At 37.2% G+C, this 244,618-nt stretch overlaps 6 protein-coding genes and 2 pseudogenes across 6 annotated transcripts in view; 7 read left to right on the top strand and 1 right to left on the bottom strand.

The window, feature by feature from the left end:
- Window positions 1-1,830: 1,830 nt before the first annotated feature.
- LOC124983772 (periphilin-1-like) lies at window positions 1,831-2,910 on the top strand (annotated as a pseudogene).
- A 3,291-nt stretch (window positions 2,911-6,201) lies between these two features.
- Window positions 6,202-11,381, top strand: LOC124982564 (lysozyme C). The gene is made up of 4 exons (XM_047549420.1): window positions 6,202-6,376; window positions 7,645-7,809; window positions 9,709-9,787; window positions 10,524-11,381. Exons 1-4 carry the CDS (start codon window positions 6,241-6,243, stop codon window positions 10,588-10,590), a joined length of 447 nt encoding a protein of 148 aa, XP_047405376.1. The 5' UTR covers window positions 6,202-6,240; the 3' UTR covers window positions 10,591-11,381.
- Window positions 11,382-14,812: 3,431 nt separating this feature from the next.
- LOC124983412 (periphilin-1-like) lies at window positions 14,813-15,950 on the top strand (annotated as a pseudogene).
- A 3,817-nt stretch (window positions 15,951-19,767) lies between these two features.
- On the top strand, window positions 19,768-24,806 carry LOC124982815 (lysozyme C-like). Its single transcript, XM_047549730.1, has 4 exons — window positions 19,768-19,946; window positions 21,221-21,385; window positions 23,131-23,206; window positions 23,851-24,806. The coding sequence occupies exons 1-4, from the start codon at window positions 19,811-19,813 to the stop codon at window positions 23,915-23,917; spliced, it is 444 nt and encodes a 147-aa protein (XP_047405686.1). The 5' UTR covers window positions 19,768-19,810; the 3' UTR covers window positions 23,918-24,806.
- A 3,794-nt stretch (window positions 24,807-28,600) lies between these two features.
- Window positions 28,601-49,269, top strand: Yeats4 (YEATS domain containing 4). The gene is given in 10 exon segments (XM_053743373.1): window positions 28,601-28,883; window positions 31,650-31,769; window positions 34,570-34,636; window positions 34,738-34,803; window positions 34,806-34,831; window positions 40,648-40,702; window positions 40,705-40,739; window positions 40,831-40,918; window positions 48,614-48,637; window positions 48,640-49,269. Coding segments are annotated over 10 exon segments (675 nt in total). The 5' UTR covers window positions 28,601-28,832; the 3' UTR covers window positions 48,783-49,269.
- A 71,654-nt stretch (window positions 49,270-120,923) lies between these two features.
- Window positions 120,924-223,314, top strand: Frs2 (fibroblast growth factor receptor substrate 2). The gene is given in 9 exon segments (XM_047549594.1): window positions 120,924-121,078; window positions 180,169-180,264; window positions 181,594-181,636; window positions 216,154-216,245; window positions 218,770-218,956; window positions 219,710-219,868; window positions 220,221-220,384; window positions 222,106-222,147; window positions 222,149-223,314. Coding segments are annotated over 8 exon segments (1,650 nt in total). The 5' UTR covers window positions 120,924-121,078; window positions 180,169-180,207; the 3' UTR covers window positions 223,055-223,314.
- LOC124982938 (BRCA2 and CDKN1A-interacting protein-like) lies at window positions 176,552-177,763 on the bottom strand. The gene has a single exon (XM_047549795.1). It carries the CDS (start codon window positions 177,761-177,763, stop codon window positions 176,822-176,824), a length of 942 nt encoding a protein of 313 aa, XP_047405751.1. The 3' UTR covers window positions 176,552-176,821.
- Window positions 223,315-236,892: 13,578 nt separating the features above from the next.
- Cct2 (chaperonin containing TCP1 subunit 2) overlaps window positions 236,893-244,618 on the top strand; it is a 20,240-nt gene continuing 12,514 nt past the window's right edge. The window contains 12 exon segments of the mRNA XM_053743377.1: window positions 236,893-237,048; window positions 237,902-237,976; window positions 238,060-238,125; window positions 238,807-238,918; window positions 239,432-239,508; window positions 239,614-239,726; window positions 240,563-240,657; window positions 240,660-240,765; window positions 242,291-242,345; window positions 242,347-242,391; window positions 242,624-242,687; window positions 242,690-242,750. Of these exon segments, the coding sequence (XP_053599352.1) occupies window positions 237,046-237,048; window positions 237,902-237,976; window positions 238,060-238,125; window positions 238,807-238,918; window positions 239,432-239,508; window positions 239,614-239,726; window positions 240,563-240,657; window positions 240,660-240,765; window positions 242,291-242,345; window positions 242,347-242,391; window positions 242,624-242,687; window positions 242,690-242,750 (872 nt within the window). The 5' untranslated portion in view covers window positions 236,893-237,045.

The following is a 244,618-nucleotide window of genomic DNA, read 5'->3' on the forward strand; positions in this document are numbered from 1 at the left end:
ACTACTCCGCACAGACTTCCGCCAGCCTTCCTGTTCACAGCCTGCCATTAGCTCCTGCCTCAGGGAGGCCTAGTCTTTCCCACATCTAGGGAAAAATCAGCTGGCTTTCCATTGATGTCCCTTCCGCAAGCATTCGGGTGTCACTTTCCCCATTATCCTAAATCACCATTTATCCCCTCTGGGTTATAAATTTGTACTACATTTCTCCTCTGTCATTGCTTCTGTTTTTCATGGCCCTTGTTGGCTTGTGCCTTTAAAATCTTCTTTTGTTGATATTTTCATGGGATGTGCAAGCCATCTGAGGTAGTTCCACCGCATTGCACATTCTGACAATTTTACAAATCGTGGCAATCTTTGCTTTAAAGATGATCTGCTTTGGGGGACTAATCAAAAGTCTGAGAAATCCTTCCTCATATTCTACTTCCCAGGCCTGAAGACCTCAACTTTCACCATAATTAATTACATTTTCTCAACTGTGGGAAAAAAATAAGACAAAAATTGTGAATTTTGAACAATTAATAAATTATTATTCATTGGAATAGGACAAAATTATCTGTGATCTATAAACATCTTTTCTGAAAAGACAAGATGTTCATATTTCATCAAATGAAACATGCAGAATAGAAAGAACTTCTGGGGAAGATATCTCTGTCCCCTTCATGCCTTCTTGCTCTTTTATTTTTAAATAATGTGATCATTATTTCAAATGAAATATTAAAAGTATTAATTGAATGGTACCATTTCCCCTAACTCCTGTTCCAACTAAAGGACTGTGGATGTAGCTCAGTGGTAGAGTGCTTGCCTGCCACACCTGAGGCCCTGTATTTGATTCCTGACATGAAAGAAAGAAAGAAAGAAAGAATAAAAGAAATAAAGAAAAAAGAGAGAGAGAGGGGAATAGAGTTACAAACATTTCTTCCCTTTGAGGGAGTTACAATATGTCATGCAGATTATATTGCTATCAGTTTGGCTCTTGGTAGCGAGCAAATATTTGCTTATTCTATCCCTAAAACATGTAAGTCCATAATTGTTCAAACACTTGAAAAGAATTAACCTCATCACATGATAATAATGTATGTTCTCTTTTGTTTTTCCCAGTACTGGGAACTGAACCCAGGGCCTCACACATTGCTAGGTAAGTGCTCTACCACTGGGACACATCCCTACCCATAGTTGGATATTCTTAAGCACTGAGTTGGAGGGATTCAAAGGGAACCACAGACTGTCTCTTTTAACCATTTTCATTCTCTTTGGATCCCCAAAATCTGTCTCACTCTTATTATTAAAGACTCAAAGGTAGGCCTATTCTGAACAAGATGATTATTTTCTATTTTTGAACAGGATTCTCAAACACTCATTCATACCCAAAGCCAATAACCATTAAAGGTCAAGAAGAAAGAAACTTTCCCTCATGTGAAATAAGGGTAACCACAAAATGATACCCTTTGATGTGTCTCAGAATCCTTCTTCCTAGGCAGATCCAGAGCACAGTTCTTTCTGAGTTCAGGTAGTGTTGGTTTGTTTTCTGAGAGTGTGCAAAGCCTCCTGAGATGATTATTTTTGAAGGTAGCACTTGGTTGGATGAAGGTGTTGATGTAGGGTTCAGTTTTAAACTCCTATTGCTTTGTAAGTGACTTCTTATGTTCTAACGTGGAAAAGGGAGGTAAAGCATTGTGGAGGAGGGGTTGGGAAAGTTGTTCACTGAACTTCATTGATGATGGTGAATCACTGATTTTTAACAATATAAAGCTTGGGACAGTGGTGGCCAGCAGATGACTACATGCACCCATCTCCCGGTGACCCAGAGGGGTGGCTTGAAGAAGAGATGAAATGTGCTCTGAGGGACCCTATGATTATGAAAAAGAGAACCAGTATCTCCTCCAAGTCACCACAATGACAGCTAGCATTCAGTAGTTAGTGCTGTGCCCAAGAAACCACCACTGCTAGACAAACCTGGTGAAGGAAGCTCCAGGAGATACTCTGGTCATGTTGACTACTGAGAAGATGACGAGGGCCACAGGTTTTCTCACCACCAAAGAAGCGGTCCACCTCACAGAGGAGATGCATCTGGCTATTCATGGACAAGAGATGATGGTTCTGCACACCAACAGCTTGAGGACAGGGACATGAGGGATGAATTTAGAGGAACAATTTCCACACATCCCATTTGCTACAGACCCGTCTCCTCATCAATGGGATGCTCCTGTTTGCAGACAATCACCAGCAGGTTGAAAGGACTCTCCACGCAGGAGATCTGGCTCTGGGCTCAATCGAAGCAGCTACTCTCCAGCACAAAGAAAACACACTCTTTCCATCAGTCTCTTAGAAGTGAACAAAGACTTGACCTGCCTTTGCAAACATCAGGGGACATTTTGCCTCAAGTGTCAGGCAAACCCAGGAGGCTACCTGAAAAGGAACTTGCTGCGCTGCAAGCAAATGCACTGCTGAATATCTTGAGAGCTCACATGAAAAAAGCTTGCCTGAAATTTCCGAGTTTGAGGCAGGATCCACAGCACTATTATTCATTGAGCAGCCAGGAGAACCAGAGTCACATGCCACAGTTGGCACAGAATTATCTGAAGACAGTCAGCTAACCAGTCGCTCTAAAGCAATAGCATCAAAACCCAAGGAGATGGAACACGTTAACCAGCAGGACTGGAAACATTTGGGATGGTGCGAAAATGCTGCTTGAAAATGATCCTTCATTAGAAGAGTCTATAGAGTTTGCACTGAGGTAGAATTTGCCTGTAGCACATGAGCGCTGTGCTGAATAACTCAAGTGTTTCCCTGCAGGATATAATACTTCTCCTCAAGACTTTGGGGAACATTTCTAGAAGGTTTCCCAGTCAGGCAAAAATTGAAATAAAATAAAAATGTTTCTAGACGTTTTTTCTCCAAGTCTTCAAATTCTTAATACATAGAGTTTTTTGTGATGAAGAGAAGTATTTTATGCTAGCTGATCACATTTCCAGTGTCAAATAAACATCTAAAACCGTCTGTTTAAAATATTTTATTTGGAAGTTTCTTGCTTGGGATTTTGTTTGTTTGTTTTTGTATTTTGGGTTTTTATTTGGTTTTTATGTTAGAGCCTCCTAATCTATAACCATCCCGCATCCTCACCCTCCACCCAAATGATGGTCAATTAATAGTTTAACTTGGACAACCAGTCCTGGGGTATAGCTCTCTGTACTTATTCCTGTTCCATAGTCTTCCATTTGGTCACAGGAGTATAATCGATAGGTTACAGATCATTTCACTCAAACATTACTAGTTTTTTTGCATTTCATAGTGAAGATATCATGTGGAAATGTTGGAATTCTGAGTTGTGATTTTGTGGACTTGTGCTTGTTTTTCTCAGGCTTTGTAACTTTTGATATGCCAAATTGCCCTATCCTGAGCATTGTAGTATCTTAGAGAAGATTTTGCTTTGAGACTACATCTCAGTGACAACATAGAGACACCATAGAATAAAATCTCTCTTTCCAAGTAAATGAACTCAAACTCTTGACTATCCTCACTGCTAGTCTTCAACAGTATCATAGATAAGACTAAGAGAAGAGACAACTTTAGATGGATGATAAGGGATGTTTTATAGTTGAGATTTTTCAAAAACCCTTCATATCAGTACAGGAAGCATTTAAAATATACAGGAGTACTGGAGATTTATTTACTCTTAGGTCCATGTTCTCTCTCTCAACAAAGGTGAGGGATAACATGCTCATGATTAAGCCATTTACAGAAGTATTATTTTGTTAATCTCTGTAATCTGAAGAGCTTTTCGTTCTGCTGACTTTTAGAGGTTCTGAGACCTTAGAGAGAAGTCTTTTTAAAAATTTTTTAAATTCATCCTTTTTAATTATACATGACAGTACAGTACATTTTGACATATCATACATACATGGAGTATAACTTCCCACTCTTGTGGTTGTACCTGGTGTGGAATTACACTGGTCGTGAATTCATATGTGAACATAGGAAAGTTATGTCCAATTCATTCTGCTTTCCTTGCCATTCCCATCTCCCCTTCTTCCCCCATCCAATCCAGTGAACACCCCCTATTGTGAGTCAGCATCTGCACATCAGAGATATCAGAGAGAACATTAGCCTCTGGTTTGCGGGGATTGGCTTATTTCACTTAGCACGATAGTCTCCAGTTCCATTCAAGAGAAGTCTCCAAAGAAAGAGAGTAGAGCAGGCAGTAAGCCCCCCACAGCCAGCCCTTACCAAGCCAGGCTGTGTCAACAGTTCCTCATTAGTGGGCCATCCAAGTCCCAGGTTAGTTAAAAACCTAACAGGGACATTAGGACGTTCCACTCATTTTCTGGTCACTTCTGGCAGCACAGTGCCGCCGTTGAGCTCAAATATACAATCTTGTGACCTCAGTGAGGAAACCTTAAAAATCATGTTCTTGTTACTAGACAATTTCATTATCCTGCTGTCCTCTTTCCATCTCCCCTCTGTTCTCACTTCAATTCTGGCATTCTCTTTAGTTTTCAGAGTTACCCCAGAGTACCCAAGGTTATGTTAAAAGTAGAAGTGGCAGTGTAAGTAATTTTAATGACCTCTATCATGGGTGCCTCAGGATATGTTTTATGCCATTTCTCAAATTTAAAAACTAATCGAGCCAGGTGTGGTGGCATATACCTGTAACCCCAGCAACTGGAGAGGTTGAGGTAGGAGATCACAAGTTCAAACCAGCCTCAGCAACTTAGCTAGGCTCTGCCTCAACATAAAACAAATAAAAAGGGCTGTGATGTGACTCAGTGGTTTAGTGCCCCTGGGTTCAATCCCCGGTACCAAAATTTTAAAAATAAAAACTAATTGAGGGTAACATTTACTTTTTTAAGTTTCACAAGAAAGACTACCTTGAATTTGTATGTCTACCATTGAGATATTGTATTTAACTAACTTATAAAACGTTTGCAAAATGAAATCCCGCATATTATCTCTGATATTCTTCCTTAAAGTGAATAGTGATTTATTTGTTACTAATCTTAAAAATATTAAGAACGTACTGATGTCAAGTGGGATTTTAACTCAGTGATAGAGCACTATCACTGTGTGTCTCTTCTCTTCTCACACACTAGCATGTGTGAGGCACTGGGTTCCATTCTCAGCACCACATCAAAATATACAAATAAAACAAAGCATGCTGTCCATTATCAACAACAAAAAAATTAAAATTAAAAAGAAAAAACAAAGAAAGGAAAAAGAAAACTCCCACTAACACATACACATTTAAATATATATTCACAAGTCATTTCTTCTTCTCCTCTACCTCAAATTACACTCAACACTTTAAGCTCTTTCTAGCTTGCCATCAGGATTGTTCTCCTGGACTTGTCAGTGTTGAGTTCGGGTATTTCTTTTCCTTAATGACTTTTTAAAGTCGAATTATAGGATGAACTCAGATGTGTACTACAGTATGTATTGTGAAATGTGCTGGATTAAGGAGATTTGTTTCTAAATTATCCACTATTTTTCAGCATAGCTAACAGATGTGATAAAATTTTCATTTTCTTACCTTGAAGTTTTGATGCTCTACTGGGAGAAAGCAGATATTGTAGCGCTATTTGTAAATTTTAAATGTGCAATATAAAACAACCAAGTTTAAATTTAAAGAGTGTGTGTCTGTGTGTGTCTGGTGTGTGTGTGTCTGTATATAAACGTACAACAGAAACACAAAATTGCACAGTGGGTGAGCAACATGGCGTCCTGCTGTGTATCCATTAGGATGACAGGTACATGTGTCATGTCCATTTGTGGAAAGTATATATAAAATGATTTTATAAAAGATATAAAAGATCAATATAAATAGTGAAAGCACACAAAACAGTTGAGTAAAATGAAAATCAAAACCACAGCTGACTTTAAACAATACAAAACAGTTGTTTCCCTTTCTGTATTCTTACTCAAATTCATAATGAAATAAACTTTCCTGCTTTGCAAACAGGGTTACTTTCCAATCCTTCCTGAGACAAGACATTAAACAATATCATGACTTTATTTGTAGATTAATTCTCAGAACATCACAATAACTCCCTTCACACATAAAACAAACAAAAAAGTAAAACAAAAAAAAAAAATTTCAACAGAGATAAATCATTAACTGCTTCCCGCTTTGTACACAGCACCAAGGGAATAGCAACCGCACCACTACAGGAAGGAGGAAGTCCCAAGACTTTAAATACCGAGTTCGGCTTCCCTAGGTCAGCCTAGTGGTCTGGCTTCCCAGTCAACATGAAGGCTTTCCTGATTCTGGGGCTTCTCCTCCTTTCTGTCCTAGCCCAGGGCAAGGTCTATGAAAGGTGTGAGTTGGCCAGAACTCTAAAAAGACTTGGAATGGATGGCTACAGTGGAATCACCCTGGCAAACTGTAAGTTTGGTCCTCTTCATTGTTTTTACAATGGTTCAAAACATCATTTTGGTCCTTGAGAATCAGAGATACCAGGTGAAGGGTGTGGGCATGGAGGGGAAGATTCTATAACATTCTGAGTCAAACAGGACCTGATGTCCTCCCAGTGATTCCAGATCCTGGGCAGGAGGGTCTCAAGTTTGAGGCCAGTCTGGGGACCTTGGTGAGACCCTGTCTCTAAAACCCAGGCTGAGGATGTACCACAGTGGTAGAGGCCCCTGGGTTCAAGCCCACAAAAGCAAGCAAACAAACAAACAAAAATCCCTTGCTAAGACAGGGTGTATTTCACAGCAGAATCCTTTAAAATGATGCTGAACTCTCCAAAATGGCAGTAGAAACCCATTCCTCACCCCTCTCACTATTGATAGAAGGATCTCTGAAATTCAACATGAAATGCTTTATTATTAATTCTAAGTTGATTAATTTTCATTTTCTTCCACACCATTCAAAATGTGCCATGAGGAATAGTTACTTTAGAGCATACTCCATGTTCTCCAATCTTTGTTCTTGTCAGTTTGAACTCAAAGGTTTCCCCTTCAATAGCTGTTTATAAATGAATGAGCCAGTAAATACATGAATGGAAGGATGAACAGAATCACAGAATAGCCTTTCCTGTTCCATAATTCTTGGTTTCAAGATCCAGACTTGACATCCAAATTCAATTTTAGGTACTACAAGAAAATCTTTCTCTGAAAAATTCTTAATTTTTTTCATAAAGCATTTTCCCATCAGCCTATGTATCTGCTATGAATTTGTACAACCCACTCAACAGCTCAGTTTACTCTTTTAGGCTCAACATTGTCTGAGAGATGATAATAGAGGAAGACAAAAGAATGGAAAAGCAGCTACTTAATACTTTTAAAAGTACCTTATCTTGCTTCACAGTATTACAAATTGATTTGTGCTACAAAAGGATTCTCCTGGGGACCCTCTATGACAATGGTGTTGAGCTAGGCAGGCCTGGAGGCTCATACCTATAGTCCCACCTATTTGGGAGGCTGAGGTGGGAGGATCACTTGAGCCCAAGAGACCACCCTGGGAACCCAGTGAGAACCTGTCTTAAAACAACAAGACAACCCTAAAGTGTTAAGATATTTTATCAATTAAACACATCTTTGTACTTACAAAGTAAGTCACTAGTAAAGTAGAATTAGCTGCATAGAATGATTTTGATATACAGTATAAATCCTTTATTGTTGCTGTTTATTACAAAAAATTTTTCTTTTCAGGGATGTGTCTGGCCAAATGGGAGAGTGGTTACAACACCCGAGCTACAAACTACAACCGTGGAGACCAAAGTACTGACTATGGGATATTTCAGATCAATAGCCGCTATTGGTGTAATGATGGAAAAACTCCAAGAGCAGTTAATGCCTGTGGTATATCCTGCAATGGTAAGACAAGATAACATTTGAGTGATGGCACAAGAACCATCTGGTTATATTTACAAGAACAGATATTTGAGCAAATGAAATAGCCTTGAAAGGTTTTTCAGGGAGCTAGAAAGCGTCCATCTCAACTTCTAGAAAGTGATTGTTATCCTCAAATTTCCCTCACTAAAAATCAGGACTGGGGATTTAACTCAGTGGTAGAGTGTCTGCTCATTTATCCTTAATGGCCTTATTGATGCTTTTTCCAGAACATCATCATTCCATGTATCCACTTAGAATGGATTAGGGATCATTTGTATGGTCTTTTTTTGATTATTTTATTCTTTGTTATGCAATGCTCTAAATATGTAGAAAGTTATATTTTTGTATAATGAATACCCAGATGACTGTGCACTTTCAAGAGTTAGTAACATCTTTCCAAACATTCTTGTTCTATGTATGTGTAGTTTTTTGCTGAGAGATCTTAAAGTGAATTAGAAGAATTGATATTTCATTTCTAAATTCTCTAGCTTGAATCTCCATAGTACACAATTTCTAAATAATAATTATCACACCAAAAACATTACCTTATATATTTATGTACTTGGGATTAAACATTATTTTTTAATAAGAAAAAGAACCTACAAGGTGTATTACATGCATAAGATATTAACTGAACTCGTATTAAAAGAGCATTAGTATGTGCAATTTTTAGAGTACAAAATAGTGCATACATATTTCAAATTTGACATTTTGTAATTTTAAATGTTAAAATTTGCAAGAGAAGGGACTGGGGTTGAGGCTTAGTGGTAGAGCCCTTGCATAACAGGTGTGAGGCACTGGGTTCAATTCTCAGCACCGCATGTAAATAAAGATTCAAAATAAAGGTATATCAACATCAAAAAAATATTTTAAAATAATTCCCAAGAGGGGCTGGGGAGATAGCTCAGTTGGTAGAGTGCCTGCCTCACAAGCACAAGACCCTGGGTTCAATCCCCAGCACCACCAAAAAAAAAAAAAAAATTCCCAAGAGAAAATCAATTATAGAATATTATTTTTAACCTAGCTGATTTCCTTAAAAATTATTTTGTATTATATAATAATCCATGGTCATTGAATAATATTTAGAAAATATAAGCACGATGAAATAGCATCCATTATCTTTCCACCCAGAGATTTATATCCATAGCTACCTTTTGCTACATACTCTTTCAGAATGTACCTTAACATGTATATAAATGTAAAGCTATTTCATGCAAATACATAGCCAGATACAAATATATAAGCAATATGTTTTTACAAAAATTAAATTTTATTACATGTATTGCTCTACAATTTGTATCTTATCCCATAAAATTATTTCCTAATCAATATATATAAATCTATATTGTTATTATTTGAAAGGTTGAACAGAATTCCACTATTAGGTTGTTTTCACTTTTATAAATTGCTACAAACAGCTTTATGAATACATGTATGGGGTTTTAATACATTTTTCTCTCTCTCTAAAATTCTCACTCTCTTTTGTTTAAATTATTTTTCATTTTTGTGTATTTTACCACTGAGCCCTATCCCCAGACCTCTTATTATTTCTTTGGGACAAATCTCAATGGCAGAATTGAAGAGTAAAAAAATTACCGGGCATGTCTTTTTTCACACTGTGCAAAGAGGACCCTCTGTCATACTAATTAATAAATCCAGGGCTTCCAACAACTTAAGTAAAAGAAGAAATAGTGCATTATTTCTTGTCAAAAAGGAAAAGAATTAAGAGGAAGTTTCCCCCAACAATCACAGATATATGAATTCTTGGAAAAGAACCTCTTAGTAGACTTTCCTCTGCCTAACATAATAAAACTGCCTAAGTGTAAATTTCCAATGAGATTGCTAGAACATCACTTTCATTCCTAACCTCCTCTCTTTCAGCTTTGTTGCAAGATGACATCTCTCAAGCTGTAGCTTGTGCAAAGAGGGTTGTCAGAGACCCACAAGGCATTAGAGCATGGTATGTTTTAAGGGTTGAAAGGGGAAATTGTTTTACCCTACTGTTGATATATGCAGTGAGAGAAAAATTTCAGAGACCAAAGTGTCATTCTGAAATGGAAAGTTTCAGGTTGGAGCTTATGTGACTCAATGTATTAACTCCATCTGGAAAACAATCTTGAACTGATTCACAATTTTGCCTTCTTATTTTTCTGTTGATTTTAGAAATTTCTAGAGTTTTAAATATTCTCCACACTCTCCTAGTTCCTTGTCAAATCATTTTTTTTTCTTTTCAGTATGGGGAGGGTTGTATAAGGAACAAAACCAGGGGCACTTGACCATTGATCCACATCCCCAGTTCCTTTTTGTTTTTGTTTGGAGCCAGGGCCTCACTAAATTGCTCAGACTGGCTCTGAACTTGTAGTCCTCCTTCCTCACCCTCCTGAGCCCTTATAGTTCCAGGCATGCACCCCATGCAGAGCTCCTTGTCATATTTGAAACTCGTTTTGCAATAGGTAAATGTGCCAGGCATAGAGCTCTACATTTATGTTCAGCATTCTGTGACCTATCAAGACCTCTGAAGAGGAGCAAATCACTGTATATACTTACCTCCATTAATCAGTAGCACTACCCAGGTCTCGTTATAGCCTCTGTGTTATTTATTGATAAGACATTTTGCTCCCACAAAGATTTTTAAGCATGTACACTACAATGCAGATATATTTTCACCTTTGCTTGTGTTTCCCTTTTCTCTGCAGGGTGGCGTGGAGAAATCGTTGCCAAGGTCGCGACCTCACTCAATACACTCGGGGCTGTGGAGTGTAACTGCAAAATTTTCCTTCTTCAGCTCATTTTCTCTCTTTGCCATATTAAGGTAGTTAATTGAAAGGTCACACTCACATTCTTTCCTCTTCAAACAAATAGCATTTTTGCAGAAGCAGGTACAAAGGATAGCCTTTCTCCTGAGAGCCATAAGGTTCACTAATGTGTGTATTATTGAGTGGTGACTCCCCTTTTCAGCTTGCTAATAAAGCTGGTGATAATTTATCTACAACCTTCATTATCAACTAATCTCCAGTACATTCAGGTTTGCATTAAAGAAATAATCCAGACTTCATCTTAAATGACACAACTATTTCCCAATATTGCACAAAAATAAAACAAAAGGCTATCTTAAAAACAATTGATCTCAGGCAAACTCCAAGCCCTGTAGCATCCAATGCCTTCAGTCTCTATAGTCATCTCCAAAAAGAGGAAAATTAACCACTCTCTTTGACAATATGAGATTTTTAAAGGAGTGGAGAGCCCATGCCTAAAAGGAAAGAGTGAATGAAGAATTTTGTTTGCACAAAACATGTGACCTTTGGTTTAAGTACTCTCATAAAAATGTTCCATTTATGCAGCCTTACAGACAGACTCACAATTTATATATCAATCTGTCTTAAACCTTTCAAGAACACTCACCTGCATTTCACTGATCTTGAAAGTATTAAGGAGGGATTAAATGGACTGTTGCTCTTCCCCAATTATATTGCTTGCATTACTAATTAACCACAAGAGTGAAATTATGCATGCTGTAAACATACAAATGTCATCATTAAAGGGTTTGCATTGCATAGTTTGTCTGTACTTTCTTAGGAAAAAAAATCACATATATCCAAAGAGAAAAAGAAAAAGACTTGGCTCTCTCAATGTTCTCTACACACTCACCTGCACTAATAGCTGGAACTTCCTAGAGAAAAATACACAACAATGCTAATAAATCTTGCTTTGGATTGATAACCATGCATCTCAAATGGGCCTCAAGGCAGCATGGCCATCTCTGAACTCCTTCTGTGTTGTTCTCCCCCCTCCAAAACAACTATGATTATTTTACTTCTCCTGTTCTCTGTTGAGAGCCCCGACACACGCATCTGACACACTCTCTGGCCCCCAACCTCCCACCATCCTCTGCTCTCGGCAGATGATATTTTTATATATACCATATTGTTAAAAAAGTCATTTCAAGGAAGCAATACTGTGTTCTCCCCTTGTCACAGAACAGCAGTCACACCTTCCCCTTGCTGACCCTCCTTTCCCTCCCCACTCTTTCTGGGATGAAGGGCCTTTGCCCCTGGCAAAGGCAGCATCTCCACATGCAGCCTCCATCCCATCCCTCTCACTACTCCAAGCTAGGCTGAGTGTCTCCCTCTCTGCTCTGTCACCTCCATCACTGTACAAAGGGCCCCAGCATCCTCCCAACTTAGAGAACATCTCACTGACTCTACACAACCTTCCAACTACCACCTCATCCTCTGCTCCCTCTATGGTAAGACTAGTAGGGGAAAAGCACATCCTCACTCCATGCTCTTCAGCTCTTTCCAATCTGGCTTGTCTCACTCAGCTACATCTGCCGCCCTGGGACTTCTCCCATGACTCCTGGGTGCGATTCCAGGGATCATCTCTCTGCTCTCTGCTCTTCCTACTTGATCCCTCATCGGCATTTAGCAGAGTGAACCACCTCAGATCACTAGAAACTTTTTCTCTCTCACCTTCTCCTCCCTGACATCTTCATTCACAGACTGTTTCTTCTCAGTCCATCTTGCCCACTCTTGCTCTGCTATTCCATTTCCAAATGTGTGAATGTCCCAGGACTCAAGTCTATAGCCATTTCAAATACAACAAATTTTACTTATTCATTAGCATAGTTCCCCCTTGTCCACGATTTCATTCTCCATTGTATCACTTATCCATGGACACCTGTGATCTAAAAATAGTAAGTGGAAAGTTCCAGATAGAAACCATTGGTAAGTTTTAAGTTATATGCCATATGGAGTTGTGTGATGAAATCCCCACAGTCCTGCTCTGCCCTGCCTGGGACACACATCATTTCCTTGTCCAGCACACTCACACTGTCCATGCCTCCTGATCATTAGTCATTTAGTAGCCAACTCAACTGTCAGATTGACTGTGAGAGTACCAAGTGCTTATGTTCAAGTACCCCTCCTTTTATTTCATTGTTCTGTTTAATTTTTAATTATTGTTAATCTACTGTGCCTAATTCATATATTTATAGTTCATAAGATAAACTTTATCATCATATGCAGATAAAATTAAAAACATAGTCCATATAGGGATCTGTACTACCTGTGGTTTCAGATAGCCACCTGGGTCCTAGATATATCCTTCATGAGTAAGGGGCCACTACTGTATTGGTCTCTCCTCAACAAAATATAACTTCCAAGAGACAATTTTTCCTCCTGTTAAAAATAGTGAATTGGGCTGGTGGGCAGGATTGCTCAATGGTAGAGCAGTTTGCTACCATGCAGGAGATCCTGGGCTTGATTCCCAGCACCACTGGGAAAAAAAAAAAAAAAAAGAGGGAGAGAAAAACAGAGAGACAGGGGATCTACTTGTCTCCCTGATCTTCCCATTCTTCTTCCCCTGAGGTAGAGAAGGAACAGCACTGCGTCCTGGCCTGAGGGAGAAGAGCTGAGAGTTGAACTACTCCGCACAGACTTCCGCCAGCCTTCCTGTTCACAGCCTGCCATTAGCTCCTGCCTCAGGGAGGCCTAGTCTTTCCCACATCTAGGGAAAAATCAGCTGGCTTTCCATTGATGTCCCTTCCGCAAGCATTCGGGTGTCACTTTCCCCATTATCCTAAATCACCATTTATCCCCTCTGGGTTATAAAATTGTACTACATTTCTCCTCTGTCATTGCTTCTGTTTTTCATGGCCCTTGTTGGCTTGTGCCTTTAAAATCTTCTTTTGTTGATATTTTCATGGGTTGTGCAAGCCATCTGAGGTAGTTCCACCACATTGCACATTCTGACAATTTTACAAATCGTGGCAATCTTTGCTTTAAAGATGATCTGCTTTGGGGAACTAATCAAAAGTCTGAGAAATCCTTCCTCATATTCTACTTCCCAGGCCTGAAGACCTCAACTTTCACCATAACTAATTACTTTTTCTCAACTGTGGGGAAAAAATAAGACAAAAAATTGTGAATTTTGAACAATTAATAAATTATTATTCATTGGAATAGGACAAAATTATCTGTGATCTATAAACATCTTTTCTGAAAAGACAAGATGTTCCTATTTCATCAAATGAAACATGCAGAATAGAAAGAACTTCGGGGGAAGATATCTCTGTCCCCTTCATGCCTTCTTGCTCTTTTATTTTTAAATAATGTGGTCATTATTTCAAATGAAATATTAAAGTATTAATTGAATGGTACCATTTCCCCTAACTCCTGTTCCAACTAAAGGACTGTGGATGTAGCTCAGTGGTAGAGTGCTTGCCTGCCACACCTGAGGCCCTGTTTGATCCCTGACATAAAAGAAAGAAAGAAAGAAAAAGAACAGGGTATAGAGATATAAACACTTCTTCCCTTTGGGGGAGTCACAATATATCATGCAGGATATCATTACTCTCAGTTTGACCCTTAGTGGCAAGCAAATAGTTGCTTATTCTATCCCTAAAACATGTAAGTTCTATCCCTAAAACATGTAATTGTTCAAACACTTGAAAAGAATTAATCTGTCAGCCGATAATAATGCATGTTCTCTTTTGTTTTTCCCAGTACTGGGAACTGAACCCAGGGCCTCACACATTGCTAGGCAAGTGCTCTACCACTGGGACACATCCCTACCCATAGTTGGATATTCTTAAGCACTGAGTTGGAGGGATTCAAAGGAGACCACAGAGTGTCTCTTTTAACCATTTCATTCTCTTTAGATCCCCAAAATCTGTCTCACTCTTATTATTAAAGACTCAAAAGTAGACCTAGTCTGAACAAGATGATTATTTTCTATTTTTGAACAGGATTCTCAAACACTCATTCACACCCAAAGCCAATAACCATTAAAGGTCAAGAAGAAAGAAACTTTCCCTCATGTGAAATAAGGGTAACCACAAAGTGACACCCTTTGATGTGTCTCAGAATCCTTCTTCCTAGGCAGATCCAGAGCACAGTTCTTTCTGAGTTCAGGTAGTGTTGGTTTGTTGTCTGAGAGTGTGCCAACCTCCTGAGATGATTATTTTTGAAGGTAGCACTTGGTTGGATAAAGGTGTTGATGTAGGGTTCAGTTTTAAAGTCCTATTGTTTTGTAAGTGACCTCTTATGTTCTAACGTGGAAACGGGAGGCAAAGCATTGTGGAGGAGGAGTTGGGAAAGTTGTTCACTGAACTTTATTGATGATGGTGAATCACTGATTTTTAACAATATAAAGCTTGGGACAGTGGTGGCCAGCAGATGACTACATGCACCCATCTCCCGGTGACCCAGAGGGGTGACTTGAAGAAGAGATGAAATGTGCTCTGAGGGACCCTATGATTATGAAAGAGAGAACCAGTACCTCCTCCAAGTCACCACAATGACAGCTAGCATTCAGTAGTTAGTGCTGTGCCCAAGAAACCACCACTGCTAGACAAACCTGGTGAAGGAAGCTCCAGGAGATACTCTGGTCATGTTGACTACTGAGAAGATGACGAGGGCCACAGGTTTTCTCACCACCAAAGAAGTGGTTCACCTCACAGAGGAGATGCATCTGGCTATTCATGGACAAGAGATGATGGTTCTGCACACCAACAGCTTGAGGACAGGGACATGAGGGATGAATTTAGAGGAACAATTTCCACACATCCCATTTGCTACAGACCCGTCTCCTCATCAATGGGATGCTCCTGTTTGCAGACAATCACCAGCAGGTTGAAAGGACTCTCCACGCAGGAGATCTGGCTCTGGGCTCAATCGAAGCAGCTACTCTCCAGCACAAAGAAAACACACTCTTTCCATCAGTCTCTTAGAAGTGAACAAAGACTTGACCTGCCTTTGAAAACTCAGGGGACATTTTACCTCAAGTGTCATGCAAACCCAGGAGGCTACCTGAAAAGGAACTTGCTGCGCTGCAAGCAAATGCACTGCTGAATATCTTGAGAGCTCAGATGAAAGTAGGTTGCCTGAAATTTCCGAGTTTGAGGCGGGATCCACAGCACTATTATTCATTGAGCAGCCAGGAGAACCAGAGTCACATGCCACAGTTGGCACAGAATTATCTGAAGACAGTCAGCTAACCAGTCGCTCAAAAGCAATAGCGTCAAAACCCAAGGAGATGGAACACGTTGACCAGCAGGACTGGAAACATTTGGGATGGTGCGAAAATGTTGCTTGAAAATGATCCTTCATTAGAAGAGTCTATAGAGTTTGCACTGAGGCAGATTTGCCTGCAGCACATGAACATGGTGTTGAAGAAATAAAAAAAAATAAAAATGTTTCTAGATCTTTTTTTCTCCAATTCTTCAAATCCTTAAAAATGGACTTATTTTGTAATGAAGAGAAGTACTCTATGCTAGCTGATCACATTTCCAGTGTCAAATAAACATCTAAAACCATCTGTTAAATATTTTAATTATAAGTTTGTTAATTGGGATTTTTTTTTGTATTTTGGGTTTTTGTTTTGTTTTGTTTTGTTTTTTTGGTAATGCCTCCTAATCTATACCCATCTCATCCTCACCCTCCACCCAAATGATGGTCAATTAATATTTTAAACTTGGACAAACCAGTCCTGGGGTATAACTGTCTGTACTTATTTCTGTTCCATAGTCTTCCATTTGGTCACAGGAGTATGATTGACAGGTTAGAGATCATTTCACTCAAACATTACTAGTCTTTTTGCATTTCATAGTGAAGATACCATGTGGAAATGTTGGGATTCTGAGTTGTGATTTTATGTTGTGCTTGTTTTTCTCAGGCTTTGTAACTTTTGATATGCCAAAGTGCCCAATCCTGAGCACTTTAATATCTTAGAAAAGACTTGTTTGAGATTACTTCTCAATGAGAAAATAGAGACAACGTAGAACAAAATCCTTCTTTCCAAATAAATGAACTCAAACTCTTGACTATCCTCACTGCTAGTCTTCAACAGTATCACAGACAAGACTATGAGAAGTGGCAATTTTAGATGGATGATAAGGGATGTTTTATGATTCAGATTATTCAGATCAGGAGAGGAAGCATTTAAAATAAACAAGAGTACTGGATCTTTATTTATTCTTAGGTCCATACTCCCTATTTCCACTAAGGTGATTGATAACATGCTCATGATTAAGCCATTTACAGAAGTATTATTTTGTTAATCTCTGTAATCTGAAGAGCTTTTCGTTCTGCTGACTTTTAGAGGTTCTGAGACCTTAGAGAGAAGTCTGTTTTAAAGATTTTTTAATTCATCCTTTTTAGTTATACGTGACAGTACAGTACATTTTGACATATCATACATACATGGAGTATAACTTCCCACTCTTGTGGTTGTACCTGGTGTGGAATTACACTGGTCGTGAATTCATATGTGAACATAGGAAAGTTATGTCCAATTCATTCTGCTTTCCTTGCCATTCCCATCTCCCCTTCTTCCCCCATCCAATCCAGTGAACACCCCCTATTGTGAGTCAGCATCTGCACATCAGAGATATCAGAGAGAACATTAGCCTCTGGTTTGCGGGGATTGGCTTATTTCACTTAGCACGATAGTCTCCAGTTCCATTCAAGAGAAGTCTCCAAAGAAAGAGAGTAGAGCAGGCAGTAAGCCCCCCACAGCCAGCCCTTACCAAGCCAGGCTGTGTCAACAGTTCCTCATTGGTGGGCCATCCAAGTCCCAGGTTAGTTAAAAACCTAACAGGGACCATTAGGACATTCCACTCATTTTCTGGTCACTTCTGGCAGCACAGTGCCGCCGTTGAGCTCAAATATACAATCTTGTGACCTCAGTGAGGAAACCTTAAAAATCATGTTCTTGTTACTAGACAATTTCATTATCCTGCTGTCCTCTTTCCATCTCCCCTCTGTTTTCACTTCAATTCTGGCATTCTCTTTAGTTTTCAGAGTTACCCCAGAGTATCCAAGGTTATGTTAAAAGTAGAAGTGGCAGTGTAAGTAATTTTAATGACCTCTATCATGGGTGCCTCAAGATATGTTTTATGCCATTTCTCAAATTTAAAAACTAATCGAGCCAGGTGTAGTGACATATACCTGTAACCCCAGCAACTGGAGAGGCTGAGGTAGGAGATCACAAGTTCAAACCTGTCTCAGCAACTTAGCTAGGCTCTGCCTCAACATAAAACAAATAAAAAGGGCTGTGATGTGACTCAGTGGTTTAGTGCCCCTGGGTTCAATCCCCGGTACCAAAATTTAAAAAATAAAAAACTAATTGAGGATAACATTTATTTTATTAAATTTCACAAGAAAGACTACCTTGAATTTGTATTTTTGCCATTGAGATACTGTATTTAACTAACTTATAAAACGTTTGCAAAGTGAAATCTCACATATTATCTCTGATATTCTTCCTTAAAGTGAATAGTGATTTATTTGTTACTAATCTTAAAAATATTGGGCTGGGGATATAGCTCAGTTGGTAGAGTGCATGCCTCACATTCACAAGGCCCTGGGTTCAATCCCCAGCACTACAAAAAAAAAAAAAAAAAAAAAAAATATATATATATATATGTATATATATATATATATATGTATATTATATATTAAGAAAGTACTGATGTTAAGTGGGGTTCTAGCTTAGTGGCAGAGCACTTGCCTAGCATGTGTGAGGCACTGGGTTCCATTCTCAGCACCATATCAAAATATACAAATTAAATAAAGCATGCTGTCCATTATCAACAACAAAGAAATAAAAATTAAAAAGAAAAAACAAAGAAAGGAAAAAGAAAACTCCCACTAACACATACACATTTAAATATACATTCAACAAGTCATTTCTTCTCTCCTCTACCTCAAATTACACTCAACACTTTAAGCTCTTTCTAGCTTGCCATCACCATAATTCTCCTGGGCTTGTCAGTGTTGAGTTGGGATATTTTCTTTTCCTTAGTGGCTTTTTAAAGTCGAATTATAGGATGAACTCAGATGTGTACCACAGTATGTATTGTGAAATGTGCTGGATTAAGGAGATTTGTTTCTAAATTATCCATTAGTTTTCAGTATAGTTAATGGATGTGGTAAAATTTTTATTTTCTTACCTTGAAGCTTTGATGGTCAACATTGGGAAGGCAGATATTGTAGAGCCTTTTGTAAAATTTAAATGTGCAATATAAAACAACGAAGTTCAAATTAAAAGTGTGTGTGTGTCTGTGTGTGTGTGTGTCTGTGTGTCTGTATATAAACGTACAATAGAAACACAAAATTGCACAGTGGGAAACTGACTGAGCAGCATGGTGTCCCGCTGTGTGTCCATTAGGATGACAGGTACATGTGTCATGTCCATTTGTGGAAAGTATATATAAATTGATCTTAAGTGAAAAAGATCAATATAAATAGTGAAAGCACACAAAACAGTTGAGTAAAATGAAAATCAAAAACCACAGCTGACTTTAAGCAATACAAAACAGCCGTTTCCCTTTCTCTATGCTTGCTCAAATTTATTATGAAATAGAATTTCCTGCTTTGGAAACACTGCTATTTTCCCATTTCTTCCTGAGATAAGATATTAAACAATATCATGATTTTATTTGCCTGTAGATTAATTCTCAGAACATCACAATATCTCTTTTCTAACATAAAATGAAAAATTAAAAAAAAATTTTTTTTCGGGAGGGGTTGGGGGGAGGAAAAAATAGCAGAATGAATCAAACACGATTATCCTATGTAAAAGTATGATTACAAAAATAGTATGCCTTTACTTCATGTACAAACAGAGAAACAGTATGTATCCCATTTGTGTACAATAAAAATAAATTGAAAAAAAAAAAAAAGAAGGGAAGATTCGGACACAGAGACACAGTGACACAGAGAGAATGCCATGCAAGATTATTCATTTTTGGTGTCACCTTGACTAGACCATGGGGGGATTAAACATTTGGACAAACCTTAAAAAAAAAAAAAAAAAAAAAAAAAAACTTTTCAACAGATATAAATCACTAACTACTTCCCGCTTCACTCGCGGCTCCAAGTGCATAGCCCCCACACCATTAGAGGAAGAAGGAAGTCCCAAGACTTTAAATACTGAGTTCGGCTTCCCTAGGTCAGCCTAGTGGTCTGGCTTCCCTGTCAACATGAAGGCTTTCCTGATTCTGGGGCTTCTCCTCCTTTCTGTCCTAGCCCAGGGCAAGGTATATGAAAGGTGTGAGTTGGCCAGAACTCTAAAAAGCCTGGGAATGGATGGCTACAGTGGAATCAGACTGGCAAACTGTAAGTTTGGTCCTCTTCATTGTTTTTGCAAGGGTTCAAAACATCATTTTGGTCCTTGAGAATCAGAGATACCAGGTGAAGGGTGTGGGCATGGGAGGGACGATTCTATAACATTCTGAGTCAAACAGGACCTGATGTCCTCCCAGTGATTCCAGATCCTGGGCAGGAGGGTCTCAAGTTTGAGGCCAGTCTGGGGACCTTGGTGAGACCCTGTCTCTAAAACCCAGGCTGAGGATGTACCACAGTGGTAGAGTGCCCCTGGGTTCAAGCCCACAAAAGCAAGCAAACAAACAAACAAACAAAAATCCCTTGCTAAGACAGGGTGTATTTCACAGCAGAATCCTTTAAAATGATGCTGAACTCTCCAAAATGGCAGTAGGAACCCATTCCCCACTCCTGTCACTATTGATTTAAGGTTCTCTGAAATTCAACATGAAATGCTTTATTATTAATTCTAAGTTGATTAATTCTCATTTCTTCCACACCATTCAAAATGTGCCATGAGGAAAAGTTACTTTAGAGCATACTCCATGTTCTCCAATCTTTGTTCTTGTCAGATTGACCTCAAATATTTCCCCTTCAATAGCCATTTGTAAATGAATGAGCCAGTAAATCCATGAATGGATGGATGAACAGAATCACAAAATAACCTTTCCTGTTCCATAATTCTTGGTTTCAAGATTCAAACTGGACATTCAAATTCACCTTTAGGAACTACAAGAAAATCTCTCTCAGAAAATTCTTTAACTTTTTTCTAATCAAACATTTTCCCATCAGCCTATGTATCTGCTATGAACTTGTACAATCCACTCAACAGCTCAGTTTTCTCTTTTAGGATCAACATTGTCTGAGAAATGAGAACAGAGGAAGGCAAAAGCAATGGAAAAACAGCTACTTAATACTTTTAAAAGTACCTTATCTTGCTTCACAGTACACAAATTGATTTGTACTACAAAAGGATTCTCCTGCAGACCCTCTAATAACAAAGGTGTTGAACTAGGCAGACCTGGTGACTCATACCTATAGTTCCACCTATTTGGGAGGTTGAGGTGGGAGGATCACTTGAGCCCAAGAGACCACCCTGGGAACCCAGTGAGAACCTGTCTCAAAACAGGAAAACAACCCTAAAGTGTTAAGATATTTTATCAAGTTGATCTTTGAACTTACAAAAGTAAGTCACTAGTAAAGCAGAATTAACTGCATAGAATAATTTTGATATACAGTATAAATCATTTAGTGTTGCTGTTTATTACAAAAAAACTATTTCTTTTCAGGGATGTGTTTAGCCCAATGGGAGAGTGGTTACAACACCCGAGCTATGAACTACAACCCTGGAGACCAAAGTACTGACTATGGGATATTTCAGATCAATAGCCGCTATTGGTGTTATGATGGAAAAACCCCAGGAGCAGTTAATGGCTGTGGTATACCCTGCTTCGGTAAGACAAAATAACATTTGAGTGATGGCACAAGAACCATCTGGTTATATTTACAAGAACAGATACTCAAGCAAATGAAATAGCTTTGAAAGGTTTTTCAGGGAGCTAGAAAGCGTCCATCTCAACTTCTAGAAAGTGATTTTTATCCTCAAATTTCCCTCACTAAAAATCAGGGTTGGGGATTTAGCTCCATGGTAGAGTGCTCATTTATCCTTAATGGCCTTATTGATGCTTTTTCCAGAACATCACCATTCCATGTATCCACTTAGCATGGATTAGGGATCATCTGTATGGTCCTTTTTTTGATTGTTTTATGCTTTATTATGCTATGTTCTAACTAGGTAGAAAGTTATATTTTTGTATAATGAATACCCAGATGACTGTGCACTTTCAAGAGTTAGTAACATCTTTTCCAACATTCTTTGTCTATGTCTGTGTAGTTTTTGCTGAGATCTTAAATTGAATTAGAAGCATTCATATTTCTAAATTCTCTAGCTTGAATCTCCAAAATATACAATTCCTAAATAATCATCACATCTAAAGCATTACTTTATGTATTTATATACTTGGGATGAAACTTTATGTTTTAATAAGAAGAACACACAAGGTGTATTACATGCATAAGGAATGGGAGTACTAGACTCCTGAACTCGTATTAAAATAGCATTAGCATGTGCAAGTTTTAGCGTATAAAATAGTGCATACATATTGCAAATTTGATATTTTGTAATTGTAAATGTTAAAATTTCCAAGAGAGGATCAATTTTTAGAATATTATTTTTAACCTAGTTGATATACTTACAAATTACTTTGTATTATATAATAATTTATGGTCATTGAATAATATTTAGAAAATATAAGCAAGTTGAAATATCATCCATTGTCTTACTACCCAGAGATTTATATCCATATGTAACTTTTGGTACATACTGTTTCAGAATGTATATCAACATGTATATAAATGTAAAGTTATATCATGCACATGCATAGCCATATAAAAATATGTAAGCAACTTATTTTTTACAAAGTTATATTTTATTACACATACTGCTCTACAATTTGCATATTTTTTAATATCTTTATTTATTTATTTTTTAATGTGGTGTTGAGGATCAAAACCAGTGCCTTGCACATGCAAGGCAAGCACTCTATCTCTGAGCTACAGCCTCAGCCATACAATTTGCATCTTATCCCATAAAATTATTTCCATATCAACACATACAAATCTATATTGTTATTATTTGAAAGGGTAAATATAATTCCACTATTAGGTTGTTTTCCATTTTATAAATTGCTACAAATGGTTTTATGCCTACTTGTGCTGGGTTTCAATACATTTCCGTCCCCCTCTTTTTTAATTATTTTTCATTTTTGTGCATTTTACCACTGAGCCCTATCCCCAATCCTCTTATTATTTCTTTAGGATAAATCATCAATGGCAGAATTGCAGAGTAAAAAATTACCCGGCATGTTTTTTTTCACAGTGTGCAGAGAACCCTCTGTCATACTAACTAATAATTCCAGAATGTCGAACAACTTCAGCCAATGAGAAACAATGCATTATTTCATGTCAAAAAGGAAAAGAATTAAGAGGAAGTTTCCCCCAACAATCACAGATATATGAATTCTTGGAAAAGAACCTCTTAGTAGACTTTCCTCTGCCTAACATAATACAACTGCCTAAGTGTAAATTTCCAATGAGATTGCTAGAACATCACTTTCATTCCTAACCTCTTCTCTTTCAGCTTTGTTGCAAGATGACATCTCTCGAGCTGTAGCTTGTGCAAAGAAGATTGCCAGTAAACAAGGCATTAGAGCATGGTATGTTTTAAGGGTTGAAAGGGGAAATTGTTTTACCCTACTGTTGGTATATGCAGTGAGAGAAAATTTTCAGGGACCAAAGTGTCATTCTGAAATAGAAAGTTGCCTTTTGTTGCTTATGGGACACAAAGTATTATCCCCATCAGAAGGGACAACCTACCTGAACTGATTCACAATCTTGTCCTTTTACTTCTCTGTTGATTTTAAGAGTTTTAAATATTCTCTTCACTAGTTCCTTCTCATATCTTGGAACCATTTGTAGAATAGTAAATGTGCCATGCACATAACTCAACAGTTATGTTCAGCATTCTGTGCCCTACAGAGGCCCCTGAGGGGGAACAAAGCACCTTGTATACTCATCTCCATTTAATTGATAGCTGCACCTGGGATAAACTGTAGCCCATATGTTATTTATTTTTTATTTTTTTAATTTTTTTATTTATTTTTTTTTTTTTTGCGGTGCTAGGGATCGAACCCAGGGCCTTGTGCTTGCAAGGCAAGCACTCTACCAACTGAGCTATCTCCACAGCCCCCTTATGTTATTTATTGATAAGATATTTTGTTCCCACAAAGAGCTTTGAGAACACACACTACAGTGCAGATGTGTTTTAACTTTTGCTTCTTTGTTTCCCTTTTCTCTGCAGGGAGACATGGAAACATCGTTGTCTAAACCGTGACCTGAGTCCATATATTCGGGGCTGTGAAGTGTAAACTGCAAAATTTTCCTTCTTCAGCTCATTTTGTCTCTTTGCCACATTAAGGAACCGGTAGTTAATTGAAAGGTCACACTCACATTCTTCTCCCTTCAAACAAATAGCATTTTTGCAGAGGCAGAATCAAAATATAGCCTTTCTCATGAAAGCCATAATGTTCACCAATGTATATATTATTTGATAGTGACCCCCCCCCCTCATTTTTAGCTTACTAGTAAAGGTAATGCTGGTGAAAATTTTCTGCAACCTTGATTATCAAATACATCACCAATATGGCTTTTCATTAATGAAATAATTTAGACTTAACCTTAAATGATATCAGTATTTCCCAATATTACATAAAAAATGTAACCAAAGGCTTTCTTAAAACCAGTTGATTTTAGGCAAAATCCAAGCTATCTAGTCATCCAACACCTTCCATCCATATAGTCATATCCAAAAATAGGAAAAATAAACACTCTTGAGCAGCATAAATTTTTTTAAAGGAGTAGAGTGCTAGGCTGGGGAGATAGCTCAGTTGGTAGAGTGCTTGCCTTGCAAGCACAAAGCCCTGGGTTCAATCTCCAGCACCACACACACACACAAAAAAAAAAAGGAGTAGAGAGCCAAAGGGCTAAAGATAGATACTGAGTGAATTAAGAGTTTTGTTTGCACATTGTGTGACCTTTTAAGTACTATCTTAGAAATGTTGCACTTATACAGCTTTTCAGCGACTCACAATTTATATATCAATTTGTTTTAAAGAGCACTTAGGTGCATCCTGCTGATTGTGGAAACATTATGAAGGATTATATGGGCTGTTGCTGTTCCCCAATTTTATTGCTTGCATTACTAATTATGCATACTGTAAAAATACCAATGTTATCATTAAACAGCTGCACTGCTTACTTGTGGGTCTTTGTTTAGACATATCTGGTGTCTCAAGAAAAAAAATTACACATATCTGAAAAAAAAAAAAAAAACTTAATGGCTTCTGTATTCTCACCTGCACTTAAATAGCTGGATATTCCTGGAGAAAAATCCACATCTATGCTAATAAATCTCACTTTTAATTCATAACCATGAATCTCAAATGGGCCTCAAGGCAGCATGGCCATCCGAGTCACTTCTTTGGATTTTTTTCTGTGTTGCTATCTGCCCTCTCCATAAACCACTAGGATTATTTCACTTCTCCTGTTCTCTGTTGAGAGTCCCAACACACACACACATCTGATGCCCTCTGCTCCCTTTCCTTTACCATCTTCTGCTCTCAGCAGATAATCCAATCTTATATACCATATGGGGAGAGGTGGGAAGCCATTTCAGAGAAGTAATACAATATTCTCCCCCTGTCACAAAACAGCAGTCACACTTTCCCCTTGCTGACCCTGCCTCCCCTCCCCACTGTTTCTGGGATGAAGGGCCTTGCCCCTGGCAAAGGCAGCATCTCCACATGCAGCCTCCATCCCATCCCTCTCACTACTCCAAGCTAGGCTGAGTTTCTCCCTCTCTCCTCTGTCACCTCCATCACTGTACAAAGGGCCCCAGCATCCTCCCAACTTAGAGAACATTTCACTGACTCTACACAACCTTCCAACTACCATCTCATCCTCTGCTCCCTCTATGGCAAGACTAGTAGGGGAAAAGCGCATCCTCACTCCATGCTCTTCAGCTCTTTCCAATCTGGCTTCTGTCTCACTCAGCTACATCTGCCGCCCTGGGACTTCTCCCATGACTCCTGGGTGCGATTCCAGGGATCACCTCTCTGCTCTCTGCTCTTCCTACTTGATCCCTCATCGGCATTTAGCAGAGTGAACCACCTCAGATCATTAGAAACTTTTTCTCTCTCACCTTCTCCTCCCTGACATCTTCATTCACAGACTGTTTCTTCTCAGTCCATCTTGCCCACTCTTGCTCTGCTATTCCATTTCCAAATGTGTGAATGTCCCAGGACTCAAGTCTATAGCCATTTCAAATACAACAAATTTTACTTATTCATTAGCATAGTTCCCCCTTGTCCACGATTTCATTCTCCATTGTATCACTTATCCATGGACACCTGTGATCTAAAAATAGTAAGTGGAAAGTTCCAGATAGAAACCATTGGTAAGTTTTAAGTTATATGCCATATGGAGTTGTGTGATGAAATGCCCCATAGTCCTGCTCTGTCCTGCCTGGAACATGAATCATTCCTTTGTCCATTGTACTCATTTTGCATTGCCTCCTGGTCATTAATCATTTATTATCTATCTTGGTTATCAAATTGACTGTGGAAGTATCCAAGTGCTTATTTTCAAGTACCCCTTTTAGGTTTGAGGTTTGAGTTTGAGTCCTATTTCTTTCCAAACAAACTCTTGTAATCTAACATGGAAATGGGAGTCAAGGCATTGTGAGAGCAAAGTTCACATGAATCTTATTTATGACAGCAAAGCACTGATTTATACCAATATACAACTTAATGTAGTAACTATGAGATATGGAAAATGAAAAATCTCCTGGGAAAAGGGAGTGGAACTGACAGCCTTTGTCTTGAGACAAAGTGGCATTCTCCAGATACAAACTGCAGACAGGAAGGAAGTGTTTATCACCCCTAAAGTGACAGCCTAAAGTAACAGTCCCTAGAAGGCATTAATTCCCTTCAAAAATAGATCCTCTAGACGCTGTCCGCAGACCTTGGACCCAGAAGGTTAAATTCCTGAGCCCTCAAACTGACACTTTCACTGATGTGAATGATCTCATAAAGCACATGAGCTTTGGCTGGGCCCAGTGGTACACACCTGTAATCCTAACAGCTCAGGAGGCCGAGACAGGAGGATTGTGAGTTCAAAGCCAGTCTCAGCAAAAGTGAGGCACTAAGCAACTCAGTGAGACCCTGTCTCTAAATAAAATATAAAATAGGGCTGGGGATGTGGTTCAGTGGTCAAGTGCCCCTGAGTTCAATCCCCAGTACCCCACCAACACCCCAGAAAAGAGCTTTGGCCCAGGGTCATGGCTGAGTGGTAGAGCACTTACCTAGCACATGTGAGGCACTGGATTCCATCCTCAGCACCACATAATAAAATAAAATAAAGTTAAAAAAAAAGAATATGAGCTTCATCATATCAGGATACCTTAAGATATGTGGAGAACAACAACAACAACAACAAAAATTGGTCAAAGTAGAAAGTGACAGCTAAGAAAGAGGACTTATCCAAGAAGTGCCAGGTAGCCCAATACCCCAGGCTGACTGAAGAAACAGTCACAGATTAGCAGAAGTTGAGTGAAGAGGAAAAACAATGGTTGTGGGAGATTTTATCCTAGTGTTTTTGACAAATATCTCTTAACTATTCCAATTATTTGTCATATAATTAAGCTCATAAGTCAATTTTCTACTCTTATTAAAATATCAATGTTTGGGGCTGTAGAGCACTTGCCTAGCTTGTGTGAGGAACTGGGTTCAATCCTCAGCACCACATTAAAAAATAAATAAATAAAAGAAAGATATAAAAAAAGTTTACTGAGCAAATTATTAAAAAATAGATCAATGTTTGATCATTTTCAGAAGAAACTCAATTCCTGGGTTGCTATGTGATATTTCATATCACAACTGGACTCTTTATGTGACACTAATTATAACTAAGCCTTCAGCATATTTCTTGCACTTCTATTTAGTGGAATCATTTTTAAACCATTTTCTTAAAAGTTGCTAAATGAAATTATTAAAAATTGTAATCAGTAGTTTCCACTGTTAATTTTATACCAGTATTTTTAGTTATTTCTATGCTCGAAAATATTAGCCTTATATTGCTTCTACTTGAATATCCGTTTTAGAATATTGATTTCCCAGGACTGAAGTTTAAGTTCTATTTCTTTCTTTCTCTTATCCCTGTCACACGTGGTACCCTTCTCCAAAGTCCATCCTTCCAAATGTAATTTTTTATTTATATTTTTTTATTAGGTCAATACTCAGTATTTAGGTAGCCCTAAATGCAATTTTTTTTTTTCTAGCCCTACTAACTGGATAATTCTTAAATCTGCTTGGTTTTCTGTATATCTGTCATGAATTCAACTCCCTAACTCCAGGTCTAACATTTAAATTTCCTCTTGAAGCTGCAATTTTTTCTATTTCATTCTTCTGAAGCAGAATCTCATCTGGACTGGCTGCCATATAATTTCCTCCTTCGTGTATGTTTCCTCATTTTGGTGGATCACATCTCCAGGACCATTCTGAGAAGGGTGCATAGATTTTTTGAGATTTAGCATGTCTGAAACTTTTATTCTATACACACACTGGTGATGATTGACTAGGTATTGAAGACTAAATTGGTAATAATTTTTCTTGAGAGTGATGAGCTTTATTTGCTCTCTTAGTTCCAATGCTGCCTTTGTGCGATCTGATGCTATCCTGGTTTCTTTATAACCTTGAAGTGTGTGGTATCTTCCCTTTAGCCCCACGTCCTGAAAGTTCACAATGATATTCCTTGGCGTGGATCTGTTTTCATTTTCGTGCTGGGTGCCTGATACAATCTTTCAGTGTATAAACGCCTGCCCTTAAGTTTTGGAAAACTTTCTGAAATCTTTAACTATGTCCTTCCTTCCGCTTTCCCCGTTCTCTCCGGAACTCCCTGACGGGTCCTCTCCTGTTGTTATGGCAGCGGCCAGACGCGTGCGCAGTGTGAGCCTATCGCTGAGCCTATCGCGCCTGCGCACGGCGTCGCCGTCGCCCCTCCTTCCACTCACCTCTCCCACCGCGCCGGGCTGAATGGCCTACCCATACGACGCCCGCCTGGAGGAGCCTGCGGTTATTCAGAGCCGCGAGTCTCAGTGACTCGCCCTCCTTCTGTCAGGAACCCTCCGCGGGCTCGCGCGGGAGGAGCGGGACCTTTGAGGGGAGCGGCGACCCCGCCGGCCCCGGTCTCTTTCCCTGGCGGCAGCGGCTTCTTCCGTGGGACAATATGTTCAAGAGAATGGCCGAATTTGGGCCTGACTCCGGCGGGAGAGTGAAGGTCAGTACCCAGACAGCGCCTCTCCCGTGGGGGACACTCCTGCCCCCGGCAAGAAGGACCGCTTGGTTCCCTTTCGCGCCTTCCCTGCTCGGTCTTGAACCGTGTACTCAAGGCGGAAAGCAAGTCAGAACCACTGAGCTAAAAAAGTTGGTGTTCATTGGACCCAACTTCTCCGCGTCACCGCCACCCTCCCATCCCCGCCAAAATTAAACCCTTTCGGCTTTGACTTGGGAAAAGCTGAACCTGGCGGGCTGAGGAAACAGGTCACTCCAAGGACTGGGAAATCCTGGTATGCTGCACAGTAGTTGTCTGCCCAGGTCGTGGGTAAAGTGAGGGTGCCACCCGCCTGATCGTGGGGATAATAACGGTAGTAAATAGTCGACGAGCACTTAACTGCAGAATTTGCAGATCCTGGGCAGGAAGAATCTCCGTAGTATTTACAAATAGGAGATCTGAGGTACCTGGACATAGATTTACCTGAGTTCTGGCGTTCACAAAGCCCCATAACTTTGGCCAACTTGTCAAGACATACGGAGACCATAATACTGTGCCTGGCACATAGGGAGCTTTTGGTAAATGTCATCTTTTATTTTTAATGAAAATTATCATAGAGTCTAACATAATGTTGGACATTATGACACTTATTCCCCTCACTTTTTTTAAAAATAGATTTTTAGTGGTTAATGGACCTTTATTTATTTATATACTGTGCTGAGAATCGAACCCAGTGCCTCCAACATGCCAGGCAAGTGCTCTACCACTGAGCCACAACCCCACCCCCCTCACTTTTATGCATCCACTGTCATGTTAATTTTTAAGGCAAGGCCAACTGGTTCCTGATAAAACACCTATTTTTACCCCTCTGATTCTTAATTTATCACAAGAAGGAATTTTTCCTTTCAAAGGAAAAGCATCCACTTTTACACCAATCTACTTAGAGTCATTATCTGTCATATTATTTTTATATTTCATTTATAGTAATGTATACAGCTATCACTTTTGTAATATCACTTGTAAAAACAAATTCTTTGAAAATTCCAAAAGCACTCAAATTTCATAAAAGGAAGAAATGCTAAGTAAAAATTCACAGTAACAGAGACCATAAATTATACATTTTGCCAAAGCTTTAGGATAAGGTTTTGAACTGATAGGAAACTACTACAAAACAAAGGGTTAAAACATTCGATTTGGGGGAAGAAATTACAGAAATTTACTTATATCATGTAAGGTTCTAAAAGTTTCAGTCCAGGGCAAGTTTTTTGACTAAAAAATCATATGAAGCTGCAAAGCTAGGGTTTATTTCTTCCTGCTGATTTGCTCTATACTCTTTTAGGCATGTTTTTCAAATTAGATATATTTCATCCAGGTAGTAAATCTATTGACATGCAGGTCCTTTGCATTTTTAATGAACTCTGCAAGTCCCTAGTGAGTAGCTGTAGCAGCTGTAGGGTCTGTTGTACACTGACCAGGTCAACACCTTTGTACTTACTTATTCAGGCCTTGAACCTGTAGCCCCATCTAGGGTTGCTATAAAACTCACTGGTAGCACTTGTTATGATTATTCGTTTGCATACAAGCTACTTGGCTTCTTCTGAACTCTTTTTTTTTTTTTTTTTTTTTTTTTTTTTTTTGTTCTAGACAATGAACCCAGAGGCACTCTGCAATATTACCACATCCCCAGTCCTTTTTTAATTTTTGAGAAAGGGTCTCACTGAGTTGACCAGACTGGCCTCAAACTTGGGTTTCTTCTGCCTCAGCCTCCCTAGTAGCTATGATTACAGGCAAGGGCCACCAGACCCTATTTGCACTAAGTTTATATTTATAGGTATTAGATTTAGTTAACTATTCAGCCGAACTTGAATTTTCCATTGTGTTCACTTTTTCTTATTTCTTAATAATTATTGTTGATTACATTGGCATAGCACCTTTCATATATGGTATGTCTTGCTTTTTGTCTTTCAGATACATTCCTTATGTTGAATATTTGGTCTCAGAGTCATATATTACACTAAATATTTTCTCTTCACTTGAGATTTTTAATCTCTTTTCCATCATAATCTGAACACTCATTGCCATTATGCTAATCAAATGTGACAAGAAATATATTTGCATTACAGAACTGAGTACAAATGTAGCAAACATGCCATTGGCTTGTATTTACCAAGCTTCGGTTATCCAAGTACCACTTTACCATTTTTGCCATATCTGATTCCAGTTATGATATTTATTGTAACATTTATATTAAAAGCAATTCAGTTTTTAAAAGTGTCTTCCTAAGCATTTGACTTCGTAGGTTTAAAGTTCTAGTTACAGTTTTCTAAAGTGGATTAAAGTAAACCCATAATAAAATGAAATATATTTATCTTCTTATACCTAAAATCTTCACACATACTGCCTTTGATTTTTGTTCTGTGCTTTGGTAAACACTCCCATAAGCTAATTAATAGGACATTACCATCAAATGATGCCATTTAATTGGCAATTTTTATTCAGATGCTTAACTTTCAGGTTTGTAAAACAAGGGCCTTTTGCCTTTCTCTTAATAACACTCTCAAGTGCTTTATATGGCGATTTAAATAAAAACATTTTCAAAGAGAGAACATTTGTGTTATTGTGAAATGAGAATGTCAAGTTGATTTGAGAAAAGTCCATGTTGTAACTAAACTGTATTGTGAGATTGTCATTCCTAAGACATGTCTTCAAAGCTCTCATTCTATTTAAGTAATGGTACAATATTTACTGATTTTTAAATCACTTTTCTTTTAGGGGGTTACTATCGTTAAACCAATAGTTTATGGTAATGTTGCTCGATATTTTGGGAAGAAAAGAGAAGAAGATGGGCACACCCATCAATGGACAGTATATGTAAAACCATATAGAAATGAGGTAGGTACTTGTTTTCCCTGTAACTTTTTTTGAAACTACAATTTGTTTTGTTTGAAGATAAATTATAAAATTATTTTATAGTAACTTTCTTTCAGAAAATTGGTCTATTGTAGAAATATTACCTCTTCCCCAAATTGAAAGAATGAAGTGAAAACTATCAACTTCATATAATTAATAGATTATTATCCAAAAATGTTTTCTAATTAAAATAAGGTAACAAGAATTATCCTGCTATAAATAGTACAAGTAGACCTTCCAGACATCACATCCTAAGTTAACATAGTATTTAATCAGCTATTTCAGGAATAGTAGCTAATACTTAAAGTGACAATGTTGTAGTAAGACATCAGAGAATGTAGAAGACAGATAGGCTATATAATCTAGTCACTGGTAATTTTATTTTGCTGCCAAATCTCCAATTCCTGGAGAACAGCCAGATATTTATTGAAAGAACAAATAATTCAGCTTGTTTATATGAATATAGTAACATTCATACTAGCCAAAAAATGGAATCAACCCAAACATCTGTCAGCTGATAAGTGGATACATAAGATATTGTGTATCCATTTAATGGAATTTTTGAATTAGCTTTTTATTGGTACATTGTAATTATACATAATAGTGGGATTCATTGTGACATATTCATATGCAAGTAATATAATTTGGTCAGTTTCATTCCTTGGTAACTTTTCTTTCCCTCCTTTCCTCCCTGTGGCCCCCTTCCTCTATTCTACTGGTCCTTCTGTTTTCATGAGATTCCACTGCCCCCCTCACCCCCTTTTTTTCTCTCCAACTTTTACATAGGAGAGAAAACATACAACCCTTGGCTTTCTTAGTCTGGCTTATTTCACTTGACATAACTATCAAGTTCTCTCCATTTTCCTGCAAAGGACATAATTTTATTCTTTTTTATGGCTGAATAAAACCCCGTTGTGTGTGTATATATATATATATATATATATATATATATATATATATATATATAAAATATTTTTTTACCTATGCAATAGAATATTATTAGACAATAAAAGAAATGAAATACTAATAAATGCTTTACCATGGATGAAAATTGGAAGCATTATGCTAAGTGAAAGAAGACATACACAATGTCATTTATTTTATGGTATCACTTATATGAAATATACAGACTAGGCAAATTTATAGATGCAGAAAGTAGGTTAGTGGTTGCCAGGTTGGGAGTAAAAGGGAGGTTGGGAGTGAGTGCTAGTACGGGGTTTCTTTTTGTGTATTAAAAAAAAAAAAAGTGTTCTAAAACTGGTTGTGATGATTTTTGTATAAATTTCAATATACTAAAAACCACTGAACTTTATACTTTACAAAGGTAAATTATATGGTGTGTGAATCATATTTCAGTAAAACCATGATTTTAAAAAAGCAGCCCTTCAAGGACTACCTATTCTACCTCTGCAGTCTTTATCTCTGTACCTCATTTCCTCATATCTTCCATTCTACAATACCCTTATCAAAGGAATACTCTTAAATGTATGTCTTCACTTATTCCTTCCACTCTTTCTATTCCTGTTGATTCTTAAAGTTTTAATTCAAGTGTTATTTTCTTTGGAACTACTTGCTTGACCTCCAAAGACTAAATTAGGTGCCCCCTGCCCTGCCAATGAACTTGTAGCTAATGCCCTCATAACACATTATATTGAGTGTACATTTTATCATCTGTCCCCTATTCCACAGTGAATGTCTCATGCCTGAAAGAAAGGCCCTATTTTATTAACCATTGTATAATTAGCATCTGGTACAGCAATCTTGGTAGTCACTCAGGATTCGTGGAAGAAATGAAATCAAGTATTCCCAAAACTGTCTCCAAAGATGCGTATGAAAATCTGCTTCAGAAAAAAAGCCCTACAATATAAGAAGTGACAAAAACAAAGTATTAAGATCATTACAGTATAATCCCAATTTAATTTTTAAGAAATATATGTAGATATATATCTATATATATATAAAATTACTGAAAACAAAGGTTTGCATTTTTCAATTTTCTATATTTTTCCCTAGTACTGGGGATTGAACCCAGGCCCTCACACATAGTAGGCAAGCACTCTATCCGGACCTTTTTTTTTTTTGGTGGTGTGGAGGTACTGGAGATTGAACTCAGGGACACTCGACCACTGAGCCACATCCCCAGCCCTGTTTTGTATTTTATTTAGAGACAGGGTCTCACAGAGTTGCTTAGCGCCTCACTTTTGCTGAGGCTGTCTTTGAACTCGCTATTCTCCTGCCTCAGCCTCCCGAGCCCCTGGGATTACAAGCAGACCTTTTTTATTCTATTTTGAGACAGTTTCACTAAGTTGCCCAGGTGAGCCTCAAACTTGCAATTGTCCTGCCTCAGCCTCCTGAGTTACTGGGATTACAGTCATGTCATCACACGTGACTTTGAATTATATTTTTAAAAAACCACTTTACCTACAGAAGCCTTATTATGTGCTTGTACTAATAAGCGTGCTTCTGTGCTTCAGAAGATAATGAAAAGAAGGAGTTTTATGTCCAACAGTTTTAAGTTGCTTATATTAGTTATCTTAGTTTCATGTAACATTATTAAATGCATGAATAGGAACATGTATTTCCTTAATGTTATGAGTTATAAAAGAATTTGGGGGAAAAAAAAGCAAACCCAGGTGTAAATGATGTTTCTTTCCTTTTTTTTTTTTTTAGGATTTCATAAAATTTCAGATAGTTTTATAAAGTTAGGTCCATATGCTGCATGTATTTCCATTCTAGTTTTCATACATAGATGATAGAATTAATTAATTTCTCTATATTTTAGGATATGTCAGCATATGTGAAGAAAATCCAGTTTAAATTACATGAAAGCTATGGCAATCCTTTAAGAGGTATAGTATAGTCTTGATTCATAATATGCAAAGTTAAAAAGAGCCAGGCAACTAAATCAGTAATTTATTATAATTGTTTTATTTTCCTTCCCTTTCTTCAGTTGTTACTAAGCCTCCATATGAAATTACTGAAACAGGATGGGGTGAATTCGAAATAATCATCAAAATATTTTCATTGACCCTAATGAAAGACCTGTGAGTAATGTTAATCTTTGCAAATAGAGAATAGATTTTTTGGTAAATGGAAAATATTATAATACTTAATGAATAGCTGATGTTTGTTCATATGTACTTTATATAAACATGTGGTTTGATATATCAACATGAGTTATGGTTTTCCATTTTTCAAGTGGAATGCCTTTTAAAATCCTTTTTTTTTCCCTTCAAATATAGAAAGAAGAGATATAATATGAACATATATTAGAAGGGAAAAAAAAGGAAACCTGAAGATTGCTGTGGGGGAAAAAAAAAAAACTTTAAAATTCACTAGTATTTGCTAGTATCTTTTGGTTATTAGTAGTAAACAATTTGAATTCATATGCTGTTTGAAATGAGTATTCAATTTTTTATAGTTAAACCCTTAAAAAGTCTTGTTTTGTTTTTTTAAGCTGCCATCAATACCAACAGCTTTATTTTATATCTTATTCTTGAATCCTTATTAATAACTGCTGAGTTTTCATCTTGTGATTTTTTTAATCACACTTTTGCATGGTAATGTAAAATTCCCTCCAAGCTGTTCTTTGATCCCTCAGCAACTTTGTGAGGTTAGCAATATTCTTCATTTTATTTGTGGATATTAAGGCTCAGCGGTTCAGTCATGTGCTCAGAAAAAATTGTGGCTCACCTGGTTTTTGAGCCTTTTTTTTTTCAGACCTAACACTTTCTAGTTTTTGTTGTTTTTTGTTTTCTTTAACTAAAACAGCTAAACTTTATTTATTTATTTATTTTTTTAACCTCTGTATAAGTCACAATTTAGTGACACGTGACTGGGGTTTAACACTCATCATCATTAATTTTCATCTTGTTAGGTTCAGCTCAGTCCTTTTAGTGTCAAACATTTACACGTTTTTTTACACTTTAATTATTAGATTACAACTTTTAAACTGTGCTTTTTTTTTTTTTAAGTTGTCGATGGACCTTTATTTAGTTTATTTATTTGTGGTACTGAGAGTCAAACCCAGGGCCTCACACATGCTAGGCAAGTGAGCCACAACCACAGCCCCTTACATGTGCTTTTTTTTTTTTTTTTGCGGTTCTGGGGATTGACCCCAGGGACTTGTGTTTGTAAGGCAAGCACTCTATCAACTGAGCTATATCCCCAGCCCTCTACATGTGCTTTTAAAGGAGTAGAATATAGTCTGGTCCAGTGGTTCAGAGAACCAAATCTTTACTGGCTGCATCAGAAATACCGGGGTACTTCTTAAAAATTCATATTTCCAGGCTTCATGCCTTGGAGAGTCTGATTCAGTAGGTTCTGGAGCAGACCAAGTGATTTTGATATACAGTAAGACTTAGGACACATTGACATATGCATTACTCTTCCTAAATAGGTATTCATTTAGGTAGTCTCTCAAATGAGACTCTAGTTTGGGTTTGCCTATTTGCAAATATGGAGGATTGACTTCTGTCATTGAATGAGACATCTTACTGTTTTGGAGTGGTTCTAGTTTTAAGAAAGTTGAGCTTTAAGTTTTGATTTCTTGAACTTTTTACTGATAACTGTTCATACATTAGTTTTCTTTTGTCCTGAACAAACATCCATAACTCATTTAAATATTTTTCATGTGGTAGGGTTTCCATATCTATCAGTCTTTTTCCTTTGTAGAATATTTTCAGGTGTTGTTTGGCAAGAAATTATGAAGATTACCATTATTTTGCAAGATAATTGTTTAAAAGATTGTAAAGTATCCAAAAATGAGACAGTATGTCTGGAACATCTTTTTTTTACATTTTTTTTTCTTTTTTTTTTAATTGATTCTTTTTAGTTATTTAAAATATTAGGATACATTTTGACATAATCATAAAAGCATGGAATAAAATTTGCTTAATTCAATCCCTAGCACTTAGTGTCTTGTGTATGTATTTGATATTGGGATTCATTGTGCTATATTCATGTGTGTACATATGAAAGTTTGTTCAGATTATTCCATTGTTCTTCCCTTTTCCTATACCTCCTTTCTCCCTCAGTCCCCTTTACTTACTCTACTGATTTTTGTTCTATTTTGATGAGAGTTCCAGGCCCTGTCTTTTTCCACCTCTCTTTCTTTCTCCCCCACCCCCCTTATTTTGGATTAGCCTCTGCATATTAGAGAAAACATTCAACCTTTGACTTTTTCAGACTGGCACTTCGCATGATAGTCTTCAGTTCCATCCATTTACCAGAAGATGCCATTATTTCATTCTTATTTATAGCTGAGCAATACTCTATTGTGTATATATACCACGTTTTCTTTTATATATTTTTTTTTCATTAGTTGTTGATGAACCTTTATTTATGTATATGCAGTACTGAGAATAGAACCCAGTGTTTCACACATGCTAGGCAAATGCTGAGCCACAACCTAACCCAATACCACATTTTCTTTATCCATTCATTCATTGAAGGGAATCTAGGTTGTTTCCATAGTTTGAATTGTGCTGCTATAAATATTGATGTGGCAGCATCACTGTAGTATGCTAATTTTAAATCTTTTGGATATATACTGAGTGGAATAACTGAGTCATATGGTGGTTCCCTTCCTAGTTTTTTGAGAAATTTCCATACTGCTTCCCAGAGCAGTTGCACTAATTTGCAGTCCCACCAACAATGTATGAATGTACCTTTTTCCCCACATCCCCACCAACATTTATTACTTATTTGTAATCTTTTTTGGGGGAGAGGAGTGTTGGGGGTAAACCAGGAGTGCTTTACTACTGAGCCACATCCCCACTCAAAATTAAAAGTACCTGTCTTCAAATTTGTTATTGCCTGTATCTGCATGAATGCCTTTGAAAGTCTGAATAGTAAATATAGAAAAGGACAGTTTAATGATATAATTTTTAAAACTTTTTTAATTATAAAAGATGTGCACATTGTTTCAAAAGATTTTTAAAATAAGAAATCCAAGGGGCTGGGGAGATAGCTCAGTCGGAAGGCCCTGGGTTCGATCCCCAGCACCCAAAAAAAAAAAGAAAGAAAGAAATCCAAATCCAAATTAGTTCTGAATTAGTTTCCTATTACCACAACCTGGGTGGCTTAAACCAATAGAAATTTATTCTCAAAAAAAAAAAAAGAAAAGAAAGAAAGAAAAGAAATTTATTCTCACAGTTCTGGAGGCTAGAAGTCTGAAATCAAGGTATTGGCCTTGTTCTTTCTAAAGCCTCTAGGAAAGAATTTTTCCTTGCCTCTTTCAACTTTTGGTAATCCCAGGTGTTCCTTGGCTTTCGGCAACATAACTCCAAACTTTACCTCCATTTTCACGTGGTCTTATCTCCCTACCTGTCTCTGTCTCATCTCGTCTTATAATGACACCAGTTATACTGTATTATAGCCCATCCTAATGATTTCTCGCCCTTCCTTCCTTCCTTCCTTCCTTCCTTCCCTCCCTCCTTCTCTCCCTCCTTCCCTCCCTGCTTCTCTCCCTCCTTCCCTCCCTCCTTCTCTCCCTCCTTCCCTCCATTTTTGAGATTAGTCTTGCTGTGTTGCTCAGACTGGCCTTAAATTCACAAGCCTCCTTCCTCAGCCTTTCAAATTGCTGGATTTGTAAATGCATGCTACCGTGCCCAGCCATCTTAATTACATCTACAGAGACTCAAATAAGGTTAATTCCATAAGTACTGGGAATTAGGACTTCAATTTATTTTTTAGGGTGATACAGTTCAACCCATAACTACTTCTCTTTATATCTCCCACCCCTTCCCCAGGAAAACCACATTCCCCCACCCACCCCTCACCTCGGGATTGAATGTAGGGCCTCATGCATACTAGGCAAGTAGGCAGGTGTTCTACCACTAAGCCACATCCCCATCCCTTATTTTATTTTGATACACAGTCTTGCCTAAGTTGCCCAGTGATCTGCCTGCCTCCGCCTCCCAGATAGCTGGGATTAGAGGAGAGTACCACCACACCCAGTAAGAAAACCACTACTTAACAGTATTTTCAGTTCCTCTAGATATTAACCCTGTGTATCCCATATATTTAAACGTCTAATTTTGGATTTCTCAGTCTTGGGGTAATACTTGTCAACTCCTAATAATACCAGATGATCCTTTCTTTGCTCTCTCTTCAGGTTTTTTCATTTGCTGGAAGAATTTCTTCAGAAAGAATGCTTGAGAAATAAGCTTATAGAACCATTGCCCATCTGAAAATGTCTTTTTCTCCTTCACACTTGATTATTGTGGCATAAAATTTTAGATAGTTTTCTTTCTTAAGTTTCCAGTAAGTTTTCAGTTTTTCCTTCATTTTGGTTTTTTATCCTGTGTAGTAGTAACAGGTCTATGCTTATCCCAGAAATTTGTCAAGTTATCTACTTCAAGTATGACATATAATTCGTGCTCTCTCATTTTCAGATTACCTCTCTATGCTATTACTTTAGTGGAATTCTGTGCATTTCCCTTACACAAACACACACATTCCCAGGGCTGGGTATAGAATCCAGGACCTTGCACATGCTAGGCATGTACTCTGTCACTGAGTTGTGTACCCCCTGCCCCATCCATATTCTTCAAAATTCCCTTTCTCTCTCTCTCTCCCTCTCTCCCCTCCCCTTTATCCCCCAAATACTGGGGATTGAACCCAGGAACATTCTACCACTGAGCTACATCTCCAGTCCTTTTTATGTTTTATTTTGAAACAGGGTCTTGCTAAGTTACTGTAGCTGTTCTCAAACTTGCAGTGCTCCTGCCTCAGTCTCCTGGGTTGCTGAGATTACAGGCATGCACCACCCCACCTAGCCCCATGCATATTCTTAATATATCAACTTGAACCTGAAAAACATTTTTTAAAAAGGATACCTCCACTGACTAACTCTTGTCCAGAGAAATCTGATATTTCAGTAATTTGAGCTAGATATTCTCTAAAGGGATTTGAAGATGGTTGTTCAAATTTATTTGCAAGTATTTATTTTCAAACTTCTTCCAGGATACCCTTCCTGATTATTTTAAAGAACTGCATTCCCTTATAATAATTTTAGGTAACCTTTGGAAATTTCTTCAGTTTCTGAAATTGGTTCCTATAATTCCAGCATGAGCCCTGATATTTTGCCAGCTACATTCTATTTTGCTAAAATAATCACACATTGCACTGCAAAGCTTTTAAATGTTTGAAGGCACTCTGCTCTTGCCATAGTGAATTATCAATGACCAACATTTTGTTTACTTATTATGTCATTTATGTAATAATCTTATAGATCTCCAAAGAAAGTATCTTGCTCACATTGAACATTTTAGTATTGGTTGTTCCTTTCAAAAGTATCACATCTTTTTTTTCCTACAACAAATTCGTAAACTCTAATCATCACAGACAACTGTTAGTATTAATCCAGTTTCACTTGTGTAAGTGCAATAGTTCATTTCTCAGTGGTCTTTGAGTTTAATTTCCGTAGCTTTATTTTGTTATTTTTATATATAGTTACTCTCCAGAGATGCTTGAATGGATCCTGTTTGCCTCTTCAAAACATTCCTATTAGGACTAAGGATGAAGAGAGTGAGATTCGTTGTTAGAGCACTTGCCTAATATGTTTGCATGAGGCCTTGAGTTTGATCCCCAGCACTGCCCCCCACCAAAAAAAAACAGTAAAAGAAAAAAAATTTTTATAAAGCATTCATGTTAAGTAGATGTGGATGGATGATGGTACCTAATAGGAAAATAAAGATACAAAGAATTGGGTGATTTGACACAATAATTTACATTAAAACAATATCCTGAATTTGATGTTTGCTAATTCCAGTTCTAATTCAGTTAAAGAAATGAGTGTCTCATGATGGTGATGAAACCATTGCACTTATGTGACATTTTTTTTTTTATTTTACAGGTAACCCTATATCATTTATTAAAGCTGTTCCAATCAGACACTAATGCAATGCTAGGAAAAAGACAGTGGTTTCAGAGTTCTACGATGAAATGGTAAGATTTTATAATGTGTGTTTTAAATACATTTTTAGTTGGAGAATTTGGTAGTTACTGGACTTTTTTGTCCCCCATTCTATACCTTAAGATATTTCAAGACCCAACAGCAATGATGCAACAATTATTAACAACATCTCGTCAGCTAACATTAGGAGCCTATAAACATGAAACAGAATGTAAGTACCATGTTTTCATAAATAATCCTGAGAGATAATGTGCCTGTAATGAGGAAAGGATTGTCTGATTAGGGCTATTAAACTTTTTTTTTTTAAATGATATTAGTAAATATCTTAGAAGTTAGAAAACAAGGTATGTGTTATTGTAGAACATGTAAAGGATGTTTTAAATTTTTCCCATTGTAGGCCTACTTTTAAAAAGGTAAAAACTTACCACATTTTTTGAAATATTTTTTATTTTATTCCATAATTCCATTTTAATATAACTTTTCATTAATTTTACTTACCACTTAGTCATTTTCTGTTCACTAGTCTTTGTTAATAAATTCTTTGTGGGGCTGGGGAGATAGCTCAGTTGGTAGAATGCTTGCCTTGCAAGCGTGAGGCCCTGGGTTCGATCCCCAGTACTGCAAAAAATAAATAAATAAAAATAAATAAATTCTTTGTGAAGAACCTTGTAGAACATAATTATATTTTTGTGTACTGTGAACTAGTTTATCTCATATTTTTATCTATGTCGTTTTACATGTATATTCAGGTTAATACTGAATGTTACATTAATAATTATATTATTATTTCTACTCTAAGCAGATACAACCTCAGAATCCTTTACACATCACTGCATTTATCAACTGCCAGTCATTAACAGTTGGCGTTCAAGATGAAACCTATTTGCCATCCCTGCATTAATATGTCACTCTTCAGTCATTTTTCTGACTGAATTTATAACATATGCAATATATAATATATATTTAGCACCAGTTATATACTACTGTTCTAATGCTGAGGATAGAGCAGTGTCTAAATCTGCCCTCCTGGGTTTATATTCTGTTGAGAAGATGGGTATTAAATAGAACAATAGAACAATAAAATACAAGGTAGCAATTGGACCCTATGGAGAAAACCAAAGCAGAACAGGGAACTTCTTTGGTGAGAGGAAATGGTTGGAGTTTCAAATATGATAATGCTTCCTGGGATTATACCATTTGAGGATCTAGAGGAGTAAGATAGGGATCTGAGGCAAGAGAGTTACATGTAGAGGGAGCAACAAGGGCAGGAGTCCAGTTTAAGAGTATGCCTGGCATGTCTGAGCAAAAGGAGGCCAGCATGACTGAAGATGTGAACAAGGGTAAGAGGAATGGAAACATGAAGCCAGACAAGTTAATAGGGGACCAGATCATACAGGGACTTGTGGATAATGGTGAGGACTTTAGATTATTAAACTGAATGAGATGTGAAGTCATTTTTGGATATTGGAAGAGTTATAATTTTATCAGACTAATACTTTATAAAATGATCCACTAGCTGTTCTGTTGAGAATAGAGTATAAAACAGAAATGGTGGAGGGCTGCAGTTGTAGCTCAGTGTTAGAGCACTTGTCTAGCACATGTGAGGCACTGGGTTCAATCCTCAGCCCCACATAGAAAAATAAATAAATAAAGGTATAGTGACCATCTAAAACTAAAAGAGATACAAAAAAAAAAAAGAAAGAAAGAAATGATAGAAACCAAACCAAATTGTTAGGCTGTTTCAGTAATCTAGGTATGATAGAACGGTGGCTTGGACCAAAGTGATGGCAACAGTGAAACAGTGAAAAGGATTCAGATTGTGGATCTTTCGTTGTTGTCGGTTAGGCAGGGGATGGGGGTCGGGTGGGCAGGGCAGGGCCTCATAAGTTGCCTGGACTGACCTTTGACTTGGAATCCTCATGCCTCAGCTTCTTAAAAAATAACTGGGATTACAGGCCTGTACCACTGTGCCCAACTCTGGGCATATTTTAAAGATAGGTAAAGTAGGATTTGCTAGTGGTTTGAATAATAAACTGTGGGAGGAAAATTAGCAAAGGTTTTACTTAAGGGAACCCCCCAAAAAATATTACAGCTTTTATGAGATGGGAAGCCTAGGGGGAGCAGATTTTTGGAAAAAGATAAGAATGTGATTTTAGACATGTTGAATACAGGATGCCTGTAAGACATGTAATTAGAGATGTTGAAGAGGTGTTTGCACTCTAAAATATCTGGTATCAAGGAGAGTACCACTGAAGATAAAAATTTGGAAGATACTAGTGTATGGATGAATTATTGTGTGGCCAAATGGCATCATCAAAGTAGTGAGTGAAGATAGAAGAGAGATCCAAGTAGTAATCCATGAACACTCTAACATTTAGAGGTTGAGGACATGACTAGCAAAGAAAAGTAAGAATGAACAGCATATAGTGGGATAAAAACCAAGTGCAGGACTAGGGATATCAGTCAGTCCTGCAATCAGTTGGTAGAATGCTTGCCTTGCATGCACAAGGCCCTGGTTTAATCCCTAGCACCACAAAAAAAAAAAAAAATTGAAAACCAGGTGCATGAAATGTCCTGAAGGCCAGTGGATAAAATGTTAAGAACTAGAAAGTCTGGGCTGGGGTTCTAACTCAGTGGTAGAGCGCTTGCCTAGCATGTGTGAGGCACTGGGTTCTATTCTCAGCATGGCATATAAATAAACTAAAGGTCCGTTGACAACTAAAAAAAATTTATAAAAAAAAAAAAAAAAAGAACTATGAAGTCATCAGCTGTGCTCAGTTCTGCTAATAGGTCATTAAGACAAGGACAGGAAACTGGATATGGCAAGATAGAGGTTCTGATAACCATAACAGGAGTAGTTAAAGAGGATATGAGAAAATGAGATGAGAGAAATTAGAGACAGGCCCTGTAGATGGTTCTGTCTTAAAACTTGACTAAAGGAGAGCAGAAGCAGGATATGGGGTCAAGAGGATATTGTTTTCAGGGAGAAGTAACTAGTTTATTCTTAGGCTGAAAGGAATAATTTGATAGTAGAAAGATGGTAATGTGGGGAACACAGTGATTAGTGTTTAACCATAGCAGAGTTTTTTTCATGAAACCCATGTCTAGGAGTTAAAAGATCTGGATAATGCCGGGCATGGTGGTGCACACCTGTAATCCTAGTGGCTCCAGAGGCTGAGGCAGAGGCTTGCAAGTTCAAAGCCAACCTCAGCAACTTACTTACCAAGGTCCTAAGTAATTTGGTGAGACCCTATCTCAAAAAATAAAATAGGATTGGGAATGTGGCTGCGTGGTTAAGCACCTCTGGGTTCAATCCCTGGTACAAAAAAAAAAAAAAAGATCTATATACTAATTATAATTTTGCCAATTGGAAGCCATTGAAAATTTGTAAGCTCAAATTTCTACATCTGTAAAAATATTTACCTGGCCCACTTTGTTGTGAACATAAGGTAAATGTGTACATAATCACTTTGAAAATGTTTTAGCACTACTCATATGCTGTTTAAATTTGTTCTTGTCCGCTTTCTGTCCTTGAGGTTTCTCTAATACCATGAAATGTACTCATTCATAGAAAAAAGAATTCTGTTTTAAAACTTAATTGCCCAATTTTTTTCAGCAAAACTAATATTATTAATTCATTTGTATATAAGTAGATATAAATTATATGTTTTGTTAAAAGGCTATTCTTTAAATATAATTTGATGTGTTAAGCTTATGTATAAAGCTTAATAACCTTGGCAAGTCTTGATCAGTAAATTGCATGTTTTGTATTCAGTTCAGTTTTTCATCATCAAATTGGTAGAAAATTAAAAACTAATTCTATAAATAGTGTTGGTGCAGTGGTAAGCTTCTGAAAGGAAACTTAATTTTAGATCATTGCTTCATAGTATTTACCAAAACAAATTTCAGTTTAGATCATTAATGTTTTTAAAATCAGTCAACCTGGGCAACTCCTAGTGGGGTCCCCGTTTTTGCCCAGCAGGAGCTCTTGTCCTTTTTCTTCTCACTTGAATAAATCCTACTTAAACTCTTAATGTACACACACACACACACACACACACACACACACATCAACCTGTTTTTTTTTTTTTTTTTTTTTATTTAGATTACTGTTTACCATGGCTAAGGAGGACTTTCTAAGTTGATATATTAGAAGAAATCACATTAAAAGAAGGACAAAGAAAAACTTGCAGAAAATGTGGCAAAGGGTCAATATCTTTATTTGGGGAAGAAAAAAACAAACTATTACTGGTATGCACAAGGCCCTAGGTTTAATCCCCAGAAGTGCAAAAAACAAAAACAAAACCCTAAAGTTGATAAACAGAAGAAAATATTAACTTTATAAACCAGATAAATGCGCAAAGGACATGGGACAGGGTAGGGTGGGTGAAGAATATCCAATAAGGATAGGAAAATAGGAAATAGGAAATATTTGCCTCAGCTTGCTAGTAATTTTAAAAATGCAAACCAAATGGTAATGAGTAACTATATTTGTCCTATCAAATTCGCAAAAGGAAATTTTCATAGTTGTATCTGTAGTGAACCTTATTCCTGATTCTCAGGGATCAATTCTGTGAGTCTAAATTGCTTGTCCTTTTAGGAAAGCTATTGGCGGTGTATTAACCAAAGGCCTAAAAAGATATGTACACTTTTACCAATTGAGGGTATGGTATTCAATATTAATTTTTGGTCATATAAAATATCGGATTTACTGAGTGTTAATTATTTCTACTCTTGGAAATCTATACATGTCTGCACTCATTATTTCTATAACTTTATAAGGTACTCCTATTGGAAAGAGAATTGAAGCACAGGAAGGTTAAGACAACTTGCCCAGGATCACTTAGCTGCTTGGTGGTAGAGCCAGAACTTTGCCTTAGAAGTTAGGCTCTAAAATACAAGTCAAAACCACTCTGAGATTCCATCTCACCCCAGTCAGAATGAAAGTTATCAAGAATATAAATGTTGGTGAGGGTGTAGAGAAAAAGGTTCACTTATACAGTGCTGGTGGAACTGCAATTGGTACAGCCCTCTCAGAAAAGCAGTATAGAGTTTCCGTAGAAAACTTGGAATGGAACCGCCATTTGACCCAGTTATCCCATTCCTCAGTTTATACCCAAAGGACTTAAAATCAGCACTCTACAGTGACACAGCCACTTCAATGTTTATAGCAGCTCAATTCACAATAGCCAAACTATGGAACCAGCCTAGGTACCCTACAATAGATGAATGGATAAAGAAAATGTGGCAGGTATACCAATGGAATATTGGCCATAAGGAAGAATGAATTATGGCATTTGCCAGTAAATGGGCTCATGCTAAGTGAAATAAGCTAGTCCCCAAAATACAAGGCAGAATATTCTCTTTGATATGTGGATGCTATTCATGACAAAGGCAAGGGAAGATTAGAAGTTCATTGGATTAGATAAGGGGATTGAAGGGAAGGAAAAGGGGATAGGAACAGGAATGATGGTTAGAATGAAATGGACATAAGGTTATTTCTTATCCTTATATATGAATACACAACCAATGTAACTCATGTACCACCACAATAATGGGATCCTAACTGGAACAAGTTATACTTATTCTATGTATGTATAATATGTCAAAGTACATTCTATGAACTATTGTGACAGGTAGTTTTAAATCTAGAAAGACTTGATTTTAACTCAGTTATGTCACAATCATAACAGGACTTCTTATTGTTTCTCAGATGTATGTGTTGTTTCCAGGGTCCTGCTATGTCCACTTCATCTCCTAACTTCCTTTCTCATTCTTTCAAACTCATTTCAGATTTTACTAATGCCAAGAAGCTTTCCTTGGTCATACACCCCCTTTCCCTTGATGTGAATCTGGTGTACTATATATCTCCCTGTGATTACCTCATGACACTGTACTGCATTTTTTCCTTGCCTCTGTCCTACCTCTACATCAGCATCTAATAAAGTACTTATGTTAATATGACTTTTTAAAATTAATACTGGAGGAGAGGAATGCAGGGAATAAAAATTTCTGCATAATAAAAAAGCACTGTGAACAAAGTCTTTAGAGGGACAAGCCATGGAAAAATATGGTGCTTATGTCATAGATGATTACATCCTACAATAACCTAGTAGGAAAAATGAGCAAAGGAAATAGTTCATAGAATGGAAGGTAAGAAATGTCTCTTAAACATAATAAAAGATTATCAGCCTCCGAAGTAATAAGGAGAAAGGTAAATTAAAAGTACTCTAAAATAATGTTTTTAAACTTTTAAGACTAAATAGTTGTGCCAGTAGGGAAATCAATATACAATACCAGTGAGATTATAAGTGAATAGGTCCGTTATGAGACTACTTAGCATTCTTCTAAAATTACAAGTTATATTATATATATCCTTTAGTCCTAATGTTTCCACTTAAAGGAACTTACCTACAAATATACTGTAATGATTATGCACAGCAACCCTTTGCATTGTTTGTAATAGCCTCCCAACAACTTGAAGGCGTGTCAGGAGGATTTATAATTTGAGCCCAGCCTGGACAATTCAGCAAAACCCTGTCAAAAAAGAGAGTGAGTGTGAGAAAGAAAGCAAAAAAGTGGAAATACTTCTACATCAGTAGAAAACTGACTAGATGGGTCAGTATGTCCATTCAGTGAAGGCTTCTACAGTCATTAAAAAGATGAGACAGCTCTGTGATATGAAATGAACTTCCAAATATATATAAATGAAACAGCAAAGTCAAGAACAATGTGTGTATTATGATACAAAGAAAAAATAGTGTGATATATGCATTTATATCTAACAGACAATTTCTGGAAAGATACCAGAAAAACACCAGTGGCTATCTCTGGGAAGAATCATTATTGGTGGGGGACAGGGATAGGAGTGGAAGAAAAATACTTTTTCACATCTCTGTCCTTTCAGTGTTTAATTTATATTCATGTATGTAATGCCTGGATTTTTTCACCAAAGCAATCCGGTTTCAATTAGTGACCACCCAAAATTTGTGAAAATATGACTGTACTTTAATAGTTAATAGCAACATTACCTAAAATGTCCACAAGATCGGAGCTGTTGGATGCAAGCTGGCATTTTCTTTGTGACGATGCTACACTATCCAACTGGCTTATTTAAATAGATGTATCTATTTTGCAGCAATGCCATTTTCTTTAGTAATTATTATGTATCTGGATAGAATTTTCAAATATTATTTAATGGTCCTTTGTCGTCATCATAATAGTTGATAAGGCTTTTATGAACTAGGCTATCTTCTGGGTACTTCATGTACATTAATTCACTTAAAACTTTCTCAAGGGCTAGGGATATAGCTTAGTAATAGAGCACTTTCCTACCATACAAAAGGTGTATAAAATCTCGAAAAATAATGCTATGAGGTATTTGTCATTCTAATTTCTGCTTTATAAGTGAGGAAATTAGCACAGAGTGGTGAAATTGCTTCAGGTGTCACAGTTATTAACTGGTGGAACTGGAATTCAGATCTAAACAGTTATTGATACTTTGTGGAAAACAAAAAACAGGAATTTTTTTATGTAATTTTCACCTGTACATCAATTTAAGAATACTTTTAGTTGGTTCTTATTTGTTGCTGTCTCTTAGGCTTGTATGCTCTCTTACTTCCAAATTAATGTGTATTAGGGAAAAAAAAAGAAAGAAATGTTTTAAAACTTTAAATAAGAGTTAGTGGCTAGAATTTCATTCTGAGCTACAGAAAACAAGTTAGATTCTCTCTTGGGAATTCAAACTTCCTTACCTTCCAATGCCCACTCATGTTTAATGTGTTATATCTAAAGTCGTCAACATTTCATCATGAAAGTATTTACCTAAGGAAAGACCAAATATATGAAACATCTTAGACATGTAAGAAAAATTAAATAATTCAGTACAATTATTTGTTTTCCTTAGTTGCAGAACTTGAAGTGAAAACCAGAGAAAATTAGAAGCTGCCAAGAAAAAAACAAGCTTTGAAATTGCAGAGCTTAAGGAGAGATTAAAAGCAAGTCGTGAAACTATAAATTGTTTAAAAAATGAAATCAGGAAACTTGAAGAAGATGATCAGACAAAAGACATATGAACAGTTCTGAGGAGAACTTGGGGGTAAGCTAAATTGAAAGTAAGGTGGAGAAATGAACTTCAGTGGAGAGATGAACTTACTGCAAATGCTGTGATGTTTCTTAGAGGAACTGTATATATGTTGACCATGGATTTCTCAGCAACAATGTCAAGGCATTTGTTCTATTCAAGCAATCTTTAATAGCAAATAGATGTGTATGATAGGAATGGATGCTGGGCATTTTACAGACCCATTTTAGGGAAAATGTACGATAAGCACAATTTTTAAAAATTTTATTGGAGTATATGTATAGCTTATTTTCCTTTTGACAAGCATCAAAATTTCATTATAAAGTATAACTTATACAAATTTTGTACTTCTCTAGTAGTTGTAATTAGTGGTAAGTATGTATATTTCATTTCTTCAAGTTCTTACCTGCTCCCATTCTACCTCTTTTGTATATAATGTGCCCAGTAAGTTATTCAATAAATGTATGTTATAGGTCCTACTTCTGCCTTTTGTTTTGTTTCTTCCTCTTTGAAGACGTTCTCAAACTTCCTCAATACAATTAATGTTTCCATAGTATTGTAGCCTGATATTATTATTTAAGAAATGCTTTATTTGTTTTTAGTTGAGTCATTTATAAGAATTGTGAAGGTCATCCAAAAGTTTCTGTGGTTTGAAATTTATGCAAGGGTCCTCTGGGTCTTGAAAGTGGTGGCACTTTGAAATGTGGCAGGCATCATTCAGTTTTCCTCCATATTTTAGGGGAATGCCTGCCAGGCCTCTGAGGATAAAATTCCCCACAGTATAGGGTAGGGTCTGGAAATAGATTAGAAAAAAATAATGAAGGAAAATTATTATTCTAATTGAGAAACCTTGACGTGGGGGGATCATCCCTCTGTTCATTAAAATCAGGATCCATGTAGGCAGATTTGCCTGTATGTGTGGATATATGGGTTCAAATTGTGTTGTCATGGCTCAGTCTTGCCATCTGTCATCTCTTATTACTGTGTTGACTGTATTCTTGAAAGGATCTCCCTATGAGGTTACAAGGAACTCCTATAGCTCAAAAATTAAAAGATCGCCCAACTTGAAAATGGGCAAAGTATTTGAATCAACTGTTTCCTCAAAAAGGACATAGAAATGGCCAAAAGCACATGAGAAAATGCTCAACATCCATAGGATATAAATCACAATAAAATATTGCTTTATATCCACTAGGATGGCCATAATTTTAAACAAAACAAAAAAATTGCAGAGGAATTAGAACCCTCATGTTGCTAGTGGAAATGTAAAATGATGCGGTCACTTTGGAAAGTAGTTTGGCATTTCACCAAAAAGTAAGCATAACCAGGTATGGCTATGTCTGTGGTCCCAGCTACTGAGGAAGCTAAGGCAGTACAATCACTTGAGCTCAAGAGTTCATGACCAGCCTGGGCAACACAGTGAGATGCCATCTGAAAAGAGTAGGCATACTTACCAATGACCCAACAATTCCACTCCTAGGTAAGGTATCCAAGGGAAATGAAAACATGCTCATGCAAAAACTTGTACACAGGTGTTCATGACATGCATAGTTACAGATGTTCATTGATTAAAGGGATAAAATGTGGTATAGTTGTATAACTATGCATTGGAATAATGAAAAGGAAGTACCAGCCAGACTCAGTAGTATACACCTGTAATCCCAATGGCTTGGAAGGATGATGCAGGAGATTCGCAAGTTCAAAGCTAGCCTCAGCAACTTAGTGAGGCCCTGACTCAAAATAAAATAAATAAAAAGGGCTGGGGATATGGATCAGTGCTTATGTGCCCCTGGGCTCAATCCCCAGTACCAAAAGACGAAAAAGTACTGACTGCTGCAACATAAATGGAAACATTGCTAAGTGATAGAAGCCAGACGCAAAAATCCACGTTGTCTGATTTCATTTATATGAAATGTCCAGAAAAGGTTAAATCTATAAAAACAAAGTTGATTTGTAATTGCCAGGGAATTGGGGGAAAAGGGAATAGAGGGTTTCCTTTTGGGCTGATGAATTTTTCTGGAATTATTGAAGAGGTAGTTGCCCAGAATTGTGAATATACTAAAACTACTGAATCAGACACTTCAAAATGGTTTAACTGGTGATTATTAGGTAAATAAAATTGTTAAATGAGCTGGGTATGGTGGTATACACCTGTAATCCCAGCAACTCGGAAGACTGAGGCAGGAGGATCACAAGTTCAAAGCCAGCCTCATCAATAGCGAGGCGCTAAGCAACTCAGACCCTACCTCTAAATAAAATACAAAAAAAGGGTTGGGGATATGACTCATTGGTTAAGTGCCCCTGAGTTCATCCCTGCTGCCCCCCTAATAAAATGTTAAATGACTTGTTTTGAATTATTAAAATATTCTACAAGTTTTTGTTTTCTGCAGTACTGGGAATTGAATCGGAGTATTCTCTACCTCTGAGCTATATTCCCCCCCATCCGTTTTTATTTTTAATTTTGAGACAGAGTCTCTTCAGAGTGACCAAACTGGCCTCAAACTTGTGATCCTCCTACCTCAGCCTCCCAAGTGGCTGGGATTACAGGCGTGCACCCATACCCAGCTACAAGATCTTCATTTCTGTTTTCCCATTCTACAAGTCTAAGTATATTTACCAAGGAATAAGTCCCTCATCAAGAAGAATTAATGGATATTCAACCCAACTAGGTAACACACTTCTTTGAAAAAAACCAAAGTACCCATGTGTATCAAGGCACAATTCACAAAAGCCAAGTTATGGAATCCAGCCTAGGTGCCCATCAATGGATGAATAGAAAATGTGAGATGTGTGTGTGTGTGTAAAACATTTCTAAGCTAAGTAGTGCTGTTATCCAAATTTTACAGGTAGATTAAGAAACCATAGCTTGACCTTGAGTCAATCAGCAGTCACTCATGGATAATCTATAGCTGCAGGCCTCTGCCTCAATATACTCAATTCTCATGTTCAAAGCATTAGAATTGTTAATAGCTCTTGCCTAAATACTTCTCAAACTTCCTTCCTTTAACTTCTTGGAGTAATTCAAAGCTATTACAAACATCAGGTGACTCATATGTAACACTGTAGATAAGAATCTTGCTAGGACTAATATCTAAAATAAATGAAGAATTCAAAAACACCACACACACACACAACACAAACACACAAAATACATTGGCAATTGGCAAATGAACTGAACATACTTTTGTACAAATGGCCAATAATTATATGAAAAAATGTCCCAAATCTTCAGCAATCAGGGAAATGCAAATCAAACTACACTGAGTTTCCATCTCACCCCAGTCAGATGGCTATTATTGAAGGATATAAGAAACAGCTCATTGGGGCCAGAGATGTGGCTCAGTACTAGAGAACTTGCTGGCGTGTGTGAGCCCTTGGATTCCATCTCTAGCACCACCACCACAGCAAAAAATTGCATTATTGGGGCTGGGGTTGTGGCTCAGTGGTAGAGCACTTGCCCAGCATGTGTGAAGCACTGGGTTCTATTCTCAGCACCACATATAAATAAATAAAATAAAGGTCCATTGACAATTAAAAAATATTTTTAAAAATGCATTATTGGTGGAAATGTCAATTATTTCAGCTACTATGAAAATCAGTATGGAGCTTCCTCAAAAAACTAAAAGACTAATAGCCAGCTATATCACTACTTGATATATACCCAAAGGAATTAATGTCAGATACCATGAAGCAGATGTAAGTATGGTATATATACACAATGGAGTATTATGTAGCCATAAAGAAGAATGAAATGTCATTTGCAGAAAAGGATGGAACTGGAGTGCATCAAGTTAAGCAAAATAAGTTAGACACAGATAGAAATTGTGTTTTTCCTTGTGTTGAATCTGGTGGGGGGGGGACGTGAAAGGAGAAGGGAGACTATCAGAAGAAGGGGATGGAGGGAAGAAGAGGAAGGGAGAGTAACAAGGTAAGTATGTTATATGCATGTACAAATATGCCACAATTATTTTGAAATACCAAAATGCACTAATAATTGTGTCAAAAATCTTACTAGCTATTAGTAACATGTAAGAAAATTCTGGTGTTGCCAAGAATGGTGGCATATCCCTGTAATCCCAGCATCTCAGGAAGCTGAGACAGGAGGATTACAAATTCAAGGCCAATCTCAGCAATTTAGCGAGAACCTGTCTCAAAATAAAAATGACTTGGGGATGTAGCTTAGTGGTAAAGTACCCCTGCCTTCAATCCCCAGTACCAGTACCAGAAAAGTCTGATGTTCTGTTGGATAAAATTCTAAAGAATTGCTATTTGAAACCTCTTGTAGATAACATTTCCAGACCTATTCCTTAATATTACTCCCAATATCCCCAATTTTCTGAATAACAGCTTCAAACTCTTGAAATCAAAACCAAAGAAAATGAGATTATACAGGTACCAGCTAGAAAAAAAAAAGCATGAATCAACATTTTCTTGAAGTTGGAAAGAATTTTTAAAGGTAATATGAAACCCAAAAATCTCAGATTCAAATGAGTTTAGGAATATCTTGGGATTTGCTTTAAAATAACCTGAGGAATAAGGGATACAGAGGAAACAAAATCACCCATAGATGGATAATTATTGAAACTAGGTAATAGATATGTGGGAATTTTTCTTCCCCCAGTACTGGGGATTGAATCCAGGTTCACTATACCACTGAGTTATATCACCAGCCCTTCTACATTTTATTTGAGACACGTTCTCACTAAGTTGTCCACACTAAGTTGTCCAGGCTGGCCTCAAACTTGTGATCCTTCTACCTCAGCCACCCGAGTAGCTAAAATTACAGGCATGCACCAAGTTAGGTGCACAAAAATTTATTAGTATTTTCTCTTATTTTTGTGTATTCTTGTGAATTTCCATAATTTTTTTTTCTGTAATTTTCTGTTTCAAATTTATTTTCCCCTCAGAATTTGTAGAAATGAATAGTGAGATTTTTTTTTTTTTTTTTTTTTTTTTTTTTTAGTGTCTAAACCAGCTATTTATTCTAACCATGCCTGCCTTCCACCCAGGATCAGCATTGTGGAGGCAGTGGATGCCGAATTAGCCCCACCTGCAGCCCATTCACCACCCTCCTCTTGTTTTTTTTTGTTTGTTTGTTTGTTTTTGGTTTTTTTTTCAATTTTTTTTTAATTGTAAACAAATGGGATACATGTTGTTTCTCTGTCTGTACATGACATAAAGGCATACCATTTGTGTAATCATAAATTTACATAGGGTAATGTTGTTTGATTCATTCTGCCATTTTTTCCCTTCCCCCCCTCCCCTCCCACCCTTCCCCTCCATCTATACAGTCCTTCCTTCCTCCATTCCTGTCCCCCTCCCTAAACCCAACTCCAACCCCAACACTAACCCTTCCCACCCCCCATTATGTGTCATCATCCACTTATTAGCGATATCATTCTTCCTTTGGTTTTTTGAGATTGGCTTATCTCACTTAGCATGATATTCTCCAGTTTCATCCATTTGCCTGCAAATGCCATAATTTTATCATTCTTTATGGCTGAGTAATATTCCATTGTGTATATATACCACATTTTCTTTATCCATTCATCAATTGAAGGACATCTAGGTTGGTTCCACAATCTGGCTATTGTGAACTGAGCAGCTGTGAACATTGATGTGGCTGTATCTCTGTAATATGCTGATTTAAGTCCTTTGGGTATAGGCCAAGGAGTGGGATAGCTGGGTCAAATGGTGTTTCCATTCCAAGTTTTCTAAGGAATCTCCACACTGCTTTCCAGAGTGGCTGCACTAATTTGCAGCCCCACCAGCAATGTAAGAGTGTACCTTTCTCCCCACATCCTCGCCAACACCTGTTGTTGCTTGTATTCTTGATTATTGCCATTCTAATTGGGGTGAGATGGAATCTTAGGGTGGTTTTGATTTGCATTTCTCTTATTACTAGAGATGTTGAACATTTTTCCATATGTTTGTTGATTGCTTGTATATCTTCTTCTGTGAAGTGTCTATTCATTTCCTTAGCCCATTTGTCAGTTGGATTATTTACATTCTTAGTGTAGAGTTTTTTGAGTTCTTTATAGATTCTGGAGATTAGCGCTCTATCTGAAGTATGATTGGCAAAGATTTTCTCCCACTCTGTAGGCTCTTTCTTCGCATTGCTGATAGTTTCCTTTGCTGAGAGAAAGCTTTTTAGTTTGAATCTATCCCAGTTATTAATTCTTGCTTTTATTTCTTGTGCTATGGGAGTCCTGTTGAGGAAGTCTGGTCCTAAGCCGACATGTTGAAGCTCTGGACCTACTTTTTCTTCTATAAGATGCAAGGTCTCTGGTCTTATTCCGAGATCCTTAATCCATTTTGAGTTTAGTTTCGTGCATGGTGAGAGATATGGGTTTAGTTTCATTCTGTTGCATATGGATTTCCAATTCTCCCAGCCCATTCCATTTGTTGAAGAGGCTATCTTTTCCTCCATTGCATATTTTGGTCCCTTTGTCTAGTATGAGAAAATTGTCCATAATATTTATGTCAGAGGAAACCGTTACAATTTCTTTTTCTTCTCCGTGCAGTTAAGTCAATAATTAAACAAAGCATGTCATTTTGATCTTACCATATTAGTACTCTTTGCACTTTGAGATGATGACAGTAGCTTCTATTGCATGGTTAGCATGTTTACTTGGTATTCTGATAATTTTAATAATTTTAGCAAATCTTCAACAATGATCATTGGATAATAACATTTGGAAGGTAGATGAGAGGGGGTACAAAAAGAAAGGAGGGAGTTAGAAAAGGAGAAAGAAAATCCCCTGGAAAGTCTTTTCAACAATACAGAATCCCAAGTTTCACCCCAAGAAATTAGCTAAGGTTCTGGCATGGGGGCTTGAGAATTTGCATTTATGCAAGGCGTCCAGGTGATTTGAGAAACTCATAGTGTCACAACGTGAATAAATTGGATCACAGAAAACTAAATGCTTTTTATTTTATTTTAAATGCTATTTATTTTATTTTTTCCCCTTCGGAAGGGGAAAAAAAAAGTACTCTAAAGGAATATTGGGACACACATAACAGTGTCTACTTCCACAAGATGATAACATTCTTCCAAATCATTAAGGAAGACTAATGAACGACTCGCAAAAGACTTCAAACAGTTCACTAACAAGGACATAAAAATGGCCAGTAATTATGCTTGGCCTCACTAAACCTTAAGAATATGCAAATTTAAATAGCAAATATCCATGCAGGGTGGAGAAAATAAATACTGATGAAGAAGAGACCAGAAACATGCCTTCTGGTTGATGTAATGATTGTCTTTATTTTTAATTAAAATTCAAATTTACTTGGATACTCCATATTTGTTTTAGCTAACTCTACATGTAGGAAGGATTTTTTAAAACAAAGCAAACACAGAACACTGCCCCCCCCCCAAAAAAAATCTAAGGATAATAAGTACTAGCAAGAGACCTGCGTAACAGCTACTCTCACAATGGTGGTGTTCTAGAGGACAGTATGGCAATACCTACTCAGGTACTCTGACTTGGAATTTCACTTGCATATCTACTAAAACATTCTAACCCAACAATTTCACGTGTAAAGTTTACATTTAACTTTTCACTAAAAACAATTAGACTTTTGAGAATAGATTATTCAGAAGTATTTATGCAAACATGCAAGATATGTACAAGGATGTTCACTGTAGCATCATTTATGATAAATAACACAAAAAAAAATTGAGATTAGGCAAATGTCTACCAATAGGAGCTTGGTAACTATGATATATAGTGATGTAATGATTCTTGTGCTCTATCAAAAGGAAAAAAGCAATCTATATGCCCTGACATGAAAAATAAAATCTAATCATGCTGGTTAGTAAGGGATGAGGAAAGCAGGTTTGAAAAAAAGTGTTTATATTCCCATTTTTGTAAATAATATTACAATAAGTTAGGATATCCAGAGAAAAATAATTTGGTGGAATTCTCACCAGTCTTAGCACGAAGAATAGTTATAGGGAATGTCACTACATTATTTGTCTAAATGTTTGGAGTTTTTACAGGAAGAATATATATCATTTAAGTGAAAGAGGTAAAAAAAAAAAAAGAAAAGTTGTTTAAAAATTAAATGAAAAGGGAAAAGAGATGTCTTGATTATCAAAATATTGCCTCAGTATTATCTGAGAAGCATGACCCTTAAATGATGTAAGGGACAGAGGAGTCAAGACTTGATCAGTATCTTTACTGGAGGGTCTCAATAGTAAGATCCTTGCCCTTCAGTACATCAGCCAGTGAACTGGGATAACATCAGGATCCTGATGGAAAGATCAGTGGTTAAATCTAACTTCTGCTTCAGACTGCACTCTCTGCTTTTTTAAAAATATATTTTTAGTTGTAGATGGACACAATACCTTTTTATTTTAGTTTTATTTATTTTTATGTGTTGCTTAGGATTGAACCCAGTGCTACACAAATGCTAGGCAAGCCCTCTACCACTGAGCCACAACCCCAGCCCGGTACACTCTGCTTCTTAATTAGATTTAGTTTCTTTTAATTAAAATAAGTTTTAATTACTTGGCATGCTAGATGTCAGTAGCCTTATGTAATGTGCCCCATACAAATCCCAACTCTGAGAAGCCCACCTGGACTGCACCCTGTTCTGTTTACTTTTCCCACTTTCACTGTCTGCCTACCTTACATTAACTCTGCTCACTGTCTGCATCAGGCCTCATTGCTCTTCAGTATTCCCTTAACCTGTTCTTGGTGTATTCCTCATCATTGCTGTTTGAAAATACTAGGTTAACTGAATCACCACTCCCCCTAATTCACTAGCTGAATAGTTCTAGAACTGTAAGGGAGCTTTGGGAACATCTCATTTCATTCTCTTATTTGATAAGGGAGTAAAGTCTTGAAGAAATTGAATTACTTCCAAAATCACACAATCTGTTGGGGCCAGAGGTGGAATTTGAATTCAGCTTTCATCCCTGACTGAGCAGTTGCAGATACTTAACTATTATGGTGTGGCTCCACCAGGGCTTAGAGAAGAGCGTGTGAACTGGAAATCACTTGAAAATTCACTTTGCAAGAAACCAACTTTCCAAAAAAGGAGGAATCTATAAATTTGGGGTTACTGTTACTGATATAACCAAATTATCTCTGCAAAATCTCGGTTTATTCTCCATCCAGTTAATCCTATCAAATCATGTTCTCAAACTTAATAAGAGTTGTCACCCCTACTTGGTTCGATTATGGGCATGAATGGCAACCACAAATCTACTTACTCTTACTCAGGCACATCCGTAGATGCCCCCAGTTCTTTTATAATTAAGATCACTGACACCATTCAAGTAAGTCTGTAAACTTCCATCTACACGATGTTTCTCTTTATTTTCACCAGACTGCTTTCTTTCATTTCCCTAGATGTTCTCCTCTTCTGTAACTTTAATTCCAATTTATAGTATGCAGATTTATAATTAGGGGAAAATAAACTTTGCTGAGCTTCAGGTTTCCTACAGTGAATATGGGTATACTACCTGCCTCATGAAATTCTGTTTAAGAGTAAATGAGGGTTGGGTTTGTGGCTCAGTGGTAGAGTGCTTGTCTGGCATATGTGAGGCACTGGGTTCAATCCTCAGCACCACATAAAAATAAATAAAGGTATTGTGTCCATAAGGAAAAATAAAGAGTAAATGAAATAGCATATGTAAATGCACTTTGGTAGGAATACAGATATTATGCAATGCTAGCTATTTGCAAAACCGTTGAAGAAGTAGTAGCAAACTAAATCCAACCACATATAAAAGGGATTAAGTGATCCTATTATCAAGTGGAATTTATCCTCAAAAACTCAAGGTTAGTTTCAACATATAAAGTCAATCTATTTAATACGCTGTTATGAGCTGAATTATCCCCCCCAGATTGATATGTTGAAGTTGAAACCCCAGCACATCAAAATGTGCTTATATTTGAAGTGTCATTTAAGAGGTAACTGAAATTTTTTTAATTTTATTTTTAGTACTAGGGATTGAAACTGGGGCACTCTACTACTGAGCTATATCCCCCCCCCCCTTTTTTTTTAACTCTTGAGACAGTGTCTTGCTAAGTTGCTTAAGGCCTTGCTAAGTTGTTGAGGCTGGTCTCAAACTTGAGATCCTCCTCCAGTGAGCCAAGGGGATTATAGTATGCACCACTGCTCCCTGCAAGAGGTAATTGAATTAACACAAGGGCCACAAGGGTGGGTTCTAATTCAGTATGATTTAGGTCCATATAAAAGAAGATTAGGATGCATACATGCACAGAAGGAAGACCTTCTGAAGACACAGGGAGAAAATGGCCAGCCACAAACCACAGAGAGGCCTCAGAAGAAACCAACCAAGTCCACACCTTGATCTGAGTGCTAGCCTCCAGAAAATAAATTTCTGTTGTTTAACTACCCAGTAGGGGATACTTTGTTATAGCATCCCTAGCAAACTAATGCAAACACTATAAAATAGAATAAAGGACAAAAGAACACATGATTGTCTCAATAAATGCAGAAAAACCATTTGACAAAATCTAACATGCTTTTAGGATAAAACATTGAACAAATTAGGATTATAAGGAAAATTTCCTCAACCTGAGACATCTTACATAATGATAAAAGACTGAATCCTTTTCCGATAAAATCAGGAACAAGATAAGGATATTTGCTCTTGCCACATCTATTTAACATTATTCTGGAGAAATAGAAAAAAGGAATAAAAGCCAGATTAGAAATGAAAGGAAGAAGTAAAATGATCTCTATTTGCAGATGACATGATCTTATACAAGGAAAATCCTAAGTAATCTACATGCAAACACATACACACACACACAATTAGAGGTAATGAATGGGTACAGCAACGTTATAGGATGTGTGATTAATATACAAAATCAGCTATATTTCTATGCACCTGCAGTGAACAATTGGAAAATGAAACAATTCAATTTACAATAGCATCAAAAGAATAAAATTCTTGGGAATTTAACAACTAAAATGCAAGCAACTAAATGAAATATAGATAAGTCAGACTTGTTCATTTAAAAACTGTGCTTCAAAGGACACCATCAAGAAAGTGAAAAGACAATCCACAGAATGAGAAAAAAATACTGTAACTCATATGACTAACAAGGATCAAATATCCAGAATATATAAAGAGCTTATACAACTCAATAATAGATGACCCAACTAAAAATTGGGCAAAAGAATTGAATAGATATTTCACCAAATAAAATATATGATTGGTCAATAAAAATATGAAAAACTGTTCAAGAAGTGGAACCAACCCAAATGTCCCTCAACTACCAAATAAATAAATTAAATGTCGTATATTGATACTGTGGATTATTATTCAACAATAAAAAATGAACGAAATGTTGAAATATGCTATAACATGGAAGATTCCAGATACAAGGGCCACACATTGTATGATTCTAGTGTATGAAATATCCAAAAGAGGCAAATCCATAGAGGTAGAAAGTGATTAGTTGTTGCCAGGAGATAGGAGTAGGAGGTGGGGGCAGGTGTCACTAAGTACAGGATATCTTTTAGGGCTGATGAAAATTTTCTTGATTTATATATGTGGTGGTGATTAATACTTCAACTTTGTGAATCTTCTAAAAAACTGCTGACTTGTACACTTCATGGAATGTGAATTATGTTCCAATTTAAAAAATAATAATGCTGTTAACATTTACTGAGTACTTTATATCCTCCATTCTTAGCTAAAGAAAACCCAATATACAAATTATCACTGTTTAATAAATAAGAAAACTGAGCTAGAAGGAGACTTAATGCTTTGCTCAAGGTTGCAAATTAGGAAGTTACCAAACTGAGACTCAAATCTAATTCCAAAGCCCTAACCCTCAACTGCCAAGCTGCATTGATCAAAAAATTTTAATAGGCCCCATTACATATCTGATAATACTAAAATAAAAATATTTATTGTGTCCCTATAAACAATACTTCAATATATGCCATATGTATTTATATCACACAAATCAATTTTAAAAGTCAATTCAATAAAGAAAAAAAACAGGCAAAGAATATAAACAAGTAATTTACAAAGAAAAAAATACAAGTGAAGATCTATGAACTCACTAATAATCAGGAAAATGCAAATTTTTTGAACTTTTACTTATTTTTTTATTAACTTTTTTTGACAGTGATAAATTTTTAAAAAAATTCTTTTCATACATGTATATAGGGTAATAATATCTGTCTCGATTTGCAGTCCTTCCCACCCCACCCTTCCCCTCACTTCCCTCTGTACAATCCAAAGTTCCTTCATTCTTCCCTATCCACTATGGATCAGCATCCACTTATCAGAGAAAACATTTGGCCTTTGGGTTTTTTGGGATTGGTTTATTTCACTTAGCATGATATTCTCTAGTTCCACCTATTTATCAGTAAATGCCATAATTTCATTCTTCTTTAGGGTTGAGTAATATTCCATTGTGTATATGTACCACATTTTCTTTATTCATTCATCTGTTGAAGGGCATCCATAGTTTCAATATTGTGAATTGAGCTGCTATAAACATTGATGTGGCTGCAACACTATAGTATGTTGATTTTTAAGTCCTTTGGGTATAAACCAAGGAGTGCCATAGCTGGGTCAAATGGTGGTTCCATTCCAAGTTTTCTAAGGAATCTCCATACTGCTTTCCAAAGTGGTTATACCAATCTGCAGTCCCACCAACAATGAATGAGTGTACCTTTTCCCCACATCCTCACCAATACTTATTATTGCTTGTATTCTTGATAATTGCCATTCTGACTGGAGTGAGATGAAATCTTACAGTAGTTTTGATTTGTATTCCTCTAATTGCTAGAGATGTTGAACATTTTCTCATATATTTGTTGATCAATCGTATTTCTTCTTCTGTGAAGTGTCTGTTCAGTTCCTTAACCCATTTATTGATTGGGTTATTTGTTTTATGGTGTTAAATTTTTGAGTTCTTTATATATCCTGGAGATTAGTGCTCTATCTAGGTGCATGTGGTAAAGATTTGAAAAATGCAAACTAACAAAAACTATTTCTCCTTCATAATAAAGATAACATTTAAAAATTTCTAATATGCAGTCAGTGTGCAGAGAAATTGGTATTAATACAAGGTTGCTGTGCATTAAGATCAATAACCATTTGATATCATCCATCAGAACTTAGAACTTATCTACAAGTAATTTCACTGTTAGGAAGTACTCCCATATGTACATAAGGATGTTTATTGTTTGTTTATAATAGTAAAAAATAGGAAATAAATGAAATGTCTGCCAATTTGTTCATAATTTCATGTAAATTCTTAGAAAAATTATTAAGAGGAGTTGTTTTGAGGAAAGCATTGAAATTGGAGCAGGTGTGGGGAGTATTGTGAAGGATGAGTAAAACTTCTCCTTTCTGCATGAGAATTTGACTTTTGGTTGGCTTCTTAACTCTTGTTTCTCAGGCAACTCCACAAGGACAGTGCGTCAACGGTGCACGTGGTCGAAATGCCCGGATGAGTAGACTACATCTGGAGTGAGAGAACTTGCAACCTCTAGCATGAAGTCACATTCTTGGACTTCCTTGCTGTGACTCTTACAATTGGCATGTCTCTCACAGAAACCCTGGAAATATACCATGAAGGTGTTAGAGATTTCAGTGCCTGTAGGGAAATGAGGCAAGTAATCCAAGGCAGTTTCCATGCTAGCCTGATGGGTGTCTTGCATGGTTGAGCCTAAGCCACGCTGCTCCCTGGACTGCTGCAAGGAATCCCAGTGGCTCCCCCCACGCGCCATGCCTTCCTCTGCATATCCTGTGGAGTAATCAAGTGTGGTCTTCCGTAGGATGGGGTCAAAGTTTAGTTGAATTTACGAAGACTTCCTGTTGGGCATAACTGGAAGGGCCGTCAGGGTAAATTAAAAATAAACTTCCGAGTTAAAGATGTTTATACACAACTTCCATTTCAACCAACAGGATCTTCACTTCATTTCTTAGCTGTACCCCAAACTTGCTTGAATCTCACATTCTTTGTTTTTCCCTCTGTTAGAATCTTTCCTAGGCTGAAGTTCCCTGCCCAAGTGTACTTGGCTTCCTCTGAGATTCCAGAGCCGTGTGCTTACTTCTTTCTCGTGGTGTGGTCCTCTCATCTGTGAAGGGAGAGCTGGAACCAATGACCCGCCGCCCCCCACCCCAAGTACCAACTGGGAACCTAGGATTTTTATTTTTATTACTTTTTGCAGTGAAGGGGAACTGAACCCAGGGCCTTGGACTTGCAAGGCAAGCACTCTACTGACTGAGTTCTATCCCCAGCCCGGATCCTTAACTCTATTTATTTCCTCATCTTTTATAGCTTCTTAGTGAAAAGAGGAGGGGATTTGTTCTTGCTTATCTTGATAATTTGTATGTAAAGCACTTGGTATGCCTCCCATCTAGTAAGTGCTCAATAAATTGTTGCTGACTTTTTTCCCCCAAGGGCAGGGGGCAGTGGGGGAGCAGGCGACAGGAAACTTGGGATTGATTCTAGGAACACTTAACCTCTGAGCCACATCCCCAGCCCTTTTTATTTTTTATTTTGAGACAGGGTCTCACTGAGTTGCTTAGGACCGCACTAAGTTGCTGAGATTGGCCTCAAACTTGTGATCCTCCTGTCTCAGCCTCACAAGTCTGTTGCTGGCATTTTATTTTTCTCCAACACTTAATTCTGTTCTGCATGAGGCCTAAATCTAGTTACAGATCTTGGCTCTCCCTCCTGTGTGATAGCCTATCCCAATGCTGGGCACAGAGTCTTGTCCTTTTCTGTCTTGATATATCACAAATAAGTACATAGTTCCGGGTCTGAAGTGAAAACCACTAGATTTGGCCTAAAATGGGGCCTTATGTGGATCTCATTATGTATGCTAGGATTGTTCCCAAATCTAAGACTTCAGGAGACTACACAAATTTATAGTATGTCCTTGTTGGTGTTTAGCGACTTTAACTAAGCTATTTTTATATGTGACTGATCATTCTTACACTGTTTTGCTAGATTCGGAATGCACAAGAGTCACCGACCCCTAGAGGGAGCTCTGTGATCTGCTCTGTGAATTCAGTTTGAGATCAGTTGCTTGTAAAAGTTCTGAATTGACTAGATTAGTTCAAGTTATCCTTAAAAAGGAATTGTAGGGCTGGGGAGATAGCTCAGCTGGTAGAGTGCTTGCCTTGCAAATACAAGGCCCTGGGTTCGATCCCCAACACCACACAAAAAAAAAGGAATTGTAGGGAACTGGGGGTATAGCTTAGTTGGTAGAGCACTTACTTTGCAAGTACAAGGCTCTGAGTTCAGTCCCCAATACTGGGAGTGGGAGGGGAAGGAATTTTGGAAGAACCATGAAGTACAAGCACACTAACCCATTTTCTATTTAATCTCACCCAAGGCTTATCGCCTCCCTGATTCATGTGTGTTGCAAAAGTATTCTCTCATGAGAAATTGGTTTCCTAACCTAAATACATTGCAGTTTAGCCTTCACCTTCATTCTGATGCCCATTTCATCAGACATCTTCTTGGGACCACATCCAACCTGGAACTCCCTTTCTCTTTTTCCTCCCTATCACCATGATTTTAATGATTTTTTTTTTTTTTTTTTTTTTTTTTTTTTTTTGGGTACTGGGGATTGAACTTGGGGCTCTTTACCACTGAATCACATCCCTAGACTTTTAAAAATATTTTATTTAGAGACGAGTTCTCGCTGAGTTGCTTAGGCCTTGCTAAGTTGCTAAGGCTGGCTTTGAATTTGAGAGCCTCCTACCTCAGCCTCCCAAGCTGCTGGGATTACAGGCATGTGCCACTGTGCATTTCAGCATTTCCTCTTCCTCTGTTCATCCTCTAATTTTCCATTCTCTGAAGGGTCTATCCTGAGCCAGCTTTTAAAAAATTCTTCCTTGCCCATGCTTTTTTGTTGTTGTTCTTTTTAGTTATACGTGACGGTAGTTGCCCATAGTTTTAAATAGTGTTTTTAAGCTAATTGTCCCCAAACCTAGATTTCTAACCCAGATTTCCATGACAAGCTCTGAACTCCATTCATTTACTTCCTAGCTCATTCATTTGTGTATTCTGTAGGCACTTTGATTGAATATGTCCAAAATTTAAGTTATCATCTCCTGTTTTAATCTTCTCCCCATTATGAATTCCCTATCCTGGCAAATGGCATCAGTACCAACCCAGTCGCCCATGCTGTTAGTAGCAGATAGGATCTCCCAACTTAGGCTCCTCTGGTGAAAAGTATAACCCTCACTCACTGAAATGAGTCCTGTGGCCATGTTTTATTATGTGACCCTTCTTCCTGGCTTTATTATGTTTGTGTGAATGCTGAACCCATAGTCCCAGTCAGATTGGGACTATGTTCAGGCATATTTTGGAACTAGAGGTGGTGCAGTTATGTGCATGCAGGAGAGTAAGGCTGGTTACAGAGAGAGAATGAGGTTGATATACAAAGAAAGCAGAGAAAGTGGAAGTAGGGCTTTACATGGAAATAGGGTTTGGGATAAAATAATCTGGGCCCTGCCTGTGCCAAGGCCTGTAGGGCAGCCCCTGTCCCTGGATCACCACTCTCTGGATACAAAAAGTTGACCTCTAAACTTTGGTAATTGATTCCCATTTTAAGTTCCAGCTATTGAATTACCTGTCATGAGTGTTGCCTTCCTGGCTGGACCCAGACTAATGTAGGTATTTTTGCAAATAAGCACAAGAAACCTGCATAATTTATTTTAAGCCTTGCCTGTGTTCAATGGATATTCTATCATTTATTTATTTATTTATTTGACTATTGAGGAACACTTAATTTTTTTTTTCTGTTATAATCAGTGCTGTAATGACTATCTTTGCAAATGTATGTATTTCCATAGTACAAATTTCTAGAAGTTGTTAGCGGACAATGTGTTTGGGGGGGGTGTTGTTGTTCTTTGTTTATTTATTTATTTTGTGGTATTGGGGATTGAACCCAGGTGGCTTAATCTCCAGACTTTTAAAAATTTTATTTCATTTAAGGCGGAACCTCGCTAAATTGCCAAAGCTCAGGGCGGGCCTCAAACTTGAAATCCTTCTGCCTCGGGCTCCTGAGTCACTGAGGTTACAGGCATGCATCACCATGCCCAGCAGGGTATGCGTTTTTAAACTTAATATTTGCAATTTTGTTCCCCAAATTTGTACCAATTACTATTTTCAACAACTGTGCATTAGAATGTCTGCTTCTCTACCCACTGGCCAACTTTTTGCCATTCTCATGGGTAAAAAGTATTTCATTGTTGCTTTGTGTTTCTTTAAACTCTGACTGAGATCTAGTATCTTTCTATATACTTATTGCCTATTTGCATTTCTTTTTCTGTGAACTGCCATGTAACTGGTTTTATGTTTTGCTTTTTTTCATTGAATATATTATATGGCATGAACTTTACCTAGAACAATAATTAAAAGTATCATCAATAAGAACTATCATTTCATTCCATGACTGTACTATAATTATACTTTTGTTATTGGTCATTTAGTTTGTTTCCAGTTTTTCCTAACACTTATAAATTATTTTTGTCTTTTCTTTTAAAAGTGAGAATGATTGAAAATAGGAATAGATCAGAATGAGATGTACTCAACTAAGATTATGAACAGCTAGAATTTCCCCCTGAAGGTCAGGGGCTTTGTCATCAGACAGACCTATCAGCAAGGTGAGAAACTTCTCCAAGTCTGTTTCCTCTGCTAAGGACTGAATTAGAAAGATTTATGCAAAGTACTTTGGACAGTTCTAACACATCATACGTCCTAAATACATGTTAGCTAATATAACGTGAAATGTAATACGGGCCTGTAGCTTATGGAAGAGTTAAGTATACCTTTGATCTAGAATGACTTAGTTCTCTTATCAGGATTAGCATATATTTAAACCTGAAATCATTCGTCATATCCCTATTTGCTAGATATTTGCTAGATAGTTCTGGATCATTGTTATAACCACTGGGTGGTGTACTGGATCACAAGGGGAATCCAAAGTATATTTTAAGCTGAGAAAACTGCTGGGAAATTCTGTTAGGCATTACAAGATCATCAGAGTCATCGGAGACTCTTCAGACTTCCTACTGACTTTCCCTTCTAAGGAGGTTGAGACTAATGAGAGTGTTGATCTAGTGCTAGTAACATATTTGATTTCTTTAGATTTAATACTAGATTAATTTCTCAATTTTTTAGGCAAGTGTATTCAGGGTCAACAGAAGGAGAGAGTTTAATAGTAGAGGTACACATTCTTTGCTTGCTCTAAGTTGGGTACGGGAGTGCATTAACACGTACAATTTTATTTTGTTTTTTATTTTTTGGTACTGGGGATTGAACCTAGGGGTACTGTACTACTGAGCTACATCCCACCCCTTCTTATTTTTTATTTTTATCTCACTAAGTTACCTAGGTGGACCTTGAACTTGTGATCCTCCTGCCTCAGCTGCCAAAGTAACTGGGATTACAAGTTTGCACCATTATAAAGGGTTTGGGACGTAGCTCATCAGTAGAGTGCTTGCCTAGCATGCACAAGACCCAGGGTTCAATCCTAGCACTGCAAAAATAAATAAAAAACAAAGGCAAAGACAGTCAAACATGGAGAGAATCAGCAACCAAAGTTATACAGCCAAAGTCAGAACCCAAGTGCACAGAGTCAGGCTGCGGAGCGCCTCCCTTAAGATGCAAGTATGCTGAGGGTTATAACAGGATGACATGGGAGGAAGCAGGGAGGACTACCTGGAGGAGGGGACACTGAAGCTGAGGCTTAACAGGAGTTAGCCACGGGAGAGTGGATATAGGGAGAGGAGAAAGCAGGGATGGGAGAGGACGTACTCTAGGTAAAGGGAAGATTGCATGCAAAGAGGGACCTAGAAGTGAGAGAGCAGGACATTGGAAAGAATGAAAAAAACACAGTGCTGGAGCTGGGTGTGTGTGTGCTTCTCCAGCTACTTGGGAAGCTGAGCTGGAGGATGGCTTGAGCCTAGGCGTTTGAGGCCAATCTGAGCAACACAGTAAGACCCACCCCGGTCCCTGTCTCAAAACAAACAACCCTTAATGTTGTTGGGTTTCCAATGTGTGAGAGGTGGTGATGTGGGATGAACCAAAAAAACAGAGAGAGGGTAGAACTTCAGCTTAATAAATTTACTAGTAGATCAAAAACCTACTAATTGTAGATGTGTCTTTTCAATTTTTCTTCCTTGGGATCTCCCATTGTGAAATACAACAACTGAAAGAAAGTGGATCTTCAAGTCAGAGAAGCAATGGCAGCCCAATAGGCAGCTTGTGGGGCTAAAAGTCCTCTACTCTCCATCTCCCCCTCAGTCTAACCCAAGTAAATGTTCTGAGTAAAGCGATGATCTAGTTACACAAACTCAGCTCAAGACTGGACCTCGGGCCACATTTCCATGAAGCAGGGATCCCTGACCCTTCCAATACAGAAGTTTTAAAGACACCATTACAGAGAAGTTTAACTGACGGGCTGGGGATGTGACTCAGTGGTAGAGCACTTCCCTAGCATGCATGAGGCCCGGGGTTCAATTCCCAACACTGCAAAAAATAAAATAAATTAAAACATTTGAAAAGAATTGAGGGCTGGGATTGTGGTTGAGTGGTAGAGCGTTTGCCTAGCACATGTGAGGCCCTGGGTTCAATCCTCAGCACCAATAAAAATAAATAAAATAAAGGTATTGTGTTCACCTACAACTAAAAAATATATTTAAAAAAAGAATTGAATTCTGCTGTCCCATTTAATAAGCTTTGAAATAATGTGAGTTATTTCACATCTATAAACTTCATTTATTTAATTCTTTAAATGAACAAATTGCTCAAGTCCGAAGAACATTATCACTCTCAGTGGAACCAGTGCATACAAATCGCATATCTGATACTATTTATTCATTTACAGGACTCAGATATCTAAACAATGATTGCACATCCTGAGGTAGAGTATATTTTTCATCGTCCCAAAAGGTGGACTAATTGTTTAGTTTTAAGTGATACAGGAATAAAAAAGATTCAACTGTTGGATTTTTACAAATTCTGTTCATTTTTGTCCAGAGTTTTCTATTTAACTTACTTCGAAATAAGATGGGGATTTCTTAGCTTATGATGTCTTGAAGTAGGACAGTGCACCAACTTCTTAAACAGAGACGCCTCAGGATTTCCAGAGTGAGAGCGGGTGTGGTCTGATGAACAGTGTCGGCCTCTCTTGACGTTGACCAGGGCAGTGTGGCTGCTCCTCCGTGGCATTGGAAATGAATTTGAACTGCTTTGTGCTCATATGGCTTTATTTTTCAGCAGAAATATTGCCCCCAGTTTTGTAGAATACCCACAACTTAGCAAGGAAGAATGTCTGTAGCCAAGTGTTGTAGTCATTGGGAGGGCAGAACTCAGAAATCCCACCCAAATTCTTTTTTTTAAGTATTTAAGGGGGCTGGGGAGATAGCTCAGTTGGTAGAGTGCTTGCCTTATAAACACAAGGCCCTGGGTTTGATCCCCAGCACCCCCCCAAAAAAAATTAACGTTTATTTATTTTTATTTGTTCTTATGTGGTGCTGAGGATCGAACCCAGTGCCTCACCAGTGCTAGGCAAACACTCTACCACTGAGTTACAACCCCAGCCCCCAAATTCTTTTTTTTGGGGGGGGGACTGGGGTACTGTACTACTGAGCCACATTCCCAGTCCTTTTTTTTGTTTTTTGGGGTTTTTTTTGTTTGGTACCAGGGATTGAACCCAGGGGTGCTTAACCATGGAGCCACATCCCCAGCCCTTTTTTATATTTTTTATTTAGAGGCAGGATCTCACTAAGTTGCTGAGGCTGGCTTTGAAATTTGATATCTTCTTACCTCAGCCTCCTGAGTGGCTGGGATTACAGGCGTGCACCCCCACACCAGGTTCAACCAAATTCTTGTAGGATTCATACAGTATTTGCAGAGAACATAAACTAAGCAATTCCAAAACCCTAGACACACGCACAGTACAAGCACACAGGCACATACAGGAGCAGCACTTTGACATAGAAGCCAGGAACCAGAAAGGCAGTAAGAGAGGAACCAGAAACTTGTTTCCCCACATGGGTTTTAGCCCTCTGCTCAGTATTTCTAACCCAAGTGGGAACAAAACAAATTTATTCATTGGCTCAGTAGAAACATTTAAGTGTCAAAAAAGTGCAGTTCATGACATAACAAAGTTTCGATTAACAACAAATTGCATACACTACTGTGTCCCTAGGATTACAATGGAACTGAAAAATTCCTATCACCTAGTGACATTATAGTCATGTAATGTTCTAGCACAACACATTACCCATGTGTTTGTGATGATGCTCATGTAAACAACATGAATATGCTAGATTCCAAAAGCAACACACTTCATTGTGCCAGTAGCAACCTCGTAGCCTCGTGTTTACTGTGTCTCTTGACTGCGTCAAGAGGTCACGTCAAGTAATCAACCTACACCATCTAGGTTGGTGTAAGTATACCCCGATGTTTGCACAAGGAAATCACCTAACCATGCATTTCTCAGAACATATCCCTATCATTAAGCAATGCACAATTATATTTGGAGCTAGCAATGGACCTAGTGACAATTTCAAAGCAAGTAAGAATCCAGTGACAAAAATGGGAAAGAAGTAGTCGTGTTGCTTAGTAGGAGGTGGCTACAGCTGCGAAAGCCAAGACTATGGGCAGTGGCGGGGGTATCAGGTAGGTGAAGGTGTGTGCAGGGGGAGATTTCCACGTGTGACCGGAGAGCCGAGGGAGGAATTTCAGAGCGGGCCGAGTAGGACTGGCCAAGGCTCACAAGCAGACCTGTCCTTGAAGATGCCATGAGCGTCGCTGCCTGAAGGTGGCATCTCTCACTCTGAAGAATTCCTGTGAAGATTAAGAAGCCTTGAAATACATTTTTGGAAGGTCAGTTCACATCTGTTTTCTATTTGTCATCTTCTGTCAGCACTTCTGTGAGAACAGAGCCATTACACCAGCCTTGGAAGCCAGAGGCAGCAGGATCCTCCCAGCCAGGCACTTCCCAGGCCTTGGTTCCACCTCAATGGGAGAAATGTGGCAAATGCCAACACATCCCAGATTCGACTCTCGGCTTCTGTGGCAGCCACTAACTCACCTGCAAACTGCTTCAAAGAGCAGAGAGGTACAAAGAATCCAATCGTGTTAAACAGTTATCCTCCCTCCCCCATTAAACAACACAACATCAACAACAAACAGCCCAGAGGCTGTTCATCCTCTGATGTGTTAAATTTGTTATCTAGCAAGCAAGAAAAAGAAAGTCTCCTGATTTTTAATATTATTTGCCAGTCCTCTAGCTAAGGAAGTGGAGTCTACCCAAGAGACAAACTACAAAGTAATTGCCCCCAGAGAACCTCCCAGAACTTAGTAACACTGACTGGGGCCTAGTGATGGTTATCAGAATGGTGAAGGTTTCCAAACAGTGCTTATCTGAGTGTGGAGGCACTTACCACAAGCAAGGAGAGATTGCCATTGATTTGGTTCAAAGGGCAGCTGAAGAAGCACACTTGTCACAGTCCCTACCCGTCTCACTACAGCTCTCCCACCACCATCACCAGGCCTCTCCAGCATTTAGCTTTGAAATTTCAAGACCCCTATTACCGTTCTATTTCCACGTAGGTCAGTGTGTAATGACCAACTTCCAATGCTTAATTTTGGTGATGAGAATGCATTTGGTGAGAGGTGGACAGTCCATACCCAACTGGGTCAGGACTAAATCATGAAAATCTCAGGTGTGAATCCTTTTGAAGCATCTGAGCAGATGAGAAAGAACAACCAACTCCTCTGTAAAAGTCACCTAGGAGGCAGGTGAAAACTCTATGATTACAAACCCTTTTCCTTTCAAGTCATATTACCTGTGTTTTTCCATTAGTACTTCTATGGCATTGGAGAGCTAGTTTGAAAGTGAAGAAATACTTAATTTTATTGAGCCCTATCCATGTGCTGTGTTTCTTGGACTGTTTATTGGGGTTTCTGTAAAAACAACAGTAACTGTTATTGTGAAAAACAGTCCCCTGGAAATCAGCAGGATTTAGTTTGATGTTGACATTTTTGTTGCAATGCCTCCCCAGAAATGCTTGACTTAATATTTTTACAATAGAAAAAAAAAAGCAATAAAAACGTTTGAAGCCAGATGTCCCTTTAAAAAGCTGCTGGGGAAATCTTGTCTCACAGAGAAAGAGATTTTCAGTTAGGACAATCAAATGAAATAAGTTGCATTTAAAGTTCCTGGCCTTCTTGTTTATCTTAGGTAAATAGAGCTGTGTATTTGAGAGATGAAATCAAAGGTCATTCTTCTGAGGGACACAGAATCTGGGGATTACCTTATATCAGGGAAGCACTGCTAGCAGTACCTGCAACCTTGGCAGGTGTTTATGTTGCTCAGGTTCAGGGGATAAGAGTTCCAAAATCAGTCAGGTTCGGACTGTAGATACTGTAGGTAGAAGTTCTGTTTACTAGTTTTCTGATCTGCACCAAATCTTTTTTTTCTGGGTACCAGGGATTGAACTCAGGGGCACTCAATCACTGAACCACATCCCCAGTCCTATTTTATATTTTATTTAGAGACCGGGTCTCACTGAGTTGCTTAGAGCCTTGCTAAGTTGCAGAAGCTGGCTTTGAACTCAAGATCCTCCTGACTGAGCGTCCAGAGCTGCTGGGATTGCAGGTGTGCGTCACCGTGCCTGCCTGATCTGCACCAAATCTTGATTGCCAACTTAAAAAAAAAAAATACCTTTATTTGTAGGAGGTGCTGAGGATTGAACCCAGTACCTCACATTTGCTAGGCAAGCGCTCTACCACTAAGCCAGAACCCCAGTCCTTGGTTGCCAACTTTTAAAAATGTCTATAATAAATGCTCATCTAAAACTTCACCTGTGGACAAAAGGGTGTATATACTGGAGGGAGTCGACAATCAACAATGAGAATGACTCAGGTTTTCCTGCCCAACATATTTCCCTTGCTAGAATTCTTCCCTGTGTGACAGTCAACTCTCACTTACCTGTTTCACTTTGAACTAAAACCTACATCATCTAAATACATGTGAGCTAACCCTATAACTCACCAGTAGTTACCATTGTGTCTGATGAGTTGTAAATCGAGTTGGCTTAAGCTTCACTTCAGTCATTTCTTGCCTGCCTTGCTGTTCATTCTTCAGGGCCCAATTCAAGTGTCACAGCCACCGCTTCCCCACTCTCCGTCACCATCCTCCTGTATTTTGGGTCCACCTCCACTCTGTCCACCAGACTGTATTGTCACATGTGTATGTGTTGCTCTTACCAGTTTGAATGAGACCCCCATCAGAGGGGCTGTGCCTCTTCCCTCCTGGTCTTGGAGAGCCCGGCTCAGTGCTCGCCTTTTTAGAAAGCTTATGTAAATATTTGTTGAAGGAAAGAATACTATGTGTTGGACCCTCAGATGGGATAAAGGATAGAGGATGATTCAGTTCCCCCCTCAAGGAGCATCCAATGTAGCAGGCCAGAGATTTGGCCATGAACATCATGCAAGAATATAGGTGACAAATGGCATTATCAGCACAACATTTGAGATGCTGGGAAGACCTTCCAAAAATTGGAACTGCATCAGAAAAAAAAAAAAAAAAAAAAGAAAGCTATTTGGTGAACTTGAAGTTGTTCAGGTGTCGATAGGAAGGTGTCGGGAAGGTTGGACCTGGATGCTTGAAGGTCCTCAGTGTTAGGTTTTCTTCAGGTGACGGAGCTACTCAAAGTGTCATATACCAAGAACGGTATGGGGAAATGAGCTGTCTCTGCTCTGACATTTACATACAACCAGACTGGGGCTGGGGTTGTGGCTCAGGGGTGGAATGCTTGCCTACTATGTGTGAGGTACTGGGTTCAATTCTCAGCACCACATAAAAAATAAATTAATTTAATTAAATTAAAAATAAATAAATATAACTCGACTGCTAAGAAGGAAAGTGAACAGGAATCTTGACCAACGACCACGATTCATTCCCTCAGCTACTGAATGAAGAACAGTAGAAAGATATCTCAGCAGTGTTTTAGAAAGGTGATTTTACCAGGGTGTGAGGAATGAGATTAGGATGCAGGACAGGAGGCAGGGAGACCAACTGGGAGAGTAGGGGTCATGCCGGACTAAAGAAATGCTGTGGAAAGTCAAAGGAAAGGGGTGGGTAAAGTGACTTGCAGCCTGGATTGCTGTGAGAACTCCAAAAACAGTTAACTAGTTGCCGGGCCCTGGTTTGGTCAGGGAGAAGGGTGGGAGGCTAGATGACAAACTGTGTTTCAGATATATTTTATTGAATCTGTGGTGCTAGAAACACACCCAGAGGGATATTTCCAGCAGACAGTTGGAGATGTGTGAAGAGAACAGGAGGGAGAGAGATTTGGGACAGAGAGATTTTGGCAGCTCTTCGCATAAAAGGATGGATGACAAAAACCACCCAACTCCATTCGTCCCCTACAGGTGAATGAGATTCCTAGACAGAAAATTCCAGGACCAAAACCTAGGAAAAGACTTTATTTAGGAGGCAGGAGGAAGACAGCCAGCAAAACTGGCATTAGGATAACACTGAACTATGCACTTAAAAACAGACAGGATAGGGAGAGTGTAACTCAGTGCTAGAACGCATGCCCAGCACTCACTAGGCCCTGGGTCCAATCCTTAGCGGTACTTAAAACAGAAAAAAAGGTCAAGAAGGTAAATTTTATCTTACATAAACTTCAACACAATAATTTAAGTTGGGGGAAGATGCCCTTTAGCTACCACTCCCTCCCCAACTCCCTCCCTCACCCTCACCTCAACACCCCTGGCCCTAAATGGGCGCCAGTCTGTTTTTTGCCTCTGCAAGTTCCCCTATTCTGGATGCTTGGTATGGATGGATTCATGATGTGATTTGGGGACTTTGGGTTTTTCAGTTGGTGTAGTGTTCTGGGGGTTTGTCTATGTTGTGGCATGTGTCAATACTTTTTGTTTTTAGTACTTACTTTTTGAAGAATTTAACCTTGCCAGGTATGGTGGTGCATACCTGTAAGCCCAGCAGCTCTGGAGGCTGAGGCAGGAGGATCTCAAGTTCAAAGCCAGTCTCAGCAAGGCACTAAACAACTCAGTGAGACCCTGTCTGTAAATAAAATACAAAATAGGGCTGGGGATGCGACTCAGTGGTCAAGTGCTCCTGAGTTCAATCCTTGGTAAGAAAAAAAAAAAAAATTAAACCTTTTTTTTTTGGTGCTGGGGATTGAACACAGGGCCTTGAGCATGCGAGGTAAGCACTCTACCTACTGAGTTATAACCTCAGCCCCTTTATTTTATTTATTTATTTTTATGTGGTACTGAGGATTGAACCCAGGACCTCACCAGTGCTAGCCAAGCACTTTACAACTGAGCTACAATCCCAGCCCTTAAGTTGTTTTTTTTAATTAGGCAAATAACATCCTGTTATATGAAAATACCACATTTTGTTTATCCATTTGTCAGTTGATAGACATTTGGATCATTTCCACCTTTGGTATTATGATTCGTGCTGCAATAAATATTCTTATACAAAAAAGATATTATGAATCATCGTACAAGAAAGTTATCAAGGATCATGAAGTCAAAATTTGTAGGGAGAAAATGCTATAGTTGTGTTGGTTCCTTAATAAAAACATTTAATTTTTTAATTTTATGTTTCTATATTTTAGTTACCCAAATGTTATATTAAACTATGTTTACTTTCTATGCAAATTAATATTCACATTTGTACCAAAACAAAACAAAGCAAAATCTGACTTTGGGAATCTAATAGAACCAGGACCATGAGGTGCTAAGGAAGCCAAACAGTGTCATTTCTAGAAAGGCAATTGAAAGATGCATAAAATTCAAGGACAATGAGAACTCAACAAACCCTTGTGCATCCTATAACCAGGATATCAACAGTGACTTTCAAGAGGACACTTCGCATTGGAAGGATAAGACCACAAATCTAGGAGATTGAAACTCAAATGCTTACAAGGATCTGATAGGTCACAGGAGTGAGAAAAAGGCCAGCAGATACTCTGACAGTCTGGTGATCGCATGCCATACCCAAACTTAGCAGCTGTGCCCACACCAATACTGCCCACAGAGAGGGTGGTTCAGGGCAGCCAAATGTCTGGTCTCTATGGAAAAGACTAAAATCTTTATTTCTAAGTGAAAATTTCAATTTTAAAAACACTCTTAAGGTGCCAGGCGCCGTGGCGCAGGCCTGTAATCCCAGCAGCTCCGGAGGCTGAGGCAGGAGAATCAAGTGTTCAAAGTCAGCCCCAGCAACTCAGCAAGGCCCTAAGCAACTCAGTGAGACCCTGTCTCTAAATAAAATACAAAATAAGGCTGGGGATGTGACTGAGTACCCCTGAGTTCAATCCCCACGACCAAGAAAAAAAAAAAAAAAAGAGGAAAGAAAGACAGAAAAAGAGTTGAGTTGGGTATGGGAAGCACACATCTATAATCCTAGAGACTCAGGAGGCTGAGGCAGGAGGATCACAAGTTTGAGGCCAGTCTCAGCAATTTAGCTAGGCCCTAGGTGACTTAGAAAGACTCTGTCTTAAAATAAAATACAAAACAGGCTGGGGATGTGGCTCTGTGTTTAAGTGCCCCTGGGTTCAATCCCCAGAACCAAAAAAAAAAAAAAAAAAAAGCAGAAGTTGAGCTCACTCAGGCCTTCAATTCCAAGATGACAAAAAAATAAGGACCCAGAAGTTGTGTGGAAAAGGCTGAGGTCACCTGCAGCCTGTGTGTTTCATCAGCTGCTCCCCATGTATGCCCAAGGACATGGCCATTAAGTTACCACCAGAAACACGTGACACAGCTGCCAGGGCACTTCTGAAGTGAGGATTTCCCACATTCGTGTGCTTCCCAAGGGGTATGTGAAGGAGCAGTGCCATTCACAGCGGGCGAGCCAGGAACCATTCCAGTGAGTCCAGGAGGACCCACACCTGCACAGATTTAGGCAGGTGGGTGCTGTCCCACAACCTCCACCGTACACTTAGCATGCATCAGGCCATAGGTTTGGTCCCCAGCACCTCCCCCAAAAGTAGAAGTTGAGATCACCTGCTCAAAATGAGGGAGACAGAGTAGACCATAGCTCTGGGAGGGTGGAGAGGGTTTGGAACTGTCCCCAGGATTGGGATGCAATAAATGACAAATCAAATAAAGGCCCGGTTGAAGTTCAAAGCACACATCCATAGGGATTTTCCATTTAATCAGCACTTTTTAAGTGACTTCTGCATTCTGGGCACTAGGCTAAGCCCTAGGGATTTCCAGTCAAGTGAAAAAGATAGATGAAGAAATAAGTAATCGCCACAGGGCTATAGATGTCATAAAAGGGTTATTATTAATAGGTCACTGTTGAGAAAAACAGAAGCAAAACATTCTGGAAGCTTTCTGAGGAGGAGACATTTAAGCTTATGTTTTTTGTTACCAGGGATTGAACTCAGGGGCACTCAACCACTGAGCCACAGCCCCAGTTCTTTTTTGTATTTTATTTCAAGACAGGGTCTCACTGAGTTGCTTAGGGCCTCCCTAAGTTGCTCGGGTTGGCTTTGATCCTCCTGCCTCAGCCTCCTGAGCTGCTGGGATTACAGGCATGTGCCACCACGCCCAGCCTAAGCTTATGTTTGAAAAATGAGTTGTAGTTGCTTTGAAGATAATGGGGAAGGCCAGGGGAGACAATGTGTGCAAAGCACCACAGGCAACAAGAAGCTTGATGCATTCTGGGAATTTCAGTAATTCCTTATATCTGAAACAGAGTGCTCTTGGCAGAGCAGGAGAAGAGGAAATTGAAGAGTTGACATGAAGAAGCATGAACTGTCATGAATCTTGGACTTGCCCTCAAGACAAGGAAGAGTCATAGAAGAATTTCAAGCATGACAGTGACAACATCTGTTTGGAAGAAAGGTTACTTGCTAGAAGAAAGAATGTCAAGAAGGAGCCAATTTTAATGTTCAATTATGTACTCAGAAATAGCAGATGTATCTTGATTGATCTAAGTGACTCACAGAAATCTTTTAATATTTTTTTAGTTGTTGATGGACCTTGATTTTATTTATTTATTTGTATGTGTTGCTGAGGATAGAACCCCATGCCTCACACATGCTAGGTGAGTGCTGAGCTACAAACCAGCCCCGAATCACAGCAATCTTAATCTCTTTATCCACTAGTTGTTTTAGGGTTTGAGTGTACAACCCAGTTCAGGTCAGTTGGATGTCTACAAGTAAGTAACTCTTTGACAAGACAGGAATGCTGAGAAGAAAGTTTCTATTACCCCCTTCTTTCCCTCTTTTTCTGGATATTGCTATGTGAAGATGTAATGTTTGAAGATGCAATGATCATTTTGGAATTATGAGGCAATAAACCCGAAGATGAAAGATATCAAATTAAAGATGGCAGAACAGAAAGAACAGAAGAAAGACCCTGGGTTGTTGTTGATACTTTGTTGTTGTTGTTGTTGTTGTTGTTGTAGGTGGACACAGTACTTTTATTTTATTTATTTATTTTTATGTGGTGCTGAGGATCGAACTCAGTGCCTCACTCGAGCTAGGCAAGCACTCTACCACTGAGCCACGACTGCAGCCACTTGGTGACACTTTTGATTTCCAAAACCTCTCTGGGATGTCCTGCCTTGCAGGTATCAAGTCAGTAATCAATGACTTTATGGTTTAAATCATGATTAGTCGTATTTTTTTTTTTTTTTTGATGGTTCTGGGGATTGAACCCAGGGCCTTGTGCATGCTAGGAGAGCACTCTACCAACTGAGCTATATCCCCAGCCCTCATTAGTTGTATTTTTAATTAATTGCCACAATGTATCATTTGTGGCCATCTCAGCAGAAAATTCAGGAACAAATAATCCAAACCTGCTAGCAGGGCCACTCAACTAGTCCTATTTCCACGCTCAGGGGACAGGATGCATATTCTCGGTTTGTGTTCTACATCTCCACCAGTCTTCATTCCCATTGCCACCTGTCTTACATGAATTAGACAAAGCTGCCTTCCTCTTTCAGGTTCTTTGTAGCTTTCATTGCTATCTCCTAGAGAGAATTCACATCTCTCACTTAAAGTCTCAGGCTGTTGGTATTTATATTAAATTATAGTTAATTATGAAGCCAGGAACCTTGTTTTCTTTATCTGACTGCCTGTGGCAGAAAGGCTGGCAAATAATAGTTCTCAAAAATGTGCTTTAAGTGGAGAGGCCTGAATAACAATAAAGAAAACATTGAACGTTTTTTGCTGTTGTTTCAAGTGCCAGAGATGGAATCTGGGGGCCTCATGCATGCTAGACAAGGCTCTACCACTGAGCTACACATACAGCCCCCAAATATCGGACTTTTGAATGACCTTCCCCAGATTTGCCTTGTCGGCTTGCTAAGTGGAGAGCTGCGGTGCTGGTCCCCTGGCATGTGGACCCGCTCAGGCAGGACCTCTGTGGCTCCCACACAGTGAGAGCTGCCGCAGAACCAGTTCTCAAGCCAGCCCGACCTGACTGGCGGAATCTGAGGCTCTTCCCACCTTCTAGACTCACTGGCAACGCTGCGCCTCAGGCTGTGGCTTTCCCAGTGGCTGCCTGGGGTCTTGGATTACTGCAGCAGCCCAGGAGTGCCAGGGAGTTATCACCCTGTGGGGTCTGCTTTGACCAAAGAGAGGCAGGAAGGGTACTGAAGTCAGCACGTGAATGCAGCCCTCTTGCTCCCTGATCCCTGTGACCTGACCATGCAACCCACCGTATGTTCCCATGAAGCTGTAGCCAACTTCCTGCTGCACTGCTTGGGATTTGCTTTTACTCCATCCCTGACTAACTTCTTTTTACTCATGCTGCCCTGGAATTGTAACCCCTCCCTTCTAATAAAACATCTGAACAGACCCTTGCCTCAACCTTTGTTTTATAGACTAGGACGAAGCCTTACAGAGATTATTCACAGTTGTTGTTTTTTTTGTTTTTTGTGGTTTTTTTTTTTTTATCCTAAACGTGTGGGTACTACTTCAATTTAAATTCTCTTTCAAAAGTAGGCATCCAGAGATGCCAAAATGGCACAGGATTTTTAAATTTTTGTTTAAGTAAATCATTATCCACAAGGGGCATTTCTTAAAATTCAGTCTGAGCCAGGTATTGTGGTGCTTGCCTATGGTCCCAGATACTCAGGAGGATGAAGAGGGAGGATGTCTTGAACCCAGGAGTTGGAGACCAGCCGGGGCAACATGGAGATCCTGTCTAAAAAAAAAAAAAAAAAAAAAAATCAGTCTGTTGGTTTGAAAGCATTTAAGGAGATGAGGCTCAAGGGCAGTCAATTTACTCCTAGTATAAGCAAACATTTTAATTGTCTTTGATTTTAAACATTGAGTTGTCAGTTTGAGCTTGATAATGATTCTTTTAAAGTGGCATTATTTCTCAATGCATCAAGCCTGTGTTGACAAGTTTCTTGAAAGAGTTGGAAGAATTGAAAAAAACACATAATTATCCTTTGCTTGATGTTTGGTTATCTTAATGCCATCTAATATCAATAAAAGTTACAGCAAATTATGAGTGTCTAAGTTATTTTCTTTTGACAGATGTGGAGTGCTGTATTACTTTTAAACATTATTCTGTTTATCACAGGAATCTTTTGATGCAGTTGAATTTGTTTTCTATTGAATACATGTAGGAGTTATATATAATTAATTAAAAAATCCTCAGGAGAAAAAAAATGAGACTTGAAACAGCAGTATAATCATCTTGAATCTGTGGATGCCTCTGCCTGTAGGGTTCTGGAATCATTAACCAAGATAATTGAAAAACAAAATTTACAATAAAAATATTAACCTACGTACTCCTACCTGATATAAAAAATCAAGTCTTGAGCTAGGGATGTGGCTTAGTGGTAGTCCACTTGCCTAGCATATGTGAGGCACTGGGTTCAATCCTCAGCACCACATTAAAAAAATAAACAAACAACATAAAGGTATTAAAAAAAAAAAAAAAGAAACCAAGTCTAAAAATTTTAGCATATTACCAAACTACTCAGAACAGAAACATAAAAGCAAGATGAAACAGAAAAAAAAAAAAATTGACTCTGCTTTGGGGAAGATAATAGGAGAATTGTACAGGTTGAGAGGGACCCACTAAGAAAAAACTGGGGTACAATCAATCTGACAAAGATGACAGCATTGATCATTTGAATTTTACATTACTCAACCATACTTTCTTTTCTTATTTTATTTTATTCTGAGACTAATTTGCTTAGGGCCTCGCTAAATTGCCCAGGCTGGCCTCAAACTTGCAATCCCCCTGCCTCAGCCTCCTGAGGTAGTGGGGTTACAGGCATGTATCACCACTCCCAGCTTCAACCATACTTTATGAATAGAAAAACCTTCAGAACACACTCAACTAAGATTGGGAAATAAAAACATTCATACTGCATTATGTACATATTAAACATAACCAACTCTCACACATCCTGCTAATGGATGAGAGTATAGTGGGCCCAAAATCAGTCAGCAAAGATTCATTAAATGCTAATGATAGGGATTAAAAAGGAGACTTTTGCCCTAGGTTCCTACAACTGTTCAAACTGGAAATTGCTAGGATCAACTCAGACCTGCATCATCTATGACCTGCATTATAATTGAGTGTGCCCTCTTGCAAGGTCCTCTAGAGAAGAAAAGATAACATGTAGAAGGAAGTTAGGTAGGTACAATGGTTCAGGGGAGGAAAATTTTAAGAAGGCAGCAGCCAGTGACCCAAATGTTACCCTAAGAACAAAAGGAATAAAGAAAAGCCTTTGGATTTGCCCAGAGACGGTTATTGATGTTCTTCAAAATAGCAGTTCAGATACTCCAACTTCTGGCCATGATGGAATAGCTAGATCTGGCATTAAAAACCCTGAATGAATGGGAAAATGGACAAAACACATGAAAATATGAAACAACTGCTTTCATTCTATGGGCCACGTAATGTAGTACTGTAATCCCTGAGAGAAGGGGGTTCTAGGATGGCTTTGGCTTTCTGCCTGGAAACACATCTCTCGCCATGGAGCAGGAAAGGAAATTAAGAGATTGACATCTCAATTTCTTGCAGTCATCTAGCCTCTAGAACTGAGAGAGAATAAATTTGTTGTAAGTCACCCAGTTTGTGATGCTTTGTTATAGCAGCCTTAGGAAACCAATACAAGCATTATAATAGGGGAATTTACTTCAAAATTGCTCTTTTCAAGCTTTGTTTTTATGGGAAGTGCTCAGCTAGGACTCTACACTGAGGAGAAACCTTTGAAATTCTTAAAGTGCCTGCTAGGCCCACAGCCCACTTCTGAGAAACAGATCCCTGTCTGTTTCTGCTTTTTCTTTTTTCTTTCTTTCTTTTTTCTCTTTCTTTCTTACTTTCCATGTGAAACCAACCCTGCTCCTCCAGCAATTTATTTATTTATTTGTTGATTGGTTGGTTGGTTGGTTGGTTGGTTGGTTGGTACTGGTGGTTCAACTCAGGGACACTAAACCATTAAGCCTTCTTTTTAAATTTTGAAACAGGGTATCACTAAGTTGATGAGGCTGGCTTTGAACTTGCACACCTCCCCATTCGCTGGGATTACAGGCATGTACCTGGCTCTCCAGCACTACTTGGTTGGAGCCAAAGTCCCCTGGAAGGGGACTACTAGGGCTACTAGAAGGACACCAAAAAGAGATTGGCGTCAAACTGCCTACAAGGGACACTGTAGTGGGCAGTAGCAAATCCACTCAACCAGGAAATATAAATTCTAAAGAAACAAAGAATAAACAGTATCCTCATCCATGCTGAGTTTTTATTTCAGTTCTCCAAGAGACTGCAGATGTCTCTGGGAATCTCTGAGACCAAGAGTGGTTGTTCAGCTAAGGAAGCAAGGACATCCCATACTGTCCCATTAATCCTAACAACAAATCCCATTGTCATCATCCATAGCAAACCTTAAAGGATCTCACTAACTTGGCTAGGCCAAAGGTACTCAGGTATGTACATAATAACCACAGAGATGTAATATGTATTTTCAGGGGGTAGAGGAAGCAACACTTCTTCCTCCTCTACAACCTGCTGGTATCACATGAAATCCCCAGTCCTCTGAGGTCTCCTTTCCAGAATGTCTGCTGGGGAGTTTAGCTTATGAGAGACCCAGCTTTGCTGGAAGACACAATATATTCCAGGAGTGTGTGTGCAATGCCGAAATTATTTTTCCCCTTAATATCTTGTTAGATTCTTTTCATCAGACAAATAGCTGGCTCATTCATGATGCAAGGGTCATAGACAATCTAAGAGAATTTCTATCACCTCACAAAGACACAAAGTGTTTCTAATCATACTAACAAGTATGTATATATTCATACTTCCTATGTGCTAGGTGTGCTAAATGATTTATATATATATTACTCCACTTCATCCTTTTTTAATACATATTAATGGTAAAATTAATGAGTTTTATTATGACATCTCTATACATGTATACCATGTATATTTCATGTATTGGTCATGTTCACCCTCCCTTCTACCCCTTCTCATTCTCCTCCTCTTCATCCCCTCCCTTCAGCTTTTGTCCTTGTTCTTAATCATCCCTTCTACATTCAGATCATCTTTTTTTTTTAATTTGCTTTTTACATATGAGAGAAAACATGAGATACTGGTCTTTCAGTGTCTGACTTATTTTGCTTCACATGATCACTTCATTCTTACAACAACTTCATGAAGCAGATTGTTAAATTCTTATCAGGCCAGAAAATTGAGTCACAGAAAGGTAAGGTAACTTGCTCAAGCTATTACAGCTAGTAAGTGCTAATGATTGTGACCCACACAATATGGCTTCAGAGTCCTTGCCTTCAACTATTACACTTTGCTGCCAAATTATTAAATCATAATACCAGCTATTAGAAACTTCCAGTATAGTGGTTGGCATTAGGGACAAGCAAGGGGTATAGGTGGGAAGATCAAAATGTAAACAAACAAACATGGTGCAAAATGTGAAAAGTACTATGTAGAGATGTACAAAGCCATATGGAGCCGGGCATGGTGGCACATGCCCCTAATCCCAGTGGCCTGGGAGGCCGAGCTAGGAGAATCACAAATTCAAAGCCAGCCTTAGCAATTTAGCAAGACCCTAAGCAATTTAATGAGACCCTGTCTCAAAATAAAAATAAAACAGTTGCAGATGTGACTCAGTGGTTAAGTGCCCTGGGTTCAATCCCCATTACACACACACACACACACCCAAAACAAGACATGGAATCAGAAAATTATTATGAGAAATATACTCAGGCTATTAGTCTCTATTGCCATTTTATTTTATTTATTTTTGAGACAGGGTCTCACTATGTTGCCCAGGCTGACCATGAACTCATGATCCTCTTTCCTCAGCCTCTGGAGCAGCTGGGACTACAGGTTTGTGCCACTGTGCAGACTTTGATGGTTGTAGAGTAACTGACAGTCCCAGAAGTAAACATAACTTGCTTTGGAATATGTCTGTATCAGTGCATTGTAATATGTGTCTAACTCTGTCTCTGAACAGTGGTCAAGCTATTTGGCATATGTGGAAATAAATGCAAAGTCTTTCTTGTCACATTCTGCCTATCCTGAGCAAAGATCTAGTCACCCTGAAGTTCTGTCCCCAGGGAAGAAAGCAAAGAGGATTGTGTTCCTTCCCATTGCTCTTACTAATCAAGTGCCCCTGTGTACTCCAACAAGAGGTTCTTCTTGTTGGATGAATAGATGTGTAGAGAGCCAAGAGGCCAGGACTTATGGGCTCAAGAATGTGTAAGATTTATTGGGGCTGCTGGTTAGAACACTGCTGTTTTCGTGAATTGGACCAAAATGCTCTCACAACAAGCTTTCACCAATAAAATAAATAGCCTCAGGTGTCCATCGACCTAAGAGGACCTGCTTGTAGTTGATAGAATTGCCAAACCACTAGCTGGGAACTTGACAGATGAGTCCTTTAACTTTCAATCCAGGGTGAGAATATACACCAAAAAAGAGACCAGTGCCTTTTTTTTTTTTTTTTTTTTTTTTTTTTTTTTTTTGGTGCTGGGGATGGAATTCAGGGCCTTGCACATGCTAGGCAAGTGCCATACCATTAGCTACATCCTCAGCCATGTTAATTTTTTGAGACAGGGTCTCTCTAAATTGCCCAGGCTGGTCTTGAACTTGTGATCTTCCTGCCTCAGCCTCCCGAATAGCTGGGATTAGAGATGTGCACTACCACATCCAACAAAACTAATGCTTTTAAAAGAAAAATACAAATTCCTATTTTCTTGACCTTTTATTAATTCAACAAATATTTATTAAGTGCCTGCTATGAGAATGGCACTGTTCTTGGAGATCAGAATTTATCAGAAAGCAATGCAAAGATTCATGCCCTCACGAAGTTACCCTCAATTGCAGGGAGATGAATGACCAGCAAGAGACTAACATAGTGTAAGCTAAGAAGTGACAAATGTTGTGGAAAAAGAAAAAAGTAGAGCAAAATAAGGAGGTTTCTAGGGGGACTAGTTGCAGTTTTAAACAGAATTGTCAGCTTAAGACTCATTGAGAAGTTGTTATTTGAGCAAAGACTTAAAGATGTGGGAGAGGATTAGCCAGATGAGCATCTGGAGAAAGATACACCAGACGAAGGAGACAGCAAGGCAGAGGTATGCCTGGTATGTTTGAAGAGGCTCACTAGAACAGAGATAGCAGGGGTAAGATGGACCCAACCATGTGGGCTGGAGGCCATTACAGGGACATCAACTTTTACGCTGTAGGACTCACTCTGGATGTGATGGGACACTATTATAGAGTTTTAAGCAAAGGAATGACTACTGTGTTGCAATCTGACTTTATGAGAACAAGAGTGGAACTAGAGGGGCTGGGGTTGTGGCTCAGGGGTAGAGCGCTTGCCTAACATGCATGAGGCACTGGGTTCGATTCTTAGCACCACATATAAATAAATGAATAAAATAAAGGTCTATCAACATCTAAAAATATATTAAAAAAAAGAAAAAAGAAAAAAAGAAAGAGTGGTGATAGGAAAACCAGACAGAATGCAATCCCTGCAGTTAGGGCAAGTTGTTAGATATATGAATCTGGGGGCCAGAGGGCAAATCTGGGTTGAAGACAAATGTGGAAGTTGATGGTATACAGATGGTATTAAAAGTCAAAGGCTGGGCAACATCACCAAGGAAGTGAGTGTGGAAAGAGAAGAGGACCAAGAACTGAGCCTTCAGGCATTCCAACTGTGAGTGTAGTGGCACATCCCTGTGATCTCAGTGACTCACTGAGGCATGAGGATCACAAGTTCAAAGTCAGCCTCTGCAATTTAGCAAGACGTTGTCTCCAAATAAAAAAATATTGTAAAGGGCCTGGGGACCTACCTCAGTAGTATAGTGCCCCTGGGTTCTATCCCTCATATTGCAAAACAAAACAACCAGGGGTTAGGAAAAGACCAGGATGCAGTGAGGTAGGAGGAAACCCTAAAATGTTAAATTCCAGAAACCAAGTGAAGAAGATTTATCAAAGAGAAGGGAAAGATCAACTGTGTCAAATGTTATTGAGAAATCAGATAAGATGAGGATTGAGAATTGACCACTGACCGGGTGCATGCCTAGCTAATCCTAATCACATGGGAGGCTAAAACAGGAAGATTGAAAATTTCAGGCTCTTTGGGAAGACCCTTTTTCAAAATAGAAAAGACCTGTGGAAATAGCTCAGTGGAAGAGAACCACTGGCTTCAATCCCCCTACTGCAATAAATAAATAAATAAATAAATAGAGACAGAAAATTGACCATGAATTTAGCAACATGGATATCATTCATGATTTTTGCTAACAAAAGTTTTGTTGAGGGCTGGGGAGATAGCTCAGTTGGTAGAGTGCCTGCCTTATAAGCACAAGACCCTGGGTTCAATTCTCAGCACCGCAAAAAAAAAAAAAAAAGTTTTGTTGAAGTGATGGAGGAAAATCCAGATTAAAACAGATTTAGATATGAATGTAAATCTTGTTTTTTATTACATGTAAATTATACCTCCATAATGTTTATTTTAAAGCCCAAAAAGAGTGAGGTTGAAATAGGATGATTCAAACCTGGAAATAACACAAACTATCAACATTAGAGTAGACTAAAAAACAATTATGGCATATTCATTTGATGGTATTCTATAGACCTATCAGGGGTTAGCAAACTATAGTCAGAGGGTCAAATCAGGCATAGGGCCTGTTTTCATGATTTTACTGGGACACAACCTTGGCCCTTTGCTTAAGTATTATCTATGGGCGTTTTGTGGATTTCAGCAACAAAGTCGAGTGGTTGCGATAGACTTTATGGCCCACAAAGCCTAAAGTATTTACTATCTGATCTTTATAGACAAAGTTTGCTAATCCCTGCACTAGAGCAATCAGAATGAGTGAACCATTACTATTTTAAAACAAAATGGATCAATTTTCCAAATACAGTGTTGAGAGAATGAAGCCAGATACAGAGAGAATGAAGCCAGATACAACAGAGTCTACACTACATGAATCTAACTCTATAAAGTTCAAAAACAAAAACTAGTTTGTAGTGCTAAAAATTAAAACTTTGGTCCCCTTGGGGTTAATGACTGAGTGGGGTCAGAGGAAGAGCTTCTAAAATGCTAAAGTTTTACTTCTTGATCTGGGAGCTGGTTACTAGGAATGTTTTCTTTGTGAAAATCAACTGAGTGCTTAGGATTTAGTAGACACTTCTCAATGTCTATTAAAGTTCATTTAAAAATGATAAGAGAGAAATTGGAGACAGAGTTTATAGCAATTCTTTCACGAAGTTTTGCTGTAGAGGGGAGGAGGGAAAGGAAAGGTCATTTAAAGAAGTCAGGTTAAAAGATTTTTAGAGTTGTGGAAAATAATAGGATGTTTATATGATGATGGAGAGAGGAAACTGAAGATTTAGAAGGGAAAGGGCAGACTGCTGGTTTGATATCCTTGGGTAGGGGAGAGGAGCTGTGTTCTGGTGCACAGGTAGAGGGATTGACTTTGGACAGGAGAACAGGGAATTCATCTATACTAACAGGGCATTCTGGCTGACTGAAATCTGGCACCTCCCTTTAAACATAGGAAAAATAATTCTTGGTTTCTAAGGAATTCCTTCATGATCTTCCCAAGGTAGTTCCCTGTTTTCCACTTGGTGAATAATGATCCCACAATAGTGACCACTACCCAGGGGTGTTTGCAGAGATCTTTCTCCATGCTCATCTTCTAGTGAATGCAGCGTATTTTCTGTCCTTCTAATAGGCTGGCATGGAGCAGCTCGGAGTAACTTAAGTAACAGTTTACAGTTCTCGTGAACGTGCCAGGATTGTGACCAAAGTCTATATTTGTTAGCTAGGGCTAACGTAATAAAATGGGTCACATAACAGAAATTTTTTTGTCTTACGGTTCTGGCATCTAGGTGTTTGTGGGTTGGTTCCTTCTGAGAGCTGTGAGGCACAATTTGCTCTGTGCCTCTCTAGGGTCTGATGGCTTACTGGCAATCTTAGGTGTTCCTCAACTTATAGATGTATCATCCTCATCTCTGCCTTGATGTTCATATGGCATTCATTCTCCCTCTTTGCTTGACTGTGTCAGAATTTCTGTGTGTGTGTGTGTGTGTGTGTGTTACAGGGTATTGCACCCACTGGCATTCTGCCAATGAACTACATCCCCGGCCCTTTCTTTTAATGTTTATCTTGAGGAGAGGGTCTTGCTAAATTTCTCAGTTGCGCTTGAACTTGGAATCCTCCTGCCTCAGCCTCCCGAGCCACTGGGATTACAGGCTTGTACCACCATGCTGAGCTTTATATTTTTCCTTTTTAAAAAGACACTGGTCATACTGAATTAAGGGAACACCCCACACCAATATAATCTCATCTTAACTAATCATATCTGTGCAACAATCCTGTTTTGAAATGATGTCACATTCAGGGTCAGAGCTTCAACATGTGAATTTGGGGAGTGGGCAGATATGATTCAACCCATAACCATCACCTACCGCCACAACTAGTATCAGCCTTAAGTGGTATAGATTGGTCAACTTCAGGCCAAGTAGGAATTAAGGTCCATGGGATTGAAAAGATTTTTCTTGTGTATCACTCTAATGTCTGACCTATTGTCAGAATCTTCATCCTTGGTGTGACATTTGGCTGTTTTATAAAGGAGAACATTGAAGAGAAGGAAGTAAGACTGGAAAGGTAAAGACTAAAGGAATTTGCAGGGTAAGCTGGTTCCTCCAAATCAGCCTTTCAGCTGGTTTAGCCCGGAACCACTTGTGGTTGAATGCACATTTGTCTTTTCTTTCATGAAAACAACTTCCCAGGGCTTTACTGCCGAGATTCAGATTCTTCAAGCTGCATATTAGCATACAAATGTCATGCTTTTTTTTTTTTTTTCTGGTGGTCCTGGTGATAGAATCCAGGGACACTCTATCTCTGAGGCCACATCCCCAGCCCTTTGTTGTTTTAATTTTGAGTCAGAGTTCCACTATGTTGCTGAGGCTGGTCTTGAACTTGCAATCCTCCTGCCTCAGCCTCCCAAGTAGCTGGGATTACAGGTTTGCTCACCACATTCAGTCAGATGTCACACTTTAACAAAGTCTTCCATAAGGAGCTAAGGGTTCATGGTGTGGGAAAATTGAAGTAACAATAGTCTGGTTTGGAGCAAGATTGGCCCCTGACATCCAGAGAGAGAAGATAGAACCACAGAACCCCCGAGGTCAGAGCTGAAGGGCTCACAGATACTGTCAAGATCACTGCCTTGTTTTCTAGACAAAATGGAGTCTATAATGGTGAAGTTGGGGCATTTTGAGTACTTAAGAGCAGAGAAAGAAGCAAAAATAGGACATAAATATAATAAGAGGATTACAATGGATCAAATGAAAAGAGAGAAGAGAAATGTGAGATGATGTCCCTTAAGCCAGTGTCTAGACTAGATAATGTCTCCTTTCCCCATTTCAGGTCACGAACATTGTCCTGTTTCAAAAGGAGACCACTTCCATGCTTCTGAGGCAAGCCCAGGGTCCTCAAGCAGGTATGTGCTCACAGGACCAAGAACAGGTCCTTTTAAAATGGTTATTGAGGGGCTGGGGAGATAACTCAGTCAGTAGAGTACTTGCCTTGCAAGCACAAGGCCCTGGGTTCGATCCCCAGTACAAAAAAAAAAAATGGTTATCTGGGGTTGGGGCTATAGCTCAGTGGCAGAGTTTTTGCCTAGCATGTGTGAGGCACTGGGTTCTATCCTCAGCACCACATAAAAATAAACATAAAATAAAGGCATGTTGTTCATCTACAACTAGAAAAAAAAATTAAAAATAAAATAAAATGGTTTGTTAGGGTTCACTTTTTCTCATGGCACTGTGCTATCCTTAGCTTGTAAGAACAATATAAGAACCCCAAAGAAACACTTCACATGCATGTTTGATTCAATTAACTGGTGATCTTCAATTAACTGTGATTCTTCTGTAGGTAGACCTCCTGACAATATTCTGAGTATAATAATTTATATCAGCATAATTCTTTATTGTGCTGTCACCTTCTTGACCTCCTTTGGTATTCACGATAAGTCTGTATAGGTGTTACCATCACTGGACAGACATTCAAAAGATGAAAATCCGATCGGGTCCTTTCCCTGTCTATAAACTTCAGTGATTCCTCTTTGTGTGCCCTTTGATTCATTTGTTCTTCCTTAGGAACTGTGTTCCAGCTTAACAACCTAAAAGGAAAGGGAGGCAACAAGAATGTCCATAGCGGTTTCAGTCACAATATTAAAAATTGGAGACAGGCGTGGGGTGCACACCTGTAATCCCAGTCGCTCAGGAGGCTGAGACAGGAGGATCACAAGTTCAAAGCCGGCCTCAGCAACAGTTGCGCTAAGCAACTCAGGGAGACCCTTTCTCTAAATAAATAGGGCTGTGACTCAGTGATGGAGTGCCCCTGAGTTCAATCCCTGGTACCCACTACACACACACACACACACACACACACACACACACACACACAAAATCTGGAGACAAACTAAATCCTAACAATAAAGATCAGAACTAAACAAATCCTGCTCTATCTTATACACTGGAACACTCTAAATAATAAGAGTCCAATCTCCACTGAGGCACAAGCGTGTGTCTCAATGTGTGTTTGATGGTAGTTTTAATTGTGGAATCAACTTAATTAACCAGCTAATGAACAACTGCTTTCACTCCTGTCAAAATGTTCATGTATACAGTAGCAAAGAGTATCTAAAAGTGGCAAAGTATTTGATACTGCACGTGAATAAGATCTTATATTCAACCTACGAATTTAAATGGGAAGAACAATGCCTTCAAAATTGTCATCAAGAGGTACTCATGGGATTTTGTTCTGAGAAAACTAGATGTGGATTTAAAACCATAAAACTTCAGTACCACAGGGTGGGCTAAAGATGGGGTGACAATCAATGTCAGGATTTCAGTGTTTAGGCCAACTTGAGTCAAAGCATGGGTGGGCCTGGGCACCACAGCCCAACATGGCTTGACTTAACCACTCATCTGCTCACTCATGCACTTGGCCCAGGGGTCCATCAGTTACTGCTTCCCCAGCGGTTCAAGGCCAGTAAGAAGTCACACAGCAGGAAAAGAACTGCCCTATCAACTGAGAGAGGAAAACTGGTCAGACTTGATCAAGCAGAATATTAGTATATGCTGTCAAATTGACTGATGTACAGTTTCAAAGAGGTTCTAATGCTCTGGTCTTCCTTGGTCATTTTTGCAGTTGAATGCTCAGAGGCACGGGACCAGGCTCACAACTAATAATGCACACCACTGGCTGAAGAACCCGAACTGTAGGATCTATAAACATGCCTTCATTAAGTCTCTATCAGTTCTCTTTCAAGGTTCTTCCCCAAACACACACACATAAATCTAAGAGAATTTACCTTTTGTTCCTTTCAGTGAACACTGTTATCATGAATCCTCTGCAGACTAACTGTTGCACTGTGCACAGATGAGGAGTGGGGTGAGGGTCAGTAAAATGTTGCCCTTCTAGATTCTGTGACTTTTCTGCCTTTATAAGTCTGCAACCTTAAAGTCAGTTATCCTGAGTTAATCAGGCCTTAAGAAACACTGGCTTATGCTGGTGCAGTGGCACATACCTGTAATCCCAGTGACTCGGGAGACTGAGGCAACTGGATAACAAGTTCAAAGCCAGCCTCAGCAACTTAGTGAGGACCTCATAACTTAGCAAGATCCTGTCTGAAAATAAAAAATAAAAAGGGGTGGGGATGTGGCTCAGTAGTTAAGTGCCCCTGGGTTCAATCCCTAGTACCAAATAATAAAAAAAATGAGGAAAGACTGGCTCATGCATCCCAATTCACATGAATAATCAGAAAATCAATTTAATCATTTGGAATGAGAAATGTAGCTGCCAGTAGGAAGAAACCAAACACAAATTAAAAGATTGTCACTGTGAGCATAAGTTTTCAGTATAGGGAAGAGACCTGGGTACTTATTAGAAATTGATCTGCACAGAATTCCCCGATTCTGTCAGACCCAGTGGTGCAGTGGGAGGCTGAGGCAGGAGGGTCCCAAGTTTAAAGCCAATCTCAGTCACTTAGCAAGATGCTGTCTCAAAATAAAAAATAAAAAGGGCTGGGATTATAGCTCAGTGGTAGAGTGCCCCTGTGTTCAATTCCCAGACCCCCCAAATAAAAGAATTCCCTGATTTCCTTTCAATGTTTGCTCCTCTAAAGGCCTGGCTCACACCTTACCTACTTGGTGAACCTTGTACCCCTGAATTCTTGGGGAAAACTAATTATTCTCCCTGACAGGCTACCATAACTTCTATGCCTCCATGATCACAACCTGTCACCTTGCATTCCAGTAGCAGTTCACGTCTCCCCGACTGTTCCAGTAACCGCAGCAAGAATGCTCTTATCCATTTTTATTTCTCCAATGGCTAGTATATAATTACTACTCAGTATAGGGTTGTTGAATGAAGTTGTTTCTCCATCTTCTCTAATGTCTTTGTTAAAATCAGTTTTTATTAAGTGGATGTAGATAGATATTAAATATAAATGAGAGAGGGAGAAAGAGAGATAAAGGGAAAGAATCCTGTCCTAACCAAGCATTATACCATGAGGAACCCATAAAATCCAGTCATAAGCAGTACCCAATGTAAGTACCCCCACTCAGACTTACCTGCTTTCTGCACCATTCCCTGGTCTCACCTTAGGCCTGACACATGCATGCCTTAAATTGCCTTCCTGTTTCAGTGAACAATTTGATCCCCTTCGAAAGCTTGTTGATTTGGATTCTCCAAACTAACCTTTTACCCATCTTCTTTGCTCTCTTCTGCTGGTCCTTGGGTGCTTTATTCCCTACTTCTCAAAAGACCTACAGTATTGGCCTCACCTAGAATTTGTTAGAAATGTTGAGCCTCAGTTCCCAGGACTATTGAATCCAAATTTGCAATCTAACAAGATACCCAAGTGATCTGAATACACATTAAAGTTGGAGAAACCCTGCTTTAAATCTGTTAATGGTGACTACTGCTCCTAGTTCATGGTTTTCTTCTCTCCCTTGTCTCCTGTTAGTCTTAAGACATCAGTATCCATTCTATTAGTTATCTGTGACTATGTATGAAATCACCCCAACTTGGAAGGTTAAAATAACAAACATTTATTATCTCACAGTTTCTGTGAGTCAGGAATCTGGGCAAGACTTATCTAGAGCCTCTGATTCAGGGTTTCTCACAGGGCTGTAGTCACCTCAGGTTCAGCTGGGGAGGATCTACTTCTAAACTCACTCACATGGTGGTTGGCGGGTTGGGGTCCTCATGGGTGTTGGAGGGCCTCCCCTGCACAGTGGCTATTGTGCTGAAGGCCTCCCTCAATCCTTGCCTGGTGGTGGATCTCTCACCACCGGGCAGCTCACAACATGCCAGCCGGCTCCACTAGAGCAAGTGAAAGAGCGAGAGAACAAACAGCATGGAAACCAGTTTTCTGTAACCTAATCTCAGAAGTGACAGCCCATTATTTTTGCTGTTTTTTATTTGTAAGGAATCACTATGCCTGGCCTCCCCTCTTCAGGGTAGGGACTAGCAGGAATATAATATAAATAAGGGCAGAACTAGCAGGAGTGGGTATCCTTGGGGGCCAAGAGGCTGCTTGATATGCCTGAACATATCCATGTTCATTTGGAAGATCCAGCAACTTGGCTGACTAGTTTCTACTTCACTTACACACTTGAATGGCCATACCTGGGACCTCAACATCACTTGGAATTTTATGTTCTCCAAACTTTGGCCCTCTGTGTTTGCCGTACTTGGTATTCTCTACTTGTCTCACCTCATCACTCCTATTGAACCATGCTTCACAGAAAACCTGACTCTACTTACCCCTTTTATTCTTTCTTCTCTTTTTTAAATTTTTTTATTTTTTGGTATTGGAGATTGAACCCAGGGGTGCTTAACCTCTGACCCACATCCAGCCCTTTTTATTTTATTTTTTTAATTTTGAGACATGGTCTCACTAAGTTGTATATGGCTTCACTAAATTGCTGAGGCTGGCCTCAAACTTACAATCAACCTGTCTCAGCCTCCCGAGTCACTGAGATTATAGAAATGCACCACCACACCAGACTTCGCCTTTCTTTTTTTTTTTCACATTTTTTTAGTTGTTGACAGACCTTTATTTTATCTATTTAAATGCAGCACTGAGAATCGAACCCAGTGCCTCACACATGCAAGGCAAGCACTCTATCTACAACTAAGACACAACCCCAGCCCAGTTCGATTCTCAGCATCATATAAAAATAAAATAAAGGCATTGTGTCCACCTACAACTAATACACACACACACACACACACACACACACATATGTATTTATATATATGTATTTATATATATATATAAATTTAAAAAAACATTTCTAGAACTTTCTCATTCTCAGGCTGGGGAAATGGCTCAGTTGGTAGCACAAGGCCCTGGGTTCAATCCCCAGCACCGCAAAAAAAAAAAAAAAAAGAACTTTCTCATTCTCAAATCCCCAAAACCATCACATTATTCTTGATCCACCCTTGGCTTTCCTCCAGTCCAAGACCATTCCCCAGTTTGGCTGTCTCCACTTTAGAATGCTGTTATCTCTTCACTCATTATTTTTATTCCTGTTGTCTCAGAGAAATAGGCATTGAGCTGGACCCTGTGGTGCACACCTGTAATCCCAGTGGCTCAGGAAGCTGAGGCAGGAGGATCACAAGCTCAAAGTCAGCCTCAGCAACTTCATGAGGACCTAAGCAACTTAGCAAGACCTTGTCTCAAAATAAAAAATAAAATGGGCTGGGGATGTGGCTCAATAGTTAAGCACCCCTGGGTTCTATCCCTACTATGAAAGAAAAGAGAGAGAGAGAAAGAGAGAGCGAGAGAGAGAGGTATTGACCATCCTTTCCGGATCCAAACTCTTCACCTGTCCTTATAGCCATCGTATCCCACTTCTTTGATTTAGTTTAATTTGTTCCTCCAACTCTCTCTGTTGCCTCTTTCCCTTGATCTTATAAACAGCCTACAGTTAAAAATAACCTTGATTCATTTATCCCGCAAGCTACAACTTTATCACTTTCTTTCCAACACCATATTCATTTTTATTATAATTTTCAAATATATAGAAATTAGAGAACCATAGTAGATAGCAATATATTTGCACCAAGATATATCAATTGGCTATATTTGCTCCATGTTTCTTTTCCTGAAGTATTTTAAATTAAACTATAGACATCATGACATTTTACCAGTAAATACTTTAGAAGGCACTTCTTAAAAATGCTGTTACAACTATCAAAGCTAATAACAATGCCTTTGATATTTATTTGGGAATAGCATTGCAACAGGAATATGCATGCCATAGTAAACTAAGGGCAAAGAAACCTCTAAGGAGAGGTTTTTAAAGGCAAAAATGAGGAGGAGATATTTTGAAACAATATTCCTGGCCACAATAGCAAGAGTGGCATCATGCAAGATTAAACAGACAATTACTGGGCAGATGTCCTTGTAGAAGATATTGTTGTTTGTTTGGCAGTACTGGGGATTGAATTTAGGCAAATACTAGGCAAATGCTCGGCTACCAAGCCATACCCACCGGCCTTTATATTGCTTATTTTGAGACAGGGTCTTCCTAAATTGCTCAGGGTGGCCTTGAACTCGTGTTTCTCCTGCTATAGTTCCTCAGGTAGCTGGGATTACTGGTGTGCAACACCATGTCCAGCAGATACTTTTGTTTTTGTTTGTTTTTGGTACTGGGGATTGAATTCAGGGGCAGTCAACCACTGAGTCACATCCCCAGCCCTTTTTTATATTTTATTTAGAGACAGGGTCTCACTGAGTTGCTTAGCACCTCACTTTTGCTGAGGCTGGCTTTGAACTTTCGATCCTCCTGCCTCAACCTCCAGAGCCACTGGGATTGCAGGCATGTACCACCACACCTGGTTTCTTTGTTTTTTTAATGAGCAAATGAACATGGCACTTCATCATGGATAAGTATTGTCCTTGAAACTGGATCCCAAATTTCCAGAGGATAAGGTCCACATCTTATACTTCCTTCTTTCCTCTGTGGCACCTAACACATTACCTCATCAATGAAGCCGTGATGGATGAAGTGGTTGAATAAAAGGAGTAAAGAGTACACAAGGATTTCTACTGCAGAATGATAAAACAGGACCTCAGCTCTGTGGCATCCGTCTGTAATTCCAGTTACTCAGGAGGTTGAGGCAGGAGGATCATAAATCTAAGGTCAGCCTCAGCAACTTAGCAAGACAATATCTCCAAAATTTTTTGAATTAAAAAAAAATGGGCTGGAGATATAGATCAGTGGTAGAGTACCCCTGGGTTTGACTTCCAGTACCAGAAAATCAAAGGAAAAAAAAAAAAAAAGTAAAATCCCAAAACGATTCAAGGTGCTCATTTTGAATTTTCTGGAAATGAACCAGATGGACGAGGGTTGCTTTTACCATGCCTGCCAGAAGATCTATGCCTGAACCCCATTTCTCACCTGTACCTGTTATTTCCCTGTTTGTCCTTAGAAGACTCGTGCACCCTATTCCTGCTCTGACTGTCTCATAAGGAACTGGAATTGCTGCGTTGAAGGGTATGTACATTTCCAGTTTTTACTAGATAATGCAAATCTCCAAAGTTGTACCAGCAGTGTATGAGAGTTACTGTTCTTCTATGTCCTTGCCAGTGCTTCAAATTTAAAAACTTTTTACCAACCGTGTTATTCTGAAAAGAAATTTCACTTTGTTTAATTCGTTCATTGCTTGGGAGATGGAATTCCTTTTCTTGGGATTATTGATTTATGTATTTCTTCTGTGAATTCATATTCTTAGCTAATATTTCAACTATTTTTAAAATTTCCTTGACATGTAGTAAAGCTTCACATATTCTTGATATGATTCCTTGTTAGTTATATTGATTTGCTCAACAAATATTTCTTGATCACTTTCCATGTGCAGAGGATACAACAATGAATAAAACAGACCCACAACAAAAACTCTTAGTTCATGGAGCATACATTCTAGCATAGGAAGAGAAACAATAAGCAACATAAGTATAGAAATTTATCATATGTTAAATTTTACATACTCTGTGGTAAGTACTACAGAGAAATAAAGAAATAAAGCAGATAAGAAGTGTAGGAAGTTCTGAGGTAATTTAAAATGCAGTGGTCAAGGAAACCCACTGACAAGGGGAACTTTTTATTTTTTGACACTGGGAATAGAACCCAGGAGTACTTTACCACTGAGCAGAATCTCCAGCCCTCTTTATTTTTTATTTTGAGATAGGGTCCTGCTAAGTTGCAGAGGATCTCCATAAGTTGCTGAGACTGGGATCGAATTTGTGATGCTCTTGTTTCAGTCACCTGAGTCACTGGGATTACAGGCATGCGCCACCATGCCTGCCTTTCCTAGCTCTTTTATGTTTTATTTTGAGACAGGGTCTCCCTGAGTTGCTCAGGCTGGATTTGAACTTGCCATTCTTCTGCCCCAGTCTCCCGAGTTGCCGGAATGATAGGTATGCACCCTATATCTGATTAAATGTCCTCCTTCCTGGACATTTTACTCAGGATTTTAATAAGTAAAATCAGTATTCTTTCAGGATTTTACTTATTAAAAGTCACCTTGTGGTGGCATAGGCTTGGAATCCCAGTGATTTGGGAGGTTGAGGCAGGATGATGGCAAATTTGGGGCCAGCCTCAACAACTTGGAGAGACCCTGTCTTGAAATAAAAAGTAAGAAAGGCTGGAGTTGTAGCTCAGTGGTAAAGTACCTCTGGTTCAGGAAAATAAATAACAATTAGAAGAAAACAAATGCAAAGGCTGAAGTAGTAGCATAAATGCTGTGTTTAAGAAATAGCAGGGATGCCACTGCGGCCAAAGTCAAATTGGAAAAAATGAGTCATAAGAGATGAAATTTGAGAAGTCAGGTGGGAAGTGTGTGTGTGTGTGTGTGTGTGTGTGTGTGCGCGCGCGCGCACACACAAAATGTAAAGAAAATTGTTGACCATTATAATGATGATTTTTTCTCTTGGTGAGGTGGGAAGCCATTTGAGGAAAGGGAAGTTTGAGCAAAAAAGAGACACAATGTGACTTACTGTTTTAAAAAGCCCACTGAGGGGGACCAACAGGACTCCTCAGTCTTCAAAGCTCAGCCTTTCAAAGTAACTCAGGTGAACATAATGGTGGATTGGACCAAGGTGTTAGTGATGGAGGTAATAAAAAGTGACTAGAGATAGTTAAAAGATAATCCGGTATCTATGATCCAAACTGAGGTTGGGTTGCATTCATTGGGTACTTTTGATTAACTTTTGGTTTCCTACTCTAAAGGAACTTTCTCAAAAACACTTAGCAGCTGAGAATGTGATGCAAAAAGCAAAGCTGGCCACCCCATTGGTGGGGATGGTATGTCCGTAATAGGAAAAGATGACAGTGGCTTGGGCCAAGGTGTTACCCATGAAGGGGATGAGAAATTTCCAGAATCTGGATTTATCTTCATAATAGAACCAATGCAAGTCATTGCTAAATTGGCATGGGATATAAGCAAAGGTAAGAAATCTGGATGATTAGGTTTTGTTTGTCTTAGAACATGGAATTTTCCACTAGATGATAAGGGAAAGACTCAAAGACCGCACCTGATAGGAAAGATCAGGAGTTAATATTTGGACAGATTGTGTTTGAGAAACCTCTTCAGACATTCAAGTAGATGCCAAGTTGGCAACTGTATTGTTACATGAGTTCATGAGAGTTTAAAGGAAGTTTTATTAGTCAATATTGTTGAGGCATCAAATAATCCAAAGCTGGGCATGGTGGTGCACACCTGTAATCCCAGCAATTCATGATGCTGAGGAGGGAGGACTGCAAATTCAAAGCCAGCCTCAGTAAATTAGTTAACAACTTAGTGAGACCCTGTCTCGAAATAAAAAATAAAAAAGAAGGGCTAGAATTGTAGCTCAGTGGTTAAGCACTCCTGGGTTCAATTCTCAATACAAAATAAAACAACAACAACAACAAACCACCACCAACAAACAACCTGAAAATTTCAGTGGATTACACCAATAAACATTCATGTCTTGCTTCTATTAGAAATGGGCTACCGGTTGTATTACAGCTCTGCTCTTGGCTGCAAGCCATTTACAAAGCTGATTCTAGTGCCTCCTGACTTTGGACTTAGGTTGAAGTAACAAACCACGGAATGGTACATGCTATGCTCATGGCAAAGAGCAGAAGCAAAAGAAGCCAAAGTTAATGCAGTTAAATTTAAATCTTCTGCTTGCATGTTGCATACAACATTTACTTCCACTTCAATCTCTTCCATTAGCCAAAACGAATCACATAACCCAGTCTTGCAATGGACTAAGGACATACATTCTGCTTAGAAGAGGGATTTTAAGCAAATCCAAAGAATGTAGATGTACAATCTTCATAGAAGAGAGTGAGCAAATAGTTGTAAATCATAATGTAATCTACCACAGTGAATATAAACACTAAAGAGAAGAAATCCAAAGACTGAGATATTCCAATGTTCAGAGGTCATGGAGATAAGGAAAAATCAACAAAGAAGATTGAGAAGGAATAGGTAGTAAGATAGGGAGAAATCTTTGGAAGTCAAGAGAACAAAGTGTCTCAAGAAAGACAGAGGGTTGGAGTTGTGGCTCAGTGGTAGAATGCTTGCCTAGCACAGGTAAGGCACTGGGTTTGATCCTCAGCACTACATAAAATAAATAAATAAAATAAAAAAGGAGAGAGGATCAACTGTGTCACATGATGCTAATAGGTCAAGCAAGATGAGGCTGATAGTGCCCTTTAGATTTAGCAATGTGGAAATCTTTGATGATCTGGGCAAGAAAATCAAGGATATAGTGGGGGGGTGCTATGGTTTGAGTGTTTGTCCCTTCCCAAACTCATATTTAAATGTAATTGCCATTTTAACAATATTAAGAGGTGGGGCTGAGTGTGGTGGTGCTCACGTGTAATCTCAGCAACTTGGGAGGCTGAGGCAGCAGGATCGCAAGTTTAAAGCCAGCCTCAGCAAGGCCCTGAGCAACTTAGTAAGACCCTGACTCAAAATAACCCTGGTTCAATCCCAAAAACCAAGGAAAGAAAAAAAGAGGTGGAACCTTTAAGAGGTGATTAGACCAGAGCCCTCATGAACGGATTAACGTTATTATTGTAGAAATGAGTTCCTTATAAAAGGACAAGTATGTTCCTCCTTTGTCTTTCTCTTGATCTCTTTGCTCTTTTGCCATGGGATGACACAACTAGAAGGTCCTTGGCAGATATTGGCCTCTCAATCTTGATTTCCCAGCCTCTATTACTATGAGTCAGTAAATTTCTATTCATTATAAATAAGGTCTACAGGATTCTGTTACAACATCTCAAAATGGACTAAGACAGGGGAAAACCTGATCAGTGTGGATTGAAGATAGAGTAGGAGGAGAGAAGTTAGAAACAGCCGGGTGTGATGACATGCACCTGTAATCCCAGTGATATGAGAGGCTGAGGCAGGAGGATTGCGAGTGTGAAGCTAGCCTCAGCAATTTAGCAAGACCCTGTCTCAAAATAAAAAATGAAAAGATCTGGAGATATGGTTCAGTGGTTAAGCACCCCTGGGTTCAATATCCAGAACCAAAAGAAAGAGGAAAAAAAAAAAAAAAAAGATATAGTGTACTGTATAGGCAGACTACTCTTTAAAGGAATTTTGCTAAAAGGAGAAGGTAGGAAATAGCAGAGTGTCTATATGGAAAAGTGAGGTGAACTGTAGGAATTTTATTAGGATGAGGGAACTAAAACCATGCATGTGTACTGATAGGAGAAATTCTGCAAAGTGGGGAAAAGTAGAAAGAATTTTTTTATTTTTGTAATACTGGGCATGGAACCCAACTCCTTGCACCTACTAGTCAAGTGCTGTACCCCTGAGCTGTATCTCCAGCCCAAGGAAAGAATTGTTATAGTTAGGTCCTTAAAATTGTCACAAAATCTAGTACATAGTGGAGGACTGTTCTTTATTTAGAGTGTAGACTGTCAATTCACACTAACAGGTGAGAAGGCAGAGAAAATGAATGAGATGATAGTGGGATCATGGGAGAATCCTTTTCTGATTGCTTCTGTTACTCAAAAGAAATAATATACCAGTCATCAGTTGCAAGTGAGAATGAGGAGGTGTCAGAGGCTTGAGAGTTAGGAAAATGTATGAGTTGTCTGTAAAAAAGAAGGCTTGAAAAGACTAGGGAAACATCATGATTGGTGGGTAGCCCATTTGAGGTTAGTGATGTTTGTGTGCCTTTTTCCTCACATCACATTAAGTTGCAGAGGTGCAGGTGCAGAGTTAAGTAGAGAATTGGATTTATAGCAGTAGCAAGCAGGGATAACGTTAGATTGAACTAGAATTTCCAAATTTACAAAAAGTGGGTGGGACAACACAAGAGAGTTTAGAATGCATGCAAGGCCAAAATGGTTGGTGATGGAATTTAGGTGAGATAATAATGGAAGTTAGGGAATGGGTTGTATCTCAATGGTAAAGCGCTTGCCTGGCATACACAGGACCCTGAATTCCATATCCGGCACTGAAAAAAATAAATAAATGAAGGAGAAGAAGGAGAAGATGACGTAGTAGTAGTTATGGGATGTGACACAGATTAGGAGCAATAAAATGGTTGAAGAATCCATAGATTATAGGTCCGAATAAAATTGTTGGAGTCAAGGATAAGCTGTAAAAATAGAAGGTTCTGGCCAGGCACAGTGGCATACGTCTGTAATCCCAGTGACTCAGGAGACTGAGGCAGGAGAATTGCAAATTCAATGCCAGCCTCAGCAACTCAGGGAGACCCTAAGCAACTCAGTGAGACCTTGCTCCTAAATAAAATACGAAAAGGGACTGGGGATGTGCCTCAGTGGTTAAGTGCCCCTGGGTTCAGTCCCCAGTACCAACAAAAACAACAACAAAAAGTAGAAGGTTCTGGTCAGAAAGTGATGCTTCATATTAACATCATGGAAGAGTTACAGGTATTGGCAGTGACAAGATCTCAAGCAGTATTTTTCAATAGAACTTTCCATGATGATGGAAATGTTCTGTATCGACTGTCTAATATGGCAGCCACTAGTGGTTACCGATCACTGCAGTGGAAAAAAATGAAATTTTAATAAATTTAAAATTAAAAAGAAACATGAAGGTGGTGGCAACCATATTGGATAGTGCAGGTCTAGATGTATGACCATGTCAATGAGTTGCTGTAATGGAAGACCACATTATGGAGAAAAGGAGGCCAAAGAACTTACAAGCAAGGTTAATGGAAGGTCTGGATAAGTAAGTCAATATTGAAGTTACCAAAAATTATGATAAGAAGAATATTGGAATAATAATGACCACCAGATAAATTTTCAAGGAAAGATGAATATCTCAGTATAAAAGGATGAGTATAGTAAGGAGCAGAAGTAAGTGATATAGTCAGATGGCATTTTAATCAAAATAGAGGATTTTAGAAAAGAAAGAAGAAGAAAGATATCTAATAACCATTACAAGGAAGATAGCTCCAGAGTTGTGAACTGTGTTTTGAAAATATCTTCTTCATTGCAAAAGCAAGTCTATGGATTGTGTTATCACTTATTTATAGTGTCATTTGTCACATAAAGTTTTAATTGCTTAAATGTGAAAAATGTATTCCTATTTATTTATTTATTTATTTTTTGCAATACTGGAGATTGAACCCAGAGGTGCTCTACCCCTGAGCCACATCCCTATCCCTCTTTTGATTTTTATTTTGAGACAGGGTCTCTCTCATGAAATTGTCCAGACTGGCCTTGAACTTGCGTTCCTCCTACCTCTGCCTCCCAAGTCTCTGGGCTTATTAGCATGCTTCTACAATGGCTCACCTATTTTTTCATGATTCTCATTTTTTTTTTTCTTAAGGAATTCTTCCCTACTTCAAGTTCATAAATATATTCTCTTATGTTTTAAAAGTGTTACAGGTTTGGTTTTCACATTTAAGTTTTTATTCTTCTTAAGCTTAATGTATGGATATGAGATAGAAAACAGATTTTATCTTTTTACATAAGTAACCTATTTTCCTAACATACATTATTAAAGTTTACCATCTCTTCCAGTGTTATCACTGTCATAATAATTTCCCCAGGTACAGCAGGGCATGGTGGTGCACACTCGTAATCTCAGCTATTTGGGAGACCAAGACAGGAGGATCCCAAGTTCCATTACTACAGTATCTTGAGGATATTATTACTCCATTGTCTTGTGGCACCTATTGCTTCTGATGAGAAGTCAACTGTTAGTCTAAATTACATTTTTTAAGTAATCATTTGGCCTCTGATACCTTTTGAAATCATCTCCTTATCCCAGATACTTTTCATTGTTATTAACATACATAGTTGTGGATTTATACTGATTTATTCTAATTTATTCTGCTTGATACTCAGTGCATGTTTCAATTTGACAATTACTTGATTATTTTTTTCTGCCAATATTTTTTCTCCACTATTCCTGCCATTCTTATCTTCTGAAACTTGAATGTAGGTTGGAACCTCTCCTTTATCTTTTATGATTCCCAACTAACATCAGATATCTATAGATAGCAATATATGGATATGTATAATCTCTTTGGCTTATTGTACTATAATGATGAATCTTTCTGTATGGTCTCCCAATGTATTAAGTCACTCCTCAACTGTACCTAGTCTAGAGCTTATCCCATCTATTGAGGTTTTGTTTGTTTATATTGGTACTATGGATTGAACTCCTGGCATATTCTACCACTGAGCCACATCCCCAGCCCTTTTAAATTTTTTATTTTGAGACAAGTCCTCACTAAGTTGCCCAGACTGGCTTTGATTTGTGATCCTCCCGCCTTAGCCGCCGGAGTCACCAGAATTACAGGCCTGTACCACAATGCCTGTGGAATCTATTAAGTTTTTAATGGTTTTATAAATTTTTTAGTTCTATTTGTTTCCAGTCGCTTCTTTTGTTTCTTTTGTTATTTTGGGATTGTTCTGTTTGTTCTGTATGGAATGGGGTCTCACTCTGTTGCCCAGGCTGGTCTTAAACTCTTGTTCTCAAGTGATCCTCCCCACCTCAGCCTCCTGAGTAGCTGGGACAACAGGTCACACATCATGCCCATTTTAGTTGCTTCTTTTTTTATTTTTTTAAAGTTTTTAGATATTGATAGAACTTTATTTTATTCATTTATTTATATGTGGTGCTGAGAGTTGAACCCAGTACCTCACACATGCTAGACAAGCACTCTACCACTGAGTCACAAACTTGGCCCCAGTAGATTCTTTTTATATCCAGATGGCTTTTATTTTATTTATGTTTTTTTTCACAATTCTTTTTCATTTTAATGGAATTTGTTCCCTTTTTTTATATGTTTGAACATCCTAAAAATGTCTATTTTAAAAGAATTGTTAGACTGTTTTATAAAATTAATTTCATTTGGAGTGAATTCATGAACCAATTATTTACTTTATAAGCTTTTTTTTTTTCTTAACCTTAGTTTATTATTATGTTTTAGAATTCAGGTTTTCTGACTCATTTTAAGTGAGTCTTTTATTTAGATGCATGTTACGTTTTGGTTCGACTTACTTTCTTCCCCTTCTTCCTGGGCTTTCCTTCCTCATCTGGTTGTTTTATGGCTGCCTCCACCCAACTCTGGTCCCTCAATTCAAAACCAGGTCTTAGAGTGGCATTTCAAAATTCCTATTCTTGGATCATGTCAGAGATGTTTCAGAACCAATCCCTGAGACAGTGGTCAGCTTGCTCAGTTATTATTGGCTTAGTCTTTGTCCTTCTACTTTCTCAAGTCCACAGCTCCATATAATGTCATGGTCTCAGGAAGAGGAATGATATCAGCCTTTTTATTTTTAAGCTTTGTATCATGAATGGATTTGGAAAAGATATTCAGAGTGTCACGTCAACCAGAAATCTAATCTGATAGTTTTATAATTTCAATTTCTTTTTTTTTTTTTTTTTTTTTTTAAGTACTGGGAAGTAAACCCATGAGCATTTTACTACTGAGTCACATCCCCAGCTCTTTTTTTTTTTGAAACAGGGTCTTGCTAAGTTGCTTAGGGCCTTGCTAAATTGTTGAGGCTAGCCTCAACCTCCTGAGCCTCTGGAATTACAGGCATGTGCCACCACACCTGGCCCTAGAGTTAATTTTGCTGTAACACTGAAATAAGGTTCTAATTCTTTTCCTCCAAATATTTAACCACTTGTTCTCACATCATTCATGAAACTGTTTATTGAATTGCTAATTTTTGCCACTGCCACTTTTTAAGTAGCCTTGAAATTTGATTCTTTACAGTCCCATTTTTACTATTATAGTTTACATTATGTCATACTGTCAACTTACAGCTAGGTTGCTGCTATAACCTCCTAACTCTTTCTTGGTCTTCACTCCCTTACACACAGTGCAGACAAAATGACCTGTATATAACACAAAACTGATCTGTTACTCCTTGCTTCGACCTTCAATTATCATACCAGTCCCTCAGCATGAGTTGTTTAACGAGGTTTCCCATTGTATCAACTTATTTACCTGACTTACATCTCTTGCTATGCATCCCTCTCACCCTCAGCTCTTCTAGCTGTAAGCATTTTTTCCCTCTCATGCTGGGGACTGAGCATTTAGCACATGCTCCACCGCTGGGCTCAGCCTCCAGCCTGTCCTGAGGCTCTCTCTTAGCATGCCGAACATGCCTTGCTATGCCTCATTTCCAGACACATGCTGTTCTTTGCCTCTGCCCCACCCTGCTACATCTTGGATGACTAACTCATCCATCCTGCAGGTTTCACAAAGATATCACATCCTCTAAAAAACTTTTGTGATCTTCTTTGAGCCCAGGATAGGGCCTCTGTCACATCATACTGCCTTACACACATCTCATCACAGCCTTAGTTATGTAGTGTTGCAATTTCTTATCTATTTTCCTATTTCCTTCTCTTCTAGATCAGAAACAATCTAAGACAAAATTTTACATTTCACTCCCCTTTCTCCCTAGTACTGGGGATTGAATCCAGGGCCTTGCACATGGTAGGCAAGAGAGAGCTATATCCCCAGCCCACTTATGTTCTACTTCTTAATCCCTAGCACATAATACATAGTAAATTTCTGTAAATATTTTTTCATATATTTTTATTTATTTGTTTGTTTTTGTGTTTAGTACTAAAGATCGAAACCAGGGCTGCATCTATGCTAGGCAAGTGTTTTGTCACTGAGCTGCATCCCTAGCCCTTTATATTTTATTTTGAGACAAGGTCTCACTAAGTTACCCCTACTGACTTCAAACCTGTGATCTTCCTGCCTCAGTTTCCCAAGTCATTGGGATTACTGGTATGCGCCACCATGCTTGGCCATGTTTTTTTGTTTGTTTTTAATTGACATAGTCATACATATTGTGGGAATATTTTTTTAATTCAACCAAGACATATTAACCACATGCCATAGGCCAGACACTGCGCTAGGCAGTAGGGTACAGAAGAAAGATATCATTTCCGTCACACAGCTTATACTCTAGTGAAAGAGACAGACAATAAAACCAACAAATTAATCAAACAATTACAGCTGTGTTAGGAAGAACGTAAACAGTTGCCTTTGACAGGGTATAATAGAGGGTCCTGATTAATAGGATGGCCAAGTAATTCTGCCTTTGAGAAACAGACAAAGCTAAGAACTAAAGAATAAAAGGGAGTCGATCATATAAAAAGCTAAAAGAAGAGTATCCCAAGCAGAAAGTCGAGAAAGTACAAAAATCCTGAAATAGGAAAGAGCTAGGCGTGTTTTAGAACACTGAGCACAGAGAACACTTTGAATACAGACAGAGTTGCAATTGATAGGCTAAGTACATGGTATAACGTTGGAGAACTTAGGCAGGTGGCCAGATCATACAGGGTTTTATCTATTTATATATATTTATATATTTATATATATATATGTTGTAAGTGGACACAATACCTCTATTTTATTTATTATGTGGTGCTGAGAATCAAATCCAGGGTGTCACACATGCTAGGTTCTACCACTGAACTACAAACCCAGCCTATGCAGGGTCTTTTTGACCATAGCCAGGCCTTTGTTTTATTCTAACAAGCTGGAAATCCTAGAAGGCTTGTAAGGAGAAGAATGGCATGCTCCAATTACATTTTACAAGTTCACCCTGGCCGGGTACAGTGGCACACGCCTGTAATTCCAGTGACTTGGGAGAATGAACCAGGAGGATTTCAAGTTTGAGACCAGCCTTAGCAACTTAGTGAGGTCCTAAGAATTTATCAAGACCCCATCTCAAAATATAAAGGACTGGGGCTGTAGCTCAGTGTTATAGTGTCCCTGGGTTCAATCCTGGGTGCTGAAAAAAAAAAGGTCACTCTGCTTATGTTGATGATAGAATGTAAGCTTACAACAAAAATGAAGAGCCCAGCTAGAATGCTATTATAATAATTGAGAAAAGGAAGAATGCTGATTTAAATGGCATTGTTCCAAGTGAAGATGGAGAAAAGTGAATGAATTCAAGTTATATTTTGAAAAATTTGGACTGACTTATAAATTGGCTATGAAGGGTAAGGGAACCCGAGGGGTCTAGGAAGACTTCTAGGCTTTTGTTTGAGTAACTTAGTGAATAGTGTTAACATTTATGGAGAGAGGGATGATGGAGAGGAATAGCTAGAGGAGGTACAGGGAGGACAAACATTCTATTTCAGTTAAATTTGAGACGCTGTGAGACAACAAAGTAGAGATGTCGAATAAGAATTCGTATACATTAATCAGGGTCTTAGATGAAAGGTGTAGTTTTCACATATAAATGTAGGTGTCATTATTCTATGACAGAGAGTAGTTATTTAGAAACAAGATCTAAACTACAAAGGTGCTTGTTGTTAATAGGGGTGTTGCTTCTCCCAGACCCATTAACTAGGATATATAGGTATTCATATTTATGTACATGTGTATATATTTCCACACACACATTTGTGTGTGCATGTATATGTATACACATACACATGTTTGAATTTACTTCTATATTTTTCTGACTCTATAAATAAATGTATACACACATGTATACACACACACACACACACACACACACACACACACACACACATATATATATATATATATATATATATATATATATATATATATTTAAGGGGTGGGATACTGGAGATGGAGCCCAGAGTTTAAGAGCATGCTAAGCATGTGCTCTACCACTGAGCTACATCCTCAGCCCCTATCTTTGTATATTGAAAACCATAAATTCACACTGATAGGTTCAATTCTAGTCCATTACCACAGGGATAATTCTAGCTCTTCCTATCCATATTTATACCTTTCTTCCCTGACAGTGAGAAATTTGACTGTCAATATCAATATCTTCAATTCTACTACTTTGTTTAATATCTGTGTCTAGCTAATCTCCTTACACCTGTTAAACTGTCACTTTGCTAAAATACCCTCCTTATGTAGGCCCTGGACCCTATGAGGCTACCTTATATCCAGGAAGGAAGGAAAGCTCATTTTATTTATTTAGGGTCTGCACATGTCTTATTAAGTATGTCCTTTGGTACTTTGTTGCAGTTTTTTTGTGCTGGGGACTGAACCCAGGTCCTCACATATGCTAAGCACATACTCTACCACTGAGCTACACCTCCAATCCTATTTTGTTGCTATTTTGAAAGGCATTTCTTTTTCATTATATTTTCTATTTATTGCTTGCATTTGGTTTTTTTTCTTGATACCAGGGATTGAACCCAGGGGTGTTTTACCACTGAGATAAATCTCCAATTCCTTTTAACTTTTTATTTTGAGACAGTCTCACTGAATTGCTCAGGGATTCACTAAACTGCTGAGGCTGACCTGAAATTTGTGATCCTCCTGCCTTAGCCTCCTGCGTCACTGGGATTACAAGGGTGCATAACCATACCCAGCTATTGCTTATATTTAAAAAGGCTGCAATATATAGTTTCATTATTTTCATATTTGCCAATTTGAAGTGAGAAATTTAGCTTTTATTTTGTTGCCCTTATTGGTTATTAGTAATAGTGAACATTTTCCAAGTATTTATTTGCCATTTTAATTATGTTTCTATGAATTGCCTGAATCCTTTGTTAGGTTTTCCTATGGGAATCTTAGTGCTGTTTCAAAAAATATCAACTTTCTTGAGTACTTTATAAAATCTTGTTTTAAATTTTCTTTCCTTATTTCTCTTATTCCTTTTATTTTTCTTTTTCCTTTCTGTGCTAGGAGTTGAACCTAGGGCCTCATGTGTGCTACCATTGAGCTATGTCCCTAGACCCCTTTTTCTTTTTAATTTGAAATTAAAATTTTTCATATGGCCAGCTAGGAGCCATGGCATATGCCTGTAATTCCAGAGACTCAGGAGGCTGAGATAGGAGGATTGAGAGTTCAAAGCCAGCCTCAGTAAAAGTGAAGCGCTAAGTAACTCAGTGAGACCCTTTCTCTAAATAGAATACAAAATAGGATTGGGATTGGGGCTCAGTGGTTGAGTGACCCTGAGATCAATCCCTGGTACCTCTCCCCAATTTTTTTTTAAAATATGGTCAAATTTGTTGATTTCTTCTGCTTTTTTTTTTTTAAAATCTACCTTATTTTGATTTTTGACACGTAGAAATGTTAAAATGTTTGTAGTTAAATAGACTAATCTTTGCTGACTCTTCCCCATGCTTTTTAAGTTTAGAAAGACCTCTCCTATGCTGGGCATGATGGTGCTTGCCTGTAATCCCAGCTATTTGAGAGGGAGGCTGAGGCAGGAGGATCACAAGTTCCAGATCAGGTTGGGTAACTTAGTGAGACCCTGTTTTGAAATTAAAACAATCTGGGGTGGTAGAGCACCTCTAGGTTCAATCCCCAGTACTGTAAAAACAACCCACCAAAAAATCTCCTCTATCTAGACATTTAATAAGCATACACTTAAACTTTCTTTTTTATTTTCCTCTCCTTCCTCCTCCCCTACCCCTCTCTCTTCTATTTTTTCCTTTTCCTTCTTCCTTAGGATTTGCCTCAGGCCAGTCTTCAGTAACACAGAACTGCTAGAATCACTAGGCCAGCCCCAAATCACTTTGGCCTCTTGGGGGGTCTTACAGACCAAGAAAAATGTGTGTGTGTTGGGGGTGGATTTCTATATAACACAACCCCCTCCCTTTCCCTTCTGCACAGAAAGCAGTTCAGTGTCAAGCTTCCCAATATCTGACAATTCATTAACTGCTGAAGTGAAAGGTGGCCTTTAGATATTTGGTATATAAATTTAGCCATTTCTACAGAGAGAATGAAAAAAAAAAATATGACCCAATGCTGATCAGATGCTGCTTGTTTCTCCTTACACCATGGGGTTCTGTTCTATGTCATTTCCTTTGAAGTCAGAGGGAGCTCTGTGCAGGACAGCAACGCGAACACCGGCCTCTATACATGAAGGTGAGAACTGCCATTACGATAAACTATTGGGCAATGTGGCGGAGGGAACATTGGTTTAACACACTTGGTGGCTACCCTGCAGATCCCACTGTCTGTGAGAGCTTTGTTCAGCTGAAGCAAACAAGAACTTTTTGAATCTTGACATACAAGGGCTCTTTCAGCAGAGCATCCCCTCTTATGAGAGGAGGTACAGTGCTGGGCAGACATTGCAGTTTTTAGTCAGCACACTGAGGGCATTTCTCTCACATTCTCTCCATCTGTAAAGAGTCTGTTTTCAAGACCCCAAAATGATTTTCTATAGATTGTGGAGGTGTATAAATATTTTTACGGGTTTGCACTCACACAGAATGGAGGGCAAACTGCAATCATGCAAAAATAGCCAAGTCTTTTCAATATGGAAAGAAAGAATTCTTTGCAATCTTTTTTTTTTTTTTTTCTGAAAGGGTTACTTGGTGAAAAGCAGAGTTTGTAAGAAAAACAACTGAGAGAAACTGTAACCCTGAGAAAATATCAGAAATGAAGAATCATGTACATTTGCTTTTTATCTCAGGAGTATTAGTTTGTTCATTGTTCTAGAGCTTTTTCTCCTTCTCTCTTCTGTCACAATGACTTATGTGTCATTTATTAGAAACCCAAATCAAAGGATGGTTTCAGGTTATTATTCTGTAAACATTGGCAAGAATAGAGGTCAGAGAGCAAATTTCCCAAAGTGGCTTTTGTCCACCCACCCCATCTTCTCACTTTGTAGTTAAGGTGTCGATTCCTGCATCACACCATTCTGCTTCTGTTCCCAGGTCTTTGCTTAAGCTGTACACACACCCAACTTTAAGGTCCCTCACTTGCAAGCACCCGTTCCAGGATAGTGCCCCAGCATTCTGAGTTTGTGATTTATCCTGCCGAACGGCATTGGAGTAGAGCAGACATTTTCAACTTAAAATGTTGAATTATTTTTCAGAAAACCTGTAACCACAGGTTACTGTAAAGACAGTATTTAAATTGTTCAGACTGGATGAGATCCCCCAGGGAGGAAATGTAGACAGAGGAAAAGAACAAGAACAGAGTTCTAGAGAACTCCAAATTTAAAAGATTAAGGAAAAGAGGAGAAAACCAGAAAAACATTTCTTAGAAATCACTTCATAATAGCAAACAAGGAGCAGCATCTTTCTTTGAAATAATTATATTGTAATATAATATTTATAAACTTTTCTGATGTGTGAATATGCCCTAATTTATTTAAGTAGTCCTCTACTAATAGCTTCAGTTTTTTCTTTTTGTTTTTCTTTGTGGTACTGGGAATTGAACTCAGGGTCTGGCACATTCACATGTGCAGGCAGGTGCTCTATCACTGAGTCATATCCTTCAGTGATGCTAAATTGTTCAGGCTGACCTCAAACTTGTATTCTTCCTGCCTCAGCCTCCCAAGTTGCTAGGATTACCCAGCTTTAATCGGTTCCTTTTTTTTTTTTCAGTCGTAGGTAAACACAATACCTTTATTTTTGAGTGGTGCTGGGGAACAAACCCAGGGTCTCAGGCATGCCAGGAGAGCATGCTACCACAGTCACAATCCCAGCCCAATAATTTCTTAATTGGTGCTCCTTCTCTCAGTTTATCCTATGTCAATTCATAATTCATTCCATATAATGTTAAGGTTAACCTGGGATTAATCTTAGTCATTTATGCCTGGATGAAAAGCAGAAAATTGAATAAAACTGAATAAGTATAGTATATTTCATTTCTGTGATGACATACGATATAGTATTAAAAGTCATGTAGTAGAAGAATAATGTTGAGTGAATACACATACATACAAAACTGGAAAAAAAAAAACCTGCTATATGTTTATCTATCAACAGTTTAACATATTTCTGGATGTGGATTTCCAAGTAATTATTATGTTTGTTTTGATCTATGTTTTGCAAATATCCTTCTAAAAAAAAAAGGCATTTTTAAAAGCATACTTAATTTTTTTATTTGTGGTGCTGGGGATCAAACCCAGGGCCCCATTCTTTAAAAAGCATTCTTTTTATGTTGCTTTACAATCAGGAAAACAGCTCTGATTTTTTTAAATTGCTTAAAAGGATAATTCTGAATATCTTAATTTAGTGTCGAGACCCTTCTAACTAGAGAATCAACCTACTTAAAGTTTTTTCCTACTTGACACAAACTCTTTGTTTCAGTTAAATGGATCTGATCTGCTCAAGCCTCCTAAATGTACTCTGTACATCTAGACTTTTTTGAATGCTGGGATCATTTTTTTGTCCCCACTTTTTCTATGATTTGTACAAACATTAAGTTCCATCTGATATTGATCGTTAAGAACATGAATGATGGAAGAGGTCTCCAAAAACGAACGATTCTGTTATTCATTCAGCGTTTAGCACAGGATACTTTGCATTATTATGGTTCTTTTTTTCTGTGAACCCATAACTTATCTTCCCAACTGGCATTTTTATTCTCAAAGGATCTGTTCTGGGACTTTGAGTTCTTGGTATTCCCCATGACGTCCTGTTCCTTGTTCACAATAAGCATGCAATAAACACTTGCAGTGGTTTAGATCCAAGAATATTTCAAATAAACATGAGTTTTAAAATCATGAAATAACTCTGGATCTTTACATACGTTTGTACCTTTCGAGTGCACTGAGTTTGTTGTAGGAATAATAAAAATTCAGCAATTAATTTACTGTAAAGGAAACATTTTAAATATTTGTAATTACCAACTATTGCTTAAGCATTCTTTCTTACTCCACCAAAGGTCATTGATATTTTCTTTAGGGAATGTTCTTATTGTCTCCTGAAGCACAATGCAGCTTTACTTTTCTTTTTTAATTCCCTGGTTCCAAATAGGATCTCCACATGTGCTCTATCTTTGTAGGTGAAATACCTCCTGCTTCCGTGAAATTCATTTTCCAAGTGTATTTCTGTTGGTTTAGGGAGCAACTTGAGGATTCTGCACTTGGCACCGTTTTATTTTCTTGGCATCTCTCCATAGTCACCATTTAGAAAGCTCCCGGTCTGCAGAATTTCTCTCCATCATATATTCTGTAGAGATTAGAAAAGGATTGTATTACACTGGGCTTAAAAATGTGATGGAAAATGAAATTTGGTTTACCAAGAAAGGAAGCTTTTGAAATTCAAATTATTCTACTAGGACCCTTCTACAGTAGTAGTTTCTAGTGAAGAAAAATGTCAGATATGGTGTCAGTTCCTTATTTAGATTGCCACTAAGTAAATATCACAGTGTTTAAAACCACTCACATTAAATGGTATGGGGATGCAGTTGGGTCAGAGGAATAACTTCTAATGTTCTATAGCACAGTAAGGTAACTATGTTTTGACGACAAACTTTTGGTGCTGGGTATTAAACTCAGGATCTCATGCTAGGCAAGGGACTCTACTACAGAGTTACATACTGGTCCAACAGTTAATTTTATATTTCAGAATAGCTAGTAGAGAGGATTTTTAATGTTCTCAACACAAAAAAGTGATAAATGTTTGAGGTAATGGATATACCAATGACATTAATCCAATCATGATACATTGTATACATGTATTGAAATGTCACACTGTATCCTGCAATGATATACATGATGTTAATTTAAAACTTAAAAAAGATTTGAAAAAAAAAACACTTAATGGGATTTGTAAAACAATATGATTATGTTTTTAAAAATATGGACGTAAGGGGCTGGGGAGATGGCTCAGTGGTAGCGTGCTTGCCTAGCATGTGTGAAGCACTGGGTTCTATCCTGGCACCACATAAAAATAAAATGAAAGTATTGTGGCCATTTACAATTAAAAAAAATTTAAAAAAAAATATGGATGTACATGGTCAGTACATATGAACCAAAGTTGAATTAGGATCTTAAGGACAATTGTAGGCACTGAAGAGTTTATTAAATATTAAATAATATCAAATTGCTTAATAATAAAGCCATATTAAAATTAAATATAAAAAAGTCTTAATAAGCTCTGATTTTTTATTTCTATATATTTGTAAAAACATCTAATTCTTTAAACAATTTTTTTGGAGCTAGGCTTCATGGCACATGCCTGTAATCCTAGCTATTTAGAAGATTAAAGCAGGAATATCGCAAGTTCAAGGCCAAGGTCAGAATGGGCAACTTAGTGAGACCTGCCTGGAAATAAAATAAACAAGTAAATAAAGGGCTGGGGATTTAGCTCAGTGATACAGGGCCCAAGACACAATTCCCAGTTCTGTCAAAAAAAAAAAAAAAAAAAAAAGGTCCTGGATTTGTAGCTTTATGGTAGAGCACTTGCCTAGAATATGAGGTCTTGAGTTTAATCATAAATTCTGGGGGAAAAAAAATTGGGTGGGGGATGGTTCTGGTTTGCCAGTGCCTTAAGCTTACCTAGTCTACACATTAGGTTTGGTATATGTGAATGTAAATGCACAGATAAAGGCCTGGCAAGCAGAATATCAAATCATTTACAGTGGTTACATCTGCAGTGGTTGACCATTTCATAGTTAGAGAAATAGAGGTCAGCAAGTTAAGTGAGTGGTGGAGCTGAACTACAACTCTGGCGATCTAACTTCGGATTCTGCATAGGAATAAGGAAGGGAGTGGAACTTGTCTGTGGTTTAGGATTTTTACTCTATTTCATCGTTGGCATATACACTTTTGTCTAATTGGGAGGTGACTAAACGCATCTGGGTCTGGTTGATGTGTTGGTTGAAAATTACTATTATTATAAGGATGATTATTATAGTATTTAGTAATTATGCAGTGCTTTATACTTCAAAGAACTGTGTTTTATAATCATTTATTAGCTATGTCTCACAACATCTCTATGGTATAAAGATGCATTTGTCATGCGCATTTTGCAGAAAGAGAAGCGCCGAGGCACAGTAAGATGGGCCGCCATTTTGATACATAAAAAGAATGAAGGTGGAATGCAAACCCTTAAATTCCTGACACTCACCACATAGCTCAATCTAGACAACACAAGTTTAATTAGTTTATGCCTTTTAAAGGACAGTGACAGTTTTAATAATTTTTCTTCATATTTAATCACAAATTCAATGTAAAAGATGCTAAAAATTGATGACCGTTCCCTTTTAGGTCTCCACTTTTGAGCTTTCACTGCATTTGTGTCCATGTGATATTCTTGTTCAAATTCAACCTTGCTATCTCCTGTTTCTCCACACCAGCACAATTTGACCATAGATTTTGGTTTCCGGTTCAATATTATATTGCTTCAGTTTGCTTTCATTGTCTGTGAAACATGCCTCTGTTCACCGCATGCATAGGACTCTTCATGATAATTACTTTTTTTCTTTTTTGTGTTACTGGGGATTGAACACAGGAATGCTCTACTGATCTACATACCAAGTCCTTTTTATTTATTTATTTTTTTATTTTGAGACAGGATCTTGCTGAATTGTTCAGGCTGGCCTCAAATTTGTGATCCTTCTGCCTCAGTCTCTGGAATAGCTGGGATTACAGGCATGCACCACTGCACCCAGCCTTCACAATAACTTTCAACAAATTCAAACTTCATGCAAAGATTATACGGGAATGACAGAGTGTTAGACGTATGACAGTTTGTACACTTCCAGGGAGATGAGAAGGATCTGTGTGGGTTTATTATAGCTCCCTATAAAGGTCTGGAGAAGATGTTTGCATTCTTCTATAAATTGATTGTCTTTCAGGTGGGAGGCAGTCATGGTTGTGGCACATGGGAAAGGCTCAATAAATATTAGTTTAGTGGTTAAGAGTGTGTCTCTGGAGACAGATTGTCTGGGTTCTAATCCTGGTTCCATCACTTGTTAGCTACCTTAACGAGCTAAGCTTATGTATCTCCATCTAGAGCAAAGGGGAAAAAAAAGGGGTGGGGCTCATACTTCATAGGGCTGGTTATTGTAAAATTTATCCAAGTATGTACTATTATCTATTCTATTTTTAAGGTGGTTGAAAAATATTAGCTTCAACTCCATTAAAATTGTTGGTGGTAAGGACACTTATGATTTGATGCCCGTACCTGTCTTGCTGTTTAGAAATGGCACATCATACTTCACATTTTGCTACCTAAGAAAAACAGTTTAAAACTATCTCAAAATACACTGGAATAAATAGTTGTGAACACATGTAAAATCTATGAGTCAAATATTTAATTTATTTTTTTTTAACGTATTGGGGATTAAACCCAGGGGTGCTTTACCATTCAGCTAAATTCCCAGTCCTTTTTATCTATTTATTTATTTTTTTGAGACAGGATCTCACTAAGTTGCTGAGGCTCACCTCAAACTTGTGATCCTCTTGCCTCAGCCTCATGAGTTGCTGGGATTACAGGTGTGTACCACAGTGCCTGGCTCAGAAGTTTTAAATTGAGAAATGTCATATGTAAGAAAATCCTGATTTCTGACTGGGCGATGTGGCACACATCTGTTTTCCTAGCAACTGGTGACCCTGAGACAGGAAAATCACAAGTCTGAGGCCAGTCTCAGCAATTTAGCTAGACCCTAAACAAGTTAGTGAGACCCTTGTCTCAAAACAAAAATAACTGGGGATGTAGCTCAGTGGTAAAGCACCCAGGTTAAATCCCTAGTACCATCCCCCAAAAAAGTTGAATTCATTTTTTTGATATAAACTCTGAGTTAAACAACACATTTATTTGAGGGTCATTTTTCAGATTTTTGCCATATATACTTAAAATTAAAACATATTATATTCTGGTACACTGTGCTGTTATTCAAAGCAAATGTTTTTTTCAAGCACTTGTGTCAAAGAAGGAATAAAAGGTAAAGAAGACAAAATATGATAGTCTTAAAGAAACTGTCAGGTCTAGGGAAATATGCAACAATGTCACAGAAGAGAGTGAAAAATTCCATAATAAAGTGTGAAAACTAAGACTTGAGTCAGTCAGTGGTGAAAGATCAGGTCTATGTGAGAACAAACAAAAAATAAACAAAGAGTCCCATTATTTCAATGCTGGGGAAAGGGTGGACACCCAAGCAGATGCCTCTTTTGTTTAACAAAATGCCTCAGTGGATTTTGGTAGTAGGAGCTATGCATAGACAGGGCCACAGCCTTGCATGGTGCCAGGAGGCATGCGGTCTGTGCAATTGGCACCCCCTGGAGCAACATTCATATTGTATTCTCTATGAATAGTACCCCCTGGAATTGTGCAACCTGGCGATTGTGTCAATAAAGGTGACCTGGAGTCTGTCGGGAGAAGAAGATTGAGAGCTAAATCCTTCTACATAATAAAATAACAGGAATTTTAAGTCTTCCCTAGAGGGTGGAGGCAGGAGGGTGGAGGGTCCTGGAACGGAGAGAAAAAAAGAGTTTGGAGAAAAGGTGTCTTTAGGATCAGGATGGGCCAAAAATTTAACAACAACTGGGAGTCTATGAGCCTTTCATTGTCTGTGAGAAATTCCTGGTAACATTATTTATTTATTTATCTAGGTATGTATTTATTAGTTGTTGGGGATGGAACCCAGCGCATTGCACATGCTAAGCACACCTCCTACCATTGAGCTATACCCCAGACCCTGGTAATTGAAAAATGAGATGCGTAAAATCTTTGGTTATCTTTGGTTTGGTTTTCTTTGACCTCCAGGAGACAATGGCAGTTAAAAGTCATCTAACATTTTGGGGGGTAGTCTTCTATATGATTCAGGAGGTACCAGCAAAGACTTCTATGCCCAGGCTCGTACAGCAACACTTGCCTAATCATACAACACCACAATAACTTGCTTTTTTTTCTTCAAAAAGCTTACAATTTTATTTTCTCATTTGTTCTGACATTCCAGTGTGGGAGAGGCAGATTTATGATAACATTATTTATGGAAGGAGAAATTGAAAATAGAGATTAAATCACTTACTCAAAGTTGCATAGCTGGGGTGGTGGAGACCACACTGGAATTTGGTTCTCCAGGCTCCAGCCAAAGTGGAAAGAGCACGAGTTTTGGAATTAGAGGGATCTTTGAATGATCCTGTTTCTGCCCCTTAACAAGAATGTGTTCTTAAGTCGATTACTTCACCTAAGTCTAGGTTATTCTTATCTGTAAAATAAGACCATAAACCCTCATAGCAGTATAGTGAAGATTAATTTAGCAAATGCATGTAAAACCTTGGCATAGAGCAGTTTTCAAGATTTGTTCCATTCCCAACTCAGTATTATCTGGTTAAATTTCAATACAAATTTAAAATAATTGAAAAGAATATTCCATTAAATCTGATTTTTTTTTTTCCCTAGCCTTATCTTCCCCAGAGAGCAAAGCATTGGGAAAAATAAACAACAACAACAAAAAGCTCCAGTATGTCATTTAATTAATGGGAAAGATTTTTGCTTCAGTGGAGTTACTCCTGTTGTGGATAAGTAGAGGGAAAAAAAAAAGGAATACATGGAAGATAGTCTATTTGAAGGCAGTGGTTCTCAAACCCTGAGGGACCTGTTAAAACACAGATTGCTGGGTTCTACCCCAGAGTTTCTGGTTCACAAGGTCTGGGGTGGGACTCAGTAATTTGCATCTGCAACAAGTTCCCAGGTGATGCCAGGCTACTGGCCCAGGGACTGGCCCATGAAGCACTAGGATGCTTCAGTGAAATGCCGGGGATGGGGTCCAGCAATTTGTTTAAGTCCCTCAGGGTGATTTTGAATCACTGTCAAGTTTAAGAATTGCTGGCATAGTGGTGTAAAGACTCTGAGAAAACAGACTCCCTTTCAAATCCTGGCTATAGGATTTACCAATTAGATGACCAGTTTAAATGACCAATGGCTAGCTCCTCTGCATCCTGCACAGAGCCTAGCAAGTCTATGTCAGAATTTCTCTTCCTAGTCCTTTAGGGCTTGGGTAGAAAGAGAAGGTCTTAATAAGTCTTGCCAAGGGCAGGCTGTTTTTCACTTCATACTCAGAGGCATGAAAGGCTGCTTAAATTTGGGTAATATGGAAGTATTTAAAAACACTTCTGCAAACACAAAATAACAAGACAGCACTTTAAATAAAGTCAGTAGTGGTGATGTTGTTTGCATCTTAACTTTTTTTCTTTTTTTGTGGTGCTGGGGATTGAACCCAGGGCCTCAATACATACTAAACAAGTGCTCTACCACTGAGCCACAGATCTGGCCTTTGATGTTTATAAGGGGTTCTCAGATATTTCTATTTCCCCTGCCTTTCTTTGTTGGAAATTTTAAGAATCTTCCTCCCGGTATATTTTGAGATATATGCATGTGAAGAAGTTTTTTATTAACTTCCTCCTGGATCTGGTCTCAGATACAGCATCTGCCTCTGATATTTGGTGTCTTCTGGATTTTGTGGCTGAGGAATGCTCTTATTTTTCTCCTCTCTCCTTCCCTTGCCTGACATCTGACTGTGAGTCCTACTGTTTTGGCTCAGACCGTGGCAAGTATCCAAATACAGGCCTTTCTTATTGCTGGTGAGGTCTAAGAATTGTTGACTTTTATTTGGAGCTAGATTCATTTTGAATTTTTACAACAATCCAGAGACGATCTCACTCACACATCCTAAATGAGAAAACTGAGGCTGAGGGTTTCACCCACCAAGATGAAAAGTAAAATAATAGGATCCAGGCAATAAGATTCTAGACACTCCAGCCCTGTGCCGCTTTTGTTGAAGTTGCAAGTGATGACCTAATACAGTAATATGATTTGGCTCCTCTCCTTAAAGAATTTAAAAATCTCGTTCGGTGAATATGAGATTATACGCACAGCATGGGTTAAAGTAAAGTCAAGGACCTAAAATCAAGAGCAAACGTTTGTGGTATTGAGTTTGGTATCTTTGAAGGGTTTCCTCTGCTGCAAGATGTAGAGAATTAGCACCAATCTCAGGGGGTTTGCACGTGATTAAAAGAGTTCATGCACCCCGAAGCGCTTATTACAGTGCCTACCACGTAGTAAGCGTTCAGTTAATGTTAACTATCATTATTTTTAAGGGAGACGATTAGAAAAGAGATTACGCTGGACAGTCGGGAAGCTGGATGAGTGCGCTGGGCTCTTGCAACTAAATTCTCCGAGCCCCGGTTTCCTCGTCTGTAAAACTAGGTGGCTGGAGCGGGAACTGCCCTAACAGCAGTTGAAGAGTGCAAAGCTGTAGCCTGGGAAACCGACCGGCTGCTGGGGCTGAAAGGGTTAGCGAGGAGCCTGGGGGCGGACTTGCGGGAGTCGGGCGGGAGAGGCCCCGCCCTCGAGGCTCTGGCAGCTCCAGCCCGCGAGCAGTTCCGGTGCCAAAACCCTTCCCTCCCCCGCTCCTCCGGAAGTGCTTTTCTAGGGTCCGGGCCGGAGAGAGGCCTGGTAGGTACAGCCGCTGAGGCTCGGTCGGCTCCGTCGGCTCGGAGCAGGGGCTCCAGCCCGGGTCAGAGTTTGGAGGTCCACGGCCGCCCACCCGCGTCCTGTGTCCTCCCAGCGCCCGGGCCAACGGTGAGTGGACGGGGAAATGAAGTGGGCCGGCTGCAGGCCTGGCTTGGGGCTGGCGCTCTCGGGCCCCGGCTGTCCGCTCCGGGCTCCGGGCAGCGGGCAGCGGACTCAGCTGTCGGGGTCTGGGGATGGGGGTTGTCGGCCTCCATGGTCTTCGCCTTGCCGGCGGGGCGGGAAGAAACGGGCTGCGGGGCTGTGGGGTGGGCGGGGCGGGGCTGGGGAGGGGGTTCCCGGAGCTGTTGTTGCTATTGGGACTCGGAGGTGGGTACGGGCTGGGCCTCGGTCCGCGCGCCCCCCTCGTTTCTGCTCCCCCAAGTCTTTTCGCCGCCTCCCCGCTTTGATTTTCTGTGTCGACCTGGATCTAGGACTCCGGACTCCAGACTGAATCTGGGCTCCAGTGCCCGACTTTCGCCTCCCCTGGGTCTGCCCACCCCAGGGCTCAGTAATTAACCCGTGTCCCAGGGGTGTCGTCTCTTGAGCTCCAGGGTGGGGCGCTGCCTGTGTAGATGCCGGGGATCTTTTGCGAGGCTTGTCCTCCGGGCCCTCTTCAGGGTAGCCTTGGATGGGTTGGGACGCGCTCGGAACTGGGTCTGGATACGGAGGTCACTGAGGCATCGGCGTGCCTCGGGTGGTCTTCACTCACTCGGAAGCTTGCTGAAGCTGTTGTTGAAGTCGAGTTAAAAAAAAAAAAAAAAGCTTGTGGAAAATCGGCAGTGCACATGAATTCCTCTGTTTTCTTGCTGACGTAAAAGAATGATGCTATTCTCTGATCGCTGTTCTCTGATCTGCACTTCTAACTTCTGTGGCTATCCCAAGTCCCAGTCGTATGATGAGTGCAGTCAGAGATTATTGCACGAATAGATTGCAGAGGGTGGGAGGATTACTATATCCCCTTTCTCCTAAAGTTTGTTTGCTTTCATATTTGGGACTGTCGGTTTCCTTAACCTTTAAAGAAAAATTGTTCTCGGTTTCTCTTGAGAGGTTCATTATACTTAGAGCTGTCGCTGCAGTGCAGAGAGGTTCTCACAGGTGGACAGAGGTGTTTTATTTGGTTAAACTTATATCATGAAGTATTCACTTCTGATAAACTGATAATTTGCTGGAGGAGAAAGTGATGTATGTAGTTATTTTAGTGAACCGCTTTACCGCTTTTAGGTAATAAACTACTGATGAAGGTTTGTAGGAAATAGGGATTTTTTTTTTCACATTGAGTGGTGATTTTTAAAAATTTTTGATCATAACGGAATACGTTTACTTTATTACTTAACAGATAACTATTGTTTTTGCAGTGTAACACAAATCATCTTCATGAAACCAGCGACATTATCTGCACTTTTCAATTTATGCTTATATTAGGAATTACTCTAGTTTTTTAGGTACTGTGTCATTCTCCTCTCCCACCACTGGAAGGAGAGGTAATATCATGAATTAGGGAAAATAGACTGAAGTAACAAGTTTAGTGAGCTCTCCTATGCAAAGGAACATTTATTTCAAGGTTGTTGATTTTGAACGGGCAAAGGGTGGATGATTTTTAAAGTCCCTGGAAAAAATTGTGGGTGGAAGATTAGTTGCACAACTTCTAGATTTAAGTAGAAGCTAATTTTTAGACATTCCAAGTGTTTGTTTAGAGTTTAAGTTTGGAATACTGGAATTGAGAGAATCTGGAAAAGTAGTCAAGTTATATTTAGTTATGGATTTGTATTATAGATATGATAATGTGTTTTGAAGGAAACTACTACAGGAATGGTAAGAGCAGAAAAAGGAAATGGGGGGAAATTGTATACTTGCAGGCACTGTAGATTGTATTATTCAAGCCAATTCAGTGATATTGAACATTTACTATGGATCAAGCATGTTAGGAAATGATGTAGGAGCAAATAAAGATAAAGCCACACTAACCCATTTGGTGATAATTTTCTAAGGTGTGTCTGAAGTCATGAAGAATTGAATTTTATTATTTGGGCATACTAAAAATTTTTTTTGAATCGGGACTTAACATTGTAGGTAGGTTAGTGTTAAGTGCTTCATGAAATCACTGTGTTAGGCATTATGGGATATAGAAGTTGTCTTTGACCTTTAGGAATTTGAATGTAGTGGGGGATGTAAGATACTTGCACAAAAATTTATAGCATAAAGAAATACATGTAGGACTGGGGTTGTGGCTCAGTGGTAGAGCGCTTGCCTTGCAAGCATGAGGCCCTGGGTTCAATCATTAGCACCCATAAAAAAATAAATAAATAAAGATACTGTGTCTATACAACTAAAAAAAAAATATATATATATATATATATTCTTTATATATATATAAAGAAATACATGTGAAAATTAAACCACATGACTGAATTGACCTAAAATTTAGAGTTGTTTAAAAGGAGAAAGTGTTAATTTTTTGGCTTGAGTAATCATGGAAAGTAGTGGAGATACAGTAATACTTACAAAGATAGTTCTGGTGCTGTTATTTATTGAACATTTACTGTGTACCAGGCAGTATGCTAGCTGCTTTATGTATATTTTCTAAGCTTCACAACAACATACAAGCATCTTTCTTAAGGGGGACATTGAGTCTCAAATATGTTAGATAATTTGCCTAGGCTGTGTGGCTAGCAAGGAATGGCCCCAGTATTCATTCAGATCTCTCTGGTGTCAACTAAACTGTTATCTCCCAGTGAACTTGTACCACAATTAGGTGTTACAGAGGGTAATACTTTTCTAAAACAAAGATTCAGCGTTTAGGATTAGGTGGATGAAGGCCATTCAAATCAAGACAATGATATTAGTAGATGGTTGGAGGTAGAAAAGTTCATTGTGTACTCAGAGCAGTTAGTTGACTAGGTTACCTAGAATATACCATTCACTTTTGGGAACTGGCGATAAGATTGGCAATTTAAATTGGGCTGAATCGTTGAGCATGTTTAAATGCTGTATTTAGAAGTTTGACATTTGAAAGGTAATGAGGAGTGACTAAGATCTAATAGTGTAGTGTGCAGGATGATTTGTGTGGCAAACTTCTTTCTTTCCTTACTTTTTTTTTAATACTGGGGATTGAACCTGGGGGCACTTTACCACCGAGCTTCATCCCCAACCTTTTTGTTTCTTTGTTTTGAGACAGGTCTCATGAAATTGTTTAGGGCCTCCCTAATTTGCTGAGGCTGGCCTCAAACTTGTGATCCTCCTGCCTCAGCCTCCCAAGTTTCAATATAGTACTGGGTAAAGGTAATGGTAATAGATGAACATGAAGACTTGACAGGACTTGGCAATTGATTTAGTAGTTGGGTAGAGGGAGGGATTGGTAGGAAAGGTTTGGAGAAGATGAGAGTTGGAAGTTACACTTTTTAAGTGTGGGAGATGTTGATGGTGATACTGTTACTAGAATTATGGGCAAGGAGTTGCAGAATGAGAACAGTTTTGGATATGTTGGCTTTTTAAATATATTTGCCAAACACTGGAAATGCCCAGAGGATTTTGAAAGTGTGGGTTTGTAGTTCAGGAGGGAGGTCAGAGTTAGGCATATATTAAACATGGTGTAGAGAATATTACAAATAGAAATACTTGTAGAGTCCATGTAAGGAGATGAACATGCCAAGGGGAAACATAGATTGGAAAAAAAAAATAAAAATAAAACCAAACCCTTTAGTTTAGATAGCATCTGTTTAAAACAGAAGGAAAAACATTAAGTAGGATATTTTATGCAGTGAGTAAAAGATTTGATAGTCTGTGTACAGCTTCTTCACATCGCAGATTCAGATGGAATAGAAAGAATCTGATCGTTAAAAATCCAGTTGGGGGCGCTGAGGAGATAGCTTGGTTGGTAGAGTGCTTGCTTTGTAAGCACAAGGCCCTGGGTTCGATCCCCAGCACCCAAAAAAAAAAAAAAAAAAAAAAAAAATCCAGTTGGGAAATATATTTTTTTGCCCTTGCTAGCAAGAATACTATACTATCATTACCTTATTTCAAGGAGGACAAGACAGTCTTTGGTTACTTAAAAGCTATGTTTGGTTGTTTCTTTTGAACATTTGCTTGGCAAGTGATATGTAAGGATTTATAAGTAAATCTCTGATATCGTATTCTATTTAGTTGCATGATTTTGATTTTGGTTTGAATATCAAGAATCTTTGAATATTCACAGATAATACTTGTACCTCTTATTATAGCCGGCTGTTAATATTGCCTTTTATAGAAAATGGTATTTAATTACATATTTTTCTTCCAGCTCTCCTTTGTAAGTATTTTGATTAAAGTGAGTAGTTTTATCTCTAATGTTCTGATTATTCTAGTGGGATAGAATAAGATACTTTGTGTGTGTGGGAGTTCACACTGGGGATCAAACCCAGGGCCTCATGGATGCTGGGTAAGCACTTTATCACTGAGCCACATCCCCACCCAGCATAAGATACTTTTATCTATCATATAATGATGCATATATGAAAATTATGTTTTGTGTCTAAGAACTATAAATTTATAGAACTTTATGTTTTCTTTTAGATATTTAAATAGGGGGAATTTGTGTATTAATGTGTAAAAGACTCTACTAGTTTGCAAAATGAGGCTTAGAGATGTAACTTTTTAAAGACAAGTTTATTATTTTTAGACTGAGTTACCATGGAATTGCTTGTCTCCTTCCTGAGAATTAATACATTCCTTTTGTTTTTCAGGAATATGTTTTTTACTGTATACCAGCACTTGGGAATGTCCAAAGAGTCTTGCATCAGTGTTGTTGGAGGCAGGGGGTTTTGTGTGTGCTTTGTCTGGGCAGTTGGCTTAGTTTCAGTGAGCCTGGTATTAATGAGGCAAAGGTCAGGAGTTCCATTTAGCTTCAGTCTGAATAATGGTCAGGGAGTACACCTCTCACTCCCACCAGCTGTCTTGCAAATTCCTTGGTTGCCATTGGTCACAAAAGTGGCTGGATATGGGTGGATCTTTAACTATTGGAAGAATATTAGAGGAAACTTAGCCAAATGGTTAAGAACTCTGACTCTGAAATTAGACAGACCTGTGTTAAAATCCTTGATTTGTGGCCTTGGGAGAGTCCCTAAACCTTTCCAAGCCTCTGTTTCCTCATTATTGGAGGGGTTAATATTTGTTTCATGCACAGGCGAGCACACCCAGCAGCTGGGGAGGCTGAGGCAGGAGGATTGAAAGTTCAAAGGCAGCCTCATCAACCTAGTGATTCCCTAAGCAAATTAGGAAGATCCTTTCTCAAAATAATAAATAAAAGGACTAAGACAGTGTTTCAGAGCCCCTGGGTTCAATCTCTGGTACCAAAAAAAAAAAAAAAAGAGATTGTTTTGAGCTTGTCCTATGTCATTGTTTTCCTTTTCTAAGTGGGAACTGGTTAACTAGACCTGTGGTTCCCGAATGCTGGACTGTAGAGGACTGTTAGTTTATGAAAATGTTTTCAACTATTTGAGTGAAATGCAAATGTAGTTAGCTTTCATAAAACTAAATCTATTCAACTTAAAAGAACTTTTTTCTAAAATTATCTTTTATTATTTTTGGTAGTAACATATTAGTTCTTTTTTCTTTTTTGGTACTGGGGATTGAACTCAGGGGCACTTGACCACTGAGCCACATCCCCAGCTCTATTTTGTATTTTATTTAGAGACAGGATCTCACTGAGTGGCTTAGCTTCTCGCTTTTTAGTGAGGCTGGCTTAGAACTCCCAATCTTCCTGCCTCAACCTCCTCAGCGGCTGGGACTACAGGCGTGTACTACTATGCCCGGCATATTAGTTTTTTTATGAAACAGTGGTGATGGTAATTAAGTTTTTAAAAATGTCTTCAGCAGAATAAAAGTTGACAACCCTATGCTGGCCACCCTACCTGCCCTTTTTAAGATTATGATTCTGTAAAATCTGAAAATCTTAACTGTACCCAAGTGAGGGATTAAGGAGAGTGTTCATCCAGTGTTTATGCATGTTCAAGTTAGGTTTGGGGTATATTCTGCCCTTTTTTACCCTATAGTAAACTGTATGGTGATTCTCACCACCATTGAATTTAATTTTGTTAAATTTCACAATTAATACAGCACACTTCAAGGAGCAATTCAGATTATTTTCAGTTGAGTTCATGCAAGTTGCTCCAAATTATTTGTTTAAGGGTATTTCTCAATCAGAGTCTCAGGAGAAAACTGGTGAACCGTCTGACTGACTGGAGGTGCTGCTTTAAGTCAGTACTCTGTCGATTAGCCAACAAGATAAATAACTGGCCTTTGACATAATAAATTAGCAGAAATTGGCTTCCTTTTTTACTGCTTCTACAGGAAAGATTGTTGAAGCTGGAGCGAGAAGAGTCTTTTTATTCAATATAGCAAGTAAACATACAAATATCAGTATTCAAAATGCTTTCTAGAGATGGAGAATAGGGCAGCACTCCATATAATGGGTTATGTAAGTGAAACCACAGAAGTATTCCTGACACAGCCAGTTATTAACATAAGCATTTATTGAAGTTGCATCAGTTGTCTAGATGAGAGGCTTATTGACTCCCTGGTTCACTTAGAGTGGGGGAGAAGCATAGGAATTTAAGTTACAGATCTAGCCAAGGCAACTGTTAAAGACTTGACATTTGTTTTTCCTTTGAACTTTTTTTTTGTTTTTTTGTTTTTTTTTTTTGTTTGTTTTTGGCTAGGTAATTTAGAAAGTTGGGAGTACTATGGAAATATTTAAAGATGTATTAGAATGCCTAAAGTAAAATGTTTAGGGTAAGATGAAATACCTTGAGCCCTCTGTTGTTAAATTTTTAAAGAAAACCGAAGGTTTGCTGCTTTAAATATTAAAGGTGATATTGGTATATAGAGTGTTGTTGTATATAATTATTTCTAGTAAATAAAAAATTTGTGTATAATTCATTTATTTTAACAATATTTAAGTTTTTCAACCAGATACTCCCAGTAGCAGAAGTGTTTGGAGGAGTACCCTCAGAAGTCTAGGAATGTAGTCCAGAGTGTGCCCGCTATCAGTTGAAAAAATCTGGATGCCTATAGGGTTTTATTTTTTAACAATTTGGCATTTTGTTATCTGTTATGTATGTAAAAGGTGTTTCACTGTCAACTAAAACTGATGCCCTAAGAACTGGTATATTCATCTTATGGCTGGTGCTGATTTATTTTTGGCCTCCCTTTTTTCCTTTTTTTAATTAAATCCTTTGGTGGTGGTTGGTGGGATGCAGGAGACTCAACAATTTACACACACACACACACCCTATATCTATCTATCTGTCTATCACTCTCTCTATATATATCAACAAATTATTTTAAGTGCTATTGAGAAATATTGAGAAACTGTAATTTTGTAGAAATGAAGTGACTAAATTGCTGAGGCTGACTTTATTTGTGTTCCTCTGAGTCGCTGGGATTACAGACGTGCACTATCATGCCTAGCAATGAAATGACCATAAAAGGGGATCTTGCCAGGTGTTGCCTATAATCCCAGCGATGAGGCAGGAGGATCACAAGTTCAAAACCAGCCTGGGCAATGTAGGGAGACCTTATCTTAAAATAAAAAGGGCTGGGTGTGTAGCTCAGTGGTAGAATACTTGCCTGGCATGTGTGAGGTCCTGGGTTCAGTCGCCAGTATAGTTTAAAAAAAAAAAAAAGTGGGTGTGGATCTAATCATTTTTTAAAAAGTGTTCTTTTACATTTAAGATTATTTATCAGTATATTTCTAATGTTACAACAAAATACAGCAGCATTGTCTAATAGACCTTTCTGCAATGATGAAAATGTTCTATATCAGTACTGTTTAATAGGGTGATCTGGATGTAACTACTGAGCGCCTCGGATGTGTCTAGTGTCACAGAGGAGCTTAATTTTTAATTTTTTAAAAATTTTAACTAAATGTGAGTAGCCACATGGCTAGAAGTTACTCTGTCAGTGCTGTTGTTCTGTAGGATTAGAAAGACAAAAGGGAGAAGAGGTTAAAAATATGTCTCCCCTCAGCTCAGGTTTAGGTGTAGGTTAGGCATTTAAAAGCCTGCCTTCCTTCCTTCCGTAAAAACCAGAAATTGAACCTAGGGATGCTCTACCACTAAGCTGTATCCCAGCCCTTTTTGTTTTTTCAGACAGGGTCTTGCAAAGCTTCTGAGACTGGCCTTAAGCACTTGATCCTCCTGCCACAGCCTCTGAGTAGCTGGGGTTATGGGCAAGTGGCATTGTACTCGATTTGCCTTTCTTTCTTTCTTTTTTTTTTCTTTTCTTTTTTTTGGCTTTTCTTTGTAATTTTACATGGCTGTATTTTTAAGTTTAATTTTCCTCCTTCAAGTTTGGAAGTTAAACTCTATGATATTTTCCTTTACGTTCTCAATTCCTAATAAATTTTTGTTTCTTTGATTCACCTATATGTTTGCAAATGTCTTTGACCATCATTTCCTCTCTCTGGAATCTGGAGTTGTTTTCTCTTTACTTGAAAGATTTCTTTCAATTTTTTTCTAGTGAGGTCTGTTGGAGAACTCATTGGTTGGAAAGTATTTTTATCTTCACCTCATTCTGAAGATGGTTGGTCTGAATATGTATTCTAGATTAACAGTTACTTTTTTTTTTTTTTTTTACTCATTATAGATCTTATCCATTCTCTTCTGGCTTTTATTGCTATCAAAATCCACAACCTCTGTAATTGTCATTCCTTAATAGGTAATTGTTACATTATGGCTAATTAGAGAATTTTTTTTCTATGGAGCTTATATTTCTGTTATGTTATTCTTATTCTACACTACATGCCTCTAAACATGCCTCTTAACCTTTTTTATTTTCCATTTCTTTACTCTTCTAAGTTGTATTCAGGATAATTAGTGTCTTTTCTTGAAGTTAGCTAGTCCTTTCTTCACCTGTGTTCAACCAGCATATTGATTATTTTTTTCCCTTGATTTTTACTATAGTATCTACTTTTTGATTGTGGTTATCTACATATATGTATATGTATATATATATGGTTATATACATATATATGTGTATATATAATATACACATATATATAAAACATAGAATTTGTTTATATATATATGTATATAACATGGAATTTGCTATTTTAACCATTTTGAAGTGTACAGTTCAGTGTCATAAAATACATTCACCATTGTGTAATCACTACTAGGTCATTTCCAGAACTTTTTCACCACCACCAACTGAAATCTGTACCAATTAGATAATAATTTTCCATTTCCCCCTCCCCAGCCCTTGGCAACCACTGTTTTACTTTGTCTCTATGAATTTGACTATTCAGATTCATGTAAGTGGACTCATACAATATTTGTCCTTTTGTGTCTGGCTTATTTCACTTAACAGTGTCTTCTGGGTCCATCATTTATGTTATAGTGCGTTCATTAGTGGTTTTTTTTTTTTTTTTTTTTTTTTTTTTTTGGTAGTTGTAGATGGACAGCATGCCTTTATTTATTTTTATGCAGTGCTAAGGATCAAACCCAGTGCCTCACACATGCTAGGCAAGTGCTCTGCCACTGAGCTACTGAGTTTTTTTTAAATAACTTCATGTATTATATATTTTTTTATTTCTATAAGTTTATTCAGTTCCTTCTTAAAAGCTTTTTTTTTTTGGTGCTGGGGATGGAACCCTGGGCCTTGCACATGCTAAGCAGGTGAGCTACAACTGAACTACCCTGTCCTCCCACACCTCTGCTTTATACTTTTTTGGGTAGTCTTATTCCTGTTTCGGTCATATTTTGAAATTTTCTTTGTTTTATTTTGATACCAGGGATTGAACCCAGAGGTGCTTAACCTCTGATCCACATCCCTAGCCCTTTTTTTCTTACTTGATTTTGAGACAGGGCCTCACTAGTTTGCTTACAACCTGGCTAAATTGCTGAGACTGACTTGAATCTACAATCCTTCTGATTTAGACTCCTAAACTGCTGGGATTACAGGCATGCACTACCACGCCCTGCTGAAAATTTCTTTAAAGTCTATTAAATATATTTATTTTATTTTGTCTGGTAATCCCAACATTTAAAGCCTTTGTAATTGGTTTCCTTTTGTTTGTTTGTTTATCTGGTGGGTAAAGATTACTGAGGCAGAGTTTCGGTTTTTGTTTTGTTTTGCTTTTGGTACTAGGGATTGATCCCAGGGGCACTTAACCACTGAGCCACATCCCCAGTCTTTTTTTTTTTTTTTTAATTTTTAATTTTTTATTTTGAGATAGAGTCTTGCTAAGTTGCTTAGGACCTTGCTAAATTGCTGAGGTTGGCATTGATCTTGTGATCCTCCTGCCTCAGCCTCCCAAGCTGCTGGGTTTTTAACTGGAATACCTTGGAACTTTATATTTTGTGTAGTGATTTTTAGTAGTACTTTAAAATTCTATAGTTTAGAGATTATACGTAAATCTCTGGGCTACTACCCTGAAATCTCAGTTTTTATTCTGAAATAATTTCAAATTTACCAAACTTTCGTGCAAGAATAATACAGTAGACCTTGTATATAACCTTTGTCCATGTTCACCAATTTGTCTTGGGGCATACACACATTATTTTTTGGCAAACCACTAAAGAATTCCATGCCTTTTTTTAAAAAAAATTATATGCCTTTTTACCTGGTATATTTCCTAAGCATAAGGATATTTATTCTCTTAAGTAATTGTAGTACCATTACAAATTCCAGAAATTTAACATTGATACTTTAATCTTCGCTTTATATTTCAGTTTTGTCAAATTTGATCATGTATTTTAGTTTTCTTTAATTTGAAGGAGTTTCTTTTGTATTTCTTGTAATTGAAGAATGTAGGTCAGTTATTTTATACAAAGTCTTAAAATTTGGGTTTATCTGGTTTGATCTGATTTGCCTAGTGATTTGATTCATGTTACTTATCATAAGTCTGAATAACTACAGAAGTAATGTTTTCCGTTTAGGATATCACGTCTGAAGACATAAAATGTCCCTTTGCCCATCTAGTGATTTTAATTTTGGTTAAAGTATTGTCTGGCTTATTGCTTCTAGTTACTGTTTTCCCCTGACAACTCATAAGCAATGTGGAGGTATCCTAATGTTTTGTTTTTTCTTAATGAAAAACTAAGTTCAGTAATAGCATACCTACTTTGTATAGTGCTTTTTAGTTTGCCAAGCATTTTTTTTTTTTTTTTTTATGTTGTGATTTTAACTCTTCATGACAGTAGTGTTTTATAGTCCTGGAAACTATGACTTAGAAATGTAAGTAATAAGAGGTAGTATTGGAATTCAAAGCCTAGTAGTCTTTTTTTTTTTTGCAGTGCTGGGGATCAAACCCAGGGCCTTGTGCTTGCCTTTCAAGCACTCTACAGTCTGAGCTATCTCCCCAGCCCCAAAGCCTAGTAGTCTTAAGATTCTTTTCATTAGCTGCAGTTGCCTTTTAAGTTACTAGATTGTACACTCAGGGTGTGATCTTTGTCTTGTTCACTGTTACATTATTGTATTGTTGAATGAATAAATAACTTATAAACATGAGTTGCTATCTGAAATACCTTATTTAAAAGGTTGTTATTTTAGTGCAATTGTCTTTTTATACAATTTTCATATGTGAGTAGGCATAATTTTTATGTGATTCTATATATTTGTTGAGAACTTAAGACTCATGGAAGAGGTTTCTGATATTTTTATATAACAGATTTTTCATATCAAAAAGTCGATAGGTTTACACATGGCAAAGAAAATCTGAAAGCATCTGATGGATAAGGTTACTGAGGCAGAGTTTCAGATACTAGTTCAATTCTTTTTCTAGTTATTAAACAAGACTTTAAGATTTGGTTAATCAGAGGAGATGATTTAAGGTTTTCCTAAGGTCACCTTTTGCAGTGATACAAGGGTGTAATGTTGGTTAATGTAATCCTTTGACCTGGTGATTTGGTGGAAATTGGACCCTATCCACTTCTTTTTCCTCTTACCTCTAACTTCTAGTTGAAGCTGGAGGGCCTTGGGCATTGCACCTTTGTTAGAACATGAATTCTGCCAGGTGTGTAGGCACATACCTGTAATCCCAGCTACTTGAGATATTGAGGCAGGAAGATCTCTCAAGTTCCAGGCCAGGCTGGGCAATTTAATTAGATGTTGTCTTAAAATAAAAAGGGGTGGGAATGTTGCTCAGTGGTGAGCATGTGACTAGCATGTGTGAGGCTCTGGATTGAATTTTCAGTATCACAAAAAAAAAAAAAAAAAAAAAAAAATTCATCCATTGGGAGCCTACCTAGCTATCAAGAATGAGGCTAGGAGCTGGCCAGGTTGGTACTCACCTCTGATCCTAGTGGCTCAGGAGGCTGAGGCAGGAGGATTGTAAGTTCAAAGCCAGCCTCAGCCCTAAGCAATTCAGCGAGACCTGGTCTCTAAATTAAAAAACAAAAAAACAGACTAGGCATTGAGGTTAAAATAGTGAATTAAAACACATGTGGTCAGGTATGGTAGCATATGCCTGTAATCCCAGTTATTTAGGAGACTGAGGCAGGAGGGTTTGCAATTTTGAGGTCAGACTGGCAATTTAGTAGGGCCCCATTGCAAAATAAAAAATAATAATTACAAAAAGGCTGAAAAGTAGCTCAGTGTTAAAACACACCTGGGTGCAATTCACAGTACCAGTAAAAGTCAAAGAAGGAAAGAAAGAGAGATGTGATTGATTGCTACTATGGAATTCCATCCAGAGGTAATAAACAATTATATTGTCTATAGTAGTCATTTGCATATTTAAATTGAACAAGTATTAAATAAACTTATTTATATCTGTTGAAACAGAGGTGAGAAGCTATTATATTGTCTATAGTAGTCATTTATATATTTAAATTGTAAGTAGTATAAAACCTTATTTATATATGTTCAAACTTTTTTGTCAAGAAAGAATGTTCTGAGGTTCTTTCTTAATGGATTATGTAAGTATAGACTTTGAGGTTGAAAACTATTCATTTAAGCATGTTCTGAAAATTTACTAATATTTATTTAAATGGAAGCCTTTTATTAAAGCCTGATATAAGTAAATTATGTTTAACCTAAAGACTGCCATTTGCCTTCTTTGGGGTTTTGTGAATAGTCGGTAGTAATACCTTGGAAGTACTTGTTACATAGTTATTTTTACACTGTAATTTCTCCTACCCTCTCAAAAAAAAAAAGGTTTATATATAATACATGCTAGTGCATATATTTTATTTTATTTTTATTTATTTTTTGGTGCTGGGGTATTGGGGGCACTTTACCACTGAGCTATGTCCCTAGCACTTTTTATTTTTGTTTTGAGGCAGGTTCTTGATAAGTTGCTTAGGGCCTCACTGCATTTATGAGCTGACCTTGAACTTGTGAACCTCCTGTCACAGCCTCCTAAGGGACCTGGATTATAGACATGCACCACCATGTGTGGTATTTTTTTAACTTCTTATTTTGAAGACTCATAGACACCTGCAAAAATGGTAGACTCCCATGTGTCCTTCACTTCAGTTTTCCCAGTGGTGACATCTTATATATCTGTCAATTATGAAAACAAGGAGATTGACATTGGTATCTTACTATCAACTAGACTACAGACAGTATACAGAGTTTACCATTTTTTAAAGCTGTATTTCTTTGTGTGTGCTTCCATATGTAGTTCTGGGCTGTATTATCATATGTATAATTCCTTGGAGCTACCACTATAAACTGGATACTGAACTGTTCCATCACAAAAAGAAGGCTTTAGTGCTGCCTCGTATTTACCACTATTAGTTTTCTTATTTTGAGACTATTATAGATGGATGAAATCAGGCAATGTATACTCTTTCTTTTTTTCAGGGTCTTGCTTAGTTGCTGAGACTGACCCCAAACTTGAGCCTATGCCTCAGCCTTCTGAGTTGCTGGGATTACAGGCATGAACCATTGTGATCAGCAGTGTGTAACTAGAGATGTGTGTTTTTAAAATGTTTGTTTTAATTTAAAAAGTAAAATAACATCTCAGAAATATTAAAAAATAGGAAAACAATTCTTAATTCTCCCACTCTAATCTGTAGTCATTATTTTGGAGGTTTCCTTTCCCTTTCGTTTATTGGTAGGGATGGAAACTAGGGCCTCTCCCATGTTATGAAAACACTACCACTGAGCTACATTCCCCAGCCTCAAGTTGTTTTTACAGCCTTTTTCATAGGCATATTTTATATTATTTGTAGTGTATGCTCAGTTTTGTTTGCCACTTTGTAAAAATTTAGCATTCTATTAAGCATTTTTCTTTCTTATTTTTTGCAGTGCTAGGAATTAAACTCAGGGCCTTGGTATACTCCCAGACCAGTATTTAAGTATTTTCTGTGTAACTATTCATCATGTTTAATTTTTGTCCTTATTAGAAATGTTTAGGCTGGGAATGTAACTCAGTGGTAGGACACCTACAAGAAACCAGAGTTTAGTCCCCATAACCAAGAAAAAAAATTTTGCAGAAGATACCTTTGAACATACAGATTTCTTCATGTTTTTAATGATTTCTTATGGCAGATTCCCAGGTGTATGGTTTTTGAGTCAAAGGATATGAGGGTTGTTTTTTTTTTTTTGTAGGTTTTGAAACATTTAAATTGCTCCTCAAAAGAATGGTATTACTGGTACTGTTTCCTTATATCCTTGTTAGATATTAGTGTTACTCTCCCCCCTCCAACTTAATAGGTGAAGAAAAATGTTCCTTTATAAACTTTTAAAAATATGATATTGCTTTTAAGTAATTTGGAGAAGTGTTTTAGTATTTGTACCAGTGTTCATCATTTCTGAGGTAGAGTTTGAATTACCAGATCTTTCTCTTTAGTTTACAGGTTTGTTACCTACAAACTGATTTCCTGTTTCTATCTTGTTTCTTTTTGTGGTCTGCTGTTATCTCCATTTTACTCTCCACCATCTGAATGTCCTTGACCTTTTCCCCTGTTCGTTTTATGTTCAGAGAGCTGTACTCTCTCCACTGGTGCCATGCCAGAACCTCGTTCATTTTTCCTATCTTTTTGTACGCTTCAAGTGGCTGGTCATAGTGCCACGTTAATGCATTACTGTAATCTCATCCTTACAGTTAAGTGTAACGCAGGGATACTCCAATCTTCGGGAGCTCTTGGTAGTTTGAGTCCACTTTTTTTGATGGCCACCACAGGAGTTTTATATGGCTAATAATAGATGGAGTATGTTTGTGTAATGTACGTGAATAAAAAAGTAGCAAAATAGCAAGGACTTTGTGTGCTTTTACCTTTTGATATGTTTCTGGAGATAAAAGTACTGTGTTCTCCAAGCAGTAGACCACTGAGTTAATAAGACAACAAAACTTTTTTTAAAAATAAATTTTATAATATTATTTTGCTTAACTATACACAATATTATTTCAATGTATAATCAACATAAGAAATAAAAAATGAAGTGATTTTTTTTTTTCCCCCCATGGGTTAGCAAAACCTTTAAGTTTGTTTCTGCCTTTGTTTTGGTAACGGATTGGACCTTGGTGCACTTAACCACTGAGCCACATCCCCAGCTCTTTTTTTTTTTTGCAGTGTTAGGGATCGAACCTGGGGCCTTGTGCTTGCAAGGCAAACATTCTACTGACTGAGCTATCTCCCCAGCCCCCCAGCTCTTTTTTGTATTTTATTTGGAGACAGGGTCTCACTGAGTTGCTTAGGGCCTCACTAAGTTTCTGAGGCTGGCTTTGAATTCTGATCCTCCTGCAACAGCCTTCTGAGCTGCTGGGATTACAGGCCTGTACCACCTCACCCGGCTTTTAAGTTTATTTTTGTTTTGTTTTTCTTCAGTGATGGGGAGTGAACCCAGGGCCTTGCATATGCTAGGCAAGTGTTCTACCCCTGAGATGTACCCCCCCAGCCCTAAAACAAGTTTTAGATTAAATATTTACTAAGTGCTATGTGAGAGTACATTGTTATTTTTTTAAATATTATTTTAGTTGTAGATGGACACAATACCTTTGTTTTTTATTTATTTATTTATTTATTTCTATGTGGTGCATTACCACTGAGCCACAACCCCAACCCCAAAGTACATTATTTTATTTAGTCTTCACAGTAATCCTGTAAGTTTTCAAGGTGCTGCACATAAGATCTCGTGTGATATATTGAGTAGGTAATTGAAAAAATTGATTAGCATTGAGTCAAACAATAATACATACTTTTAAATTTAACTTGAATATGTATTCTTTCACCATTTCCCCCCTATAGGGTCAAGGTTTTTCTTTGTGAACAATCTATTTGATTAGATTTCTAGATTCTTTTTTAGCATAATTCATACCCAGTTTGAAATTACTATTAAGTATTCTTCGTATAGAAGACAGAGAACAAGAAGGCATTTTCAATGTAATACATAAAATCCTTCTACCTTTTATATTTGTTTTTGTTTTCTTTTTTTCATTTATTTAGAGATGGAATCTTACTACGATGCCCAGGCTGACCCTGAACCCCTGGGCATCAGGGGCTCAAGTGATCCTCCTGTCTCAGCCCCTACCCCTCTGGGGCTGGGACTATAGGCACACAGCACTGTGTCTGCCTCTTCTGCAGTTTTATGCTTCCCCCCTGTTCTTTTTAAATTTTGTACCAGGACTTAGATGGAGGAGGGCTTAACCACTGAGCCACTTACCCAGCCCTTTTTAATATTTTTTTTAGAGACAGGGTCTTGCTGAGTTTTTAGGGCCTCACAAGTTGCTGAGACTGGCTTTGAACTCAAGATCCTCCTGCCTCAGCTTCCTTGAGCTGCTGGGATTAAAGACGTGCATCACCATGCCTGGCTCCTCCCCCTGTTCTTATAAAATTGTTTTTCATACATCTAAGTTTCATCATAATTTAAAAAAAATAATTAGCCTTTGAATCTTTTTGAACTTTTCACAGAAACAACCTCTTTCTACTCATAATTCATCAGTTTACATAATCTTAAATTACATAATTACAATAATAAGTAAGTACAGTTGGCATAAACTGGTTTGGGAACAAACAGCTGGCTCTTATTAAGCATCCAGCTCATTTGGTGAGAGCAGGAGTGTCAGGACATAGTAACAAATAGTCCACTTTTTAGGCTCTACTGGGTGCAAGTGGTCAGCTTCTGGTGGGCATCAGTGAGTGATTTATGGAGACATTGGTGAACTTCTTTAAGTTGATAAAAAAGAGGTCTTTTGAAAGAATTTATTTTCACTTTATAGTTAAGAAAACAGGCATCAGAGAGTTAAGTAACCTCAGGGACAAGTAGTTAAAATAAGTGATGGTGCATCAGGATTGTACCTAGATCTGCATGGGTTCAAACATAGCCTGTCTTCTTACCTGCTATGTAGGTTTTGAATGCCTTTCAGATCATCCGATTTACCTAGTCATTAAGTGCTTTCAAGTGGTCCTTACGTCATGTTTGGGGTAGCTTTCTTGGAGTTATCTCACATCTTGGGTTCTAGTTTCCTTTTGCTGCTTCTGTGCTAGGTAAAAAGCGAAGGTACTTTTTAGGGTGAAAATTAGCTTATGATCATTTTTAAAATATTATATTGGCAATGTGTATGTGGAAATTGTTGCTAAGACCTTGCAGTGTTACATATAGATGGGGTTTGTGAAATAAAAGAATATCAAGGGGAAAAATGCAGTGGAGAACATAGATATAAATATTACTCTTCCTCCTATTAAGGTTCCTTAAATTTCTTTTGTTCATTTGGAATCTGATCAGTCATCTTTATCCATGTCATTTGTATTCATTTTTTATTTCATTAAACATGAGTTGAACTACTAGGATTTAAAGAAAAGGAATACATATAGATAGAAATGCCTTTTCTTTTTTTTTTCCTGATGAAGTGTTTTGTTTTTATTTAGATCCTAATATTTTAGATCCTAATATGTATTTTTAGTTTGCTTTTTTTTTAAACCTCCCATGCTGGGGTTTGAACCCAGAGTCTTCTACATGTTGGCAAGTATTACACCACTGAGCTACATCACTAGTCCTAATTTTGCATTTTGCTTTTCTAAGACATTTATAGAAACTGCAAATTATTTTGTTTCCATTAATTTTCAGATGTTGGAATCCAAAAAAGTTATTCACAAAATGAGTGTTCTATTTTTACTATTGACAGCTATAACTACAAGTGGAACTTTTGATCATTATGATATACTTTGTGTTACATACCACTTTGAATTTATATCTCATGGTACTGGGAATTGAACTCAGGACTTTTCACCCGTGCTAGGAAAGTACTGTGCCACTGGGTCCCATCCCTAGACTCCTCCTGCCTTTGCCTTTATTTTTTGGTAACCTAGAGGTGCTTTATCACTGAGCTACATCCCAAGCCCTTTTCATTTTTATTTTTATTCTGGTACTAGGGATTGAACACAGGAGTGCTTAACTACTGAGCAACATCCCCATCCCTTTTTGTTTTATTTAGAGACAGGGTCTCACTGAGTTATTTACCGCCTCCCTAAATTACTGAGGCTGGCTTTCAACTTGCAATCCTCCTGTCTCAGGCTCCCTAGCTGCTGGGATTACAGGCATGTGCCACCATGCCCAACTCCTTTTTATTTTTTATTTTGAAACAAGTTTTTGCTAAATTGCCTAGGCTGGCCTTGAATTTTTGATCCTCCTGCTTTCGGTTCCCAAGTAGCTTGGATTATAGGCAAGTGCCACCTTGCCTGACTCTACATTGAATTTTTTTTTTTTTTTTTTTTTTTTTGGGTACCAGGGATTGAACTCAGTGGCATTCAACCACTGAGCCACATCCCCAGGCCTATTTTTTCTCACTGAGTTGCTTAGCACCTTGCCCTTGCTGAGGCTGGCTTTGAACTCTCGAACCTCCTCTCTCAGGCTCCTGAGCCGCTGGGATTACAGGCATGTGCCACTGTACCCAGCTGAATTTTAACTCTAATCCAAAAAAAAAAAAAAAAAAAGGTATATAAACTCTATACATTAATTTTGTGGCACCTTTTCCCTTCTGCTCCCTACCTAGAATGCTAGGCAAGTGCTCTACATCTCTAACTCTCTGCTTTCTTTTTTTGTTTTCCCTTTTCTTTTTTCTCCAGTTACTGGGGATTGAACCTAGGGGCATTCTGCCACAGAGCTATTCCCCTAGACCTTCACCTTTTTTCCTGTTGTTGTTGTTATTTTATTTTGAGACAGGGTCTCCCTAGGTTGGGCCAGGCTGGCCTCAAATTTGATACCTCCTGCCTTAGCCTACTAAGATTACAGGAAGCTGCCCCCACTAGCTGGCCCTTCCTACTTTTTATTTTGATGCTTGGGATTGAACCCAGGAGTGCTTAACCACTGAGCCACACCCCCAGCCCTTTTTATTTTTTATTTTGAGATGGTCTTGCTAGGTTGCTTAAGGCCTCACTAAGTTGTTGAGGCTGGCCTCAAACTTGTGATCTTCTTGCCTCAGTCTCTCTAATTGCTGGGATTACAGATGTGTGCCACCATACCAGGTTCCCCCTCCTTTCTTAAGTGTACCTTTCTATCATAAACCTTAAGCTTTTAATTTTTTGTATTTATCGAAGTGCTTGAATCTGGCAAAGGAATGTACTGAAATTTTTTATATTGCAGTTAATATCTTTCATTTACTGAGGTATATTCCAGACCTGTAAGACTGGTTTTGGCAATAAACATTTGGACTGTGTAGTTTATTTCATACAAAAAAACAGGTCAGAAAGTTTGTAAAATTTACATAGTGATGTATACTCCTATAGTCTTATGGATGGATGCTTCTCTTCCTAAATGTCACCATTATGTATTCCCCTCCTCTGTGTCAAGAATTTGTTTTGTAATGTTGTAATTGAACAGTGAAATTCTGATAAACTTGTTTTGGTGGGGGGAGTATGGGAATTGAACCTGGAGGTGCTTTACCACTGAGCTACATCTCTAGTCCTTTAATTTTTTTTTATTTTGAAACATGGTTTCATTAGGTTGGGAGACTGGCCTGAAATTTGGAATCCTCTTCCTTCAACTTCTGGAATTGATGAAATTACAGGCGTGCTCCCTGTGCCCAGCTTTGTAATAAACTTTTGAATCAGAGAAAGAGACCAGAGTAGTATTAGATGGTGTCAAATTAATTGTTCTCTTTGGCTAGTAGCAAAACTAAAACATTAAATAGCTAAATTAAAGAAATTAATATGAGGTCCTTCTGAGAGGACCCACTCTCTCTCTTGAGAATGTTCCATTTTCCCTTTTCCTATCCCTTCAAAAAAACTCATGCCAAAAACAAAACAAAAAATTAGCATGAAAAAATTTGAATTGTTTCTTTTAAGTTTCCTGGCTTTTAATAACTGAGAGATTAGTATATTCAGCATTATTTAGAATTTAAGAGATAAAGAGAAAAGTCTGGTAGAAAAATATTGTCTTAAAAGTTCAGGGCTTAAAACTAAGCATGTATTTATCCTGTAACAGTATAAAGCATGTGCCTAGCATGTTCAAGGTCCTGAATTCAATAACCACCAGGAAAAAAAAAAGTTTTGGGGTTTTGACATTTGAACTTCATTGCCCAAGTTTTTGTTCTTCCCCTTGTTTTTTAACTGCTTTTGGATTGAAATACTCTTGGCACATAGGTTCTGTGCAGAATATTTCTGGTGCATATAACTATTTGAGATCTAGACCATAAACAGACATTTCAATTAGGTAATTTTTCTCCTTTGGGGAAGCATGATTTGTAGAGTGCTGACAAAAATTACATTGCACCCAGTTTTATTTTGGTACAAAAGGTTGCTTTGGATAATATCTATTGTATTTTGTCTAGATGGATACAGAGTTGTCTTGGTTGTACTTCTCACAAAGAGTAAAGGAGGAAGGCCCTGAGTTCAATCCCCAGCACCGCAAAAAAAAAAAAATAAATAAAAAAAAATAAAAGAGTAAAGGAGGCCTCCCTCTATTGATGGTAACCTCTGATAGCCTAGTTTTCAGTCCTAATTAACATTGTCTACACATGAGGGAGTAGAAATATGCGGTCTAAATTTCATTAGCAATTTACAAAATTAGTCCTTTTTAACAAAAGGGTAATGCATGAACATGACATAAAATTTAAGGATACAAAAGGATTTTTTGTAACCAGGTGCTGTGGTGCATACCTATAATTCCAGTGGCTAGGGAGGCTGAGGCAGGAGGATCGAGAGTTCAAAGCCAGCCTCAGCAAAAGCGAGGTGCTAGGCAACTCAGTGAGACCCTGTCTCTAAATAAAATATGAAATAGGGCTGGGGATGTGGCTCAGACGTCTAGTGCCCCTGAGTTCAATCCCCAGTACCCACCCGCCAGCACCCCCAGAAAGGATTTATTGCGAAAAATAATTTTCTTTTTCCTTCTACTTTTTTTTTTTTTTAAGTTTCTCTATTTCCTTGCCTCCGGTCCCCCCCTGAGGCAAGTGTGTTTACAGCAGGTTTTTGTCCTATATTTACAATCATATTCATTGTTTTTAATGGCTGCATATTAGCCATTGTATTAAGCTTGTCTTTGACTTTTGAGATAATGCTGTAGTGAGTATTGTATACATATTTTACACCTGCACAAACATGTTAGTACTTTAAATTTCCGAAGTAGAATTTCTCTGCCAGTGGATATACATTAAAGTTTGGATTGATATTGCCATGTTGTTCTTGGCATATTCATTTCTGAAGTTAGATTGTTAGTTTAATAAGGTACTCCTTGCAAAAAATATGATCACTAGGTAGTTATATACTATTTATAACTAGACATTTTCCGTTTACTAATTATGCGGATGCAAGTATTGATCACTCATATTCTACAAACAACTGCCATTCACCAGTTTACTTTCAAAAAGTTATAATTATTAGCAGTCACTGTCATTATACTCTTTTACATAGGTAATCTCTATCATGTGAATAAATTGTTTAAAAGGAATTTGACCAGGGGCTGGGGTCAGGGTAAAGAAAGGGGTATTTAAAACAAGAAAAGGAACTTGGAATTTTCCCAATAAGTCATATAAAAATGGTGTTTAGCTTGCCAGGTCAGGCCATAAAAACTTAACCCATTATATGCTAACCACATTTTATAACACTAGTAAAATGCATTCACCCTACTGCAGTCCTGTTGTAGGAAACTGGATATACACAGTCTATGACCTTGATTTTGATTTCCATTACCTGGGCCAAGGAGTAGTGGTTAGTTAGGGAGAAGCCTGAGGATTGGAATACCTGGAAAGGAAAATGAATGAGTTACAGATAAGAGTATGACATGATTATAGACTAAATGTGTGGCCACTTTTTCCTTTTCCATTGGTTACTGTGCTAGGACAGGGTAAAGGATGGAGCAGGAAATGGGAAAAGATGTTACTAGTTCCACCTAGGGATTTGCAATACTTGGGATTTAGGTGAGTTGAAGTGAATTAGGTCTTTAAGGAGGTGATAGGGATTGAAAAGTGGAAATGGCTCCAATTGTCAGCAAAATTTATAGAATTTGAGAAAAGGTAAATGGAATGGAAAAGATTTCTGGGCTTAAGAGAACTGTCTGTATGTTAAGCATTTATAGTTTATTCTTTTAGGAAAATGTGTGTACTTTTTGGAGGCACATGGATTGAGGGCATTTTAAGGATTGATTTGAGGAAGAGACAGCAATATCTTGGCTTCATATGGGTATTTTTAAAGGGTAGTCTAACCATTCTTCCCTGAATTGAAAACACATACAAAAGCTCTGAATTAGGGAATGTTCTATCTCTTGTACCCCAGTTAGTTTAAAGATATCCAGTGCTGGTCTCACTTGAAGGACTGGCAATAATTCTCTTTCTGTTTGGTTCCATGGTGGAGCAAAACAGAGTTGACTGTACAGCCGTTGTCCTTGAGACCGGTCTAAATTTCTCAGTCTATTTATGAGCATCAACAAACACTTTGTGCATGATTTTGCCATGGGTTGAATGCGTCTATTTTCCTTTAATTTAGCTTAAAACTAGTAATGGAATTCCTGAGGTTTTGAGAGGAATAGTGTTGGCAAACTTAGTTTTGAAACTAAAGGCAAATTAAGATACCAAGCAAAACAGAGGGATACTATTACTTTAGAAAGGGCTCTTAAAACTCTGCTGACATTTGCAAAGTTAGTGTCTTATATTTATATAAGCTTTAGATAGGAACTACTATTTTTCTAAAATTATTGGTTTAAAAATAATTGTTACATTTGTGCATTTTAAAAGTTGCTTCTAACACACTTTGAGTATACTTTAGCTCAGCCTTTTCAGTGAAGTATTCAGACATTTGAGCATCAGCCCTTTTGGTCTTATTCTCAGACCATTTAAGGTAATTAAAATGGATTGTGAATGTCAGGAATTTGATAAACTTTCATTAAAATCTAATGTACTTTTAAAAATGACTTTAAATGGTCTTTGTACCTGTTAACATATGCTGCCATCATCTGAATTAAGAAATTTTAGCCAAGTATTGCTAAAATGACAAATGATAGCACTTGTCATTTTGATGTTTGTTCTTTAGGTATACTGCCTCATTGTCTTTAGGAGATATTAGTTGCACATAAATAGTGTTATGTTAATTCAAAATATATATTTTCTTTCATTAAGTCTATTTCGTTCTGTTTCTTCTATATCTATTAGTGTTTAATTTGACCTCAGCTGTTGATGTGAATTTTACCCCTCAATCCGTGAGCTTGTTTTTAAGTGCCCACTGTGTTAAATCTTTTGCATACTTTGATTTGTTCTTGTGTATTTCTTCAGGACAAGAAATACATTTTCTTATGTTCCTTGATAATTCTCTACAATGCAGTGTATACTCTATAGTAGCAAGTAGAAATTTAAGAGCTTATTTGCCAGTTTGTGCTAAAGGCTGAGAATACAAAGTCCAATAAATTAAGGACTCTGCCTTCAGGTCTGTAGAATTTGATAGAAGGTACAGAAAATAAATCAGTTGTATTACAATCTGTCATTTATGTTTTGAAATTATTTTTGAAAGGGCCAAAGCTCTGTCTCTGATAGAGATTTTACTCTGAAGAATATTAAGTGGTGGTGCACATCTGTAATCTCAGCAACTCAGGAGGGTGAGGTGAAAGGAACTCAAGTTCCAGATTAGCCTGGGCAACTCAGTGAGACCCTATCTGAAAATGAAATAAAGAGCTGGGGATGTACAGTGGTAGAGCACTTACCTAGCATGTGCAAGGCCTGAGCTTAATCTTCAATAACCCCAGCCAAAAAGAAAAAAGAAAAAAAAAAAAAAAGAAAGAATAGTAACTAATATTTTTAGAGTGTCTAATCTGTTTTTAGGGCTTCTCAGTTTTTACTCCTAACATTTCTTCAGTGTAAGTATAATATCCATTTATCCATGAGGAAACTGTTCCATAGAGATGATATAATTTGCTGAAGTTCACTTAGCTAATAAGTTATAAAGCTGGAATTCGAACTCAGTGTTCTTTTATTTTGAACCAGAGCTTCTCAGCTTGAGTACTATTGACATTTTGAACCAGACATTTCTTTGTTGTAGGTGGGAGTCTGTCCTGTATATTATAGGATGTTTAATAGTATTCTTGGTTCTGTCCAGGGCTACAACTTTGGTAAGGCAAGAGGATACTCATTCTTAGGATCTCGAAGTGTCTTGCTTAAGTAAAAGTAGTTTTGGTTTGGTAGAGCTTTTACAGGCTTCAGAACAGATGCACAAACCAAACCATTCATATGTAATAATTATAATGTATAACTGTACTGTGACTTGCAGGAGTTTAAAAAAATTTTTTTTTTTGTTGATGTTGTTAGTTGAACACAAACCTTTATTTATTTATTTTTATGTGGTGCTGAGGATTGAATCCAGTGCCTCACACATGCTAGGCAAGCGCTCTACCACTGAGCCACAAACCCAGCCCAGACTTGCAGTTTTATATGCAGTTTGTTTTTTTAGTGAAAAATAATATCAGGAAACACTACAGTTTGCGGCTTTTTACATAGCGTAAGTTTTGATTAGAGAAGATATTAGTTGCCTTTATTTTTGGCTTACAGAATAATTATGTTTAAAGCATGAAAAAATAAAAACCATGCGTTTATATGTATGAATGTAATTGGATCTAAGTGGATAAAATCAATAACAGGTAACAGAACACATCTGTGTGCTAGATACTGTTATGTTATTTACATACACTCTTAATCTTTATAACAACTCCAGTGAGATATAGGTATTATTATTTAAAACTTAATAAGGAGATGAGGAAGCAGTGATATATAAATGAAGATTTTAAATACAGGCACAATTTATAAAATTAAAGACAAAATGTTCTAGAATCAATTAATTCAGCCTAGATTCATTTATTCATACAATAAACCTTTTTTTAGACTTTTGGGTACTATTCCCTGTACTGACATAGCAATGAACAAACAAGTTCCTGCTTTCTTGGTTAGAATGGTGGTTAAAAAGAGACAATAACACTCACAAGCACAAGGCCCTGGGTTCAAATCCCCAGCACCGCAAAAAAAAAAAAAAAAAAAAAAAGAGACAATAACAAATAAACAAATGTGTAATTTGCAGGTGGTAATAGGTGCTGTGAAGAAAGATCTGTAAAAGACTAAGTGTGGAGTGAGCTTAGTGCTATTCTATCTATGTAGGATATTCTCCCACTCTGGGGTACTATAACAGAATATCTTAGATTGGATAATTTATTAAAAAAAAAATAGAGATTTATTTTTCACAGTTTTGGAGACCGGGAAGTCTGAGATCAAGGTATGAGCATGTTTAGTGTCTAATGAAGTCTCATTCTCTGCTTCAGAGATGGTACCTATGTGGGCATAGATGCATGCCCACATAACAGAAGGGGCAAGGCTTCTTCCTTCATTATAAGGGCACTAATCCCATTCATGAGGGTAGAACTCTTATGATTTCATCACTTTCCCTCTTTTATTTTTTTCCATTTCTTTGACTGCCCACCTCTTAATACTATCACTTTGGGTCTTAGGTTCAGCATATAAATTTGAGGGGAATTGCCAGCATTCAGAACATAGCAGATAGTAAGAGAAGGCCTTCTTGTGAGGTTGCCTGAAAGATTGGGTGGGGCGTGGGCATTGGAATGAACTCTGTGACTATTTGAAAGAGAAAAGCATTTCAAGTATAGATGTTCTTCAGTTAAGGATGGGTTAGGTCATCCTAAATTAAAAATACCAATAAGTCAAGAATGCCTTAATATACCTAACTTACCACACATCATAGCTTAACAGTGCAGTGTACAATATAGCATCAGTTGTTTACCCTTGTGATGGTGTGACCAACTAGGGGCTATGGCTTGCCTGTACCCCATAACCCAGGAAAAGATCAAAATTCAAAATTTGAAGTGTGGTTTCTATGGAATGTGTGTGGCTTTTGCACCATCGTAAAGTTGAAAAATTGGAACCATCTGTAAGAGAAAAGCAAATGCAGTCTCTCGCTGAACTAATTTGTTTCTTATTGTATTCAGGGAACTGAAAGGAGAAAAGCGGGGCCCAGAAATACCTTGGGAATAGGGAGATCATATTTTAGGCCATTGTAATAACTTTCTCTTTTACTTGGTAGAGATAGAAAGCCATTGGAGGATTTTGAGTACAGGAGTCACCTGATATGATAAACCTGCTATATTCAGAAGGTAGACATACTCAGTAGTAAGAGGTTAGGATATTATAACTGTTAACATTCTCACAGGGTAAAAAGCTAATTACACCAGCATTTGTTATCAAACCTTGTTTATTTATTTGATTTTTTTTTTCCTATAGTACTAGAGATTGAACCTAGGGATGCTCTATCACTAAGCTATATCTGCAGCACCAGCCCTCACCACCAATTTTTTTTCCTTTTTTTTTTTTTTTCTTTTCTTTTCTTTCTTTTTTTTTTTTTTAATTTTGAGACAGGGTCCTGCTAAGTTACTCAGGCTGGCTTTGAATTTGCAATCCTGCCTCATCCTCCTGAGTCACTGGGATTATAGACCATGCCACTATGGCACGCTATTCAAATTTGGTTTTGATATGCACATTAACTTCTACAGGAGAAATCTGATAGCTTTTTTCTTCTGTTTTTATGTGAAATTTAACACATTTTTCTGAATGTACAGTATACCAGTAGCACTATACTAGGTATTTTGAGGATTACAAAGAAAAATAAGACATCCTTGACAAGAAGATTACAGCTGAGTTGAAAAGGAAAGACTAAAATATGCAAAACCAATTATTTTATATCAAGCATCTATTCTTTTCAAAGAACTGAATGTTTCAGGATAAAAATAATTAGGCAGTTTCCATCCTCAGATTGCTTGTAGTCTAATAGAGGCTGAAACAAAGAACCTAGAACTCTGTATGTTTTGAGATGAATTGAATGTTAATTCAGCTGCCACCGAACGCATGAGGAAGATGTGAAGTCTGGCCTATGTAGAGCTGAGAGCTGGTGTAGTTTGAAGAAGCAGAGGACTAACAGGTTATTCTGGAGGCAGAAGTGACACATGGAGCCAGGCACTTAGTCAGGTATGTTTGTGATAGTGGGTAAAATAACCTTGAGCAGTGTTGTTCATAGGATTATGAAGAATAGCACCATTATTTTTTGGGCTCCTACTATGTACCAGACCCTTTATTAAACACCTAAAGTTTATAATCATAACAGTGATATGAGTGAGATGTTGTTAGCCCTCTTTCATTTATTATTATTTTTTTGTAGTACAGGAGATAAAATTCAGTCCTTACCCACATTAGGCAAGTACTCTACCACCGAGCTATATCCACAGCCCCATTATTAACCCTCTATTTATAAATGTGTAGCTGAGGTGTCCAGAGGTCACTTTGGTAGGGTCTCACAGCTGGTAAATGATGGAGCCATTTTTTTTTTTTTAAATAATTTGATCCCAGCTACCATAGAAATGCTATTGTATTGTTAAAATTGAGCCTAGATTATAGGAGTTCCCAAAAAGCTGGCAAAATAGGTAACTCTTAACGATTGTGGACCTTGGAGAACCATTAAAGATTGTTAATGAAAGGAGTAACCTAGTAGAGATAACATTTCAGGAATATTACTCTGGCAACTCTATGTATGTTATTGGGCACTAACCTTCACAAAAGTGAGTTTAGAGGTCAGGTAGGAAGATTTAAATGGTCTGAGCTACCATGCTTTAATAGGAATGGAGAATTAAGTCTAGATGAGAACATTTTTTGGATTTTTTTCCTGATTGTAAAAATATAGATAATGTATAAGAACAGAAAAATATGAAAAGAATGATACTTATCCTTATTTCTAGCTATGTAAAAATGACCACTGTTAATATTCTGGGGTATTCCTTTTCAAGTCTGTCCAACTTAGGTTCTGTACTCTACCCTTCCAGTTTTGGAGAAAAGAATCTACCAGGCCACATGTCTCTTCTCATAGAGTGTGAAGTTTTTTTAAGAAACTGCTTTCTAAAAAACTGTGATTGCTGTGGTTATAGATATCCCAGCGATTTGGGAGGCTGAAATAGAAGGATTGTAAGTTTGAGGTCAGTCTCAGCAACTTAGGCTCTTTCCCAAAATAAAAAATGAAAAGAACTGGGAATGGAGCTTAGTGGTAGAATACCCCTGGATTCAATATAGTATGGTGGGGATGGGGCAGCCAAGATTTTATTCACATGATAGGATTTTTTTTTTTTTTTTTTTGCTGTGCTGGGGACCCAGGACATTGTATTGCAAGGCAAGCACTCTACCAATTGAGCTATATCCCCATCCCCCACAGTAGAAATTTAACGGTAGTTTGTGGAATGACTGAATTGGAATTCAGTGAATAGAGAGGAATGAGTCAAAGATAACTCCTGGATTTTGAGATTGTGTGAATGGTTATAACACAGAATTTGCCTGACTTTTGATTGTGAGGTTGGCAGTGGGGTAGGGGTGGGGTGATTCAGAAGAGAAGAATGAGTTTTATTTGGAGTATTAGTAATACTGCTGTTATGGTTTAGATGTGAGGTTGTCCCCCAAAAGCTCATGTGTGAGACAGTGCAAGAAGGTTTGGAGGAGAAATGATTGGGTTGTTAGACCCTTAGCCCAGTCAATGATTTAATCCCCTCATAGTGATTAACTGAGTGGTAACTGAAATGATAGGGTATGGCTGGAAGAGGTGGGAATTGAGTCGTGGCTTTGGTTATGTATTTGTACTGGTCAAGTGGAGTCTGTGCTTTCTGATCAACGTGTGAGCTGTTTCCCTCTGCTGTACTCTTCCGCCATGATGTTCTGCTTCACCTGGAGCCCTGAGAAATGGAACTGGCCTTCTATGGACTAAGACTTCTGAAACCTTTAACCTCTGAATAAACCTTTTCTCCTGTACAGTTGTGCTGGTCAGATCTTTCAGTCTCAGCAGAGAAAAAGTTGACTAACACATTGCTGATATGGTATTCTAAGTTGAAATAAGGAGTTTAGTTGAGAATTTGGGATTATCAAGTCAGAAAATTTGGAGAAAGAACTCAGGTTAGAAATAGCAGGGTACAGGGGCACATACCTGTAATCCCAGCAACTCAGGAGACTGAGACAGGAGGATGGCAAGTTCGAAGTCAGAGCCTCAGCAACTTAGTGAGAGAAGGACTAGGGATGTAACTCAGTGGTAAAGTGCCCCTGATTCAGTCCTGAGTACAAAAAAGAAAAAAAAAAAAGTCATAATTTTAGTCGGAGTAGAGTTTCTGACAGTTCCATTTTAAAGAGAAAATTAATTTATTGGTATCATAAATGGAAAACTAATAATCATTTTCTTTAAATAGTAATGGAAAAATTAAAATGATGACAATAATATATTAAATTTACCCACTGTTACTTGATAGGTCCTTTATGTCTGCTCAGTTTAGAAAAGCGAAGAGACCAAGACTTTGTAATTAAAAGGTCTTAGGGCTTGAATAAAGCTATTAACTTTATTATATTATTTAGATACCACCTAAAATGTGTATAATGCCTTGCTTGGGTAAACACTGAGGTATGGCAAAGACAATGAGTGATCACACAAATGCCCACCAGGAAGAGTGATCATGTTGGCAATCTTAGAGAGATGGGAGTTTCAAGAAGGTATCTGTGAAGTTACTGAAAATTCAAGGAAAGGATTGTGATAACTTGAACATGAAGATGTGATCCTGCCCTCTGACTGTGGTGACACATACCTGTAATCCCAGTGATTTGGGAGGCTGAGGCAGAAGGATGGCAAGTTCCAGGCCACTCTCAGCTATTTAGTGAAGTCTTAAGCAACTTAGACCCTGTCTCGAAAAATAAATCTAAAAAGATGTGATTCTGGCTGGACATGGTGGTACACACCTGTAGTCTCAGCTACTTTGTAGGCTGAGATGGGAGGATCACTTGAGCTCCCAAGTTTAAGAATAACCTGGACAACATACTGAGACTTTCTAAAAAGAGAGAGAGAGAGAGAGAGAGAGAAAGGGAGAGAAAGTGGAGGAAGGGAGGGAGAGAGGATGTGATCCTATGTATTAATATACATGTGAAGAGTCTGGGTTCCATGACTCTCATATATTTGGATTAACATATAGGAATTGATAAATTTCTGGGTGTGTTAGCAAGTTTTGTCTAGTATGTAAATGAGATAATGAAGATGTAGAGAGAAGGGTTCATGGCAGTGAGGAGGAAAATACAGTCAGCTATCAGCTATGAGAAAGTGCTGTACCACTGAGCTAGCCTCTAGAACATTTTCTTTTTTTTTTCCTAGAACTTTTTTTTTTTTTTTTTTTTTTTTTTTTTTTGCGGTACTGGGGATCCAACTCAGAAGCACTCTACCTGCTGAGCTATCTCCCCAGCCCTCCTAGAACATTCTTTTGGTTACATTCTTATGATCAAGACACAGGATTAGTTAATGCAGTAATAATGCAATAAATGAAGTTTGTGGGTAAAGCTGTAAGCATGAATTAGGCTGCCATCTTATATATGGACTCCTTCTCTGAAGCAGAAGAATTTCAACCTTTTTAGACCCTATTTTGAGAAAATTTGCTTACATATTGTAGGGTATAGTGTACAACTCAGGAATAATTACTGTGCAGAATTTTTGTCTCTGAATTATATGCAAAGGTATGAACCAACACTGGTTACAAAGTGAAGTTCTTTTTACTTTTGGTGGCTGTGTGTAGGGAACAAATATATTAATAGTGCATTTGTGCTTTTCTTATTCTTTTTTTTTTTTGGTGCTGAGGATCGAACCCAGGGCCTTGTGCTTACAAGGCAAGTACTCTACCGACTGAGCTATCTCCCCAGCCCTTTTCTTATTCTTAAAATAAAAATTTGTCCCTGAACTCTGAGCATATTTTGGAAGGTCATCATAGGTTTAATGATTATAAAATCATTCAGAGTTCTTTGTTGTTCTCTAAATTATAAAGTTCATTTTAAAGAATGCCTAAGTAGAACATATGTGCTTTATATGCTTTATTTTTCAAGCTGAATTTAGGTGGTCCCAATTTAAGATCAACTTTTTCAATTGAAAAAAAAAAAACTGTTTAGGAATTGGAGTTCTTAAAAAAGAAATCATTAAATTGCTACATATGATTATAGCCTAAACCCATGCCTTCTTTTACAATAACGAGATAAGATATAAATAAATAAAATACATAGTGCAGTCACTAGACCACAAAACCTATGATGTACCTGAAGGTGCACTACTTTAGCCTAACTGCCACTTATAACAGTGATTCTGTGGTGCAAAAAGGTTTTCATGATTTCCTGACCAGCCAGTCATTTTGGAATGTACTGTATTTAAGTTGGGAATTGATGTAGAAGCAATTGATTCTGGTAAAAAAGATGTTCTAAAAGATAATTTGATATCTCTTGCCATTTTCTGCTCTGAAGTGCCTGAGTCTGGTACCTCATTTACCTAGTAGGAGGTGTAATTTTTAATATATATTTTTTTGCATTATATTAGGGATTTTAAGCTTATTCAAGCAGCATTCAGTTTAACACAACAAAGAAACTGGATGTAAATGTGATTCACTCTGAAGCAGTATATTCTTGCCAACTGGAGATTTTTATGGTTCTAAATTTTTTCAAGTATATCAGAATTCTTGAACTCTGGGGAATATGAATGTATGTGATTACTTGAATTGGCTACATCGACAGAAATAAATTTCCCATCTTAATAAGTTTTATGTTAGGATTTCATTATTGTTTATTAAAACACCACTCTGTTGTTGTTGATATATTTACCAAGCTACAAACATTCTTTAATGAACAGCATGATTGTAGACATTTATAAAAACATGCTTGAACCAACTGTGTACAGAGAAACATCCATCTGGTTTGTATTAAAGGGAAATTATTTGTTAGGATGGACTTTGTTGGATATAATTTGTTCTACTGATAAGGTAGTCATCCTAAGAAACCTCATATAAAACACAATTTACTGTGAGTCTTGGTTATTGACTATTCCTTCATTCATCAAATATTTATTGAATGCCTGTGTACTCCACATTTTTAAGGTGCTGAATATTTATAGAGAATAAGAAGCATATTCCTTTTCTGATGGAACTTTCATTCTAGTGACTGAGACAAGCAGCAAACAAATTAAAACATATAGCTTGGTAATGATTAACATGAAGAAAATGAAAACAGTAGTTTTGAAGCATGCCCATTACGGTGACCCTTTTTTAGTTAGTTTTAAGGCAAATGTTCTGCCTCAAGTCTTCTGTTTTAGAGTTACTCTTGCTAAGATAAAGTCTAAAGCAGCAGCATCAGCCTATAGCTTTTCCTTCCAAGGAGTTTTTCAATAGTTTTCCTGCATAAAAAATTACCATAAATTTAGTGGCTTAAAACAGGTACCATTTATTAACTGGCTTTTCTGTATGTCAAAAGTCTGAGTGTATTGTGACTAAGTACTTGTTCAAGGAATTGTTTGACTGAAATCAAGATGGTAATAGGATTTTTTTGTTTATTTATTTACTTACTTACTTACTTACTTTTGAGAGGGGAACTCTATGTAGTCTGCAGTCTTTCAGAGGAGAAATCTACATTCAGATTATTGGCAGAACTCAGTTCCTTGCCCCTGTGGGACTTAGCCCCTGTTTCTTTACTGGCTATCAGCTGGGAGCCACCCTCATTTTATAGGTGCTGCCTGTATTCTTTGTTGCTTGGCCCCTTCCATCTTCATATCTCTCGGTCTAAATCTCTCACCCACCAATTTCTCTGACTTCTCTGTCTCTTATGTCTAGACGCAGATTTGAAGTTTATGTTTGGTTCAGGATTACCCACGTAGAATCCCCCCCGCCCTGTTTTTCTTTCTTTTCTCTTTTCTTCTCCTTTTTGGTGGTGCTATAGATTGAGTATATGTTGTACAAGTGTTCTACCACTGAGCTGTATCCCAAGCCAAGCCTGGTAATCTCCTTTATTCAAGCAAACTTTCTTAAAGTTCACCTAATCATAGGAGTGAAATACCATCATATTCATAATCCTAGGGATTTTGAGGGGTGAATACATTAGGGAGCAGAGATTTTTCATCTTAGTGTTCTGCGTGCTACAGACAGTCCCCATTGCATGGCTGTTAGTAAGTGTTGCAGTGGCCTCTTTTGTCTATGAAAAGGAGCACTGGAAGTCTTCCTTCAAACACGTAAGGATGGCTATAGACTGTGAGCTTCTTCTGTGACAGTAATAGCTTTCCCTTTGGGCTGCTAAAAGAAGTTAGGACAGAAATAGTTGGTAGGAACTGGCTGCAGTAATAGAGTTGATAGGAGTTAAAAGTAGTGGAGCAGTTACTCTCCATGTACCTGTTGAGTGCTAGTAGTGAGATGGGGAATGGTGACTCAGGGAAAAAGGCAGAGTAGATAGATTCTCATGCCCCACGTTCCTTCCGAGGCTGAGAGGTAGAAATGATAAAGCCAATGTCCCTCTTCCCCAAATGAAAGTTACTATTAAGTTTTTTTCTTTTTAGGGGTGGAGGGGTCTAGGAGATGAACCCAGGGATGTTTTACTGCTTAGCTACATCCCCAGTCCTTTTTATTTTTTACTTTGAGTCAGAGTCTCGCTAAATTGCTGAGGCAGGCTTTGAACTTGTGATCCTCCTACCTCAGCCTCCTTAGCTGCTGGGATTACAGTCATGTGCCACTGTGCCCCACTAACAGTTTGTAAGAGAATTTAAAGCCTAGAATTAGAGGATGGAAATAAGTATTTAGTAAGACTAAATGAAAGATAGTATAACTTATAAAGTAACCCAGGTTTACTCGGCATGTACATATAAAACACTGTAGTTCCTACTTACCCCCTTACAGTGTTATAAAACACTAGTCCCTACTTACCCCTGGGGGATACGTTAATAAAATAGAACAGTTTAGACAATATACTGTAATAAAAATTGTGAGGTCACATTAACATAACATACAGTATATTGTTATAATGCATAATTACTCTCCCTCAAAATATCTTATTGAACTGTACTCACCATTATGATGTGAGATGATATGGTGCCTGATGAGATGAAGTGTGGTGAATCACATAGGCATTTTGATGTAGTAGTATTAGGCTGCTACGTAAGATTACTTAACACAAAAAAAGAAAAAGAAAAAAAAAAAGAATTGCTTAACACAAGTATTGTGATATTATGATAGTCAACTTTATATCTGAGATGGCTACTTAAGTGACTAAGGATTGCATAGCTTATACAACATGGATACACTGAAAGAGGGACAGTTTGTGTCTTGGGCGGGACAGAACAGGATAGTGCAATATTTCATCAGGCTACTCAGAATGGTGTTCAATATAAAACTGAAATAGTTTATTTCTGGAATTTACCATATTAATATTACCATATTAATATTTTTGGATGATAGTTGAGTATGGCTTACTGAAATCAAAACTGTAGATAAGGGGGAACTATTACATAAAAAGAAAAAGATAGGGTCTTAAGATGTAACATCTTTTTGTTTAATATGCATTATTATAACTAATCCATCCTTAAAATAGGCTCACTGAGTCTAATGAAAATAAGTGAATAATTACCTTCAATTCCTCATTTTTAAATTTCCTTATAATTGTGCATATGGTGGTAGAAATCTTATAATTCTTCGTATGTTTTGACTTGCTATTCCTTAAGTACTGGATATCACGTGATACCTAATATTACCAAAATGAGAATGTGGAAGCAAAAAGAGTATAAACCTTCTTTTTGTAGTAGACAGCTTTGGCTTAATGTGTTAGGAGTATTGTTTTGTGAAACATTTCTCTGCTTTTATAGTTGTGGGAAAATAATATTCATTCTATAGCTAACTTTGGTATATTAATTTCATAAAGAAAAGGGTATTAATCTGTTTAATGGTAGGATTTAGTGATAAGTACCAAGACTTCTCATAATTTTGATTTTATCAGTGAATAATGTATCCCATAAGTTTTGATTTATATTGTTAAATATACAGGTGTTCTTAATTACGTCTAAATAAGAATACCACTGAAAAGACTTGTAATAGAGCATAAAAGTTCTATTAGACATGGAGTCATGTTTCTGCTAGTAACTGGACATTTTGAGATATTATCCCATTTCCAATGTGAGATGGAGTACAAACATATCCTAGAGCAGAGAATAAGCATGGTAAATTGCACCAACAAAAACCTTTTGTGTATTTATAGTAGGGAAAACTCTTCATTGAGTTTGCATGATAAAATGTGATATAAACTCAGTATGTTTTAAACACAGTAGATGGGACTTAGTATTTTATGATGATGTGTCCCCCCCCCCCATTTTGTTTTTTTTTATACTGGGGATTGAACCTGGGCGGAGCACCATTGAGCTACGTCTCTTGACCTTTTTGTTTTTTATTTTGAGACAGGATCTCACTAAATTGCCCAGTCTGGCCTAGGATTTGCCATCCTCCTCCTCAGCTTCTTGAGTCACTGAATTACAGGTGTGCACCACTGTGCCCAGTTTATGATGATTATTCTGTGTGATTAATCTTCAGTGAACAATTCCAAGAATGTTTCTGTATTTGAATTTTTCTTTTTTCTGTTTTCATCTTTGATTAATTAGAACTCTTCCCTTCTATGTTTAGATGTTTCATTATTTTTTCTTCTTTTAATTTTCATATTTCCTTTAATTTTTTATATTAATATAAAATTTTCTTCTAGTACTTTCAAAATTGAACAGTATAGTTGTTTTCATATGCCTTTATTTTCACCTTAACACTGTCTGAATTAGCAGTGTTATACTAATTTTGAGACAATTTTGCTTCTTTTGCATAGATTTCTTTTTATGAAAAAGTCGCATCTAATATTAATACTTCTGGGAACTGTTTTAAAATTAGGTTACTGTCTTAATACTAATTAGAATTTCAAAAGTCTGGTGGAGTTCTTTTTGTTGTGGTTTTGTCCCTATGTCCCCAAAGAGTAATATTTGATTTTATTTGAATTTGTTTAATCCCAGATACTTCATAAAATTATAATCAATTTTTAGTAGTCTCCCCAGTTTGTCCAGTACTTCAGAATACTACTGAAAATACAGTTATGCTGACAAATTTGGAAAGTACTGATATATGTACCTTAGAGGGAAGTACTGATAAAATCAATGCTATTAATATCTATTAAATATACTTATGTTAAGTAGAAGACTGTTTAATAATAACTTAATACTGTATCCATCAATTAGATAAAACTTCAAGGTAGCAGTAATAAAAATTATATGTTTAATATTTTAAAATATGGTTTGATAAACTGTGGGAGCTTGTGTAGTTTTTTTTTTTTTAAACAGTCACTCAAATAATGGCATCTAATTGTCTTAGATATTTTCATTGTTGGAACAGATTAATAATCTAATACAGTATAGTCTCAGTGTGTGTGTGTGTACACTGATAACGTTTTCAGAGAATTAAAAATTGTAAAGTCCTGAATGATCAGTGAAGTACTTTAGTGAAATAATTATCCATCCAAAACTACATGTGTAAATGATGAAGAGCATGGAATTTGGTGTCAGGCTACCTGGATTCAAATCCTATCCCCTCCACTTAACCTAGGTATATAACTTTAGTAAGATATTCATCTGTAAGGCATGATACCTGTATCATGAGGAAGATTAATTGATTTGTAAAGTGCTTAGAACCGTTGCTTACCCACAAAGGAAGTATTATAGAAAGTTGGTTAAATGATTATACTTTAAAATTAGTTTGTAGAACAGTTCATGTTCCTCTGCTTGGTCATTAACCAGAATCACAGGAAGCTCTCCATGTTTTAGCCTTCCTCCAACCAAAGTTTACCAGTTTTACAGTCATTACTACCACCATACCCACCACCTTTACTTACACATCTTCTGCTGCTGCTGGTGCTTCCTCCTCCTCCTCCACCACCACCACTACTTTTTCTGCTTGTTATCATCAAAGATTCTTTAAGTTAAGGTACTCTCCTGCATATGCCTTTGAGGACTGAATGTAGTAATTTGAAACAATTGGGAAAGATTGGTGCTATTCAGGTAATGCGGGACTGGGATTAAGAATCTGATCCTCTATTTCAAGTACATTGATTTTTGTATGAGGCCACAAGTGATTTAGCAGGTGGAGGTTCTTGGCTCTTTTGTGTTTCCATTCAAAACTTCTCTCCCTGCTCAACTCTTGCACATTGCACATAAACATGTAAATATGAAACGTCAAGAAACTGAGTTCTACCTTATAGTAAACAAATGGGATTAGTCAGTTCACTAGTGGATTCCTGTAGAGGTGGGAAGAAGCATCTAGTATTGCTCAGGGGTGTTTGTGGTGTGAATGTAATGGAAGAGCATAGGAATTTCTGCCCTTAGTTGTGAGGAAGCAGAAGGAAGTAAGAATGTAAGGTACTATAGTGGTTTCTAGACACTGAACTAAGAGTGTTTACTAGTTTGTAATGAGTATTAATCTAGTCTGGGGTATACCACTACACATGGATACCATTAATACGTGTGGAAAGCTAATAATAGCTTTTTAATTTAGAAGAGGGAAAATGTTATTTTAGGTGTAATAAGTACTATAATTTCTGAGAATGCTAATAAATTTGTGATTAACACTGTATGGTATAACTTGTGTACATCATTTCATTTAGATACGTGGAACATTTTACTTTGTTTTCAATCCCTATTCATGAAACTGTCAGCTTATAACCAAAATAATTTAGATAAAACTCTGACAAGTTCTGCGTATGAATTCCTTAGAACTGTGAATTTAACTTTACCTGCCACCATGCTCTTCTCCTCTAACCATGAGAATGTCCTGTTGACTAGGGGACATAGGAGCAAAAACATGTTTTAATTTACTGAAAAGTCTATTTTTCTAGTCATAAAAGCTTGTGATCTTAATTGAGGACTATTGGCTGTTGTGCATTACAGTATACTTACTTTAAATACCTTTTTAAAATATAATATCTTGGGCTGGGATAAAGCGCAGTTGGTAGAGTGTTTGCCTAGCATGCATAAGGCCCTGGGTTCAATCCCCAGCTCCACCAAAAGAAAAAAAAATGTTTTTGGTTGATATAAGAAATTAAGGCTGATTAAGAGAGCAAGTCTAGTATGTCTAATATGGTAGCATTATAAAGCAGTGCTTTATAAAGTATTACAATGGATGTATTACAGGATGGGGAATCAGGAGATCTCAGCTGCTTTTCTTAGTGTGGTTTTGATTGACTTCTTTTTGTCAGTTTATCATTGTAGAAATGGAATTTTAATAGCTTTCTTATTTTCTAAAATAAAGGAGTGATGCTAATTAAAATGTGAATATTTATGACATACAAGTTAAATGTGGAAGGTGGTTGTATTTTTTTTTAAATGTGAGTAATTTTCCTCTGTTTACTACATCACTTATTTTTTCTTTTCTAGGTAGTTCTCTTTCAGATTACTTTTCCTTTTTTAATTTTGCATACATTTTCCTTCAGCTTTTCATTTTGAAAATGTTTACATAGGTAGCAAAATTTAGAGTGAGAGATTGGCATTGATCTTTCTCCCTTATCTCTTCAGATACTTTTCTATTTTAAGACTGAATTCAGTGCCTACTTTTTTCAAGTCCTCTATTATCTTCCCCTTCTCTAAATTTATAATTTATAGTTTAGTTGTTAGTCATTTCACTGTTGTATATTGTTCATGAATTGAATTGTTTTCATGACTTAGACTTGGCAGCCCTACTATACCCACTTGCCTCTTCCTTATGGACTGCTAAATTTCTAACTTCTTGAATGTAGGGGTCTTGTCTCATGCATTTCTCTCTCATGTTCCCTAACATAACAGGTACTCAGTGATAAATACTTGGGTTTTTCTTTAGTTGCTAGATCTCTCTGTATTTCTTCTTTGATTATCTGGGTATACAGTGCATATAATAAATAGGATTTTAATGCCCTTAAAGCCTTTGAAATAGTTGTGTAATTATTTGCAAATTTGTTACAGTCAGTCGGCACATGAAATTGAGCAGCTACATATTGTAGATCAGCAGAGTCTATTAATACTGCTGTAAAAGTAAACCAAGGTTTATAACTTATAACACTTTTTTTTTTTTTTGCGGTGCTGGGGATTGAACCCAGGGCCTTGTGCTTGCAAGGCAAGCACTCTACCAACTGAGCTATATCCCCAGCCCTATAACAGCTTCTTTAATTAAAAAAGAATGAATAGAAGCTGATGTAGTTCATGGTTTTAATCTTGTGCTTTGAAGTAGTTTCTTTTTCTGGAATAAGATTCTTGGTTTTGACTGTGTAGAAGTATGTTAATTAGATTATATTTAGTTGGTGAATTTGTGTCTACAGAAATGTGACTTTAAAAAGTGGCAAATGGCTAGTTTTTGTAGATAAAAATTATTTTGTTTTCATGTTTAGTATTTTGTATATGATTCAGTGAGGTAGCTTTTCAGTTCAGTTATATCATTTGACAATAAGACTTCAATATTAAATTCAAGTCTACCATCACTGGTGCTTATAAATGCTAGTCATTCAAAATGTCAAAATTTGGATTTAATCCATTAGTGGCAAATGAGCTGGAATTAATATGAGCTTTTATAAAATTATCCAAATTTATGTTATTAGGAGGAAATAAATAAATAAAATGCTATATTTGAGGAATGGTTTTAAGTTATTAGGCTTTAGAATTGGTACCCACCCACACTATTTCTCTAGTATTGCATGTTGTATCTGTTAATGAGTTGTTACTTCAAGAAAGGCATTTTCTTTCTTGATTGATCCCCAAATCACTGAATGTGCTAATTCTTAACAGAAATCAATAATAATAGTTGGGGGAAATTATATATTATCGTCTAAGACAATTATAGATCTTTTAAACACCATGACAAAATCTTCTGCTTTACCTTTGCAGATTTTTAATTCATAAAAGTAAAGTGGATTTGTATACATATAGTTTAAAAAGTCAAGCTTTATTACAAGGTTCATAAAAATAGGAGTTTCCCCATCTCTTCTCTCCTTATCTCCAAATCCCAATCTTTAGAGGCAGTCAGTTTATATTCCTTTAGCTATTCTGGTATTTGTCTTCAGTTTTTGAAGTCAGTTATTTTCTGCTTTAAGGGGGCGGGCAATGGTACTAGGGGTTGAATCCCAAGGCCTAATGCATTCTAGGCAAGTGTTCTACCCCTGAGCTATATTTCCAGCTCTTTTTTAAAAATTGGGAGGGGAGTCCTGGGGATGTGGTTCAGTGGTGGAGTGCTTGCCTAGCATGTACAAGGCCTTGGATTTGATCCCTGGCACTACCCTCTCCCCTACCCCCCCCCCCCCCAAAAAAAAAGAATTAAAAATTTTTGTTTTTACCCCAGCACAGTGGTGAAGGCCTGTAATCCCAGAGATTTGGGAGTTGTGAGGCCGAGGAGGATCACAGGCTCAAGACTGGCCTTAGCAGCTTAGTGAGATCTTCAACAGCTTATCAAGATCCTATCTTAAGATAAAAATATAAAGGACTTGGGGAGGTGACTCATGGTCAAGTGCCCCTGGGTTTAAAACCCGGTATGTATATATGTAATTATGTATGTATGAATGAGTGAATGAATAAAATTTTGTTTTGAGGCAGGATCTCACTTATTTGCCCAGTTTGTCCTTGAATTTGGAGTTCCTACTGTCTTAGCCTCCTGAGTGACTGGGGTTACAGGTATGAGCCAGGGGCTCCATAGTATTCAGCATTCTGTTGACTTTTCATTTTGTTTACTTGTTTATTAGCACCAAGGATTGAATCCAGGGACGCTTAACCACTAAGCTACATCCCCAGCCCTTTTTGTTTTTTTATTTTGAGACAGGGTCTCATCAAGTTGCTTTGGGCTTTGCTAAATTGCTGAGGCTGGCTTTGAACTTGTCATCCTTCTGCCTCAGCTTCCCTAGTCACTTTGATTACAGGTGTGTGCCGCCACACCTGGCTTGGTTTTTCATTTTAGGCAGTAGCTACTTTCTTCTATAAAATGTAAGAATCAGTAATCATAATCTATGACCTGTAAACATTCATATATACTTCCCTTTTTCTCATTTTCCATTTATATGATATCAGATTTTGGGGGCTAACATTAAAACTATGCAAATATTTTTTAGAGTTGAGTTATAAAATTCACTGTGATTATATATTTTTCTTGTTCAACTTATTCTTTTTCCCGGTAATTATCCCACTTTAGAATTTCTTGTACTTTGTGCCTTTTATTAATACATCTGCAATTCATTGACAGATCTAAATCACCTTTTGATATGATTGAACCTATAGGGTTATCTGTCAGATCTGTTTTCTCCTTGGAGACAACCTTTTGCATTCTGAACAGACTTTCACACAGTTCTCCCATTTTTCCATTAGGCATTTTGTCTTACTTCAGTTGTGACTTAGGTTCTTAAATTTGGGATGTCTTTTCTCTAGAAGAACAACTCCAGACATTTATCAGGGATAGAGAAAAGTTTGGTTTTCATTGTGAGGTCACTTATATGAACCTTATTTTTTTATGTATTTTTCTTTTTCTTTTTTGGTACTGGGAATTCAACCCAGTGGCACTCTGCTACTAAACTAGATCTCCAATCCTTTTTATTTTGAAATAGGGTCTAAGTTGCTGAAGGTCTTGTTAAGTTTCTGTGGCTGACCTGGATCTTGTGATCCTCCTGCCTCAACCTCTGCAGTGTCTGGGACTATAGGTGTGCTCCACCCCCGGCCCCAGCTAAGTAGTTAGATTGTGTGTGTGTGTGTGTGTGTGTGTGTGTGTGTGTGTAAGTAAGTGGTGCTGAGAATCAAACCCAAGGCCTCATATATGTTAGACAAGTGCTCTAGAACTTTTCCCAGAAATTTTTTATCATCCCAAACTGGAACTACCCATTACATAATAACTCTTTAATTCCTTCTCAGCTAGCCATTAGTAACCATTATTCTACTTTCATTTACATCAGCTTGCTTTGGAATGCCTCTCCCTTTCAGATTTATGATTCAGTTTTCTTCATCTTGATAGGATAGTTTCTCCATTTCTCATTTCCAAAATGTTGTTGATGTTTTCTCATTTGCTGCTGCATCTTCTGCATCTTTTCCATTTTCTTCATCCTTATGGTTTTTATGCTTCTAAAAACTCTTAATTTTTTAAAGTAAGGTTTCAGAAAGAAGTCAAGGTCATTCATTCATGATTAACTGAAGGACTGTCCCTCATCTGTTTTTTAAAATTTAACTATCTTTTATTAAGAATTTATTAGCAGCTGGGTGTGATGACACATGTCTATAGTCCCAGCTACTTAAGACACTGAGGCAGGAGGATTGTTTGAGCCCAGGAAGTCTAGGTCCATCACCTGGACAACATAGTGAGACTGTTTTAAACAAAAACAGTATTTTACAGGTATTTACAGGTATGCCAAACCAAAGGAGTTTTAGGTTCACATTAACTCTAAAATTAAGCTTGATTAATAAACAATTACAGGTATGCCAAACCAAAGGAGTTTTAGGTTCACATTAACTCTAAAATTAAGCTTGATTAATAAACTCCTTCTTAATCACTGGTTGCTATTGTGTTGGCAGGGTTTTGATTGCCTAGACCCTTCACAACCTTGAGCACCATCCCCTTCCTTGCACACATTAAGACGGTGCTATTTTGCTGAACCACATTCTGTACTTTTACCGTAGTATTTTTCATAGCGATTAGCACTTGACCTTTCTGTGGGAGTCATTTTTGGGGAGAGGCTGTTAGCCAGAGATTTTTGTAGAAGTCTGTTGTTCAAGATGCAATTGAGTTATTTCCTTTTCTGTACAACTCTGAGTGCTCTAGACAGGGTTATTTACCCCTTCTGTGTCTTGACACCTGTGAATAACTGTTTTCTTCTTTGTATGTTAGATTTTCTTATCTAAACTAGATACCTAAATTACATGATCTCTCCATCTTTTTTTCTTACACTGTTTTCTGAAGTTTTGGAGAACGTGCCTGCATTCTAACGCAGTTCATTGTCCATGACAGATAATAATTATAATTATTTACTAAATGAATAAATAGTCCATCTGGATTGATATAACGTCTTTTCTGGCAAGTGTATTGTTGTTGTGCCCCTAATCACTAATGTCCATTGAAAGCTATGCCAAAAACTGTATTAAATGCTTTTATTTGTTATTGGGTCAATACTGTGTAGTGATTCAGGGATGTGCCTAGGTTCATAGAAACAAACACATCTCAACCTTTCTGTGCTTTAGTTTCTTTACCTATGAAATAGAGGTAATAATACCTATGTCATGTTGAGAGATTAAATGAATACATCTAGGGTACTAGCTCAGTACCCTACCTGTTCTTTTTTTTTTTTTTTTTTTTTTTTTTTTTTTTTAAAGTTCTGGGGGTTGAGCCCAGACTGAGTTACATACCTAGCCCTTTTTATGTTTTATTTTGAGACAGGATCTCACTATGTTGCTGAGGCTGGCTTTGTTCTTGTGAATTTCCTGCCTCAGTCTCTGGAGTTGTTGGGATTAGAGGTGTGGGCAACATGCCTGGCCACATTGTCTTTTAGTGAATCTGTTTTTCATCTTTGTGGGTTTATTAGCCACTATAATAGCATTAGAACCTGTGAGTGAAAATCAAGCTAAAATGATGAATCTAACTAGAATGCAAATTATTTGGCACTTTGAAGCTCTTTGTACATATATGCACGTTATGAACTTATTTCCAGGGACAATAATAGATTATGGCACTTAGATAATAACTTAAACTAGAGAAGTAATGTGCATAGTGTTACATACTTATTACTTAATTCTGGCATGTTGGTTGTTTAAAATTCTGGAAATCTCAGTTTTGTTATTTTTTCTTTTTTGTACACTTTTTAAAATGTATTTTTTAGTTACAGGTGGACACAGTACCTTTATTTTGTCTTACGTGGTGCTGAGGATGAACCCAGGGCCTTGCGCTTGCTAGGTGAGCACTCTACCAGTGAGCCACAACCCCAGCCCTGTTTTTTATTTTATTTCATCTACTAAATGGGTACATTATTAGGAGTTATGAAGTTTGTTCTGAAAAGTTAGTGAAGAAATATATGTAACCTAAAAATGAATTTTAAAAATACCTCCTTAAATACTGGCTGCTCTTGTTACTGTTCACTCCTAACTGGATTATCTGCACAATCTTAATCCAGTCAAACTAAACCAGGGATGGCAATGTTATTTGGTGTGACAATTCCCAGTGCTTTGTAATAGCAATCTTGAGTTTTTTTAGGCCTTTGCCAGATTCCAGAGAGCTGTTACCTGTTTCCTGTGTCTGTCAGTTTTGAAGGAGGGGAAGTGGCATTTACATGTGTCTTAGGTTTGCCATTGGTGCTGTAAACCTTGTCTCTTTATATACACTCTCTTTCCCTGTTCTCTTCAGGTTTCTTGAACTTTTTGTTCTTGCACCTTATTCTGTTAGGAGTTTGATGCTTCATTTTTATTTTTAGTGTCTTAGATGTTCCTGTTGTTACTTTGTAGCATAATTACTCTTCATAATAGAGTAGTAATTCAGGACTAGCCTTAGGGCCTTTTTAGTCCTCCTTCTAGACTGCTCATAAAACACAAATATAGCTAACTTTTAAGGCTGCCTTAGACATGTCTCATTTTTAAAGAAGAGCTAGATTTTGTGTGAACCTTTTCCTTGAATTCCTTTGTGTAAAAATCCGCTGGGTTTAGTGTAAGCTAACCAATTGCAAAGGAACTTTTCCATATGGGGATTAGTGGCATTCTTTTATAAGTGGGTGAATTGTGACCAGATTGTTTTTGTTAATTGGCATTAATTTAAATTCATTGTTTAATATATAAGTTAAATTCTGAGTATGAAATAACAGCCAATATAAAATTGATAATTAATGAACTAGTCCTTTACACATAGGCAAAAATGTTGTTTTACTTCATAACACATCCTGGGAGTTATAGAGAATGAACTTGTGGATAGAGTAACTGTTTTTACATTTCTTTATCACTTTTTTTTTTTAATAATTTTTTTTCGTGTTTGATGGACTTTTTTTTTTTTTTTTTTTTTTGGTGGGGGGAAGTGCTGGGGATCGGACCCAGGGCCTTGTGCTTGCAAGGCAAGCAAGCACTCTACCGACTGAGCTATCTCCCCAGCCCTGGACCTTTATTTTTATTCATTTTTTTATATGCAGTGTTGAGAACTGAACCCAGTGCCTCACACATGCTAGACAAGTGCTCTACCTCTGAACCACAACTTCAGCCCCCTCTTTATCACTTTTTCTACGTTAATGCATCCAGGATATTTATGAATTATAAATCAGAACATTATTTATATTAAGTTGAATTTTAAATTATTGCCCTTGGACTTATTATAATTCTAATGGTATTCAATTAACTTCAGTTCACTTGATCTTTTAATAATATCACTCTACTAATAAACAGTGTTCTTTGGGTAAGTGGCTTAATTCTTTTTTCTGGGAGGAATGGTAACCAGGGATTGAACTCAGCAGCCCTTGACCACTGAGCCACATCCCTAACCCTAGTTTGTATTTTATTTAGAGACAGGGTCTCACTGGAGTTGCTTAGCACCTCACTTTTGCTGACGCTGGCTTTGAATTCATGATCCTTCTGCCTCAGCTCCCCCAAGCCGCTGGGATTACATGCAGTTGCTTAATTCTTAAGGCCTCAACTATTTTAGTCTTAACAAAGCTCTAATATGTGATTGACATGAACCCCGTAATTCTGGGACATCCTCTACTCCCAGATCTGTGCCAAAATTCAGTGTTTGACTTTTTCTTCTGATTTTAGATACATTAGGTATACATTAGACATCAGTATACGTTTCCAATTGCTTGGTTTTATTTTCTAAATTTTCATCTGAATTAAAATTTTAAAAATTTCTGATTATTCTTTTATTTGCTAAAACATGAAGTAATCCTCCCTTATCTATAGGTGATATGTTCCAAGAACACAGTGCATGCTCAAAAGCATGCACCAAGCACTTTCTATACTATATTTTTGTCTGTACACATGTACCTTTGTAAAGTTTAATTTATAAGTTAGGCACGGTAAGAGATTAGCAACATTAACTAATAATAAAATACATTAATTATAACAATATACTGTAATAAAGTTGCTAGCATCACTACTCTTGTGCTTTAGGGTTCTTATTTAGTACAATATGGGTTATGTGAACACAAATACTGTGATATTATGATACTCAGTATAGTTACTGAGAACATTACCAAGTGACCAATTGGCAGATAGTATATACAGCATAGGTATGCTGGATAAATTCATGTCCTGTGTGGGACAGATCTTAATGTGCAAGATTTTATCACACTTCTTAGAATGGTACATAATTAAAACTTGTAAGTGTTCGGACTGGGAGTGTAGCTCAATGATAGTGTGCATGCTGAGCATGTGGAAGGCCCTGGGTTTGATTCCTAGCATTCAAAACAAAAAAAACTTAAAAATTATTTCTGGAGTTTTTAGACCATGGTTCACCAGATAGCTGAAACCGTAGAAAGTGAAACCATGGATAAAAGGGGACTACTGTCATTTCAACTCTACATGGTAACAATTCAGTATGGAAACTGGCTCCTGAGATTTTCAAAAAACAAGATTTAGTCTCCTAGTTTCACTCTCCCCACAAATCTTGTGTCATATTTACTGACAAGTAACAAAATTTGAAATTTAACCTGTAGACAATGGAAAAAGTATTACCAAACTATAAAAGAGAACTGTAGAGAAATGTGGCAGAGGAAGAGGAATGTATACCAGCCTGTGAGAATCAGACACTGATTTGCTGGGTACTATTTTAATAGAGAAGTGAATTGTTCTGCTGTGCAGATGTTTTATTGAGTTATTTGTTAAAACGAGAGGAGCCAGGCCTGATGGTGCATGCCTGTAATCCCAGCAGTTTGGGTGACTGAGGAAGGAAGATGACAAGTTCAAGGCCAACCTCAGCAATTTAGTGAGACCCCCCCATCTCAAAATAAAAAAGGGCTGGGATGCTCAGTGTTAAAAGTGCCAGTGGGTTCAATTCATGTGTGTGTGTGTGTGTGTGTGTGTGTTTTCTTTATCGTTGGCAGTACTGGGGATTGAACCCTAGGTGCTCTACCTCTGAACTACATCCCCAGCCCTTTTAATTTTATATTTTTAGACAGTGTCTCCCTAGGTTGTTTAGGACCTCGCCAAATTGTTGTGGCTGGCCTTGAACTTGTTATCCTCCTGCCTCAGCCTCCCAAATTGCTGGGATTACAGGTGCCCAATTGACCTTAATGGCTCAATCAGGTGGCTCCTTGATTATCAACCAGTAGGTGAAAAACTCCATATGGGAAGACATGTTGGGAATAAGAAGGTTGATGTCAGGCATGCAAGAATGATTTCTGTTCCATCAATGAAAACTACTTTTTGTGTTTTCATTTTCCTGTGTCATCATTTCTCCTTTATAGTGTTCCTTTGGAATAATTCTAAAGTTGCCTTGACCATAACATTTCCAAGAATTCCCAATAAATTCCAATAAATTCATAGATTTTGAAAGTGGGCAGATTTAACTTTTTGTGTTTCTTTGTAGAGACTGAAAATAGATTTTTTTTTTTTCTGTTTCCTGGTGGGGTGGGGAGGTGAGAATGGGTGTTACCACAATCAGATGTGTCTGGCAGAATTCCTGGATGTAGTAAAATCTATTCAAGCTAGGGATGGTGGTGCACACATGTAATCTCAGCAACTCAGGAGCCTGAGGCTGGAGGATTCCAAGTACTAGCCAATCTGAGCAATTTAGTGAGATCCTGCCTCAGAAAACAAAACAACAAAAACAACTAAAAGGGCTCGGAGTGTAGCCTCAAGGTACAGAACCCATGTTCAATCCCTAGTAATACCAAAAAAAAAATTTTTAGGTCAGGTGTGTTAGGTGTGGTGCATGTGGTTCTTGTCTATAATCCCAGTGACTCCAGAGGCAGAGCAGGAGGATAGCAAGTTCTGGGTCAGCCTTGGCAGTTTAGTGAGACCCTTAGCAACTTAGACCCTCAAAAAACAAACAAACAAACAAAAAAAATGGAGCTTAGTGGCAAAGCATCCCTGGTTAGATACCCAGTACCAAACAACAAAGAGAAGAAACAAAAACAATTCGAGCATATTTTATATTTTTAAAGGATATTGGGTTGAACCCAGTGGCTCAACAAATTGTTATAAGGGCTAAGCAGCCAGAAACAATGCCCAAAATCACATTGCACAATGATTCCCATGAGGATGCCAGTACCATCTAGAGACAGACAGACGCCACAAACTGCTCCAGTAACACTGCTGGCTCTAGATGACTCTAAATGCTGCCACCAATGCCCTGGACTTGACCTTGCTGTAGTTTTTCAATTAGTATCACAGCCAGTTCCTTCTGCTCTCTGTTTCTCTGCTCACTTGTTGCCCATTCCTAGCCTGAGCTAGATCTATATTTGATGAGGCACATGTCTTAGATATAAAGGAAATGTGGGAAAGAGTTGAACCTTATGAAAACATAAGATGGGTGAAGTTCTTAAAGTTAAGATGTACTCATTATTGTATTAAACTGACTCTAATTTTTTTCCCCTGGTATGTTTAGCTCAAACTTCTGTAAATTAATCTGTTAGATTGAGTTCACTAAGCTTAAGATTTTGTGCATGTTGTGTGTATATGTTTTGGTATTTTAAAGAAAGTTGAAATTTTGTGACTTTAATTTATCTTTTAAACCAATGATTTGAGTGATTTCTGTTGTGTGTGTGTGTGTGTGTGTGTGTGTGTGTGTGTGTATTTTTATTTTTTGTGCTGGAGGTCAAACCCAGGGCCTCATACAAGCTAGGCAAGTACTCTAACACTGAGATGTACCCTCAGCATGATTTGACTCTTTCTCATTTTGTGACTATTTTTATAGTTCATTCTGCTATAGGCTACAACTTAATAAAATGCTTTCTTTCTGAAAATCAGTGCTTGGAACTGAGTTATAAGAGAGAGAGAGAGATCATGGACATGAAGGATAGGGGAAATGGAGAGACCAAGACTGAGGGAGAAACATCATACACACAGAGCTTGAAAGGAGAGATAGAGACAAATACATATGGAAGGGGATGTGCATATGTTACCCTATACACTACAAGCAGCATTTTAATCACACAAACATACATACACACATGCGTGTATATATATATATATATATATATATATATATATATATATATATATATATATTTTGTTAGTTATATAACCAGTTGAAAAATGATAGGCTTCTTTCCTCCTTTGCTTTAGGAAAGTCATCAAACCCCCCTACCTCCCATTTTTAAAGTTTGAATCAATGCTTTCCCTAGAGTAAGCAGTAGGTATTAAACTTCTCTACCAGTTTTCAATTTAAATTGACTTACTTTAGTTCAAAGCTAAAAAGTTTAGTGGTATCTAGGAGTAATAGATAGAAACTGATACTTAACTTGGGGAGTATCCAACTTGGTTCAAGGGGGAAAAATCATAAAGACAAGCTCCCATACTTTCTATGATGTCAACCAATCTAGAGCATTTCTTCATAAAGTACATCTCTTTTTTAATTATTCCTTTGAAAGTACGAATCTGTCCCGTGGAGTTTTCTGTGTTACCAAAACAGTATTTATAGTACTGTTATTTTTTTCATTTTTGCCCCTGGATAAAATGGACAGCTACACTTTTTATAAAATTGAAGATTGAGTGCCCATCTCCACACACAATTCATGTAAACTGTCTAAATGTGGGCTGGGTGCTAGAGAAATGCTGATGGAAGGTACATGTCCTTGAAATTAAAAGTGACCTTTGTTCCCTTTAAGTATTAAAATTTCAGTATGGAGTATACTGTGCTTTTTGTCCTAATTCCTATCTGATTTTCCTAATAAGATGAAAATTTTAATTTGAGAACTGTTATTGTTATTATTTTTTTTCTTTGGTCCATTGCAAGCTGTATAAAATGAATTTTTGTATCTGTGTAATTGGTGTTAACATATTTTCTCTCTCTCCTTTGTTTTTCCCCTTTTTTGGTTCTGGGGATTGAACTCAGAGTTGCTTAACCACTGAACCATATATCCACCCCTTTTTATTTCTTAGTTTGAGGCAGGATCTTGCTGCATTGCTCAGTTCCTTTCTAAATTGCTGAGGATGACTTTGAATTTGGGATCTTCCTGCCTCAGCCTCCTGAGCCTCTGGGATTGTCCAAACTATTTTAGTAAACCAACAGTCCTTAAATGAGCAATAGTACTTAGCTAATGATAAATTGATTCATCTATTTAAGAAATGTCCTGTTGGACCAGAGAAGTGATCGTTTAGCTACCCCAGACTGTCCTAAAGAGCTACACCTAGAATATAGGTTACTTACTTAGAGTTCTATAATTTCTAAAGGGCACTTGGGCCATTTTAAATTACTTTAACTTGTTTACTATAGTCAGAATTCATGTGTTCAGTTTAATTGTTTAGCATTGCAGTATGTTCTGATTTAAATATCATATGTATTAATCTAAAATATCTTATAGATTTATTGAAATGGATAATTCTGGGAGGAGGGAAATCACCATTTATAATGCGAACTTCAGTTCTTTCCTTGCTCATAAACTGCTTCAGTTTCTTCATCTGTAAACAGGGTTTTTTTTTTTTTTTCCCTACTTTCAAAATTGTTCTGGTATTTCTAATATAGCCAATTTGTGGGGTTTGTCTTTTTTTTGCTCTTCTTCCTAGCATTTTTTTCCTACATGACATTTAAATGTAGAATATTAAGCAAATTCTTGAGGAATAATGAAGTAGGTCCATGTTATGATAGCCACTGAATTCATTTGGATTGTCTTATGACTGTAACTAAGGTTTGTGAATTTCAGGAGAAATAATATTTCATAGCAGTAGTTCAGAGAAAACATATAGCTTATTTTATGGTGTGAGTTGTACCCCAAGGGTTTACATGTAAGAAGCTTGGTCCTCAATGTGGTGATGTTGGAATGTGGTGGAACCTTTAAGAGGTAGAGCTTAATGAAAGATAATTAGGGCACTCATGGCATTGCCCTGATGGAAGTAATGTAGATCTTGGGGGACCCTAGTTTGTTCTTAAAATTGGGTTGTTCTTAAAGAGCAAGGCTGGCCCCTTCCTGATTTCAGGCTTCCTGTCTTGCTGTGTGATCTCTTCCACATGCAGTCCTTTTATTGCAGTATCATCTGCCACAAGCCTATCACCAGAACCAGAGCCACCTTTTAAAGACTTGGAATGTCAGCCTCTAAAACTGAGACAAATAATTCTCTTTATTTATTTATTTATTTTTAAATAAAGTACCCAGAATCAGGTAATCTGTTACCTGAAAATGCACTATGGCATCTTGTTTTGGGATTTGATTTTATTAAAGGCTCTTTCATGAGACATGAATTTGCTAGAACTTGGTTAAACATTGGTCATTCCTTCTTTCATTGCCCCTTTTACAGAGCCCACCATGAGAAATTACCTTAGAGTTAGACTGTGAGAAATGTTGTCTGTATATCCTATAATTTGCTGAAAAAATCTTTAGAGCCTACCAGAAAAATGAAGATAGAATTTTACCCCTAGCAGATAAAGGAGAAATTGAGGGCCAAAAATCATGAATATTTTTGATTGACTTGTTCTGAAGTTGTGGATAATCCTCTAGAAAATAAAGGGGATGAAGTGTACTTTATAAAAATTGCTTTACGTCTGAGGAAGTTAATGGACCAGACTGATAGTTGACAGTTTCTGGGGCACATTCCTCTGAAGATGGCCTTTTCAGGAAGAGGCGATCAAATGCAAAGCCATTTTGGTAATCTAGTAGAAGGGGTAATATCAGAAGCAAGCCTCCCCCGCTTTTTTTTTTGTACTTGGGGTTGAACCCAAGAGTACTTTACCACTGAACCCAGCCCTTTTATTTTTTATTTCGAGACAGGCCTTGCTTGCTAAGTTGCTTATGGTATCAATAAATTCTAGAGGCTGGTCTCAAACTTGTGATCCTCCTGTCTCAGCCTCCCGATTCTCTAGGATTACAGGCGTGTATTACCACGCCTGGCAACAAGGCCAAGAAATTAAAATTAAATGAAAATGCCAAGAAATTCTTCACAACAATTATTTTGTGTATTGTGTTAAAATTCCTGAAAAATAATATAGCTAGACTCTGGTGATGTTTATTTAGATTTTTATATATCCCTTATGCATATTGTTGAAAATATAGAAGAAAACAACTTCTGGAGGTAAGAGTAACAGTGTTTAAGAGTTGTATGTTAAGATGTAAAACTGTTTCTTACTAAAAATACATTTTATACCTTCCTAGAATATTAATAGCCTGTCTGTATACAGAAGTTTTTAAAATATATGAGTTTGCACAAAAGAGATACTGACTATAGAGAGACTGGTGTGTATTGAAGTTTTTAGAGACAGTATTTACTCTATGCTGTGAACTTTCGTTTCTTTCAGCTGCAAAACAAAAAAGCAAATGCCGCAGGTAATATTCCCAGTATTGATTTCAAAACTGTACAGACCATTCCATTATCTTTATTTGATCCTATTTATCAGTCTTCATAGTTGTTTGTTGCTGAGAAACACTATAATCGTAAATTGCTTTTTAAAAAATGTTTTATTATTTATAATTGGTATCTTGAGAGAATGTGTCCTCTCTTCTCTCCCTCACCCCTTTTTCCCCTCTCCTCTTCATTCTTAACCATCAGTGCAATGAATGGCGATTATGAGGAAATTTTTTTTTTAAGTGTTCATTTTGCTGAAAATCCCAGGACAAATGTATTTATAGTACTAGCATATGTATTCAGTCCTTTGGGAAAATTTAATCATGTTGAATTTCTCCTCTGTGTAAGTTGGAAAGTTGTCTTGATATTAAATGGCATAGTTTTCAGTAATGGTTATTTGTTTCAAGGAATTTTCATTTTCTCTGAATAATTGATGACATTTCCTGGGTAATGTGTCCTGATAATTAAGGAATCATTTTGGTTTTTATTTCAGAGTAGATATATTGTTTTACTGTGTTGTAGGCTGTAGTCACATCTAATAATAATGCTAAGTTTACGGGCCTGGGGAGATAGCTCAGTCGGCAGAGTGCTTGCAAGAAGGCCCTGGGTTTGATCCCCAGCACCGCAAAAAAAAAAAAAAAAAATGCTAAGTTTATAACTTAGAAAATATTCCTGTACAGTAGTTTCTTTTGTAGTACCGGAGATTGAACCCAGGGATACTTAACCACGGAGCCACATCCCCAGCCCTTTTTACTTTTTATTTTGAGATAGTATCTCGCTATGTTGGTCAGGGCCTTAACTAAGTTGCTGAGGCTGACTTGGAACCTGAGATCCTCCTGCCTCAGCCTCCCAAGCTGCTGGGATTATGGATATGTACCACACCACCCAGCTGTATTTCTTTTGTGAGGTGACTGTTTAATATATTTGCCCTGTTTAATATATTAATAATAATTAATATATTATTAATTGGGTTATTTGGGGGTTTTTTGTTATTAAGTGTTTTGAGTTCTTTATGTGTTCTAGATATTAATCTTGTATCAGAAGAGTAGCTAGAAAAGATTTTTCTCTCATTCTGTAGGTTCTTTACATTGTTAATTGTTTCCTTTGCTGTCCAGCTTTTTAATTTGATGCCATCCCATTTATTAACTCTTGACATTATTTTCTGAGCTTTATGGATCCTATTGAGAAAGTTGTTACCTGCCCCAAACAAATTTGAACATTAAATTTCATCATCTAATTCTCGATACCCCTGCTGATTGTTTTCATTTTACTCTTATTTTATTTTTATACCTTGGTTTATGTGATAGGCATATAACCAGTGCTTTGTGAATTTAAAGGGAAAATAAATTGTTCAGATGAAAGGTATGTGGATAAGTTAGTTTTGGGGAAGTTCAGGAGATCTCTTGCCAGAAGTAGTATCTTTATTTTGGTCTTCAGGGACTGTTTCATGTGATCACTGACAGAGTCATAACTGCTGTTTTCTCTGTCCCCTAGTTATCTCTCTTAAGACCCTGAAGATTGCCAGCCAAAGGATACTTAAACGACACAGTAGACTTCAGCCTAGCAAAAGTAATTTGAATTCAAGCATTCCTACCACGTTATAGTTGGTTGGTTTAGTGATGTTAAGAGTTAGTGAGTTCTTTTGATTTTCTTTGGTGGTCATCGTACCTAAAGGTAACAGATAAATTTCAAGTAAACTTTTCCTAAGGTTATTTGGAACTTTATAATGTGTTCAACAAGCAGAAATTCCTAAAGGAGTAGGAGGAAAGGGAATGTCATTTTATTGGTAATTGGGTTTTTTGGGTACTGGGGATTGAACTCAGGGGTCACTTCGACCACTGAACTATATCCCCAGCCCTATTTTGTATTGTATTTAGAGACAGGTTTCACTGAGATGGACTTTAAACGCATGATCCTCCTACCTCAGCCTCCTTAGGCACTGGGATTACAGGTGTGTGCCACTGTGCCAGGTGGTGATTGGTTTTTAATGAAACTTATTTAATTAAAATGTTCTACCACTCCTTTGTAGAGTTATATAGTACAGGTGATTTAAAGACCAAACAACCAAAAACAAACAAACAAACATTTTTTTGTATGTCTTCCTTAATTCTTTGAAGTTGGGAACGTACGAATCTTTTTAAAGGGCTAATGAGCCCTGTGGATGTTTAGACACAAAAATCTGAAGATTGATGATAATGATGTTGTGTTTGAAGAGTACCCTCTCCAAAATGTATAACTTATTTTTCCTCACATATTCTGTCAGATAAGGAAAGCTAAGGCAGATAACTTTGGGCTTGCCCAGGGTACTAAGGCAGATCTCTTTGATGATATGACTTGTAAAAAACAAGTCTTAAATAGAAGAGGAGTAAGCCAGAGAGAACTGGTGTGTCAGAGAGAAAAACAAGTCCTGAGGCCCTGAAGTCAGAATATGCTTGATGTGTTCAAGGAAAGCAAAGAAGCCAGTGTGACTTGAATGGAATGAACAAAAGGCAGGAGAACTGTAGGAGATGAAATCAGAGAAGTAGGGAAGGTGTGGGGTGGGGGGGTGTTGGTTTTTTTTTTTTTTTTTTTTTTCATGGGCCTTTGTACCAGTGAGATGGACTCAGTTGAAGATTTTAAGCAGAGGAGTGACATGATCTAATATTCTTTGAATATGCCTGATCTGACTGACTTGTCAAGGTGACTAAGAGAACCAGGGAGATTTGACAGAGAATGATTACAGTAGTGTACATACAGAATAAGGTGGCATGGACTGTGGTAGACATGGTAAAAGTGGTAGTATTATGGATACCTTTGGAAATTGGAGCTCCCCAGAGGAACACTTCATGGATCAGAATTAGTACTTCTGCACACAATGTCTATTTGTCTATCTTTTTTTTTTTTTAAATAAAAAAATAGGAGTTTTATTGAATTCCTCAAATTACTACTCCCATGTTTTTCTTCTTGGTGGAAGTTTTTAATCAACCATTCATAATTTGACCAAAAAAAAAAAAAAAAAGAAATATTTTGTAAATGTGTCATAGACACATGGAAAAGAACCCTACTTTTTGTAGAGGACTTAAATCTGAATAAAGTCACGAGTTTTCAGTAAAGCTCCACTGGGTTTTCTGGTAATTTTATAAAAATAAGTCCATCAATGTCCATGAAAAATAGGCTAGATAGATAGATGATCTTTCAGTTTCTCCATGATTTCACTCATCTTGCTGTCTGGAATTAACATCACAGTTCGCAAGGGCTTCATTGGTGTATCATCAAAAGACCACCTGCCTCCCAGGCAAGTGTCACTCTCCTCTTGCACTGAATAGTTGAACTTCAGGACTGCCTTCTCATAGAAAAACTCTTCCTCTGCATTTGCAAACATTAATTCATCCTTGTGGTTGCTCCATCTCTTTTTGGAATTGGTTTTTCCTGCTTCCACAAATGTCTTACTAATCAGAAGGTAGAAGGAGCACTTCCCACATGGCTTATTAGTTTTGTGTGATTCTGCTAGTTCTTTCTGAAGCTGCTGGTGCATGGGCAGAGCAATCTGAGGAGGGACATTGATGAATCTTTCACTTAGGAGAAAGCCCACAGGCTTGGTGGTGTCATTTAAAAGCTTGTCCAGCTGTTCAACCACACTCTTTTCACAGTTCTTCTCACAAAAGCTTAGAACCAACTCTTTAATTTGTTCAGCACACTGGGTACCCTTTCTTTCACTTAAATTTAAAAGGCTTATGAAACCAAAAATTTCATCTTCATCCACATCATCATCGCTGTCTTCCGAAACATTTGTTTGCTTAATCACACTCCCAATATGGTTCTGTTGAATTAAGAGATCTGTTAGTTCTGCAGTGTTCACAGGAGCTTTTAGAAAAAGCTGCTGTAGTAATTTCTTAATTCCATTATCTGAGATGGAATAAGCTTCAAATTCAACATTCACTTCCTCGTCAACGACCTCGTCGTCTTCGTCCTCCTCTTCCTCACTATCCTCATCGTCTTCGTCCTCATCCTCGACTTCGTTTTCTTCTTTTTCCTCGTCGCGCCTGACGGGGTCTTCGGGAGGCCGCGGGGCACGGCTTCCCACCGCCCGCCGTTTGGCCCGGGACCTGTCTATCATTTTTAATGATAATAGTAATCCTGTGTTCAGGTTTTGTCAGTTTAATGTGTCTGTTACGTTTCCCTTTACCCAATGGTTTAGGCAACCACTGCTCATTTTCTAGATTGATTATATCATCAGGGGCTACAAAATAGTGATGTTTTAATCCCAACATCTCTTCCACATCTGATATTTTGAGTCCCCAAAAAGAAGACCTGTCATTTATTGACTGCTTGATTACTCTGGGGTAGTGTTCAACTAACTAAAGTATGCGCCTTAGCAACTTCCAAAAGTGAATATGAACTTTTAATGCATTTAAAACTTTTAATTGAACTTTTAATGTATTTAATGTTTCAATTAGTTGGTAGTCATCTTTTTGATGTTCAGTTTGATTCACCTTTGGCTAGTGGGCACCGTTTGTCCTTCAAGTTGGCTTTAAATCACTTTTTTCTACAACCCTGGTAGTCTTTGGTAGCTAGCTTCCTAGCACAACAAATACCCCAGAAGTCTAGTCACTTTAAGTGGGAAATGGTATGGAGAGAGCACAATTTACAATAGGAGTAGTTTGTAACTGGGTAATAATTGCTTCAAAGCTTTTTCAGGGAAAAGAGCAAGGAATGGGTATTTATTTATTTTGGTGCTGGGGACTGAACCTAGAAGCACTTTACCTCTGAACTACATGCCTGCCCTTTTTAGTTTTTATTTTGAGACAGGGTCTCGCTAAGTTATTTAGGGCCTTGCTAAATTGCTGAGGTTGAGCTCCAATTAGTGTTCCTCTTGCCTAAGAGGATATCCTCTTGTATTCCCCGAGTCTCTGGGAGTACAGGTATGTGCCACTGCACCCAGCTAAGCAGTGAGTATTTATGAGATTAAATTGATCATAAGTTTATTGATACCCCAATTCTAATTTCAGATTATACAATTTTTATCATGATTTTTATATTTGAATCTGTTTTCTCTTATGCTGCAATTCTTGGTTCCTGATGACAGGTATTACCTATTTGCCAGTATTTGTAGTAACAAGACTACCAAATGTAGTTTTTGAGAGTTTTGGTTTGTTTTTCCTTTTTCTTACATTTGGCTAAGAATATGTTGTTAAATTTTGTTTTAAAAGTGGCTTAAAATAATTCTATGTGTGGTTATACCACCAACTTTGTATGATTTGGTTCGTTTGTTTCCGTTTCTTAATTTTGTGTATTTTCTCTTTTTGAATTTATTTTGTATTTTCAATTATCTTAAAATATATCTCTAAATAAAAACTGTAAAACAAGTATAATCTGAGAAGTTTTAACTTCTTCCCTGTCTCTTATACCCTACTTTCTCTTTTCTCCACAGGTAGCTACTTTGGTTTTGGTTTATCATTCCATGTGGCTTTTTTGAAAGCAAAGGAAGAAAAGCAAATGTGTATTTATATTGAATTCCTTTAATTTTTTTACAAAAAGTGTAGCATTTTGTAAAATACCATTCAGCTATGGAATAGGAAGTAGGAAACTACTGGATTCCTTGAGGTTTATTCTTAAGATCTGTCAGAGCAGCTTTTTACTTCTTACATAAAAATTCCTCTTTGTCTCCACAACAGGCACCTCAAAGAACACACATTTAAAAAGGAAAAGACCACCACCCAACCCATTTGCCAGTATTTGGCAAAATTGCATGTAATTCCCCTTCTAGGAGTCTTTACCAAAAGTGCACTTAATAATATTGCATGGTAACATATGCTTTTGCTGTGGTTCCCTGCTTAGGACCATGTCATCATTGTCTTTTAAGTATGTTTTTTGTTTATTGAGGAAAAAAAAAAACATAATGATATTGTTGGTATTAACATTATTGATGCTACAGCGAAACAAACAGCATTTTGAGATTTTACTGTTTTAAAATACTGTTAGGTTAAATATTTTATCAATTAAACTTAAGTAGTTCGTCAGTTTACTCATTCTTTTAGTAAATATTTACTGAGCACTTAATGGCATGACTCTCATTTTAGATACTTAAAAGATACCAGTAAATAAAATGGACAGAGGGTAAATAGACAATAGATAGGAAAAAAGTTGCTTGTGTATAAAATCAGTTGATTTATTGTGTTAAAAAACTTCAATTTTAGGACTCACTTATCAGTGTCTACCTTACGTTTCTTTTTACTTGTTCCAACCTCTAAATTCCTGAGTCCACTCAGGAATTTTAACCCCAAGCCAGGTGAAAGGCAATGAGGTATTCTGGTCCTGTGGGACAATAATCCATTTTTTTATCCCTCCCACCTCACTTTCAGCCCTGTTCATAATATTCTTTGTTAGGAGGTTGCTCAGGAAGTATTTTGATCATTCTTTCTGGTCACTGAAGTTTAGATAAGTGTCCTTAAAGATCTTAAAATATTTTTTGTTAGAGTACACTCAAAAATCATATTTTTAATAACTGTACCTTTATTTCAGAAATGACCATTAAGAAGTAGATGCCTAGATACAAAGGTGATGAAACAGTCCATTTGTCATAAAGTAAGATGCATCTGTGGCTTTTCAACCAGATTAGTAAGTATAACCAAATTTTTTTTTATTAACTTTATGGTTATTTTTCTACCATGAAAAACATTGAATAAATAAATATGGTGGACATTAAAAGTATCACCTTGTATTTTTTGTTTTTATTTTGTAGTTTAATTTCAATCATATATTTCTGGAAAGTCTGTTGTACCTTTTTAAGAATCATAAAGATAATATTACTGAATCATAGTTTTTAAAATTTTTTTGATTGTAGATGGACACAATTACTTTATTTTATTTATTTATTTTTATGTGGTACTGAAGGTCAAACCCAGTACCTCACACATGCTATGCAAGCACTCTACCACAGAGCCACAACCCTAACCCTGAATCATAGTTTTAGAGAAAACATGGAAAAGAATCATTATGATATCCAAATACAACTACTCTTATAATTTTTGGATATTTATTTTCCTTCCAGTCTTTGTTCTACAGGGTTTTTTAAAATTTTAAATTAGGGGGAAAAAAAAAAATATATATATATATATATTTATATTTATTTATTTATTTATTTGGTACTTGGGGTTGAACCCGGGGATACTTGACCACTGAACCATATCCCCAGTCCTTTTTGTTTTTTATTTTGAGACAGGGTCTTGCTAAGTTGCTTAGACTCCACTAAATTGCTGAGTCTGGCCTCAAACTTGCAATCCTCCTGCCTTAGCCTCCCAAGTCACTGGGATTACAGGTGTGTGTTTTACATGTTTTTGAAATATAATTATGAACATAGTATTGCAGACAGTATACTTCTTGAATATTTCTTCAAACCAAATTTATTTCAGATGTTTCTACCTTGAATTAGAAATGCATCCTTCACTATGGGGTTTCTTTTTGGGGTTATGAAAAAATTGTGGAATTAGGTGGTGATAATGGTTATAAAACTTTGAATACATTAAAAATTTCTATTGAAATGGATGAATTTTATGATATATGAATTATGCCTTAAAAAAGCCTTTAGAATATCAAGTCCTGGAGAGAGTAATAAGTAATACATGATTGCTGATGCTTTATAATATGAAAATGTACCACAAATCATTATGTACTCAGCAAATGATTTGATGTTGTCAGTGGAATTGTGTTTTTGTAATAATAAAAATAATTACAAATAAAAAGTTTTTTAAAAGTGAGGTTAAAAAAAGACATTTATAATAAGTATTTTATTTAAATATACTTTTGTTATTAGAGATCTACTATTTCAAGCTTATGTAGTTTTGAGTCAAAATACTCTGAATGTACCATATTAACATTTTGTAACTTCAATTAGAAGAGACTATTTTGAAACTAACATCTCAACTTTTTTACCTGAAATTGTTTTAGGAACAAAATTGTATCTGTTTTCCTCAGAAGAGAATTCCACAAGGTAAGAAATTGTTCATATAATTATGAACCAAATGTAGTTGTATATAGGCTTAATAGCTCTTGATTTTATATGCTATTTCCCATAATTATTTCATATCTTTTTGATTGCTATTTGCATAAATTTATTATTCTCTCTTTTATTCCCTCAGAATTTGTTAATAAGATACTGTCCTCTTGTTTGATGTAAGAATTAGAAGGGTATGATAAAAGTGGTCACCTCTGAAACTCAAATACTGTGCTTATTCCTAGAACCTAAGAGTAGATTTATTCCTCTTAGGAATAAAAGTTCTGTTGAAGCTCTTTCATCTTTTACTCAGTGCATACTACCTAAATGACTTTGGGGAAAGAGAGGTCTCATAAAATTCTCTTGGCTTTAAATTGAAGGAGATTTAAGTTTAGCTATGTTCTCATTTATGGAAATTGTATAACTACTATATTTAAAATATGGATGCTTCCTGTTAGATTGATTGTAAAGATTAACTTCCAATGTGTATTTTTATTTTTGGGGTACTGGGGATTGAACTCAGGGCACTCAACCACTGAGCTACTTTCCCAGCCCTATTTTGTATTTTATTTAGAGTCAGAGTCTCACTGAGTTGCTTATTAGCGCCTCACTTTTGCTGTGGCTGGCTTTGATCTTTCCTGCCTTAATGTCTCAAGCCACGGAATTATAGGCATGTGCCACTATGCCCAGCTGTATGTTTAAAAAATTCCTTTAAATGCTTACCTTTTTAGTGGATTTTAAGTCATACTTAATTTATACTGTCCTTTAGATTTCTGAAGGATAAAATGTTAAGTGATTATTTCATAAAATCTTATTGATTTGTTTGCCTTGTGTCCAAGAACTTGAAATCAAGTGTTTGGCACGTTTAAGAACTTACTTTGATTAAATTTTCTCAGGAACTTCTTGGGATAGATAGTAATGATCACTGTAGATTAACTTAGCCTGTTAATTAAAAATGCTTTTATAATGAATTTTTGAGATTGTAACTCTTTCTTATTAGGTATTCACTTTTTTCTCATCACATGATCTGAGTGGCGCATGTACTCACGGATACATCTTTTTCTCCATTTTTGAAACTGCTTTAGTTAATTGGGTCAATTTTTATGCTGGTTTGGAAATAAAGGATTAAAGTAAAGGGACCCACTAGCTGAAGGGAGAGCAGATCACTAAGATTTTTTCTTTTCCAGTTTCTTGTGAAATTCCTCTTCCCTATTTTTCTTTACTTCTAAGAGTTGAAAGGAGAAGGTCCTAGAACCCTTGTGCAGCATTGTTTGATCTTCATTTCTCAAAGGTGGTGAGGCAGTGCTTCAGGAGAAATATAGAACCTTCTTTTCCTGTACCACTGTGCTTAAAGCAAAACAAATTTTAAAAACTTTAATCTCAGTGAACTTACTATTACATCTCTATCATTGTTCTTTTGGCAAATGAAATTTAAATCTTTTACATTAATAGAATGCATGATACACCATGATGATGAATCATAATGTCTGGTACTCTTAGGGTTTTCTTGTAAAGTGTTTGTTAAATATTTATTTTTATAAGCATCTAGATGTTTTTATAATTTTATTTTAGTTTTTGGTGCCAGGGATTGAGCCCAAGGGCACTGAACCACTGAGCCACATCCCAGTTCTTTTTATTTTTTATTTTGAGACATGGTCTCACTGGCTTACAGCCAACCCATTGTGGCTTCAAACCTGTGATCCTTCTGCACAGCTGGGATATCAGGCATGCATCCCGCTAAATTTTTATTTTTAGGGTAGAAATTTTCAAGGGAAAATTGTTCACCTTTGTATAGTATCATTCTGCTAGAGAGCTAGGTATTAAAGGGACAGTGGTAATATTTGAAAAATGTTAATTATGCATACACTTTTAAAAATGGTTGAGATGGTAAATTTTACATCACATAGTATATTTTACATAATTTTGTTTAAATTTCTGAGTAACTTATGAACGAGGAAGATTCTGATGTAATGTTTTTAATATCAGGTTATAGGAGTACTAAGACTGTTGCTTAATTTGTGTCACACCTGTCGTCGTTGGTTCATTAAAGGACTGTTCTTTTATTTCCTTTTAAGTGTATTTCTGATATATATGACCTTTTAATATTTTTATGTATATTATTTTATTTGTGTTCTTTTATATGTGTGTATGTATATATATCATGATCATCACCACCACCAGTTTGTGGTACTGGGGATCAAACCCAGAGGTGCTTTACCCTGGAGCTATGTCTCTGGCCCTTTTTATTTTATTTTTGAGACAGGGTCTTGCTAAATGGTTAAGAATGGTCTTTAATTTGTGATCATTTTGCTTCAGCCTCCTGAGTTACTGGAATTGCACACATGTCCACCACATTTTGTGCCTGTATTGAAATTTATATAAAAGATAGACTGTCACCCTAAACCATGCCTAATATAACTTAAGGAACTCAGAGCATAAAGTACTCTAGCTGACCTTAACAAAACCTTCGAATGAAATGATTTAACCTACTTACATTTCTTTTCCCTCCTTCCCTTTCTCCTTTTTTCTAGTACTAGGGATTGAACACAGGGCCTTGTGCATGCTTGGCTAGAGTTTTATCACTGAATTATATTCTGAGCCATATTTTAACATGTGAAAGGGATATATTATATATTATATCTTATTCTTGAATCCTGTTCCACTCTTCCCCCAAATCTGGCCTTGTTGCTGAGTGTTCATCAAGTTTGTTTTGTCAAACTGCTACATTGTATTCCAGATTATGTTTATGAAAATGTTAAATGTAAACTTCCTTAAAAGTATAAGGCATCTAAAATGGGCATTTAAAAAAGGGCCAGTTTGTGCTTATATCTTTGTATTAAAGTTAAATAATGTGAGTTAGATGTGGTGAATGTGTAGAGGAAGAAATATAGACATCTGTTTAGAAGATCTGCCTATTGAAAACTTATAAGAATAGTCAAAGCAAAGGATGATGGACCCTGGCATTGTGGGGCATGCCTGTAATCCTAGCAACTCAGGAGGCTGAGGTGGGAGGATCACAAGTTCTAAGTCAGCCTCAGAAATTTAACGAGACCCTCAGCAACTAGGTGAGACTCTGTCTCAAAATAAAAAGGACCAGGGATGTAGTTCAATGATTAAGCATCCCTGGGTTAAATCTTCAATACCAGAAGAGGAAAAGAAAAAAAAAAAAAAAAAGAATGGTGGAGCGTAACAAAACTGTATATTTCTTCTATAAACAGTGTTAACCTGCAAAAACTTAGTAGTTGAAATGTAATACCAGTAATATGAAACCTTCCCATTATCTGTCACTAATTAGTTTCTACATTGTATTGCATGTGAACATTAATCTTATTTTCCTACTACTTCCTTGAAATAAAGCCACATTCTATACACTTTAATTGCTCAATCAAACATAGAGTAAAAACTGATACTTACCAGTACAAATGCAAGGTTCTAAATGTAGGATGCAGAAAAAGTTTCATCTATTGTAGTACAATATCAGGAGTAGCAATTTCTCTCTGATTTTTTAACTAGAAATTGGCAGAATGGATACTGCAATTTAGCATGATCCTAATAACTAAGCTCCTAAGTTCATGGTGATGGTATTCCCCATAGCAGTTAAAAGAAGATAGAGGGAGGAGCTCTTGTGAGAGGATGGTATCCTTCTTAACATTAAGCAGGAAATAATGACAGCAGTGATCAGATCCAAGAGTGACTGCCATTAGTGGAATAAATTGAAGGTACCTTGTTAGGATAATTTCTTGGTGTGGAAGGAAGGTATTGGGGCACTTAGTTCTGGGGTCTAGGAAGACATATGGAATTGATTCATAGTGGAATGGAAAAGGGGAAGTGTCTTAGTCTATTTATGATGCTGTGACAAAAATACTACAGTGGGTAATTCATAAAGAATAGAAATTTCTCAGTCTGGAGGCTGGGAATTCCAAGATCAAGTTGCTGGCAGGTTTTGTTCTCTGGTGAGGACTGTGTTCTCCAGAAAAGAGGAATGCTATGTATTTGGTAGAAGGTGAAAGGGCTATATGAAACCCCCTTGTTAAGGGCCTTAATCCTATTCACAAGGGAGAAGCCCTTATGCTCTCTTGCCACTGTTTTTTTTTTTTTTTTTTTTTTAATTATTATTATTTTTTCTTGCCACTTTCTGTTTTGTTTTGTTTTGTTTTGAGACAGGGTCTTGGTTTTGCTGCTTAGGCTGGCCTAGAACTCAGTCCTCCTGCTTCAACCTCCAAATATTTGGATTACAGTTACTTGCTACCATGTCTGGGCCTAAACACCTCTTAAAGACTTAACTACCTCATAATACCATCACATTGACCATTATTTGGATATCTGAATGTTGGAGGGAACACATTGAAACAATAGCAGGAAGGGAATTCACATAAAGTCAAGATTGAGGCTTTTTGAAAGAAATATTTATGTTTATATTTTTATAAAATATTTGGTGGAAAGACCAGAAACTCTTGAAGTTGTTACTGATTTCATAGTCCATGTTTCCTTGAATACTTCTACCCTTTAAAAAAATATAACAATTTAGGGACAGAGGTTGTGGCTCAGTGGTAGAAGTTTGCCTACCACATGTGAGGCACTGGGTTTGATCCTCAGCACCACATAAAAATAAATAAATAAAGCAAAGGTATTGTGTCTATCTACAACTAACAAAATATGTATTTAAAAAAAATAACAATTTAGAGAGTTAGATATCAAGTAACACGGTCCCTTTCTCCAGTGTCTTTAATTTTTGAGTCTTGTATGGCAAAATAATTTTATTATTTTCACTTTGTTATATTATCAAAATAGATAGTATTTACATTTTAGAGATAAGGAAAACAACTGTAGAATTGACTTTAGGTTCTTTTTACTAACCCATACTGCCACTCTATCAGCTGATACTTTGCTATATATAGAAAATGTAATTACTAGTTTAGTCTTAAGAGAAGTGTTTCCAACCAGGAAGAATCTCATAGCCTGAGAAGTTTAAAAAACACAACTTAAAACAAAAATGAAAGCAATGAATAATGTATGTGGTAGTCCTTTAATCTTAAGATTCACTAAAGCAGCATTTATTTATTTTATATTGGTTTGCTTTAACTGTGTTATATAGAAAAGTATTCTGTGAATATTTTCAATTTAGAGTGACTATCATAAATTTAGATATTTTTAGTTTAGTTTACTTTCCTTAAATATTAGAGGTTTAGGGGTTTAATTTTGGGGGGTGTTTTTTTGTTTGTGTTTTGGGTTTTTTTTTTTTTTTTTTTGGTACTGAGGATTGAACCTAGGGATGTGCAACCATTGAGCCCTATCCCCAGCTCTTTTTATTTTTATTTTGAAACAGGGTCTCTCCCTGGGTTGCTTAGGATCTTACTGAGTTGCTAAGACTGGCTTTGAACTTGGGGTCCTCCTGACTCAGCCTCCCGAGCCACTGGAATTACAGGTGTATGCCACTGCACGCAGCTAGGTGTTTAGTTTTGATGCATCTGAAATTTAAATCCCTTCATCGTAATGGAATGAGCGATTTTTATCTCATGTATTTCTGCGTATAGCAATTCCTTCTCCCAAAATTATTTGGTTGTATTGTGAAAATCAGGTATACTGGATTATAAACCGATATATTTTATCCAGAAAGGCTTAATTGGGTTCAGTTCCAGATACAAGCAGAGATCAAAATTGGTTATGAGTAAGTAGTTCATTGTTATCCTAGGTCCATTCTGGGTCTTCAGATATGCTAACCACTTAGTTTCATGTGAACCTGTGGAAAGATTGTGAGAAATTTCACATGCAGGTGGTGGAATAAAAGAGTGGCAGAAAGACTGCTTAAGGCCCTGGAGCATGGGACTTTGATGTTTAGCTTTTAATTTAATTACTTTATTTTGTTGTGGTGGGGATGGAACACAGGGTGTATGCATACATCCCTAGCCCCTAGCAATGGGTGTTTGTTTTTGGTTTTTGTTTTTTATCATCTGAATTGTCTTTTATTTTAATTTTAAATTTGTTCTAATTAATTATACATGATAGAATGCATTTTGACACATCTTACATAAATGAAGTATATCGTCTCATTCTTCTGGTTATACATGATGTAGAGTTACACAGGTCAGGTAATTAATGTAATCTATATATGCACATAGAGTAATAATGTCTGATTCATTTTACTGTCATTCTTACCCCCTTACCCCTTTCTCTCCCTTTACTCCCCTCCTAGCAGTGTTTTTGATATTTAAAAAATAGGCTATGAAATTAAGACACAGGTCTACTGTCTGCAATTTCTCATTATATATTAAGATGTCAGATATAACCATTCAGTTTAACTGAAGTTGAATTTTATTCACAAAAATGTGGAATATTATAGTTTTTAAAAATATATAATTATTTTAGGTTCCTTTTTATTTCATGTTCTTCTCTTAGAGTTCCATATGAGCTGGTTTGATTATTTTTTTAAGCTACTTGCTATTAGATTAAAACAAAACAAAAACATAAATTCCCCCCCCCAAAAAAAAAAAAAAAAAAAAAAACCTCGGAATAGGTTGAAACTCCACACAAATTGCTACCCCAGAACAAAAGTGCTGATCAAGTTAAATCAACCCCTGTAATGTGTATTGAAAGGAAAAGCTCTCCTCTCTCCCCCAATTTGGAGAACAAGCAGTTTCCCTGCCAAGAAGAACTGACTTTAAATGGACCAGCTGTCCATATTAGGAGCACAGGGTTGCTAAGGTGACTGTGGCTGTTTGCAGAAGAATGCAGCTGAGAGGGCAAGTTCTTGATGTGTGAGCTGAGGGAAAGAATGTGGTGTGATTGTGCATCATTACTCCTAATCACATGCTCACAAAGTACTGTGTGGGCAGCATGTCGAAACTACAAGTCTGAATGCTGGAGCTTGTGTGTGTTTCAAATCATTCTGTTTTCACATGAGCCAGATGCTTACGGTTTAGAAGAAAAATGTCCTACTTATATGTATGTGTGTGTTTAGAGTGAAGGGAGGGCACCTTGGTGCTGGGTGAAATGGGAATAAATTTATATGATTTCATGACATGTGTACATTGATTGTTTTTTAAAAAATGTGTTTATCTTGGGATAAATGTTGGTTTTTGAACTCAACCTTTTCAGTAATAAATAATACAGTGTCAATACTTCCCCAAGTCAATGATGTGTTTTTTGTATTTCTTTGGCACGTAATTTCATAATTATTTAGAAAGTCCTAAAAATATGTTATCTACTTGCTCCATTTATTTTTTAAAGAAATTACTACTTTTTCCAAGGGAGCTCTTACCTTTTATTTAAAAAAAAAATTTTTTTTTTTTATCAATTTCTAAGAAACAGGATCTCACTATGTTACCTAGGTTGGCCTTGAATTCCTGGGCTCAAATCATCCTCCTGCCTCAGTCTCCCCAGCTAGGACTTAGTCAAAAAGCACCACATCCTAGGCTGGAGTTGTAGCTCAGCATGTGAAGCATTGAATTTGATCTTCAGCACCACATAAAAATAAAATAAATAAAGGTATTGTGTCCATCTACAATTAAAAATATTAAAAAATTTAAAAAAAAGCTACCACATCCATCTAGGGTGATCTTAATACATTGTTTCTTCCCTGAAGCATCCAAAAAGGTTCTAGCATTACATTTGACAAATGAGTAACCCATTTGGTTAAAACCTAATGATCCAATGATAGTGGGAAAGGCAAAACTAACATCCCACTTACCTGAGACACTATAGGGATTTGACTGTGGGCATCATTACTAATACTTGAAGTAAGGTGTAGACGCAGACATTGATGTAAACACTTAATGAACTATGTGCTTTTGTTTGTTTGTTTGTTTCAAATTCCTACAATGATTTGTTGATCTTATTAAATGCAGGCACAAATGTGTAGTATTTAAGATATGAAGTAGTTGAAATAGTGACAACCCTGCATTAGCATCATGTTATTTTTTCAGATAATCTTGCTTTGACAAGATTCCTACTTGATTAATTTTATTAGTATAAAATATGGAAGAGCATTAAAAGAATTAAAATAATTTGATCTTTAAATTCAGTTGGTTATTTGACGTTTCTCCTTTAGACTTCATGGTAACCTTTGATGGTATTCAACTATAACCTGTCCCCTTTCCCTGAACACAGTAAAGTATGTAGTAAGTTTATATATTTACCTCTCAGGAGTCCTTAATTTTAATATACTTAAATGTATCAGTTTTTTCTTTATAGTTTAATCATAAAACATCTTTTCCTAACCACAAATTATAAAGATATTACCCCTTGCATTGGCCATTAAAAACTTTTATTTTACCTTTCATATTCAGTACTTAAATCTCCTAGTAATTGATGCTTATTTTGAGAGTGAGAGACAAGTAATACAACTTCACTTTTTCACATGAATAATTGGTTATCCCAGTAGCCATATCCATAGCCCTGTTTTGTATTTTAGAGACAGGGTCTCACTGAGTTGCTTGGAGCCTTGCTAAATTGCTGAGGCAGGCTTTGAACTCAAGATCCTCCTGTCTCAGCCTCTCGAGCCTCTGGGATTACAGGCATTTGCTACTGCACCTGGCTCCTAGTAGTTTTTTATTGAAATAGACCTTCATTTCCTCTCTGATCTGCTCCCTGTATCATAAATGAAGTTTTATATATGGATAGTTTTGTTTCTGTACTCTTTTGAGTATACTCTTGGTCTGTTTGTCTACCTCAGACCATTACTACTGTCTCAGACATCTGTAGGTATTCAGTTTTGTTTCATATCGTGTTGCTGACCTCAGAGGAAATTGTTTCATATTTCACCATTAATTATGATATTTTTGCCAGATTCAGTGTCATATGCCTATAATCCCAGCTGTTCAGGAGGCAGGAGAATCACAGGTTCAAGGCCAGCTCTGTCAACTTAGCAAGACCCTATCTCAAAATAAAATAGGGATACACACACATTTTCTCTCTCTCTTTCTCTCTCTCTCTCTCTATATATATATATATAGATAGATAGATACACACACATAATTATCATTGTGATTTTGAATTGCTTTGGAATGTTAAACTTCTTTTCAGCTGCATCAGGTTATTATTTTTATTGTTACTGAGTGTTAGATACAAGACATTATTGCCAAATCCAAATCAATTTTCATGATGCTTTCTTCCCATACTGTTTCAAAGAGCTTTATAATTTTAATGCCTACCTTAATTCATTAACCCAATTTGAGTTAATTTTAGTGTTTAGTATAAAATAGGGACTGTACTTCGTTATTTTGCATATGGAAATTCATTTGTCCTAGCATTAGTTGTTGAAGAGATTGCTCTTTTCACATTGAATTTTTTGGCATCCTTGTTGAAAATCAGTTGGGTTTATATGTGGACTCTCTGGATGGACATCTCTCCTTTTGCCAGTACCACACTTGATGACTTGATGCTTGATGATGGTAGCTTTGTATTAAGTATTGTCCTCTTTCTTTTATCAGTTGAATCTCTGTAATATCTGTAATGATGTTTCATGTTCATTCTTATTAAATTTTTACAATTAGTTTTTCTGGAGGTCTTTTTTATACTTTTTGATTCTTTTCTTTTTTTCTTTTTTTTTTTCTTTTGTGATGCTGGGTATCAAATCCAGAGCCTCGGGCTGGGGAGATAGCTCAGTTGGTAGAGTGCCTGCCTTGCAAGCACAAGACCCTGGGTTCAATCCCCAGCACTGCCAAAAAAAAAAAAAAAAAAAAAAAAAAAAAAAGAAATCCAGAGCCTCACACACATGCTGAGCAAGCACTCTACCACTGAGCCTCATACCCTGCCTCATTTATTGTTGTGATTCAAAGAGTAGTTTTTTTGTTTGTTTGTTTTTTGTTTTGTTTTTGTTTTTTGTACCAGAGATTGAACCCAGGAGCACTTAAACACTGAGCCACATGACCAGCCCTTTTTACCTTTTTTTTATATATTTGGAGACAGCGTCTTGCTAAATTGCTGAGGCTGGCTTTGAACTTGTGACCTGCCTCAGCCTCCTAAGAAACTGGTATTATAGGTATGCGCCACTGCATCCCTCAAGAGTGAATTTTTCACTCTGTCAATCATCTCTATTGTTTTCCATTCTTTTGATTTCTATTGTTGTTTATTATTTCTACTATCTCAGATTTTTTAGGGTTTTTTTCCCTATTTTAAAAACTTTTAAATTGGATTTAAAATTGCCTTTCAGTGCCATTTTAGTTGCCTCCCCACAAGTTTGGATACATGATAGTCTTGGGTTTGTTCATTTTACAATAGTCCTTTTTTATCCCATGAGTTATTTAGGAGTAGGAGCATTTTAATTTCAAAAGATGTAACTTTTGGGACTATGGATGTAACTTAGTGGTAGAGTGCTTGCTTAGCATACTCAAGGACCTAGGTTATATCCCCAGCACCACAGAAATAAACAAATACACTTTTTAAGTATAAAGTTTTGTAACACTTTCCAATTATTTTTTTATTATCAGAGACTATGTCATAATTTGTAGAGACTAACCTGAAGACCTAGCTTATGACTTGTTTTCTTAAATGTTCCATGTGTGTGGAAAGAACGTAAATTCTCCATTATTAAGGATGATATTGCATGTATATCCATGACCTTGTTGGTGGTTTTATTAAAATCTTATGTTTGCCTTTTGTTTGGATTTAGTTTTGATTTTATTTTGGGAATGGACTGCTCTGTCAGTTTCACTTTTGAGAAAGATAGGTTGATGTTTCTTAACAGGAATGTAGTCTTGGAAGTTTCTCCTTATAGATGTGTTAATTTTTACTTGATATATTTTTCAGTCTATGTTATTAAGCATATGAATAACAAAACAAAATTATAACACAATAACAAAACAGTTTGGAACTTTTATTTATTGTTGAACATTTTATCATTATGAAAAGATGCTCTAAAAGTATTTTTAGCCTTATGGTTTTTTATGTTGTTTTTGTTATTGTTACTGTTTTCTTGGATTAATATAGTCATTCTGGCTTTCTTTTGGAATAGTATTTTTCATTCTGTTTCTTTCTTTTCTTTTTAAATTTTTTTTTTTTGTACCAGGGATTGAACCCAGGGGTATTTAACCAGTGAGCCACATCCCCCTTTAGAACCTCCTTAAATGCTGAGACTGGATTTGAACTTCTGGTCCTTCTGCCTCAGCCTCCCAAGTGGGTTTACAGGTGTGCACCACCACATCCAATCTTGTTTTTGTTCTGAATGCCCTTCTTTATTTTTTAACTGGAATTTCTTTCAATAGTGGTAACTGATAGATTTAGATTTATTTCTGTCCCTTTCTGTTGCCTATTTGTTCTACTTTTCCTACCTCCTATTGTTTTCATTTTCCCCCCAGTGCTGGGAATCAAACCTAGGACTTCCCACCTGCTAGGTAAGTGCTCTCCCACTGATCTACGTCCCAGCCCTCTTACCATTCTTTATTGAATTCACAGTGTTCATGCTTTTTTGTGTGCATGTTTTTTTTCCCCATTCCATCTTCCAGTATCTTACCAGTGTTAATTTGTTTATCAAGTTAATACATTTATAATTCTTTTAGTGGTTATACTAGTTATTTTTAACATGTATACTTTTCTTAGGAAAAGTCTAAATAAATTATTCAGTGACTTTAACCTATTCCTGAATAATAAAGTAACTTAGAATGCTTTGATTGTCCTTCTTCCAACAAGTAACACTACTGTCTATAATCTTAATTTTAGCATATTCCTCTTCTGCATACATTGAAAATTCTAGACAAATGGTTGTTTTAAGTAATCAATCTTTGCTTAAATTTATTTGCCTACTTTACCTGGAGATGTAGCTCTGTGGTAGAGCACTTGTTAGGCATTCTTGAGACCCTTCGGTTCAATCCCTAATACTGCCAAAAAAAATTTCTTTTTAATTTATTTTACCACTTGACTGTTTTCTTGGCTCACTGTATCTTTTTAGATTTCCTTTACTTCCATGATTATTTTGTTTTCTACCTGAACTACATGCTTTAAAATTTCCTTTAGTGAAGATCTTTTGGTGAAAAAGAGACTTTACCACTGAGCTACATCTCCAGTCCTTTTTATTTGAGACAGGATCTTGCTAAGCTACTTTTAGAGAATCACTTGGTTGACATGGCTGACTTTGAACTTAACGATCCTCCTTCCTCAGCCTACTGAGTTGCCGGGATTATGGGTGTGCACCACTGTGCCTGGCTTCCTCAGCCCCTTTTAGTTTCTTAAAATTTATTTGCTTGCTTTCCTGCCTTTTTCCTTTCCTTTTCTTTTCTTTTCTTTCTTTTTTTTTTTCTTCCAGTTCTAGGGATTGAATCCAGGGGCACTTTACCATGGAGCCACATCCTCAGTCCTTTTTATTTGAGACAGGGTCTTGCTAAATTACTGAGGGTCTCACTAAGTGGATGAGGCTGGTTTTGGACTTGTGATCTTCCAGTTTTAGCCTCCCAAATCACTGGGATTATAGGTGTGTGCCACCATTTATGGTTGCCACCACCAGCACATCTGGCTCATTTTTATTTTGAGATCGGGTTCTGTTAAGTCGTCCCGGCTGGCATTGAACTTATGATACTTCCATCTGAGCCTCCTGAGAAACTGGGACTATAGGTATATGCACTGACTTTTTCCAGTCCTTTGCCTATGTTGCTTTTGAAGTTTTAATTGCCCTTCCTTTGTAAGTAATCTCTCTTTTATTTTGTTGTTTCAGAGCTATCCCCTCTTTAGTGTTCTACAGTATTATATTGTATTAAGGTGTTCTTTTTTTCTCATTTCATTATTGTTGTTGTTAATATTAATATTATTTTGTAATCTCACTTGGGTTTCTTCAAGCTTCGTGCAGGTGAGGATAATGATAATGTCTGAATAACTGGAAAGATCTTGAATAATGATGCTTATTGTTTCTATTTCTCCTTCTATAACTCACTAATAAGATATATAGTTTATTTCCATGTTCTTTACCCCTTTTCATCTTCTTCCTATTCCATAAACTCATTTTACACCTTGCTTGTAGTTATAAATTCTCAGATATTTTTCTTTTTTCTACCAGCACCAAGGTAAAGCAGGCTAGTTTGCTTGCTGTCACCTCCTGCAAAGGAGGTTTATTGCTCCTTCAGGTATATTTTGCAGGTGTAGCCCTTTGGATTTTGCAGCTATATGTAAGGAAGTCTCAGAATATATAGCCTTTCTCCTGCATTTCTTAAAAATATTTTTTTAGTTGTTGATGGACCTCTATTTTATTTATTTATATATGCTGAGATTTGAACCCAGTACCTCACGCATACTAGGCAAGTGCTCTGCCACTGAGCCACAACCCCACCTCCCAGTTTTTGTGTTTTAAAGCAGTGATGTGAAGTCACCTTTAAGTCAAAAGCTACCCTCCATAGGTTTTTACATTTGTGCTAAATTAGGAAGTAAATTTTTTTTTTCTTTTTTCTTAATTTTCTCTTAAGTAGCACCATAGATTGAGCAGTCTATTAGAGCCAGTTTGGGTAACTTACCTGCCATATTGCCAGAAGTGGATTCTTGATCCATTTGAAATGATATACATTTTAGGTAGGGTTTATCTAAGAAATATAACTCAGAATTCCAATTAGTGGGTTCTCTCATTTTAAAAAGGAAAACTTTACTCATAAGCTTGATTAATTTATTACTTTTTATATGTTTATCCTAAAATCAAATAATGTTTTTTATTTATTTGTTTATTTATGCATACATGCTCGTAATTGGACCCTGGGTCTCTTAAGTTAAGCATGAACTCTACCACTTTGCGTATACTCTCAACCTCTGTGTGTTTGAATTTCCTGCTTTAACCAATTGACTTCAGGTCTGTTTTAAATTGGAGTAAAATAGAATCTACTGAGCTTCCTTAATATCTGTCCTAGTGGAAACAATAGTGGTAGAGAACCCTTTCACGGGTAGTAACAAAGTAGGAACAGGTTAATTATACACGGGTATTCTGAATAAGATTTTTTTTTAAATGTGCCATTCATCTCTCCTTTAATGCAGGTGATATTGGTAAGTGGTGGTAGGTTGGGGAGCAGTATTGTAGGCTATCATTGTCTTACAAAATTGATTGTTAAAAGACTGCTGGTAAGCTGTCAGAACAAATGTGTGATGGCACACCAAGTATGACTATATTTAATATGAAATATAAGAAAGCTTGGTTAGGACTCTTGACCCATTTTTTTTTTTCTTTTTTTCTTTTTCCTTTTGGAGGCAGTGTTACGGGGAGCAACCTTTGCCATTTAAGAGAGGTCTTCCCTTCTGTAAGCATAGCAGCTTGAAACTGGGAAACTGTCTTACTTGAATATCTGAACACAGCTTATAGTTCTACTTTTTCTATTGAGAGAAACCCCTGAAAATGTTATTTTCTTTGAGTCTGTTAATAACATTGGAATATTTCTTCCATTTAGTCTGCTAATGTGAACAATTAACTTTGATTTTGCTACTATTAAGCCAACCTTTGATTCCTGGTATGACTACAACAAGGGATGAGGCATTACCCCTTTTATATGTTATTGGACTCACTCAGTTCTCTAACAGTTTAAGATTTTTTTCATGAATTATCACAAAAGAGATGAGTATGTAACTTCATTGTGCTTTGCTAGTCCTTTGGGATTTAGTATCAAAGTTATGCTGATTATGCCAGGGAAAGAAGGATTCTCCTTCAGAATACTTTGTTTAAACTTTTTTCTTTTACATGTTTGACAGAATTCATCTATAAAGCCAGCTGGGCTAGACTTTCATTTTAGGGGAAGGGGGCACATACTTGGGATAGAACGCAGGAGCACTTACCACCAAACTACATCTGCAGCACTCTTTAAAATTTCATTAATTAATTAATAATCAGGAGTACTTTACCTCTGAGCTACACCCTGGCCCTGAACTTGGCAATTCTCCCACCTCGACCTCCCAAATTGTTGGAATGATAGGTGTGCATCTCTGCACCTGGCTCTTTTTTTTTTTTTTTAATTTTGAGAGAGTCTCACCAAGTTGTTGAGGCTGGCCTGGAATTTGTCATCCTCCTGCCTCCTGCCTTAGCCTCCCAAGTTGCTGGGATTAAGAGGCATGCTTTTTTTGCTTGGTTTTAAGTAATTTTTAAGTGTGTTAGAGTCCTAAGACTGAAAAGTTGGCGAGCTGCTTTGTGACCTACAGAAACTATATTTGTTTTTTATTCCTGACATTATACATTTGTTGCTTTTTCCTTTTTCCAAAAAAAAGGGAATGTTTTAATTTTATATTAAAACTTAGTTCCCCTTATATTTTTGGATTGTTTTCAGAATACAGCTATTAAAATGTGATGATAAATACCCTATCAACAATTGCATTCATTTTGCAGTTCCATGTAATTAGTCTTTGAATTTATGTCTATATTTTCTTATTCATTTTCCAAGAAAAGTTAAATAAATTCAGTTAAAAACAGAGGCCCTTCCTAGAAGCAATGATACCCTTGTTAGAAGCAATTAACAAAAGATTACTTACAATCTAGGTCTTCATTTCTAAAGCCATTCTTCGTTGAAAGGAACCAGGATTCCTTGGGAAAATGGCTGATTCTAGAACTGGGTCAAGAAATTTATAAGATCAGCTCAGAGCATCCTGTGGGAGCCAAAAAAATCTCCCACAATAATGGGAGTATGTTGAAGAAACATAGGAGCCAAATGAAAGAGCTCCCAGTACCCACAATTGAAATAATTTGAACAAGAAAATAAGTAAAGTGTAAAATAGCACTGAATATAACCCAGAATTTAAAATAAATATTCATGGGTCCATACTAACATAAGTAAATGATCAAATAAATAAATGGGGAGGAGACAAATTTCCTATGCAGAAGAACTCGAAATAATTTGTCAGTAGTCTGACTTCATTAAGGTGAAATGTACCTCCCACTCCTTAAAGTGTGGACTTAATGTCTTATTGTAAGACAAATACATCCACAGAGCACATTATGGAAAAGGAGAGTGGGCAGGAGTAATTTCACAGGGAAAAATGTAACAAACACTACCTCAGATGATCAGAGTTATCAGCCATGAGAAGTCATGTTTATAGACTTATTTCAAGGTATATAGTATGATGGAAATGGTGCTTTATCTCTTTTGTTTTTCCCAAACCTGTAATCCCATTCTAATCAGGAGAAAAACATTTCAGTAGAGAAACGGTCCACAAAATACTTGACCTGGGCCAGTTACACGCCTATAACCCCAGCAGCTAGGGAAGCTGAGACAGGAGAATTGCAAGTTCAAAGCCAGCCTCCACAATTTAGCAAGGCCCTAAGTAACTCAGTGAGACCCTATCTCTAAATAAAATACACAAAAGGGCTGGGGATGTGGTCAGTGGGTCTAGTGCCCCTGAGTTCAATGCCCAGTAAACCCTACCCAACCCCTTCAAAAAAAAAAAAAGAAAAAGAAAAACCTGATGACAGCTGGGCATGGTGGGGCACACATGTAATCCCATCTCAGGAGGCTGAGGCAGCAGAATTACAAGTTCAAAGCTTTCCTCAGCAATTTAGTGAGACCTGTTTGTCTCAAAATAAAAAATAAAAAGGACTGGGGATGTCGCTCAGTGGTTAAGCATCACTGTGTTCAATCCCCAATACCTTTAAAAAAAAATTAATAGTCCTGATCACATCTTTTTGCAGAACTAAAAAGCCCATCCTGAAAGTCATATGAAATCCCAGGGTACTCCAGATAGCCAAAGCAATCTAGCAAAAGAACAAAACTGGTAGATTCACACTTCCTGATTTCAGGGACTTACTACAAAATTACAGTAATCAAAACAGTGTGTGAAACTGGAATAATGACAGGCATAGACCAATGGAATAGAGTAGAAAACCCAGAAATAAACTGTCACATACGGTAAAAGGAAAAAAAAAAATGACTTTTGACAAGAGTGCAAAGACCAATGGAATATTTAACCTTTAAAAAGAAGGAACTTATGTAACATATTAACATGTGGATGGTGGATGAATCTTAAGGATATTACGCTAAGTGAAATAAACCAGCCACAAGCTAGGCATGGTGGCACACACCTGTAATCCCAGGTACTCCTGAGGCTGAGGGAGGAAGAACACAAGTTTGATGCCACCCTGGGTAACTTAGTAAGACCCCATCTCAAAATAAAAATTTAGGACTAGGGATATAGCTCAGTTGGTAGAGAGCCTGCCTCGCATGCACGAGGCCCTGGGTTCAATAAATGAAAATTTTGAAAAGACTGGGGATGTAACTCAGTAGTAGAGCGCTTGCCTAGCACTGCAAGTTCCTGGGTTCCATCCCTAGCACAACCAAGAAAAGAAAGAAAGAAGAAAGACAAGTACTACATGAGGATTCCACTTCTCTGAAAAAAGTGCAGTGTCACAAGGTAGAATGGTGGTTGCCAGGGGCCTCGAGTAGGAAAGAATGGAGAATTATTTATAATTACACCATTATTTAATGGGTATGGAGTTTTACTTATACAAGTTTTAGAAGCAGATAGTGGTGATGGTAATGGTTATATAACATTATGAAGGTATTTAATAACAAAATGGTTAAGATGGTAAATTTTATGTTAGATATATTTTAATACCACCATAACAAAAAAGAAATAATGCAGTTGAATTCTTGACCCTGTGAATATACATATTTTGCATCAGTTTGTATATTCATCCCATCCCCCCCCTCTCTTTTTAAGTACCAGGGATTGAACCCAAGGGCGCTCAACACACTAAGATACATCCCCAGCCCTTTTTACGTTTTATTTTGAGACAAGGTCTCCATAGTTGCTGAGGGCCTAGCTTAGTTTCTTGAGGCTGGCTTTGAACATGAGATCCTCCTGCCTCAGCCTCTCGAGCTGCTGGGATTTACAGGTGTGCACCACCACGCCCAGCCCTATTCCTTTTTTTTTTTCTTTTTTTTTTTTTTTGTGGTGCTGGGAATTGAACTCAGAGCCTTGTGCTTGCAAGGCAAGCACTCTACCAACTGAGCTATCGCCCCAGCCCCCAGCCCTATTCTTGATGCAATGTATGTTTCTTGGAATTTCCCTCTGAACCAGTTCTGTCGTTAATTAATGAGTTAAATATCTTTGGCATATGTTCATTTTACTATCTTTATAAGAATCATGATTTTTACCATTTAAAATGTGTCCAAGTGGGGCACAATGTGCATGGCTGTAATACCAGGGACATGGGAGGTTGGGGCTGGAGGATCACAGGTCAGCCTGGACAACTTAGTGAGACCCTGTCACAAAACAAAACATAAAAAGAGACAGATAATGGCAGAGATGGTAAGCAGCAGTTTAACTTGGGATAAATTTTGAAGATAGATCTGAAAGGATCAATGGAGTGGATATGGAATGTGAGAGAGTGAGGTGTCAAAAATGACTTGTTTTCTTTAGATATTTATCTTAATAAAATTTACAAGTAATTCTTTTTTCCTTTAAACCATTTTTAGTTTCATAATTATTATTTTCCATTCTTAGGAATTTAGTTGGTTTGACCAAGAAATGTAAGAACTAGCGACCATGGCTCTTCTTTTTTCATAAGGTATTTTCTCCAGTGACTGTCATGTAATACATAATTACCAAATTGAGAATATCATTAACAACTTTGTCAGTCAGGGTTCTAGAAGGAACCCTATAACAGAGAACTTAATGGAGGGATTGTTTAGAGTGTGGTTAGGTTATTAAGGGAAATGAGAAAGTGAGGATGTACAGAAAGTTAACACCTTCAGGTCTAAAAGTGACTGGGAAGGGAGTGTTTACCTGAACCATCAAGAGTAGAGTGCCTGGGAAAGAAATGGAACTGCAGCCACCCTGGTCTGCTAGTATTCCACGAAGGTCTCCTAGGGCAGAGTAGGGTGGAGAATATTAGAGAATGGATTTGGAAGGAAAATGAAAAATATCTACATTGCAAATCACTTTTAAATTCTACCTTAAGACAAACACATTTATGTGCCTGAACTTTAAAAAAGGAAAGACAGAAAATAAATTTTTTAGCAGTAGAAAGTTAGAAAAACTAAGTTGGGTAGGTTTTAATGCCATTAAAAACCACTCTAGGGCTGGGATTGTAGCTCAGTGGTAGAGACTTGTGTACCACATGTGAGGCACTGGGTTCGATCCTCAGCACCACATAAAAATAAAGTATTATATCTATCTACAACTAAAAATATATTTTTAAAAAACTCTGAAATTTGGTGGAGACTTAAAACGTTTTATATCATATTAAATGTTTTACTTTGGACTAATGAAGATAAAAATGCCTTATGTGCTTTACTTAGAATTAATTGACTAATTTTTAAAACTTCATAGAACTATTAGTTTATAAATTTTTAAAAGCCATTTTATATCTTTTCCTTTATTTCCTTTAATGCTAAGTATTTCAGATTTAATTTAGCTCTTGAAATTCACTTCATTTTCAAGGAAGCTCAGGTCATCTCATTCATATTCTTACCTAGTAGTGGAATTTACTGAGACACTGTTAGTGATTGGGAACTCAAAAATTAAAAAGAGAACAAAATCCTTTGTTAGATGGAAATTTGTTTTATTCCTAAGTACTTCTGTGGTTTGGTATTAAGAAGTCTTTTTCAGGAGCAAGTCAAGACCATGATTCCATAAGACAAATTTGAAGACAACTCTCTGTTCTGTTCTTCCAAACTCATACTAAATATTATTTTCTCCAAACTAAGCCTGGTTTCTGCAGTCTTAACCTTAATGATTTAACCCTATTCATCCTTTGCTCTTTCTTTCCTAGGTTTCTGATACCACACTCTTCAGGAGGTTTTTCTCTTGCTGCTGCGTTTCTGCTTTTTCTTCTCCTCCCCACTCCCCAGCGCTTCCCCCGCCCCCCTCCAGGGGTAGTGGTTGTTGCTGGTGGTGCTGCTGCTGCTGGATTGTTGTCATTGTCATCAGAACCGGCCAAAGGACATGCTAGCCAAGAGCTCTGCCATTGTACTAGCTACATCCCCTCCCCTGCTTGCTTCTTGAACAGTGAATGTCCAGATTTTTTGTGACCTTCTCTTCCTCTGCAGTTTCCTTAAATGTTTCTGGGTTTTAGCAGGTCTTACTTTCCTTCTCACTCTTAACACCTTGTCCCATGTCTTGAATCTATAAGCTGCACTGCACCCAGATATTTTTCTTACCGCCAACCTAGTTTTCAGTTTGCCTGCTGAACATCTCCACTTACATATCTCACAGGTATCACAGTACATTTAAAATTGAATGTATGTGCTTCTCTAAACCTTGTTTTCTTTCTGTGTTCCTTTGCTTAGTGAATATATATATTTGCTGTGTGTTTTCCGTGACACCTACTTTTCTTCCCATTGTAACCATTCATCAGATGTTATTGATGCTAGTTCCCAAGCGTTACTCTAATTCATCCTCATTTCTCCATTTTCATTGTTCACTTCTCTAATTAACCCTCACGGTTATTACTGCAACAACTTTCAAATCTGTAGTGGGTGGTGGGAAGTGTTTTTAACTTGCCTATGAGGAAATGTAGATTCAGAGAGGGTAAGTAAGAACTTAGATCTCTCTAGTCTCAAAGCCCATATTCTTACTACACTGTGCTGCCTGCTCTGCTGGTGTTATTAGAGATTGATAATGCCTCCTACTGGAGAAATTTTGAATATTTAAAAAGAAATCCTTTTTTATTTTAGATTCTAGTATTGTATTTAAAGTACATTTAGGTAGTACACAGGTTATACATACCATTGGTCAGTTATGTTAAAATAAAAATCTTGTCCAAGCAGTATTGTACCTTCTATTTAGAAAGTCTAATAATTTCAGGGACTTCAAAATTGTAATTTGCATGTGGAAAATATAAAAATTTTAAGGGTTTGGCATGAATATTTTATATACATAATTGTATGAAACTTCAATTCTTTGTAGCTAACTCTTGAATTAAGCTTAAAGATTTTATTAGAGAGGATTTAAAGGAGACTGTATTAGTATTCAAAATAGTAAAAATAATTAATGTCGTAGCCTTATACCCAAGAATTACTATTTTAGTGATATCTGTTTTCTTAAACATTACAAATAATGGAAATTAAACACAAAGGCTTCTGATGCTTGAAATGACATAAAACTCATGAAGTAAAGGCCAAACACTTTAATTTAACATGCAAGACCCCTTTTGACTCTGAGTATAGGCCCTCATTTTGCACCTTACTAAGTATAATAAGTTTGGGTATCTGATTAGAATTCACAACGATTCAAAAGAGTAAAAAAGAATGCACATACATGGTTATTAGTAGCAATTATAGCAACTACCTATACTGTCAGCTGAGAATGAGGGTGACTTATAAACAAAGAATTAAAAACTACTTTTAAAAAACAACACAACACCCAGAACTGACTACTTAGACCCATTTCAGGAGGAGCGAACAGATTAATCTTTATCAATCACCCTGTCTCCACCATTACAACTTGGAAAAATTCTTTGTCAAAGTGCAGTCTTTCTAATCCCATGTAATAAAATTGCTAAGACATTTTGCCCTGGAAGTATCAGGAAAAAAGTTTGGTGATAAGTATGTGTCACAATCTGAAATAGAAATTTGATTTTGTAATTCCAGTGATCTGTAATATCCTGATAATTCTTCCCATGTTACTAAATGACATCAGGCCAGAGGGTTGATGAATGGGAATAAGAGGTAGGAATGTGTTTTTCGAAAGAAATGGGAGAAAAACTTAGGAAACACATTATGATTCTAAAGACTGTTTCTTAAAAGTTCTTAGTAGGCAGTTGTGCATCAGGCTTCCAGCTGCATTATTTTTGTTTGAAACAAACAATAACAAAAAGCAGACTGTGTAACTTTGTATTAGGGGGCATTTTCAGACATTCACCAAGACTCAGCATAACTTTGCTGGCTCTGGGCACCTTGAGCCTGAGAGTAGATGTTGCATTTCTGCATATTGGCAAGTTTCCAGCATTTACTAATTACGTTGTGCCTAAATTCTTCTGGCAGTTTCTCTTGGCTGCTGCATTCCTCATACTTTGTCTTAACCTGTTTTGTGTAGTCTGCCTTTAGGCTCTGCTTAGATATTTATAGATATTCTTTCTAAAGAAATCTTTAATTAGCATTGATATGTATATTCTTTAGTTAATAATTTGATTATGGAAGTAATTCACCCTATAGAAGATATAAAGAGAAAAAAATGCCTTTTATTCTACTTCCAAGTGAACCGATTTAACATTTCGGTATGTGTTAGTCTTTTTTCCTTCATTTAGGTATGGGGGTGGTGCTGGGGAGAGAAAAATAAATGTAAAGTGTTATTTCTTTAAGTGCAAATCCTCCAAAAATTGCTACTGGATATGAAGAGTAATTTTTAAAATGAACATTTTTTAGAACAAATTTAGAATCACAGAAAGGTTGCAAATACAACACATATATCCTGTATATCTTTCTCTCAGCTTCCTCTATGTAACGTCTTACTTAACCATGAAACATTTGTTAAAAGTAATAATTAACACTGGTACAGTACTGTTAACTAACTACAGACTACAATATTTGAATTTCACCAGTTTTCCAACTAATGTCCCTTTCTAGTCTCAGGATCCAACTTAGGATACCATGTTGCATTTAGAGTTTTGTCTTAATAACAATTTTACTCCTTTTTTCCTGCTTTTTTCCATATTATGAACATTTTTCTTTGTCATTAAGTAGTCTTTGAACAATGAATATGATCCCCTGAGTTTGGAAAGAACAGATTTATAGTAAATTTTACTTTATTAACAATATATTCAGTTTTGGAAAATACCTTTTTATTTACTTTAATGTTATCTTTCATTAATTTTTTTTTTTTTTTTTTTTTTTTTAGTTCTAGGGTAAGTATATTATATAAAAAGTGAAGATGCCTAGTGATTTTCTTATATATTTTTTAGTATTCTGTTGATGATATTGAGCTTGGGAGGCTGAGGTAGGAGGATCACAAGTCCAAAGCCAGTCTTAGCAATTTAGCAAGACCCTAAGCAACTTAGCAAGACCCTGTCTCAAAATAAAAAACAAAAAGGGATGGGAATACAGCTCAGTGTCCAGTGCCCCTGGATTCATTTCCTTGCCACCCCCTTCCCAAATATATATAGTTTAATATTGAATGATTTATATATTTAATATAAAGTTTGAAATTAGAGTAACTCACATTTATAGTTTGTTTTAAAGAATAAAGCCACAGGCCAATTTTTTTTTTAAGAAGTATTAGTACCATGCTAAGGAAAATATTGTAAAATTCATACTTAGTGTTTTACCTCTTCTTATCATTTACTTCAGTAAAACTTCATTAGCTAAAAATCTAAGTGTATTTATGGAATAAACGGAATTGACTTTAGTTCTTCAGCGAGTATAGTAAGAAGAATATGGTATTTATTTGAGAAATAGCAGTTTGCATTTCACAATATTTTTTAGTAAATATTAATTGGCTTACAGATTTTCTGTAATGTATGACTTTTCCTAAGTTAAGTTTTTATCATGTTTAGTCTTACTAGATTAGTGACTATTAGCAAGTTTACAAACTAGATGCATATGACTATTCACTTTTTTTGGGGGGATGAGTACCAGGGATTGAACTCAGGAGCACTTGACCACTAAGCCACATTCCCAGCCCTAGTTTGTATTTTACTTAGAGACAGGGTCTCAATGAGTTGCTTAGTGCCTCGCTTTTGCTGAGGCTGGCTTGGAACTCGGGATCCTCCTGCCTTGGCCTCCCTAGCCACTGGGATTACAGGCGTGTGCCACCGTGCCCAGCTTATTCACTTCTTAATTTGATGCCTTTATAAGAATTAGTATATAGAAATCATTACTGAGTCAAAGAATATAAACTTGAGGTGTTAGAATACAATTTATAGAAAATGTACTATCTCTATAACATCAAATGTTTTCATTCACATTTTCAGAGTTAGCAATAAATGCTTTCTGGAGAATTCCTGTATTTTCTTACTAGTGCTTTGCAACACATCTTTTTTTCTGTGTTGCAATCTGAAGTTTTAGTGGAGAGAGCTACGTTATCATCACTTTGATGTTGCTGGAGGACAGTTTGATTGTTCTGTACATATTTTTATATTGCAACCACTTTGTTTTGTTGAGAGAGTTCCAAATGTTGATGGTATTTTTTCTTGGGATTGAAAAGTATGGGATTGTTGACTCTGGTATCGAATACATTATTGAATTAACTAAGGCAGAGTTAATTCAAACCCAGACTCATTTACTGGGTTTGCACATTTCTTAGGGCAGAGTTATGGGTGCTCAGATTTAATTGTAAATTTTATCACAGCGTTTCTAGACAAAAGTATCCTCCAAAGTTATATATTACTCCAGGATTGAATTGTGACCAGCATTATTAAAGGTAGAGGTTGTATTTTATATCACATTCCATTTTGCTTTTTCTTATATTATTTTGTGGCAAGTCATTGTGATAGCATCTTCTCAGTATTTGCTAAATATACACGTGAAATTGTTTTATACACACACACACACACACACACACACTTACAGAGGAATCTGTTTTATTTCTAGCCTAAAAATCAAAATGTGTGATTGAAAGTGAAGATTCACTGTAAAATAGGGAACGAAAATGGATGACTATTTTAGGTTTGGAAGGCAGGGGAAATCTGAGGATCTGAGGTCCTGGATGTTACCTGTGATGATACTGCAAGTCCAGGTGTTTGCAGGACAGGTGGGAGGCGGTTTATGTTTATAGAGGGATGCTGTGTCTTGAAGGTTAGACTTTGAGCACCACAGATAGAAAAGCAGCACAATTAATTTATTCTTAACCAGTTGTAAGTTCAATTGCCTATATATATAATCTTGAAAAGTATTTGGTAGGACATTAGTGGGAACTTTTAAGATTGTAAGGGAAAATGTGAACTTCCCTCAGTAATGCAGACCTAACCCTTCATGAGATGTTCACGTGCCTGCCTCTCTACTTACTTTGTAGTACTTTCCCATACATTCCAGTTTTAAGGAACTGCAATGTACCTGCCTACTCTTAGAGTAAGCCTTTTTTTTTTTTTTTTTTTTTTTTTTTTTAAGGCTTGTGTGCTTTTTTGCACGCATTCATCTTGTTTTGCATTGCCCCTTTCTTTGCTAACTTTCACCCATCTTTCAGGACATAACTTAGGTATCATCTTTCCCAGGAAGTTTTCCTTGATACTTCTCTTTCTTTCTCATAGCACCAGTGCATGAGTCACCAGTTCTGCAAGGTATTCATTTTCTTGTCTCTGTCTCTGTCTCTCTCTGTCTCTCACTAAATAGTAAGCCCTTTGGGACTGGGGAATGTGTTCTTATCTTTATTTCTAGCATTCAGGCCAGTGCCTGACAGAAAGTAGGTATTAAGAACATACTTGTTGGAAACCAAACAAGGTAGTGCATGCCTGTAGTCCCAGCTTATTGGGAAACTGAGGTGGGAGGTGCTCTTGAGCCCAGGAGTTTGAGACCAGCCTGAGCAACTCAGTGAGACCCTGCTAAAAAAGTGGGTGGGGGAATACTTATTGAATGTTGTGGTGTGCATGCAGAAGTGAATGAATTCATTTTTTATTCCCTTCTTAGCATTGATAATTGTTTACAAATCACTTTTATCTACTAAGTAACTTTTGTTAGCTTAATTTAAGCAACTTTATCTGAAATAAAGAAATACTACTTTAATGTTTTAGATTTATCTGCCCAAAAATGAATTGATGATAGTTTATTTGTAAGCTTGTGTTTGATCTTTCTTGATCACCCTGGTTTTATTTGTGCCTTACAGAGAAAACAAATGAGAGGAATCTGGTTTACCTTTCAGTACAAGAAATTTAGAGTAGACCTAAAGAGTTTCCAAAAAATAAATGACCAAATACTGAAATGACTTATAAGTAATGTAATTAATTTTTCCAAGAGTTAGAAAAGGCTAGATAGGTATTATTATGAATTGCAAAGTAGTTCACCAACATTGTCTTGAAAATAAAAAAAAACTAAAGGAAAAGAGATCTGTTAACAGATAGATGCTTAAAATTACCCTTTAATTTTTATGTATGTGTCTACTTTTAAATTTCAGCTAACATGAAAACTGTTGCATACATCCTTGCTTTTCACATAATAACTCTGGTTTAGGTAACTGGAAGAATATAATGAGGATCTTTTCTTGGCTTTTTTGTTGTAAGTCTTCTTTAGATTAATATCAATAAATCTTTATCAATGTTAAGAATAAATAGAAAATTAATGTATACAAATAAAAAAGGCCTCCCCAGTGGTTTAAAAAACCAGCCAGACCACTGACAGAAAAAACAAGAGATTTTGAGTGCTATTCTCATGAATTTTAAATGTAATTTAACATGGCAGTTTCTCTCAAAATCTAGAGTTACATTTCTGTCCTTCTAACTATAGATATTCTGTGCTGACTGTATTTGAACAGAACTACTGTAGTATAAGCCAGATTTGCCCTTGGTGTTAGTGAAACTGAAAGAGCAAATATGCCTTTCTAAGCACCAAATATATAATCACACTTGTGAATAGAGTTCAGTGTTCTTTGCTTGTCATTCTGCAGAAATCTTTTGGAATAATTTAGGATAGCTTTACTAAATTTATTAATGTAACACTTGTTATAAGGAAGGTGCTTAATTCCTAGGCTCCTGGTGCTTATAGTACTGAAGGCGGCTTTGTGATTCAGGAGACAGGATTTTACCTGGAGTGGTGATATAATAAAGCTGTCTTTCTAAATGTCTTTTTTTCCCCTAAATATCTTTACATCCAGAATTTATTTGGTTTTCATAGTAATGCTATTAATAAGTAGGTGTTCTAACCTTAAAAATGAAGGAATATAGGCACAGAAAAGTTAACTGACTGCCAAAGGCCTACAGCATTGCTTTATGATATTATTGTTATTTCAATAGCTAACATGTACTGAATACTTACAATATACTAGGCACTATTTTAAGCTTTTTACATATAAAATTAATAAGAGGTAGGGTTTTAGAGTCTGATCAGGATTTAAGCCTGGCTCTTCCTCTCATCAGCTACTGATCTTGGGAAAACTAACCTTTTAAAGCCTCAACTTCCTCATTTAGTGCTTGGTAATAATAGTAGTATCTATTTCATGAGGTTGTTTGGATTAAATGAGCTAATCTGAACGACTATATGCCCAGCATACAGTAAAAACTTTAAAATCAGTTTGCTGTAGAAATATAATGGTGTTATAGACAGTATTTCTTGGCTTCTTGATAATTTTCTTGGTAAAATCATGGTATTTTTGAGTACATATTATAGTTGATGCTGTTATATATACCTATTTTTACAGAAAAACATCCGTGTTACAACTATAAGATTTTAGCTCCAATTCTTCAAAAACCTAGGGATGGAACCACCCAGCTATCCTGCTCCTTGGTATTTTCCCCAAAGATCTAAAATCAGCATACCACAGGCACATCAATGTTTATAGCAGCACAATTCACAGTAGCTAAATTTTGGACTCAACCCAGATACCCATCACTAGATGAATGGATTAAGAAATTGTGGCATATAATACAGTAGAATTCTACTCAATCATAAAAAAGAATGAAATGATGGCATTTGCCAGTAAATGGATAGAAATGGAGAATATCATAATAAGTGAAATTAACCAAATTCAGAAACTCAAAGGTTGAATGTTTTCTCTCATAAACAGAAGCTAAAATAAAATAAAGGGGGAGGGAAGGATAAGAAAACATAAAGAATCAATTGAATACAAACTATAAATGAGGGAAAAGAAATGAGGTAAAGTAGAGAAAAGAGAATGGGAGAGGGTAGAGAGGACAGAAGGAGAAGGAAGGGGATCCTGAACTGAAATTGAATTCCATGCATATGCGTTTGTCAGGATGAACCCAACTTATGTAGAACCATAAAGCTCTAATAATAAAACAAACAAAAAAGATTTTAGCTCCAGCTGGACTCGGTGGTACATGTCTGTAATCCCAGTGACTCGGGAGGCTGAGGCAGGAGAATCCCAAGTTCAAAGCCAGCCTCAGCAATTTAGGCCCCAAGCAATGTAGGAAATTAAATTTAATTTTAAAAGGGGGCTGGGGGTGTGACTCAGTGGTTAAGTACCCCTGGTTTTAATCCCCAATACAAAAACAACCGAGTTTAGATTTTGGCTCCAAATAATACCTATAACTCTCTTCTCTTTCATTACTTCCATATTACCTTTTGGGACTCAAAGATGGGTAAGAAGTCATGAAGAATATCTGAGGCGTCTGTATTTTTTTTTCCTTGCTTCTTTTTTTAAAATTTATTATTTATTGTAAACAAATGGGATACATCCTGTTTCTCTGTACATGAAGTAGAAGCATACCATTTTTGTAATCATACATTTACATAGGGTAATGGTGTTTGATTCATTCTGTTGTTTTTCCCTCCCACCACTCTTTTCCCTCTATACAGTCCCTCCTTCCTCCATTCTTGCCTCCCTTCCACCCCCCATTATGTGTCATCATCCACCTTATCAGCGAGATCATTCGTCCTTTGGTTTTTTGAGATTGGCTTATCTCACTTAGCATGATATTCTCCAGTTTAATACATTCGCCTGCAAATGCCATAATTTTATTCTTCTTTATGGCTGAGTAATATTCCATTGGGTGTATGTGTGTATATATATATATACATACACAGTTTCTTTGTCCATTCTTCAACTGAAGGGCATCTAGATTAGTTCCACAATCTGACTATTATGAATTGAGCAGCTGTGCACATTGATGTGGCTGCATCACTGTAGTATGCTGATTTTAAGTCTTTTGGGTATAGGCCAAGGAGTGGGATAGCTGGGTCAAATGGTGGTTCCATTCCAAGTTTTCTAAGGAATCTTTACACTGCTTTCCAGAGTGGCTACACTAATTTGCAACCCCGCCAGCAATGTATGAGTGTGCCTTTTCCCCCACATCCTCGCCAACACCTGTTGTTGCTTGTATTCTTGATAATCGCCATTCTAATTGGGGTAAGGCATCTGTATTCTAAAGTCCAACCGAGGATACCCATTGCTCCAATGACTTATGTTCTTACCAAGAGTACTTTGCTATGTCAGTTTGGAACTCAGACTGTGTTCTTGTAGAAAGAATCCTTAAGGCAGGAAGTCCTTTAATTCCTGACACAACTGACATGCCAGATATTTACACTGAAAAACAGTTAAATCAAGCAAAAACTCCACAATACTTTGGCAGTGCTAATAGTCAAAATAATTAAACAATGAACTAAGTAAATGTTAATCCTCAGAAAGAGGTCAGAATAAAAATTTTCCAGATTAAAATAGGGACATTTTAATATTTTCAAGAATTTTATAGGTTAGTACGCTGATTCTTTAATATGTTTAATTTTATTTCAAAACTTTCAACTTTCTTTGTGTTTGAGTTAGAGGTGAGTCACTCTCATTTCCCTTAATCTTACTTCGTATCCTTAAACTCATTTCAGGATGGAGGTTAGAAAATTTCTATGTGTAAGTGGAAAGCAAGGAAAAAAGGTTTTCCTGAGTTAATTGACTGAAAGCTTTTACAAGAGGGAACCAGACAAAAAGTATACATTTACATAAGAGAAGTGATTTATGGTAGATTTATAAGCATGATATATATTTAAGCTTCTGGAGAATAGAACGAGATACTATAGAAGAGGCACTGGGTTGCTACCAGCCTGAAAGTGAGATATAACAGCAGTTCACAGTGGGTGTAAGCAAGCACCTGGCATGCTGATAGGGTGTTTGAAGTCCAGAGTTGAAAGTTTGTTGTGTTGGTGCATGATTTTGGAAATGTTCATTTTGGCTATGGATCAGATTTGTTAACTCTATTTAGTAGGTAGGTTGAAACGAGATTCTTCCTGTAACTCCTAGCTCAGTGCCTATGTTTGCATAAGTTTGGTTTTTCTTTGTGAAAAAGTTGACTGAAAAATTTCCAAAACTGGGGCTGAAGTTGTGGCTCAGTGGTAGAATGCTTGCCTAGCATGTGAGAGGCACTGGGTTTGAATCTCAGCACTGCATATAAAAAAAGTAAAAGTCCATTGACAAATAAAAAATATATACATATCTATATATTTTTTTAAATTCCAAAACTATGTTGAATAGTCTTATAACTTTAATCTATTGCTGTAATGTCACTATGCTGCTGTGATTCTCTGACATGCTTTTTCTTACTAGTTTCTGATTAACTTCTGGTTCTGGGGAATCATGTGGAATAGTAGATATGGAGGGTGGATTCTAAAGAAATGATGGCAAGTGAGGTTTAGGAAAAGTGAACAGCATTGGAGAATTAGTCTACCTCTGGCTAAAATATAGGGGTTTAGAGCTGGAGTAGGTCTTGAATATGGTTTAATATAACCCTCATTTATGGCTTAGGCTGTAAGTATGCAGAAGTGAGTTATCCAGTGTCATAACTATAGTGGAGAAACCAGACACATCACAGAATTTGGACTATTGCATTTTTTATACTTTTTTTAAAAAAATGCTAACATGTACACATCATTAATTTTAAATATATATCTTATTAAAGAATTTTTGATTTTTGGACTTCGGAATTTGTTTAAATAAATTAACTGAGCTAATAATGCTATCAGAAATCTCATAAAGGAGCTGGGCACAGTGGTGCATGCCTGTAATCCCAGTGATTTAGGAGGTTGAGGCATGAGGATTTGTAATCCCAGTGACTTGAGAGGCTGAGGAAGTTTGAGTTCAGCCTCAGCAACTAAACGAACTCCTAAGCAAACTTAGTGAGACCCTGTCTCAAAATAAAAAATAAAAAGGGCTGGGGATGTGGCTCAGTGGTGAAGTGCTTCTGGTTTTAATCCCTAGTAACCACCCCACCCCTATCCCCCACTCCCCCCAAAAAAATTCTCATAAGAAAAATTATTATTTTAAAAGAAATAAGAAATTCTCAACTTTTTTCTACTATTTTTAGGTTAAGTCAGCAAACAAAGAAAACATGGTATTTTGAAGTATGATTAAACTCCTGATGCAGCAGCAGAGGCTAAGAATATTAATGGCCAGATCTAGGTAAGTTAAAATTACCTTAAGAAAAAAGGACCCAATTCCACAACTTAATGTTTTTTTAAATTGGAGAATTTAATGTATTTGATATTGTTGTTCTTTTTAGATATACATGACAATAGAGTGTATTTTGACATACATACATGCAGTATAACTTCCCATTCTTGTTGTTGTAAATGATGTGGAGTTAGACTGGTCATGTATTCATATGTGAATAAAGGAAAGTTATGTCTGATTCATTCTACTATCTTTCCTGTTCCCACCCCACACACACACACAATGTTTTCTTGAAAGCAACCACTTTGTCTCCTATTTGGTGACTCCCCCACCTCCAAAGAATAAGGACAAATGATTTTAATTAAACTGAGACAGTATATACTAACTTAAAATATTCAGCAGATTCATTGCATTATCAGTCTTCCCAAGCAGAAGCTACCTTTTGTTCTTGAATATATCCTAGTTTCCTTTTTGAGTGTGCATAACAAGAGCATTTGCATTTTTGCTGAGTTGTGGACTTAGAGAAGTGATGCTGATGAAATCGGATAGTTTTTCATTAAGTGTTTCATTAAGATAGTTTTAGTGCATATTATTAAGTCTCAACTCATATTTAGTCTCCAAATATTAATCTAGTGGTCATAAATACAAAATAGCTAGCATCTATCCTTTCCCATTGCCTAGGATTTGTGGTTCAAGAGAAGTAGGTGGTGTCAATGGGAAGGACCTCGGGTTGTAGCTCAGTGGCAGAGCATTTGTCTAGCATGTGCAAGGCACTGGGTTTGATCCTCAGCACCACATAACAATAAATAAACAAAGGTATTGTGTCCATCTTTAAAAAAAAAAAAAAAGAGTCAGGGAAGTAAATAAGTTTCACTTTTTAAAAATCTCTACTGAGACTTAGGGATGTGACTCTAGTAAAATACCTTTGGATTCAATCCCTAAGAACAAAATAATGAGCAGATAAAGTAAGTAAGAAAGGAAGTTTTTTAAAAAGAATGTGAGGGTTCCTCCTTCTAGTAGTTGGAAGATGGACAACTGCCTGTATTCTAGCAGTTTCAGTTCCTCACTCATACCAAACCCATTAGTTGTTTTTGTTTTGTTTTGTTTTTGGTACTGGGGTTTGATCTGATTCTCCAGTTCTTTTCATTTTGAGACAGGTTCTTGCTAAGCCGCTGAGGCTGTTGTGTTCTTTTTCTGTTTCCATTTTCTTTTAGTTAGCCCTCGTCTTTCTTTTAACTTCTTTCCTGACCAAGCCTGATGATCTGTCACTTCAAACTCAGGCACTGCCAACATCTTTCAGTTCCTTTGCCCTCTTATCTCTGACCCTGGACTGCAGAGCATAGCTAACAATCTGTATAATCTTGCTCTGTATCCTGCACTGAGCTCTCATAGCTTACTTAGTCCAGCTACCTTTTGGGGGGCGGGTAGTTCTTTGAGGACTAATCCTACCAGTCTCTACAAATCCCTCATTATGCAAGCCTTTCATTCTGTTTTACAATAGATATTTAGGATGATAAGTGTTATCTACTTCAGCTTCTCTTTATGCTCTACCCATCTTATTTCTTCCCTGGGCCCACAGAATTCTACTCATATTCTAATACAAGGTTGATTATAGTGCATTGTTTACTTACATCTCTTTCTCTCCCTTTAGACTTACTGCTCTTCAGAGGTACAAGCGTTGACTTAATCACCATTGCACCATGATACATAGGTGTGCATTGTTAGAGCAAAATATCATGAATCTTAACTAACTTTACTGGATAGTATACTTTTCATCTTCTTAATACTTAAGTCTGCCAGGCATTCTTAGTTTTTGTTCAGTAAAGCCCTGTTCAGATCACAAAGGAACTAAAACACCTCCTGTGTGCTAAGCATTGTGTTGGCACTAGGAATGCAAGAACAAATAAGGTCTGCCTCTGCTAACAGTGAAAGGAGAACAACAGATAAACAAACTGCCTCTCACAGTTTCTACTCAAAACAGTGTGATAGATGCTGTGGTATGGGAAGCCCAGGATGTGTTGAGGCGGATGCATAAGAAGTCTAAATCACCTGCTTGGTTGGAGCCAAAAAGAGTTCCTAGAGGCACTGCATTCCACATCTTGAGAAAGGGAAGAAGCAAAAGGAGAGTGGTTGTAGAATGATGTGAGAAAATAAGATTCTCTGGGGAAACTGTAGCTTGTTCAGTCCGACTAGACTAAGGGTAGGGTTTAAACAGATGTCAGGGAGAGTTAAGACTGGACCTGTTGACCAAATTTTGAAGGACCTTATGCCATACTGAAGAATTTTGAATTTTATCCTGGAAGTGGTAGAGAACCACTAAAGAATTTTAAGCATGTTTCAGTCAGATTTATGTTCATGTTTTGTAGCTCCTGTGTTTCCTTCCTTCTCCCTTTTCAACTGTTGTCACATTCATTCTGATTCTTTCCTGTTTAGAAGTGTTACTTTGAATTTTTCTTGTTTGTTCATTTGGGATGCTCTTAAACACTTAAAATTGTCTATATAACTTCTTAATGCTAATCTTCTGTGGGAAAGAATTTTATAAATATACTTATTCATTCTGCCAATATTCTCTGTGTAACAGTACTGCTTGAATTTTGAGTTGGTCTTCTCTCTTACTAATGTACTATGCCAAATTGATGTTGTGTCTTATTTATCACTGAACTCTTTTCGTGTCTTGAGGGTACATAAGAGATCCTATAATGACTAACAAGAATCAAAAGCAACTGGGTATTGTGGGACATGCCTGAATCCCAGCAACTCAGGAGGCTGAGGCAGGGAAATCACAAGTTCCAAGATCAGCCTCAACAATTTATTGAGACCCTGTCTCAAAAATAAAAAAAGGGCTGGGGAATGTAACTCAGTGGTAAAAAACTCCTAGGTTCAATCTCCAGTCACCCCCTCTCCCCAAAAAAAGCCTACCTAGCTAAAAGTCTAGCATCTTTTGGCAATTGCTTTAAAAGGACATGAAATTCCTGATGAGATATAAAGGATTAATTATGTGATGAACTCTTAAATAACAGTACATTAATTATTTAAATAGTATTAGTATCAGATTATAAATTGGTTTGTTTTTTAGGTAATTTTAAAAATAAGTGACAGATTTTGCAAATTAAACTGGAAATTTGAGATTTCTGTCACGTCTGCTTTACAAAATTTGTTCTTATTGTCACTGAACAAAAATGACCAACTAGTTGTGTGAAATTTAGCTTCAGCCGTAAACCTTGTTGGAGCTTATTTTTTTTTCTGCATCAAAATATTATACTTTGGAGATGAGACAGTGAAACTCATTGATCTATACAGTTAATATGCATTCATAATTATAATTAAAAATATTATGCCGTGTTAGGTGATTTTTTTCTTTTCCCCATACTGGGGATTGAACCCAAGGTCTCATACATACTAGGGAGGTGCTCTACTGATAAGCTACATCCTCAGTCCTTTTTAAAATTTTTATTTTGAGGTAGGGTTTGCCAGGTTACTCAGGTTGGTATTAATTAAACCTGGAATCCTTCTGCTTCAGCCTCCTGAATAGCTAGGATTATGGGTGTGTACTGCTGGGCCTGGCTATGTTAGATGATTTCCAAAGTCCTTTTCTGTTTTATGGTTTTTATATTCTGTGCCAAATAATTTTCTCCAAATTACTTTTCATGTAGTGCTCACATGGTCTTCTGAAGAAGCCATGGGTAGCTGTTGTAGCTGTCCAGATAAAGACACGGTCCCAGATAACCATCGGAATAAATTTAAGGTCAGTAAAATCGGTTGAGCTATGTATCTCACCACCTACTTGGATGTATTTCTTTTACTTAATATAGCTTACCTTTTCATTTTTATCACAAGACTCTCATTTCCTTTTTTTCCATTTTGCCTTTTCTTGTTTGAATAAATAATGATTATTTTCTTACTGACAATATGGAATTGTTTAGTCCATTTTTCATTAATATGACGAAATACTCGAGGCTGATTAATTATAAAGGAAAGAGGTTGTTTTAGCCAACTCTTTTTACTGCTGTGACCTGACAGGAACAATTTTAGAGGAGGAAAAGTTTGTCCCTCTCAGTTTTAGAGGTCTGAGTTTCAACTCCATTGCTGTGGGCCTAAGGCGAGGCATAATAACATCATGGCTGAATGGTGTGGAGGAGGAAACAGCCCAGGACAGGCCTTCAGGAAGCAGAAAGAGAGACACTGCAGAGCAGGGACAAAGTATATACCCCAAAGGCATGTCCCTAAGACCCACCTCCAGCCACACACTGTCTACAATGTACTGATTAGTTTAAGAGTTATGGCCCAGTCATTTCGCCTCTGATCTTTCTGCATTGTCTCACACATGAGCTTTTGGGGGATGTCTCATCTCTAAACCATAAGGGAGGTTTATTTAGTTCACAGTTTTTGAGGCTTGAGGCTAAAAATCCAAGCAGCACAGCCCTGGCTCTGACCCCCTTGACTGTACCACCTCATGACAGATGTAATCACAATGGTGAGAATGCATGCAAGAAGTTCACTTTCCAATACCGGAAACCAAAGAGTCACTGAGGACTAACTGGGGCCCCACAAGAACTACCTCAATACCTCTGAGGGCATGCCCCAATTTCATAAAGACCACTTCAACATTGCCACACTGGAGATTAATCCTCTGACACATGAATCCTTGGGTGACTAGCAACATCTTAATCACAACAGGAATCCTTTTTTACTTATTTTTCCTTTGGGCTTCTATATTCAATTAGCCATACAGTTCTGGTAATACTTTGCTTAAAATGTCATTTTATAGGTGCCTTTCAATTTCATCTCCACCTCTTAGTTTTCTATTATTGTAACAAATATCTGAGATAAATCAACTTAATAGAGAAAAGGTTTTTATTTTGGCTCACAATTTTGGAGGTTTCAATCCATGATCTATTGGCCCCATTGCTTTGGGATTGTGACAAGATAGCAGCACGTCATGGCAAAGTGCAGAACCACCCACTTCATGGCAAGGACCAAAAGAGAGGAAGAAGAGTCTCAGTATTTACTTCAAGGGCACACCCTTAATAACCCCAAGATCTCTCACTGGGCCTTATTTCTTAAGAAAGGTTCCATTTTCTTCCACTTGTGCCCCAGGCTGGGGCTTAAGCCTTTAACACATAGGTCTTTAGGAGACACTTAAGATCCAAACTGTAGCACCACTTTTCAGTCATTCTTTTCATGCATACCTAGATGATTTCTTAATTGTACTCTACCGTCCAGTCACTCTGTGACCCATCCTATAGTTGCCATCAAATTCATCTTCTTTCATCATTCATTAACCTGTTTGCTGAAACTCCTGTGGTCTTTTGTTACCTATAGGCTAAATGCACCCACAGTTATTAAGTATCTCTCAAAATCTGACTTGAGTCTGCTGTAAGTCATAACCTCTGGATCACACCAGCCTAGTTTAGGTTACACCCCTTACTTTATAGTTTTGACCTTGGGCAGGTTACTTTATCACTAAGTCTTTTTTTTTTTTTAACTTTGTGTGGGTGTGTGTGTGTGTGTGTGTGTGTGTGTGTGTGTGTTGCTGGGGTTTGAACCCAGAGCCTTGTGCTTGTGAGGCAAGCACTCTACCAGCTGAGCTATATCCCCAGCCCGTCACTAGGTCTTAATTGCATTTTTGAACAATGGAGACCTGCAGTCTAGGATTGTTATGAAGATTGAATGAGAAAAATACACATAAAGCACTTTACCCTGTCACAGGGGAATAACTTCTCTATAAATGTTATCTGTTATTCTTAGTCTTGGGGCATTTTCTGAAGCTCAGCAGTACAAGACGTTTCTTTACCTGAACTCTGTGCCAGTCTTATTTTGGTCTCTTTGAAAGGTATCTTTTTTGTTCTGTTTTAGCATTGCATGTTTATTTTGTGGCCTATACCTCCTGAACAACCAGATATTCCCTCTTATTTGATTTCCTGTCTAAATTTAATTTTACCCCAGGTCCAACTAAAGACCCTCCTTTTCTTGTATAAAGGTTTCTCCTATAACTGTTGGTGACAGTTGCTACCTTCAGTAGTCTCTGTTGTATTCATTTGTCAATTAATAACACAGTTTTATTGTGTCAACTTTGTGTTTTTGTATCTTGTTTCTTCAGTAGGAGTGTAAATTCCTAACAGATGTGAACTGGTTATTACACTATTACACATTTATGCCCTATACACATATTAGTTGATGATTGAACAACAAGTAAGTAACTGAACAATCAGCAACAGTGCATTTTCCTGATGAATTGGTGAAATATTTGTATGACTATCATCTTTTAGGTCATTAATGTGGATGATGATGGGAATGAGTTAGGTTCTGGCATAATGGAACTTACAGACACAGAACTGATTCTATATACCCGAAAGCGTGATTCAGTAAAATGGCACTACCTCTGCCTGCGACGCTATGGCTATGACTCGAATCTCTTTTCTTTTGAAAGTGGCCGAAGGTGTCAAACTGGACAAGGTACTATAATATTTGAAATATTGTTTTTCTGTTATTTTATATACAGTTTCAAAGTTAATATTTACTTTTCTATGAAAAGAAAATTCTCAAATAGGTGGATTGTTAAGAAAAAAAATATAGCAAAGTTTTTAAATTTGTTTATCAAGCATTTATTAGGCACACTTTCTATGTCAGAAATTTTAGCTTTTGTTAACTTTAAGGAATAGGCCAGTAAATGACTTTTCCTGTTAAATTGACTTGGTATCTGTATTGTTTTAACTGGGGGAAAGAACATAAACTTTGGAGTCAACTTAAACAGTTTTGTTTTGTTTTGCTACTTACTACTTAAAAGGCCTTGGAACGTTACTTGTCCTCTCATCCTCTCGTGAACTTTATAGAAGGGGAATGGTAATACTTATCTTGCAGAATTATAATAAACAAGACAATGAAATAAAACCCTTAACAAGGGGCTTGTTAAATGGTAAAGAATTGCCTTGTTAATGGTGAGTTGGGGCTCCCCCTGCTGTTAAAAGCAGATATCTTGTCTGCTTTGTTTTGGGCCATCTTTAAACAAGTGAAAACTATTCTGAGAACTCTACTATTGGGTTTATATTTTGAAAAAGGGAACATCATTAATTTATCAAACTTATTTACAAGGCCTTTTTGTTGTTGGCAAATAGAATGCTTTCTTGACAATTTTCTTATTTGACAGATGCTCTTACAACTTTTTTTAAGGTGTGGTTGCTATTTTTCCCTTTTCGCCTTTATTTGTAGGAATCTTTGCCTTTAAGTGTGCTCGTGCAGAAGAATTATTTAACATGTTGCAAGAGATTATGCAGAACAATAGTATAAATGTGGTGGAAGAGCCAGTTGTAGAAAGGAATAATCATCAGACAGAATTGGAAGTCCCCAGAACACCTCGAACACCTACCAGTAAGTAGCATTTTTCCCGTCTTGTATTTTGAACATCAGATTATGGGGAGTATGAGATAAAAGCTATAGGTTATGAATATTTATAGCACTAGAAGTCACCATTCATTTATCAGAAAGATGGTTAACAATTTTTAAAAATTGTTAGCTATAATTATAAGCATTTTAAATGTTTAAAAATATTTTTTCATATTATCTAAAATATGGGTGGAGGAATGTTGTTTTTGCTCTAATTTCTATATGTCTTGAAAGAAACCCCTTTCTTAATCCTATGTCACATTAGATTCTTATTCATTTTTATTCTCTCTGTCCTACCCCCATATCCTGCCTTCTTAAACCAATAAACAAAACTCAGCCCCAGGGTTTGCTGCTCAGAATTTACCTAATGGATATCCCCGATATCCCTCATTTGGAGATGCTTCATCTCATCCTTCAAGCAGACATCCTTCTGTGGGAAGTGCTCGCTTACCTTCAGTTGGTGAAGAATCTACACATCCTTTGCTTGTGGCTGAGGAACAAGTAAGCATGTGCCACTGTATGACAGTGATGATGATTGTGTGTTAAGTGTTGTACTAATTCTTGAAGATTTTTTACTCTTATAGTTTGTAAGTTACTTTTACAGTTATTGAGGAAATAACATATTTGCTGTCATACCTCAAATATATACAGATGTTGGGGAAACTTATTGTAGTAATTTGTGGGTTCATAGAAGAGGTATATCTGTAGATTGAGAAAGATGTACTAACAGTTTCCATTATAATAACCCCAGTGAATTAAGAATTTATGCTGCTGGACACGGTGGCACATCCCTGTAATCCCAGTGGTTCAGGAGGCTGAGGCAGCAGGATCGCAGGTTCAAAGCCAGCCTCAGCAACTTAGTCCCTAAGCAACTTAGTAAGACCCTATTTCAAATTAAAAATATAAAAAGGACTGGGGTTGCGGCTCAGTGGTAAAGCACCACTGAATTCAATCCCCTAACCCTCTTTCCCCCAGTTTATCCTACTTTTCATATTGCAGTCTTATAATCATTGAACTGCTCATAGAAAGGTAGATTTTGTTGATGATGCTATGGAGCTAGGTTTCTGACTATTCTTGTTTTCATTTGTGGAATGAAGCGTCTGGTGGACTATCTTCTATGTATTAATTAGACTAACCTTTCATATGATTTTTCAGCAATCAGAGGTTTTTAGTGTTTTTAAAGTAAATTTCTTTGTGTTCTTTATATAGTAAACACATTTTTACATTATTTAATTACATTTTTTCCAGTCTCACATTTCATTCTTAAGTCTTTAAAATTTTATATAGAGACTTTCAAATATTTTATATCATCTCTCCAAAATGCCATTGAGCTTTTTAAGAAGCGATGATTTCTTACTGTGTGTTATTTATTTTATATCTATCTATTTTAGGTTTTTTTCTCTTTATACAGTCAGATAATCAGTAAATAGTGATAAATTTATCTTTTCCTTTTCAATACTTGTTTTTTCTTATTCCTGAATCATATTTTAATGCATTGGTAAGAATTTATAGAACAACAGGAAAGTGATAATCCTATTTTATTCATGATTTCTTAATAGAATGTTTTTATATTTCACCATTAATTATAACACTGCATGTTAAACTAGTTATTCTTTTACCAAAGTAGGAACATAATTTAGATATTTTACATTTCTCCCGCTCTCCCTACCTGTTGTTTTGTTTGTTTGGTGGGGGGTGGTACCAGGGATTTAACCCCAGGACACTTAACCAATGAGCCACATCCCCAGCCCTTTTTATTTATTTATTTATTTGAGACAGTGTGGTGGTGCATACCTATAATCCCAGCACCTTGGGAGCTGAAGCAGAAGGATGGCATGTTGGAGGCCAGCCTCAGCAATTTAGTAAGTCCCTAAGCAACTTAGATCCTGTATCAAAATAAAAAAGGACTGGAGATGTGGCTCTGCAGTTAAGCACTCCTGGGTTCAATACCTGATACCAAAAAAAATACAGAGTGTACATATGAGGGAGAGTTAATCTGGTGGTACATGCTTATAATACCAGCTACTTGGGAGACCGAGTCAGGAGGACCACAAGTTTGAGGCCAATCTTGACAACTTATAGCAAGACTTTGTCTCAAAATAAAAAATAAAAGGAACTTGTAGCTTAGTGGTAAAATGATGGGGTCAGGCTTTTAAATGTTTATCTCTTTTTTTTTTTTTTTTTTTTTTTTAATGTTACTGATTTACTTTGTTTCATTTTAGATACATACCTATGTCAACACTACAGGTGTACAGGAAGAGCGGAAAAAACCGCACAAGTGTGCATGTCCCTTTGGAGGCAAGAGTTTCTAACACTGAATGCAACACACCAAAAGAAGAACCAAGTAGTATTGAAGACAGGGACCCTCAGATTCTTCTGGAACCTGAAGGAGTCAAATTTGTTTTAGGACCAACCCCTGTTCAGAAGCAATTAATGGAAAAAGAGAAACTGGAGCAACTTGGAAGAGATCAAGTTAGTGCAAGTGGTGCAAATAACACAGAATGGGACACTGGCTATGACAGTGATGAACGAAGAGATGCACCCTCTGTTAACAAACTGGTATATGAAAATATAAATGGGCTATCTATCCCTAGTGCCTCAGGGGTCAGGAGAGGTCGTCTGACATCTACCAGTACCTCAGATACCCAGAATATCAACAACTCAGCTCAGAGAAGAGCATTATTAAACTATGAAAATTTACCATCTTTGCCTCCAGTTTGGGAAGCCCGCAAGCTAAGTAGGGATGAAGATGACAATTTAGGACCAAAGACTCCATCTCTCAATGGCTACCATAATAATCTAGATCCAATGCATAACTATGTAAATACGGAGAACGTAACAGTGCCGGCAAGTGCTCACAAAATAGAATATTCAAGGCGTCGGGACTGTACACCAACAGTCTTTAACTTTGATATCAGACGCCCAAGTTTAGAACACAGGCAGCTCAATTACATACAGGTTGACTTGGAAGGTGGCAGTGACTCTGACAACCCTCAGACTCCAAAAACGCCTACCACTCCCCTTCCACAAACCCCTACCAGGCGCACAGAGTTGTATGCTGTGATAGACATCGAGAGAACTGCTGCTATGTCAAATTTGCAGAAAGCACTGCCACGAGATGATGGTACATCTAGGAAAACTAGACATAATAGTACTGATCTGCCCATGTGAGCCTGGAAAGCATTATGCTGTTTGCACCTTTGTGAAGTTTTTAAAAATGAAGATGCAAGTGCTTCATTTTCATTTCTACACTAACTCCTTTTATAGACTGATAAAAAATTTTTCCGAATATTTCATGCGCATCTAACTAAAGGGAATTAATGTAGAGCAGGTACTCCTTAAAGAACACTAATTTCATTATATACTACTCATTATTGTATAGCAGCATTCCCACTTTAACAGTGCCTATTTAAAATGAGAGTTGAAATGAATTACATGCTGGTGATTTTTATTCAACATTCTGGACTTATGTGTATCTTTCATGTCTATGTCATGGTTGGCATTTAAAAATTTTTATAAAGCCTCTTGATAATGTGCATTGCTAACAGATAACTCTAGGCTTTGAAAGTAATATTTGCAGATTCACTGTTCACAGTATGTGGCCTCCAGCATGTTAACATGAGGAATCCTTTATTTCATTAATTAAAGGCTTTTGACTTGAGCCAAAACGTATATAAAGGAAACAGAAATACCACACCTCCTTTGATAGCAGTCAGCTCCTTTGCCTTCAATGTTACTAGAAAGAGTCTGTGTCATGAATGTAGTTTGCTGTTGGTGTGCTGAAAGGCAGGCAGGAGACAAGATTTTCTGTTTACTCATCTCATGATGTCATTTGAAGGGCATGTCCAGATATCTTACTCAGAATTACAGTAGGCTTAAGAATCAGTCTCAGGTCACTTTACCCAAAAACATTTTTGAAAATCTGAACCAAGATCTGTTGAAGTTTCTCTTCTGCACGTTATTGATGACACATTGTTTTCTGGAGGCATTTGTGTCATTAGGTTCCCATTTAACTTCAATTTCTTCCTTTGGTGTTTGGGATGTCATATTTTGTTGCTTAATTTTTTTTTTAAATTTAAAATGTTTGAGTTTGTATATAGTTTTGAAATTGGATTATGTGTTCATTGTTATTTAGTTTGCATTTTCGTCAGATTATGGTTTTGAAGGTTCATTTGGAACTTACTGTTATTCTATAACAGGGTTGCCCTTGACCAGTATTTATTTATATGCTATTTACTTTTCAAGTTGAAAAAACATTCTCTCAATTTTAAATTTCACTTCTGTCCATATGTGGTATCTTTAGCAGCTGAGAAAAAAAAAAAAAAAAGAAAAATTCTTTCAACATGCAAAATTCCCTAAAGGTACTGTTTTCTTTGTGGGCACCCTCCTCAGCACTTTAGCAGGAATTCCGTCAGCTACACTGCTGCAGTTGTACTCTTGCCCACTCTGCTGTTCCTTGGCTCTGCTGTCCTTTCATTTGTAGCCAAATCTCTGATTATCCCTTGATTTCAGTGGAATGTTAATATTGTTGCCAACATAGCAGGTACAGTTGAAGTCTTGTAGTAATGAGGTTGTGTCATAATTTAGAGTTTAAAGTGAACTGAAGTTTATATATACCGAGGAGAGTTCAGATGTCAGACTCTTGGAAATCAATGTTCCATATTCCAACACTAGAAAATACAAGAGAAGATAAGAGTAGAAAGAAGGTTAGGTAACCTTGCAAAATATTTTACTGTTTTTCTCTAAATATGAGAAAGTTTGAGGTTGTGATCTGGATCCACCAGATGTAACTAAGGTTAATTTAGTATGAAAACATTCAGTTAGGTAACATCCAATTTATCCAATAAATAAGCTAGTGATAGAAGAATGAATGGTTTAGCAGAACAATAGAGTGGGGACCATTATAAAAAAAAATACTACAGGTGTCTTTGTCATTTTCACTGCCATTGTTTTATTAGCATAGCAGAATTTTGTCTTTCCTTTTTCCCCCCTGTGAACTTGGTGCTTACTAAAATGTTCACTGTTCTCTTAAAAAGAGCAGTGGTATAGATGTGCAGTTTCCCTGATTACAGTTTCGATAATTAATATGTTGTTCCTTTTATCCTTTCTTCTGAGTAGATTGCTAATTGTGCCAAATTTATGTAATGGTTTTTGTAATGTGGAAGAAGAATTACGATGGAACCAATGCACATGGTTTTCTTTGAAACAAGCAAACACAGGATATAAAACTCCAAATGAAAGGGCTGATTTGTTTATTCATTTTGGAGGTTGGATACTTTATTCTTTCTTTTTCTCATCTTTTTCACTTTTCCCTCCAGATTCAAATTAGTTTATATTTTTTTTAGGTAACTAATATAATCAGTACAATTTATGCTTTAAATACTGTGTGCTTTAAAAATGAAAATGGGACCAATTTGTCTGCTAAGAAGTTGATTTTAAGGTATTATAAGACTATTAGGAAGCGATATACAACTGGTGTTAATTCTGGATGTATTCTGGAAGTCACCTATATTCCTATTTAATGAAAAGTAAGTTAGAATACTACTTGTCCTTCACGGTAGTCTAGTAACGGGTAGTAGGCCCTGTCCTGGAAGAGTGTACCTATTACCAGGTGCATTTTAGATTGCAATATTTTATTGGCATGTAAATGTGGCCATATGTCTCTGATTTTCTGAGATGAACCTAGTTTTAGATATTTGGTTTTGTTCATAGACCATGTGATCCTACTTTTTGGTTTTCGGAAATATAACCATTGTTCATTTGGTTTTCCCAAGTAGAACCCTCTTTTATTCATATTGATCATAACAATATTTATCCCAGACCAGGGGTGGAAACTGATATGGAAATATTACCTGTGCTATTCTTAGTGTTTTGTTTCATTTTCCTTTTAAAAATGAAAACATGGTGCCTTCACCCTCTCCAGAAAGATTGGCAAAGAGTTCCTTTTATTGACTGCTGCTGTGGAGTGATGAGATACGCACTTTACTCTTGAAGACTCAGTAAAAAGCTTTTCACTTCCCAGTATACTCCAGAATAGATCGCATTTGGGACTTAAAATATTTGCCAAGCAGTTTTCGTTTTTGTAGATTAATGTTGACAACCGCCCCCCAGTTCAATGTTATTAGAGTAAGTCAAACTGATGTTTATCTCCCCACCCACTTCCCAAACTCTGTGGCACAGAATAGAAAAATGTACCTCAATATGTTCTATTAAAAATGGGACAGGGGCCTTATGTTTTCATAATTTCACAACTATGTGCCATCAGGTATTTGCCTCAAGGTAAAGATTTTAACAAACTGAAAAGTACTTCCCAGTTTCCCCCTGTGCTCTTCCTGACACGTAATGCCAAAGTGTTTTGTGCAATGTGTAGTGGTGTGTATAAATACATATATTTGTGAAATAGACATACCATCAGAGGCATCATTCAGAAGTAACTGATGTATTGGCATCTCATTCATATTTCTGATATGTGAGGTATATGGTACTAATTACCTTTTCCTTGATGTTTGCCAAATTTGAATAAAGGCATTGGTACGAAATTACAGAATGTATAGAAAATGTTTTTGGCTTGAAAACTTTAACAAATATTTTATGACATACCACAATATACTCTGCCCAAACCAGCACCCTATCTATCTTTTTCCTGTTCTTTACATCTCTGTTCCCCATCCCTACTTCCTCATTTGGGGGGGAGGGTATAATAGTTCTTTTGTAGCATCATTGTAGTTGCAATTTATGACAATTGGATACTATAGCATGGAAACAGACTGGTATCAATAGTACAGTAGTCACCAGTGTGCCACATTTGCATTAGTAAATGCAAAATATACATTTTATAAAGGACAAACTGTGTTATGTTTTTATTTGCATTGTATAGTATTGTAAGATTAATGTCCTAATTTGCATTATAAATGTTTTCTTCCTACATAAAGGCATAAATATAGCAACTTTGTATAAAGGTAGCTTATTAGATTTTTGATTTTTTCTTTTATAAAAATTGTTTAACAGTGGGACTACCATTGCCAAATTGTATATGAAATATGAATTTTACCCCATAATTTCTTTTAAAAACATTCCATATTTCTCTAATGAAAGACATAAGTGATTCTGTACTATGCATAAATCGTATTTTAATGCTGTTTCATATCAGCATTTTAAAATTTTGGTTTGCATTTTTAATCTTGGCAAAACTTAACCACTGTTAATTTAAATAAAACCTTGTTGTATATGTAACAACATCATTTGCCCTCTATCCCTTCCCACCCTTTGTTCTCTATTTCTCCCTGTCAGTGCCAACTTCATACATTTTGTAGCATGGCAATAAATATAACTTTTACACTGAGGCCGAGTGTGGCTTTTTGAAGGAAGTGGGGATGGGAGATTGCCCTCTAGTTGTCCTTTGCATATGACTTTTTGCCATATAAGCCATGTTATCAGACATGAGAAGTTATATATGATGTAAACATGCTTTAGGGACAAGTGTGAATGTGCTTTTAAGCTTAATTTTTTGTCATAACAAATAACTGATTTTTTTATCTTTGGAAAAGTCAGATTCTTGAAGTACAATCAAACCTTATTAACTGGAGTACTTAAAGAATAAGCTAATAATTGAATTTTGTTCAACAAGGGCTAAGCAACACATTTTAAAATCCTTATTTATTGTAGAGTATTAGAATACTTTACTGTCCTAAAAATTATAATGTGTAAAATGTGGTTTAATCTTAGATGATGTAGCATCTTGCAATGCCTTACTGTTGTCATTCTGGCATAAATATCCACATTGAGGTACTCAAGTTGATACTGGAAGCTGAGCTGACTATACACTGATCTTAAGCATTCATGAAAACTGCTTTGTTGAATAAAATCTGATCAGAGTTCTTATGGTCACTTTCCCCTTCTTGCCAAAGTAGATTGCAATAAAACCCAATAAAAGTTTGGTTGGATACCTATTTAAAGTTCTATTGTATTTATATTTCATGCATTCCTTGAAACTCTATGATAAAGGTTTTATTTCCTGGTCTCATATCACTACCTTCGTTTTCAAAGTGAAGATATGCCATGTTAAAGATCATGTGTTTATTTGATGGACTTTCTCACAATTTTATCTGCATTTTATGGCCAAACTAGTGATTCTCCAGTCTGGGATTCTAAACCTGATTTTAGCTGTTGAATGAGATTACAAAGCCTAGTTGAGTATAGCTCTGAGATGCAGGTCATTTATATGAGGTAGTGGGTAGACAGGGCCCACAGATGATTGGTGCTTACACTTTGTGCCACACACTAGGGAATACTTAAATACAATATGGTAGCAAAGACTGCATCTTGGAAAACCCCAGAACATTCTCAGAATTTAAAAACTTGTTTGGCTGGGCACGGTGGCATTTGCCTGTGATCCCAGTGACCTGGGAGGCTGAGTCAGGAGGAAGCCAGCCTCAGCAAATTATCAAGGCCCTAAGCAATTCATTAAGACCGTGTCTCTAATAAAATGTTAAAAAGGGCTGGGGATGTGGCTTTGTGGTTAAGCAACCCCCTGGGTTCAATCCCCAGTACCAAAAACAAAAACAAAAACAAAAACTTGTTTGGATTGTTTATGTATTTTATTTTTGAAGGTCTTTTGAGGATAGTTGCTATTCACACATCCTTACTTAATAAGTGTGAACCAGATCTTATGCTAGTTAAGATAACAGTCTTTATCCTTAAAGAATTTATAGTTAAATCACCCTTTAAGTCAGCTTTGTTGCCCCTGTGACTAAAGGAACCAGAACAACTGTAGAGGAGGAAAAGTTATTTAGAGGCTCACGCTTCCAGAGGTCTTAATCCATAGAAGGCCAGCTCTATTCCTAGGGGCTCCAGGTGAGGCAGAACAATGTGGCGGAAAAAGTGTGGCAGAGGGAAGCAGCTCACATGGTGATCAGGAAGCAGAGGACTCCACTCTCCAGATACAAAATATATACCCATAGCCACGCCCCCAATGAACCACTTCCTCCAGTCACACCCCACCTGAATCCAGTTACCACTCAGATAATCCCGTCAGGGATTATTTCTCTGATTAAAATTATGACTTAATCATTTCTCCTCCAAACTTTGCATTGTCTCATGTAAGTTTTGGGGCGACATTACATCTAAACTATAACGGCCCTTCTCATGAGGGCAATGCCTGCCCCTCAATCAAGCCTTAAATGTGTTAGGAATTAACGGCTCTCTACCCCTAGAATGGGGCTAGTTTGGAAAAAATGACATAATGGTCCATGTAGCAAGAGGTTCTGTGTGATGAACTCAAGTGCAAAGGCAGGATTGAGAAGGGAGAAATGAAGAGAGCACACATGCAAAATGCTGAGGAGTTTTGTTCAAATGAGATAAGAATGGGAAGAATTTTAAACAATGGAGAAATAACAGTTTAGAAATATTACTCAGACATCAGTGGGAAGGTACATTGAAGGTAATGACATTTTAGTAAATCAGGGAGACTGGGTAGGAGTTGTTTTTTTTTTTCCAGAAATGGGAGTTAAGACCTGATAAATGCCTATTCAAGGGCATCATTAAATAAGCGTTTGATTATTGTGCAGCAATCACCCTAAAATTTGGTAGCTTCAAACAGCAATCACATATTTGTTGTGTTGCCACAGATCAGGGTGAGCAGGACACAGCAGAAATGGCATCTGTTCCACTTGATGTCTGAAAGCTGGCCTTTACTCACCTGTGCCTCTGCTAGGAGGTTCCAATAGCTGGGAACTGGCTGAATCAGCTGCTCAACTGGGTCTTGTCAGACTTCAGTTCTAGCTGTTAGTTGGGTTCCTTGGTTTTCTTCCTTGTAGATTTGGGGTCTTTCTTACATGCAGTTTAGAGTTTCCAAGAAATAAAAGTGGAAGTTGCTAAATCTTTTTTTTTATTTATCATATTTTTTTTAATGCCGAGGATCAAACCCAGGGCTTTGCACATGCTTGTAAGCGCGGTACTACTGATTTATACCCTCAAGCCTTGATAGGCTTTCTTGAGGCCTAAACTCAGATTGGCACACTATCAGTTCTGCATTCTATTAAATTATGAATCCTACCCAGATTCACGGGCAGGATTATGCACCGTTGTGAATATCAAAAAAGGTTATTCAAAGCTACCAATGTTAACAGTGCCTCAAGGAAAGAGAATCAATATTTGCTGGCTTCGGCAGCACATATACAAAAATTGTAACAATACAGAGAATAAGGAATGAGAGAAACAGGAATGGAGAGGGCAAGGATGACCCCACCCTCACCCAGCGTTTTAGCTTAAATGACTGGATTTTCCATGGCTCCAGTTCACTGAGATTAAAAATGTACTTTGGGGGGCTGGGAGATAGCTCAGTCGGTAGAGTGCTTGCTTTGTAAGCACAAGGCCCTGGGTTTGATCCCCAGCACCCAAAAAAAAAAAAAAAAGAAATGTACTTGGTGCTATAGATTTGGAGAGAAAGTGGTGGGTTACCCACATGGAGATATATGTCTAGTGGTCGGATAGATGGTTTCTGGTTTTTGTTTATATAATTTTTGAAGTACTGGGATTGAACTCAGGGCCCCAAACTGCTAGGCAAGTTCTCCAGCATGAGCTACATCCCCAGTCCTCTTTAAAAGAAAAATTCATTTTGATACAGGTCTTCGTAAGTTCCCAGGAGGAACTTGTGATCCTCCTGCCTTTGTCTCCCAAGGAGCTGTGATTACAGGTGTGCCCCGCAAGACCTAAATGATTTCAGATTTTCTACCAGTAGTAATTTCCCCAGTAACAAAGATAAGTGATCTTTCCAAAGATGATATTTTGACATTTTTTTAAATTAAAATTTAAAAAATTTTTACAGACTGCATTTTGATTCATTGTACACAAATGGGGCACAACTTTTCATTTCTATGGTTGTACACAATGTAGATTCACACCATTCATGTAATCATACATATATATAGGATAATACTGTCTGTCTCATTCTACTAGCTTCTATCCCCCACTCCATTTTCCTCTACACCATCCAAAGTTCCTTCATTCTTCTCTTCCCTCTGTCACCTGCCCCTTGTTATATATTGTCATTCACTTATCAGAGAAAACATTTGGCCTTTGGTTTTTGGGCTTGGCCTATTTCACTTAGTATCATATTTTCCAACTTCATCTATTTACCAGCAAATTCCATAATTTTATTCTTCTTTATGGTCGAGCAATATTCTATTGTGTATATATACTACAGTTTCTGTATCCATTCGCACAATTGAAGGGCATCTTGGTTGGTTCCACAATCTAGCTATTGTGAATTGAGTTGCTGTAATATTGATGTGGCTGTCACTGTAGTGTGTGATTTTAAGTTCTTTGGGTATAGACCAAGGAGTGGATAGCTGGTGGTTCCATTCCAAGCTTCTGAGGAATCTCCATACTGCTTCCAGAGAGGCTGCACCAATTTGCAACTCCACCAGCAATGTATGAGTGTGCCTTTTCCCCACATCCACGCCAACACTTATTATTGCTTGTGTTCTTGATAATAGCCATTCTAATAAGAGTCAGATGAAATCTTAGGATGGTTTTTAATTTGCATTGCTCTAATTACTAGAGATGATGAGCACTTTTTCATGTATTTGTTGATCACCTGTATATCTCTGTGAAGTGTCTGCCCAGTTCCTTAGCCCATTTATTGATCAGGTTCTCCAAAGACAATTTTTGAAAGTGTATGACAATTCCTAAGAGTTCCCTGTTTTCTTATGACAGTTTCCACAATTGTATAAAAGATTTATTCCAACTAGCCAGGCCCAATGTACAAAGATAGAAGGCTATATTCCAAAAGTATTGGTCTGAGATAGATTAGAATTTTTTAAAAAAACAGTCATTCACCATAGACGTTTGAGAAGTGCTAACCTAGAATCCTGGAGAACTAGAGGGCTGGCATGACATCTAAGTCTGGAACTGAGGAGCCATCAAGGTAGTATCTACAGATTTGTAGAAGACACTGTACCCCAAGATGGAGTCAGGAAATACTTATGATCAAAAAGCTGTGAAAATATCTCCTGTCACAGGACTGTGCAAACAAAACAGTAAATACCTGATGAATGGTTTTTACTAGGAACCTTTGGAAAGAGGCATAATGTAATTTTTTAAATTCTCTTTTAACCTGAACGGAGTATTAAAATTTAATTTCAATGCCTCTTAGCCCTAGTAGACCCAACCTTTTTTTTTTTTTTTGGCAGTGCAGGGGATTGAACCCAGGGCCTTGTGCTTGTGAGGCAAGCACTCTACCAGCTGAGCTACATCCCCAGCCCAATAATTTCTCTTTTATAATAAGTATTTTGTAAATCATCATTACTCTGTTCAAGTGAAAACTACTGGTGAGTTAGTCTATTATACATAATCCCCAAAATAATGCAATGCCTTATAAAGAACAGATAAATAACTGGGCATGGTTATTTACAAGTAGCTGTAATCCCAGCTACTTGGCAGGCTGAAGGAGGACTGGAAATTTCAAGGTCAGTCTGGGCAATTTAGTGAGACTCTGTTTCCCAACCCCCGCAAAAAAAAGGGTTGGAATGTAGCTCAGTGATTAAGCACCCCTAGGTTCAATCCTTTGTACCAAGAAAAAAAAATAAGAAGAAAATAATGGGAACTTGGGTTGTGGCTCAGTGGTAGAGCACTTGCCTAGCATGTGTGAGGCACTAGGTTTGATTCTCAGCACCACATATAAATAAACTAAATAAAGGTCCATCAACAACTTTTAAAAATATACACATATTTAGGGCTGGGGAGATAGCTCAGTTGGTAGAGTGCTTGCCTTCAAGTATCAAGGTCCTGAGTTCAATCCCAGCACTGCAAAAAAAAAAAAAAAAAAAAAATACACATATTTAAAAAAAGAAAAGCAGGTGACAGTTGTACTCAAGGATTACTTACAGTGGAAAACAATGGTTGGTTGATATTCACATTTAAACTTGGAATCACAGCCAAATGCAGACTACAAACGCATATATATGTTGGTGATGCAAATATCATAGGCAGTCTTGCTTTCAGTGATGTGAGTTTCCCCAAATGTTTGAATAACTCTCAGTGAAGTTCTTCAACAATAGAATATAGTTTATCTTCAACCTGTATTATCTTAAAAATTTTACATGTAAAAATTTACTTGTATACTAAAATCTTTTTTAAAAGTCTATGTTTGTGGGACTGGCTCAGTGGTAGAGCACTTGCCTAGCATGTGTGAGGCACCGGGTTTGATCTCAGCACCACATATAGATAAATAAATAAATAAATGTATATCAACATCTAATTATATATATATATTTTTAAAAAAGTCTCTGTTGTGTGAATGTGAGTGTGTGTGTGTGTGTATGTGTGAGCAAACACAAGTGCAAGAGAGACAGATTTAGGTTCTAGGCTTATTATGAATAGATTGTTCAGCTATGTGAATAAAACCTGTGTGGGACCTGAAAAATTCACATAGGATGTGAAATAAATCTTGTTATAAGGGATTTCTTGGTGCCTATAGGATATTTGGGTTCCCTAGTCTCCTTCCCTACAAATTAATATAGTGATTTTCAGTCATGTTTGATAGCCTAAAAGGGTTCCACGTGTTTCTGAAAATTTCTTCTCCACTCACTATCCCCAGAGCAGGACCATCCCAGTAAGAACCACTGGAATTGGAAGCGAGCACAACACAAACAGCATCAACAAAAGCGACTACATATCTAGAGCAATGTATTGCTTGAATACTGGTAAATTCTTTTCATAGAAAATTGCAATTTTGAATTGTGTTGGTGCTTCACATTACTACTTTTACAAACATCTCATTAGTTTACCTTGAAAATGAACCTTGCCTTAATTGCTAAGACTCAGAGAACCTGTTCCCAGTGCCAGACTTCACCACTGTCGAATTGTGTGTGATATCTGGATTGTGTCAAGTTTTCCAACCTTTTCATCACTATGTAGAGTTGATGTACCCTGACTCGTGTAACTGTGGACTCAAATTCTTTACCTGGTGTTTCCTGCCCTGATACTCTGAGTGTTTTTGAAAAATGTTGACAAGTCCCATAACTCTGTTCTGGTCATGATTGTGCCACTTCGGTTAGATATTCCACTCCAGGTAATGACTCCTTGTTCACAATCATCTTTACCCATCAAATAATATGGTATAGTGTTTTCCTTAAAATGTCAAGCACATCCATAGTAGGCCACAATGCTTATTAGCAAAGCTTACTGGAATAATACTAACCTAAACTGAGAGTTTATTGTAGGCCAAGCACTGTTCTAAGCAATTCTGGCTTGGGACAGTTATGTGACATAGGTACTATTATTATCTCCATTTCACACAACAGGAAATAGAGGCACAGAGAGGTGATGTAACTGGAAGCTGGGCCAATGTCATCTCAGAGAGGGGACGAGGATAATGAAGGCAACAGAAAAGAGTTGTGAGGAAGAAGAGGAGATGTAAGAGAAGCAGAGACAAAAGGGAAGAGAGGAAGGAAATGAGTGAGGAAGAGTCTATTAGGGAAACCTGGCATCCTGATATCTCACCACCTCCTTATCCCTTAATCTAATACAAATTGCGGTACAATTTATAAAAAGCTAAGAGACATGTTTTTGGTAGCTGGTAAATTCAGCTAATTGATCACATCTCTGAAATCCATTACCAAACTAGTATATATAAGATTGAAATTCAAACACCATGTGCCTGGTTCAAGAACTGAGTGTTAATTTCTGGGTATAGTACAGGTACCAAGGAGGGGAAGTAGGAAAAGGGAGGAAGGACTGGATGATGCATGGAAAGAAGACAAATTCCCAAGGGTCTCATCATAGACTGGTCTCTAGCCTCCGATCTATGAGATTACAGGCCTGCCTCCCGGTCCCCATCCAAATGCATCATGCTATACTCATCCTCCAAATTATTAACAGGAGTGACACTGATTTCCCGCATCACTTACAAGTTTAAGCTTGCCTGCCACCTGCAGACATAATAATAATATATATATATCTCCAGATATGTGATTTGCCCAACAATAAAAAATAAACCCTTTTTAATATTGTGCAAGGCATCTTAGTTTCTCATTGTGACTCTTCTCATTCCCATTTGGGATCTGCCCATTAAAATACATTTCCAGATAGGCAGGGTGGCTCATCACCCCAGCTACTTGGGAGACCAAGCAGGAGGATCACAATGTGTAGGCCAGCCAAGATAACTCCGCGAGAACTTGACTCAAATAAAACAAGGGTTGGGCATGTACTCAGTGATTGAGTGCTTGCCTACCATGTATCAGACCATGGGTTAAATCCCCAGCACTGAAAAAACAAAACAAAACAAAAAAACAAAAACCCAGAAAAATCCTGAGGGAAGAGCAGGTTTTCTAGCAAAAGAATAAGAACTCTTGATAGATTTAAAATAATTATTTGTCACCCAAACACTGCTTTTCACATTGGACCTTAGGAATAATTGTAATCAGGGTGAGAAGCTTTTTCATACAGAATCAATGGTAATATTTTAGGGTTTTGTTTTTTGTTTTTGGTACTGGGAATTAAACTCAGTGGCATTCTACCATTAGGCCACATCCCCAGCCCTACTTTTGTATTTTATTTAGAGACAGGGTCTCACTGAGTTGCTGAGGCTGCTTTGAATTCCTGATCCTCCTTCCTCAGCCTCGGGATCCACTGAGATTACAGGCAGGTGGCACCGTGCCCAGCTATATTTTAGGTTTTATGGACCCATATAGTTTGTCATACCTATTCAACTCATCATCATGTAATTCTGCCATTGTGCTGCCAGTTTAAAAATAAATGAGTATGCCTGTGTTCCAACAGCTTTATGAACACCAATATAAATTTCATATAATTTTCAATGTGTCATGAAATGTTCTTTTTTTCTTCACCACATAAAAACCATTCCTAGCTCTTTGGGTCACACAAAACAACTGACAGCTTGGATTCCACTCTGTATAGCTTGCTAACCCCTAGTGTATATGTGGGGGTAAAATCAACTAAAAATTTTAAATACCTCTAGTGTTAGCCACTGTGAAAATCCAGGCACTTGATAAGTTATCAAGGAAGAAAAGTGCTAGAAATTAAAATTTTAAAGCACATTTTTTTCTGGTCATTGTTGGGGTCAACTTACAGAAAGCAAAAACACTATTTTTAGTAAACTGAAATATTTGGAATTTTGATCTCTATCAGGACATCACATTAAGAACATGAGTTATCCCTACTGTTGGAGGGGAAAAGAAACGAGTGAAATACACAACCTCCTGAAATTCGTAAAAAAGGCAAAGACAAGTAAATGTTTGTCTGAGTTCCAAGACCATGTCCTACTGGGCAGTCCAGTACAAATAGCATTTTAAAATTCAACAAAAGGAAAGGAAGTCTTCCTTGTAATACTTAGCAAATAATTTTAAAAATTAAAATAACAATAATATATAGTTTAGTAATATGTCAATAAATAGCACCCCTCCCCAAAAAGTTTAAAGTGGTTGCTTCTGGGAAGAGGAAATTATGAGAGAATTGTTTTTCATTATTAGTATACAATACTTGAAACTGTATATGTGACGTTAATACAATTTTTAAAGATTAAATATTTTTTATATTTTATAAAATATTTTATATTTTATATAAATATTTTTATATTTTAAATTTTTATATTATTGGAGATTGAACCCCCAAGGCGCGCTACCATCGAGATACATCACCCCCACCCTTTTAAATTTTTAAGACAGGGCCTCGCTAAGTTGCCCGGGTTGGCCCTGGGCTGAGCCTCCTGCCTCAGCTCCGGAGTCGCTGGGATTGTGGGCATGAGTCACGATGTCCAGTATAAAGATTAAATTTTAAAATAGAAAAATTAAAAATTTGAAGTGGAACTCCGTTGCTATGGCAACTCCCACGGTGCGGCGTCTTTTGTTCTTAGGAGATTCGACTCCAAGTCGCCCCGCCCCTTCCTCGTCCGGAACGGTTGGTGTTGCAGGGCCGAGCCCGAACCGAGGCCCCGCCTTCCCAGTGAAGAGCTACGTTTCCGGCCGGTGGGGCTCCATTTAGAGATGCTCCGGCGGCGGCGGCAGCGGCGGCAGGCCGTAGCGGTGCGCGGCAGGGCCCGCCCCCTGCGATAAAGCGTTGTCGTCACTTCCGGCTTCCTCTTCCCTGCTAGCTGCCGGCGCGAGCTGTGAGGGATTTGCTCGCGTGCCGAACTCCTCGGAACCATGGTGAGCTTGGCCTCCTTCCCCTCTACCTCCTATCGCTGTCCAAGCCCCGATGTGCTCCGCAACATCGCTGCTCCCTCCGTGTTCTCAGGGTCGCGGGCTGCCTATGTCTTGTCTTCTGGGCCTGCCGCACATGGCGCGGGTCGCGCGGCGTGAGGCCTGTGCGGGTTCAGCCGGTGGAGCCCTCCCTGCGGGCGTGGAGGAGGAGTGGGCCTAATGCCGGCGTTCCTCTTCTGTTCGGCCTTTCTACAGTCGGGGACCACGGTACTCGGGCCTCATCCCAAGCGAAGAAATTTCTAGTGCCCGCACAGCACCGCCCTCCTACTGGAGGCGGAGTCTGGAGGGCCGGGAAGGAGCCGCCCTTAGGGTGGAAGATGGAGGGCGCCCGCCCGGCCGTCATCAAGCGAGTGGCCTCCAGTCTCTTACTGCTAGTCCTCAGGTTAATATTGTCGCTAGTTTTTCCCTACTGAGGTTCAGTATCTGACATGTATTATTTATTCTTGGCGCTATCCTGTAACTCCTTGATGATGGATGCTTCATTGGGTTTGAAATTACTGTAAATGATTCTTAAGATACCTACTACTAAATGCAGTGGAAGGCATCTAAATAATGTTGTTAAAGGGTATGGATATTCATACCGTGATGAAGCACACTTGTAATTCCAGTGGCTCTGGAGGCTGAGGCAGGAAGATCGCAGGTTCAAAGCCAGCCTCAGCAGTTTGAGATCCTAAGCAACTTGGTGAGACCCTGGTCAGAATGTAAAGGGGTGAGGATTGAACCCAGCGCCCCTGGGTTCAATCCCTGGTACAAAGGGGGAAAAAAAAGCATTGGTATTCTATATTCTTATTCTTTTTAGGCATCCCTTTCCCTTGCACCTGTTAACATCTTTAAGGCTGGAGCTGATGAAGAGAGAGCTGAGACAGCTCGTCTGGTAAGCCCATTCTGCCTCGTTCTTATAAAAATACAATATTTTATTCTATGACCAAAATTTTTAACCTTTGATTTGTATTTCAGTCATCATTTATCGGTGCCATCGCCATTGGGGATTTGGTAAAGAGCACTTTGGGACCCAAGGGCATGGTAAGAAAACTAGGAAATTTTTATTTTATTTTTCTGTTTGTTTGTTTTGAGATGGGGTCTTGAATTTTGTTCAGGCTGGCCACAAATGTAAGTTTTAATATTGTTTTAAGCTATCATTGGAAATATAGTTAGTATCATTTTTTATGCCTTTTTCTTGTTTAAGATTTAGCTTTTATAAGAGGTAAATATATTCTTTTTGCTAAGAACAAAAGACCTGGATCATTATCTCCAATTCCATGCCCTTCCCTAGTGGTGAGCAATAGTTGGATGTCCATTTTCCCGGTATTTTCCTGTTATGTTCTCATATAACATACATACATGCTGTTTTTGTATACTTTTTCTGTGCTTTTAAAAATTCCTTTCAGAGTAAATAGATACACCGCCTATTTAACTGTCAAATAGTATTCTGTAGCTTGGTTATAACTTTACTGATGGACACTTCTGTTTCCATTGTTTTCTCTCAGGGATGAAACAAATCTAGGGAGTTCGAGTCTTGTGCTTCTACTGTCTAGGAATAGATAACCAAGATATGATAGTGGGGTGTGTGCTTTGGAAATGTTTAATGGCCAATAGCCATCCAAAGTGTTTACATGTCAGCAGAATACTGCATAGTATACTCATTGATTCATGCATTTTTGAAGATATGTATTTATATCTTAACTTGAAACGTGTTCTCTTTAGGACAAAATTCTTTTAAGCAGTGGACGAGATGCCTCTCTTATGGTAACTAATGATGGTGCCACTATTCTAAAAAATATTGGTGTTGACAACCCAGCTGCTAAAGTTTTAGTTGGTGAGTTTGAAGATGATACTCTTTGGTTAACATTTTGAAATAATGTTTTCTAATGGACTGTGTTGACTACTTTAATTGATGTTACCACTTTTTAATTGACCATCACTATTAAAATACGGTTTTAGAAGTGCCATGTAATTGTTAGTGGTTATCTTAGTCCATTTATAAGAGAAACCATAGACTGGATAATTTATAAACAGTAGAAGTTTATTGGCTCATGGGACTATAGGCTGGGAAATCCAAGGCCTGGTAACCATGTTTGGGCTTCTTTGCTGTGATACAACATGTTGGAAGGCATCACAAGAGGGAGAGAAAAAGATTAGGGATTAAGTTTCTAACATATGAACTCTGGGGGGCATATATATCATAACAGTGATAAAACTTTGATTTCAGACCTAAAGTTTCCCCGAATTTGTCAGGTGAGGAATCTTTGTTGGTGAGAATTAATGGGTAATGGATATTTTTGGATAACTTAATAAGCTACAGAGAAATGATTTTTAACACTTTTTCTAGATATGTCAAGGGTTCAAGATGATGAAGTTGGTGATGGCACTACCTCTGTTACTGTTTTAGCAGCAGAATTACTAAGGGTAAGAGAACTGAGAACTCTAACCTTACTGTTTTTTGGTACTATGGTTTTGAATAACAAGTAATTAAGCTGTTAATAACTATTATTTGTATAACTTTATTAATAGGAAGCAGAATCTTTAATTGCAAAAAAGATTCATCCACAGACCATCATTGCCGGTTGGAGAGAAGCAACAAAAGCTGCAAGAGAGGCTTTGTTGAGTTCTGCTGTTGATCATGGGTTGGTATATCAGAATACTACTGTTCTAAAATTTTAACCTGAAGAACACTGAAAAGAATATACGAGCATGATTCTACTTCACCCCATCGAGCAGTCAAACCCCACATTATCCTCCAGAGACATCCACCAAAGTGAAAGTTTGTGTTTCTAGTCTGTTTACATATAATCAAAATAAACATGCAAAAAACCCCACTAAAACCCAAATACATTGTATAGAGGGTCTGTTGGTCTCTTTTTAACCTAGTTGGATAACATGTGCATTTCTAGGTATTGGTAGTCTCTGTAAACATTACTTTTAATAGAGTTACACATTTGTGTGTAGAACTAGTGCAACTTCCTTAACCTATCTGTAATTGGAGATGTGTATTTTTGGTAATTTTAGCTTTAAAATAATGTGACAAACTTATTACCCTGGAACTGTTTATAGAAATAAAATTGCTGGGTCCAAAGGTGAGTACTTGTTATAAGGCACTTTTATGTACATTACCAAATAAACCTCCAGAAATTTTCTTTTACACTCCCAGTACACTAATGTGTGATAATGCTGTTTCCCTATGTACTTGACAACATTTGATATCTTTTGTTTACTTCTTCCCCCATCCCTGCCCCTTTTGGCAGTTTGGTGGGGCAAACGGTATCCTTTAATTTACTTTTCTGGATTACTGGTGAGATTTAGTCCTTTCATGTGAATTTTGGAGACCTGACTGGCTAGAGTTAAAGTATCTATTGATTAGGAACATCTAGATAAATTTTGAAAAGTAAAGTAGATTGTTTCTTTTGGCTAACATTTAATAACGGATTTGATTTCTTTTTGTTCCTTTGACTACTTTATTTAGTTCTGATGAAGTTAAGTTCCGTCAAGATTTAATGAATATTGCAGGACACACATTATCCTCAAAACTTCTTACTCATCACAAAGATCACTTTACCAAATAGCTGTTGAAGCTGTTCTCAGATTGAAAGGTTCTGGTAATCTGGAGGCGATTCATGTCATCAAGAAGCTAGGAGGGAGTCTGGCAGATTCTTATTTAGATGAAGGTATGTATGAGTGTCAGATATGGGAAAGAAGCTTGGATCAGCTTATGAAGGGCTGAATACTGAGTGAATCTTGTTTTAGTTAATAGGGATTAGTAACACTTTACAGAGCCATAAAACTTAACTTTTAGGGACATACACATTGCAACCATTTTTTCATTTTAATCTATTTGTTAAATATTGATAGTGTGTTCATCTAATATCATTCCCGCATTTTTCTAATAATTTCTAGATTTCACTATATACCTTGAAATCATTTACAGTCCTGGTAAAGATAATTGTAATTTTCTTTGCTGGAAGTTAGCTACACTCAGATAGCACTTTGTCTAGTAATACGTGTATTATCCAGAGGATCTGGGTAAGCCAGATCATTTTGTAGTTAGCAGATTACTGAGGATGAATTTTTATTTCTTTTCTTGTTTTAAGAAAATTCTTGAATTAACAAATAATCCTATGTGGTTTATGTCTGATAGGATTTTTTTTTTTTTTTTAAATATCAGGGATACAACCCAGGGGCATTTGATCACTGAGCTATATCTCAGTCCTTTTTATTTTATGAGGGTTTGCTAAGTTGCTGAGGCTGACCTCTGTCTTGGGGTTCTCCTGCCTCAGCTTCTGAGTCACTGGATTATAGGCATATGCTACTGCCGATAGAGGATACAGCTTAGCTGAGTGTTACAAAGCATCCTCACATTGTATTTACTTCTCGAAATAGCATATAGAAGGTATAGGCATTCTCTTATAGGGAAGAAAATCATTACTTTAAAAAATATATTTTTGGTTGCATCTTGTATGCAACAACTGTGTAGTATTTCTTAGTGGACCTGATAAGTACTATTCTTGAATGTCTGTTGTCTGCTAGGCAGTGCAGTAGGAATTGTAGTCCTTTAGTCCTTGTGATGATGACTCATGAGTGAATAGCTGAATAGAGCAGAAAACCCAATAAGGGAAAAGTTTCATACGCATTCAAAAGAAGTCTGGAAAGGTAAGCAGTACTGGGTTCATATAATGGTACCAAATCTCCAAGGTTAGTTGGTATTTCGCATCTGGTTCTATTTGACAGATGTGTATTTATGCTTAATTAACCATAAGCCAGTAAGCAGCAGGGACATGATTGGGCAAGTTTGTCCAACTCATTCATGTCCATTATTTTCCATTTTACTACCAGCCTCAGTTTTTTTGAAAAGTACAGTATTTCTAGTAATATCCTCTGTATCTGAAGCTTTTCGGCTTGTCTTCTTCTGGGTTGGTTTAAGCTAATCAAAGTGAATTTAACCTGATGATTTTACATTATAGTCCATGCATTCAGGTTTGTAGTACATGTCTGAAAAACAAAGTTTCAAAGTTTTAGGTTACTTCGTCTGGGCTGTGCTCTGATGTTTTCTGTAGTTTAACCCACTAAATTGATTTTTGTGATTATTTTTCTATGGAATGGTTGTGGTTCTAGGAGCTTGGTAAATTGTACTTAAATTTTGAATTAGTCATTTCATGAATGCATGCAGCCTTTTAATACTATTATATTTATTGTAGCTTCTACTGGATAAAAAAATTGGAGTAAATCAAACCAAAGCGATTGAAAATGCAAAAAATTCTTATTGCAAATACTGGAATGGATACAGACAAAATAAAGGTATATAACTTTTTCTTGAAATTGTAATTGCTGGGTACTATAAACTCAGGCTGGGAATCATATGCACTGGAAAGCTTAAAATGTGTGTATGAATGTATACACATATATACTACATGCTTGTTGGTATGTTCATAAAAATGTTGAACTGTGGCAGTGGGACTCTATTTAAGAGTAATAAAATTGATGCTGTGTTTAGGTACTGATGTGGTGCTCATGTTTGCCTTTGTTTTAGATATTGGTTTCCCGGGTAAGAGTTGATTCTACAGCAAAGGTTGCAGAAATTGAACATGCAGAAAAGGAAAAATGAAGGAGAAAGTTGAACGTATTCTTAAGCATGGAATAAACTGCTTTATTAACAGGTCTGTGCTTGTTTGTGTTAATGATATTTGTAAGAATTGATTTTTTTCCTTACCAAATTATGGAGTATTTTATATTGCATTACTTGTATAATGTTATTTAGAAACTATAGTACGTAATTATTTTTACTTCTGAATCTTTTTTGGTGCTGGGAATTGAACACAGGAGCACTTTTATCACTGACGTATATCCCAGTCCTTTTTATTTTTTATTTTGAGAAAAAGTTCTTCCTGATTTGCTGAGAGTCTCACAAAGTTGTCTAGGCTGGTGTTGAACTTGGGATCCTTCTGCCTCAGCCTCCTAGGTCTCCGATTATAGGAGTGTACCACTGTACCTAGTTACAGTACATATTTTTAATAATACAGATTTTCATAATTAGTAAGATGTGGTTTACACACATTCCTAGCAGCATGTAAGTCACTAAAATTTATCATGTACAGTAGTCTCACCTGATCTGTGTTGGAAATATTCTGAGGCCTCTAGAGGATGCTTGAAACTGGATAGTACTGAACCCTTTAAATACTGTTTTTTTTGTTTTTGTTTTTCTATACATATTTGGGTGAAGTTTAACTTGTAAATTAGACAGTCTGAGATTAACAGCAATAATACAGCAATAATAAAATAGGACGGTTAAACTGTACTGTCATAAAAGTTATGTGAAGGTGTTCTTGATTGCCTTCTCAATACTTCACTGTACTGTATTCATCTTTCTTGTGTTGATGTGAGATGATACAGTGCCTCTGTGGTGAGATTAAGTGAGGTGAAACAGGCATTGTGCCTGTAATGTTTGACTGCTATGTAAAGGTTACTTACATAGAGATATCTTGATTGTTGATCTGATAACCTAGATGGCCACTAAGTGACTAAAGACAGGTAGAAAACATAGTGAAGACATGGGACAAAGGGGTGATTTATGTTCTGGACAAGACAAAGCAGGACAATGCAAGATTTAATAGTCTGTTCAAAACCTTGCTTAAAACTAGGTTTTTTGGGGCTGGGATTGTGCTTAGTGGTAGACCATTTGCCTAGAACGTGTGAGGCACTGGGTTCAATCCCCAGCCCACATAAAACTAAACAAAATAAAGGTATTGTGTCCATCTGCAACTAAAAATATTTAGGAAAAAAAAAAAAGGACTGGGGTTGTAACTCATTGATAGAGCGATTGCCTAGCATGTGTGAGGTACTAGGTATAGCACCACATACAAATAAATAAAAAAAGGCCCATTGACAACTAAAAAATATATTTAAAGAAAAAAGACTTTTATTTTTGGGCCTCAGTTGACCATGAGTAACTATAAAGTGTGGAAAAATGAAACCAGAGATAAAAATTCTTACAAATAGCTTTTATAATGACTTTTAACATTTAAATTTTATTGCTCTAGATTACTAGGAGTTAAAGTATATGAACATCAATACGGTTTTTGATGCATTTCTGCTAATTTAGTTCTTTCAGTGCTTTGGGACCAGCTTATATAATCAATAACAGTACAATTAACACGTTTTCTTTTTCTGTGTGTGTATTGGGAATTGAACCCAGGGGTGCTCAGCCACAGAGCTGTATTTCAGCCCTCTTTACTTCTGAGACAGGGTCTCAACAAGTCGCTAAGGCTGTTTTTGAACTAGTGATCCTCCTATCTCAGCCTCCTGAGGTGCCACGATTACAGGCATGGGCTACCATGCCCAGCAAATTAACACGTTTTGAATGATAGCATGGATGTGTTATTAGTAAATTTATTATATAGTTGAGAAATGGTAATTGTTCTATTTGCATGTCTGGTAAAAATGTTTGCATTTTCTTTTAGTCTAGTTTGAGAAGTAACAGTTTTGAGTATAATGGTTATTTTGTTTTTGTTTTTGTTTCTTTAATTTT

The sequence above is a fragment of the Sciurus carolinensis genome, chromosome 4 (genome assembly GCF_902686445.1).
Source record: "Sciurus carolinensis chromosome 4, mSciCar1.2, whole genome shotgun sequence".
Taxonomy (NCBI): Eukaryota; Metazoa; Chordata; class Mammalia; order Rodentia; family Sciuridae; genus Sciurus; species Sciurus carolinensis.

Excerpts from the sequence above, each read along its gene's own strand:
- LOC124982938 (XM_047549795.1), bottom strand. The coding sequence starts at position 177,763 with ATGATAGACAGGTCCCGGGCCAAACGGCGGGCGGTGGGAAGCCGTGCC.
- LOC124982564 (XM_047549420.1), top strand. The coding sequence starts at position 6,241 with ATGAAGGCTTTCCTGATTCTGGGGCTTCTCCTCCTTTCTGTCCTAGCC. Across the intron at positions 6,377-7,644 it reads TGGAATCACCCTGGCAAACT|GGATGTGTCTGGCCAAATGG; the intron begins GTAAGTTTGGTC and ends TTTTCTTTTCAG. Across the intron at positions 9,788-10,523 it reads CCACAAGGCATTAGAGCATG|GGTGGCGTGGAGAAATCGTT; the intron begins GTATGTTTTAAG and ends TTTTCTCTGCAG.
- LOC124982815 (XM_047549730.1), top strand. The coding sequence starts at position 19,811 with ATGAAGGCTTTCCTGATTCTGGGGCTTCTCCTCCTTTCTGTCCTAGCC. Across the intron at positions 21,386-23,130 it reads CTGTGGTATACCCTGCTTCG|CTTTGTTGCAAGATGACATC; the intron begins GTAAGACAAAAT and ends CTTCTCTTTCAG. Across the intron at positions 23,207-23,850 it reads AAACAAGGCATTAGAGCATG|GGAGACATGGAAACATCGTT; the intron begins GTATGTTTTAAG and ends TTTTCTCTGCAG.